This window comes from Leptopilina heterotoma, unplaced genomic scaffold (genome assembly GCF_015476425.1).
Source record: "Leptopilina heterotoma isolate Lh14 unplaced genomic scaffold, ASM1547642v1 Lhet_90, whole genome shotgun sequence".
NCBI classification, from domain to species: Eukaryota; Metazoa; Arthropoda; class Insecta; order Hymenoptera; family Figitidae; genus Leptopilina; species Leptopilina heterotoma.
The window spans coordinates 1,690,951-1,946,134 of NW_025111194.1; the positions used below are offsets into that span (position 1 = coordinate 1,690,951).

At 26.5% G+C, this 255,184-nt stretch overlaps 27 protein-coding genes and 1 long non-coding RNA gene across 48 annotated transcripts; 21 read left to right on the forward strand and 7 right to left on the reverse strand.

Moving 5' to 3' along the window:
* Positions 1–2,165: 2,165 nt before the first annotated feature.
* LOC122511822 (gamma-aminobutyric acid receptor alpha-like) lies at positions 2,166–39,545 on the reverse strand. 6 transcript variants are annotated; one of them, XM_043627323.1, is made up of 10 exons: positions 37,658–37,745; positions 36,093–36,452; positions 18,108–18,246; positions 16,187–16,379; positions 13,941–14,161; positions 6,580–6,662; positions 6,020–6,160; positions 3,897–4,049; positions 3,363–3,619; positions 2,166–3,022 (listed from the first exon to the last, which is right to left on the reverse strand). In XM_043627323.1, exons 3-10 carry the CDS (start codon positions 18,209–18,211, stop codon positions 2,642–2,644), a joined length of 1,533 nt encoding a protein of 510 aa, XP_043483258.1. In that variant the 5' UTR covers positions 18,212–18,246; positions 36,093–36,452; positions 37,658–37,745; the 3' UTR covers positions 2,166–2,641. The 6 variants fall into 6 exon arrangements, with proteins under 6 accessions (XP_043483258.1, XP_043483253.1, XP_043483255.1 ...); XM_043627318.1 differs by having other exon boundaries at positions 3,897–4,064; XM_043627320.1 differs by lacking the exon at positions 37,658–37,745 and adding an exon at positions 37,481–37,577 and having other exon boundaries at positions 3,897–4,064.
* LOC122511824 (arginine/serine-rich coiled-coil protein 2-like) lies at positions 23,125–27,232 on the forward strand. Of its 2 annotated transcripts, none has more exons than XM_043627325.1 (5): positions 23,125–23,318; positions 24,090–24,267; positions 24,899–25,104; positions 25,755–26,014; positions 26,911–27,232. In XM_043627325.1, exons 2-5 carry the CDS (start codon positions 24,121–24,123, stop codon positions 27,141–27,143), a joined length of 846 nt encoding a protein of 281 aa, XP_043483260.1. In that variant the 5' UTR covers positions 23,125–23,318; positions 24,090–24,120; the 3' UTR covers positions 27,144–27,232. The 2 variants fall into 2 exon arrangements, with proteins under 2 accessions (XP_043483260.1, XP_043483259.1); XM_043627324.1 differs by having other exon boundaries at positions 23,127–23,318; positions 25,740–26,014.
* An 8,592-nt stretch (positions 39,546–48,137) lies between the features above and the next one.
* LOC122511806 lies at positions 48,138–51,040 on the forward strand. Its single transcript, XM_043627293.1, has 6 exons — positions 48,138–48,219; positions 48,586–48,749; positions 48,870–49,160; positions 49,694–49,987; positions 50,090–50,374; positions 50,573–51,040. Exons 1-5 carry the CDS (start codon positions 48,200–48,202, stop codon positions 50,116–50,118), a joined length of 798 nt encoding a protein of 265 aa, XP_043483228.1. The 5' UTR covers positions 48,138–48,199; the 3' UTR covers positions 50,119–50,374; positions 50,573–51,040.
* Positions 51,041–51,753: 713 nt separating this feature from the next.
* LOC122511783 (mucin-5AC-like) lies at positions 51,754–56,922 on the forward strand. The gene is made up of 6 exons (XM_043627263.1): positions 51,754–51,909; positions 52,010–52,557; positions 52,663–52,947; positions 55,481–55,774; positions 55,931–56,227; positions 56,416–56,922. The coding sequence occupies exons 1-6, from the start codon at positions 51,890–51,892 to the stop codon at positions 56,703–56,705; spliced, it is 1,734 nt and encodes a 577-aa protein (XP_043483198.1). The 5' UTR covers positions 51,754–51,889; the 3' UTR covers positions 56,706–56,922.
* Positions 56,923–59,198: 2,276 nt separating this feature from the next.
* LOC122511829 (farnesol dehydrogenase-like) lies at positions 59,199–61,157 on the forward strand. The gene is made up of 5 exons (XM_043627332.1): positions 59,199–59,532; positions 60,019–60,145; positions 60,298–60,433; positions 60,550–60,678; positions 61,068–61,157. The coding sequence occupies exons 1-5, from the start codon at positions 59,232–59,234 to the stop codon at positions 61,113–61,115; spliced, it is 741 nt and encodes a 246-aa protein (XP_043483267.1). The 5' UTR covers positions 59,199–59,231; the 3' UTR covers positions 61,116–61,157.
* A 611-nt stretch (positions 61,158–61,768) lies between these two features.
* On the reverse strand, positions 61,769–66,115 carry LOC122511830 (farnesol dehydrogenase-like). Of its 4 annotated transcripts, XM_043627334.1 has the most exons (6): positions 65,953–66,115; positions 65,446–65,755; positions 64,957–65,083; positions 64,534–64,669; positions 64,325–64,453; positions 64,009–64,129 (listed from the first exon to the last, which is right to left on the reverse strand). In XM_043627334.1, the coding sequence occupies exons 1-6, from the start codon at positions 65,953–65,955 to the stop codon at positions 64,082–64,084; spliced, it is 753 nt and encodes a 250-aa protein (XP_043483269.1). In that variant the 5' UTR covers positions 65,956–66,115; the 3' UTR covers positions 64,009–64,081. The 4 variants fall into 4 exon arrangements, with proteins under 4 accessions (XP_043483271.1, XP_043483268.1, XP_043483270.1 ...); XM_043627336.1 differs by lacking the exons at positions 64,009–64,129; positions 64,325–64,453; positions 64,534–64,669; positions 64,957–65,083; positions 65,953–66,115 and adding exons at positions 61,769–61,930; positions 62,204–62,332; positions 62,446–62,581; positions 62,698–62,824 and having other exon boundaries at positions 65,446–65,801; XM_043627333.1 differs by lacking the exons at positions 64,009–64,129; positions 64,325–64,453; positions 64,534–64,669; positions 65,953–66,115 and adding exons at positions 61,769–61,930; positions 62,204–62,332; positions 62,446–62,581.
* Positions 66,116–67,147: 1,032 nt separating this feature from the next.
* Positions 67,148–68,434, forward strand: LOC122511913 (spindle pole body component 110-like). Its single transcript, XM_043627481.1, has one exon. The coding sequence runs from the start codon at positions 67,148–67,150 to the stop codon at positions 68,432–68,434; it is 1,287 nt and encodes a 428-aa protein (XP_043483416.1).
* Positions 68,435–72,420: 3,986 nt separating this feature from the next.
* LOC122511789 (farnesol dehydrogenase-like) lies at positions 72,421–74,654 on the forward strand. Its single transcript, XM_043627271.1, has 5 exons — positions 72,421–72,772; positions 73,355–73,481; positions 73,707–73,842; positions 74,245–74,373; positions 74,542–74,654. Exons 1-5 carry the CDS (start codon positions 72,472–72,474, stop codon positions 74,587–74,589), a joined length of 741 nt encoding a protein of 246 aa, XP_043483206.1. The 5' UTR covers positions 72,421–72,471; the 3' UTR covers positions 74,590–74,654.
* A 1,238-nt stretch (positions 74,655–75,892) lies between these two features.
* LOC122511832 (farnesol dehydrogenase-like) lies at positions 75,893–77,829 on the forward strand. The gene is made up of 5 exons (XM_043627337.1): positions 75,893–76,224; positions 76,552–76,678; positions 76,902–77,037; positions 77,308–77,436; positions 77,701–77,829. The coding sequence occupies exons 1-5, from the start codon at positions 75,933–75,935 to the stop codon at positions 77,749–77,751; spliced, it is 735 nt and encodes a 244-aa protein (XP_043483272.1). The 5' UTR covers positions 75,893–75,932; the 3' UTR covers positions 77,752–77,829.
* Positions 77,830–78,879: 1,050 nt separating this feature from the next.
* LOC122511821 (farnesol dehydrogenase-like) lies at positions 78,880–81,901 on the forward strand. The gene is made up of 5 exons (XM_043627317.1): positions 78,880–79,275; positions 79,803–79,929; positions 81,118–81,253; positions 81,448–81,576; positions 81,777–81,901. The coding sequence occupies exons 1-5, from the start codon at positions 78,975–78,977 to the stop codon at positions 81,822–81,824; spliced, it is 741 nt and encodes a 246-aa protein (XP_043483252.1). The 5' UTR covers positions 78,880–78,974; the 3' UTR covers positions 81,825–81,901.
* Positions 81,902–82,059: 158 nt separating this feature from the next.
* On the forward strand, positions 82,060–92,315 carry LOC122511914. The gene is made up of 14 exons (XM_043627482.1): positions 82,060–82,625; positions 83,303–83,429; positions 84,516–84,651; positions 85,096–85,224; positions 85,333–85,374; positions 85,752–86,055; positions 86,266–86,392; positions 86,738–86,873; positions 86,960–87,088; positions 88,994–89,342; positions 90,583–90,709; positions 91,268–91,403; positions 91,636–91,761; positions 92,238–92,315. Exons 1-14 carry the CDS (start codon positions 82,325–82,327, stop codon positions 92,271–92,273), a joined length of 2,205 nt encoding a protein of 734 aa, XP_043483417.1. The 5' UTR covers positions 82,060–82,324; the 3' UTR covers positions 92,274–92,315.
* LOC122511820 (farnesol dehydrogenase-like) lies at positions 85,510–87,792 on the forward strand. The gene is made up of 5 exons (XM_043627316.1): positions 85,510–86,055; positions 86,266–86,392; positions 86,738–86,873; positions 86,960–87,088; positions 87,640–87,792. The coding sequence occupies exons 1-5, from the start codon at positions 85,752–85,754 to the stop codon at positions 87,697–87,699; spliced, it is 756 nt and encodes a 251-aa protein (XP_043483251.1). The 5' UTR covers positions 85,510–85,751; the 3' UTR covers positions 87,700–87,792.
* Positions 92,316–94,624: 2,309 nt separating the features above from the next.
* Positions 94,625–100,201, forward strand: LOC122511871 (farnesol dehydrogenase-like). Its single transcript, XM_043627407.1, has 6 exons — positions 94,625–94,810; positions 95,664–95,891; positions 97,666–97,792; positions 98,446–98,578; positions 99,655–99,798; positions 99,955–100,201. Exons 1-6 carry the CDS (start codon positions 94,738–94,740, stop codon positions 99,997–99,999), a joined length of 750 nt encoding a protein of 249 aa, XP_043483342.1. The 5' UTR covers positions 94,625–94,737; the 3' UTR covers positions 100,000–100,201.
* Positions 100,202–100,340: 139 nt separating this feature from the next.
* Positions 100,341–113,636, reverse strand: LOC122511872. Of its 2 annotated transcripts, XR_006302565.1 has the most exons (4): positions 102,626–102,752; positions 102,207–102,339; positions 100,614–100,909; positions 100,341–100,496 (listed from the first exon to the last, which is right to left on the reverse strand). It is a non-coding gene; the product is annotated as an uncharacterized LOC122511872 (long non-coding RNA). The 2 variants fall into 2 exon arrangements; XR_006302566.1 differs by lacking the exon at positions 102,626–102,752 and adding an exon at positions 113,503–113,636 and having other exon boundaries at positions 100,341–100,909.
* On the forward strand, positions 104,658–111,409 carry LOC122511868 (arylsulfatase B-like). 5 transcript variants are annotated; one of them, XR_006302564.1, is made up of 10 exons: positions 107,116–107,684; positions 107,937–108,118; positions 108,226–108,456; positions 108,534–108,689; positions 108,780–109,035; positions 109,412–109,569; positions 109,672–109,807; positions 109,885–110,327; positions 110,400–110,997; positions 111,051–111,409. XR_006302564.1 is itself a non-coding variant. In XM_043627401.1 (9 exons), exons 2-9 carry the CDS (start codon positions 107,960–107,962, stop codon positions 110,913–110,915), a joined length of 2,055 nt encoding a protein of 684 aa, XP_043483336.1. In that variant the 5' UTR covers positions 104,658–104,704; positions 107,937–107,959; the 3' UTR covers positions 110,916–111,409. The 5 variants fall into 5 exon arrangements, 4 of the variants coding, with proteins under 4 accessions (XP_043483336.1, XP_043483337.1, XP_043483335.1 ...); XM_043627401.1 differs by lacking the exon at positions 107,116–107,684 and adding an exon at positions 104,658–104,704 and having other exon boundaries at positions 110,400–111,409; XM_043627402.1 differs by lacking the exon at positions 107,116–107,684 and adding an exon at positions 104,668–104,704 and having other exon boundaries at positions 107,949–108,118; positions 110,400–111,409.
* On the forward strand, positions 111,583–114,898 carry LOC122511869 (arylsulfatase B-like). The gene is made up of 8 exons (XM_043627403.1): positions 111,583–111,792; positions 111,880–112,110; positions 112,310–112,465; positions 112,838–113,093; positions 113,588–113,745; positions 113,859–113,994; positions 114,115–114,524; positions 114,658–114,898. The coding sequence occupies exons 1-8, from the start codon at positions 111,655–111,657 to the stop codon at positions 114,886–114,888; spliced, it is 1,716 nt and encodes a 571-aa protein (XP_043483338.1). The 5' UTR covers positions 111,583–111,654; the 3' UTR covers positions 114,889–114,898.
* Positions 114,899–114,971: 73 nt separating this feature from the next.
* Positions 114,972–139,450, reverse strand: LOC122511867 (golgin subfamily B member 1-like). Of its 3 annotated transcripts, none has more exons than XM_043627398.1 (12): positions 139,184–139,450; positions 138,013–138,198; positions 137,153–137,491; positions 135,693–136,048; positions 134,610–135,369; positions 134,323–134,389; positions 131,210–131,338; positions 123,787–130,643; positions 119,578–120,350; positions 117,041–117,204; positions 116,363–116,417; positions 114,972–115,673 (listed from the first exon to the last, which is right to left on the reverse strand). In XM_043627398.1, exons 2-12 carry the CDS (start codon positions 138,190–138,192, stop codon positions 115,649–115,651), a joined length of 9,705 nt encoding a protein of 3,234 aa, XP_043483333.1. In that variant the 5' UTR covers positions 138,193–138,198; positions 139,184–139,450; the 3' UTR covers positions 114,972–115,648. The 3 variants fall into 3 exon arrangements, with proteins under 3 accessions (XP_043483333.1, XP_043483332.1, XP_043483331.1); XM_043627397.1 differs by having other exon boundaries at positions 134,281–134,389; XM_043627396.1 differs by lacking the exon at positions 139,184–139,450 and having other exon boundaries at positions 134,281–134,389; positions 138,013–138,249.
* A 302-nt stretch (positions 139,451–139,752) lies between these two features.
* Positions 139,753–159,676, forward strand: LOC122511870 (fatty acid hydroxylase domain-containing protein 2). Of its 2 annotated transcripts, none has more exons than XM_043627406.1 (6): positions 139,753–140,447; positions 154,697–154,829; positions 155,226–155,329; positions 155,613–155,940; positions 156,637–156,909; positions 158,815–159,676. In XM_043627406.1, exons 1-6 carry the CDS (start codon positions 140,423–140,425, stop codon positions 158,972–158,974), a joined length of 1,023 nt encoding a protein of 340 aa, XP_043483341.1. In that variant the 5' UTR covers positions 139,753–140,422; the 3' UTR covers positions 158,975–159,676. The 2 variants fall into 2 exon arrangements, with proteins under 2 accessions (XP_043483341.1, XP_043483340.1); XM_043627405.1 differs by lacking the exon at positions 139,753–140,447 and adding an exon at positions 146,182–146,332.
* Positions 159,677–164,503: 4,827 nt separating this feature from the next.
* LOC122511782 lies at positions 164,504–166,726 on the reverse strand. Its single transcript, XM_043627262.1, has 2 exons — positions 166,349–166,726; positions 164,504–165,354 (listed from the first exon to the last, which is right to left on the reverse strand). Exons 1-2 carry the CDS (start codon positions 166,556–166,558, stop codon positions 164,689–164,691), a joined length of 876 nt encoding a protein of 291 aa, XP_043483197.1. The 5' UTR covers positions 166,559–166,726; the 3' UTR covers positions 164,504–164,688.
* Positions 166,727–190,993: 24,267 nt separating this feature from the next.
* Positions 190,994–192,983, reverse strand: LOC122511816. The gene has a single exon (XM_043627312.1). The coding sequence runs from the start codon at positions 192,947–192,949 to the stop codon at positions 191,288–191,290; it is 1,662 nt and encodes a 553-aa protein (XP_043483247.1). The 5' UTR covers positions 192,950–192,983; the 3' UTR covers positions 190,994–191,287.
* Positions 192,984–209,380: 16,397 nt separating this feature from the next.
* LOC122511792 (toll-like receptor 13) lies at positions 209,381–211,076 on the forward strand. Its single transcript, XM_043627275.1, has 2 exons — positions 209,381–209,540; positions 209,639–211,076. Exons 1-2 carry the CDS (start codon positions 209,522–209,524, stop codon positions 210,979–210,981), a joined length of 1,362 nt encoding a protein of 453 aa, XP_043483210.1. The 5' UTR covers positions 209,381–209,521; the 3' UTR covers positions 210,982–211,076.
* A 109-nt stretch (positions 211,077–211,185) lies between these two features.
* On the forward strand, positions 211,186–217,998 carry LOC122511790 (probable serine/threonine-protein kinase DDB_G0278509). Of its 3 annotated transcripts, none has more exons than XM_043627273.1 (2): positions 211,186–211,517; positions 216,599–217,998. In XM_043627273.1, exons 1-2 carry the CDS (start codon positions 211,515–211,517, stop codon positions 217,952–217,954), a joined length of 1,359 nt encoding a protein of 452 aa, XP_043483208.1. In that variant the 5' UTR covers positions 211,186–211,514; the 3' UTR covers positions 217,955–217,998. The 3 variants fall into 3 exon arrangements, with proteins under 3 accessions (XP_043483208.1, XP_043483207.1, XP_043483209.1); XM_043627272.1 differs by lacking the exon at positions 216,599–217,998 and adding an exon at positions 212,884–214,533 and having other exon boundaries at positions 211,218–211,517; XM_043627274.1 differs by lacking the exon at positions 211,186–211,517 and adding an exon at positions 214,857–214,955.
* Positions 217,999–218,116: 118 nt separating this feature from the next.
* LOC122511793 (leucine-rich repeats and immunoglobulin-like domains protein 3) lies at positions 218,117–222,234 on the forward strand. The gene is made up of 2 exons (XM_043627277.1): positions 218,117–218,414; positions 220,851–222,234. Exon 2 carries the CDS (start codon positions 220,856–220,858, stop codon positions 222,206–222,208), a length of 1,353 nt encoding a protein of 450 aa, XP_043483212.1. The 5' UTR covers positions 218,117–218,414; positions 220,851–220,855; the 3' UTR covers positions 222,209–222,234.
* Positions 222,235–222,838: 604 nt separating this feature from the next.
* LOC122511794 (toll-like receptor 6) lies at positions 222,839–228,090 on the forward strand. Of its 2 annotated transcripts, XR_006302555.1 has the most exons (3): positions 222,839–222,975; positions 223,153–223,359; positions 227,919–228,090. XR_006302555.1 is itself a non-coding variant. In XM_043627278.1 (2 exons), the coding sequence occupies exon 2, from the start codon at positions 223,164–223,166 to the stop codon at positions 224,511–224,513; it is 1,350 nt and encodes a 449-aa protein (XP_043483213.1). In that variant the 5' UTR covers positions 222,839–222,975; positions 223,153–223,163; the 3' UTR covers positions 224,514–224,609. The 2 variants fall into 2 exon arrangements, 1 of the variants encoding a protein (XP_043483213.1); XM_043627278.1 differs by lacking the exon at positions 227,919–228,090 and having other exon boundaries at positions 223,153–224,609.
* Positions 228,091–228,098: 8 nt separating this feature from the next.
* On the forward strand, positions 228,099–229,348 carry LOC122511915 (probable serine/threonine-protein kinase DDB_G0278509). Its single transcript, XM_043627483.1, has 2 exons — positions 228,099–228,345; positions 228,634–229,348. The coding sequence occupies exons 1-2, from the start codon at positions 228,099–228,101 to the stop codon at positions 229,281–229,283; spliced, it is 897 nt and encodes a 298-aa protein (XP_043483418.1). The 3' UTR covers positions 229,284–229,348.
* Positions 229,349–230,341: 993 nt separating this feature from the next.
* LOC122511795 (leucine-rich repeat-containing protein 15-like) lies at positions 230,342–232,020 on the forward strand. The gene is made up of 2 exons (XM_043627279.1): positions 230,342–230,398; positions 230,580–232,020. Exon 2 carries the CDS (start codon positions 230,591–230,593, stop codon positions 231,935–231,937), a length of 1,347 nt encoding a protein of 448 aa, XP_043483214.1. The 5' UTR covers positions 230,342–230,398; positions 230,580–230,590; the 3' UTR covers positions 231,938–232,020.
* Positions 232,021–232,747: 727 nt separating this feature from the next.
* On the forward strand, positions 232,748–234,807 carry LOC122511796 (leucine-rich repeats and immunoglobulin-like domains protein 3). Its single transcript, XM_043627280.1, has 2 exons — positions 232,748–232,997; positions 233,170–234,807. The coding sequence occupies exon 2, from the start codon at positions 233,181–233,183 to the stop codon at positions 234,528–234,530; it is 1,350 nt and encodes a 449-aa protein (XP_043483215.1). The 5' UTR covers positions 232,748–232,997; positions 233,170–233,180; the 3' UTR covers positions 234,531–234,807.
* A 2,629-nt stretch (positions 234,808–237,436) lies between these two features.
* LOC122511788 (leucine-rich repeat-containing protein 15-like) lies at positions 237,437–240,797 on the reverse strand. The gene is made up of 2 exons (XM_043627270.1): positions 240,646–240,797; positions 237,437–238,900 (listed from the first exon to the last, which is right to left on the reverse strand). Exon 2 carries the CDS (start codon positions 238,891–238,893, stop codon positions 237,508–237,510), a length of 1,386 nt encoding a protein of 461 aa, XP_043483205.1. The 5' UTR covers positions 238,894–238,900; positions 240,646–240,797; the 3' UTR covers positions 237,437–237,507.
* Between the last annotated feature and the right edge of the window lie 14,387 nt (positions 240,798–255,184).

A 255,184-nucleotide genomic window follows, 5' to 3' on the forward strand; every position in this document is an offset into this window, starting at 1 on the left:
AAAATATTTATTTTTTCTTCACTTTTTTTTTGTTCAAATTGTATACAGGAAAAAAAAGTCTGACTCCGTTTACACCTTAAATTCAGCCCATGTATTTCACATAAGTCTGTCCTTGTTTAACGGGGCTGACTCCGTTTACATCTTAAATTCAGCCTCAAAAAGAGGCTGAAAGTAAAACTTTTTTTTTAGCGTGATAACTATAATAATAAATATAAAATAAAAAGAGGGATCTTTTATTATATATTTATTATTTTTTTAATATTTGTTTTTACTATAATGCTCTCTTAAACCCTGAGCAGAATAATTCTCTTTGTTATACGCAATTTTTTTTTGTACTCACTGTATAATTTTGTTTGTTAATTTCTTTAAAGTTCATATGACAAGTGAGCGCGATTAATTATTGAAAATTTTTCGTGAAAATTATAAAAATAAATTTATTATAAACTTTTATCAATCTTTATATTTAAGAGGGGAAACGTTAAATTAACAAATTAATTATTTACTAAGTTTATTAATAATAAATTAGTTAACAATTAATTAATTACTTAATTTATTGGTAATAAATTCGTACACAATTTATTCATTAATTAATAATTAATTACCTATTAATTTATTAATCAATAAATAATTAATGAGTAATTAATAAAGCATATTTTATTAACTAACAGTTAATTAATAATTAATAAGTGGTTAATGAAGAATATTTTATTAATTAACAGTTAATTAATAAGTAATTAATTAACAATAATATATTAATTAACAATTAATTACCATTACGAATTAATAAAATAATAAATGTTCAATTAATTGATTTTTAACCGCATTTTTGGTGCGTGGCTCCTTTTTTTAAATACAATATTAATTTTCTATCGCGTTTATTTTGGTTTTGAAAATAATTCTTATATTTTTCCGTAAAAAAGTGACACACATACATAATATATGTATATATATTTAATCTATGTACAAGATTTTGCAAAAATTGGTCGGCTACTGATAAATAAAAAAATTTTTTTTCAAGGCTAACTAGAAAGCGAATTTTAATTGTAAAGAAAATGCAAAGAGACCAGAAAAATCCTAGAAAATCGACATTATTTGTACAATTTTTTTTCTTTTATAACAAATAGTGATTAAAATGAATAATTAATTAATATTATTAAAAAATATTCTTTTTCAAATTAAATGATAACAACCAACAATTATGATAATCAACAATGACAATAATCAACAATAATAAAAAAATCGACTTTTATAATTAAAATGATAAAATAAGTAATCGACATATAAATTAATCGACAATTAAAATAATCAACGATAATAATTATAATCAGCGATTAAAATAATAAACAATAATAATCAATAATAAAAACAATTACTTATAATAATAGCTATTATAATTATAATTATTATATTATAATGACAATTATTATATATTATTCTTATATGATAATAAAGATAATAATAAACAACAATAAAAATAATCAGTAACAATGACAGTTAATAATAATAATAATAATAATAATAATAATAATAATAATAATAATAATAATAATAATAATAATCAATAATAAAAATCTTTGGCATTAATATTATAATTAATAATTACTAAAAAAAAAAAATTAAAAAATCTTCGGACAAAAATCCGGAACTTTTTTTTCTAAATATGAGTTTAAATAAAAAAAAATATTTTTCGTTTAAATTCATATTTATAAAGAAAATAAAAATACAAAAAATTTAAAAAACTGCAATTATTTAAAAAAATAATTTAAAAAATTTATAAAAGTATTAGTTTTATCATCAACAAATAATAACAATTTCAATAAAATCAATAAAAATAACAAAATTCATAATTAATTCAAAATGAATTATGAATTATAAATTATGCATTATAATTCATAATTCAAATTCATAATCAATAAAAATAACAAATAAATTCATATTTAAAAACAATATTTAAAATTCGGAACTTTTTCTTTTGAAATATGAATTTATCTCTAAAAAAAATAATTTTTTGCATAAATAAACAAAATAAATATAATTTTTATAAAAATAAACAAAATATTTATGTAATAAATTAATAAATATAATTTGCCTACAGACAAATAAAATAAATAGAAATATAAAAATAAACTTGAAAAAAATTTTTTTTCTAATTTTTAACCCTTTAATGAACTATTTTTTTTGGAAAATTGTAATTTTATTAGTTTTTCTTTAAATTTTAATTGTCACGGTCAGTGATCTTGTCAATTCAATGTTAAGTTATTCAAAAATAAAAATTTCCGCCATATTGTATGCGCCATTTTGAATTTTTCTATTCGTACTCATATTTAGTGACAAGTGTCGAGAAATTTTAATATTAAACCGTTTTTTAATATTAATAATATGTAATATTAAAAATGTAATATTAAATTTTTTTCCAGTGCAATATTCAATTTTTAATATTAATATAAAATAAATAAATAAATATTTTTTAATATCACATAATTTCTCCAAAAAAAAGAGAAGAAAATAATTATTAGCCCCTTATTAGTTCCTTTATAGAGTTAAAAAATATCTATGAAAATAAAAAAATAAGTTTTTTCAAATTTTTCGGTCACTTTGGATTTTATAATAAGAATAATTAAAAAAAAATAATTTATTTTTCTTACGAGGAACTTGGATGGTAGTAACTGATCCTCTCACTTCTTGACAAATACGCGTACCAGTAGAAGACGTTAATGGTGAGGAAGAATAGGGGAAAAACGACACGACTCGCGCGATCGATTTTTGAGACAGAATTATATCTAGGAACACGTCTATGACGTCTTCGTGAAGGAACACGCGGTTTTGGTGGTGGTGGCTGTCGTGGAACACACGACAATTGCCATTGTCCATTATCATTTCTGTCCGGTTCCGGAAGTGCCGAAAGTTGAATTACTTCAATGACACCGTCGTCGCTCATCGGGAAATTTCTATTATTGCCACTGCCGCCGCCGCCACTGCTTTTATTTGGCTGCGACGAATTGCCCGATGATTTTCTTCGACTCTAGAAATAAATCATTCTCAATTAATTTCATTTTTATTATTTTTCAATATTTGTTAATAATTGTATTTTTATATTTGTTATTTTTTGTTAATTTTAATTTATTAATTGAAATTAATTAATTTAATTACGTAATTAATTATTTTTAATTTTCGTTTAATTTAGATTCTAATTGAAAATTTTCCATTTATTGAATAAATTGAAGAGAAAGGTCAAAGAATATGGAAATAAAAATCTCTATAAAATCTGGATGGACTCGAACCACTGACGACTCGTTTCCGCAACAAGCGCCTTAGCGACCGCGGCCACTGCCCTAACATGGTTTTTTTTCAATTTTTTTTACCGATTCCTTTTTGCGAGGTCGACAGACAGTTTCCTCGTCACTCGAATTGTCGGATTCACTGATATCGGAACTAAAGTAGCATTCCCCCGATCCATATTTGGTGAAGTAGTGAACCACTGCAAATTGAATTATCGTCGCAAAAATGAAGGCGAACGAGAGAAAGACGAAAAAATCCAGAGCAGTTGGATATGGGACTTTTGGCAGATCCGTTCTCGCCTCGAGACCCAAAAATGTCATTGTCAAAACTGTCGTGATACCTGCAAAAAAGGGGAAAATAAAGAAAAATAGATAAAAATTACTTTTCAATTAAAAATTAACGATAGAGATTTTGGTTGATAGAGCAGAAAATTACCGATAAAGATTTTTGTTGGTAAAGTAGAAAATTACCAATAAATAAATTACTAAATTTAATTTTTTGTCTATAGAATGTTAGAGTGCGGATAAAAATATGATTGAGTATAAAGTACCTATGTATAGCTACAGAGTTGCAAAGTTGTGTTTAAAAGCTTTTTCTTGGCGAAGAAAAGAACTTACCGAGGGAAACTCGATCAGCAGTTGCTTCTCTGTTGAGCCAAAAGGAGACCCACGAAAGAACAACTAGTAGAACACAAGGTCCATATACTTGTATCAGAAAGTTTCCCATGTGCCTCTGCAGATGAAAGGACACCAGCAACATCGAATATTCTTCTACAACAGGTGAAACTTTCCTTTTAATTATATTTCAACGTTCACTACCAAACGGCGGAGTAAATTCAGTCTTTATTCTCTTGACCTAACCTCGAAATTTCACAAAAATAGTTAGTTTTTGTTATTATTATTATTACAAACAGTAGAAAATATAGTAAATAAAAAAGTGACACGCTCTTGACATAACCTCAAAATTTCACAAAAATATTCAGTTTTTAGTTTTTTTATTATTATTATCATCACAAATAGTAAAAAAATAGTAAATAAAAAATTGACACGCTCTTGACATAACCTAAAAATAATTTTTTTCGATTACTTTTTTTCTAGCTTTTTGGAAAAGAAAAATTAAAATTATAAAACAAAAGGAAAATTGGAAAAGCCAATCCAAACTTGATTTTCTGTTTCAAATTGAAATTAATTCAATTTGTTGAGGAGATTGTCTCTAAATTTGTATCAGGGAGAAGTAGGAAATTCAACATCATTCAACATGCACGATTTTCCACGTCGACGAGCTTTTTAGCACGCATGACGAAAATGCTTAGGAGAAACAAGATGATTAGGTGGCACAAATCCCTGAAAGGGTGAGAGGGATAACAACGATTGCTTGCTCAAGATGGCATATACACATTGGGTAGTAGTAGTAGCAGCAGCAGTCATCGATGTTATAATGTAAAGGAAGGAGAGTTCTCCAGGATTCCCAGGATCTAATATCCGGTTGGTGAGTAGGCTCAACTTAACCTCTAGCTAACACCAAATATATGTTTACAGTGACCTCTTTCAATTCCCCCCCCCCTCAAAAAAATCTTAATTATAAATTTAGTATTATTAATTATTCAATATTCTTCTTTCTTTCAGATAATTTAAAATTATTTCAAGTCGATGGAATTTCCTGTTTAAAAATTAAACAGAAAGATTTACATCAAGGAAAAGTTTTAAAGAAAACGTAAGTATAAAATAAAATCCTATCTAAATGAACATATTCTCGGAAAATGTGAAATGACTCCCGAAGAAATTTCCATAGTCCTAAATTTCTCATTATATTATTACCGATAAATTTCCGGTTATAGACAAATTCTCTGGAGTCATTTCAGAAAATTTCCATGTCCTTTGAAGTTAGCGTCGAAAACTGTTAGATTCAAAACGTCACTAATTTACAATTTTTTATTCACCTTGGCGATTGAAAAAAATGTCCACGTAACTACAAGAAACTTTATTAACTCAAAGATTTTAAAAAAGTTTGATTTCGCGAAAAAAAAATTGTTGACGCTAACTTCAGGTTAATTTTCCGAGAATATTTTCACGTGGGTAAGAAAGGTGTTATGCTTTAGAGAACTAAATCGTAAACAAAAATACAGTCAACGAGGGAAATATTTCACCGTTGAATCAAAAAGTCCCTAATGCAATTTAGTATTAGCGAATATACTTTTCATTCCAATTTTTCTAAATTAACAACTCGAAATAGTTCCCAAACTATTAAATGCAAATCTAATCAAGTTTAGATTACAAGCAGAAAAAGAAAAAATTAAAATCAGAAATTATTAGTGAGAAAAATGAAAACCTTGTTTTAAAAATATCCAGTATCACAAATTACGTTAAATCTGAAATCCAATATTTAATTAAATTCCGTCATAATTATCATTGTCTTCATGAATAATTGCCCATGTCACCAAGTTTAGCGCGCATTGTCTTATTGAAATTTTCCCTATATATCGATTGTTAATTTAATTATTGATCTCTGTGCAGATCCTTTTGCGAACAAAGTCGCTTTACAAAATTCATAATAATGAATAAATTATAATTCAATCGGTACTTGAAAGTGAGCATATTTTATTAATGTATTTAAGTTACAATTGACGGAATATCAGATGTGAATATTAAAATACTATTATTGATTTCTCTTCCAATATTGACAAAAACTGCTAACAATTCAGCATTTTTATTTTACATTAAAATATTCCTAGTTCACTTACTTTGGGCCAATGAAGGTTCAGTTGATTGATTTGCCGTTGGATTTGCCACTAAGTCAAATTGAGAAAGTTTCATATCTTTTGAAATTGCAACTTGTCTCGCAGTATTCCATCGGTAGATTACATCTCGCGTTGTATAACCAACTGGAATGTTAAAATTAACTATTTTAAAGCTTTTTCTAATTTTTGATTAGTTTCACGAATTTAGCTATAAATACTATAAAAGAGAATGGAATTTAACAAGATTTTAAATCTGGAGGAATAATTAAGACTTCTTCGATAATAGAAAAGAGTTCTGTAAGTTTTAGTTCTTTTTTTCTCTCAGATTTTTATAAGTTGACGTCTATAGTGAAGTGTCTCGAGTCGACCTTCCCCCCAATCAATTCGATGCATTATTCTTAAAAGACATTTTTCAAGTACTGACAAGGACTTTAAAAAAGAGACATTAAACGCGGTAATAATGTAAATTAAAAAAGGATTTAAAAATAGAAATATGGGTGGAATTGTTGAAAATTTGCAGAAGAGAAAAATAGAGAATGAGAATAATTAGATTATATACTTACAACTGCCGAATTTTAAAGGACATCGTTGAGTGTCCATGGGAAAATCTTCTAAATTCATTGGACAACCGGCTTTAATGGTGAGTCTGGAAAAAAAACGCAAAATTAATAATTTCGTATTCATCAACATACTCGAGATACATAGGCAATTATGGAATAGTTTGTCATTAGTTGCAATATTGTATGTATATGGGGTTGAAACTATCAGAACGCAATTTCCAATTTGAATCAGACTGCTCGCATAGATCGAAAGGTCTAAAGTTTAACTGACTGTTCACACAGTTTGCAATCTTCAGCAATGTTGAATACTATATATATAATTCGATCAGATTTATCCACCCTCTAAACCCCCTTTTGATATAGATTCGATCGTGTAGTTCTCATTAAAGTAATAGACACGGGGATTACATTTCCCGTTTCGAAACCATCGCAATTATGTCTTTCTCACTTACACCTTTCTCTCATACAACTCGACAAGTTAATTCAACAATTACATTCGAAGATACTTTAAATTTAAATTATTCCATTACTCAAATTCGTTTTCTAATTTTTTAATATTCTTCCCTTATGGATTTGTCTCTTTTTCAAATTTAAGAAATTTTTGTTTTAAAATAACTCGGATTTATTAAAATATTTTTTATTTTTATTTCCATTCTGGACGATGCATTTAAAAAAATAAAATTTTGATATATAAATTTAAGTTTATATTTTTAAACATATTTATTGACTTTTTTATTTTGAATACAATTATTTATTATTGAAATTAAAAATCCTACTAGTTTGAAAACTAATTCTATCTTTTTCTATAATAAGTAAAAAAATTAAATTTATTTTAAATACATTTATTTATTAATTAAATTAAATATTCTATTTTGAAACTTTCTTTTTTTATAACAAATGAAAATATTTATAAACTTTTTTATTTTAAATATTTTTAATTATTAATTTAATAAATTTAGTATTGAGTTATTTACCTAACCTAAATTCTGACGATTTTAAGAAATACTTACGAAAACGAAGATGGAACGTTGTCTGGTCGACGATATTTCATTTTACGATTTAATTTTCTAAAGAAACCACCTTGGTTGGAATAAATTTATGAAGGAGGGAAAGGAGAGGAAAATGATGAATATAAAAGAATGACAAAAAAAATTTCTACTTCGAAAGGAATTTAAATTTGTCTATTACTAAAAGTACCCATGTTCAGTTGAAATGTATAGAGGATCGTTAGAGGGTCGACTCGTGGGTTGTAAATGGTGTGGACTGTAGCAATTTTCAGTTTCGAGCGAGAGAGCCCTTGTCGAGTGGTTTTGTTATAAACGTACATATAGAATGAGAAAATTTAAAGGGATTCATGCAAAAATTTTGAGGTTATTTACTATTTTCAACTAGACTTGTCTACAGAAAAGACAAATTCACAAAATTAAAATTGTAGTTTTTACAAACTTTTCAAAGAAATTACTGAAACTTTAAAACAATAATTTTACTAAAATCTCTAGCTTTTTTTGGAGAAGGGAAAAAAGAAAGAAAATACTTGAGAGTGTCAGCGTCTGCTGCGTCTCTTATAGTCGCTAACCGGAAGTTACTCTCACCGCCACCGCCATCTAGTTTCAAATTTCAAAAAACGAGGGAAAATTTGAATTACAAATAGAGGAAAATTGTTAAATCCGTTTTATTGACGAATGTTGTTATACACTTTAATCCCCACATGGCACGCTGATTAAATTGGACCAAGTTTTAAAGTAAATCGTTAAGTTTTCGTGAAACTATGTATATATACATACGTATGTATGATAGAAAGTGTGAGAAAACGAAGAGAGGACAAAAACAGTGTAATCCGCAATGACAGGAAGTGTCTTTGCAGACTTGAAATGCTTACGCTTAACTTTCGGAACAAAATTAGCTTTCAAGACAAACCGAAACTTGAAAACGAAATGCAGAAGAGTCAAGACAACAAGACTTGTGGAAAACTAATACCTGTTTGTAATATTTCATGTCCATTAGAATCGCAAACTTTGCGCGGGATTAATATCTATATATCAAAACAAGGCTTCGGCGAGAAATCTGTCTAGAGGAAATTTTCTAAAATGAAAATTCTTCTTTACACACTTGCACTTTATTACTTTTTTGTAATTAGCATTTTGGAAAATTTATTTATTACGAAGCACGTTTTTATCTAATCCCTAAATTGACATTTTTCTACTGGAGGCAAATTATTGTAAAATAAAAAATTAATCAAATAATTAAATAAATAATTAAAATTTAAAATAATAAATTAAATAAATTAATAAAATAAAAAAATCCCATAGAGAAGGAATAAAATAATTAAAAGTTTTAATTTCGAATCGATTTCCAGAGTGGGGAATAAATTGTCATCTTTAAAGGTTGAAAATTTGAATCGTTTTCAAACGGATGTTCAGAGTTCGTTTAATTGCGACCGGAAACCGGAAACTCTGGATGGTGTAAATTGCACCAGAGAGAAAGAGAAAATGTGTGATTTACGATTTTTTCAGTCACGATTACATTTCATGAGAGGCAAAAAAATAGATTTTTAAAGCTGAACAGAGAGAAAGATATCTTGCAGATCATTCTTTCTCAAGGGTGGAAATTTTTTTCCTTATTTTTCAAAATTTTTCAAAATCTGACCTCAAATTCATAATCAGCGACCCCAAGAATTCCTAGAAAAGAATTTTCAAAAGAAGTCCGCCATATTGGATCCGACATTTTGAATTAGCAAATTCCCTATGATAAGTGTAAAACTGTCGGTAAAGTAGAATTACTTTACCCGCGAAATTCAAAAAGAAAAAAAAATTGAAAACCAAAAGATTGTTCTCTCAAGAAGGGAAAAGAGATAAGAATACATATATGCACTAAAGTAAATCAGAATTATGGGGGTAGAAGTGTCGGAAAGATGAAGAAAATCTTGTTATTTCCAGGTGAGATGTGGCACCTTGCCACATATCGTCGCGAGAAATGATATATGAGAGCACATGAATTCGCAGGATTGACAAATCTCTATCCATCCCTCTCTCTCTCTCTCTTTTTCTCTCTCACTCTCCCTCAGCTTTCGATCCTACACCAGTAACGAAAAGGATATCAACTAGAGCGTTATGTGTACACACATACGTGCCTTCATAACGCTCTGACTAACTTTCAAGATGTTTCCACAATTTTCATTTGCTCTCAAAAATTATTCTTAAAGACAAGTTTTCAATTTTCCAAATTGCACTTATACATACATATATTTTTGAAGAAAGTAAAAAAAAACTGTCATCTCAAGAAATGGTACCTACAATTTATACGGGATTTTGTTGAGAAGTATATATAAAAAAGTGTGTCCCCTTTCACAGACAAGAAAGTGATATTGCATTAAGGACAAATCTTCAACTATATATAACTATTCTTGAGGGAATCGATTTTCTTTAAAAATGGATTGGAATTTCCTTTGAAAAATGTTCGTTCAAATGTACTTTAAATGTATGTTTGTATGTAAGTATGTAGGTACATTTGTGTGTAAATTTCAGAATTTTTTGCAATATTCTAGAGAGAAATCCTTAAGTTAGAGAATGAAGAGAAGAGAAATGGAGCGTAAGCACCGGAGTGGGGGCAATGAGAGCGAGAGAGAAGGATCGCGACTTCTTTCTCACTCTCATTGCCCCCCCCCACTCTCGGCGCTTGCGCTCTGGGTCGCGCCACGCTTACCGTGGTCAACTCCCTCAGTTGAAATTTAATTAACGATTTCATTTCTTAACGTCTTTAAGAAATCAAATAAATAAAAAAAAGAGAATTGCATTAATAATAATTATTAAATTAGTATATTTATTTATCATTCAATAGAGTGATGTTTTTTTTCCTCCTTTTTACCTCTCGTATTACGTTATAGAACACTGAAATAAGTCCATTGAAAAATATCCCATTTGATATTCACGTCATGTCCTGTTTCCGTGAATCGAGACACGTTTCACTTTCCACCGGAAAAATTGACTCCACGTTTTAAGGGTATTAGGAGAATTTCACGTTTACGCAATTCTTGGTAAATATATATGTAATCCCCCCCCCACCCTTTCATTCTTTCTCTTCTCGCAGTACAATTCATTTTCACTCGACAAAAATATAACCGCTATATGTTTAAAAAAAAAGAAATGAATAAAAAAATTTTCATTCAAAAACATGTATGAATTAAAATAAGGGTGTCTGGACTTCCCGCCAAAATTGAACGGTATTTATCGACTGAGTTCTGATGTTGGCGATATTTACTCAAAAATTATATAAATTGTATTAAATATTAACACAAATAATAAAATAATAATGTAACATTATGTAATTATTTAATTTCTTACCAGAAACTATCTCTCGCGGTTAAAATAGTGTACAAAATGGAATATTAAAGTTGACATTAGGAAATTATTTTTACAATTATATACTGCAAGGTTCGACTGCTCGAGCGAAACTGCTTCGCTCGCGTCGCGCCGCTCGTTCTTATAGTTCGCGCGACGCCACTTCTGATTGGCCGGTTCGAGAAGGGGAGGGAGGTGTGGCTTACGATTACCAAGGCAGGGCACGAAAGGGAGACAAGGTCAGACTAATTTTCCCTCTCTCTTGCTCCAACTATTGCCTTCGCCGGCAACAACGCTGGCAATATTATTAAATATTTCAATGCAATTTATTTTCTAAAATATCTACTGTTTAAAAAAAACAATTTCTATTTTTATTTAATTTAAGAATTTCTTCTAACTTTTAGAAATAATATTCTATTTTTTCTCTTCATAAAATTTTTTTTTTTTAATTATAATGGGACAGGGCCCTTTCGTGTTAAAAGTAAAAAATTTATTACAATAAAAATTGCAATCTACAAAATCATAAACTCGAAAATGAGGTATTTCTGCTACAAGAGGGGGGGGGGGGACATTTATAAATTATAATATTAATTACTATTGAAATTATAATAAATATTATTTATTTAATATAATAAATATTATAAGAATAATAATAACTATTATTAAAATTATTATACTTAAAAAAATACTAAAACAAAAATTTGAAGAAAAAAACATTTCTGACGAAAAAAAACTTTTTTCCCATAATATAAGATGATCCGCTCGTCTAAAGAAAATATTTGGAAGGTAATTTTTGACCCTATCACAACAGTCATGAGCCTCAACATCTAAAATCAGAAAAGGCTTACAAAATGAATTTCTCTCCATACTCTCTGATATATTTCGTTCAGTGAAAAGGATTAACTTTGATAAATCACCGGCATATTTCGGGTTTGAGTTGGTGGGAGGGCGAAGGGAGGAGAGTCATTTTCCAAGAAATAGCCAAATTCCTCTTCGAGAATCCTCTCTAAACTGAATCTATTTATCAGAAAATAATAGAAATGTTTTGATTAATTGTTCGCGTGCGTCAAAAAGTCAACGGATGAAAAAATAAAGCGAAGATAAAGAAAAAATTGTTTTCAAATTTTTTTTTAAATAATTTATGTAAACTTTTTCCATTGTTTATTAAAATTTAAAAAGCAATGAAGGAAAAAAAAAATAAAAAAGAATTTTGCGGAATTTTTTTTAGTAAACTTTCTTTTGATTAAAATATTTTAATAATTATTAATACATTTAATAAGCCTTATGCCTTTAAGCCCGTTAAAAATGGAACAAATAAATCATTAAGGTACTTATAATTGAATTATTAATTATTTAATGGATATTAATTTAATTTAATATAATTATTCATATAATTTAATTATTTAAGTAAGTATTTATTTATGTAAAATTATTAATTATTATAGATAAACAATAATTAAGAATGAATTATAACTTCTAAGAGCATAGTCAGTTGCGCTTGGTGAGGGTTTCCTAGCAAATGGCGTTGATTTGCTAGTCGCCTGCTTATATACGCTACAGGTAACGTGGTGGGGGTCACGGGACCAGCTGTTGCCTATTGGAGGGGCGACGCGTGCGCGGTACGAACGCATTTGTCTTCAGGACCGTATCTAGGCCCCGGCCTAACGTATAATTTTCTCCTCTTATTTTGTTTTTCATTAATTATTTTTATTTGTTAATTTTGTTAATTCTTTTGCACAATTTTTTTTCGTTAAACTCTTGGTACTTTTTTGTTAATTTTTTTCTGTAAATTATAATTGTTACTTTTTTTCTTAATTTAATGAATGTTTCTTTCTTTTTGGCTTTCGTCCACAAAAAATATTTTTCGTCTCTCTTGTAAATAATGGATAACAATAATGAAATTAAGAAGAAGAAGAGGAAAAAAGAAGAGGAGGAGAAAGAAAATATTGTGAAAAGACACGATTAGAGGATCACGTCTGTGGAATGTTTGCTCTATATACTTTATTAGGAAGCTCGTAGGAAACCTCGGTAAACTGTCTCAACAGCAATTACTCGCTGTGAAAACCAATAAGGACACTTTCATCCTCTTGCTGAAAAGCTGAAACAGGATTTGCGGATGAACGCTATAAAAGCTTGAAACCTAATCAGAAGATAAAATAATCCACTGATTACAATTTCATTATATATACGAAATTTGTTACTAGTTTGAATTTCAATCAAATTTACATTTATATCTCCGTAAACTCTCTTCAATTTTATATAAATATATCGAATTCCTTTTTTCTCCCTTTCACCTACATATATTGAATTTATATTTAAATCCAGTATTTCAATCAATTATTTTTTTTTCTAGATTCTATTCGAATAATAAAATATCAAATTGATTTTATTATATTTCACTTGAAAATTTCGTTTCGTTTATTTTATTTTTTTAAAAGTTAGATAGATTTTTATTGTGAAAAGGGAATTTAATTTTTGAAATTTTTCGAAAATTGTTTTTTAAAAAAGGGTAAATTGGTGAAATAACTTTTTTAATAATAGAAATTATTTTTTTTTTTGTGAAAATATTAAAAGCTCAGAGTAATCTCTGCTTTGAGTTGTCGGATCCTTTGATTGGACTCGGTTCGTTGATTCGTGCAATTCTCGTTTACAATATTCATAATCAAATTTTATTGCCGATTGGGAAATAGAAAATAAATTTTTTACACTAATTTTACGCTTCGTCAATTAAGGAAAATTATTGAAAGTTACTAATTGTTTTTCCCCTTGGTGTTAAATTGCAACCAAAAAAAGAAAAATTCGAAAAATATTCCAATTTTTGCAATTTTATTTTAATTTTAATTATTTTAAAATTGAATTTAATCTTGATAGTAAATTTTTTTATATTTCTAATTAATTGGATAATTTTCTTTCGTAAAAAATGATAATTAGGAAAAAAATAGAAGAAGAAATAGAAATTTTTTAAATTTCTATTTTTTCTTCTATTTTTTTATTTTTTTTTTTATAAAATAATTTTTTAAACATTACCTGGAACTGTAGAGAACTCGACCATCTTTATAAAGTCGGACAAATTTATTGGGACTAGTGATGGTGTGAAGGTAACTATGTTTTCCATTGTAAAAATACGTGTCTGGCTTCCATATTCGTTGAAGCATGGAAATACTCAGTGCCAGATGTTCTTTGTTTCCTTGAAATGCCAAACGTCGATCGACCCACGATTGCCGGAAGTAACAATCCATTGAATAGGTCTAGATTAAGAAAAAGTACTTTTGTTTTTTTCAGAAAGAAGAAAGAAAAAATATTTTTTTTTCTCTAAATAATCCCTAGAAATATACACTTGAATTCACTTACAACGTAAAATGTTACAAAATATGAAAATATTAAATATAAAAATGTAACTTTTTAATTTTTCAGTTCACTACAATTATTCTAGAGGAAAAAAAACAAAAAAATGATTGCACTTGTGAGAAATTAATTCCCTTGCCATCTATCGGCAGGCGTCACATTTTTTTGGCGCGAAATTCAAAATTTGTTGAAATTAAACAGAAAGAAAGAAATAAAAATTAACACAAAGAAGTAAAATCAATAAAATGGGAAAGAATAAAAATAAGAAAAGGAAGAAGAAAATAAAAAATAACAGTAGGTATAAGAAATAAATAAAAAAAATAAAAAACAATTCAGTAAATAATAGTCACATTTAATAGATTGAATTTTATTCCGCTTTAAAAACTTCGATTTTTTCGTCATAAACTGTTTTACAGAGCAGGAAATATTCTCCAGACTTTTTCATTAAAAAAAAAAACCACAATTTTTTTTCACATTTTTATTTTGTGGGAAAAACTTAAACTCTACTCTCACTAACAGAGTACGAACAATTTCGCAAAAATTGACAAAAAGTGATAAAATTTCTCAACAGCAAATTTTTGAAAAAAAACAATGACATACTTTTTTTCAATTAAAATTTACTAACAATGTATTTTTTCTCAAAATTCAAATCGTACATTTCGACTTCAATAATTAGAGAAAGAATTTGAGATATTGTCAAATTATTTGGTGTCAATTTAAAACAAAATTTAATTATACAAAATTTGTTAAAAAAGAATTTTTTAAATTTGTTGAAAATAAAAATTGAAAAAGGCTACTTTTAGAACGATCGGAATTAATTTTTTCTTGCTTCTTGTTAAAAATTTAACTATATTATTATTCTCGAAAGAATTGAAAAATCTCTTTTCTTTCTTTCCGCGGAAAAAATCAATATGTACATAAAGGAATTGAAATTTTTCAAATAAATCCTAATCACGATGACCTATTGAGAGGCACTTCGCTCATGTGAAGTAGATTTGCAACGATTGAAAAGCTTCTCGACCACAATGACCATTCAATAAAATACCGCCGAGAATTACTACATCTCAAGTACCTTTTTCCTATTTCCAAAAACAAGAATTTTGCTACACATCGTTTCTTATTGCTCGACATTGTTATATATTCGGCAAATAGTCAATTAAATTTACTGCCTTTTTATTTTCTTTTCGAATTTCAAAAATTTATTTTTTGTTAAATTGTATTTCTTTATTTTCAATTGTATTAAATTTTCTTCTTTTTAGTTTTGCGGAGAAATATATTTTTATTGAATACAAGGAAATCGATTTCTGAACGTTAATTGAATTACTATCGGGTAATTTTTTTTTATTTACAAATACCGTTGAATGGGATTGAAATTAAAAAAGAATTGTAATTATTTTTTAAAGCGACTATTGGTAATTAAAATTCTTGTATTCTGAATTAATAATAACTGCTCTTTGAGAAGAAGTTGTCGGTAGGGCGAGCGTTCAAAGAATGACGCTCTAAACAGCGAGCGAAGTCCTTTTATACGAAAGCGGAAAAGTGGAAGGGGTTACCAGTCTCGCGCAGTGATTGGCCGTTGTAAGTGAAGGGCCCGCGCGTGCGCAGCGAACGGCCAATCGCGGCGCGCCTAAGAGCTCCCCTCCCCGTCTCCCATTAGTCCCCGCGTGGAGTATAAAAGCAGCTGATCTCTCCGCAGAGCGTCAATCTTCAGACTAACGCGTTACCAAAATTTTCTACTTAAAGAAACTCCGGTTCTTGAAATAATGAACTTTTTTCTTTAATTCTATTTCTAAATCTAAGTCCTTAATTCTTTTTTCAAAATTAAATATTTTAGTAACAAAAATTTAGAATATTTTAAGACTAAATCTACTTATACGGATTTTTCTAAATATTCTCAGACAATAAATAATTAGAAATTTGAGAATTACCATATCAACTTCCGAAATGGGACCCATGCTCCGGACCATAATGTCGACTTCGACCGTCGCTGGTGGACCTCCAAAATCTGGCCTCACACTATTATCGTATCCACGTAATAAATTATCCAAAAGTTCACTAATGTTACCATGATTGTTGCTTTGTGTTCTTTGTCGAGTCGATGCTCTCGGTCCAGTTGCAGCCCTTGAACAAAATCGAATTTTGCTGTTTTAGTTTCTTAAAATATTCCCAAGGGTTGAAAACGATCGTTTTATTCCCTGTAATTCAAACTAAATTCACTAAACAGTATGAATCATACAGTAGAATTTTTTTTTCCAAAAATAATAATTTGTTCCGTCAAAATCCTAGACTTCAAAATTTAAGAAAGCAAAAGTACCACTATGCTATGAATCCCTTAAAGCAATTTTAAATTCTACGCCTTGAATTGAAAAGCTCTCTTTGCAAAGAAGTTTAACTTACGAGCTTTCAATTTTGAAAGGCTTTTAAAGGGAAAATTCAATTTTTTCACTGACATTTATTTCAGTTTTGAGAGTGAAAATGGAAGTAAATTTCTAGTCGAACAGAGAAGGAATTTTATTTTATAATATATTTACTAAAATTATTTTAATTTTTTTGCTGATATAAATATTGTAAAATAAAGATCGAAAAGTAAATTTTATTCACTGGAAAGTAATGAATAAATAATAAGAAGTAATAAAGACGTTTCAGTTAAAAAAAAAAATGAATAAGAAATTCGTCATTAAAAAAATTTTTAAAAGTACAAATTTTTATTTTTACAGTTTAAATAAATTTTTTAACTCAATTTTCAATCATCTTTCAATCAAGATGAATTAAGATTTTCACCTTTGAAGTACACAGGAACCTTATACACAGTTCCTGATTTGCATACACAGCTAGAAAGTGATGTAAATAACAAATTCTCGTGAAACTCTTGATTTCGAATCGGAAGTCTACAGAAGACTGGAAAAGTAATGTGAAACTAACTAAATGTAAAGAGAAAATCTTTTCAAACTTTTTCTAAAGTAAGGGGACGACCGAAAATTTAGTTTCAAAAATGCTGATGAGCAGAAAATTTTAATAAAATAACATTTTTATTCAATAAGAAGAAAGTTAAATTTATTTAAATTATTAATTAAAAATTAACATTAATTTCCTCCTTTTTGAATATAATTTTATAAAAATTCTCCAAGCGTTCTAAATTCTAAAAAGAAAAAACACTAGCAGGGGATAAAATTTTATTTTTTATTTGATTAGATGATAAACCAAATTGCTTATTTAGGTAAATAACGATTTTTTGCCCTAATATTTTTTTTTTTATTCTATTTATCCAATGAGGATTTGGATTTACGTTTGCTATTCTGATTCGCGAGAGATTTTTAGATCCGTCATTCGGAAAAGCGTCGATACTCCGGGAAAGTTACGCGAAAGCAATTTCACGGCAGGAGGAAAATCACGAGACGAGAGTGGATTATAAGTCTGACGAGAGTTCTTAAACGAAGATTACGTGGGAATAAAAAACCAAGTGCTTTAGAGAGAAAGAACTTTTTTTTTTTTTGAAGTACAATATAATTAAGAAAGAACAAACTGGAAAATTGTTCTTTTTTTCCGCTCTTAATCAACTCCAAGGGGAAATCCGAAATATCATCAAACTTTAAATTGATATAAATTAGGTTTAAATTGAAAGAAAAAAAAATAAGATTTTATAATTATATTAATTAATTGAAATTTAGAAATAAAGTATTAGAAATAGAAAATTCAAAATACAAAATTAGAAATAAATTAGTGTTCTGTATAATTAATGAGAATAATCGAGATAAATATTTTGGGGTGGAGGGAAGGAAATGAGAAAATTCACAGAGGCATACTTGACATTCAGGATTGGAGTTACAGGAAAGTTTCGAGTACACTTACAGAAATGAGGCGTAGGATGTAATTAAATTGGCGAGGGCGAGCAAGACTCGTTGCTTCATGATCGACACCAACGGGTCCTCGCTTCCCCTACTCGATCGGATCATCAATTCGATTTGCCTGAACCCCTCAAAATTGTTTTCTGTAATTAAGAAAATTCAATGCCTTAAATTTAGGATACTAAGAAAATATATAGTGCAGAGTGATGTACAAAAAAATTAATAACAAATACTATTAATTCATATTAATTATTGTTAATTACTTATTATATGCTATTTGTCTAGTAAAATACTAACAAACTGTTTTCTTGATGCTAAGAAATTCATTCTTATTGTTATTAATTAAAAATTATTTTCTTAGTGCTGAGAAAATAATTGTAATTGTTATTAGCAACAAAATGCTCTTTTGGTGCTGGGAAATCAATTGTAATTGTTGAGAATTAATTTGATACAAAGTTCTCGGCAGTAACGACGATCGAAGAATGGCAGAGCGAGTCAGTGAGCGGGCTCTTTTATACAGTTCCGAACGACGGGAGGGGAGCACTAAGGCACGCGGCGATTGGTCGTTCGACGTAAAGTCCCCGCGCGCGCGCAGGCGGCGGCCAATCGCAGCGCGTCTAGGATCTCCCCTCCCGTCTCACACTAGTCCCCGTGTGACGTATAAAAGCAGCTCAACTCTCCCGGAGCGTCATTATCTTCACCAAGGGAAATCAAAAAGATAATTACAAAAACTAAGTCTAAAAAAGCCCCGGGGCATGATAAAATTCAGAATATCATATTGAAAATGCTACCAAAGAAAGCTATAGTTCAACTGAACTACATCTTCAATGCTTGCTTAAAACAGGGCTACTTTCCTCAAAGCTGGAAATGTGCAAAAATAATCCCCATACCAAAACAAGGTAAAAATCATAAATTAGCATTAAGTTATAGACCAATCAGTCTACTTTGCAGCCTAAGTAAACTTCTTGAAACAATAATATTAAATAGAATTAAAAATTTTGAATTCGAACATAAGCTACTAATTCCTGAACAATTTGGATTTAGATCTCAACATTGTACTGTTAAACAACTAGCTAGATTAGTAGATCATATATCGACAAATTTTAATTTAAATAAAAGCACCGGCGCTGTTTTCCTTGATATGGAAAAAGCATTTGACACTGTCTGGCATAAAGGTCTGATAGTTAAATTACATGATTTAAAATTAAATTATTACTTGATCAAAATTGTATCAAACTATCTTAAAGATAGAAAATTTGTAGTAGATATAAATTGTCAGACATCTACCGTAAAAGATGTAGTAGCCGGAGTCCCTCAAGGATCAGTATTAGGCCCAATCCTTTTCTTATATTATATTAATGACATACCAAAGGATGACAAAGTCAAAATAGCAATATTTGCTGACGATACTGCGTTATATAATTCCTCTTGGAGAAAGAAACAATTAGCACAAAACCTCCAAAAATATATTTTAGTTTTAGAAGAGTACTATCTCAAATGGAAGCTCAAAATTAATGCAAATAAAACAGAATTTATAATTTTCAGTCACAAACCAAAAGATAGTTTTATCCCCGAACTTGAAATGTACAAAGAAGTAATTAAACCTAAACCTAAAGTAAAATACTTAGGTATGTTTTTAGACAACGAGTTAAATTATACTCAGCATATTAATGAAACCCTAATTAAAACTTTTAAAGTAATTGGACAATTATATTGCCTTTTAAATAGAAAAAGCAAAATGAGCATTCAAAACAAAGAGATTATTTACAAAACGATAATTAGACCTATTATGTTATATGCAGCTCCCATCTGGGGTAGTACTTATGAAACCTATATTGAAAAGTTACAAAAACTACAAAACAAATGTTTACGATTAATATTAAATGCTGAGAGAAGCAAAAAAGTCATTCTTATGCATAGAAAATTAAAAATTAAAACTGTTAAAGAAATAATATATAGTTTGACTGAAGATTTTTATACTAATAAGTTAAATAATTTAGATATTTTAAGCAACACATGTAAAATTAAGTATAACGAAGCGCCATTCAAAATTAAATATAAATTACCTAACCATCTAATACAATAGCTTGTAAATAATGTAAATAGTATAAATAAGTCCTACATAGTTATATTTTTTTGTTAAATTTTGTTATATAGAAAATCAGATCAATTAGGTTTTTATAAAACTTTTCCTAAAACACATAGATATATATATTTTTACTAAAAGAGAAATATTAAGCATAACATAAAAGAATATCTATGGATAAATCGCAATAAAGATAGGAGCCATAGTTTAAGTTACAAATCTACATGTGTATTTTTTACTCTGTATTTTACTGATCTCAATAAATATCTTTTAATGGTAATGGTACGGAGCGTCATTCCTTAATTAGCCGTGCTACTGACACCATCAATCCAACAGACTTTCTATTCTTTCAATACGAAACTCACTGTTATTATTTGATTTCTAATTCTCATTAATACTAGGATTTATTTCTATTTAGTACTCAATAAATTAACATTATTAATTAAACACTATCTATATAACATTTACAACTAATTAATATTTATCAACTAATAAAAAAACAATTCAAAAATAAATTAAGGAAAATTAATATACAAAAGATTAAAAATATGCGACAATTAAATGAATCAGGTTAATAAAAGTTCCAAATAAAAAATTCCAGTACCAAATATTTCTTTTTAAAAATTAATTTTCCGTGAATTAGCAAAAAATTAAAAAAATAATTTCATTTTAGAATGAAAAAGTAATTAAATTAAACGCTATTCCCTTTTGGTATGTATTGAAAAGCAAAGCATCGTGAAAACGCGTAATAGAGGGAACAGGAAGAAAATGCAAAATTATATGATGAGTATAAATAGTAAATCGTGTATGGATCAAACGGATTCCTTTTGTGGAACTCAATTACCGTCGAGTACAAACAAATAATTCCGATAATAGTGACACCGATTCAGTGGTCAGACGTTAATTTTATTGAACTCCTCTGATTATCGTTCAATCAGAATTGGAATTGTGTTCCCTCGCTGTGCAAATTAAACAGGTAATTACGAATGTTTGCCGCTGTAATTTGCTGTGACCAAGTACAACACTCTGGATTATAATAAAAGACACGGGGGGTTCGAAAAAGAATAAAGATTTTTTACTTTATTGCGTCTTTATATTTTTTAATCCTATATTTATATATTTTTTTTATTACGTATTTTTTGATTTTATACGTTTTTATATACATCAGAGTATATAATTATTTATATACCTGTAGTTTTATGAATAATTTTTTTTTATATATTTTATACGTAAATATAGAAACAGAATGAAGAGACAGTTAATGATTTTCGCAAGTTCGCAGAGTGTATTAAAGGACACAAGGTGACAAATCACACGCCAACTCGAAACATTTAATTTGTGATTGCAAACTTGACGATGGTACCAAATCAACGTCAACAGAGAGATATTCATCTATTGGATTCCCGGACACATCAAAGGGATTTTGGTAATTACTTTCACTGTTCACGAGCCATTTTTTTTATTATTGTAATTCAGATTAGACAAGTGGAAAATTTTCTATTTTTTAAATCTTCCTTTCGTTCTTCTCGTTAATTTCGTTCGTTACGTTAAATTAGAATAAATTTAAATAATGTAAATACATTAAATAAATTAAATTTAAATTCTCTTAAAAGAATTTAAATTTATTTTTAATAACAAAAGTAAAAGTTCCATGAATCTGGATTAAACTAAAAAAATTGTGTTAAGTTATGAATTTAAAATGATGCAGTAAGTGAAGGGAACTCCTTTTATGCGAAAACGTAAAATAGGTGGGGGTGATCTTCCTCGAGCGGCGATTGGCTGTTTGATGTAAAGTCGCTGCGCGTGCGCAGACGGCAGCCAATCGCAGCGCGCCTAAGAGCTCCCCTCCCGTTAGGCCCATGGGAGTATAAAAGCAGGTGAATTTCTCTCTGGAGCGTCATTCCTCAGTCAGCCGTGCTGCTAACACTTTCAATTAAACTAGTTTTCAAATTATCGAAACCTAAATTATTTTTTTTACTTCATATAACAAAAATATTTATTTCTTTTATCTAATTTACATATCTACTCTTTTCATAAGAAGATTTTGCTTCATAATTAATACTTAATAAATTAACATTATTTAATAATCAGTTAAATTATTTTCAATTCTTGAAACAATTAACTTTCTTTTCAACTTTTTTCAAAATTTTCTTTCTTGTTCAACAGCAGTAAAAAAAATGTTGGATCAGAATAAAAAATTTGGCCTAATTTTAAATAATAATATAAAAAGAAAATTTTCTTTGGTTGCATAACTTGTTATTAAAACAAAATATTATTGTATTGTAAAATTGTGTAAACCGTCGGCAGTTAAAAATTAAGTCAATTGAATAATCAATTTGCGTTTTTCGAAAAAAGAGAGAATTATATTTTTTTATTCACTTATAAATTAAAATGGAATTTTTTACTTTTAAAGTTGAGTCGCGTAACTTTAATAATCTCTTATTTACGCTTCCGCTTGGGAAATTCTTGGGAGAACTAGTTTTGAAAAGTATTTGAGAACCATTGTACGTGGGATTAGTTTTCCAATTTTGGCAAAATTCTGATAAATATTATATATATCTAATATTATACAAATTGGAAATATTTCGATGAGAAAGTCCATTCAATAATATAGTGAATTTCAAAAATGTTAATATCAATAAATATTTCAGTAAAATATTAATAATTTGAAAAATAATAATAAAAAATTACTATTAAAAAATAAAAATAATTGTTCTATTAAATTAATATCTACTAATTGTTTAATTAAAATAAATAATGAAAATTAATAATAATATAAATAATAATATTTATTAATTAATAATTAATATTGATAATATTTATTTTATTTATAATAATAAATTTTACTTAATTAAATCAAATAATTAATTCAATTAATTAAATAAGGGAAAATTTATTTAAACAATAGAAGATGAAATTCGTTAAAATCGTGAAAACAATTGAAAATCATTTTTGCTAGGCAACGACTCGCAAACAAATTGTTTTTTCACAGTTTTTTTAAGTTCGTTCGTGATTTGAGATCAAAAAAAAAAATTTTTCGTATTTTACAATTCTCACGTTTTTTACAAGAGTTTTTCTGTTCCTGAGCAGTTTATTTCCATCGCGTCCAATCAATTTAGCAAAAAAAAGGTACTTTTAAAATATATAATTTACAAAGAGAACAGTTTTTCCTTTACAAAAATAAAACATAAATTGTTTGACAACTTTTCGTTTGGTTACTTTTTTTACCTATTGAATTAAAATTTGAATTTTATCAATGATAATTTAAATAAAATAATTAAATTGAATAATTAAATTAAATTTTAAGGTGAATATATTTGAATTAAATTTTGAGTAAAATTTTTAGAAAAAGAATTCTATTTTTGTCCGGCGTTATCTTGTGAAGAAGAAAAATAAAAATTGTTTTTTTTTACGATCCTGTTGTGGAAAAAAATAAAATAAGTGACATTTTTCTGATTTTCATGAGAATTACATCGTGGGTTTTTTTATATTGTGAAATGTTTTTCCTTTATATTCATATCGTTTTGAAGAATCTCGAGTCGCGTGAATTTATGATCTCTTATGCATTTTATGGAAAAAATTTTTTTTTTCAATTTTGGAAAAAAAATACATCGACTATTGATGATTTACATTGACACGTTGTTTTTATTTTCTTCAAGATTTACTTTTAGAGAATTTTGCAAAAATTTTAATATATTTTGAAAATTTTTCTATCATGATAATTTTAATTATTTTAAAAGTTTAAAAATATTTAAAATTTATGAAAATTTTTTTTTATTCTTGTCTTTGACAAATTTTACTCTTTTAAATATTTTCTTAAATAAGATTTTAAATAAATTTAATTAATTAATTTAATTAAATTAAAAAGGCAATAATTAAATTTTAATAATTTTTTTTCAGATTCTGAAACTTCACAAAAAGCGGCGTTAAAATGGTTAGACCTTCAAATCCGAAATTGATGGCGAGAGTTTTGGATGCAGTTGCTCATCTTGGCGAGACGAAAGGTTCGTCAGTTCGCGATATTCTTCAGTTCGTGAAGAAAGGCTCGAATGGTCCCAACAGAAACCTAACAATGCAGGTTTGTTAATTTCCCTCAAAAAAAAAAAAAAATTAAAGGAATTTTTTTTTCAAAAATTTGTAAAATGAAGAAAATACTTCATTTTTTGACTTTGATTAATTTAATTAATTAATTTAGTATTAATTCATTTATTTAATTAATTTAATAATTTGTAAACAACATTTTTAAATATTTTTATAAATAACATTTTTAATATTTTTATAAACAATGTTTTTAAATATTTTTGTAAACATTTTTAAATATTTTTATAAATAACATTTTTAATAACAATGTAATAACAAAAAGTTAGATTTTAAAATAACCAGAAAATAAATATTAAAAATAACCAAACATTAAATATTCAAAAAATAATACAATTAAATATTAAAAGTAACGAAAAACTAAATATTGAATATAAAAAAATTGTTTGTTTTGCAAATTATAAATAAAAAAATTTTTTTAAAAAATAAAAAGTTAAATATTTAAAATAACACAAAATAATATTTTTTGAAAATAACGGAAAATTAAATACTAACAATAAAAAAAACATTAAACATTGAAATATTAAAAATAAAGAAAAAGAGTAAATAAAAATTTTCAATTTCTTTTTCTTGACAATAATTATTGTTCTTTTTATTTATTTGCTTTTCAGGTGCAACGAGCATTGAAACACGCAGTGACTGCGGGGATATTACGTCATCGAAATGGTCGTTATAAAAATATAATTTCATTATCAAAAATCACGCATTCTTCAAAAAGACGACTCGATGAAAATTGTAAAGTCAACGAAATGCCTGTTAATGATGAGATTAAGAAAAATTCCGTGGATCCCCTTGGTTCCATTCACGACCGCGGAAAGTAATTAAAACAAAAAAAATTTCAAAAATACTCAACTAAAAAATTTTTTTTTTCAATTTCAATCAATTTTTTTAATTTTTTCTTTTCGAAATTTTTTTTCTTTATATTTTAGAATTCAAGAAACAATTTACATAAAAAACAGTAATAACAATTTTTTTTTCATAATTTCAATTAATTTACATTTAAATTTTTTTAAAATAAATTTTTTCTATTTTTTTTCAATTTTAAAATTAAAAAAAAAAAAAAAATTTAAAAAGACCGCACTAGAAATTTTTTTTAAAAATTTTAATCAATGTTTTTTAAATCTTGTCTTTTCGAAAATAATTCTTTTTCTCTATTTTTATATTTTAAGACATTTTTTTTTATTTATTATTGTGTTTGAAAACAAAAATTAATAATATTTGTTTAATTATTTTTTTAATAAATTTTAATAATTGTTTTTCTCTATTTTTATGTTTTAGACTTTTTGCTAGTAATATTTATTTATTTATTAATGTTTTTAAAATAAAATTGAATAATATTTGTTTATTTATTTTTTAAATAAAATTTAATAATATTTGTTTATTTAATAATGTTTTTTAAAATAAAATTGAATAATATTTGTTTATTTATTTATTTTTTAAATAAAATTTAAGGCCATGTGGTTGTAGTCGGAGCAAAAAGAGAAAAGGAAGTCGAAGCAGAAAGGAAAATCGCAGAAGGGGAAAAGCAAGTAGCAGACGAGGAAGAAAGAGGGCGACTATTGAGGATTATCCGGAATTAATGTCCGATAATAAAAAATCATCTCTAAAACAATCCAAAGTTCGTGACGATGATCGACTTCACAAACGAATGACGGACAAATATTCCGAAATTTCGGCCACCGAACACGAGAGTCGTAATCGAAATCGAAAATCGAAGCCTGAAAATGGTAAAAAAAAATTCCACTCTAATTAATAAATTAATTATTTAATCAATTCACGAGCTAATTAAATATTTTGTTAATTAGTAAATTAATAAAAAATATATTTCACTAATTGACAATTAAATAAATTAATTTAAATACTTAATAAACAAATTGGATAAATAATGAATTAATTATTTAATAAATAAATTAGATAAATAGTTAAAAAGTTAAGTATATAAATAATTAATCAATTAATGGTTAATTAAAGAAATTAAACAGTAAAATAAATAATTAAAATTAATTAATGAACAAAATAATTTACTAAAGTTAATTAAATAAATAAATAATTCAAATTGTTTAAACAATTAAAACAATACAATAAAATTAAAACAATTTAAGCAAATGAACAATTTAAATTGTTTAAACAATAAAATATATGATTTAGACAATTTAAACAAATAATTTATATTATTTAAACAATAAAATATACAATTTAGACAATTTAAACAAATGAATAATTAAAATAGTTTAAACAATTTACATAAATTAATAATTTAAATTATTTAAACATAATATAATAAACATTAAAAATTATTTTTATAAATAAATCATGCAAATTGTTTAAACAATTAAAAGAATTTAATTTAAATAATTTAAACAAATGAACAATTTAAATTATTTAAACAATAAATATATAATTTAGACAATTTAATTAAATAAATTATTTAAATTGTTTAAACAATAAAATACAAAATTGAAATAGTTGAGCATGGAAATAAATAATTAAAATAGTAAAAAAATGAAAAAATAGGATAAATGTATTTTCTAAATAATAAATAAATAATTCAAGGAAATAAATAAAAATAAATGAATAAAACAATTTTTTAAATTAAAATGAAAATATTTTTCTCTAATTTCAGGATCGAGAAGATCGAATTCGAGGCACGACCAGAGAAAAGAAGTGACCGATAGTAAAACAAAAAGACGTTCACAATCACGACATCGAAGCGAAACGAGAAATGACACTCAAATTGAGGACTCGGATAATCAGAATGCAATGGAGTGCGATGACGATGCCAATGACAATGATCATTCTGGACGTGATGCTGATAACTGTGATACCAAAAATTTCGGAAGCGAAAGTAGTCTTTAATATTTAAAAAAAAAATATGAAATGAAAAAAAAAAATTCAAGTCCAGTAAATTTTTATGTGACTTTGCGTTTTGTAATTCAAGAAAAAAGAGAAACAATTTTACATTATTTTCGAATTCAAAATTCAAGAAGAAAAAAATTTCTCTTTTTTCATTATAAACATTGTAAATTTTAAAGTTTATATTTTTTTATTTTAGTTTTTTTTTCGCTATTTTTTGACGTTTATCTACATTATTTTTAATAAAAATTATTCAAACACATCTGTTTTTTATTATTAATAAAATTATTATTATTTTTCAATAATAATAATTTAAACAAATCTGATTTTAACCTCTTGGCATGATTGGTTAATTAATTAATTAATTATTTAATTAATTAATTAATTAATTAATTAATACACTCGATTCTCGTTATAACGACGATCTCGGGACTTCAAAATCTCGATATTACGACGAAAGGAGAGAATCCTACTTCACGTTCTATTCAAACGTCAAATACGTGCTAAATTTTTCGTAAAGTATGTTTATTTATATTAAAAGTTTTTGAATTATGAAATCAGTTTAAAGAAAAAGTAAGTATTTTTAATAATAATCGGATCACTAGATTCTTTAGGTTAAATAAATTTAAGAGTCGATTAAATTTGTCGTTTTTTTTGAGTTAACCAAAATTTTGGTTAAATTAAATTCTTAAATTCGTTCGTGTTTTTTTTGTCGTTGTATCGAGAGTTTTAATGTTCGTTATAACGAGAGAACGTTGTAACGAGATTCGTTATAACAAGAATCGAGTGTAATTAAATAATTAAATTAGTTTAAATAATTAACTAAGTAATTAACTAATTAATTTATTTCAATTTAATTAATAAACGAATAAAATTAACTAATTAAACAAATTAATTTAAATAAACTAAATAAACAAATTAATTTTGAATTGAATAAATAAACAAAACAACTTTCAATTAACAGAATGAACTAATTAGTTAGAAGGATACAAATGAAAAAATTAATTAAATTAACAAATAGATTTAAATTAACGAAGCAACAATTTAATTTAAATGAACGAAATAAATTAACTAAATAAACAAATTTATTTATTTTTTTTTATTTATTTACGAATACAGTTATAAGTAACTAGTGTAAATAAATATTTCAAATGAACCGAACAATTTGTTTAAATAAATTAAATAAACAAATTAACTTTAAGTTCATAAGTGAAAAAATTAACTAAACAAACAAATGAATTTAAATTAACCAAATAAACAAATTAGTTTAATTTGAGTGAATTTCGTTATTTAGTTAATTTATATTAATTTGTTGAATGAATAAACAGGTAGATTGTTATTAATAAATGTATTTATTTACGGATACAGTTAGTTAACTAAATATATAAATAATTTAAATAAATTAATTTAAATAAATTAAATAAACAAAATAATTTTTAATTAACAAAATAAACAAATTAAGTACGTAAATGAAAAAATTAACATAAATTAACTAAATAAACAAAATTATTATTTATATTAAAAATAATAATAGTAATAATAATAATTTTTCTAAACTAAATGTTTGAAACTAAATAATTTAGAATTATTTTCCTGAAACTGAATTTATTTATCTTTGTGGAAATAAAAAAATATTTTACGACTTTTGATTTTGAATGTTATGTTATTATTTTATCGCATGAGGCGAAACAAAAAAATTTTTTTCTTTTTTTTGATTTTTTTTACTCGAAATAGAGAAGAAAAACTTGTCGTGTATATCATATAGAGGTAAAATTTATTCCAGCTTCCGATTTCTCGCTCGGTCGAACGACGCGAATAGGGAAAGCTTTTTGGTGTTATCGGTTTAGCCAGTGGCGCACTACGTTACTATATAGGTACGAAAAAGACTACCGCCACCGTCCGTGTATGTATATACAGTGGAAAAAGGTCCCGTTGCAGATCTTTAACTTTTTGCTCAAAAAATTGCATTTTCTATCAGGAAAAAATTTTTTTCCCTCTTTTTTTTCCTCTCTTCTTTTCTTTTTTTCTTTTTTTTTCCCATTTTCTCACTCTTTCTCACTTACTTTTCACCGCTCTACTTTTAGAAACTTTTCTTTCAAAGATTTCAAAAAAAAAGAAAAAAAAAAAAAAAAAAAAAATTGTATTCTTCAAAGGAGAAATTTTATATGTCCTTTTCAATTCGAAATAAAAGAAGCTTTTTCAATTACAAAATTAACGATCAATTAAGTACTATAATCTCTTTTTACCTAATTAAATTCTCGAAAATAAATTATGTAATTTTACAATCAGGAAAAATTAATTTAACATTGTTTTTCAATGTAAAATGTTATTTTTTAAAAAGAAGGATAAAAATGAATGCAAAAAGAAAATAAATTAATAAAAAATAAACAAGATTGGAAATATCGAAAAACAAAAGTTCGAAATTTGAGAATTAAATGTTTCAAAAATTTTTTAAATTAATTTTTTAAATGAACTTTTTTTTATATAATATATTACATAATTAATTACAAATTATTTTGTAATTAATTATTTATTAACGATTCATCCCGTTAATAAATAAATAAATTAAAGTACATTATTAATTATTTGATTAAGTTTAGATTAAAAATTATTAATTAATTAATTATTTATTATGCTTTTTTTTATCTTCTGATGGAAATTGCTGATTTAGATTTAAGATTTTTGTTCTGTTTTTTCTATTTCTGAACATCTAAGAATTTAAAAAAATAGTTATAGACACTTTGGCTCAGGATTTTGATGTTTACTTTTAAGTTTTTTTTCGCATTTTTTATTTTTATTATTATTTTTTTTTGCTGACATCAAGTTGGCCTCGACAGTTTATGTAAATGTGTCAAGAGCATACATTCTGGTGACATATTTCGAATTTTCTTTCATGTGAAAGAAAGTCGATGATCGTGAAAGAATTTTCTTTGTTGTTTTTTTTGAGCGCCATAAGATTTTTTTTTTTTTTTTTTGAAAATACAATATTCATCACTCGCTATGTTGCGGCATCAACAAAACGATTTTTGAAATAATATTTGAAAAAAATTACATCTATTTACAATTTTTTTTTTTTTTTTTTTTTAACCAAACGAGATAATTTTTTAAAGATAATTAACAGTATTAATTATTATCAAGTCAAAAGAAGACGTAATAATTTTTAAAAAATCAGTTATAAAATCTGTGATTTCATTATAAAAAAGTAAAAATACTAAAGTTAATAAGAACTCCTTGAATTTGAAATTTGTTTTAAAAATTTCATTTATCGCGGTCTGGAAAGAAGTATAATAATAAATTTAAATTCACATTTGAATGATATTCTCGAGACGAACTGCTTTTTTCCCCTCTATTTTTAAATAAAAAAAAAGAGGTCGAAATCTGAGAAGAAAACGTTTTTCTAGTAAATAAAGTCAGCATTATATAGATATTAGGTCGTTAACAGAATTTTTACAGCTAATCCATTAGGAAAGTAAAAAGCTCTTTTCTCTCATTAAAGGTTGTCGCGTGAAACGATAATATAAGTGTAACGAGAGCAAAAGAAAGAGAAAAAGAAAAAAGAGAGAAAGAGAGAAGGGTAAATTTTTTTTTCCACAATTTTTAATCGAGCTGAGGGAAATCGTGTATTCGCATCATTAATTTCAAACTTGGCAAATGTTTTCATCATCCATTCAATTAATTTTTAATAAAATGATATTAAATGGAATTAAAAAATAATTTTTACCAGATTTATTAAAAAATTCCTTACTGTAAATTTGCGTTTATTAAAGAAAATAGTAAATACACTTTTTTTAGCGTACTTAAAAATTCTTTCGATGGAAAATTATTTTAGTAAAAGCTTCTTTTTTGTTATTTAGAGAAATTTTTTAAAAATGATAAAATGATGAATAAACAATATAATTTTTAAAGAGTTTTTTGTAAAAAATAAAGTAGAAAATATTTTTGATTTTTCAGAAAATATACGATTTTGATAAAGAAGTTACAGAAGAAAATTATTGACTGTATTTCTTTTATGAAATTAATAACAAATCTTAAAGAAAAAATACGAAAAAAATTATTTGTACTCTCAAAAATTGTAAAAATATTTCAAAAACTATAATTTTTTGCGATTTTGACAAAAAATTTGCAATTTTTACAAGAGTTACGAATAAAAGTTATCAATATTATTTATTTTGTAACACTAATAACGAATGTCAAAGAGAAAATAAGAAAAAAAATTTATTTTTACGCTCAAAATTGTAAAAATAATTCAAAAATTATGTTTTTTTGAGATTTTTCCAACAAATATGAGATTTTATCAAAGATAATTCAAATAACGCATGTAGATTTTATTTATTTTGTTACTTTGATAATATATCTTCAAGAAAAAAATGAGAATAATTATATTTCAACGCTCAAAATCATCAGAATGTAACAAAATTTTTTATTTTTTCCGATTTTTTAAAAAAATCTTTCCCTCACAGCACCGGGATATTCAGGATATCCCAGAGACGTCCTGGGGATATCGATTTGTTTTCGGAAGTTTGGATATCTCTGGGATATCCTAGGGACGTCCATGGATATCCAGAGGATAATCCAGGGATATCCAAACTTCCGAAAACAAATCGATATCCCCAGGACGTCTCTAGGATATCCTGAATATCCCGGTGCTGTGAGGGTTAATTTTTTTAAAGAACGTAAAAAATAAAATTTTAGTTTCTATTTATTTTATCATATTGATAACGAATATCAAAGAATAAAATATAGAAAGGTTTCTTTTTTACGCTCAAAATCGTAAAAAAATTTAGAAATATGTGATTTTTTTGCAATTTTCCCAATAAATATACAATTTTAAGGATAAAGTTACAAACAAAATTAATAGTTTTGAAGTATTTTGTTACTTCGATAACGAATATTAAAGAAAAAATATTAAAAATTTTATTTTCTTCATTAAAATCGTAAAAATGGTTTAAAAATTTTAATTTTTTGGCAAATTTTGCAAAAAAAATTAAGATTTTAATAAAGTAGGTACAAAGAAAACTTGTTGATTTTATTTATTTTGGTACATTACTGACATATCTAGAAAGAAACAATTATAAAAAATTTATTTTCACACTCAAAATCGTAAAAAAAAAAAAAAAAAAATATTAATTTTTTTTGCGATTTTGCAAAGAAATATGCAATTTCTTATTAAAGTTCTTAACAAAATTGTAGTTTTAATTTATTTTGTTACATTAATAACGAATATCAATAAAAAAATATGAAAAATTTTGTTTTTCCGCTCATAATCGTAAAAATGTTTTGAAATTTATGATTTTTTTTTGCTAATTTTACGAAAAATTTAAGTTTTTTATAAAGTAGTTACAAAGAAATCTTGTGGATTTTATATATTTTGGTACTGTTATAACATATGTAGAAAGAAACAATTATACAAATTTATTTTCCCACTTAAAATCGTAATAAACTTCAAAAATTTGAATTTTTTTGCGATTTTACAAAAAAATTTGCAAAATTTTAAAATAATTCCTAACAAAATTGTAGTTTCAATTTATTTTGTTGCATTACTTACGAATATCGAAGAAAAAAATATGAAAAATTTTGTTTTTCCGTTCAAAATCGTAAAAAGGTTTGGAAATTTATGATTTTTTTGCGATTTTTTCAAGAAATATAAGATTTTAGCAAAGTAATTACAAAGAAAATTTGTAAATTTTATTTCTTTTAGTACTTGAATGCTATATCTAGAAAGAAAAAATTATAAAAGCTTTATTTTTACATTCAAAATCGTGAAATACTTCAAAAATTTTAATTTTTTGGAGATTTTACATAAAAATTGCAATCTTTTTGAGTGAAATTATAAAAAAAACTATAGTTTCTATTTATTTATTTTACATGAACAACGAATATGAAAGATAAAATATAAAAAATTGTATTTTCACGCTCAAAATCGAAAAAATAATTCAAAAATTTATATTTTTTTGCAACTTTTTTTGTTACACTCTTAACGAATATCAAAGATAACATACAAAAAAATTTGTTTGCACGCTCAAAATCGTAAAAAGATTTTAAAAATTGTGATTCTTTTGAGATTCTCTATAAAAAATTCTAAGATATTTCTGGAAATTTAGCAAAAAAAATTTTTAATTTGAATTTCTTTTTAAATTGTCGAATTTGGGAATTTTTACAAAAATTTATTAATATTTAAAAGAATGGAAATAAAACGCAAAAAAGAAAAACGCTTTTATCGTCAAAATGTCTCATTAAAATTTAATTTTACTTAAAAATGTCTTTAAAATATATTCCTTCGAAAAAATAAAAAATTTTGTTTCCAAATATGACTGACATTTTTCGTATATTAGTAAAATATTCATATCGTTGAATATCGATCAATGTCAAATTATGATTTTAGTAAAGAAAAATATTTTTTTCCCCTTTTTTTCTCTTCCTCATTTTTTGTTTGTTTGTATTTTTTATTCAATTTATTTTTCTTTATCAATTTAAGTTAATAATATTGAATGTAATTTTCTTGTATATACTTCTAACTTTCGAGTAAAGTACTTTTAAAGTGAAATGTGATAAATCGGATTTTAAAGGAAATATTCAGGACAAGAAATGGTCTCAGTGATGGAATCTTGTCAAGATAATTAATCCTATTTACTGAGTTTAATTTTGCGCCTCATTCTCTCTCTCTCTTTCTTCGCCCCCCCATACTCTTCTAACTTCCCTCCCACCTCACTCTATATAGTACTCATCTTTCTTCATCGTTCCCAAACAAAGAAGAAAATGGTGGCAAATGTTCGTTAAAGTGCGCGGCAGCCAAGCAGCTTTCGTGTTGATTTCAAAAGCATAAGAGAAATTCAAACTCGACTGCCTGCTTGTAAATCTTGCCATTCGCCTTCTGCGCTCTCTTCAAAGTTTATTTGCCGGAAAATGTCAGTTTATGTTGAGGTGTCAGATATAAGTAATAGACATGATTTTGCAAAACGCTTTCTCTCAATTGTATGCAAAGAAAAAAAATTCGTAATTCATTAAAATACGTAAATTTTTTTTTAATATAAAAATACTTTTTAAAAAAAAATTTTAATATAAAAATTTATCGATATTTTAATATATTTCTACATTTTAGTTTTCGTCTGCAAGAATTATTTCCACTTTTCTAGATTTTTAATTTAGAAAGAAATAAATAGATATAGAATATAAAGATAATAGAAATATATTATTTTTTTTAGGAAATGTTTATTAAACATTATATTAGCGCCAGGTTTGTTTTATATAAACTTTTTTTTAATATTTAAATAATAGTATTAATTAGATATTTTTTCTTTTTAATTACAATTTCGTTACGTGTTTTATGAGAGCATTTCTTTACGTTTTAATAAATTAAAAATTTATTTTAAGAGCTTAGAGTTGGTCAGCGGTCATTTTAAAACTAAGACTTGAATAGAGACGCTATCAAGGGACCCGCCCTCTCCCTTCTCCCTCACCTTCTATTGGCTACTCTTCAAGGTCAAGCGAGGACAGCCAATCAACTTCGGATGACCTTGAAGAGCGGCCAATAGAATAGCAGCGTCCAGACACGCCCACTTCATTTAAACACTCAATATTATTTCTTAAATTATTTTTTTTTCAATTCACATGTTCAACTTTTTATTAAAATTAAATTAATCAGCAGAATAAATTTAATTAATTGTCCATAAAAATAATAATAGAAATATTAATTCAAATTCAACAGAATTTGAATTAATATTTCTATTATTATTTCCAAATTAGTTTCCAAATTAAGAATTAAGTTTTTATATGTTAAATTAATTTTTCAATTTAAAAAAAAAATTTGCGAATGTTTCCAAGTTGAGTAAAAATATATGAAAGGCGGTACAAAAAAAATTACATAAATTAGTAAATTTTTTTTCTATTTTAAATATATATATATATATGTACGTTTCTTGCAGAACGAAGCTTATTACTTTTAACTTTACAGTTGGGCGACCTTCCCTTTGAATTTTTTTTCAATAGAGTGAGAGGAAGGGATGGGGGGTAAGTTTCCTCACTAAATACAACTTTCATAATAAAAGTTTGTTGCTATTTAGCGATCGCTGAATATTCGCGAGTAATTTTTTTTTTTGTATCTCAGAAATGTATTATCAATATTATAAATTTATAAATCTCTTGACTTACTTTACTTTTCTTTTTTTTAAAATTATTTTCCATTTGTCTTTCCAATTTTTTTCCTGTTGACAATTCTACAGGAAAAAAAAGTATAGAAACGTTAATTAATTTATTTCTTTTATTAAGTTACAAATATTTTTTTTTAATTTTAATATTTATATTTATTTACATTTAAATAAATATATAGATATTTATTTACTTTGCTATTAAAAATGTAGTAAAAAATAATTCCCTCCACTTAGTTTTCCTTTTAGAAAATAAAATCTATATATGATTGAATTAAGAAAGAAAATTTATGGTAAATGATTATGTCCGGAGGATTATAAATCTGCGTTATACGAGAGTATGAGATGAAGAGCTTATTAAAAAGGAAAGCCGAGAGTAAAAGGAAGTTTTGGATACGTACTTTTTTGTTATGTACGTTTATAAAAAAGATGAAATTTCTCAGAATTCTTTTGTCAAAAATATTTTTTAAATTTCAACCAAAATGTTATGTGTATTAAATTAAAATTTAATAATTTTCAACTCCGTCTTCTATCGCAGTTACTAGAAACGATTAATATCATTGTAAATATTTTCTTATGCATTAACCAATTTTTTATTAAAATACTATTTTAATAAAATATTAAAATAATATTTTAATATTTGTAATTTTATACATAATTTATTATTTTATATTATTATTAAAATATAAATAATTATTTTTTTGAAATAGAAAATTCTAAACTAAAATTATTTCTTTTTGAAATTTAGAGTTCTAAATTAAAAATATTTTTTTTTTTTAATAAATTAATTCATAAAATTATTTCTTACGTTTTGTAGATAATGTCCTGTGTCTAGATTTGGAGTTCCGAAAATTTTCACTTTCATTTTGTTTTTTAATTATTTATTTATATTAAAAATTTGAAAATATTTTCTTATTTTTGGTTTTTAATTTCGAGGTCAGGAATACATATTTTTTTCCAAATAATATATTTTTGTGACAAGCGGAAAAAATATTTTCATTAAATTGTCAGACATTTGTGGAAGAAGTAAACGGAATCACATTTCCGCTTGTTCACTTTTGTCATATTTTATATAAAGGAACATCATTCTTATTGTTTGCGGTAGAAGTCGTTATATTTAAAAGGAAAAAAACTTTTGTCACTTTGCACTATTTTTGTCTCTTTTTTTCTAAAAACAATATAAATATCACTTTAGTTCTGTGGTGCGAAATATATTTTTTTTTAAATCACAGGTCACTTTTTTACGAATTTTATTTTTTTAATATACAACACTTTGATTTTCTTATTCATAAAATATTCTAAAATATTTTTTAATTTTTTAATATAATTTTTTTATATATTTTTATTTAGAATATTTTTTCTATATTTAATTTTTAATTATCAGTTTTATTTATAATTTTTGTTTATTATTTTGAGCGTAATAAGTGAATGGAATGGCAAAAAAATTTTTTTTGCAAATAAACACTGAAATTGTTTTTTACTTTCTGCCAATTATATTTTTTTAATATTTAAACTATTTATTACATTTTAAACAGAGTAAGAAAATTTTTAGACTTAAAATATTCATATTTCTAAATAAAATTGTTCTAAAAATTATAATTAATTTTTGTTTCGGTAATAAAAAAAATTAAAATCAATAAATCACGGTGGATAAAAAAATAAAAACGAAAAAAAATTACTAAATAGAAGTTAGGAGTTTGAATTTAAATTTCTATTTAGTTAACTATTGAATAAAAAAATTCCAAACCAAATTATTTAAGAACATGAGACAAAATGACAAGTGTAAATAATTAACTATGAAAAAAATTAATAAAGCAGAAAAATGAAAAATTAAGTAAATAAAAAAAATAAAATATATAACAATAATTTTGTACAACAGAAAGGTTCTATTAAAATAAAATTGTTCTCGAAATTAAAAAATGTGGATAAATTTCTAAGTTCCAAAATTCCGCAAAATCAAATTAACAAATTAAAATCAAAAATAATTTTTTCTCCATACAATTTTTTTAATAACATTTTTTTGTCATTTATTTACCAAATTTCTAACAACCTGATTCTAAATTTATTTTATAATAATCTTCTGCGAAAGAGGAAGAGATTAAAAAAATTAAAAACAAAACTAATTTTTTCTCCATACCATTTTTTTAATAAAAAATTTTTTTTTAACATTTATTATGTTACTCAATTTTTGAAAACCTGATTCTGAATTTATTCTATAATAATCTTCTGCCGAAGATAAGAGATTAAACAAAAAAAATAATAAAAAAGAGTGTAATTTGAAAAAAAATATTCATTTTTCCTTCGTAAAAATTAATTTTATTTTTTCATTGAAATTATGAATTTATATTTAAAAAAAAAATTTCTTTTTTTTACGAAATTTTTGCACTAAAGTGTCGCGTGGGTACCAATGTCACCACGAAAAGCACGTGGCGATGCCACGACGCGCACTGGTGGTAGATTTCTACGAGGACAGCTGACGAGTGATAGCTGCTGCTGCTACCCCCTTGCTCCCAAACAACCCCTACCTCACCCCCTCCTCTATTTTCAAACACCCTCCCATATATCATTTTCCTTCGATTTAAAACTTTTCTTTTTTTTTACTTTTCAGATATATATTTAATTTATCGATTTTTCAATGTGATATATTTTTACATTTCAGTTTTCGTCTGCAAAAATTATTTTTACTTGTCTTTATTTTTAATGTCGTTAATTTTTTTTTTAATAAAAACATATTTTTAGAAAGTGTTTATTAAACTTTACATTTGCGCCAGGTTTGTTTTAAATAATTTTTTTTTGTTTCTTTCTCAAAATAAAAAATTAAATTTTTAATGCTCGAAATGATTGTAATAAACATTTAGCGCCAGGTTATTTTTAAATAAATTTTTTTTTTTATTTTCCTTCCAACTTTAAATAATTTTGAATTTTAGGAAAAGTGAAAAATCTCACTGGGAAAATAAATATTACAACTTTTGCGAAACACTACTTGTTTGAAAAAAGAACTTTCCGAAGAAATCTCTTTTCATCCGCAAGATTCAAATATATATAAATATCAGTTAAAGAAAAGAAGTGTAAAAAGTATTTTTCTGCTCGAAATGTTTTTAGCGAATGCATTTGGCATTACAAATGAAGAGAATTTTTTTTATTCTCCCGATACACCTTATGTGCAATTGTAATTTATTTTTAGAAAAAGAATTTTTACTGTAATTCCTCTTTTTACTACTTTTTAAAAAAAACTAATGTTGCAATTAAAAATAAAGAAGTTAAAAAAAAATTTTTTTTAAATAAAATAAAAAATTAATTTTGTTAAAATTATTACAATAAAACAATGAAATTTGTAAGCAATTCACCATAAATCCCACGCCCAAATGATGTTCCTTTCAATTCCTTGAGCTTTGATTTGGAGTTTATGTGTGGGATTTTAATAACCCAATTCGGCTCTCTAATATCGATAATCCCATTATTGAGGGGAAACTCCAGGGAGCTAAAGATTCAAGCATCTAATGCAGTGTCAACAATGGATCTTTTCAAAAAACTTTTTTAAAGTCGAGGAAGCATTATATTCATTTTTCTCCTCAAATTCACATTTCGAATTTTATCCTTTTGTTAAAGAAAATTATATTATATTAATGAAAACGATATAAGAGAAAGTTAATAACTAATTCTTTTTAGAATTTTTGACTAAAATATGTTTGCCATAGAAAAATAAAATAATTTTTAAAAAAAACTCACTCTTTCTTGTTTGCACTGCACAATTAAAAAAAATATAAAAGTTAAATAAAAATTTATTATGAAAATAAATGTGTTACCAATATATGTTTTGTTATCAAAGATATGTACTTTAAACAAAAATTAAAAAAAATATTAAAACACTGAGCGCGTTTACACTGCCGGTTTGTTACTAGCTTGTAGTGTTACTTCTGAGAATTGGAGTCCAGCGTCAGAGTGGGGGGACCGTGAGTGCGAGAAGGAAACTCCGGTCTTTCTCTCTCACTCCCATTGCCCCCACTCCGGCGCTTACGTTCCCCTTCCTCCAAGTTAAATATCGACCAATCAGACACAAACAAACCAACCAAACTTGACCATTCTATGAGAGGAAAATATTCTATGACAAAATGGAAAAAAATACGTAATGAAAAAATATAAATATATATTTACAATGATTATGCATTAGTTTTCAAATATATAAAAGAAAATTAACTTACAAAATTACACATTAAACTGGCGGCTTCAAAAGCAAAAGAATCAAAAGACACGAGATGAGAGATATGCCAGGGTTTCTTTCTTTTTTGTCGCGCATTAAAATGACTTTGACGATCGAGAGGGAAGTGAAAAAAAGGAAGGCGAAAGAGGACAGAGGTTACTCGCAGAAATTCGGTATGAAGTACATGCTTGAATCCAGCTCTATCAGCGATATTCAGAAGCGTCTCCCCCCTCACCTTCTTCCCTTCCTCCCACTTCCTTTTCGTACTCATTGAGTGACGCTTATTCTCACTTACATTTCTTTTTCATTTTTTCTTCTCCTTTTTCTTTGCCTAGTGAAGCTCAAATCTCAATAATCATTTTCAATATTGTTTGTTTCTTATAACCATGAATTGTAAAATAGTGAAAAAATTCAATTATTTCTACTAAAAATTGTAATTATTTTATTTTCACAGAGATTGCAACATAAAATCAAGCTAAAAATATTGAGAACTAAATTTTTGGCATTTGTAAATAAGGGAATTTTTTTATTTAAAACAAACCTGGCGCTATAGATTTAATAACAATTATTTTGAGAGTGAAAAATTTTATTTTTCATTTTTGCAAAAACAGAAAAATTTTTGGCATTTGCAATGAAGGAAAAAATTTATTTAAAACAAACCTGGCGCTATAGATTTAATTACAATTATTCTGAAAGTTAAAAATTTCATTTTCCATTTTTGCAAGAACAGAAAAATTTTTGGCATTTGCAATAAAGGAAAAAATGTATTTAAAACAAACCTTGACGCTATAGATTTAATTACAATTATTCTGAGAGTTAGAAATTTTATTTCCCATTTTTGCAAGAACAGAAAATTTTTTGGCATTTGCAATAAAAGAAAAAATTTATTTAAAACAAACCTGGCGCTATAGATTTAATTACAATTATTCTGAGAGTTAAAAATTTTATTTTCCATTTTTGCAAGAAAATAATAATTGTTTACACTCAGCATAGATTTTTAATTGTTAGAATTACAAGAACTGAAACATTTATTTTTGAAATAAATTATTTTTTAAAAATTAATTGATCATTAACTATAAATTAAATTACTATCGGCTGATTAATAATTGCGATTAATAATTCATTTCTGGTTGATTGCTCATTATTCTTGATCGATTATTAACAGGTGATTGACTATTAGTTGCTGGATAACTATTGATTAGAACTATTTTTTAAGATGAAAGAAGTATTTAATGAAGCATAAATTATGAAGCATTTTAGAATCTAATTTTTTTATTTCATTGGTTCTCTCTACAATTAATGTTAATTAATATCGATTATTAGCCTTATCAATTTTTTATTAATGTTTGAAATATAGATGATCTACTATGTAAATTTTTAAATTGTGATTTTCACTAAACTGACGGAAACATAAATTATTTTTTCCAATTATTTTCAATTTAATAAATAATTTATTTTTTATCTACATTTAAATTAAGGACAATAATTTAATTCGATTATTTTAATATTATTAATTTACAAAGTATGAAATAGAAATTATCTAGCTTTTAATAAATGCAAAAAAAATTATTTACTTTATAATAAATAAAACATAGAAATTATCTAATTTTATTTTAATAGAATTAATGAAAAGTTAAATGTTTTTTTTATTATATGAAATTAATAATAATATTTTTTATATTAAAATAATTTTTTATAAATGTGTTCAAAAGAAAGATAAATTTTCTTATTTCATTGTCGTGAATGAGTAAAGAGGGACAACAGCAGTCGTTAAATTTACCACCCGACACTGAGTAAAAAGTAATTTCGCATTTAATTTTCGAAACAAATGACCAATTATTTTAATACATAATAATTATTATTGTTATAATTATTAGATTATATTGTTTTGATTATTATTAGATTGTATTATTTTTATAATTATTAGATTATATTATTTTTATAATTATTATTGTTACAATTATTAGATTACATTATTTAAATATCGTTACTCTATTAATTAACGGAGGACACATTTTATTTCGAAATTTTTTTTCATATTCTAGTTCAACAAAGCTGGACCCAAAAAAAGAGTACAAAAAAGAGATAAAAATTAAAAAAAATTAATTTAGTTAAAAAAGAGGCGTGTTGTCTATATGGTGACACCTTCACTTATTGCTAAGCAACGCTTTAATTACTAGGTCTCTTTGAAAGTGCTGAAGAATTGTTGGGTCGCGTCCGATAAAAGATTTTCCCTCTAGGGGTATGGATTTAACGATTTAATTAAAAGTGCATTAGAGTGTTGAAGCAAAGGGTGGGGGAGGAGGAGGAGGAGGTTGCGACACGGACAAGAGCAAGAGAAGTGAAGCAGCATCGAGGACAGTGATTTACATTTTTTAGTGGTCTGAGAAATATCGTGTCGTGTGACAAAGATCAAAAAAACGATGATTTTTCTTTTTGCAACAAGAGATGATGGATAATGTACGCGATGGCTAACATTTTATATACGTGTTTGTGTCTTTTATACACCATTACAGTACAGTTGATTACAAATATATGCTCGCAAATTTGTTTCTGTATCCGCGGATTTTCGGTAAACTTATTTTTACAATGTAAAACAAAATTTATTACTATTATTTGTTTTCATGATTTCTTATATAGTTTTTATCATTATCATCACAAGAGAAGTTAAATAATTTATATTAAAAGAAAGGAATGCTTTCGTCGCATATGGTTTGCATAAACATGAGAAGATGAAGACAGTCAAACATAATGGTTGGTGACATTATAACTTAAAGGCTTTTTGACTTGAAGGAAACTATTCCCATTGTTTAAAATGAAAGGGGGAATTATATAAAGTCATGCAAATCACTGAATAGATTGAATCATCCTCATGAGAGTAACATTTCAAATTACAGTCCTTTCCATGTGTGTCACATGTGTTGTGATTATAACTATGTATTCCCTCCAACAATTGCGAAATGATTAAGATGTTTAGCACGAGAGGAAATTCTCATTTACGCTTCCGCATTATTAATAATTTATATGGGTCAACAAAATTTAACTCCACAGTCACTCGAAATAATATTATTTAGATCCTATTCTAAATTTAATTAAATTTTTGTTAGGAAAAAGTGATTATATAAAAAAAACCTGGCGCAATAGGTTTGTGGATGTACAATTACATCTTCAATCTTCTAAAGATTATTATCTTGGTACAAGTGGTTACATAGGTATTTAAAATTTTTGAAAAGTAATGGGACGATTTCCGATAATCGGAAATGGTGAACGAATGTAGTGTTAAATAATAAGATTTCTAATTTTCAAGATAGATTTCGAAGACGAGAGGTGGAAGAGATATTAGAGACAAGAGAGGAGACATGAACGCATCTGCGAATGTCGATCTAAATTTGAATTAGGTCAGTGAGTTTGGGGTAGATATCGAGGGGCCTTCTGTGCTCGCTTTTCCTCAATCAGAGGATACCCCCTTAACGAGGCATTCCAATTCAAAATCAAGTGTTTGCAACCATCTAAGTGTATTTATAACGAATCTGATATTCCATTAAATTTGAATATGCATATCCACGATTTCAAGATTTAGTTCAATTTGCCCTCAAGTACTACTGCGGGAAAAATATAATAGTAATTTTTTTAATACGATATATTCAATAAACAATAAATCCCAATCATCCTTCCATCTCTAACTATTTAATAATATTACAACTCAGGGTCAGGGTCAATTAAACTTTTACTAATAATCCCACCGCTGCCACCAATTGTAATAAACAGACTAAAATAAAGGAAACGAATTTTAAATACAAATAATTTTACAATTTTATACATAAATAGATTTTTAAATATAAAAATCTAGTTTTTAAAATTATAATCTTCATTTAAATTTTTCTGCAGATAAATTTATGAATTTGAAATTGAAATACAAAAGAAATCTGAGTTTATCTTTAACCAAAGGGGTTAGGGGAGAAAATTTCTCCTATTGTAAATCGAGATAAACAACAGGTTAGGGATATTAGATATACAAAATGATTCCAATAGCCAAAGTCACCACTTTGTCCTTGTTTCCTGCTTACATTACCATCTCATTTCGTCGAAATTGAGGTGCATGTCTAAGTTCAATTCGCATGGGACTCTAGACACATATTGGTCAAAGTTAAATCATACTTTCTAAATAGTAAATCACATATTTTTCCAGCTGTCAAACAAAAGAATAATCTTTTTCCAATTTTTAAAAATAAATATCTTCAAATCGAAAAAAAGTTATCACAAAAAATAAATAAAGTTCAGTATTCTTTTATAATAAATAAATCTGTTCACTTTTTAAAAGGTTAATCGCTTTATAAAATCTAATCTGAATTTTTTTAATGGAAAAAAGAAAAAATCCTTAGTGAACAAAACTTTTTGATATTTTTTAAAGATCAATGAAAATTGGAATGAAATGTCAAACTTTTTTCTTATAAAGAGAGAATCGACAGTTTGTAATTTCCTCTTCGATTTGTTTCCAATCTCGTTTTTTTTTATCTTTTCTTATATACATACAATTTTTTTTTTTGCTTTAATTTTGAGAGGAAAGAAATTCTTTTTTATACAAAATTTCCTTTATTAAAAATAGAAAAATTTGAATAATTAAAAATAGTCTAAAAATAATTCTTCTTAAATAAGAAAACCTTTAAAAGATGAAATCTCTTTACATTAATAATTTAGAATAAATTAAGTTTTACTCGAAAAAAATTACTATTCTTGTTTCGAAATAATTTTTTTCTTTAGGAAAGAAAATTAGAAAAATTTAAAAAATAAAATAATTTCTATTCCCCATATAAATTTTATTGTTTATTCCAAATAAAAAAAGTAATTTTTAGCGCCAGGTTCATTTTAAATAAATTTTTTTTTATCGAAATGAAAGTTTACTAAGAAAAAGACTACTATTTCTGTTTCGAAATATTTTATTCCAGATGTAGAAAAAAAATTTCTATTCCATGAATGTTTTGTTTATTCTAAATGAACAAAGTAACTTTTAACGCCAGGTTCGTTTTAAATAAAAATTTTTTTTTGTTCGAAATGAATGTTTAATTTAAGAAAAAGATTTCTCTTTCGAAATAATTTTTTCCAGATTTATTAAAATTTAGAAAAGGAAAACATTTTCCTTTCCCCATGTATATGTTGTTTATTCTAAAGGAAGAAAAATAAAATTATTGTTGTTTATTTTTATAATATAACGATGAAATTTGAAAGGGGTTGGAGCAGCGTGACTGTTGAGATAGGATATATATGGAAACGGTCTGAATTGAGTCAATGGATTATCTCAGTTCAGTCGAGTGCTTCAAGAACTTATATACATTCGAATTGATTTGTGTAGTCAGGACCATGTGCCAGTATTTTTTTTTTGGAAAAAAATTTTTTTTTTATATGGACATTTCAGAGTGAAATATATAAGAGCTTATAAAGAGAAAAGAGGGGGGCAAATCAATCAACAATCAAATACTTTTTTTTAAAAAAGTTAAAAACAATGTTGTTGGAAATTTTTGGTAAAATAAACTTTGGAAGATCGATTTGACTTGTCGATTAAAAAAAAATGCCTGATATTATAATGACCCTTTAATAAAAAGATGGATGTGAAAGCTTTTCACTTTTATAAATGTCACATTGATTTGTTTATATATATACTTTAAACTGAGGTTCGTTTTTTTTATTAAAATAAATATTTTTTTATTATCTTTATCCCTGACCTTAATTGACACTAAGTGAATTCAGAAAAAAACAAATTCAATTTACCCCGGAATAATTTTTTTACAATAGTTTTGTCAACTATTTTTAATTTAAATTTAAATTTTACTTTTTACATTTATTAATAAATACTGCTGTCTATTTTTATTTATGTAAATTAATGAATTTTTATTTAAATAAATAAATTTTTACTTTATTAAATAAACTTTTACTTTATTAAATAAATTTTTATAATTAAAAAATTTTTTTAACGAAACAAGTAAAACAAAAAGAAAAGGAGAGGGAAATAACTGAATTGGAAATTGGTAGGCAATTTCCTGGAGTCTAATTCCCGAGTGTATGGGGTTGCTCCCTCTCTCTCTCTCTCTCTAGTTGTCATGTAAATTTGCGAGAAGGTCCAGTCAGTACGGTGGTTAAAGGAAAAGGGGGACGGTTTTCGTGGAAAGGGCAATCTCAGTGGAGAAATTCTGATCCTACGAACGTGCCCGGCATTAGCGACATAGTGTTCTGCTTTTCCCGAGGACTAACCGCTGCACGTTTCCTTCGGGGAAAATCCCGATATAAAGTGCTCTGTCTCGTACTTGGACAATTCTCCACGTGATCAAGTTCTTACCTCTTTCTTTTTTTTCTTCTTCTTTTTCTTTTCCCTCTCATACAATCGTTTTCTTCTTTTTTTTCCCTCCCAAGTTGGGAAAAATTCTCAATAAATAGCAATTCGTATATTACTCCTCTTCACAGATCGAGTTTTCCAACGAAACGGATAAGTTCTCTCTTTAATGTCCATTGAATCGAATCGAGATTCAATTTCTTGTTGGTTATATTTATAGGAGAGAAAGAGGGAATTTCCAAATAGATAAAAATAATTATTTAAAAAAAAATACTTTTTTTTGTATAAATGGGGAATTAAAAATTTAGTAACTGAGAAAAATAAATAATTAATAAATAATAATATATAATAATTAATAAACAATAATTATTCTGAATTCTTTCTAGAGGCGCTTTTATTGCAATAGTTTACTTCTCTAATGTTTCTAGAGAGAGCGATGCTGATGAACTGAGGAGTTGAACGATGGGGACTCCTTTTATATGTTCCAAGGCAAGGAGAAGGGGACGCCCAATCAAAATCGAAGAAATTCGTGCGCTCTCAGTGGGGAGAGAACGCGCCGTGAGAGCGAGAAGGAAAGAAGATACTCCTGTTCCCCCTCTCCTACATTTTAAAAATATTTTTTCTAAGAACTAAGCGCGTAGTACACTATTATTAAATACCTGAACGCTACCAAACGAGGAGCGTCACTGTAATTCAAAACAAAAACTCATTGTGTGAATTCCACAAAACCATTCTCGGCTCTTCCTGTGGTATAGCAGACTAAAACTAAATTAATTATAACAACAATTTTGAATAAAAATTACTCTGATTACCACTGATATTAACATTTTTAATGCCTTCAAAACTTTTACACATTTATATAAAAAAAAGTTTCTATTTTTCTACAAATAATGCCGTGACAAGATTATTCGAATTTTAGTGGTTAAATGACGTCGTTGTTTAAAGCTGGAAAAGTTACATCTTTGAACCTATCGTCGATTTAATCCCGTTTTGAGATACTTTGCCTCACGTGCTGTTCTTACTAATTAAAACACAACTTGAAACTTGAGATTGCAAATGTAACGAAGAAAGTTTAATTAGACAATTGTTTAATTTTTTTTTCTAATCCATAGGAAATTGACAAAAAAAAATTTTTTTATTTTAAGTTGGTTTAAAAATTGAATTTTTAAAAATTAATTAAAAAATTATTTACAAATGAAATAAAATGAAAGAGCATAAACATAAAATTAGAATAAAATTGAGTGGAAAAAATCTTTCTCTCAAATTATTGTTTCGTTAATTGAGAAAAGGATATATAATTTCATAATATCATCGCTGACATATTGTGGATTGAATTTTGAAAATTGACACGCAATACGGGACAGCACTGATGCCCAATTGTGTTTCGCGAATAGAAATCAAATTACCAGTGAAACTCGTGTCACCAACAACTCGCTCCTCGTATTTTCCATACTCACAAGGCTAAATCTTGAATTGTCAATTCTCGTTCTATAATTAATATTCGCTATATGAATAAGTTTATTAACTTTCCCCAAGTAAAATACATCCCAGAGTTTTCATTTCATTAAAAACTATATAACATTTCAATTTTTAAACTAAATGACAATGCACTATTTTTGAAAATATTAAACAAATTTTATTGAACTATTAAGAAAATAATTATTTAAATATTAATAGTATCTTATTCTTTTTATTATTTTAAGTGAAAAGTAAATTAAAAAATTAAATATCTTTTCTTACATTAATTAAAATAAAGCATTTTTTAAATAAAAATTTTTACATTTAATAATGTTTAACATTGAAAAATTTTTAATTTTCTTATTACATATTTTTATTCTCTTGTATTTTTCAAAATTCTTTGTGTAATACGTTAAAAAATTTTATGAACTTGATAAAAAGTTTATAATTTTTAAACAATAAATTTTTGTAGAAAAAAATAATTTTTAAACAAAAAAATAATTGTATGAAAAATAATTTTCAAAAGATAAATAATATTTTAAATTACATTATTCTATTTTTTGAAAAACAATTTTTATAAGAAAATTAATTTTTAAATTTCCAGTGTATAGTTTTGAAAAATAAAAAAATTTAAGTAATACATTTTTGGTGGAAAAAAATTATTTTTAACAAATATATTTTTTAATCTACTTTTAGGAACTTATTGCTTTTATCATTTTCCCCGATTTATTATTTTTGTTACAACTGAAAAAAAATATTCTTTTCGCCAATAAAATCGATGTACATGTAGGCTTCTTATTCGCCTATTACTCATTTAATTTAATGTCACAAAAATATTGAAATAATGTTTCAATTTTAAAATACGTGGCTTTACAGTTTGTGAAAATACTTGATACAATAAATTGTTTCGGTTTTTTTTTAAACGATAGAAATGCGTCTTCTCTGGTTATGGTCAGTATTAATAAAGGCATTTAAAAAATAAATGAAAATTGACAAGTGCGAGTTGCACTCGCTCTGAAATAACGGGTTCCGTTCAAGCAGTATTAAAATTATTTGATATATACAAAAAAAATTTTTTTTAAAAGAAAGGAAAAAAAATTTTGCTTTCAAAAATTTTCATAATTACATTTTTTTGTGATCAGCCTGTAAAAATACACTAGTATACCAATTTTTAGCTTATTAAGACAAATAATGTAGAAGTTAGGGGTAAAAAAGGTTTTTTCTAAAATTTTTTAGTTTTTCCTTGACAACGCTTTGGCCAAAAAAGAGTATTACAGACAGTATTTTGTGGAATAATTTTCTTAAATTTTTTTTCAGTTCGCTTCTATTACCACTTTTACTAGGAGGTGGAATAGGCTCTTACTTTCTAATTTTTAATGGGTCAGAAAATAATGTTAATGAATCGTCTCCATCACCACCATCACTACCAACAACATCAATAAATCCAAATAATCCAGAAAAAACTAATGAAGATACCTACGGTGAGTATAATTAAACATTAAACACTGTTCTTGGTTTCAGTTTTATTTTAATTCTTTTGCACCTTTGATTGGATATATACAACATCCACGGAACTTTTAATTGAACATTTTTATTTGCAGCTCAAAGCAAAAAAATCAATTTTAATTTAGAGACAGCACTAATTGTGTCTAATATTACTGATACAACCGTCCAATTAAACTGGATTAAACCGAGAAGATATTATGATAAAATAGAATACAGATTCTATATATACGACCAAGAGGGATATGAAAAATCATATCAATTTCAAGATTTTCCTATACAAATTGTCCAAAACCTCCAGCCAGGGACACGATACAAATTTTATATTACATATGCATCGGACACTTTAAAGTTTGAAAGTGAAGGGATCGTAACCAAAACTGCAAGAGGTAAATACAATAAATGTAACTAATAAATTGCTAGAACATTTAGATGTCCCCAACTGGGGATTTTATTCTGAACTCAGAGCTGTTCTTAACATTCCGTTAATGTCTCTACATTTTCTATTCGCCGACTAACTTTTTTTATTTAAAATAATTAATGGCTTAATTAACTGCGCTGAACTTTTGAGTTTGTTTGATTTTCATATACCGAAAAGATTCTCACGACACCTCACTCTGTTTAAAATGCCTTTAATCAGAAATGAATATCTTGACAATTCTGTAATTAATAGACTAAGTAGTCAAGCGAATTTGTACGAATGGGATTTCAACCCGTAAACTATTTAAATAAATTATTAGTTTATTATTAGTTTATTTCTTAATTTGGAAAATAGAAATACATTTCTTTCTGCTTAAAGAATTTTCTTGATACTAATGGCGTAACCTCTTTGAGAGTAAACATTAATCTATACTAGTGGTTCACAACATGTTGTTAAGCTACATGTTTTTTCTGATTAGAAAATATTCAATGTAATTTGCAGGTAAACCTGATCCCCCTTTAGACCTGAAGGTATCAAAAATGAAGTACGTAAGAAGCATGATAATCGAATGGAGAAGACCACTGGGAAGTGAGATCATCACAGGATATAATCTTCATATTGCTAAAAATGGGTCAGGTCCAGTACAAGATACGCAAGTTTTTGACACTTCAGATTATCCAAAATATATATACTACTTTGAAGAAAGCAGTGAGTTTGATATAAGAGTCGCATCATTTAATAGCAAAGGGAGTTCTTCGATAGCTACTAAGCATTTTAGATCTAAACCTATAGAAGGTAAGATGAAAATCAACAATTCATTATAATCTTTATTTTAAAAAAACCGTTATATTATTTTTAATGTTTACTTTAAGTAACTAAAAATGATAATAATTGCAGATTGGAACGCCTTTCCTACTTCAGTCTAAACATCAAAAATTGCGGATACATTCGTCCAATTAAATTGGGAAACACCAGAAAATGCTGTCGCCTCGAATTATAAGATAATATCATATAAAAATGGAGTTCAGCAAATATTTTATAATATATTATATTCACCATCGGATCTAGTTGTTGGACTTTCTCCGGGAGAAATATATAAGTTTTACTTATATCCTTCAAATAGCAAAAATGACTATCAGAAGTCTCCTGTTCTTAAAGAAATAAAAACTTTAAATCCATCAGGTAGAAATTTTTTTTAAAATGAATTCCAAATTGTGTAAGAAGATAAATATATAATTATAATTTAATTTTCTATTATGCTTAAATACGAATTTAAATATTCTATTTAATTCTTTGAGATTGCACTTTTAATTTATTTATAAAAAAGAATTTCATACTGGATAAAAGCAATATTTTCTAATTCTTTACTTTATTTTCTAGACAAACCTGAAAACTTACCTGGAACACTCAAAGTGTTTGTTATTAACACATCAGCGCAACTAATGTGGCAAAGACCTTCATCAGGTGTAATCACAGGCTATGTTATCACGACATTTAACGCAATTGACTTGAGATTCGTATATTTACATCACATTTATGATTATGATGCTTCATTGTCTCTTACATTCAATGTTCCTGAACTAAACCCAGGATATTCATACGTATTTCAAGTTACCGCTTTTAATTCCAAAGGCTTCTCCGACAGTCTTCAAAGTGGCAAAGTCAGTATTCAGTAGAGATTTCTTTACTAATTAAATCAAAACTAATCAATTTGTGGAAAATCTACAAACCTGATTTCGTTTAATGAAATGTCTCAGTTCTTTTATGAACTGATAAAATAAGAAAAATAATATATATCTAGCGTGACGTATAAATAAAAACCATAAAAAAGTTGTATTTAGAGTTACCAATAAATAAATAAGTGTAAACAAATTAAAATTCATTTCCTTTCTTTATCAGATTCTCTTCTCTCTTATTCTAAAGGAATATATAAAGGAAGAAACATAACTTTTAGTGCCAGATTCTTTTAATATAATTTTTTTCCTTGCTTGAAAATTCTACAATAATTTTGGCATTCTTTATTTTTGAATAATTGCATGTTGAATTCTCGTATCCTGCTACGTAGGAAGAGTTAGTAAATTATGTATTATTAGTTATTCTTTTTATACATTTAGTATTTATTAAAGTAATTTTTATTTAATTTATTGCTTTATTCTTGATTTAGAAAATATTTTACGTTTTGCTAGTGAAGAATGTAGTTTAAATTTCCAAAGATTATTTTCTTCGTACAAGTGGTATTTTATTATATATGTATTTTTTCTCTTTCATTTTTCATAATTCTTTGTCTCATACGTGAAAATTTTCATGCACTTGATAAAACAAAGAGCGAAAACACGCGTGTCAGATTATTTCACAATCTTTATTGTTTCAGAAAATTTGTATCATAAAACTACAATATGACCAAATTTTTTTTATTTTCTCCACAACTTTTGACAAAAGTCCTATTGCTTTTATCAATTTTCCCGATTTATTATTTTTGTTTTAACTGCAAAAAAATATTCCTTTAGCCAATCAAATTTGTTGTACATGTTTGTTTCCTATTGGCCTATTGCTCATTTAATTCAATGTCACAGAAATGTTGAGAAATAGAAAAATATTTAGAGAAAAATACAGTTTCAATTTTAAAATACGTGGCTTTACAGTTTGTGAAAATACTTGATACAATAAATTGTTTCGGTTTTTTTTTAAACGATAGAAATGCGTCCTCTCTGGTTATGGTAAGTATTGATGAAGAGGTTTAAAAAATAATAAACTATAGTATCAGAGGCAGTATTTTGTGGAATATTAAAAGAATTCATTTTCCTAAAATTTTTGCAGTTTGCTTCTATTACCACTTTTACTGGGAAGTGGAATAGGCTTTTACTTTTTAATTTTTAAATCTCCATCAACTTCTACAGATGGTTCGAAAAATAATGTTGATCCATTGTTTATTGTAAAAGAAAACGTTGAATCACAATCTTCGCAACAACTTTCTTCTGCTCATCCACCATCACCAATACAACAATCACCACCAATAACATCAACACCATTACCAACAACAACATCAACAACACCAACAACAACATCAATAACACCATCACCAACTACACCAACAACACCAATACCATCACCAACTACACCAACAACAACATCAACAACACCATCACCAACTACAACAACAACACCATCACCAACAACACCAACACCATCACCAACTACACCAACACCATTACCAACTACACCAACAACATCAACAACACCATCACCAACTACAACAAAAACACCATCACCAACAACACCAACACCATCACCAACTACACCAACACCATCACCAACTACACCAACAACAACAACAACTCCAAAGCCTCAATATGAAAATATCGTCAGTGAGTATAAACTGTTCTGGATATCTGTTTTCTTCCAATTCTCCTGCGCATTTGATTTGATATACAACATCCGTAAAAATTTCAATTTAACTTTTTCATTTGCAGTTAAAATCAATAAAATCGATTTTAATATAGAAAAAACACTAATTGTGTCTAATATTACTGATACAACCGTCCAATTAAAGTGGAGCAAACCGAGAATGTCATACGGTAATGTAGAATACATTATCACAGGGCATGGAAAAAATGAAATTGTGAAATCATTTCAAGACTTTCCGGAACATATTGTCAAAGACCTCCAGCCAGGGGAACGATACACATTTCGGGTTACAGCTTCAGGGATCGATTTTAATGTTGAAAGTAAACAAATCGTAACCAAAACTGCAATAGGTAAATATACAATAAATAAAACTAGGGTAAACGTACCAATTGTCGAGGATGGTTCCTGTTGTCGAGTAAACAAACTTTGAATTTTATTTAAACAGTGTAGCACATTGTAAATTAAAAAAAGTAATAAATTTAAATTTTTTATGCGTTATAAATGTGAAAAAAATATATTAATATTATATAAACAAACAAATGAGACATTTTAGACAATATTTTTTGGTTATTACCATGGTAACATCGACAAATGGAACACCCTCGGCAATTGGTACACTTACCCTAATAAATTACCAGAACAAACGAATGCTCATCTTTTTGCCTTTTCAGGAAACATGGTTAAATCCTTTCCACAAGAATCAATTTTTAAATGTCCCGAATATTCTCTTGACAAAATTTTTTTGACATTAACATTGTACTACACGGAGAGACCGAGATTACTAATTTTTGTATAAAATATCCGACAAATGTTCACCAAATTAGCAAAGTTTCTTACTATTTCGTCCAATAGTTCCAAACAACTGTAGTAAACTCAGAAGTATTGTGTACATAAAATTACTATATAGTCGTTTGCAAATGCAGAAAGAAAGAGTGAAAGAATACGGATTCTTGTCGCCGGTTTCCCGTCAATGAAATTTTCAAAAATTTTAATTTTTGAACCCTTTTCAAAATTCACTTATTTATAAAAATTCACGCTATGATGCTTTTAATATTCAATTATAATTTCAAATTTTAAGTGAAATTCATTTTTAATCAATTTTTATTAGAAAATTTTTCGAGAATTCAATTATTTAAATGCAAAGATAAATAATGTATTAATTGAATATTTCTTAAAATTAAATTTTTTTAAAGAAATTTATAAAAAATTCTAAAAATAATTGAATTCTTTCGGCGAATTTTAAAAAAAATTATAAAGAATAAATGCAATTTACAGTTTATGTAAAATTGTACATAAAAAATAATTGAAACTCTCCTATAAATATTGTTATTTATAAAATTAATTTAATTCTTGCAACGAATTTTATTTAAAAAAATTTTTAAAGAATTGAATTCCTCTGAAGAATATTTTATAATTGTGAAAATAATTGAATTCCGGAGAAAAATATTATTATTTACGAAAATAATTAATTTCTTGTGAAGAATTTTATTTAAATTTTTTAAATAATTGAATTTCTCAGAATTTTTTATAACATTTTGAAAATAATTAAATTTCATCGACAAAATTTCATTAAAAAATTGAAAATAATTGAAATCTGACGAAGAATTTTATTACATTTTTTTTTAAAAAATAATTCTTGTGAATTCTTGTGAAAAGTTTTATTTTTGAAAAAAATTGAATTCTTGGGAAGAATTTAATTAAAATTTCTTTAATAATTGAATTGGTTCGAATCTTGTATTTTTTAAAAAAATAATTGAATTGTTTTGAAGATTTTTAACAAACATTTTTGACAGTAAAATTGTAATTCCTATAAGGAATATTATATTTTACGAAAATAATTGTATTCTACAGTCGATTTTATTATAATTTTTCAAATTTATAAAGCATTTTATCAAAATTTTTAAAATAATTGAATTTTTCAGAAAAATATTATTATTTATGAAAATAATTGATTTCTTACGAAGAATTTTATTCAAATTTTTTTAAATAATAGAATTTTTAAAAGAATTTTATTTAAATTTTTGCGAAATAATTAAATTTCTCAGAACTATTTTTTCCTATTTGAATATATTTGAATTCTTTCGATATAAACTTCATTGAAAAATTAAAAATAATTGAATTGGTGCGAAGAAAATAAAAAAATTGGAAAGTAATTGAATTCCTGTGAAATTTTTATTAAAATTGCGTTTAAATAATTGAATTCTTTTGGAAAATTTTATTAAAATAGTAGATATTTAACATAATTGAAATGAGGAAATTTTTTTTAAAATAATTGAATTTCTGTAATCAGTTGTTCTTAAAATTTCTATTTAAATTCATTAAAAATTGAAATTTTTAAAAATTTCATATTTGAAGCCTTTGAAGTTCATCTATTTATGCAGATTTTTAAAGCAACTCTTTTGAAATCTAATTAATTTTTTAAAATTTTGAAGTAAAATTATTCATTAAATAATTTCTAAGTAATAATTTTATGATAGTTCTTGAAGAATTGAGTTATTTAAAAAGAAATTATTGTCAGAAACAGAAAAAATTGAAAGTTTTGTATTAAAATTCTTGTCAATTTCATAGTTTGTGAGGCAAACAAAAAAGACACACAAATTCAGAATTTTCTTATCAATTCTAAAACTTAAATTTTTTCCAGTACCTTTAATAAAAATCCCTGACTTTTACCTGATTTCCCTGACTTGTGGCAACCCTGAATAGACACCTAACAGAAAACTAGAAATCTGTGGATGTCGAAACGTTGGAGTAATATTAAACGAATCTTTGTCGGAATGTCTTTGTTTTTCTTTCTTATTAGTATTTTGAGCCTAGTGGGGTTAGTAAAACATTATGTTACGCTACGTATTCTTCAGATTAGAAAATATTCAATGTAATTTGCAGGTAAACCTGGTCCCCCTACAGACCTGAAGGTATCAAAAATGAAGTACGTAAGAAGCATGATAATCGAATGGAGAAGACCACTGGGAAGTGAGATCATCACAGGATATAATCTTCATATTGCTAAAAATGGGTCAGGTGCAGTACAAGATACGCAAGTTTTTGACACTTCAGATTATCCAAAATATATATACTACTTTGAAGAAAGCAGTGAGTTTGACATAACAGTCACATCATTCAATACGCAAGGAACCTCTTCGAGTACTACAGTACAGTTTACATCTGACCCTATAAATAGTAAGACTGAAAAACAATATACAATAGATCAGTAAATTTTCCCCATTCACTGCATTGAAATTAAACTAGAGCTAAAGAATTGAATGTTATTTATCAATTATTTCAACCAAAGGATAGATATTGCTTTAATATTAAAATTAAAATTTATAATTGCAGATGGGAATGCCTATCCTAATTCATTAAAAGTATCAAAAATTAAGGATACAACTGTCTATTTAAATTGGGGAACATTAGATAATGTTGACGCATCGGGATATGTAATAGCGGCCACCAAAAGTGCCGATGAAAATCCTACAGTAGAAGATTTTTATAATATATTATATTCACCATTACTTCCAGTTGTTGGACTTACTCCAGGAATGGAATATAGTTTTCAGTTATATCCCTTAAATACAACGGATGAAAGCCATGAGATTCATACTGATAAAAAAATAAGAACTAAATGGCCATTAGGTAAAAAATATTTTTTTTTGAATTCCAGATTATTCAACAACTTCTTAAGGAAATTGAATTAATTATGAATTTAAATTTTGTATTAAATATTTTGAAATTACACTTAATTTATTTATTAAAGACAAATGGAGATAATTTCATACTGGATAAAAGCGAAACATTTTCTAATCCTCTACTTTATTTTCTAGGCAAACCTAACAATCTAGGAGGAACACTTACAGTGTCTGTTATTGAGAATTCAGCGAAACTAACGTGGAAAAATTCTCCATTAGATGTAATCACAGGCTATGTTATCACGACATTTAACGCAAATGACTTGAGTTTGGTATATTTTCATCACATTTATGATACACCAGTCTCCGTTAAATTCAATGTTCCTGAACTAAAATCGGGAAATTCATATGCATTTCAAGTTACCGCTTTTAATTGCTTAGGCTTCTCCGACAGTCTTCAAAGTAATGTAGTCAGAATTAAGTAGAAAATTCTTTTCTTAACTAAATCAAAACTAATCAATTTGTGAAAAATCTACAAACCTGATTTCGTTTAATTAAATGTCTCAGTTCTTTTAGAAACTGATAAAATAAGAAAAATAATATATCTAGTGATAAAATTATCACTAGTGATAAAAATAATTTATCTACTGATAAAATAAAACAAATAATATATCTACTGTGACGTATAAATAAAAACCATAAAAAAATTGTATTTACAGTTAACAATAATAAATTAATGTAAAAACATATTGAAATTCATTTCCTTTCTTTATCAGATCCTCATCTAGAGTATAAAAAATTATTTTTTTTCCAAAACTAATGTAAAACAAAAATGCTTTTTTTTACGAAAAATAATTGAAATTAAGATGTTGAAAAATTTCAAATTCAAACCTTTTTAAATTGAACAACTCGTAAGAATATTATTATAAAACATAAAGATGATCGAGTGACAAAATCATTATTTTACATTATAAAAATATTATTACTCCAACTACTTCAAAATTATTTTCAACATTTCAGTTCAATTAACATTTTTTAGTTTTTTTTTAAACTAAAATTCTTCTTTAAATCAATTATTTATAAGTTTTTGAAAAAGTTATATTTGAGGATTTTCAAATCCATCTGTTCACAATTCAATTTTACGAAATTTCGATTAATTGAAAATTCTTCAGATGATTATATTAGAAAATAAAAACTTGAAATAATTTAAAAGAAATTTAATTAAACATTTTCAAGAAAATTAATTCTACAGAATTATTATTTAAAAGTACGAAAAATTCAGATTTTCAAGAATTTAGATATGAAATCTATTCAAAAATTCAATTATTTTTTAAACTGCATGAATTTAATATTCAATTATTATCTGAAATTTTAATCCAAATTCATTTTTAAATCAATTTTTAATACAAAAATTAAATTAAATTCTATGAGAATTCTACGAGAATTTTATTAAAATTTCTTAAAATAATTGATTTTATGGGGAAAATTTTCTTATATTGATTAAAATAATTTAATTCTTTTGCAGAATTTCTTAAAAATTTTGGAAAAAAATTGATTTTCTGTGACGAATTAAATTGAAAGAAAAATTGAATTCTTTCGAGAAGATTTAATAAAATTTTTAAGAATAATTGCATTTTTCAAGGAATTTATTTAAAATTGTATTAAAAATATTTGAAATTCTTCGATGAAAATAATTGAATTCCTAAATGAAATTTGATTATTTATGAAAATAATTGTTTTCGTAGAGAATTTTATCAAATTTTTTTTTTCAATAATTACATTTTTTGATAAATTTTATGAAAAATATTTATGAAAATATTTAAAATCATTCAATTACGAAAAGCTTTTGAAAATAATTGATATTTTGCAAAGAGAATTTTATTGAAATTTTTGAAAATAATTGAATTTTTGGCAAAAAATTTGGCTATTTATAAAGATAATTGAATTCTTGACGAGATATTCGTTAAAAATTTTTTTTAAATAATTAAATTTCCTCGAAGAATTTTATAACTTTTGAAAATCATTGAATTCTTGTGATAAATATTTTCATTTATGAAAATAATTGAATTTTGGCAAGAATTTTTTTTTTAATTTATAAAAATAATTGAATTTTTGTAAAGATTTTTTGTTATTTATCAAGATAAACGCGTTAAAACTTTTGAAATCATTAAATAATATTAAAAAATTCATTCTTGTCAGAAGTACAAATACAAATTTACCATGGATGTTATTTTTATTACATTTTTGTTAATAAATTTTATAATTTGTTACTACAATTTTTGTTATTTATAATTATAATTTGTTTATGTTATTTGTTAATTATTTATAGTTATTACCATTGCTAAAGTTGTTATTACAATTCTATTATTAAAAGTTACAATTTACTATTATAACTTGTTATTACAATTCTGTTATTATTTGTTACAATTTATTATTATTTTGTTATTATAATTCCATTATTAATAATTGCTTGTTATTGTCTGTTATTATAATTTGTTATTAATGATTACATTTTATTATACGACTAAACTATTTGCAGTCAATAATATGTAAATAATTATTTTTTGTTAACTTTATTATTATTACTACTATTATTATTAATTATTATTTTACATATTATTATTATTATTATTATTATTATTATTATTATTATTATTATTATTATTATTATTATTATTATTATTATTATTATTATTATTATTATTATTATTATTATTATTATTATTATTATTATTATTGACATTGTTATTATTTTTAATTCTTATAGTTAATTTTAATTATTATTTACCATTCATAATTTTATATTATTGTCATTATCATTATTATTACCTACATATTATTATTAGTTATTGAAAATATATTACGATGAAGTACCTACATTATAAAATTTTTTAAAAATGAATTTTTTTTAAACTACAGACACAATATACAATGTAGAAATATGCAATGATAAAAGTGTAACGATATCAATATGAGAATGATATTCAGTGCACTCTTAATTCTTAAACAAGATGGATCGTTGGAATAATAAATTTGCCATTGTAACTGGAGCAAGTTCTGGAATTGGTCTTGAATTAGTAAAGGCATTGGTGAAAAATAATGTAAATGTTTTTGGATTAGCGAGGAGAATGGAAAAAATGGAAAAATTGAAAATTAATCTCAAAAATGAGAGAGGTGAATTTTATCCAATAAAATGTGATCTCAGTAATGAGGGCGATATTCTCACAGCATTTCGGTGGATTGAGGAAAATTTTAAAACGATTGATATTCTCGTTAATAATGCTGGTATCACTACATCTGAATTTCTCATTGGTACAAAAAAATTAATTTTATAATTTATTTAATTAATTAAATTAATTTAATTTATAATTGTGTGCATTACCTTTTTTTAAAATATATTTTAACTCTATTTACATACTATTCATATTTTTTTATTTTTATATTGAAGTTAACATTTAGTGTTTCTTTCACTTTCATTTGTGGCCTTCTTTCTTTTTTTAATAATATTTGATGAGATGATAATATCAACTACTTATCACTATCACTTTTATTTACACATACAATTATTATTCAATTAAATTAACATTATAAATTATTATTGGTATTAAATTATTACTTGAATTATTTTAAATTTTTAGAGAAATATTAGAAATAAATGATCAGAATAACAAAAAATTTTTTAACTTATTTTTTATTATTCTTTTATACTAAAATAATGAGAGTAGAATTATAATAAATTTGAAAAAATGAAATCCGAAAATAATTATAAATCCACTTAATTGTTTTCTCATTTTGCAGACAGTACAGCAGAAAATTTGAAAAATATTTTAGATGTCAATTTAATTGCCCCTATTATCTGTACCAGGGAAGCTGTGAGAATAATGAGGGCAAATAACATTGACGGACATATTATTTATATCAATAGGTAATTTTTCTATTTTTTAATCATATGCATGCTTTTGAAAAATAAAATTCTTTTTAGTATTTATCATTATTAATTATTATATATTTTTGTAATATTAATTTAGGAATAATTAATTATTAAAAATTTCAATTTAATTCTTTGTTTTCCTCCAGTATGTCAGGTCATAGAGTTCCATTTTGGAATAATACAACATTTAATATTTATAGTCCAAGTAAATTTGCTCTTAAGCAAATGAGTGAACTTACTGAAATGAAATTAAAAGAAGCGAAAAATTGTACAAAAGTTACAGTAAGATTTTTTAATTTAAATAAATTTAAAAAGAAAATTTCAGTTTAATTGAATTACAAAAATTTTTTAATTACTTCTTTATTTTTAATAAATTGTTAATATTTTTTTTTGCAAAGACAATTTTTCCGGGACTGGTAAAAACTGAAATGCCACCTGATGATTTGTTTGGACAAACATCTTTCATTGATCCTGAGGATATTTGCAATGCCATTATTTATGCTTTAAAAACTCCACCTCATGTTCAGGTAATTATATTTTTTTTATTTTGTAATAATTGTTGATAAAAATTAATAAAAATTGTTTTCTTTTATAAAAACATAATTAGAATTATAATAAAATTAAATTAAACAATTAGAATTATAATTATAAAATTAAAAACAGAATTAGAATTGTAATTGAAAAATTAAAAATTGAATTAGAATTGTAATTGAAAAATTAAAAATTGAATTAGAATTGTAATTGAAAAATTAAATTAGAATTATATGATTGAAAAATTATAATTAGATTTAAAATTAAAAAATTAAAACTATAAAATTTTTATTTTTTTAATAAATAATTATTATTAGGTATAGTTACACAAATTTTTACAATCTAAAAAAAAATGTTTAGAGTTAAAAATCGTATTTTTTTACAGATAAAAGAATTAACAATCACTCCACTTGCTGGTTACGAGCGAAAATAAAATAAATAATGAAAAAGGCGAAATACGATAAAAATACGAAAATAAAATATTCAAAATACAAGAAAAGAGAAGGTAAAAATAGTTAATTAATTATTTAAATAAAGAAATGTAATCAATAAATATCTAGTTGATAAAAAATTTATATAATAAAGATATTAAAACATAGTAAAGAGTATTTAAAAATATACTTGAATAAGTCTATACGGGTCATTACAGGTGAAATTTTCATTTTAAAAAATCACAAACTTCACAAAATTTGATAAGAAAATATGTATTTTCTTTGAATTTTAAAAATTTGTTTTTCAATTATGTATTTTTTTATTTTTCATAAATAATTTGAAGAAAATTTTTCCAAACACAAGTTCAAAGAAAAAAAAATTTTTTTTGATGAAAATTTCACCTGGAATGCTCCAAAAATATATTTTTGCAATAATGTAGTTGCCTTTGTATATTTAAAATAAAAATTTACATAAATGTAATAATAATTAATTTCAATCTATTTCAATGATGGAACGATATTAGTTACAATGTGACAAAATAACTGTCGACTCACACTCATTACATCATTATTGTAGGAAATAGGGAGATAAATGGTTTTTGCAAATCATCGCAAGTATCAAGGTTATTGATAATTAAAAATATACCATACTATGTATTTTCCACTTAAAAATAAGATTTTATTTAAAAAAAATACATTTTCAAATCACGATATTAAAATCACTATTTACGATTTTAATACTAAAATATTCAAAAAAAATTTTTTTTATTTATTTTCGTTGACAGCCCGGAACTGGAGTAATTGTAAGTTCCTTTATCTGAAAAAATATAATTTTCTTTGTTTATTTATTAAATAATTAAATAGCACGGCAAGCTTGCTGCAAGATTACTTACCATTTGGGATAAATTAAAAATTCATTTTAATTAATCAGACTTAATGAATAAATAAAAAATAATTTGTATATTTTTAGATTTTTTATAATATTTTGTTATAAAATGCATTTTAATAAAAAAAGAAAAAAATAATAATAATAATAAAATAATTTAATAATATAAAAAATTATTTGCCTACAAATTTTAAATTAATTCACCTGAACATGTGGTGGTGTGGACAGAGCATAAATAATTGCATCGCTAATATCTTCAGCATCAACGTAGGGCATCGTTTGAAGTGCTGCATCTGGTGGCATTTCCGTTTTCACCATTCCAGGGAAAATTGTCTTACAAAAAAAAATAGAGAGAACCAAAAGAATTAACAAAGTTTCGAATAAAATTTGTCTTTTCAAATTTTTTTTATTTTTGAAAATAACTTTTAAAAAATACATAAACTTACAGTGACTTTTGTTGGACTTTTTACGTATTCAAGTTCTAATTCAACAACTTGGCTCATAGCTTTTAAAGCGTATTTACTTGGACTGTACAAATTCGCTGCTGTAGTACCGTAAAATGAAACATTTTGCCCCAAAATACTGAAAATATTTTTCATAATATTAATTTATTTTTATTTAAAATTAATTTTAATTAATTGAAACAAAATGAACTTAATATTCATTTTCAATGTGTAATTATTTAAAAAAAAAATTACCTGTCAATGTTAATAATATGACCGGCTGTATTATTTGCTCTCATTATTTTTACAGCCTCTCTAGTACAGAATGTAGGTCCCATTAAATTTACATCAATAATATTTTTCAAAACTTCGGTTGAACTTTCTAAAAATAATACAAATTTAAAAAAATTTTTATTTATATTTTTTATTTTTTATTTAAAATTTTTAAAATACAATTATTATTTTTTAATTTAAGTAAATTATTAATTAAGTAAATTATTTATTCACTCTTTATTATTTTACCCTATTTAGATATTTTAATATTTTTGTGTATTCAAATCTCTGTTAAAAGCCATAGCGAAAAAATCTTATTACCAACAGGAATCGAACCCTAGACTCTGTAAACACGAGTCTATGACGCTAACCACTAGACCACGAAGCGATAATGTTCGAAATTAATTAAAAAAAAAAAAAACACGAGAAAAAGTGTGTAAAAATTATATTTTTTCGTTTATAAAATTAAATATTAATTGTTTTTCTTCAATATAATGTAAAAAAATTTGCATTTTCTATTTTATTTTGTACAATTAAAGGAAGTAATAAACAAAAAATATTTTTTTTACCAATTGTTAAGCCAAAATCAAAAACTCCAGCATTATTAACAAGAATATCGACGGTTTTAAAATTTTTTTTAATCCATTGAAATGCTTTAATTATATCCTCCTCTTTACTGACATCACACTTTATCGGATGAAATGAACCTTTTTCATTTTTCATGTCATTTTTAATTTTTTCCATTTTTTCAATTCTTCTCGCCAATCCAATGACGTTGACATTTTTTTTAACCAATGTTTTCACTAAATCTTCACCAATTCCAGAACTGGCACCAGTCACAACTGCAACTTTATTATTCCAACGATCCATCTTGTTTGACTGCAAAAATTTAATCTGCGACCGTCTGCAACTACTTATCTCATTCAGAAGACTAGTATAAGAGAGTTTACAGATGTAATGTTTTTTTTTTGTAGAGGGGGGTCTCTACTAAACGTTACACAATGTATTTTTCTCATGTGAAATTGCATGACAGGGGGGGGGTCACAAAATTAAAAAAATTGCGTGGCATCATTTATGAAAGCTCAAATATTTATATATAAATTTATTTGATAAAATAAAAACCGTAATATAAATGTAAATAAATATTTATCAAAAAAATAATAAGCAACAATAAAATAAAACAAACAATAGGAATAAATAACAAATAAAAGAATAAATAAATCTAATAAAAATGAGTAAAAGTGAAGAATAAACAAAAATGGAATAGGTAACAAATAAAAAAAAAACGTTGAATAATCTAAGCAACAAAATATCTTTAATTTTCTTTACATTTTTCTTTACATATTATACAAAGATATATTTTTATTTATTTACGTTGATAACCAGGAACTGAAGAAATTGTAAGTTCCTTTATCTGAAAAAATTTAATTTTCTATGTTTATCTATATATTTATAATAAATAGCAAGTAATCTTGCAGTAAAATTTTTATATTTATATATCTACATTTTAATATTTTGCCGTATAAAAAACCTATTATAAAAGTAATTTAATAATATTATGAAATTAATACAAAAAAAATTATCTTCGTACAATTTTTAAATAAATTACCTGAACATGTGGAGGTGTGGATAGAACATAAATAATTGCCTCACTAATATCTTCAACATAAACGTAGGGTATCGTTTTAAGTGCTACTTCTGATGGCATTTCCGTTTTCACCAATCCAGGAAAAATTGTCTTACAAAAAAAATTAAAAATGTCTTTTTTAAATTTTTCCTTATTTTTGAAGATAACTTTTAAAGAATATGTAAACTTACAGTGACTTTTGCTGGACTTTTCACGCATTCAAGTTCTAATTCAACAACTTTGCTCAAAGCGTGAAGAGCGAATTTCGTTGGGCTGTATAAATTCATTACTGAAGCACCGAAAACTAAAACTTGTTGCCCCAAAACACTGAAAATATTTTTCATGTATTGAGAATTTTTCAATTGTTCTTGAATTTTTTTTTACTATAAATGAGAAATTAATTTTTTTTTGAAATATTTCAATTTATTGAATTACCAAAAATTTAGTTTAATATAAATAATCTAAATTTAAATTAATTTATTATTTATTTTATTATTAATAAAAATTTTATTTATTAATATTTTTATATTTAATTATATTTAATTATTTATATTTAATTATTAATATTTTATATTTTATTTATTAATACGTTTAATTACTTAAAAAGAAATTACCTGTCAATGTTAATAATATGACCGGCTGTGTTATTTGCTCTCATTAATTTTGCAGCCTCTCTGGTACAGAGTGTAGGACCCAATAAATTTACATCAATAATATTTTTCAAAATTTCGGTTGAACTTTCTAAACAAAATACGAAAGTGTAAGAATTTCAATTTTTTAAATTACATTATACTTATTAAAATTAAATCCTTATTTATTTAATTTTTATAATTTTATTCTCCATTTTAATTAATAATTTTATTTATTTACTATTTATTATTTATTATTGCTTCCAATTTTAATATTTTTTTCAGTATTCAAATCTCTATTGAAAGTTAAAGCGAAAAAAAATCTCTATACTGCCAGGATTCGAACCCCAGACTCTGTAAGCACGAGTCGAGAGCGCTAACCACTAGACCATGAAACAATAATGTTCGAAATTAATCAAAATAAGAAGAAAACGAACAAAAAGTGTGTAAAATAAAGAAAATACATATTTGTACCAATTGTTAAGCCAAAATCCACTGCTCCAGCATTATTAACAAGAATATCGACGGTTTTAAAATTCTTTTTAATCCATTGAAATGCATTAATTATATCCTCCTCTCTACTGATATCACACTTTATCGGATGAAATGAACCTTTTTCATTTTTTATGTCATTTTTAATTTTTTCCATTTTTTCAATTCTTCTCGCCAATCCAATGACGTTGACATTTTTTTTAACCAATGTTTTCACTAAATCTTCACCAATTCCAGAACTGGCACCAGTCACAACTGCAACTTTATTATTCCAACGATCCATCTTGTTTGACTGCAAAAATTTAATCTTCAACTACTAGTCTCATTTAAAAGACCAGTAATTTAATTTTTGAGTCTTTATATATTTTTATACGTAATATACAATTATGCACAATTACAATACAATAAACTATATTTAATTAGGTATGACGAAAAATAATTATATGCAGATTCATAACAAAATTGACGTGATCAAAAAATAAAAATCACCATGATGAGGTTTTTTAATGAACGAATATAAATAGTTGATTTTTTTTAAATTAGAAGTTATTTCGATTTGAACTTCCCGCCGAGAATATTATTTTTTAGTTTACCGACAAATGAGAGTAGACGTTATAGCTGACAATTATAATTATTATATTATAACTAATTATAATAAATAAAAATTCATTAAATTTTTATTTATTATAATTATTTATAATATAATAATTATAATTATAAAAAATATATAAAAAATTAAATAAAAATAATATTTTCTCATTGATTCTACAATGTATTATTATCTGTCGTTTAATCGTTGGAAAAATTGCTGTGTAAGCATATGTAATATTACATTTTATACAGATTATAACAGTTGTGAATTTATTACTATATATAACATTGTCATTGCACTTACAGATAGCCAATAAAAAAAATTGCAAATCATTATGACATTGTAAGTTGCATGTCGATAATGATTCTTCATTCAATGTCGTATAAAAATATAATTTTCATTTTCTTCTACATTTTTTATCATTTTCTTTCAACAAAGTAAAAAATTTTCCATTTAGTTATTTGCTAAAAAAAAAAAAAAATTTCCTAGACACTTTTCGTCATTTTAACGAAAAATAAAAATTATTAGTTCTTAGCATTCCAAACATTATTCACTTCATGGCCCAGTGGTTAACGCACTCGACTCGTATTCCCAACGGACGTAGGTTCGAATCCCATCCCAGTTAATAAGATTTTTTCACGATAAAATTTAATCCCAATTGAAAAATATTGAAATTATGACTGAGACTAAATAACAAAACTAATTTAAACAATTATAATAAATAAATCTAATAAATAATAAGCAAATAATAAACAAATAATAAACAAATAATATAGAAATAATAAATAAATAATAAATAAATAAGAAACAAATTAATAAATAAATATCTAATAAATAAATAATAAATAAATAATAAATAAGTAATAAACAAATAATAAATAAATAACAAACAAGACTTCCGGTTGGGATAGCGAACTGAACGTACGCGCGTCATTTCGGTGAGCGTTATTTCGGGAATAATTATCAATTTAGTGAGTGCACAAGTTTCAAAAGGAGTTGTTTGAAGAGGGAAACATTTAGTGTTTAGGTGGAAGTGTTATCTTTACGAACTTTAGCCTTTTTCTTGTGTTATTTGGGGCAAGAGAAATAGGAATGGAAGGTGAAGAGGTTAGGAAACCAGAGGAGCAAAATGGCAAAGCTTCCGGTGGAAATTCGGAGAAAGATGGGGAGATGGAGCTGCCGAACGAAAACAGTAGTGCCACCTCAGCGAGCAGTAGTGAACCACGAGTGAGGAAAACAAACATGGCCGAAAGAGTAAACAATCAGAAAAACCAGAAGGTTATTGAATGGAAAACACCGCAAAAGCGGGGACGTGGAAGGCCCTCTAAACAAATGTCAAATCAACTGACAAGCAGTAAGATAAAAAGTAAATCGTTGTTGCGAAATTATCTACAAGTGCAAACCTCTAGGGGAAAAAACGGGAATGTATCTATTTCTAGTGAAGGTCAGAATACAAGTGGAGCCGAAGTGTTAAAAGATTTACAAAGAGAAGTTTTTGAAAAAATGTTAAATGAGTGGTGGGACAAAAAAGTGGAAAGAGAGTTCAGGGAGGTCAAGGGTCAAATTTCAGAGCTAAGGGATAGAGTTATAAAAGATGAGGCAGTGGAATCCGCATTAGTTAAAGCTAGGGAGCGAGAGAAAGAATATCAGAAAGAAATAGAATCATTGAAAGAAGAGTTAGCAACGATGTCTGCGCGAATTAAAGAACAAGGGATTTTAAGGAACACAGTTGATGTGACACAGGATTATCGTGAGCCAATAATTGTTGCTTCAAGGAATATCTCAAACGATAAAGAGGAATGTGAGGATGATAATAATAATAATGACACAGTGGACACGAATATAGAAGTAAGTGATTTGAAAGTGCTGAATAAAGATGCAATGGGTGTAAAAGTTTTATCAATGATTAGTAGTAGTGAATTAGAGTGGGAAATGAAGGAAAGGAAATCAAGAAAGAATTGTATCATGGTAAGAGGATTTCGCTCAAGAGGGAAACATTTAGGAGAACAAATAAGATCAGTGTTGTTTGACCTGACAGGTGTAAATATTGAGATTAAAAATTTAAGGCATGTAGCGGGAGGGTCACTGATCACGCTTAATTCGTGGATAACAAAGCGAAGATTAATGGAGAATAAGTATAAGTTGCGAAACACGAAGATAACAATAGAGGACGACTTGACTTGGAGAGAACAGGAGATACAAAATCGAATTAAGGAGGAAGTCATGTTAGCGAGTGAAGTGGGAGCTGTAAGCAAATTTTCGTATATGAAGTGGACAATTAATGACAGAGAATTCACCTGGAATGAAGAAAAAGGTGTAATCGAGGGGTTTCGTAACCAGGAGGGGAGGCGCTTCGAAAATAATAACAGATTCGATTAACGGAGTGGTCTGGAACATCGCCGGAGGTATGAAGATATTAGAGACTTGGGACTTTTTAAAACAATTCGACATCGTCATTTTACAAGAAACCTGGATCACCGAGGAGAAAAATGAATCCTTTTTAAAAATTTTAGATGTAGATTATATATGGGAAACGAAATGTGCTGTTAAAACTAACAATAAAGGGAGGGCAAAAGGGGGTCAGTTGGTGGGAATAAAAAAGAATGCATGCAAAGCTGTGAGTTTGGAAGAATGGGAGTATGGAATTGTAATAAAAGCGCATGAATTTGGTGAGTGGGGTAATACTGTTAACATGATCACAGTTTACAATAATGTCGGAACGTCCAAGGTTGTAGATAGTTTGAGACCAGTATTAGACAGTTTTCAAGACAAAGGGGAGGGATTGATAATCTTAGGGGATTTGAATTCCAGGATAGGAGAGGAACTCGGGGGGAGCGAAATAGATGAAGAGGCTCCAAGTAAAAATTATTATAGAGTGCGTACATCAGAGGATAGAACTGTAAACGGTGAAGGAGTTAAATTATTAAGGTTTTGTGAGGAAATGGGGTTAAGGGTTCTTAATGGAAGAATAAACGGAGACACTCAAGGAAAACTGACGCGTGTAGGGGAGGAAGGAGGTTCGGTCCTTGACTTAATAATTGAGTCTGATGGAATTGGCGATTCTCAGGTGAAAGAAATCAAAATACTACCAAGGATAGAGTCAGATCATTTTCCAGTGACATTTAAATTGCAAGTTAAAAGTAAGCGAAGACAGAAGGGTATAATGAAGGGTAACGATAAACACACGGTAAACACAGATTGCGAGAATCAGGAAGATCGATTGGTATGGGACAACAAAAAGACGCAAGAGTACAGAGAGGCATTAGAGAAGTTGTGGGAACAAAAAGTAATAGTTAATGAAGGGGAATGGTCAAATGCATGGAATGAAGTTAATCGAGCAATTAAATTAGCTGCAGAGCAGGTAGGAATGATTAGAAAAATAAAGAGGGGAGGGAGAAATCAGGGTAGAAAGAGGAATGAAGAGGAACAGAAGCTGAAAAAAGAGGCTTTTAAATGCTTGAAAGCTTACTTGAAAAAGAAGGGGGTTAAAGAAAGGGAAGAGTTTAAAGAAAGTAGGAAAAGGTTAAGGGAATGGCGAAGAAATAAGAAACAGCAAGAAAAAGAGGAAAAATGGGAAAGGGTAATCAAAAGTAAAAATATGAGTGAGTTTTGGCAATCATTGAATGGTTTCAGGCCGAGGAGAAAATGTAAAGGTATGGGCATCAAAAAAGAGGATTGGAAAAAACATTTTATGAAACTCCTAGGTGGGAAAGATCAGAATTCAGAAAATACACCAATGGAAGGGGAAAAGGAGAATTTTCAGGGTGAGCAAGAAGAAGAAGAAGATATTCAAACTTCAACTTCAGAATTACCTTCAGAAAACATCGAGGGGTTTGATGCAGAGGAGGATGAATGGGACATCAAGCTAAATGAGGACATCGAATTCGAAGAGCTAGGTAAGGTCGTTAATAGGCTAAAAAAGGGAAAAGCAGCAGGAGAAGATGGAGTTTCTATTGATTTTATTAAAGGATTACCGGAAGTTTGGGCCAAAGAGGTCCATAGAGTATTAAATGGAATGTGGAAAGATGGGGTGCTGGGACCTGGCTGGGAAAAAGCAAGAATATTCCCTATTCACAAAGAGGGAGAAGAGCATGTAACGGGAAATTACAGAGGTGTATCATTGCTGGATGTGGGGTATAAAATTCTAGCTGCTGTTTTGGATGAGAGGTTAAGAACTTGGATGGAAAAGAAAGGAAAATTCGAGGAAAGTCAAGGAGGATTTAGAAGGAAAAGAGCCACGCGTGATCACATCTGGGTTTTAAATTCGTTAATTAACAATAAGCTGAAAAGTAAAGAGGGAAAATTACATGTAGCCTTTATAGATTTGAGGAAAGCCTTCGACACAGTGGACCGGCGTATATTATTGAACAAAATATGGAAATTGGGTATAAGAGGAAGAATGTTCAAAATGATTGAAGCAATTTATAGCAAAACACTTAATGAGGTCATTACTGGAGAGGGGTTAACAGAGCATTTTGTTACAATTAGAGGGGTCAGACAAGGGTGTCCACTTAGTCCACTACTTTTTAATATATTCATTCAAGATATGGACGAAATATGGGAAAAAGAAAATATAGGGGGAACGGTCATAGGGAAAAAGAAAATATTCGTGCTAAAATTTGCTGACGACTTGGCTTTAGTAGCAGACTGGGCGGAGGGACTGAAGGAAATGCTGAAAAAACTCGAAAAATATGTAAGTAAAAACAGACTGGAGGTAAATGCAGATAAGTCTAAAGTAATGGTGTTCAGAAATGGGGGTAGAAGACGGCAAGCGGATAAATGGGAAATAGAGGGTAAAGCACTTGAAGTTGTTAACGAATATAAATATTTAGGATTTTGGTTTTCCACAAAGAATTCGTACTCAAAACATGTCCAAAAATTGGCGGGAAAAGCAAGAATGGCAACAAACTCAGCATGGGGAATACTAAAAAGGGCTAGAATTAATAATTTAGGGAAGCGATTGTATTTAATGGATACTTTAGTGAAGGCAGGAGGATTGTACGGGGTAGAGATTTGGGGGTGGAAAAGGAGGGAAGAAATAGAAAAATTACAAGGAAGATTCGTCAAGATGGCAATGGGTATTAATGTCACAACTCCAGACTACATATGGAGGATGGAAGCAGGCAGACATAGAATTGAAATCGAGGCAAGAAAGAGAGCAATTAATTATCTAATGACAATTGTCAAAATGGGAGAGGAAAGATGGCCAAAAATTTGTCTAAGAGAGGAGTTAAGGGGGATAATTAATGCAAACCCTTCAAATTTGGGAAAATCATTGCAGAAAATTTGCCAGGATGTTGGAGATGGAGAAACATTAAAATGGCTATGGGAAGGAGGACAAGATGATAAAGTTAAAAATAAATTGATGAACGGAGTACGAATTACACTAGATCAGGAAATTCAAAACGATTGGGGTAGAATCAGGGATTCAAAATACTGCAAGGAATACAAAATCTTAAAAAAGGCACCAGGTAGGGAAAAGTATTGGGAAGATAAAAAAATTAAAGGCGAAATAAAAGAACAATGGGCTCGACTAAGGTGTGGAAATGTGGGGAAGGCGGGTAATAAAGGGTTTCTGGATACCATGTGCAGATTATGTGAGGTTGAGGAGGAAAATATTTTTCATATCTGGAATTGTGGAAAAGCAAGGGAAATCTTAAGTAAGAAATGGGTAGATGGTGTACTAAGGTGGGCTAAAGGGAAAACAGGGACTCAGTTTGAAGATTTGTTATTAAGAACTTTGAGTGGAGAGCCGAATCTCGTCCTCATCGAGTACGCGAAAGAATTTGTAGAAAAATCAAAGACTACATGTTGTAATTTATAATTAAGAAATGATTTGTTAAATGAAGTTAAATATAACTGATGTGATTTAATGTATAGAGAATTAATACTACTATTTATAAGATATTTTAAATTTAAGTATTGCGGGAAAGTATATTGTAAAACTTATGTAAAGTGTACAATGGAGAAATAAATAAAAAAAAAAAAAAAAATAACAAACAAATTAATAAACAAATAATAAATAAATAACAAACAAATTAATACATAAATAATAAATAAGTAATAAACAAATAATAAACAAATGATAAATAAATACTTAATAAATAAAAGTAATATAAATTTATAAAAAGTAACAATAAAAAATAGTAATAAATAAAAATACTAAAAATAAAAATGATTAAATCTAATTATGTCAACAATTAAATATAATTTAATATTTAAAATAAATAATTAAAATAACGAAAAAAACTGCATCTGCATTAAAATTTTAACTAGACTCAATTTTTCTTCTACATGACGATAATATTATGAAACACCTTTTATCTATGAAGATGTATATAGTAGCGTTCAATTGCAAATAAAATTAGGGTCGTCATTGAATGTAATATTCAGAACACCATTCACTATCAGACAAGATGGATCGTTGGAATAATAAAGTTGCAGTGGTGACTGGTGCCAGTTCTGGAATTGGTGAATCTCTTGTTAAAGAATTAGTGAAAAATAATGTCAAAGTCGTTGGTTTGGCAAGAAGAATTGAGAATATGGAAAAAATCAAAAATAATATAAAAAATCAAAAAGGTGCATTTTATCCAATAAAATGTGACGTCTCCAAGGAAAATGATATTCTCAAAGCTTTTCAATGGATTGAAAAAAATTTAAAAACCGTCGATATTCTCGTTAATAATGCCGCTGTATTGACTTCAGATTTGTGCATCGGTACGAAAACCAAAAAATTTTTTTGTTACAAATTGTTTTCTATTCTTATCACTATAGTGGAAAATTTTTTTTTCTATTTTATTTTTTTTTAATTTCTACTTCTACTTTTTATTTTTTATTTCTATTCCTATTTTTTATATTTTATTTCTATTTCTATTTTTCTATTTTATTTACTTTTCTATTTTTTATTTTCTTTTATTTTTTTTATATTTCAATTTGTTTAGAATAAAAAAATTAGGTTTATATTTAATAATTAATTTAATAACTTAAAAAAATTATAATAACTCTTTTTCACTATGTAAAGAGAAAATTAAAAAAAAATCTTATTCATAAGAAAAATTATTTTTGTATTCATTAAATTTATAAATTCGGCTGCATTTTAACAGTACAAGTGATTAAAAATTATTTTATTTACTGTAAAAATTTATGTATTGAGAAAAAATTTATTTGCAAAAAAAGAGCTTGTCCTGATAATGATAAACAAAATAAAAATTATTTTAGTAATTATAGAAAATATCAAAAGTCGTAAAAGAATTTTTTTTTTCATCACTATAATAACGAAAAATTCTTTTTTTTTCACAGAAAGTTCAACGGAAAATTTGAAAAATGTTATCGATGTAAATTTAATTGGTACAGCACTCTGTACTAGGGAAGCTGTGAAAATAATGAGAGCAAATAACATAGCCGGTCATATTATTAACATAAACAGGTAATTTTTTTTCTATTTTTATAAAATTCGATTTCTATTTTTGGTAAATTTACGAAAAAAAATTTTCATTTAATAAAAACAATTAATTAATTTTTATTTTAATAAATTTTCGAAAAAAAAATTTTCATTTAATAAAAATAATTAACGAACTTTTATTTTCATGAATTGTCGAAAAAAAATTTTCATTTACAAAAAAAGAATTAATGAATTGTGATTATTTTTCAGCATTGCGGGACAAAGAGTTGCATTTTTTAACAATTCAGGTTTCAATATGTACAGTCCAAGTAAATATGCCCAGAAGGCCATGAGTCAAGTGGTCGAATTAGAACTTGAACACGTTAAAAGTCCGACAAAAGTTACTGTAAGTTTATTGTAAATAAATTTTTTTTTTCTTTTAATTTCGAATTAAATTTCAAAGAAAAGAAGAATATAAAGAACTTTTTATTATAATTAAATAGTTTAATTACTTTAATTAATTGAATTTTTTAATTTTAAGAAAAAATTTAAAAATTCCCGCGAGGGGAATCGAACCTTGAATTTCTGCACTACTTCAAGTGCCTTAACGACTGTAACCATCACATCGATACTAAATTTCTTAATTTACTTTAATTGATTAATTTCATTTAATTAACTAAATTCCTTACTTTTATTTAATTAATTAATCTCATTAAATTCATTAATTTAAACAAAAATCCTTTAATTTTATTTAATTCGTGAAATTCATTAATTTAAGACTAATTTTTTAAATTATTACTTTTTTGAGACAATTTTTCCTGGATTGGTCAAAACGGAAATGCCACCACAGGAAGCATTTAAAATAATTCCCTACGTTGATGCTGAAGATATTGTCAATGGAATTATTTATGCTCTGTCCACACCTCCACATGTTCAGGTAAAGCAAATCTTTATTAATAAAAAACATGAAATGAAATAATTAATTAAATTTAAATAAATCATTTTTAAATAAATCATTTTTAAATAAATATTTAAAATTAAATAAATAATTTTTAAATTAATTTTTTAAATTTAAATAAATAATGTAATTATAATATTTTTTCAGATTAAGGAACTTACAATTACTCCAGTTCCAGGTTATCAACGCAAATAAAGAAAAAAAATTTTGTAATTCCCATTTACATACCTATTAATAAAATTTTAATATTATATTTATTATACTAATTTTTTTATTTGTAACATTACGCAAATAAAATAAATTCAATTTTTCAAATTAAAAACAAAAAAGAAATTAGAAATTAATTTTCAATTGTAAAATTAGCCTAATTTTCTTCACTAGTATATAAGAATTTTATTATTAAAAATTAAATTATTTTTTAATTTTCTATGAAAAATCAGAAAACACGTATTTTTTTATTTTCTTATTGAATGAAATTTGTGAAAATTGTGATTTTTTTAAGTTCAACTTCTTCGGAAGCCGAAGAATGTGTTTCAAAGTAGGGCCTCGCGGCTTCCGAAGAAGTTGAACTTAAAAAAATTCCAGTTTCCACAAATTTCATTCAATAAAAAAATAAAAACATACGTGTTTTCTTATTTTTCATTGAAAATTCGAAAAAAATTGTTTCAAACAAATAAAAATTTTTTTTCTTCAAATTTATATGGAATGCTTCATATAATATTAAAACAAACAAGATAAATAATTTTAAAAAACTAAACATTTTCTAAAATATGAATAATTGATTATTTATATAAATTTTTAATCAGTAATTACATTTTTTATTTTTATAATACTTTCTGAAAAAAAATCATTTACTTCCTCATTTTCCTATAGTGATATAATGAAAATAAGTCGACAAAATTTTTTTTCTATTTTATCTAATAATTTACTATTGCAATTGTTAAACATTAAAAAAACAACAATTTAAAAACCATTAAATTCTATTTTTAACTATAAATCTTTAATTTGCGAGTAGTAAAAAAACTAATAAAAAATGTTTTGCAATATATATTTATAAACGAGCTGAAAATATCATTTTCATTATTATTATTATTATTATTATTATTATTATTATTATTATTATTATTATTATTATTATTATTATTATTATTATTATTATTATTATTATTATTATTATTATTATTATTGTTATTATTATAGTATAGTTTTTGTGGTATTATAAAATAATTATAATATTTAAAAATAATAATATAAATTAATATTAATTCTACCAACTCATAAATTATTATTCGACCTAAAAATAATCAAAAATAAATCCCTCGTACATTGTAAAAATTAATTTAAAATTTAAATTTATATAGAAATAATCACCTAGTTTTCCATAATTATATATGTAATCGCACATAAGACCTAAATACTAAATCTAAAAATATAAAAGCAAAAAAGAAAATACTATAAATATCGAAATATAAAAAATAATTTTCTCAGTAGTCTCTTAACTTTTGTCAAAAAAAAAAAAAAAAAAAAAAAAAAAAAAAATGGATCGTTGGAATAATAAAATTGCAGTGGTAACTGGCGCAAGTTCTGGAATTGGTGAAGCCCTTGCAAAGGCTTTAATGAAAAAAAATATTAAAGTCGTTGGTTTAGCGAGGAGAATTGAAAAAATGAAAATTAACTTTAATAAAGAACAGGGTGTTTTTTATCCAATAAAATGTGATCTCAGTAAGGAAGATGAAATAATAAATGTATTTCAATGGATTGAGAAAAACTTAAAATCCATTCATATTCTGGTTAATAATGCTGGAATTATATCGGAAAATTTATGCATTGGTATGAAAAAATAAAATTTCTATTCATTTTTATTTCGGTATTTATTTACTTTTATTCATTTTTATTTATTTTTATTTATTTTTTATTTATTTTTATCAAATTTATTTATATTTCAAAGTTTTGCAATTAATTCCTTTTTAAGAAATATTATTAAAAAAAAATTTTATTTAATTATATTTATTTAATAAATAAATAAATAAACAATAGAAGAAAAAAATATAAATAAAAAAATATAATAAATATATATAATATATATTTACTATATTTTTTTTATTTAAAATTTTCTTTGTTTATTTATTTATTTAATAATAAACGGATTTTTTTCAGAGAGCACAACGGAGCATATAAAAAGAACAATTGATGTAAATTTAATTGCCCCCACAATTTGTACCAGGGAGGCTGTGAAAATTATGAGAAAAAATAACGTTGCCGGTCATATTATTAATATAAACAGGTGATTTTTTTTAAAACTAAATAATAAAATTAACTTTACTTGCATTGATTGATAAATTTTTTTCATCTCAATTAAATAAACATTTTTTTTTGGATTTAATTTCATTTTCAACATTAATGACTAATTATGATAATGACTATTTATCTAAAAAGAGAATCATAAAGTAAAAAAAATACTTTGATTTCGATTTTTTTTTGTATAAACAAATTTTTTTTGCTTTTAGTATTTTGGGACAAAATATTTTATTTTTCAACAATACAGCGTTCGATATGTATAGTCCAAGTAAATTTGCCCTTAAGGCCATGAGTCAAGTGGTCGAACTTGAATTAGAACACGTCAAGAATAAAACTAAAATTACGGTAAGTTTTTTTCGTATTAATATTATTTTTTAATATTATTTTATTGTTTATATTATTTTTAAAGTTAATTGATAAATTAATTTATTTATTAACAAATTTGTTTATTCATTTTTTTTTATTTGTTTATTTATTCATTAACTAATTTATTTATTTGTTTATTTATTAATTAATTTATTTATTTAATACAAATAATAATAAATCATAATAAAATTATATTAACATATTTATTATTATTATAAACAATAATGTGGTTTTTCCCCTTCTTTCAAGACAATATATCCAGGTTTAGTGAAAACTGAATTACCACCACAAGAATCTTTTAATGTTCTACCTTATCTTAATGCTGAAGATGTTTGCGACAGTATTATTCATATTTTATCAACTCCACCACATGTACAGGTAAAGTAGAAATTTTTTTTCATTTTACAATTTTTTAATTCTAAAAATTATTTTTAAAAAATTAATAGACAGTAAGAACTTTTTTCTTAGAATGAAACTTAAAAAAAAATTTTTAAATAAATAAAAATAAATAAATAATAAATAAGTAAATTTATTTATAAAATTTATTTTTAATTTACTCATAAAAAAAAAAAATATATTCATTTCCAATGAAATAATAAATGAAATAAATAATTTTCGAATAAACTTTATATTTTTTTTTAGATCAAGGAACTGACGATTGTACCGCTCTCATCGTCCATTTTACTAAGATAATAAATTTACGACAAATACACAAAAAAATTATAAAAATAAAGCAAGAAAATAAAATTTCTTTTTTACTGACAAAAAAAATGTTTTTTTTTAAATAAATGTATTTGGAGATTTCTTTAATCACTATTTTTTTCTTTTTTTTTCTTTATTTATTCCTTCTTTATTTATTTCCTTTTTATTTCCTAACTATTTTTTATTTCATTCCCTTTGATTATTCTTTTATTTTTAAATTTATTAATTATTTTTTTTATCAATCATTAAATTTTTTTTGTTTTTTCTCTTCATCTTTGTTCATTTATTTTATTTATGTATGAATACGACGATTATTATAGTTAATCCTTCTTGCAATTTTCCATTATTTTTTTATTTTTTCGAATTTGTTTTGTCTTTATTTATTAAGACACTTTCTTTTTATTGTATTTATCATTTTATTTATTACTTTATTATTTTATTTATTATTTTATTTTTTTATTTATTAATTCCCTTTTTGCTATGTTACGTATTTGATATCTAAAACATTTGTCAACTTAATATTTCAATCGAAACTAATTTTTATGGTGGCAAAAATCTATTAACTGTGGTAGGATTCGAACTTTGACTTTCGCAGTACGAGTCAAGAGCGCTTACCACTAGACCACCGAGTAATAATATATCGCCCGACCGAAGAAAGAAAGAACAAAGGTAAAAGTGCTTGAAAAATTAATTTTCTTGACCGGAAAAAAAAGTTTTAACGATATTCGAACAGAAAATACTTTTGAAAATTTTGTTTTTTTTATTTGAAACGCATTTTTTTGCCGTGAAATTATTAAGTACAGAATAAATGGATTTTATTCCTAGTTTTAATGTAAATGAGTAAAATAAATAGTAATACAATTTATTTTACTCAAAATATCAATATTCAAAGAATGCAAAATCATCGAAAGTACTTCATTTACTTCTCCACTCATTTTCCCTTGAAAAAAAAAGAAAAAAAAAAGTCTCTATAACTTAAAATGCAACTCATCATCTTTCGTGTTCTTCAATATTGTGCAAATATAACACTTGAAACTCAATGGGCGATATATATGCACTTTGAACGTGAAATGGCAAAAAGCTATTACGTATTACATGTTGTACCTGTTATACAATATATATAATTGAACATTACGCTCTCTTGATGAAAAAAGGAATTTCTTCGCGCAGCAGACGAGAGATAATTCTCAGTTTTCTGTTAACAGTCAAATAACATGGATCGTTGGATTAATAAAGTTGCGGTGATAACTGGCGCCAGTTCTGGCATTGGTGAGGATTTAGCGAGAGAATTGGTGAAGAAAAATGTTAATGTCGTTGGATTGGCGAGAAGAATTGATAATATGCAGAAAATTAAGGAATCGTTAAAAAATGAGAAGGGCTCATTTTATCCAATTAAATGTGATGTCTCTAAGGAGGAGGATATCGTTAAAGCATTTCAATGGATTGAAAAAAATTTAAAAACCGTCGATATTCTCGTTAATAATGCTGGAGTTTATACCTCAGATTTGTGTATTGGTAAATAAAATATTTATTTTTGTATTTACTTTAATTGTAACTAAAAATCTCTGACTAAAAAAATTTTCAACTTTGAATTTTTTAATTCGAAAGTAATTTCAATTTCTTTAGTTCAATTTTTTCTGAGTAGAAAAATTTTCAATTTTGAATTTTTTAATTCAAAAAGTAATTTTACTTTCAATTTCTTTAGTTCAATTTTTTCTGACTAAAAGAATTTTCAATTTCGAATTTTTTAAGTCAAAAGTAATTTTTTTTGTTCAATTTATCCCAAGTAGAAGAATTTTCAATTTCGAATTTTTTAGTTTAAAATAAATTTTAATTTCTTTAGTTCAATTTTTTCTGAGTAGAAGATTTTCAATTTCAAATTTTTTAATGTCAAATTAATTTTAATTTTATTTGGCTCAATTTTTTCTTAGTTTGAAATTATCAATTTTTAAATTGAAAAATGATTTTAGTTTAAAACTAATTTTAGTTTTTAACCAAAAAGTAATTTCAATAATAATGAATAATTTTTTTTCAATTTTCAGAAAGTTCAACAGAGAATATTAAAAAAGTTATTGATGTTAATTTAATTGCCCCCACTGTCTGCACCAAGGAGGCTGTGAAAATAATGAGAAAAAACAATACAGCCGGTCACATTATTAATATTGACAGGTAATTATTTTATTATTATTATTATTTAAATTTATTAAAATTATTTTATTATTATTATCAAACTATTTCTATGACTGTATTTACATTGTAGAATTAAAAGTAGCGTTCGACTTTAAATTTAAATAACGAAACGCCGCGTTTCGGCCCAAGCGCAAGGAGTGGGAGAAATGTGAGTGAGAGAGAAGTCCCGATTCTTCTCTCTCACTCTCATTGCCCCCACTCCTTCACTTGCGTTCTGCGTCTGTGTTTCTTCCTCTATTTAATTTTAAAAAAATTCTTTTCTTACTCTTCTTTAATTTTTTTTAAATCTTCTCTTTACTATTTTGAAAAACTTTTTCCATCTTTTAAAAAAAATGTTTCTAAATTTAAAAATTTGAGTTTAATATTATTATAGTTAAATTCGTTTCTTACAATTTTTTTAAATAGATTATGAAAGTATAACAAAATTTCATAATTTTACTGCTAATTGAAGTGAAAAAAATTTACCATCATAAGTTTATAATTGTACGTTTAAACAGCCTGATAAGAAATTTCTTATTATACTTCCAAATATAAAATGTCATAAGTTGATAAAAAAAGTGAAAAATAATAATAAACGAAAGTGATAATAACTTTTCATAATTGTTAAGGAATTTTTTTTATGCTCATATATTATAAGAGAAAAAAATTCCTTGATTATTCTTTATTTCTCTCAATAAACGATAATAATAAAAAGTTGTAAATTTTTATTCTCAAAAGCGAATTTTTAAAACTTTCAAGTACTCAATTTTTTATGATAATAAATTTTTAAAAATAACCCTTAAAAATATTTTTCCAATCTCTTATTTATTCTTCTAGTATTGATATTAATTTAATAATAATATTAATAATAATAATAATAATAATAATTATTATTATTATATATAATATTATATATTATATAGTAATTATTATTTATTATTACTATTATTTTTTATTAAATTTTTTTAATACAAGTTTATAAATTAATTAATTGTTGTTTTAATAAAAATAAAAATAATATAATAAATAATATAAAATAAATATAACAAATAATAAATAATGTAAAATAAATGAGAAATAATAAATAAGTAATAAAAATAATTATAAATAAATAATACAATAATTATTATTAATTTTAAAAAATTCTGAATGTTAAAACGAACAATAATAAAATATTATTTTCTACAGTGTTGCCGGGCAAGGTGTGAAATTTTACGAAAGTACAGCATTAAATATGTACAGTCCAAGTAAATTTGCCCTAAAGGCTGTCAGTCAAGTTGTTGAATTGGAACTTGAATATGTCAAAAATCACACAAAAGTAACAGTAAGTAAAACAGTAAAGAAATTTAAAAAAAAAATTTTAATTTATTTTTTACATGGGACATTCTACGTGAAATGACCCTTATAAAAAATGTTTTTAATTTATTTTTTCCATGGGTCATTCCACGTGAAATGTCCCTTATAAAAAATTTTAATATTTTCCACTAATTTTTTCTCTTGTTTTTTCCTTTTCTAAAGACTATTTTTCCTGGATTGGTGAAAACTGAAATGCCACCAGAAATTGCTTTCAAACATTTACCCTACGTTGATTCGAAGGATATTACTGACAGTATAATTTACGTTTTATCCACACCACCGCATGTGCAGGTAAACAAATTAATAGTTAACTAATATTTATTGTGTATAGATTAAAAAAAAATTTGTTTTTTAAAACTTTTTCAAAAAATACTCAATAACTATAATAATAATAATAATAATAATAATAATAATAATAATAATAATAATAATAATAATAATAAAAATTATTTTGAGTAAATAATAATAATATAGGGAAAATTTGTTTTCAGATTAAAGAACTAACAATTACACCCGTACCTGGATATATGCGCCAATAAAATGTCGAAAAGAGAATTATTTTTTACAAATTTTTACGCAAAAAAAATTGTTTTTCCTGTCTTCTAATTAATTTTAATAAAAAAAAAAACTTTACCTATTTTGCCAAAAACAGTGAATTGTAAAAAAATGTAAACCTTCAACAAAGGATAATAAAAAAAGTTTGTAATAAAAAAATTCTAGTTTACTATTTCAAATAATTTTTCGCCTTAATTTTAATTTTAATTTTAATGCAAATAAAAAAAATCTATTAGAATTCGAACCTTCGACTTTCGTAGTACGAGTCAAGAGCACTAACCACTTGACCACCGAGTGATAATGTTATCGCACTTTGTCTTATCGAGAGTTGGCGGCATATGCCCATTAAACTTAAAATGCAAAAGCTATTACTATTACATGTTTTACCTGTTGTACAATCTATATAATTGGTCATTATGCTCTCTTAAAAAAAAATTTCTTCGCGCATTTTTTTTAGTTTTCTGGTAACAGTAAAATAACTAACATGGATCGTTGGATTAATAAAGTTGCGGTGATAACTGGCGCCAGTTCTGGCATTGGTGAGGATTTAGCGAGAGAATTGGTGAAGAAAAATGTTAATGTCGTTGGATTGGCGAGAAGAATTGATAATATGGAGAAAATTAAGGAATCGTTAAAAAATGAGAAGGGCTCATTTTATCCAATTAAATGCGATGTCTCTAAGGAGGAGGATATCGTTAAAGCATTTCAATGGATTGAAAAAAATTTAAAAACCGTCGATATTCTTGTTAATAATGCTGGAGTTCATACCGAAGATTTGTGTATTGGTAAATAAAATATTTGTGCACTTAATTATAAATTTCTTCCCTTCAATTTTTCTAATTGAAGAAATTAAAATTAATATTTTAAAAATTAAAAAAGAATTTTTAATTTTGAAAGTAATTTTAATTTTAAATTTCTTCAACACGATCTTTTTTGAATAGAATTTTCAATTTTCCAATGCAAAAGTACTTTTAACTTCTTTTTTTAAATAGTTTCTTACTAGAAGAATGTTAAATTTAGAAATTTTTAATCTCAATTTCTTTAGTTCAATTTTTTCTGACTAAAAGAATTTTTAATTTTTTAAGTGAAAAGTAATTTTTTTGGTTCAATTTATTTCGAGTAGAAGAATTTTCAATTTCGGATTTTTTAATTTAAAAGTAATTTCAATTTCTTTAGTTCAATTTTTTCTGAGAAAAAGAAATTTCAATTTTTTTTTATATTTCAATTTTAAAGTATAATTTCAATTTTAATTTTTTAATTCAAAATATGTAATTTCAATTTTTTTTTGGAATAGAAAAATTTTCAATTTCGAATTTTTTAGTTTAAAACAAATTTTAATTTCTTTGATTCAATTTTTAATGAGTAGAAGAATTTTCAATTTTGCATATTCCAATATCAAATTAATTTTAATCTCTTTGACTCGATTATTTCTTAGTTTGGAATTATTAATTATCAATTTCAGAAAGTTCAACAGAGAACATTAAAAAAGTTATTGATGTTAATTTAATTGCCCCCACTATCTGCACTAAGGAGGCTGTGAAAATAATGAGAAAAAATAATACAGTCGGTCACATTATTAACATTAACAGGTAATTATTATTTTTTTATTATTATCATTTAAAATTATTTTTTTAATATTATTTATTAAAATTATTTTGTTATTCTTTATTATTATTTAAAATTATTTTATTATTATTATTATTATTATTATTATTATTATTTTAAATTATCTTATTATTATTTTCAAAATGTTTCTATGACTGTATTTACATTGTAGAATTAAAAGTAATGTAAACGCCGCGTTTCGGCCCAAGCGCCGGGAGTGGGGACAATGAGAGTGAGAGAGAAGTTCCGATTCTTCTCTCTCACTCTCATTGCCCCCACTCCTTGCGCTTGCGTTTTACGTCTGAGTTTCTTCCTGCATTTAATTCTTTTTTTAAATTCTTTTCTTACTCTTGTTTCAACTTTGTTTTAATTTTTTAAAATCTTTTTTTTTAATCTTTTTTTTTACTATTTTCAAAAACTTTTTCTATCTTTTTAAAATCATTCTTTATTTACTATTAATTTTCTTTAAATGTTTCTTTATGTAATGTTAATTTTCTTTATTTTCGTTTTTAAAACAATTTTTTTTAATAATTACTTTTTAATAATTAGAAAAACTGTATCTTAAAATAAAAAACATTCTGAATTTAAAAATTTGAGTTTAATTTTATTAAAAATTCTATTTTTTCGATTATTCCAAATAGATTATAATATAATATATTTAAATATATAAATATATAAAACCATTGTTCAATAAAGAGGAAAAAAGTTATTGTCAAAGTTTATAATATTATATGTTTAAACAACATGATAAAAAATTTCTATTAATACTTCTAATTACAAAGTGTCATAAGTTGATAAAATAAAGAAAAATAATAGTAACGATTATAAAAAATTATAATATATAACAACAATAATAATTATTATTATTAATATTACTTTTATTATTATTAAATTAATTTTAATACTAAAAAAATAAATAAGAGATTATAATAAAAATAATTATAATTAAATAATAAATAACAGTAATTAATAATAATTTATTATAAATAATAATAATAAAACATTTATTTATTAAATTAAAAAAATTCTGAATATTAAAACGGAAAATAATGAAATATTATTGTTTGCAGTATTTCCGGGCAAAGTGTGGAATTTTTCGAAAGTACAGCAATGCATATGTACAGTCCAAGTAAATTTGCCCTAAAGGCTGTCAGTCAAGTTGTTGAATTGGAACTTGAATATGTCAAAAGTCGCACAAAAGTAACAGTATGTAAACAGTAGAAAATTTTTTTTTTATTTTTTATTCATGGGGCATTTTAGGTGAAACTTTTATTAAAAAATGTTATTTCTTTGGAACAAATTTTTTTCAAGTTTCTCTTGAAAAATAAGAAAACACGTGTTTTTTAATTTTTTTATTGAATAAAATTTGTGAAAATTAGGATTTTTTTAAGTTCTATTTCTTCGGAAGCCGCGAGGATCTGCTTTGAAACAAGTTCCTCGGCTTCTGAAATAGTTGAACTTAAAAAAATCACCAATTCCACAAATTTTATTCAATAAAAAAATGAAAAAATACGTGTTTTCTTATTTTTCATGACCAATACGAAAAAAATTGTTGCAAAGAAAAAAATTTTTTAATGGAAATTTTCACCTGGGATGCCCCTTATGAAAAATTTTATATATAACTTTTTCTCTTGTTTCTTTCTTTTAAAGTCTATTTTTCCTGGAATGGTGAAAACTGAAATGCCACCAGAAATTGCTTTCAAAAATTCTCCCTACCTTGATTCGAAGGATATTACTGACAGTATAATTTACGTTTTATCCACACCCCCGCATGTGCAGGTAAACAAATTAATAGTTAACTAATATTTATTTTTTAGATTAAAAAAAAATTTTTTTTTTAAATATTATTTAATAATTATTATAAAAATAATAATAATATTTTTTCAGATTAAAGAACTAACAATTACATCTGTACCTGGATATTTGCGCCAATAAAATGTAGAAAAAAAAAAATTTATTTTTCTGTTTTCTAATTAATTTTAATAAAAAAAAAACTTTATTTATTTAGCCAAAAAAATAGTGAATTGTAAAAAAATAAAAATGTTGAAGGTTCAACCAAGGATAATAAAAAAAAATTTGCAGTAAAAAAATTTCTAGTTTACCATTTCTAATGATTGTTCACCTTAATTTTAATTTTAATGTAAATAAAAATCTTTCTTTCTAAAATTATTTTCTTTTTATTACTTTTTTTCTTTCTGATTGGTTCGAAGGTGAAAATGTCAGGGAATAATTTTTCTCCCACGACCAAATATACTGTCTATATAGAATATAAAAGTCGCACAGTTTGTTTCTGACTTTAAATAAAGATGGAACGTTGGATTAATAAAGTGGCGGTGATAACTGGTGCTAGTTCTGGTATTGGTGCAACAATTGTTAAAGCACTTGTGAAAAAAAATGTCAAAGTCGTTGGATTGGCGAGACGTTTGGAGAATATGGAAAAAATTAAAAATGACCTCAATAATGATAAGAGAGATTTATTTTTTCCAATAAAATGCGATGTCTCGAAGGAAGAGGATATTTTAAATTCTTTCAAGTGGATTGAAGAAAATTTAAAGTCTGTCGATATTCTTGTTAATAATGCTGCCCTTGGGACAAAATATTTATGCATTGGTAACAAAATTTATTTTTTATTAATTAAAAATTGAAAAATTGAACAATTATTTATTAGACAATTGTTATTAATAATTTATTGAATTTTATTTTTATAAGAAATGTTTAATTATTCACTATTAATATTATTTATCAGTAAATAAAAAGTTAATATTTCTTAATAAATTAATTTCACTAAATGATTTTAAAAAAAAAATATTTTACTTTTAGAAAGTTCGACAGAAAATATAAGAAACGTCGTCGACTTAAATTTAATTGGTCCAACTATTTGCATTAGGGAAACTATAAGAATTATGAAGGAGAAAAATTCACCTGGTCATATTTTCAATATCGCCAGGTATTTAGTTAATAAAATTAATTAATTAATAATAATAATAATTCTTATTATAATAATAAATTAATTTAATTAAATTTATATTTTTTTTAAATTTTATATTTCAGTAATTTTTTAAATAACAAACATAAACTTTTTTCAATCATTCAAAATTCAATTTTAGTTATTATTATTTTAGTTATTATTTTTACTATTTATTATGTTTATAATTAAATAATAATAATAATAATAAATTAAATAATTATTAAAAATGAAAATATTTTCATTTATTAAAACCAATTTTTTTGAACGTATTTTTAATTTTTTTTTTGTTCACAAACATTTAATTTGTTTCTATTTATAAAATAGTATTCTGGGACAAAATATCCAAATATTTCATGGTATAACATTCAATCTTTATGGACCAACGAAATTTGCGCTAAAAGCAATTAGCGATGTTATTGAACTCGAATTGGAGAGTATAAAAAGTCCCATAAAAGTAACGGTTAGTTTTTTTTGTTTTTTAATTTTTTTCGTTATTTTTTTTTCCTTTTTCCTTCTTTTTGGGGTAATGAAAATAAATTTTTCCAGACAATTTATCCTGGCTTGGTGAAAACTGAAATGCCACCGCCGATAGCGTTTAAAGTATTTCCGTACCTCGATGCCGATGATATTTCAGATGCTGTTTTGTACGCTTTATCTACCCCTCCCCACGTGCAGGTAAAAAAAATTTTTTCTATTTTATTATAACAAATATTTTTCTTTTCTTTTTCTATTTTACTAATTTTATTAACTAAATTTGACTATTTTTTTGTTTTTATTTATTTTTCTTTACTAATTTTAATAATTAAATTTGACTACTTGTTTTGTTCTTATTTATTTTTTTTTACTAATTTTATTAATTAAATTTTACTAATTTTTCGTATTTATTTATTTTTTTTACTAATTTCTTTATTTTTATATTTATTCTTTTACTAACTTTTTAAATTTTTATTTATTTATGTTTTTTTACTAATTTTTTTACTAATAGTAATTTTTACTTCATTTATTTGAGACTAATTAGTAAAATTTTTAAAATAGTAAAATTCTTCTCAGGAATTAAATTATTTCTAAAAATTTTACTCTTATATTTACTTTTTACTTATATAAATAAATGAAAAAATGAAATATAAAATTAATTTCTATTTTTTATTATTAAAAATTAATTACAATATCTATTTTAATTATTCAATTAGCAATAAATTAATTATAAACTGTTTTTTGTTTTCAAGATTAAGGAACTGACAATCACACCACTTCAAACCTATCAACGAGAAGAGAATGAACAATGAATCAAAAAATAAATTTTTAATTGTTTTCAGTTTTCACCTAATTTTTAGTAAATATTATATTTATCCTAGTAATTATTCATTATTAAAAAGAAATAAAAATTATTTATATTTAGTAAAGTATTACCTTTTACTAATTAATTTCATTATTTTATATGACATTTTAATAATAACAATAATAATAATAATAAATTAAATAATTATTAAAAAATTAAAATATTTTCTTTTATTTGGAATAATAAAATAATAATAATATTATATTTATTTTTATTATTATTTTATTATATTTTAACAAATTGTAAATTAAATTTAATAAATTATTTATAATTTATAAAATACAGTGAGCTATTATTTTGAAAATAAAGAAAATAAAATTTAAAACTTATTCTAATTTTTTTAATTTTGTCTAACTTTGTTAGACATAATAAGTATTCTAAGAATAATATTATAATAAAATAACGAATGAAGTCAATTATCAATCAGTGACCTTCTGTATTACAACATTGTTCATCCATTTTTATAATAGTGCAGATTTGCAATGCAGTTGAATATTACATTTCAAGAAGAAAATTAAAAAAAAATGTATGCACAAAGTCTTGAATTGTTTCATTATTTATTTATTCATTAAATAAAATTAAAAAATTGTATCACAGTCTTTACTGTAAAAAAAATTAAATATAAAAAGAAATTTTTGCCGAAATATTTCTTTTTATTAATTAAAATTAAAATTAAAAATTTTATCACAATTTTTATTGTAAAGAAAAATTAAATTATTCTCACAATAACATTTTTTAACTGAAAAAAAAATTTGTTAAGAAAATGGTTGAATTTCTCCACTTGAGAACGCCAAGGTCATCACTAGATGGCGTCTAGCCATCTAGTGGTGACCTTGGCGTTCTCAGGTGGAGAATAGCTTCTCCATATTGAATCTCAATTTCTTTGTAATTTCCCAATTAAGATAAATTAATATAAATTAATATTTATCTTCAGTCTTTGAATTAATTTTTTTATTTTATTATCAAGAAATTCTAAGTAAAGGAGAAATGAAAAATTCAAAAAAACCTTTTTTTCGAAAAAAATAAATAAATCCAAAATATCAAGAAAAAAAAAATAGTTTCGAAAAATAAATTTTTAGACGTAAAATGAAGCAGTAGATAAAACTTTTTGCAACAATTATCGAGAGAGAAAATTCTGAAGTAATATTTATATAATAATAATCTGAGCGAGAGTGAATGGAATTATTCTTTAGTTATTTAGCACATAATTATATGTATACATTTCTCTATGGAAATGCTAGAGCCCGGGAGATAAGTTTTCAGTCTATTTTCCACAATTGCGCGAGATGGATGCATGGACTGATAAAGTTGCACTGGTGACTGGTGCAAGTGCGGGAATAGGTCAAGAAATTACTCGACTATTAATTGAGGCTGGCGTCAATGTCGTGGGATTGGCGCGTAATATCGATAAAATGCGTCAATTTCAAACGAAAGAATTAAAGGACAAAATTGGCAAATTCTATCCACTTGAATGCGATTTAACAAATGAAAATGATATTTTACGTGCATTCAAGTGGATTGAAATTAATTTACCGGGCGTCGACATTCTTATCAATAATGCAGCTGTTCTAATTAATGGAATGATAATAGGTAATAGTAGAAATAATTTTTTATTGAGAATTTAATTATATTCATTGTAATTGCAATTCATTTTCATTATTATTAATTTTAATTGTAATTAAATTAAATTTAATTTAATTAAAATTAACTGAATTATAATTAATCTTTCCTTATAATTCATCGAATTATAATTAGTTGTGGTTATAATTTACGAAATTAAAAATAATCCCTATTATAATTAATTATAATTTACATAATTAAAATTATTTTTTATTATAATTAATGAAATTACAAATAATCTCTACTACAATTAATTATAATTAACAAAATAATATTCATAATTATTAATTGAACATAAAAACATTTGAAATAAAATTGAAAAATCTCGTAGGCACGGAGGATCGAACCCTAGACCTTGAAGACGCAAACCGAATACCCATACCGCACAGCCACGCAAGCTCATTTTACAAAATAAAAATAAGTTTGATTATAATTCACTTAATTGCAATTTATTTTTTTTTAAATTCTAATTAACATTAATTGAAATGGACATGAAATAAAATTGAAATTATGATATAATATTAATTAATATTAACATCAATTGTACTCAATATTAATTAATATTAACATTAATTGTACTCAATATTAATTAATAAACATTAATTGCAGTCAATATTGATTAATAATATTAATTGTAATTAATATTAACCGTAATTAACATTCATTATAATCAAAATAAATTTAAAAATTAATTAAAATTAGTTAATTAATAAATAAATTAACAACATTTAATTAATAAATTAATTACCGTTATTTAGTTAATGAATTAATAAACATTATTTAGTTAATGAATTAATTAATTACTTTTAAAAATATTAATTATAATATAAAGAAAATTGTAATTACGTTAATTACGTTCAAAATAAATTGAAATTAGGTTAATTATTCAATCAAACTAATTATAATTATTTGAATTTATTTAATTAAAATAAAAATTAATTGAACGAAAAATATGAAGTTTATTAACTAAATAATTACAATTATTTTCTAATTATCAATTATTCGAGTTATAATAATTATAATAATTAATGAAAATAAAAATTAATTGTATGAAAAATGAAAAGATTATATTAAAATGAAAAATAAATTGTAAAATAAAAAAAAAATTAAAACAATATGAGAATAATATTAAAAAGGGGAGAAATTAAATTTTATGAGAAATGGAAAATTGAAATAATGAGAAAAAACATTAATGTAATGAAATTTTCAGATGGGAAAACGGAGGATTTCCGAAAAACAATGGAATTAAATGTTATTGCTCCGGCAATTTGCATTAGAGAGGCAGTGAGGTCCATGAGAGAAAGAGGAGTGAAGGGCCATATCATTAATATCAACAGGTAATCGAATTAATTGATCTGAATTGCTCATTGATTGTTGATTGACAAATTGTCCCGTCGATTTTCAATTCAAATGATTTACTATTGTTAATTTTTTTAACAAAAAAAAAAAGAAAGAAAGAAAGAAAAAAACAATAACAAATTTATTGAGTTCAATCATTACGAAATTAATTAAAATATATTTAATACATTTACTTTATACGAAATTGTTATTATAATTTTGCTAAATGGTTAAAATTAATTTTGCTAATTTAGCCAGTTTTCGTAAGTGAAAAAAAATATTCTTTTTTTTTGTTGCTTTTTAGAAAAATGTATTTTTATAATTATTTTTAAATAGTGATTTAAATTAATTATTATTTAAAGATAATTATAAAAAATTATTATATACATAAAACTACTTTAATTAATTATATTATAATAAAAAAAAATTTCTAATAATTTTTTTTTATTATTCATTCTTTAGATTTTTAATTTTTTTAAAAATATTTTTCCCCTTTGTTACTATTTTTCAAAAAAATATTTCTAGTAATTTATTTATTTAACAATTTTTTTTTTCAGTATTTTCGGACACGAAGCAGTTCACGTCCCATCTGTCTATTCGAATCTTTACGCCCCCAGTAAATTTGCTCTGACAGCAATGAGTCAACAGGTGCAGGCTGAGTTAAAGGATATAGAAAGTGGAATTAGACTTACGGTGAAATTTATTATTATTATTACTGCTTGTTATTTTTTATTACTATTATTATCAAAAATAAGAACTCTTAAAAAAATTTATTTTCTATTTTAATTTTAATATATAGTATAGTAAATCATTTTTTATAACTAATAACAATTTTAATTTTAATTTAAAAAAAAATTATATTATTATTATCATTATTCTATTACTATTGTTATTAATAATACATTTATTTATGAATTATTTATAGAATTTGAGTCCAGGTTTGACGAAGACTGACATGTCATCGAAATTATGGTCCCTTCATCCCTACGTTGAGGCTAAAGATATTGCTCAAGGTGTAATTTACGCTTTATCAGTTCCTTCACAAGTTTTGGTGAGATATTTTTTATTGCAAATTCGATTGTTTTTACCAAATTGAATGTAATGTTTCAAAACTAAAAAAAAATCCCGGAGCGCACGCGCAGAATTTCGACTAACGAGAGTCAGGCAAGCACCGGGAGTGGGGATAATGAGAGTGAGAGAGAAGAACCGAAACTTCTCTCTCACTCCCATTGTCCCCACTCTCCGCACCTGCCTCACTCTCATTAGTCGAAATTCTGCGCGTGCGCTCCGCGTTTTTACAAATAAATACCTTACGTACCATGATTATTTATACACCATTTAATTAGGAAAAGAAATAAAATAACTATATATTGTAAATACTCTTTCATTTAAATGTTATATTATTATTCAAACACTTTTTACTTCTAAATTAATTATTTATTTCACAATTTTATTAGAAATTTTGTTAATCTTAATTTTATTGATCCCGATTATTTGTTTTTGAATTTACATATTTATCTGTTTTAGGTAAGACAATTATCGATTACTAATCAAGCGGAGTAACAATTATGTAAAAAATAAATAAAACAATTTTTTCAAAATATATTTCATTTGACTCTTTCAAAAATAGTCAATTTCATTAATATGGTTTTTTTTCTCTTTCGTTATTAAATTCACTGCTTCGAATTTAAATGTAATTATTAATTAATCCCCACCCTCCAGCTCTTAAATTTTACTATGCAAAAATTTGTGTTCAAAATCAACCTCAATCGTACAGAATATTTTTTTTATTTTTAATGTTGTTTGTAATATAATTTCACTGTGCAAAAATTTGTGTTTAAAATCAACCTTAATCGTAAAAAATATTTTTTTTATTTTTAATGCTGTTTGTAATATAATTTCACAATGCAAAAAATGTGTATTTAAAATCAATCTCAAACCTAAGAATATTTTTTTTATTTTTAATGTTGTGAATAATCTAATTAAAAAAATAATAATTAGCAACAGTGTAATGATTGTTAATTATGAGTTTATTAGTTCGTCAGACAATGTTTGTTTAAATATTAAAAAACTTTGGGTACATCCTTCGGGAGCAGAAGGAACGCTTCGTCTCCGCTGGACCTTTGCTGGTCGACAGCTTATATACTCCACAGACTAAGTGGTGGGGGACGCGGGACTAGTTGTCGCCTATTGGAGGGGGGACGCGTGCGCAGAACTGACGTATGGGTTGTCAGGACCGTAACTAAAATTTTTCGTGCCTAACTTTTCTTTCCAAATTTAAATTTCTTTTCAAAAACTTAAATTCGACTATCGTTCGAATAGTAGTAAAAATAGTCATAATGATAAAAAATAATCATTGAAAATAATAAAAATAAAAATAGTAATAATGATAATAAAAATAAAAACCTAAGTTACAAAATAAAGTAAAAACAAATTTTCATAATAGTTGTTAATTTTTAATTTTACCTAATTTTTTGTACACAATTTTTAAAAATTATTTTTCTCTCCCTAAAACACAAATTTTTAGTGAGAAATTTTTTTTTTCAAAAATTGAAATAAATTGGTATCAAATTTGCGAGAGAAATAAAATTCTTGTTGGTTCTAATTGTAAATACGTACGTGTATACACGTATACACGAGGTGTGCAAAAATAAAAAACAAAAAAAAATAGAAAAGAAGAAATGAGGTAATTGGCTTTGAAATTCATGGCAAGCGAAAAACAATAGATGTGCTTAATTTGCATTCAAACAGAAATCGCACGAAATTGACAAGGCCATTGAATGTCACTGTCAGCCTTCTCACTCGTCGTTTGCAATCGCGCCATTTCTATTGATAGTTAAAAATCAGGGGAAAAAATTCATTTTTTTCCCTCAACCCCAGTAAAATGCAAGTGCTCCAATTTTTAGCAAAAATTAATAATTAAATGAATGAAAAAAAATTCTTTTTATAAATAAATCTCAATGGAAGGAAGAAAAAATATTTTATAAAATTCAAAAAAAATTTGAATAAACAAAAAATTTCATTAAAGGGGGAATTAATTTCAAATTATTTTATTAGAATTAAAAATATATTAACAAATCTTTCTAAATAGTTATAATAATAATTTTTAATACAATTAATTAATAATATTACTGATTATATAAAAAAAGATTTTACTAAATTTACTAATTAATAATATTAATAGTTAATAATAATAATTAATAATAATAATTAATAATAATAATTAATAATAATAAAGTTAGTCATTAATAATATATTTACTTAATAATATTACTATTTAAAAATATTATTAGTTACAATAATAATAATTAATAACAACATTATTAACTTTTAACATTAGTTAATAATATTAATAGTTAACAATGTTAGTAAATAATAATATTAATAGTTTTAAAATATTATTAGTTATAATTATTAATCAACTAATTAAATTTCGATTAAAAATATAATTTTAAATAAATAAAATAAAAAATTTGATAGAATAAAAAAACTTGTTTTCCAAAAAATACAAATTTACAAATTGTAAATAAATAATAGCCGAGAGAATACAACACAGATAAATATTTTTGCGACAGAGATAAGAAAAGTTAAATCACTGTTGCAATGACCTCCAACAATTAAAAAATAAATTCCATCAATATTGAAACAAAAAAAAATTTTTTGCATTTGTACTCAAGAGTTGCAAAAAAAAATTCTATTTTTATTGGAAAAAAGCAAAAAATATATAAACCTTATAATTTTTTACCCAAAAAAAAGAGAAATTTGAAACTATTATTTGAATTCTAGAGAAATTCGATAGATTCCAAGATAGGAGCCAAAAGTGCTTATTACAGTTTATGGAAATAAAAGAAAAAGGGGACCTTGTAAAATAGCCGATGTGGCTTGTTTTTTTTTCTTCGACTGTTTTTTCTTTTTTTTTCGCTTGTCTGTGAGTCATTGGCAGTGTCTCACTGTTAAAGACAACATAAATATACTATCAGTAGCAAACTGTGCGTCAAAAGATTGGGACTTCAAAAAAAAAAAAAAAATGGATCGTTGGTGTCAAAAAGTGGCTGTTGTCACTGGTGCTAGTTCAGGAATTGGTGCAACAATTGCGGAAGGTAAAAAAATTGCAAAATTAAATAGTAAAAAAAATAAATAAACGCGAATTTGGAAAAAAAATTTATTCACTGATTAAAATAAAAAATTAAATGATAAAAGAATAAGTAAACAAATTTAAAAAATAAAATTGTATTTACTAATTAAATTAAATTTACTGATTGAATAAAAATTAAATAATAAAAAAAATGAATAAACAAATTTGAAAAATAAAATTTTTATTTACTGATTAAATAAAAAATAAGAAACGGTTAAAAATAAATATTAATATTTATTTATTTAAAATACACAACGACAAATATTAGTTATTATTATTAACTATTTAAACAAATTGTTAATTAAAATTATTATTTCAAATTCATAATGCTAATAATAATAATAATAATAATAATAATAATAATAATAATAATAATAATAATAATAATTTTAATTAACAATTTGTTTAAATAATTAATAATAATTGATATTTGACCATATGTACTTTAAATAAATAAATATATAAATAATATTTGTTTATTAAATTGTTTCTTAAATAAAAAAATATTATAAAAAGGTAAATAAACAATTATTATAATTATAATAAAAAAATTTATATTAAAAAAGTTAAAATTTAATTTATTTACAATTGAAACGTAAATAATATTTCCACCCATTTAAATTTGATTAAAAATAAAATTTATATAAAAAATTCCCTAATTAACAATTAAAATAAATGAACCAGAATTTTAAAAAAATCTCAGTGATAATAAAAATAAAAAATAAATAAATAAAATACAAAATAAATATAAAATAAAAAATTTTTTAAAAATTGAATTAGGACTAGAATTTATTTTTGTGAAATTTCTCTGTTTCAAGGTCTGATAAAGGCTGGTTTAAATGTCGTGGGTTTGGCGAGGAAAATGAATAAACTTGAGGAGATAGAGAATCGAGTAAAAAATGAGAAAAGTAAATTTTATCCAATTCAATGTGACGTGAGAAAGGAAGAAGATATCCTAAGGGCTTTTCGATGGATTGAAAATGAACTTGGGGGCGTTGATGTTCTCGTTAACAACGCGGGAATTATTCTCAACGAACCTATTATTGGTAAATTGACGACTCGCAAATTTTAATGAGAGACATAATTCAAGCACACACACCACACACTCACCAATGAAACACACAATAGAATGTAAAAAATTATTATTCGTAAACAACATTATATTTATTATTTAAATTTTAGTCGTAATAATTTTTTTGTTTCATTTCTTTTTCAATTACGATTTTTCATTGTTACGAATTTTATTAATAACAATTTTTTAACTCCTTTTTTTTTAATTTCATGAATTAATTTTATTAATTACGATTTTTTAATTCCGAATTTTATAAACTATAATTTTTTGTTAATAACGATTTTTTTTAATTTTGAATTTTATTAATTAGAATTTTCTTAGATACGAATTTTATTAATTATAATTTTTTTAACTCCGAATTTTTAAATTAAAATCACTAAAATTCAAAATCTGATTCAATTTGAAAACATTTTTGAATTTGCTCTAAAAAAATTATTTATTTCATTTTAATTCGTTAATTATATTTAATTGGAAATTATAATAAAAGTTAAATGAAAAATTAATAAAACTGAATTAAAAATAATTTACAATTAAAATGATAATTTAAAAATGAATTTATAAATCACTGTTTGAAATTAAAATATCAACAACATGATTAAAGTACAAAAAAAAGAAATTTTTTTAAATCAGAAAACTTTGGAAAAAGTTCGAAAAATTCTATTAAATAGTCGTTATTTTAATTAGTTAATTGTAGCTTATTTACAAAACAAAAAGAAGACCATAAAACACATAATAGAACTTGGAAAAATAACTGATAAGAAAAAGAGAAAATAAATTTTAAAAAAATTCCCCTTGAACTAATGAACACGAAAGTTAATGAATTTTAAAAAAGACATTAATTTTAATTTCTCAATTTTCTGATTCTTGCGATTTGAATTAAAAAGCAATATTTTAATGAAGAAAAAAAAAGTTTATTTTACAAAAAAAAGTGCAAAAAATATTATTGATATTATGCGAATCTCGAACAAGAAAAATAACCTTCGATTATAAATTAAATACTACATTAGCATGTCACTTCCGTTGTTTTAATTTAATATAGTAAACAATCGTATGAGAATTCATTCCGATTTTTTAAATCAAAGACATTTGACTTTTTCAAAAAAAGAAAAAAAAATTAAAGAAAAGAAAATAAGAAAAAACTTTTCTCTTATAACAACGTTTGTTTTCATAAACATAGTTTACTATAACGATAAAATTTTCATTTTAAATAAATTTTCAATTTAAATAAAAACTACACATTGCAAATTTAATATACAATACAATTCAACTGTAAGTGAAACATATTTCCGTTATTACAGAAATTGTCGTGAAAATATTAAATAAACTTTTCTGAATTAAAATTGTTTCAAAATTAAAACATTGTAAATTATTTTTTCGCTATTTTATTTAATGCAGAAAATTATTAAATTTATTTTTATACTAAACTCAAACGAATAAAATTTATTTCAAATAAATTTATTTGAACCAAACACAATTTTTTTTAACCAAATACAATTTATTTGAACCAAATGCAATTTTTTTACAATTTACAATTTTTGAAAATACTTTAATTAAAACAAATAAAAATAAATTAAAAATTTTTTTTTTTTTTGAAGTTGTTTTCAAAATAAATCAGAAAAATAACGTGAGGTTAATATTTGAAACTTGTAGTTAAATTGTATATAAAAATCCACACAAGAAAAATTTTGTTAGAATAACAATGATATAAAATTATTATGCTAATAAAAATTTTAAAAAATCTTTTACAGATGGTTCCACCGACGGGTTTCAAAGAATATTGGACGTGAATGTTTTGGCAGTTGCAATTTGCACTAGAGAAGCGACAAAATCGATGAGAAAACGTCGATTCCCCGGCCATGTCATTACAATCAATAGGTGATTCAATTTTCAAAATAAATTTAAATTACATCCGCGTGTGCTTGATAATAATTTTAAGTAATTTGCAACTCATTAAATTTTCCAAATTTACAATTACATTTGTTACATTTACAATGTCTATTGATGAGTCTTTTTAAAAAAAAATTATTTATACCTTTTTTTATCATTATTTTCATTATTACTATTGTTATTATTATTATTATAACTATTTTTATTACTATTATTACTATTTTTATTATTATTATTATTATTATTATTATTATTACTATTATTACTATTTTTATTATTATTATTATTATTATTATTATTACTATTATTACTATTTTTATTATTATTACTATTATTTTTACACCTAGAAAAAATATATATTTGACTCAGAGCCAACTAGACTTTTTATTTGTTTTAAATAAATTTTATTTGGTTTAAATCAAATTTTTCTCTGAGTGCATTATTATTATTTTAATTGATAATATTTTATTTTATAATATTTATAAAAATTATAATAATTTCTGTAAATTCCACTAAAAACCACTTCCGTCTTATTCTGAACTTATCTTCCACTTATTTATTTATAATATTAATTATTATTATTTATCATTATTTTTTTTTATAATAATATAATTTATTACTCATAAATTAATTGATTGCAGTTTCGCTGGTCATTATGCGGAGAGCATTAAAATGCCGGTTAGTTTATATTGTGCCAGTAAATATGCAATCACAGGAATGATTGAATCATTAAGAAATGAATTGGCGGCTATTAAGGCAAATATAAAAATTACTGTAAGTATTAGAATGAAGAAAATTTAATAATAAATAATAACAATACAAAATATTATTTTTGTTAATTACTATGAACTAATAGTAAATATAATTATTATTATTTATTTTGAATAATAATTAGTAATAATAATAATAATACAAAATATTATTTTTGTTAATTGTTATTAAATAATAGTAAATATAATTATTATTATTTACTTTTAATAATAATAACACAAAATATTTTTGTTAATTACTAATAAATAACAATAATTACCAAAAATAATAATTTTCGTCAAGTTTCGATTTAAGGGAACAACAATTAAGTTATTATTAATTATTTTTACACAGAGCTTCAATGGAAAAATTGAATCTACTTTGTCACTACGTCATTTCTCGAATACTATAGCAATTTTTTTGTTAATTTAAAAAAATATTATCATCGGCTTCAATGGTAGAATGCCTCGAGTATTATATACCGTGTAAGCGGATATTATTTATTAGTCAATTAATTTTTTTCTCTAATAATAATCATTGGTGATTTAGTAGTAGAATGCGACGTGTCGATAGTAATACACGAACAGATTTATTTTACTCTTTCTATGGTTTAGTGATTAAATTCCCTTTCAAGTGCCCAGGAAAAATTGCCATGGCAAGAGACATAATTCTAACTTTAGGGCCTTGGTAAATAAAGACATAAACTGTTTAGAATCTTTTAAAATATGAACATAAAATTAGGATTTACTTTTTTCAATATATAAGTTCCCACTTTGTATTGCAAAAAGCGTGGCACAAAGTTTTACTTTTATAGGTTATGTTGAATGGCAAACAAATTTCAAACTAAGAACACTTTCCTTTAGGGTCTAAAATCTTCAAAATTGCTTTGAGTTTTATTATAAAGTATTAATAACGCGGTATCGTAAACTTTTACGAAACCTGATTCTAAAAAAATAGTAACCTAACCTCAATTTTTTATGCCTAGACAATTTTTGTTCCTTTCTTCGGAATACAAATAATGATATTAATATTTACTTCTATTTATTAACTAATTAAAAAAAATTCATGAAGGTTTTAAAATTTTTTTTTATCCTAAAAAGAGTATAAGCCCATCAGCAGTGAGGACAGGAATGCTCCTAAATGCAGGCCTCCCAGAGGCAATAATCGATCAAATTCCCATCCTCGAGACGAAGGACGTCTTGGATGCTGTTATCTTCGTCTTAGCGACGCCACCAAATGTTCAGGTAAAAGCATATTTTAAACCCTAGTATTTTTATCATCATTGACAGAATTTTCTTTTTTCTATTCTTATTCTTCTTTTGAATAATGCACCACTAACTCTTCTCGAAATCAAAAATTATAGATCTTTTAAAAGAGGAAAAACATATTTTTTCTTACAGGTAAACGAGCTCACTTTAACGAGTCTTGGTCTACCCTCAAGCTAAAATATATACTCCATTCTTGAAATGCATATATAAAAGACAGATAAGGATGAACTATTTGCTCAAAGAAAAATGGCGCACTGAGGCTCTTGCATAAATCAATTTTTTTACAATCGAATGATAAAATTTAGACACGCATTTAAGTCTTTAAGAAGAGAAACTTGAATTTGTATACTAAATAAAAAATGTACAAATATTCTAAAAATGGTTTTTTTTGTCTCGAGGCTAAGAGGACAAATCGTCACCTGGTGGATACTTGAACTGTTCTGTTAACGCTTCAGTAGAGAGAAAAATATTCTGCTACTTATTTCCATCGGGAAAAATTTTTCCCGAAAATTTTTACAAACGAAAATTATAGGAGCTTCCTTCATAAACCTTACGCGCAAATTTGCAGCGTGAAAATGGTTTCAATGAATTAAGAAATTATAAATAAATTAATCGACTTGCCGATCGATGAACCACAACTGTAGAACCTCCATCTAAGATCCTTCTGCTTTAGTCTGAAAACAAAAAAAAATATTAAATTAATTCAAAATAAAACATTTAGATTCCTTATTTTTTGAATCGTCTTGCATAAAAATAATTTTAACATAATTATTAAAAACTTGTTTGTTCACCTTTGACTGCAATCGCCAATGCCCGATCTCCATCCCTGAGTTCCGAATCGACATCACTATTTTCTTCCAGGTTTGTCTAAACATTCTTTTCCAAAAACACACTCTCGACTTCGAACACTCCCGAATATTTTCTAAATATTTTCTAAATAACATTTTTAAACACAATAAAATTACTTTTTAAAAATAACTCCCTAACGACGTTCGCGGTTTCAGATAAAATGCGACACTCCCGAAGCTAAGAATTTATTTTTCTTCAAACGGCAAAATTTCGAATATAATTTCGAATTAACAAGAACCTGTTAAAAGAAAAATTCACAAATTAAAATACAACCAAAAATTGACAAATAAGAATAAATTATTTAAATTTAAAAAAAAAAGTTTCCTTGAGAATACTTTTTTTAAGGAATAAGACATCCGTTTGTTTTTGAGTACCGACATTACAGTATTCCTTCCGAATTTCTCTCATAAAAATTTTCGATCGTAAATGCATTCCAAAGTATAATAAACTCTTAAGGTACCACAATTTCAATTTTTAGAATCTATATTTATTGTGCAGAAAGAGCAATAAATTGGAGAATTAATTTCCCATTGCAACTTGAATTTACTTTGTATAATAATAAAGTCCCTTTGTAATAATTTTCAAAATTCTTTTCCTACAAAATTAAAATCTATGATAAAAAAAACAAGTAGCTCTAGTTTTATTTTCTAATTTAATTCACTTTTTTATTTTTAATATTCCATACTCTACTTATTAATTTCTTTTATTATTTAAAATTTTAAATAAAAGAAAATTAATAAATAGCCTTCTTTAAATTTATAATTTATAAACTAAATAACATATCGCGATAAAAAAAAAATGATCTACATAATTGGAAATCGAATTTAATTAGTGAAGTCTTAGGTGTTGAACGCTAATTAAGAAAATTATATATATTTACTTTTTTTTAGAGTAAATTCTCTGCATATAGTTTAAAATAAATATTTATTGTAGAAATTTTGTGAGGAATGGACAAAAAAAATTGTAAAAAGCCCATGTGTATGCAAATTTTATGCATAAATTAAAAATGCACAGACTTATATCTTTTTTTATCTCCTTTACTTTATTTCCACTCGGATAATTTCAAAATTAAAAAAACTTCCTAAAAACTAGAAAAATTAAAATGGACCAAATTATTTTCTTTATAAAATTTTTCTGGAAAGAAAAATTTTATAAAGAAAAAAAATTTTTTTGCGAAAAGAAACATTCTTTCCAAATTTTTTTCTTTATAAAATTTTTCTGAAAAGAAAAATTTTTTTGCGAAAAGAAACTTTCATTCTCAATTTTGTACGTACTAATTATTGGGGTAAAAATAAATCAAACCGTTATGTAGAAAAAATTCCTATTTACCAAAAATAATCATTTGCTTTAATTCTGCAATGCTCTGAATTAAAATTTAGATATTTTGTCTCTTTCAATGTATTTTATAATATTTTTTTTAACGCGGAATCAATAATGAAGTCTCAGATTGAAATCTAAGATGACAAAGCGCCTTTCATTCAATATCCGGTGATTGAAGGTCTAATTTCGATTTTAATGATTGTTTTGTGACTTACCAGGCCGTCAACTCTTCGTATCAGCGGACAAGGTCCTTCCGAGGATTTGCTCGTTGACAAAAAAAAAGAAAAAGTCGTTCGAACCTCAGGAAATTCTTCGATACAAAATCAGTCTTTCTATTCTTCACAGCATCTGAGAAAAAAAAAATAAGCCTAGATAATTAGAAAAAGTGAGAAATTTATTAAGTTTTGCCTATTATGTCCTCTTTTTAAATAAAAAAATAAATAATTAAAAATCGAAAATTCATCCCCAGTTTTTAAAATTTAATAAATGAAAAAATATATTTAATAATAATAAATAAAAATTTATATTTATAAAATTTATGATCAATTTGAAAAGAAATAAAAATAAAAGACGTGCAAAAATAGAAGAAGAAAAAATTAAAAAGGACAAAAATTAATTAATTAAGGACTCTTACCATGAATCCCGAGTTAATTAAAATTGCATATACACGGTCTCTTCAGAAATAAGATTTACGATAATTATTTAAATCCGGAAAATTGAGACCGCGTTAGAAGGAGAATTAAATTTTTTTATGATTTTCATTTTCACCAAAAAAAACATCTACATATCTCATTTATTTCGTATTCTACATTTTTTATTTGTTAACTTTGCTATTTTGTTATATTTAGATTTTAAAAATAAATTGAAGTGGATTCGATTTGAATCGAGAACAGAGGGGATTCAATCGAAAATAATAATTGTTTGTCGAGGTAGAAAAGAAGACTTCGTCGTCTTATTCTATTCAATACTATATAAATTTCAAGAGATATTCGATAACAAGATTAGTTTAATTAAACTTTTTTTTCTTATAAAAATTCCCCAACTCTATTTTTCACATAATACTAATTTTATTGATAAAAAATTTTTCTATTCTGAAAAAAATGTTTTCCCAACTTTATATAATTTAATAATAAAAAAAAGTACCAAAAAAAACATTTGAAATCAATAGTTTTTTCATTTCTGGTAAAGAAAATGATGTAAAGATTATGAAGAGAATCGTTTAAAATCAACTAAGCCGAAGGCCAAGATTTAAAACAAAATTTTACAAAGAAATTGACAAAATACCGAATTTTTAAAATAAAAAAAAAAATTTAGGGCAACTTCCAAGATGATATTGTATTCTTGAGACAATTTTCCAAACACTTTATTAAGAATACATTTTTCCTGAAAAGAAATTATTATTATTCATACTTGAAAATAAAAAATGATTCATTAAACTAAATTTCGTAACATTTATTGAATATCACAATTTGGAAACTCAAGAAAGGGCTGATTATTTTTAAGAATCTATCAAAACTAGAGACATTTTTTCCAGAAAGAAACAAATTAAATGTTCAAAAACAAAATTATTATAAATATTAAGAAGTGATTTTATATATATAAAATCACTTCCTGCGCCTTGATATATTGTTATAACTTCAAGGACTTAGAATTTCTGTGATTTATTTATTCTTTTCAATTTGTAACTAAAAATAAAAATTTCATCAATTCTTTATTATTTTCAAATGTAAAATTATTTAAAAAGATTTTTAAGCAACGAAAATTTAATTTTTTGTTTATATTCAATTAATTGATACCAATTTTAAAATTAACTCCTCTGTGTCTCTATCAGTTTTATCTAAAAAATAATATTGATCCAGATCTAGGCAACAGATAAGAGATGCTTCCTCATAAAGGAAGTTATTTTTCGAATGATGGCCTTTTATTGAATTTTTACACATTCTTAAACGAACGTATCTTGTTTTCTGAATCAATTTTCTTTATCACAATAGCATCATTTTCCCTCTCTCTCCCTCCCAAAAAATTGCAATATAAAAATGTTTGTTAAAAAACCAATTATTTACAACTAATTTAAAATAAGTATTAAATAATTATTTTTTATACTATTAAATATTATTTCTTATAAAAATTAATTCTCTTGTTTCGAATATAATTTTTCTTTTTTTTAAAACTTTAGGGACTTTAGGCAATTAATTTTTTTCCTATCCGAAATGTCTCGAGGATTTTTATAAAATACTCTGTTTTTATTTACGACCCTTTCTAGAGATTTTTGAACTGCAAACTGAGGGGAAAAGTTTCAAAGTAAAAAACTTTTATTCTCAACAATATTTTTGGCCGTTTGCCCACCTCGTTAAGTGGATATAATAATTCAAAAAAAGTCAATATAGTTCTAAAGTTTTTATGAATTTTAATTGAAGTCAGTAGTAAAAAAAGAAGAAGAGAAGAGATAAAAAAGTAGAAGAAGATGAATAATAAAATGAAGAATTGAGAATCTTTCTTTTTCTTTTTTGAACAGGAAATTAGAATTCTCAAGTTTTCTTTCATCCTAGAAACTAAGAACATGAAATATCCCCCACTTGTAAAATCTTTTTTCCTTCGAATCTGTTCAAGTGAGAAAAGCAACTAAAGGTTCTTATCGTGATTCTAAAGTGAAAAGCTAACAGTATCATTTCAACTCTAGCACAGGAATCTATTGCAAAAAAAAAATTTTTCGGTAAGATTTGTATTTAATTATTTAAGAAAAAAAAATTCGTAAATTTAATTTTTCCAACGCATTATTATTTATATTCTATGGAAGTAAATTTAATTTCTCCCTGCATTTTTTTGAAATAAATTTTAAATTTATTTTTACACTCGGAAAGGACAATATTACCACGATGTAATGAGAATTCAAAATTAAAAACTTATTCAAGTGAAGTTAATTTATTTCTATTTTTTTATCACTTTCATCATGTTGAATGCTCGGAAAATATTTTACAACTTTTATTAATTAAACTTTATTTTTAAAAATCTGTCAGAAAAAAATTAAAAATTGTCTTTGCGTATTAAAAAATATTTTTATTTGTAAAATATAAAAATCTCTCTCCAAATTTTCTCATCTTTTATGAAAGTGCTAAATTAGATTTTAAAATCAAGATAATTTGCATATTTGTTCCCAAAAGTGTTAACTTTTCGTATTTTTGTTAATGATAAGATAACGTTACACTTTTGGCGCTAACAAAAAAAATTATTCTAACTAATTTATTATGCAAATTTAAAGAATTTAATTAAAATTACATAAATTAATAATAAAGTTTAATTAACAAAATCATTTAATAATAAATTAATATAATTAATTGATAATTTAATAAAATTATTAAATAATAAAATTAGTTAATAATAAATTTACGGAAAAGTGTACCTTCTGTGCGAGAAAAAATGAAACAAAAATTCAAGACTCGAACTTGACCTTCAAAAAGAAACAGGAAGTTTCACTATATAAAATAAAAATAAAAAAAATATAAAATAACGAATACTTTGTCTTTAAAAATTAACGATTAAAATCGCTGACAAAAAATGAATAGTAATAACGTACAGCATATAATTTTTTTTGCATGAAGAAGTAAGTGTTAAAAGTTGAAGACAGGTGAGATTAGTTGTTATAACAAGAAAGCAATTATTTAAGTCAAGAAGGCGCATCAGCTGCGAGAAAAACCGGAATCGCAAACCACGGAAGAACTTCGGCAATGCGCAACTTAAAGATTAATTGGTGTGGTTTTAATCGGTATTTTCTTCCACACCCCGATGAATTCACGAAGTTTTGGATACAAAATTTATCTATGTCTATGTGCACATTTAACAACATTCAAGTATTTATATTTATATATATGTATATAAAACAGATATATACTGAAAGTTTATTAAGATAATTTCACGCCACGTGCACAAAACTGATTTCTATATTAATTATCAATAATTAAAATACCTTATTCTTTATCAATAAATTTAATAGACTTGTAAAATGTCCATAATTATTCATAATTAACTTTATAATTGTTTTCTCCCAAATCTTTTTTTTCAGGAAGATCAAATTTCACTGATATAACCTAAAAATTATCTATTGGTGATTAAATCTAGAAATTTGTCCATAATTTATTAACCTACAACCTTTCTAGTTCGCAGGAATTTCGGTGATTAGTAATAGACTCGATATAAAAATAAATGTTTTTTCTCACCCGCCATAAACCATTGATTTCTTATTATACGATCTGTGCGCTAATGCCGAGAAATTGGGCATTGTTGGGCATCAACAGAAAGCGATGCGTCAAAACGCATATGTACCAACTTTCGGAAATTGAAACTCAACAATGGCGCGAAATTTAAATATTATTTTTGAAAAAACGAACAGCTAATAGAAAACGAGTTAACAGTTAATAGAAAATATTATTTCATTAATTACTAATATTGAAAATAATAAAATGAATAAAAAATTAAAATTTTGGGAGTAATTAAAATTAGGAAAAATTTCGCCTGAATGAAATAGACTGACAAATTGAAATTTATAGATAGCCTTCGAATGATAATCATAAGCGCAATACTCGATTTGCTTGGAAGCACCTTGGCATTTCAATAATGGCTTAACGCTCTGTTATGTATCTCTCGCTGTCATTCTCGTATTACACTTTCTATCTGTTGCGAATTTATAACATTTAATTCAAAACAAAAGATTCTCGCGCCTAATTTCATTTTAAGTGCTCCTTAAAGAAATTTAATCGACTCTGACAAAATATGAGATTTTTCACCGAGAAAGTTCTTGAGGAAATTTATTTCTTTTTTAAATTTATTTGTCTTGTTGTACTTTACTACTACTACCACTAAAATATACTTTAAATTCTAACGAAGAGAAGATTTTTCTTTTAAATTAATTTTCAATTTAAATAAAATTGATATGCATATATATTAATTAGTTCTTTTAATCTCGTCACGATGCGCGACGCTCGACTGAAAACTGAAATTGTGCGTTGAAATCTAATTTTCCTCCATAATATATAACAATTGAGCGCGCAAACCTGTTTGGAATAAATTATCATTCACATAAACTCGACAGGAAAAGTTCCTATGGCAATCAAATTGTTTATCGCGTATTACTGCGGGGGAATCGAGAAAATATTATTCAATATACTAGTTCTCAACATTCTTTTTCAATTATTAAATATTTTTTTCATAAACTCGACAATAGTGAAAGACAATTCTCTAATCGTAGTTAGAACGATTTTTAGAGAAATAATTTTAAAATTTTGATAATTTTTTTGGGATTCAAAATAGAAGAAAATCCTTTTTATTCTCGTCATTAGATTCGAAATGGTGAGATGATACTTGTTAGTAGTATAATTCGCTCGTTAAAAGATCGCTTTTTCTTTCTCAAGAGAGAGAAAGAGAGGATGTTCTCCACGCTCTGAATACTTGGCGTGTTCCTCCTGTTAGAAGTAGCAGGAATATTCAAAGAACATTAAAGTCAAAGTAATAAAGCTAAAGCACTCAGTCGGGAACGGTCAGTTCATTTCTCGTCTCTATACTGCGCACCACAGAAAAGCGCTCGTGATTCTTCGAGCAGAAAACGCGACCCCGCAATAATTTTCCACCAGAAGATGACCCGCCCGAGGAGGAGGAAACGGGATCCTCGATGGAAATAAGAGGACACGTTTCCTCGCCAAGTAAGCAAATCTTCTCGTTATTTGAATCCCCGAGGTGAATTTCCAATATCGAACGCTTTTTCTCTTCACAGTTGTTCCACTTTAAATTTTCCAAATCGAAAAAAGAAACTAAATTACAAAAACTTGAAACTAAATCTAATCTACTTGTTTATCATTAGGAAAAAATATTCATTACTAAATGAATCTAATTATTAATTATATTTTCAGTAATGAAAAAAAAGAAATTAAAATTGAGACCTACATTCTTTTTAGAATTTATTACAGATTTCGATGAGATGAGGGGTGTAATTTTATGGCTAGCATTAGTGCTAGGTTCACTATTTTCCAATACGATATCAAGTAGAATTCCGTCGTCCTCATTTTCGGGGAAAATAGAAGATTGCGAGGAAAAGAAGAACAAACCGCACATCATAATTATTCTTGCTGACGATTTGGTAATTTTCCCACTAACTATAATTGTTAGACGATGACAAAAAAGCTAAAATCATGAAAAGAATTTTTTATATTTTGCACCTTCATTCATTCATTCATTCATTCATAGGGATGGAACGATGTGGGTTTTCACGGATCGAATCAAATATCAACACCAAATATCGATGCTCTCGCGTACAATGGAATAATTTTGAATAACCATTACGTCGCACCATTATGCACACCCAGTCGAGCTTCTCTTTTGACCGGAAAATATCCCATTCACATGGGACTGCAACATCTTGTTCTCTTTGAACCAGAACCACGGGGACTTCCCCTAACCGAAAAACTACTCCCACAGGTAAAATTCACCCAATAAAGAGAATATTCTCCAAAAATTAATCAGTTCGATTCAAAATTAATCAACTCGATTTTTAGTATTTACGAGAAGGCGGTTATAAGACACACGCAATTGGCAAATGGCACCTGGGATACTATCACGAGGACTATACACCAACATTTCGGGGATTTGACACTCATTTTGGCTACTGGAATGGTTTTCAAGATTACTATTCACACATTGTCCAATCGACAGTGAGTAAATTTGATGACTCAATGGATAATTTGAATTATATTTTTCGAGGGAAATAATTTTGAAGATATTTGATTACTTCTCCTGAATAGAAAGAAGGATATCGGGGATTCGACATGAGGCGAAATATGACCACGGCTTGGGACACGGCAGGAAAATATTCCACGGATTTATTTACAGAAGAAGCGATTCGTCTAATTGATCAGCACGATCAAAGTAATCCTATGTTCATGTACTTGGCTCATTTGGCGCCACACACGGGCAATCAGGACAATCCCTTTCAAGCACCCGATGAAGAAATCGCTAAATTCTCCTACATTCAGGATCCCGAGAGAAGAATATACGCAGGTTTGTTACTTTCAATTAAGTGATAATTAATGACTCGAATTTTGTAGTTATTTTGTTGATATTCTTTTAATAGTAGTTATCGTTTTAGTATTTTGTTTCCTCATTGGGGAAGTATGTCAAATAGTGTATTTTTTTCCAAACACTTTATTAAGGATACATTTTTCCTGAAAAGAAATTAATATTATTAGTATTATCCACAATTAAAAATGTTCTAGAGAAGAGAGAAATGAAGAAATGTTAGTAAATCCAAATTAATTATTAATTAGGTAAATTACTTATTAAAATTAGGTCAAGATCGAGAGTCCCTCAGTATCTTCTAGCTTCTAATTAGTACCTACAAAAATAATTTTAAAGTATGACAAAAATAATTTTCCAGCAATGGTCTCGAAATTGGATCAAAGCGTTGGAGAAGTTATCGCGGCTCTGAGACGACGTGCAATGCTCGACAACAGTATCATTATTTTCTTATCTGATAATGGAGCCCCGACAATGGGAATTCATAGTAATCGAGGCAGTAATTATCCTCTACGTGGAGTAAGTAACTAACATTCGTCTACCAAATTGAAAATTTCCAACCTAACGTCAATTCCTGCCCGTCAATTTTAAATTAAATCCGAAATTGTATAATTAAATTAGATAAAAGAAACACCTTGGGAAGGAGCCGTTCGTGGCGTAGCTGCAATTTGGAGTCCCCTAATCGAAAATCCAAAACGTGTATCAAATCATCTAATGCACATTGCCGATTGGCTTCCCACCTTATATTCCGCTGCGGGTATAAACAAATTAGCAGTAAATTAATAAAATAAAAAAGTAAATGCGCAAAAAAATATTAAAGTATTTTACAAATAGGTCTCGATCCAAAGAACTTGGGAACAATTGACGGACACGATTTGTGGTCGACCCTTGTCACAGAGAAGAATAATCCACGATCCGAGATTTTAATCAACATTGACGAGATTGCAAATTACGCGGCGATTCGTCGAGGCGATTTCAAATACGTTATTGGCTCGACGAAAAACGGTGAATTATGGTACGGTGAGACTGGAAGAGAGGAGGAACAACAAATCGAAGGTTGTCTACCAACGTACAATCCTCAAGAGATTTTGATGAGTAAAGCAGGAGTCGCTATTTCAGGCGCCATTACTTCGAAACAAATCCAACAAATGCGAATCGTACGGGAAAATGAGTCATCACCAAGTTTGAAATCGAAAATTCAGATTCTCCTACAATCCGAAATTATAAAACTTAGAAACGACGCTGAAGTTATTTGCAACGTGAAAAAAGAAGACGAGGTTCTTATCCATTTCTTACAATAAATAGATTTTAAAAAAGATTCAAATAAAATAACTTAATTTATTTAACAGGTGACCTGTAATCCAATCGAAGCACCTTGCCTCTTCAACATCAAGGAAGATCCCTGCGAGAGGATAAATCTCGCCGCAACTCGACCAATAATTCTAAAAACCCTAGAAGACGCTCTCCTCAAATACAAACTATCAACAATTCCAGCAAGTAATGTCGAAAATGACAAGAACGCAAATCCAATAAATTGGAATCAAACCTGGACAAATTGGATGGATGATAATCCAATAAAGTACGATTCCACAAAGAAATCTGCGCAAGGACAGACAATAATTATCGCCATAATTGCCGTAATATTTGGTCTTCTAATAATAGGAATGTTTGTCCTTATGGGTCTCAATTGTGCGAAAAAATCATTCCAAGAAACTCGCTCATTCGTTGAATATGACGATCAAATAAGCAGCGGTCCAGGTTCAATTTCCGTGCAGGACGAGAGAAGAATATCTCACTATTCAAAAGATTTGCCAAATTTCAAGGCAATCGATTCGTTTAGGGACGTGACTAAAAATATCGATTGACAAAAGGAAAAGGGGTTCGCGAAAAATCGCACTTTGACTAGAATAAAAATTTTCTACATTTCTCATGCTAAAAGGGAAAAACATTAAACTCCGTTCCCTTTTCGCGGATTTCTTGGAGGAGTCGCAGGAGGGAACGGAGTTTTTATTTTCAGCGAAGAAAACTGATTTGTGAATAAAACTTATTTATTTAATTACTGAAAATGCGAACCTCGTGAGTCGACTGTCGACTGGTAATTTTCGATCACGGGAATATTTTTATGAATATTCTCATTCGACTCGAAAAATTCCGTCAAGTGATTAATAGGAAAACGTACTTGGAAATCAAGTATTTTCGTACATTCCAAAATAAAGTAATTGAAACTAAGTCGTAGAAAATATAATTTATAAAAATTCGAAATTTAATTTGTCGGTGCAGTTTGTAAATATAAAGTTAAGTGCACTTTCAACTTTTAGTAAAATGTATACTTTTAAAATAAATGGTAAGCAGAATATGACTTTTATTTAGTTCTTTAATCTTTATTTGTAATTTTCCCTGCAAAATTCAATTTTCTTTTTGTAGTAGTATAAATATTTGTTTATACTTATGCAAGTAAATAAAAAAAGCTAAAAGTAATAAACCTTATCTTATCATTTGACGAAAGCAAAACGTATTTATTTTATGCAAATTGCTATTTTTAGTGAAAAAAAAAATATTTCCTTTACTCCCGAATTATTTTCGTTTACATAAACTCTTAAAAAAATGAGAGTTGTGCTGATTTATTTAATATCGATAATTTTTATTTTTGCAAAAGGAGAAGTAGCTTCAATTAAAAATTCATCAGGAAGAAAAAATGGGACGAAACGGCCAAATATTATTTTAATTCTAGCTGACGATTTGGTGAGTTGGCAAAAAAAATTAGAAACCTAATATTAAAATTTTAACATCTAATTTTCATAAAATTGAAAAAATTCTTTTAATTAATAGGGATGGAACGATGTTAGTTTTCATGGATCAAATCAAATACCAACGCCTAATATCGATGCTCTTGCGTATAATGGTTTAATTTTGAATAATCATTATGTGGCACCATTATGCACGCCCAGTCGAGCTTCTCTTTTGACCGGAAAATATCCCATTCATACAGGAATGCAACATAGCGTTCTCTTAGAACCTGAACCACGAGGACTTCCACTCACCGAAAAATTACTACCAGAGGTTTTTAAATCACAATTGTTTCTTATAGAAAATTGAATTATAAATTCAATTCAAACTTAAATTATAAATTCAATTTTTTATCTTATAAGATTCAAATATTCCGAAACTGAAAAAATACTGAAACTTAATACTTTAGGGATTCAATTATCCCGAACTAAAAAATACAACTAAAATTTTAAAAAACTTCCCCTAATGACAGTATTTGCGAGAAGTCGGATACAAGACACACGCAGTTGGAAAATGGCACCTGGGATTTTATCGTAAAGATTACACACCATGTTATCGAGGATTTGACTCTCATTTCGGCTACTGGAATGGTTTGCAAGATTATTATTCACATATTGTTCAATCGACAGTGAGTATTTTTTTTTATCGCAATTGGAATAATTTTGAAATCAAATTCAATTCGAATCTGAAATTAATTTGAAACCAAATTCAATTCGAATCCAAAATTTAACTTGAAAAGCAAATTCAATTCGAATTTAAAATTAAATTTGAAACCGAATTCAATTCGAATCCAAAGTTAAATTTAAAACCAAATTCAATTCGAATCCAAAATTAAACTTGAAAAACAAATTCAATTCGAATCCAAAATTAAATTCGTAAACAAAATTTAAATCCAAAATTAAATTTGAAAACAAATTCAATTCGAATCCAAACTGATTGTGAATGAATTTTAAAAATGGAATTCACAAAGAATCATTATTTTTCTGTCTCTTAAAAAAAGTTAGAAAAATATCGAGGATTCGATATGAGAAGAAATATGAGCGTAGCTTGGGACACAGCGGGAAAATATTCTACGGATTTATTTACGGAAGAAGCGATTCGTCAAATTGATGAACACAATCAACGTGATCCTATGTTCATGTACTTGGCTCATTTAGCACCTCACACCGGAAATAATGATAAACTCTTTCAAGCACCCGATGAAGAAATCGCTAAATTCACCTACATTCAAGATCCCGAGAGAAGAATATACGCAGGTCTGTTACTTTCGAAATTGATTTAGTAATCAATGGACTCAATACTACAACAAATATAAAATTTTGTAGTTATTATAGTATTTTGTTCTCTCATTGGGGGAAATTTGTGAAATACTGAATTTTTTAAAATTCTATTAAAAATTAGACTCGATATTTACTACAAATATAAAATTTTGTAGTTATCATTTTAGTATTTTTCTTCCTCATGGGGGAAGTGTATCAAATATTGTTTTTTTTCCAAACACTTTATTAAGGATAAATTTTTCCTGAAAAGAAATTAATATTATTATTATCCCTAATTAAAAACTATGCTTCCTCATGGGGAAGTGTATCAAATATTAATAGACTCTACAACTACAAACATAAAATCTTTTTTCTTAGTTAGTTTTTTTTTAAATACAAATCTTACCTTTGAATTCGGACCTTGACTGATGAAAATTGAATTTTCACAATAACTGAAGGTGATGAAAATTTTTTCTTAAATAACATTCCAGCGATGGTTTCAAAATTGGATCAAAGTGTCGGAGAAGTTGTTGCTGCTTTGAAACGTCGTGGAATGCTCGATAACAGTGTGATTGTATTCATGTCGGATAATGGAGCTCCAACAATGGGAATATACGGTAATCGAGGCAGTAATCATCCGCTGCGAGGAGTAAGATTAATCTCTTATTTTATATCTCACTTTTACTATAAAATTTTCTCCATTTTCCAAATTTCCAAATTCAATATACTTTCAATAATAATTTTTCCATAATTACCTCCTAGATAAAAGCGAGTCCTTGGGAGGGAGCCGTTCGTGGATCAGCAGCAATCTGGAGTCCTCTAATCAAAAATCCCAAAAGAGTCGCAAATCACTTAATGCACATTTCCGATTGGCTTCCAACTTTATATTCCGCTGCGGGTAAAGAGCAAAAATTTTTACAATAAAATAAACTGAAAATAAGGAACAAAATATAATAAAGAAAGAATATAATAAAAAACAAAATAAAAAAATACAAAAAAAAATTGTTTTGAAAAATAGGTTACGATCCAAAAGCTCTCGGGAAAATTGACGGAAAGAATTTGTGGTCAACCCTCGTCACGGAGGAAAATAATCCCCGAGATGAAATTATCATCAACATTGACGAGATTGACAATTATTCAGCAATTCGAAAAGGTGATTTCAAATACCTAAATGGTTCGGCGAAAAATGGAGACTCTTGGTATGGCGACACCGGAAGGCCAGAGAAATTCCCAACTGAGGGCGTTTCACCGAAATTTAATCCTGAGGACGTTCTTCAAAGTAAAGTCGGAATTGCCATTTCTCAACTCAATTTAAGTTCAATTCAAGGAACGGATGAGAAAAATCCCTCCCACAAAATGACTCTCACTTCTCGAGAAATCTTAACACTTAGACGTGATGCTGAGTTGATCTGCAACTTGAAACAAAATGTAAGCAACTTAAATATAAATTCAGTAAATAATATAAATTTTCCATCTCCTTTTTTTCTTCTTTAATTTTATTTTACCTTATTTTTATATCATTAATAAACTAAAATAAAAAATACAACTTACTTGTTCACAGATAACATGCGATCCATTAAAAGCTCCTTGTCTCTTCAACATAAAAAAAGATCCATGCGAAAGAATAAATCTCGCCACGACTCATCCCGATATTTTAAAATCACTGGAATCATCAATATTGTTTTATAAAAAAACAATGACTCCAGCGTCAAACGTTCCAAATGATCCCAAAGCCAATCCAATCAATTGGAACGGAATTTGGACAACTTGGAACGATTCTTCTCTAAGATAACTTCTCAATTTCTCACATTACGATTTTGTCTTCATCTCCTCTATACTACTACTAAACAAAAAAAATAATAATTAGAAACAAAATTTACAATAAATGCCTAAACGGCTCTTTATTAATAATAATCAACCATCGGAAATTCTTATTCTGTACAAAATTTTGCATGACTGATAAACACAATGACTGTCACATGTAATGTACTGTCACATTAAGTAATTTTACATGTACACATTTCTAAAAATATAATTTTACTTATTTATAAATATATTTTGTCAGACGAAAAATCACGATCTTAGGAGAGAAAAAAAAAATTCTTCTCTCTCATTTTCTAATGCTTAAATATATTCACAAATCGTGATTTAACGCAGACCTTTTTTTTTATCGTGAACAATGCACTGTATGAGAAAACGATATTCATGGCAAAAAGGAGTTGATATCAAAAAAATAACCGAAATGTACAATTTTTTTTTCATCAAGGCAACTCTCATAAATACTTCACTTACTTATTATACATATTATTTATATAGAATTATTTCATTTGTTGCTAAAATATATTACAATAGTTTGCACCTAAAAGTCTCTTTTGTTTAAAATTTTCTGTCTAGATCGTTATTTTTTTTTTTACTTTAATTAAGTCTTCTTGCATTCCAAGACTGAATTTTTCATCAGATTAGTTTTTTTTAATTATTGGCAGTTGCTTCCTACAAGGAATGTATTTCCAGGACGAAGCGAGAATGATTTCAGCTTCATTTGTTTTCTTTCATCACATGTGCATCACCTTCGGTGTGCTTGAATTTAAAAAGAGAATATTTTTTTTATTATTTCACTAGGGTTATAATAGAAATTTAGAAATTTATAAATTTATAAATTAAATTAAATTTGACTTTTATTTAATTTTGTAGATATTATTAATTTTTCTTTATTTTAAAGCATTTTTTAGGCATTTTTATTTTCTTTAAATGTCATTACATTTTTTTTTAATTTGACTTTTTTATTATTAAAACTTTAAATTTAACTGAAAAATAATTAATTACAATTTAAATTTTCAAATAATATTTATTATAATAAATATTTGAAAATTTAAATTATAAGCAATTATTTTTCAGTTTAGTTTGCAATTTTTTTCTACTGATTTATTTTCAATAAACATTAATATTTTTTATAATTAAATTTTTTTTCGTATAATTTACGATTTATTAATTAACTTTCTTAATTGAAAAATCCTTTATTTAAAGAATTATTTCTTAATTTTGTTTCAATTATTGTTTATTTTTACTCAGTTTTGTTAGGTTTTAATTTTTCTTTTTGAAAATTAGGTTTGAAATTTATTTTTTATTCAATTATTAATTTTTAAAAGTCATGTTTTCTCTATTAATTAAAAAAAATTTATAATTAACTTCTTTTAGAGGAAAAAAATGGAAAATTCCAAAAAATTAGTTTCTTAATATGTTTTTAGTAAATTAAAAAGAAATCTCACCTTTTGCCCCACAGCCAATTCATCAAAACGCTCGATTGACTCTGAACGTCTCTCGCTGTGAATAAATAAAAATAATTTTATTTTCGAAACAATAAATTGTCGAAACAAAAATAATTGAAAAAGAATAAAGAACTTTAAATAAAAATAAAAAAACTTCTGTAAAGCTAAGAAATAAATAAAATAAAAATAAAAGGCTAATAAAAATAAAGAAAAAAACTAATAAATAAATTTAAAAAATAAAAATAAATGAATACAAAATTTAAAAGAAAACGAAATAAAACGGAAAACTATAAATAAAAATAATAATCTTCTATAGAACTACGAAATATATAAAAAAATTAAAATTTAAAAACTAAAATAAAAAATAAAAATAAGAAAATAAAAAGTAAAATTAAAAGACTAATAAAAAATAAAGAAAAAAACTAATAAATAACTTTAAAAAATATAAAAATAATAGAATAAAAAATTAAAAAGTAATCAAAACAAAAAAAGACAATTATTTTAAAACTTCGAAAAAGAAAAGACACCGAAAATATTTGCAGAAAATAAAAAATTTTAAACTTGGAAAAAAATACTGTAAATTGTGAATAAAAATTACTAAAACAAAAAAGAATGAAAATGTTTTGAAAAAAATGAAAATTTGGAAAATATGAGTAAATGTGGAATAAGATTACGTACAAAGTGTATAATTGGCATTGATAAGTCTGGCTGCAGCTTCAGGCGGTAAAGTACTTAAAACATCTTTATGGGCAAGCAGGGACATTTGCTGTGTGTGCCTCAGCTCTCGATCATCTCTCAGTCTCACGTCCTTTGAGTGTCCAACCGTGTGCAATTGCGAAAGTCTAAAGGTAAAAACTAGCTTACACAACTTGCCAGGAGCCAAATTAAACGAAAATAAATAAATAAATAAAAAAGAACAAAATCTACTTTAATAAAATAAGGAAATGACGATAAATAAATTTTAATAACAAATTTATACAGAATTTTTTTCTAATGGAAACAAAAAATCTTTAAAAAAAATCCTAAGAGAAAAAAAAATGTTTCTCGACATTAAAATTAAAATCTTCGAAAATTAAAGTCTCCGAAAATTGAGTTAAAATCTCTGAAAATTAAAATTTACAAAAATAATAATTTTCAAAAATTACAATTTTCGGAAAAATTACAAATTAGAGGGACAGATTTTCAAATAAATACTAATTATAAAAAAGGGTTGTGAATACAGGCTTCGGATCGACTTCTAGACGCGAAAAAATTCACTTTAGTCCATTAAAGATATAAAAAAAATTCGAAAATTATATTTTCCTGAATTATTACTGATTTCTAATTTCAATTATTCAAGAATTCAATACTTTTGTTAAATAAATATTTACATATTTGTTACTTATTTTTCAATTAAAATCCTTTAAATTTCAATTTTTCATATCAAACCTTCCGAAATTAAATTAAAAAAATTTTTTGCTTTCAAATATTAATATTCCAATTTTGGAATAATTTCTGATTCAAAATTTTAAAAAATCCAAATATTATCTGATTTACTAAAAATAATTATTTATTGTTTTGAAAATTACGTAAAAGAATTCAATTATTTTTAAAAATTTCAAAAATTCTTCACAAAAATTCAATTATTTTCATAAATTATAAAAATTTTCGCAGGAATTAAATTATTTTAAAGAATTTTAATAAAATTCTTGATAAAAATTCAATTATTTGAAAAACATTTAGACGAAATTCTTTATAAGAATTCACTCTGTATTTTAAATACAATTTTAATAAAATAAAAATTTCAATTATTTTCATAATTAATAATATTTCTCGAAAGAATTAAATTTTTTTTTAAAAACTGTTAATTAGAACATTTTTCTCTGAAATTCAATTATTTTTAAAAATTCCAATAAAACTCTTTTTAAGAATTTAAATATTTTGAATATTATTTTAATTAAATTTCTGGTAAAAATTAACTTTTCTTTAAAGATGTTAATTAAATTTTTCGCACTGAAATTGAATTATTTTGAAAAATTTGGACAAATTTCTTTATAATATGAATTCAATTAGGTATTTCAGATTTAAAATTATTATAGATTTTTAAAAGATAATTGAACTTCTTGAATTTTTAGACGATTTAAGAGATCAAAACAGTTTTTTTTAAGGAATTTTAATTAAAACTTTTGAAAATTCAATGTTTTCTACAAAATTTTTATAAGGAACCGAAAAGAATTTTTAAATATGTAATGCTAATTTATTTTTTTTCCAGAAAATAATTAAATTTTCCGATATGTTATTGAATCACTATTATTTTTTAATTTTTTAATTAATATTATTCACTATGTTATTGAAAATATCGAAAATAATTGAATTTAAAAAATTATAGAAAAAATTAAGAATCCATTTTTTTTCAATATTACGAAGAAAAAGGGTAAAAAAAAATATTTGAAAAGAAGAAATAACGAAAAAGTTTCACTATCCGAAGCCTGTAAATTCATCAAAGTCAAGAAACCTACTAATAGTCTCTAAAAACATTCAAATATCTACAAAAACTACAGAGACTACAAAGAAAATATCTATGAAAGAATGAAGCAAAAATCATAAAAAATAAAAAAAAGTGAATTTAATAAACATTTCAGATTCAACATTAATATTAGTATTAAATATTCAGGAAGAAAAATTGCTTTCAGTTTGAACGTTCAAATGGGAAAGAATTTGGAAAGGAAATTCTGGAAATAATTTTTAGAAACGTTAAAAAAATTTCCAAAAAAAAATTGGAAGCGAAAAGAAACTTCCTAGAGAATAAAAAGAGGAAATAGATGTTTCTAAGTTCAAATGGAAATAATTTGGAAAAGAAATTATAAAAATCATTTTTCGGAAGCGTTAAAAAAATTTCCAAAAAAATTGGAAGCGAAGGGAAATTCCCTAGAGAATAAAAAGAGGAAAGAGACGTTTATACGTTCAAATGGAAATAATTTGGAAAGGAAATTATGGAAATTATTTTTGGAAGCGATAAAAAAGCGGAGAGAAATTTCCTAAAGAAATATATAATTTTCTAAAGAATAAAGGAAAATTCTCTAGAGAATAAAAAGAGAAAAGAGATTTGTACGTTTAAATGGAAAGAATTTGGAAAGGAAATTATGAAAATCGTTTTTTGAAGCGTTAAAAAAATTTCCAAAAAAAATTAGAAGCGAAAGGAAATTTTCTAGAGAATAAAAAAAAAGGAGACGTACTTCTGAGCAAGAGCCTCCTTATCCTCCCCGATGGAGGAGTCAAGTGCGTCCTTGGCGATTTCCACCGGACCTTCGGCTCTCGAAGGCGACGGATCCTCCACCAGCGGTAGACTTCCGGCGGCACTCATTGACAAACTCTTACTGGGACTTCCTCCGGATCTCCTCATCTCCTCATTCACTCTAATCGCATTGGACAATCTCAATTGTAAAGTGTCCCTCTCCTCCAACAATTGCATCAACTCCAAAGTCAGCTCATCACATCTCATATCACGTTGATGAAGCATATAGAGCGCCAAATCCAATTCATTCGCCGATGAATCGAGACTCGTTCCTTCTGAATCCTCCGCATTCGTCACGTGCCTCCTCAATGCATGTTGAATCAATTCCAATTCCTTTAATTTCTCCTCGTACTGTTGCTTCAATTCGCTCACCTCATGATCGCGCGTTTCAAGAATCATTTTTAGATCCGTTAGCTGTCTTTCCTCCTCGTCGGACAATGCCTGTAGTTCCTCGATTCTCAATTCCTTGTCGTGTATTTGTAATTTGAGATTTTGTATTTCCGCATCTTTTGTCACACTCATTTCGGCGAGTCTTCGATCTCTCTCGGCAAGATCGTTACCGGCGTAGGCAATCTCGGCGATTTTCTTTTGCAATTGTTCATCGTGCGACGAGTCAATTTCCTCAATTTGTCGTCGAAGATTTTCAATATCTCTCTCTCTTAGTTTCAAATCGTTGAGTAGGCTCTCGTTCTCCGCCTCGAGTCTCGATCTCACCTGTAAGAATTTCCAAAGAATATTATTTTTCTGCACATTCAAAAAATATACAACTTCAATCTTTAATTCAAATTAATTAATTTATTATTAACTAATCTATTAATATTATTATTCTGGGCAGAATTCAATTATTTTTAAAAATTACAACGAAATTCTGGGCAAAATTCAATTATTTTTCAAAAATTATAATGAAATTCTGGGAAAAATTCAATTATTATTTTTAAAAATTATAATGAAATTCTGGGCAAAATTAAATTATTTTTAAAAATTATAACGAAATTCTGGGCAAAATTCAATTATTTTTCAAAAATTATAATTAAATTCTGGGAAAAATTTAATTATTTTTAAAAATTATAATGAAATTCTAGGAAGAATTCAATTATTTTTAAAAATTACAACGAAATTCTGGACAAAATTCAATTATTTTTAAAAACTACAATGAAATTCTGGAAAAAATTAAATTATTATTAAAAATTGTAATAAAATTCTGGGAAGAATTCAATATTATTTCTAAAAAATGTTAATAAAATTTAATAATAAAATTATTAATTAATAATTATAATTAGGGGCTGTCCATAAATTACGTAACACGTTTAGGGGGGAGGGGGGGTTCGAGAAAATGTTATCATATGTTACATGGGAGGGGGGGGTCAATCATCATTGTTACGTAATATTTATAAGGAACTTAATCTCTTTATAATGGATATATTTTTGAAAAGCTGTCCCTTGCCGCCACTTCAATATAAGTAAAAATCGAATCATTTCGCGAACCGATTCTTGGGAATAATATACAATTTTTATTGTTAAAAAATCAATGTTATATTTTTGGTTGTTCAGTATGATTAATAAAATTATTCCTCTAAATGTTTTTTATATTTAACTTAATTTTGTATTGCTATTGTACGATATAAATACTAAAAATAACAGTAATAAACAAATTTGTTTCGAAAAACGTTAGTAAAAAAATATTTTTAAAAATTACGTAACATTGATAAGGAGGGGGGGGGGTGTAAAACGATTTTGTTACAACTTGTTACATAGGGGGAGGGGGGGTTCAAAATTTCACTAAAAACGTGTTACGTAATTTATGGACGGTCCCTTATTGACAAAAAGGATTATTAATAAACACAAATATTTCGAAAACTTGAAAGACATGCTTCATAAAATTCAATTACTTTTACAGTTTTAAATTAAAATCATTTAAAAACTTCATTATTTTATTTATTAACTTGGTAAAATTCAAAACATTAAAAAAAATTCCTGTTGGGATTTAAACAAGCTATAAACTCTAAAGACATTTTAATATATACGATCCTGTACTCAAAAAAAATCGCGCCTGCTCATTTCCCAATTATCTGTATTTCAACTTTTCAGTCTTTGCTCACCATTCGAGCTATTATATTCTTTGCTCACAATATTTAATACTAAAATAAAGTCTCACTTTTTATATCAATTTTCCTCTATTTAATTAATCCCTCATCAATTCCTTTCTTCAATTTTCAATTATTTTCCAAAATTTCCAATAAAAATTTGTTCCTAAATTAATTATTTTTCATAATTCTCATAAATTTCTTTGACATTTCAATTATTTCTAAAAATTACAACTATAATTCTTTGAGATTTCAATTATTTTTAAAAATTTTAATTATAAATTCTTATCTAAATAAATTATTATTAATAATTTTTAAAAAATTCTTTAAAAATTCAAATGTTTAAAACAAAAATTCAATTATTTTAAAAAATTTCAATCATAATTATTCCAAAATTCAATTAATTTTGAAAATTTCAATTATAATTTTTCAATATTCAATTAAAATACGTTTAAAATTCAAGTTTTTCAATTGAATTTTACTGAATTTCAATTATTCGAAAAGTTTTCAAAAAACTTAACTTTACTAAATTTCAATTATTTGAAAATTTTTTAAAAAACTGAATTTTTTTTAGAATTTTTAATTAAAATTATTAAAATTCAATTATTTCTAAAAATTTTAATTATATTTTTTTAAAATTCAATCATTTTCATAGTTTTAATGAATTTCTTTGAGATTTCAATTATTTAAAAACAAAAATTCAAACAATTCTAAAAATTGCAAATATAATTCTTAGAAAATTCAATTAATTCTAAAAATTTCAATTATAATTCTTTAAAATTCAATTAAAATTCAAGTTTTTCAATTAAATTTCATTTATTTAGAAAATTTTACTAAATTTCAATTATTCGAAAATTTTTCAAGAAACTGAATTTTACTAAATTTTAATTATTCGAAAATTTTTCAAAAAACTGAATTTTTTGCAGAATTTTTGATTAAAATTATTAAAAAACCAAATTTTCACAAATTTGAATTTAAAACTTTTCGAAATTTAATTCCTTATTAAGAAACTTCTACTTTTTAAATTTCCAATTGTTTTTCAGAATTTTTAATAAAAATTCTTGTTTAAAATAATTAAATTTTAAAAATTGTAATTGTAATTCAATTTTTTCAAATTCAATTCAAAATTCAATAATTTTCTAAAAATGTTATCTACAAATTATTATCTAAATAAATTATTAATAACACTTTTCAGAAATTTCGTTGAAAATTCAATTATTTAAAAACAAACATTCAATTTATTCAAAAAATTTCCTTTAAAATTCAATTATTTTTAAATACTTTAATAAAATATCTCAAAAGAATTAAATTATTTTCAAAAATAATAAAATTCTTCGCCAAAATTCAATTATTTCGATAGATAATAAAATTATTAGCATAAATTCAATTATATTAAAAAATTTTAATAAAAATTCTTTTCAAAAATAATAAAATTTTCGCAGAAGTTTAATTATTTCGATAGATAATAAAATTAATAGCAAACATTCAATTATATTGAACAATTTTAACAAAAATTCTTTGCAAGAATTGAATTATTTTTTAAAAATTAAGAAAATTATTCTCCGAAATTCTATTATTTTCATAGATAATAAAATTTTTCGAAAGAATTCAATAATATTCAAATATTATTTAAATAAAATTCTCAAAAAAATCAGTTATTTCTAAGAATTATACAATAAAAGTCTTTGCAAAAATTCAATTATTTTCAAAAATAACAAAATTCTTCTCAGAAATTCAATTATTATAATGAGTAAATTTTGCTAATAAATAGGTAGTAATTTCTACCAATTTTATTACTAAAATTTACTAATTTTAATCAGTGACTGACTTTTTGCTTTTAAATCAGTAAATTTTACCAATAAATAGTAATTTCTACTTATTTGCTGGTAAATAAAGTTATTGATCAATTTTACTAGTAAATAAGTAGAAATTACAATTTTATTAGTCAAATTTACTAATTCAATATCAAAAAGTCAATTACTAATTTGAATTAGTAATTGAAATTTTTATTAAATTACATTTTGGAGAAAACAATTGTTTCAAGAGGATTAAATCAGTGAACAAACCTCTTCAATCTGAATCTGCTTCTCAGTCAGCATTCTCTCCAAATTCTCCTGCGACTCAATTCTCATCTGCTCCTTCTCGCTCATCAATCTCTCAATCATCATTTTATCACCGCCCGAAGAATCCTCCATGAGTTGCGCGTCCTTTTCCGCGAGAATCTGCCTCAAATCCTGCACCTCCTGCTCCCATGCTCTCAAAGCGTCCCTCAATCTCTGATTCTCCTCCTCATCCAACGATCTCTTCCTCCGACTCATCCGAGGCGACACCTCTTCCTTCTGAACCTTCGCCTCCTGCCGTTGCACCTCAAGTTCCTGCCTCAGATTCTTAATCTCCACCTCCTTCTCACTCACCTGTTCCTTCAAATTCTGCGAGAACGTCGCCAGAGTCATTTCAAAGTGCGTCTTCTCATTGTACAACTGATTCACCGTATCTTGTAACTCTTGAATTATCTGCGTGTAGGTATTTAGATTCAGCGAAGCCTCGAGGTGTTCCACTTGCAGTTGCTTCTGCGTCAACTGCGCCTTTAGTTGATCAATTTCCTCATCGCCTCCCATTCTGAACATTGGAACTTCGTCGGCAGTTTTGCGTAGATTCTCCGAATCTTTACGATTTTTGTCCGTGAGATCGTCAGCTTGGGCGATTTTCTGTTTTAGTTCCTCCTCCTTCTCGAAGAGCTTCTGTCGATGCTCTTCTTCCTTCTCGAAAAGTTTCTGTCGTAGTTCTTCTTCCTTCTCGGTAATTTTTCGCCCGAGTTCCTCCTCCTTCTCGGCGATCATTCGCTGCACTTCCTCCTCTTTCTCCAGAATTTCTGCTCTGAGTTCCTGCTCCTGCATGGCGAACATTCGCAGCAGATGCTCCTCGTTATCCACAAGCTTCTCTTGTAATTCTTCCCTGAATTCTTCATTTCTCTTCAGAAACTTCTCTTCGTAGTGTTTTCTGTCCGACAAAAATTTCTCTTCGAATTCTCTCTCTTTCACTTCGAATTCTTTTGCCTTTTCTACGAATTCTTTTGCCTTTTCTTCAAAATTCGATTGTTCTTCTTGAAGTCGGAGTAATTCTTCCTGCTGTTTGTTTTTTTCCGTTTCGAACTCACTGAGCAGAAGTTCATTGTCTGAAATTATTTTCCTCAAAGACTCGAGCTCGATTTCCTTCGCCTGAAGTTCCTGTCGTTTTGCCTCGAGTTCGATTCGGAGATTATCGTGACACTCCGTCTTGTCGTCCTCGAGCCTCTCGATCTCCTTTTCGTCGACACTCAATTTTTGCCCCAATTCCCAATTTTCCCGAGACTTTCCCTCTAACTCCTCTTGCAATTTTTGCACCTCTTCCTGCAAGTGCAAAATTTCGGTCGATTTTTCCCCGAGTAATTTTTTCAATTCGGCGATTTCGTTCTGTAATTTCTGGACATTCTCCTGAAGACTCTGCACACTGGCTGTTTGTGTTTGGAAATTATTTTCAAGAATCGAAACTATTTCCGCATTTTCGTTTTCCCTCTGAATTTTCTCGTCGAGGAGGAGGTTCAGTCTCTCGTTCTCTTTTAGAGATTCGGACAACTTTTCGGTCATTTCTCCCAATTGGACAATTTCCTCTCTCAGTTCACGAATTTCTTGAGTTTTCTGAAGAATCTCCTGCTCCTTCTGCTGAACACTTTCGGACAAACTCGAACTCTTTTGTTCGGAGTCTCGCCGCATATTTTCGAGCTCCGTGTCGAATTCCTCTTTTCTTCTCGCGACTTCCTCTTTCAGAAGATCGGAATTTTGCCTCATCGCCTGCACCTGGTCGTTAGCGTCCATCAAACTCTGCTCGTACTGCTTTCTCAAGACACTGTACTCCTCTTTCACCTTTTCTAAATTCTTCTCCAACTGCAAATTATCATCACTTAATTTTTTCACTTCCGATGTCGTCGCTTCGTCGACGGCCAATTTCGCCAATTTCGTCTCGAGCGCCAAGCGATTCGTCTTCTGCTGATACAGCGCCGCCTGTAGTTCCTGATTCTCGACATCGAGCGCCGTGGTCTTCTCCTGTAGTTGCTTGACCATCTCCTTCAATTCCTCGTCTCCAGTTTCCATTTTCTGCGAGTTCTCCAATTTTTGCGCCATTTCCCGCAGTCGTAGTTCTAGGACCTGCATTTCCATGTCTTGCTTCTCTTTCAACTCGACGTGCTGCTCGTTGGCTGCCATCAGAACATCGAGACGATTCGTAAGATTCTCCTTCTCCTTGAGCGTCGTCTTCACTTCTTCCCTAGCCTCCGAAAGCGTTTTTTCTAGAGTGAAAATTTGAGAATTTATCTCGTCACTAAACATCGAGTCTAGATCGCACATATCGCTGGTCAGCTTCCTGGACTTTAGCTGCTGTTGCAAATTATCGACCTGGACCTTATACTCTTTTAGTTTTTTGATCAACTTTCCGCATTTCGCCGAAATATTACTGTTGTCCTCCAGAATTTTCGACTTTTCGGTCTCGAGGACGCGTAACTGATCCTCTAGCTCTGCTATTCTGGTCTCAAGACGAAGTTCTACGTTCGGAGTCAGGGGAAGAAGTTCCGCCGTTGTTTCTGCGGGGAAGCCCCAGCCTTCTTCTTCCACTTCCCAGGCGGATTCGTCTCTTGGTGTTTCCGTAGGAACTTCGAGTGTTTCCGAAGCCGCTGCAACTTTCGAAAGTGTTTCCAAAAGATCTTTCGAAGCCGTTTCATCCTCCGGGGTTTTTTCAGATTTTAGAGCGTGGGTTAAATTTTCCACCTGGAGGAGAAGTTGGTCCCGCTCCTGAAGGGCGATTTTCAGCTCCGCCTGGACTTCTTGGAGACTTCTGACAGGAACTGTCGACTCCTTGGCGTCCTCTAAAGCTCGTTGGAGATCGTTAACTTGCAGTTGGAACAATTCATTGTCCCGCTGTATTTTTCCAACGCGTTCTTCAACCTCAATGACTCGACCTGCGTCGCAGTTCTTTATCTCGTTCTCCAGTTGGATAATCCTAAACCTACAAAGTTCGTGCTCTGCCCTAATTTCCTCTTTTTCGGTTCTAAGCGCCTCGAGTTCTTTCCCTTGGTTTTCCTCGACCTGTTTTCTATTCTCCAAGTCTTCCAGTTTCGATAATCGCTCATTCGCCAATCGCTCCATTTCCGAACACCTCGCTAAACACTTCTCGAATTCTCCTGACAATTCCTGGACGACTTTTTCCTTTTCGGCCACGATTTCGCGAAGTCTGGCTAATTCTGACTGATCAGACGAAGCGCCAAACACTTTCGATGCGTCGAACAAAGGCGCCGCTTCTCTCTTCACTTTCCCGACTTCCGAATCCGGTTCTTCCGAATTTTTCCGAATCGAACTTTGGGAAGACTCGAGTTCGCTCCGAAGCGACTCGGCGGCAAGTTTCTCGCTCGCCAACTCGATTTCAACAGCCTGAGTCCTCTCCTCGAGGGAAATGTTCAATTCCTGCAGAGCCTGGATTTTCTGCAACAATTCCTGATTTTCGGCAAGAGTCGCCGTGAGTTGGAGCTTCATTTCCTCGTTCGCCGACGAAAGACCATTGTACTGCATCATTAGATCATTATACGACTCCTGGAGTGATCGATTCTGTCCTAGATTATTAATTCTAATGTTGTCCTGCATCTGCACGAAGTTGACGACCGAATTCGCGAGTTCGTTATCTAAATTCTCGATCTGAGCGTCCCGCTCCTGCAACCTTGCCTCCAGAGTGTGAACCAGGGTCTGACACTGCTCGCACCTCTCGCACTTGTATCCTGAATGCACTTGATGATCACCCGCTTGACCCTTCGCGAGTAAATCTACAACTTCTGCCTCCTTCTTCTCCAGATCAATTTGCAGTCTCTCCAAAATTGCCTTTCGTTCCTCTGCTTCCGTTTCTAGATTTTCGAGACGTTTCCTTCGCTCCTCGGCTAGAACCTCAAGATTCTCCAGTTGATTCCTCCTCTCGTTTTCCAATTCCAATTCTTGGGTTTTTTGCTTGTTTTCGCTTTCAAGTGTGTCTAGAAGAACCTTTCGCTCCTCATTTTCGCGTTCGAGTGTATCTAAACGAATCTTCCGCTCTTCAAGGAGGATTTTTCGTTCCTCTGACTCCTTTTCGGCGTTCTCGAGCCGTTCGTTAATCTGACTATACCTGGAGGAGAGCATTCCGTTCTCGGTCTTCAAACTCTGGATAATTGACAATTGATCCACGTACTCGGCTTCCATGACCTGCATTCGAACACTCAGCTCCCGGACGTTGTCCTTCGCCTCCACGAGTTCGATCTGCTGACGCTTGCACTTCTCCAGCAGGGAGTCGAACGAATCCTCTCCGTCGTCGATCGTCCTCATCAGGAGCAGCAATCTTCCTCTAGCCTCCTCGAGTTCGAAACCGAGTCTCTCGGTAGTTTTGTACCCCTCCTGCTGATCGTTCTCGACCTCCAGAACCTTGTTTTCGAGGAACGTCACCTGGTTTTCGAGTCCTCGGAGAATTTCCTCCCGGGCAAGAAGCATTTCCTCGTTTGCCGAAAGAATTTCTTGTGTCTTTGTTTTCTCCTCCAGAATTCCCTCCGATTTGTTCTTCTCCAGAAGAAGTTCTGCCATCGCCTCCTCTAGGAGTCGCTCTTTTCGAATTAGTTCGCTCGCCTGCTGCTGGAGAATCGTTTCCTTCTCTTCGAGATCCTGGTCCTTTTCCAGAATCAAAGAATCCTTGTTCTGTAGAAGAGAAACCTTTTCCTCTAGATTTTTGTCCTTTTCCAGTAACAAAGAATCCTTCTCCTCCAGATTTTTGTCCTTCTCCAGTATCAAAGACTCCTTGTCTTGCAGAATCGCTTCCTTCTCCTCGAGGTTCTTGTCCTTTTCCAGTATCAAAGAATTTTTTTCTAGAATCAAAGAATCCTTGTCCTGGAGAAGAGAATCCTTCTCCTTGATTTCTTGGTTCAACGCCTCTTTCAAACTCTTCTCGCCACTCAGCTCTTCCTCGAGTTCCTTCACCCTGGTCTCCAATTCCTCACAGAGCGCCGATTTTTTCTTCAAATTCGCCACAAGTTTCTTCATCTTCTCCAATTGTTTCTGCGACTTCTGGGAAGATTCCCCAAGTTGCTGCTCTAAATCACTGATCTTCGCCTCTAGCTCCCCTTGCGGATTCTCCCCCTCGGTATTAATTTTTTTCGACATTTCCAATTCCCCCTTCAAATTCTCCGTCTCCAAAACCTTATTCTGCAGATCCTCGATAATTTCCTCCAATCTTCTATTCTGCATATCCATCTCCTCGACATGCTTCACTTTCAATCTCTCCACTTGCTGATAAACTTGGTCCAACTCACTTTTGAGCTCCTCGGCGTATTTCGCATTCGAATCCAACATACTCTGCAAATAGTTGATCTGCTCCCCGCTCTGTAATTTCGTTTCCTCAATTTCAGTCCTCAGATTCCCCTCGATCTCTGATCTTTGATTAGCCCACGCTTGAGCGGACTCGATTTGTGCCTCAAGTTCCTTGATTTTCTCAGTCTGCTCCTGCAACTTGTTCTCCAGGTCCGTAACTTCTAGAACTCTTGCCCGCATCTCCTGGAGTACGTGCTCGAACTCCTCGGGACTCTTCATAACAATGAGTTGATTTTTCAACTCCTCGATGTGCTTCTTAGCGGTTGTGATTTCCCACTTTCGAGATACTTTCAAATCGTTGACTTCTTCCGTGAGAGACACGATCACTGTGTCCTTTTGCTGAAGATCGTGTTTTCTTTGTTCGAGTTCATCCTGCAGGGAGTCGATGGTTATCATTTCGTTCTGAAGTTGTGCGTACTTATCCATGAGGTCTTTTTCCTTAATCTTTATTTTCTCCTTCAGTGCAACTATCTCCTTATCCTTCGCCATGAGACTTTGACCTTCCGCTTCTAATTTTTCCTCGAAAGTACTGATCGTATTTTCTAATTCTTCCTTTAGCTTCTTCACTAGTCCTTCTAATTCTTCCTTTTGTTCCACCAACTGGACCAAACGATCAACTTCCAGCAATTTCTCCCTTAATTCTTCGTCCTTTTCTGTCAACCTAATATTCATCTCTTCTATCCTCTCCGTCTGTTCTTCAATCAACTTCCTCAAAGTTTCGATCTCCAGCTCTGTTTCAGCTGTTCCAGCTCCAGTTTTTTCTGATTCAACGACTGTTTCCGAAAGAGAAACAGAAGTTTTCAACTTTTCAACTTCCGCCGAAAGTTCATTACGTTCGGCTTCTAATTTTCGAAGTTCCTCCAGCGAACCATCGGCAAGTTTCTCCTCGAGTTTCGTGAGTTTTATGACAAGATTATTATTCTCCCGGGTGAGCATTTCAATTTTAATGCTACTATCGCTATGCTCGGGGATTTTCTCGAAAGATTCCGTCGATCCCGTATCGGAAGATCCCTTCTCCTCGATTTTACTCAATTTTATCACTAAATCGTTATTCTCACGTGTCAATGCATCGATTCGTTTCATTAAATCATTCCGATCGTGTTCGTTGATCGCCTCAAATGAATCCGTTGAACCAACATTTGAATCCGTCTTCTCCTCGAGTGTCGACAATTTCTTTAATAGATCATTATTTCTTTGGGAGATTTCCTCAATTTTCTTGAGCAATTCACTGCGATCTGTCTCCTGTAGAGTTTCGAAAGATTCCGTTGATCCTGAATCAGACGTTCCTTTCGCTATTTTCTGTTGTAATTCTTCATTTTCTTTGGTGAGGGTTTCTATTTTCGTTGTTAATTCAGCAAAAATGTCCGTTTGCTTAGAATCATTTTGAATAATTTTATTTTGAGCTTCGAGTTGTTCCTCTAGGTCGACTATTTTCATTTCGGCAGTGACGCGTAAATTTTCCGATTCTGCATTCTCCTCCTCCAACGCTGACACCTCCTGCTTCACTGCGTGAATTTCTGTAATAATTTTAGAAAGAAATTCCAAAAACAAGAAAATAAACTGAAATATGATTTAAATGAAAAATTTCTAAGTGGATAAAAATGTTCGCTACTTTTTTTCAACAAAAAAAAAATACGTTTTGAATTAAAAATACAAAATCAAAATTATTTAATAAATAAATCGAGAAGATAATTAATAAATTAATAAAATTGATACATTAATACAATTAATAAATTAGTACAATAATTATAAAGTTAATAAATTCATTAATTAATAAATTAATTAACAAATAAATTAATAAATTCATTAATTAATAAATTCATTAATTAATAAATTAATTAACAAATAAATTAATAAATTCATTAATTAATAAATTCATTAATTAATAAATTAATAAACTAAAACATTAATTAATAAATTAACAAACTAATACAATAATTAATAAATTTACACAATTAAGAAATTTTTTCAAAAATTTACAATAGTAACAAAATTATTATTGCGCTACTAATAGAAAAAATAATTTTTTTTTTCACAGGAAAAATTAAAATTTGGCATCAATTTGGCAATAAAGGAAAATTACCTTGCATAAGATCTAGCTTCTGATTTTCTAAAGCAGCAATCGCATCGATGTGACCTTGAATTTCTTTCGCTTGAGCATTGACCTTACCTTCGAGGTCAGAAATTTGCTCTTTCCATTCGCCTGCGGATGCTGTACAAATCGCATAATTTCCGAATATCGTTGATTTGCATTTTTATTTTTTATTTTTTGTAAATTTTAATTTTTTACTCGATTGATTTGAAATTTTCAAAAAAAATTTCAAATTAAATTCACCAAAAAACAAACAAAAAAAGAAAAAAAAAGCTAAATTCTCAGACAAATCGACAACATCCCAATGAAAGCAAAGCAACGTCACTTATTCAAAAAGCAGTCGCTTATTATTTTCGAAAAAGCAAATTTGCGCATTATTATTTTTATTATTATTTCTATTTTTGTTTTTAATTTTATTATTATTATTATTATTTTTATTATTATTATTAATATTATTATTATTATTATTATTATTATTATTATTATTACTATTAATATTAAGATATGTATCAAATAAATAAATAAATAAATATTATTTTCATTATTATTATTACTAGTATTATTATTAATATTAATTTACTTATTATTAAAACTGTTATTATTTTCCTTATTATTATTTTTATTTTCATTGTTGTTGCTATATTTTGATACTATATTTATTTTTATTTTCTAATATTATTATCATTACTCTAATAATCATCAAAAAGCAAATCAACTCTAGGAGGTTAATTTTCAATTAATTAATTAAACAGCTAGCGTTAATAATTTCCAAAAAAACAAATATTTACAATTTTCCAAAAACATATTCTAAATTATTATTTTTTTCTCCCTCTCTTTTTTGTCAATGAAAAAAAAACAATGAAATTCCATGCAAAATAAAATTAAAAACTACAAACTATGAAATCCTATCACTAAAAATCAGAGTTGAGCAAACTTTGACAAGTAAGAAAGTAGGTACCATTATTATGCCTATTGTAATAACAAAAAAATTATATACCAAAAATGATAAAATTCGATATTAGTGAAATCTAAACAAAAAAAATGTTCATATTAGAAAAAAAACATTCAAGAAAAAAATTCGAACCGTTTTTTTTTGGGAAAGGGAATCCATCACCAATTATTTAAAAACAAAAATTATAGAATATAAACTCATAAATAAATAAGTGAAAAATGAATTAAAAAATCCGTTCGTGTTAATATTTCTACGCGTGATTTTTGAGACGCATTTGAATGTATGAAGAAAGTAAAGTTTTACAAATAAATTTATAAACCAATATTTTTAAATTGGAAATTAAATTCGGAAATTTGTTTTTTTAAGTATTTTATTTTTTTATTTTTCTTAATTTTTTTTTACTTTATTTTTATTGTTTTCTTATTTTATTTTTATTAATTTTTCTTATTTTATTCTATTTTTTAAATAATTTTACGACTATTTATTTTCATTATCAAAAAGTTAAAGAGAATTGCGAGAAATTATTTTACAAATATTTCTATAATTTTCACTTTTGTATTTTCTTCTTAAAATTTTATATTACTTGAATAATTTTTCTATTTGAAATTTTTCTAAATAAAAATTTTTTTTTTTGGCAAAAATTTCAACATTCAAATGCGGCTTGTTAATAGTTTTTCTCTTTAAGTGCAAAATTATTACATAACTCATATTAAACAAATATTTACAATCTACAATTTTCTCTTTTTAAAAAGAAAACAAATTAAAAACTTTTTCTTTAAAAAAATAATTGAAAACCTTTTCTTGTAAAAATAATTGAAAACCTTTTTTTGAAAAAGAATTTAAAAAAAAATTTCTTTAAAAAAAATTAAAAACCTTTTTCTTGAGAAAAAGAAAAAATTGAAAATATTTTCTTTAATATTACAATGAAGCAAATATTTTTCGAAACAAAATTCTTTCTCCAAATGAGTTTTTGTAAAAAATGATAATAAAAAAAGGAAAAATAAAAAACAAAACGGGACAAAATTAAACAGATGAATATATTGATAATAAAGTAAAAAAAATTGACAGGGTGTCTACTATTTTCATTTAACAAAATTTCCAGTTTTTTTCCCGGCTTTGTCCTAATTTTTCCCGGTTTTTTTTCTCATTAAATTAAAATTTATTTCATTTCGAACATAAATAAATCTACGAATGGCTTCAAAAATTTTTATTAGAGTTTTGATGAATAATTAAATATTCTTTTGACGAGTTTCTTCGAATTTTATGAAAATAATATTTTTTTAAATAATTTTAATTAAAAATTTGGAAATAATTGAATTTCTGCGAAGAATTTTATTACTTTTGAAAATAATTGAATTGTTTTTTAGAATTTTATGGAAATTTATGAAAATAATTGAATTCTTGAGAAGAATTTCTTTTTAAAATAATATTCAAAAGAATTTAGTAAAAATCTGAAAAATTTTGCTATTTATGAAAATAATTGAATTCTTGAGAAGAATTTTTTTTTTTACAGTTTCTAGAAATAATTAAATTCTTTCGATGAATTTTAATAAAGTTTTTAAGAATAATTAAATTTTTCGAGAAATTTGATTAAAATTGTATTAAAAATAATTGAAATTCTGCTGTGAGTTTTACTATTTATGAAAATAATTGAATATATTGCGAAGAAATTTTTAAAAATAAAATTATAATTAGTGACTAACTTCGCTTAATTATTTTCAAAAAATTTAAATAAAATTCTTTAAAAGAATTTAATTATTTTCAATTGAATTTTACAAAATTTCTATTAATTCGATAATTTGTTTTTAAATTTATTTACGTATTATATTTGAATCAGTGACTGATTTTTTACTATAAAATGAATTATTTTTAACTAATTCAAATTTAGAGAACAGTATAAAATATCTATAAAAATTGAAATAAAACGCGATTTTTTAAAAACAAATTAAAATAATAAAACTATTTTTAATTTGGTGAAAAAATTCCCGATTTTTCCCGGTTAGTAGACACCCTGATTTTTAATGCGATTAAGAACGGATAAAAGAAAATTGCTTAGATAAGAGACGATGGATAATGAAGGCACGTGAAAAATCCGTCCTATGGCTCCTACCTTTAAGCTCGTCAAAGTCTACCAGACTCAGCTGAAGGTTACCTTTCTCCTCCTCAAGAACTGCCACCTGGTTCCCAAGTCTCACCAATTCCGCGTTCACGTCTGATACCTGCGAATAAATTCAATTAATTTAATTTCCTTTAATTTATTTCAATTTACTTCGACTCTCGATTTTATTTTTAGTAATTTAATTAAATTAATATAATTTTACCTAATTAAATTCGAATATCGATTTTAATTTTTTAATTTCATTAATTTGAACTAAATTCGACTCTAGATTTTATTTCCATTTATTGTAAAAGAAATAAATTTGAATTCGAGATTCTCACCTTTCGGAAGCTCTCCAATTGTCGCTGAAGATTTTTCACTTTACTCTTGTGTTGCGCCTTGATTTTCAACAAACCCTTATTCATCTCCTCCATTTCCTTCGTCAACTTAACAACCTTCTCATCAGCCTTTTTACTCTCACTAGGAATTTTAGCCACGAGATCATTCTTTTCACTTTCCAAATCATGCACAATTTTCTCCAAATCAACAACTTTATTCGAAATCTCCTCATTTTTCGTCATCAATTCATTGACTTGCTTCTCTAATTCGACCTTTGATTCCTCCTCCAATAGTTGATTAGATTTCTTCAGTTCCTCAATTAAATTCTCAAGTTCGGCAATTCGATTGTCTTTCTCGACAATCACACCATTGCCATTCGTTGATTGTAGTGTTATGACTTTATTTTGTAATTCGACATTATCCTTTTGTAATTCATATTTTTCGTCTTGTAGACGTCGATTATTTTCCTCGAGTTTCGATAATTTATATTCAAAATCGTCAATATCGGGCGATCTCGTTATTCCAAGACCAGATTCTAATTTGAAAATCGTTTCCTTCGCCTCGGCGAGTTTTGTCTCACGCGCCTCCAATTGTTGCAGGAGATGTTCATTTTTTGTCTTCAATGACGTTTCAACGAGAATGAAATTCTCCTGCATTGATTTCATTTCTTCCTTTGTGTCCGCCAATGTGTTCATTGTCGAGCGGGAGAAATCATTTATCGCCGATTCCGATAGTTTTTGATTTCGCAATTGGTCCTGTAATCTAAACGAAAAGGTTTTGTACACAAAACAGTTTTTGTATCGAAATTAGTAAATAAAAGAAATAAAATAAAGAATAGAAAATAAAATAAAAAATAGAAACTAAAATGAAAAACAGAAAGAAATAAAAAATAGAATATAAAATGAAAAATAGAAAGAAATAAAAAATAAAGTGAAAAATCAAATAATAAAAAAGAAAGTAGAAAATTAAGTAAATATGAAATAAATCTATTAAGAGTAAAAAGAAAAAAAAAGTAAAAAGAGGAGAAATAATATTGGAAAGAAAGTGAAAAATTGTAAAAAAGGAGAAAATTTGTAAAAACGAACCGATTGAGCGTTTCTTCTAATTCTACGGTTTTATTCGTTTTTTCCTCCAATTGCTCGAGAAGATTGTCGTTTTTACTTCTCAAGGAAGTCTCTAAAAGTATAAAATGTTCCTGCATGGTACGCATCTCGTCCTTGGTGTCCTCGAGTGTATCCAACGTTGTTTTCCCTTTTAGCGAAAGATCCGCCGACATTAGTGTCACTGCTTTTGTCTTTGAATCAATAACCGAGTCCTTTTCTCTCAAATTTTCCCTAAGGTCAAGAACAGTAGCCTCTAATTCTAAAATTCGATTGCTAAGCTCGGCAATTTTATTGTCTTTATCCTGTTGGAAGCTCATTTGAATTAATGGCGCCGCACCCTTGAAACGAAAAAAATGAAAGAAAAATTACTATTTACGTTTCCCTGATTTTCAAACAAAATTTTTACTTTTTTCCTAAAGAATATTCTGATTGACTCTAAAAATTATTAGATACTCAAAAAAAATGTTCTATTACATTTATTTAGGAATTTCTTTAATTGTAAAATTATTCGAAAACATCAATAAATTCTTTTTTAAATAAATTTATTTTTTTTTACTAATATTAATTTATACATTTTTCCATATGAATTAAAATTTTTCAAAAGATTCAAATTCAAATTTTTCGAAGAATTAAAAATTAAAAATAATTGAAATTTCGCGATGAGTTATTAAATTTTTTCAAGAATTTAATTAAAATTTATAAAAAAAATAATTAAATTATATTTAGAATTCATGTCAAGAGTTTTATTACAATTTTTGATAAATAATTAAATTTTTGCAAAGAATTTTATTAATTTAAAGATAATTGAATTCTTGGGAAGAATATGAAATTTTTTGAAAATAATTAAATTCATTAGAAAATAATTAGAGAGTTATCGAGGAATTCATTTACAAATTGTATTAAAAATAATTGAAATCCTGTGATCAGTTTTATTATTTATGAAAATAATTGAATTATTGGGAATAAATTTCAAAAAAAATTTGTAAGTAATTGAACTTTTGTGCAATTTTTATTATTTGTAAAAATAATTAAATATCTGCGTAGAATTTTATTAAAAAATTTTGTTAAATAATTGAATTCATTTAGAAAATTTCATTAAAATAGTAGATATTGAAAATAATTGAATTTCAAGGAAGAATTTTGAGATAATTGAATTTTTTTAGAAGAATTGCGTTAAAATTTTTGAAATACAGTATTTTTAACATTATATTAAAAAATTTAACTAATTTCAACAGAATTGAAATTAAAAATTTTTTAATTTCCAAGTTATTTAAAATTTTTAATTAAATTCATTTAAAACTGAAATGTTTTATAAAATTTTAAATTAAAACCTTTTGAAGGCAACCCTAATAATAACTATTAGATTTTTTTATAAATAAATATCGATAAATAAATTTTTATATAAATAAAAATGGAATTAATTGAAAAAAAAGAAAAAATACCTGAGACAATACGACGGGCGTGATTGGCAACTGCTGTTCTCGTTCCTCCAATTGTTGACGGATGGCTTCAACTTTTTCCTCAACGGCACGTTTACTCTCGGTTATCTCACTTCTTCGTTGCTCAAAAATTTTCTTATCCTCCGCGAGTTTCCTTTGTAAAAGTGACGATTTTGCTTTTGGCGTTTTCGCCTGACTAATATCGTCCACTTCATCGTCCAAAGGCTCCGAGATTGATGCTTCTGAAATTGATTTTGGCGTCGATTCACCGGAAGTGTCGTCTCGATTTCTCTTCGATAATTTTGCTCTCGTTTTGAATTTCGTTAATTTCTTCGCGTACTCCTATTTAAATAGACAGAAAAAAAGTCAATCAAAAAAAAAAAAAGATAAAAATTATCGTTAAACAAAGTGGTTCAATTATTTTAATCAAAATTAAATAAATAAATAAATATTCAATAAAAAATTCCAAAGAATAGAATTAAAAATAAACAGTAAAAAAGGACGAAAAATTAAATTATTTAAATACAAAAAAAATTAAAATTTTCCTAAAATTTCAAATTGAAATCTTTTGATGTTCGTCTATTTATAAATAATAAAATTATTGTTAGAAATGGAAAAAATTTAGGTTTTTGTATTAGAATTCGTGATAATTTCATAGTTTATGAGTCAAACAAAAAAGACACAAAAAATCACAATTTCCTTATGAATTCTAAAAATTTTAATTTTTTCCCGTACTATTAATAAACATCCCTAACTTTTCCCTGATCAATTCTAATTTCCCTGATTTTCCAAACTTGTGGCAACCCTGTTGAAATAAAAGATGATGAAATAAAGGACGAAAGCAAAAATTGTTTCATAACAACCTGAATTTCCTCCTCCTTCTTACGAAGACTCTGTTTATTGCGAAGCATAATATCCTTGAGGGAATCTAATTGACTTTTATCCTTCTCACACGATTCCTTATTATTATCATCATCACCACCAGGTTCCTCGGGTGGACCGCCCTCCATTGGCCCCGGAGGTTCCTCGGAAGCACTCCACATCGCGAACTGTATCATAATTAACATAAAAATCAACCACTTCATCATTAATGAAAAAAACTAAATTCCACTTCCCTCTAAAATTTTTCCCCATAAATTAATGTCACTAAAACACATTTAATTTGCAATTTTTTCCCCGCAAATATCAATGTCAGTGAAAATTTTTACTGATTATGACCAGACATCAAGTCTCACCCACTGCTCTCATTTTTTTCTCTCTTCGTTTTCAAAGGCGACTAATTGGATAGGCAAACGACTAGGGTAAACTAATTATGTTAGCATTCCATTTGTTCACAGGCACATCACACATACATTGACAATTTATATTCAAAATTACGTGACTTACAAGGGTATTTTCTCATATTGTGTGTGTATGACTATTTTCTTTAAATTCACCTTTTTCTTGATTAAATAACTCAATTATTGTGAAATAAATATTTATTATAATCTCACGAAATTCGAAATTAAAAATTAGAAAATAAGTCGAAAAAGAATTTTTAATAGGAAAATTTCTTTTCCTTGAAAATGTCAAGGTTTTATTTAAAATCGGATTTGTCTCAAGGTTTCCTGCCTTCTAGGTCAATACACCTTTTTAATGGCTTCTAAATATCAAAATAAAATAATTAATCTATTTTTGTCTACCGAAATCTAGATTTAAATCCACGAATTTGTTTTTTAAAGGGACAAAAATATTTTACAACCTAACCTCAAAATATAGGGAGAAATCGGAGAAATAACAATTTGGGGTTTTTAATTCCAATCACCTGGGAGCAGGAGAAAAAATAAAAAAGACCTTTCCGACCTTTCGAAATTGTTCAGAAAAGTGAAAATATGTTTGCATTTAAATTCAAGGAAAATATGTTTATTTTTGGGGGTTAGGTGAAAACAATTGTTACAAGTCGGAAAAGTTGAGAATCAAAGGGTTAGAATTTAACCTAAAATAACAGATTCTACAAGAAGAGAAGTTAAAAATGAGTAATTATTTTCCACTTACGTTTTATTTGTATTATTTCGGATGTCAAGATGTTATTAACACGTCACTAGTTGACATAGTTTTTCTCCTCGAATTCACCGTTCGACGATATTATTCCCGGTGGTCAATAATGCAATACACTTTTCACACATGAAATCTATTCGAATTTTCATTTGTTAACAATTCTATAAATAAAAGAAAAATTTTATATTCCAAATTCTGTAAATTCAGAAATAGGAGTACAATATCGGAACCATTTTTTTCCGCAATTCTCAATTCTCACCAGACCGGAAACTGTTGGATTGAGCGCTTCTGCGCAAGTGGCGCGGCGCTGGTGGAATTTCAAATTTTTCTTTACTTTTTAGAAGAGAAAAAAAGAGTATTTACTTTTTCGAAAGTAGTTTTTTACTTTGTAAAACTCCAATTTTCTATTTTGCACTTTTGTGCGTAAAATCCAAATTATACGAAATCGAACTTTTGGGAAAGCTAACCTAACCTTAAATTCTGTGCTTTTTTGCACTTCCGCCTGTCATTTCGAAAATCTCGAAAATGGAAAAAATCGAGAAAAAAAAGAGATACCAGAGAGCCAGAGAAAAAAGGCGGAAATTCGCATTAAAGGGGAAAATCGGAAAATTAGTGAAAAGTGTGGTGAATAAAGTAAAAATAAAAGCGAAAAATTGTATTGATTGCATTTGACGTTTTTGGGTATTTTGAGGTTATGTCGAACCGGTCAAATCAAAACAAAGGAACAAAAGCAACAAAACATTCGGAAAATATCGAAAATATATTCAAAATATAGCAAAAGGAGCAAAAGTATAAAGTAAGCAAATGCGAAGCAAACAGGAAAAATAACTTGATGGCAAAAAAGAAAAGACGTAAAAATTCCGAAAACTAAGAAAATATTTAAAGAACCTCCCGAAGGATAAAAAAAACCAATTACTTGTATTTAAAAATGATAAATATTGCGCGCATGCGAAGGGATTTATCATTCCCTACCAATATGATTGGAAAAATTTATCATCTATCTATATAGACGAATTTTGCACTATATAGAGTAAACGACAGGAATTAGCAACGGCGCATTTGCCCGCCAGTGTTGAGCGTCTGCGTCTATCGAACGTTGTTATTTTCTGCAAAAGGTAAATGTCAACGGTTGACAAGAACAATTCACCAGGAAATTTGCAATATACAAGTGACACATAAAGGATTATAATAAACGAAAAAATTTAAGAAAATCCTCTCGTCTTTCCCCCAGTCGAGATGGAGGAACAAACACAATGGAAAGGTAAGAAAAATAATTATTTTTAAAGATTGTTAAACTATGAAAATTCCTTTTCTTTTTGTTTCCCTCCCTCGATCAATGTCTATCAACAATGCGTTCGTAAACCCTGACCTTTCCAGTGAAATGAATTTTTATTTCTAATATTAACTGATTTTTTTTTGTTTATTCACCTAAAAATCAATTTTAATATTCTCGAGTTCACGTCACATGGAAAAGTACTTCTTTTTGTAGAAAAATGAATTAAATCTATGGAATATTAAAATTTCAGAAGAGAATATTAAATTTAGTTTGAGAAATGAAAAAAATTGTTGAATTTGCTGATCGTAATGTTGATTCTTTTGTGAAGATATAAAAAATGATTCATTACCTTCCATTACATTAGATTTGTTGACATTGTTAAGACATTTTTTTTTCCTATATTTTTTTTTCTATGAACGCTTCAAGTATTTGCGTTTTAAATTATTACCTAATTTTATTCATTTGTTTTTCCGTATTAGGAAAAGTGAATGGAAAAATTTCATTGTATCTATAATTTTTTGCTGGTTTCTTTTATTTTATTTTTCTACCTATTATTGAAATAATTTTCTTGCATATAATTTGCATTCTGGATTTCTTTCACGGCCAATTACGATACTAATAATAACAATAAAAGTAATAATAATAGTAATAAATAATAATGTTAATAAATAAAATAATTAAGATACTATTAATAATAATAAAAGTAATAATAATAAAAATAAGAATAATGAAAATAAACAATATTATAAATAAATTATACTATTAAGAAATAAAAATAGAAATAACTAACAATAGGAATAAATAATAATGTTAATAAATAATAATAGAATTAAATAATAATATTAATGAATAATAATATTAAATAATAATTTATAATTATAATAAACAATAATTATTATTAATATTAATAATGATAATAGTGTTTAGAGGCCTTAATAATAATAAAGAATATTAAAAAATAAATAAGGCCTTAATAATAATAATAATTATTATTATTATTTTTACTATAATAATAAATTTTATTATTAATCACGTTAATAAATAATTAGTTATTAATAATTATTTATCGAGTTAATAAATAATTAGTTATCAATAATTATTAATAAATGTGATTAATAATTTCAGTTAATGTTTTTTAAACGCCATTTAAAACCTTCGAATAATATTGTTTGTTTATTTTTTTCACTAATTCATTATAATATTGTTTTTTTTTTTTTTTTTAACACTTCGTGGAAAAGGAAAAAGAGAATTTAAACAATTTTTCCCTCCTTTATTATAAACAATAACAATTTTTCTATTTGAATATTTTTTTCACGCATTTTATGCGCATATCGACTTTTGTTTCCTTTTTTCCGAGAAAATTCCTTTTTACTGTAAAATTTTTCGCCATTATCATTATTAAAAAAAAAGAGAAGAAATTTCCAATTTTTTGCAACAACGGGAAAATTCTATTTTTTATCGACTTTGTTTGTTTTTTTTTCCTTTTTTTTGGTAAATATATAGCTGTAGGTTTGTTGATTTACACTTGTAGATAAATAATTCCTGACCTGGTAACAATTAGAAATACGTATAGTTTTTTTTTGTATCATTATTGATAGTTTTTTTTCAACAAGACATGATAAGAAATATTTATTTTGTCGAATTTTTTTCTATAATTATTACTGTTTGAGAATTATTAATTATCTTTACTATTTATTAGAAATGTTTATCATTGTTAAATTGCGCACATATGAGTAATAATTGCATAAAACAAAACACTTTTGTATTTTATTACTGTATTTAGGTGAATATTTTTTTCACGCTTCAGAAAAATTCTGATATTATCTATTACGAACAAATCTAAAGCGAAAATTAAATTTTATTATTTTATTTATTTATTGCACTTTTGAAATTATTTGTAATTTAATTTATTGTTACTCTTTTTTACTATATTATTATTTTATTAGTGTTTTTTTTATTATTTTTAACTATTTTATTATTTTCTATTAATAATCAAAAGCAATTTTTAATTTTAGTTGTATTTTCGTTTCTGTATTTTTTTTTTTTATTTTAATTTATTTATTTTTCAATATTATTTATTATTGTTTTATTATTATAAATGCTTATTAAGTTCATGCCTTTCGGGCTTTGAACGAGAATTTATTTATTAATATTTAATTCAATTTTATTTATTTGCTAACATAACATTTTCAAATTATTCATTTATGATTATTTTATTGTTACATTCTCTTTTTTGCTACTTTATTATCTTAATGATTGCTGTTTTATTTTATCACTATTTTAAATTATTGCTTTTTTTTACTTTATAATTTATTTCACTATTATTTTATTATTTATATTAAATTCATTGTTTATTATTATTTATTATTGAAGTAGAATTTTTTCTTCTCGCCCCTAATAAATATTTTTGTTAATATTTAATTCCCATATTCCTAACGGAAAAAAATCCTCAAAACGACGGGAATCGAACGCTCGACCCTAACATTCGCAATCCAACAACCTAACCACCTGACCACGCTCGCATTGTTATTTTTTTTTGATTATATTAATTTGAAACAAAAATTATTCAAGTAAATTTTTGATAATAGACAATTAATCGACTAATTGAATCAGATAATTTTTTTTCCTCAGTCATAATATTACTTATTAATAATAAAATATTAAAATAATAAAAAAAATAAATAAAAATAATAATAAAAAATTAAAAATAGCAGAAAAATGTATACTTAAAATATAAATAAGAAAATGGTATTTCACTTCTGAATTGAATTTATTTTTCCAAGAAAAATATTTCATCGCTGTCGCTAAAAAGTATATTGTAGAAAAATATTGATATACAGAGGCAAAATTCAAATGCACAAAAGTGAGAGAGAGAGAGAGAGAGAGAGAGAGAGAGAGAGAGAGAGAGAAAAAAAATATACAATATTTTATGAGAATGACTAGCAGGAATCTTGGGGAAATTAAAAGAGGGATTTAAAAAAAGAAGTTGCGGAATTTAAAGTTCCACTGGTTTTTCATATATTATATATGTATATATGTGAAAATCTCCCCCCTCCCCTCCCTTCATACAGCAAGTCAAGGTAATGTAAGCTTGAAATTGAAAAATACAGTAGCGAAAAAGTGGTAAATGAAAATAGATTACAAAGAAATGTTTCGTATATATGCCGGCGAAAAAACTGCAAAAAAAAAAAATAAATAAATAAAAAGAATATAAATCTTTCTTTTCGCATTTTTCGTTGTTCTGCAGACGTCATATCAAGTATTTACGATATTTTGTTTATGAAATATTTATATTTAGAGAAAAAAAATTTTGATTTTGAAATTTATTGATGAATGTTTGAAAAGATTTATTTGAAAAAAATTACTATAGGAAAAAATATTTTTAAAAAATAATTTAAATAAATTTAAATACTTAAAAAAATTGAAAATAAATTTAAATACTTAAAATAATAATTGTAAATAATAATAATAATTAATGTAGAAATATATTTTTATATTAATTTGTTTTCTAATTCACAAAAAAATATTTATTGACTGTAAAATAGAATATTTAAACTGAATGTTAATTAAATAAATATTTAAATAGAGTGGAATTTTATGATAAAAAAAATATTTCCAAATTGAGTATTTATTAAATAAATATTTTCAAACTGAATATTTATTAAATTTTACTTCTTATTAATTAAATATATTTTCATGGTGAATATTTTTATTAAATAAATATTTTCAAGTTGAATATTTACATTAAAAAAAATATATTTATAAATGAGTATTTTCAGAATAAATATTTATATAGTAAATAAATATTTTCAAATTGAATATTTAAATTTTAAAAAATATTTTTATACTAAATATTTATTGAATAAATATTTCGAAACCTATTATTTATTTTTCTTTATTTTCTATTTTTTATTTATTTTCATATTATTTATTTGAACAAGTTTATTTATTTAATTATTTCTAGACGGTTGTGTTGTAAATAAATAAAATATTTATTAAAAAATATATTTATTTATTTATAAAAACGGTTTATTGCAAATAAATAAAATATTGTTTACTCTAAAAAAATATAAATATTTATTTATTTCTAAACAGTTTATTTGTAAATAAATAAAATATTGTTTATTAAAAAAAAAATATTTATTTATAGAATAATGAAGTAAATTTGTTTGTACTGAAATAAAAGGAATAAAAAATGTAAATATTTAAGTAGAAAAAAAAGTGGAACAACATGAAGTGCGTTTATGAAGTGCACTGGAAATTGGTATTTAAGAAAATTGACCGATTACATTACTGACATCAGCGAAAACATATATATATTTATTGTTTGAGTTTGTGTCTTCAATGCTTCAGAATCTTTTCATAGTTCAATTATTGAAGTAAATAATTTAAGTAATTATACAATAACAATGAAATAAAAAAAATAATTAAATAATTAAAAACAATTTAACACTTTTTTAATTTAGTCTCCGAGACTTTATGATTTATTTCAATAAAATAAACACAAAAACAATTTTAACAATTTTAATATTAAAAAGAAAAAAAATATTTCGTTTAAAAGAATTAAAAAAAAATAAAAAAACAAAATTTTCTTTTCGATATTTTTTTCTATTTTCGTTATTTATTTATTTACGTTGAATATTTTTCACTATTCACATTATTTATTTATTCAATTTTCAATGAATTTAAATAAAAACTAAAATGAATTTTTATTTATAAGTAGGTATTAATTATAAAAAAAATAATAATATTTTAATATTAATTATAATTTTTTGTTTATTTATTAATTAAAAAAAAATTCCATTGTTTTTCAATGTATCCTAGTGTGCAATTTATCTTTATATGAGTAATATAAAAAGTATATAAGGAAAAAAGTGAAAAGGGAAAAAAATTGCAGAAACAAAAAAATACCACTTGAAAATAAATTAAACAGCTTTAGGCGTTTCTTTAAAATATTTACTATAACCTATGTATTTTTTTCTCCCCCTCGTTTTTCGCTATTGTTCATTAATTAATAATCCTCTCGGGTGTATAAAAATATGTCCCCACTTAAAAATAAAAGAGCGCTGCTTTTATTCTCTGGAATTATTCATTTCCTACATTATTGTCATTTTCTATTTTTTTTTTTTTTTAATTTTAATTAATTCTGTGCTCGCAATTATTTACTGTATAAAAAAAATTAGTTTTTTCTGTCTCTAAAATATTAACAAAAATATTAATAATTTAATCTTGTAAATATTAATTTTATTGTTAAAAAAATAGTTAATGAAAAAAAAAAAAAACAGCAAAAGGAATGTCTCAAAATTAATAACAAAAATATTAATAATTTAATCGTGTGAATATTAATTTCATTGTTAAAAAAATAGTTTATGTAAAAAAAACAAAAACAAAAGGAATGTCTTTTGAGACATTCCTTGAGTACTCCATTCTTTTTGTTTTTTTTTTTCATAAACTATTTTTTTTTAATCAATAACAAAAATAATAATTTTATCTTGTGAATATTAATTTTGTTTGTTAAAACAAATAGTTAATATAAATAAAAAAAAAAAAAAAAAAATGTTATTGTTGGCGTAAGAGTGCAACTATTCTCTAATCCAGATATGTACCGACATATATAACAATATAGTGCATAAAGTTCGGATGCACTTTCTCGTTTATTATATGTTTGCTAAAGTTTAAAGCCACGAGATGGAGCGCGGGAATCGCGAATATCCGAACGAAGAGTTCCAAGTTTAATACACGCACAAGGCGAGTATAAACTAACTCTCCGCTGCTTTGGTGCGGCTCAAAAAACCAGTTTGTCGAGATGTATCGCAGGAGAAACAGAAAAAGTTCCTTGCGAACGAATCAAACTAATTTAAACGAAAAATGTGAGTTTCTTTTTTTTTATCAAAAAAGGAAAAAAAAAGAAAATGGAACAAAATTTGTTTATTTTAAATTGTAACAAACAAAAAAAAAAAAAATCAATTGCAGTGAGAAAAGAAAAATATTTTCCGCGTTTCCGGTTTTTGAATTTTCAATTCATGCGCGATGATGGTGTCTTTGTACTTATATATAATATAATAAAATAAATAATATAAAAAATATTTATTATATTATTGTTATTATTATTATTATTATTATTATTATTATTGTTTATTTATACTGCTATTTTAATTATTGCAAAATTGCAACAAGAACAACAATAATATAAATATTAAAAAACAATAATAATAATAATAATAATAATAATAATAATTATATTATATATAAATAAATATAATATGTAAATAATATATAAATGAAAATATAATATAATCGCAATTATTCAATTAATATTATAAAAAAGTGCAAATTTGTTTGCCCGAAAAGAGTGATAAGTGCTTTGTGTTGACTAATTTGTTTGCAAAAAATGAAATGAGTGAAAATAAGTAAATTTATTAATTAAAAAAATTAATGACAAATTTTTTTATTTATTTCCATATTGTTTTTATTATTTTCATTATTACTAAAATAATAATAATAATAATAATAATAATAACAATAATAATTATTATTATTTTTTACATTTATTATTATTTTCTATATTTATTTATATTTATAATTTTTTTTTATTGTTTCTACTGTTATAATTATTGCAAAAGTTTTTTCTTCCTTTAAACAAGCAATTATACTACTAATTAGTTATAAATTTTAATTTTTAACAAAAAAATTTTTGCAATAAAAACATTAATATTTCAAATTACTAGTATACTTGAAATTATTTATAAAAAAATAATTAATACTATAATTATAAATTCTTCTATTAGTTGAATTAATAGAATAATTTTATTTCATTAATTCAATGAATTTTAAAATACTGCGGTAGTACCTGAGTCAAAACTAATTTAAAATTTTAATGTTTTCATTGCTAAAATTTTTTTTGTTAAAAATTAAAATTTATAACTAATTTGTAATATAATTGCTTGTTTAAAGGAAGAAAAAAATTTAGCAATAATTAAAATAGCAGTAACAATAAAAAATAACAAAAATAATGAAAATAAAAAAAAAATAATAATAATAGTAATAATAATAATAATAATAATAATAATAAACAATAAACAATAAAAATAGCAATAATTAGTAATAAAAAAAACAATAATGTTATAATAATGAATAAAAAACAGTGAAAACAATACGATAGTGATAATAATTTATTAATATTAATGAAATTTAAAAAAAAGTTGAGAAAAGTTGATTTAAAAAATTATTCACGTAATCAATGTTTAACAACTGTAGTGTTAAGTGACAAAATTAGAATACTTAAAAGATAACTTTCGAAATAAATTTGCAATATTTCAGATATATAGTGTGAAAGAAGATTTTTTTTATCAATGAATGTCTTTAAAAAGAATCATTTCAATTACGCATAATATACATATATAGAGGTCGAAATATTCGTTGATAAGTTAAAGAAGAAATTTAATAATCAAACGATAACAAAAGAAGTTTTTTGTAAATTAAAAATTAAAATGAAGTTTAAAAATAAGAAGGAATATTTTTTCCAGAATAAGTAAAAACTATTACTATTATTACATATTATTATTATTATTATTATTATTTTTTTAAATTATTATTTAATTATTTATTTATTTCAATATGAAAAAATATTTAATATTTTAATACTATATTTTAATATTTCAATATTGAGATATTTCTAAAATAAATTATTGTTATTAATTATCATATTATTTATTTATTTTTTTTATACAAACGGGTTGAAAAAAGAAAAGCATTATTATTAATAATGTAACAATAAATATTTCATTGATTTATTGTTGTTTGTGTAATAATAAAATATATAAAATTATTTATAAATAAAATAAAATAAAAATAAATTTATAAATAATTAAACATTTTTTCGTGCATTTGGTCCTTTTTTATATACTTTATAAGATGTTGGGAAAAAAAAATTTGTTGAATTTGCAAAGTGTGCTAAAAAACTTTTTCCTGTGGTTCTTTAATAATTAAAAGAGAGTGTTATGGGTTTTTTTTCCACAGCATCAAAAAAAAGTAAAGAAACTTTGTTGTTTCTTCGACTTTATTTTGTATAAAAGCGTCGTCGCAAACGCTAAGCTACATCAAAATTCAAACCACTTTTTCTTAAAGTTTATAATCCTCCTGAAATATTTAATTCAATCTTTCTCAAATCAAACACTATTTTATATTGATCACAACAATTTTCCTATTTTCTTCTTCTTGAAAATTCGTTGAGTTATTTTTTTTTTTTTAAATTCTCTATACATTTGGTTAATAAATGGGAAATTTGGTGAAATTTAGTAAAATTTTCATTAAATTTTTTTTTTTCGTTTGGAACAATTTTTTTCGAATTGTTTATGAAAAATAAGTAAACACGTATATTTTTATTTTCTAATTAGATGAAAATTGTGGTAGTTGTGATTTTTTTAAGTTCAATTATTCTTCAAAGGCCTCGGCTTTTTAAAGACGTTTTTCTCTAATAATTTTTTATAAAAAAATGAATTTTATGAAATTTGTTTTTTCTCCACGTTTTTAGATATTCTAAATAAAAAATTACTTATCTACGAGGAAATTATATAAGGAAAAATTGCGACTTTTCTCAAAGCCGGACAAATCGAATCGATTTAAAATAATCACAACTCCCACAATTTTTTTTCAATAGCAAAATAGAAAAATACGTGTTTTCTTATTTTTCATAAACAATTCGAAAAAAATTGTTCCAAACAAAAAGAATTTTTAAATTTCATGAATTTTTCAATTTTACCTGGAATGCCCCATAGACTCTATGGAGCATTCCAGGTAAAATTGAAAAATTCATGAAATTTAAAAATTTTTATATCGATTTTTCGGGAATAACAAAAAATAGCAATTAACAAATGGTAAATAAATATTGATAGGCGAATAGTATAAAATATTTTTTTACCGATTCGAAAATTTTTCTTCATTGAAATAACTATAATAATAATAATAATTTTACATTATTTTTTTGTTTAATATTCTTTCTCTTTGTGATAAATTAATAAAATTGGTTTCGTTTTTTCTTTTTTCGAAACAATTGTTAATTGCCTCGTTGAAAAGTAAATGGAGCAAATAATTAATTACGATAATTATCTCATTTGCATAATACAAATGAAACGCGGGAATTATTCACCTTATTAGTATATAATGTACAAAATACAAAGATTTTAGGTTTTTAAGCGATTGATGACAAAGGGTTTTTTGTCCCCCTTTTTTTTTAATATAAAACGAGGAAAATTGATTTACTGTGAATTCGAGGACGATTGAAAATTTCCGCTTGTTTTCGTCAAATGACATTTACGATTTGAATATATATATATATATGTATATATATTTATACAGCTATATATTTATGTGTAGGGAACTCATGTCGAAGGGTCGTTGATCGAACGACAACGTCGCGTCGTTTATCGTCAATTCCATCAGGAAATCGGAAATAATGCCTTTCACTAAAAAATATTTATTTTGCAAAATAAAAAAAAAATGAAAAAAATAAGAAAATAAAATAAATATTTACGTATTACTTCAGAATTTTTGCATTAAACTCTTTTTTCGTTTGCATGAGAAAGAGAATTTCTATTTTTGTTCAACTTTTCAAAAAGGCCAGCTTTTACATTTTTTATAAACCTCTTTATTCATGTAAATAAATAAAATTTCAATAAAAGTAGCCGAGCACTATTATTGTTTTTTTAAATTTATCAATATAGTACATTTGTACAAAAGGGAATTTATTTTTGTATGCCCGTTTACTACGTAAATAAATAAATAATTTCAAACAAATAATTTTAAAACAGTAATAATAAAAATAGTATCAAAATATTTAATAAACTAAATAAATAAATAAATTTTATAATGAGGTATTTTTAATTATCTACTTAATTACTACTTGTAATTATAAACTATTATTAATTCAAATATTAACTAATAAAAATAACAAAATATTCTTCAAAATTATATTATTGTAGTATTTTTTTTTTTGAATTATTATAAAAAATGTTTAAATTTAAAATTAGACGGCGCAGTAGAGAGGTGATAGCGTCACCGGCGCGCGCAGTTTTTATATAATCTCCCCCCTCCCCAATAATGACGCTTCTCTCTCGTCTTACTAACTCGAATACAATAAAACTTTGCATTTTAATTAAAAACTAAATATTTAAAGTAAAAAAAGAATTAATTAAACTAACGAAATATTAAATCATTTCAATATTATTTGTGTTTTAAATAAAAATAATAATAAAAAAAATATAATAATTAAAATAGTAAAAAAATAGAAAAAATAATAATAAAAGAAGTACCAAAAATAATATTTAACAGTACGACAATTATAAAATTAATAAAATCAATTTTTGCAATTAACAATTAATCTCAAAGATTCATTTTTTTCTAATTGAAAGAAGAAAAAAAATTGAAAAAATAGAAAATTAAAGAGTTTAAATCCCTTTAAGAGTATACAGTTGATTGACTAATTAAGTGCAAAAGCAATTGACAATAATATGCGCAGAGAATTGTTTTTTAAAAAGTTTCTTTTGAAAATTAAAAAAAAAAATTGATAACATTTTTTTTTTTTAATTTATACAAGTAAAATAAATTCCAATTAAAAATCGTATGGCATCAATTGAAAGTACACACGCACATACGTAACGGAAAGTTCAAGTATTACTTTTTAGAAAAAAAATTACCGCTATACTAACGCAGAAAATACACATTATAAAAATGAATTGAACAAATAAGTAATAATAAAATCGGTAAATACAGCAAAGATTTTTTTTCAAATTTTTGCGCAAAAAAAAAAATTTATACTAACTTTTGCAATTATTATTTGTAATTATTATATAATTTTTAGATTTTTACTAATTATTGATTTTTTATTGTTTTTTGTTTTTTGCACAAAAAAAATTTAAATTACTAATTTTTGCAATTATAATTTGTAACTATGATTTTTAATTTTCAAATTATTGATTTTTTTCATTGCTTTTTTTATTTTTTACACGAAAGAATATTTATTTTACTTAACTTTTGCAATTATAATTTTTTTTATTTATTTATTTATTTACAAATCAATCAATTTGTAATTATTATTATTGCTGTTTCTGTATTTTTCGAACAAAAGAAAATTTATTTTATTAATTTATGTTATTATAATTTACAATTATTATTTGTAATTAATATTATAATTTTACTAATTATTGACTTTTTTATTATTTTTTTCACAAAAGAAAGTTTATTCTATTGATTGTTATAATTAAAAATTGCAATGATTATTTTGGTAATTACTATTATAATTATACTATTTGTTAATTTTTTTTATCTTTATTTAATTTTTACATTTATTTTTTTTCAATTTTTTTTTATTTATTTATTTACAAATCAATCAATTTGTAATTAAAAAAATAATTAAAAAAAATTACAAATTGTAATTACTTAAATTATAATAATTAATTTTTTTTTGTGTGAAAATTAAATTAGAAAAATTTTTTTTTTTTTAATTAAATATTTAATTGAATTTTTTCTTTTTTACTATTTTATATATTTTTCTTTGCAAAAAGAAGCGAGAAATTTTTTTCTTTTTGACTATTTTTTAAGATTTCTTTTGCATAAAGGAGCAAAAATTTCTTTTATTTTTATCAAAAAAAATTTTGAATTAACAAAAATTCATTTTGAGTAAAACAAAAAAAGAAATTATGAAAAAACTTGCGAAATGTCAAAGAGATTTTAAAAGAATATTTTTAATAAATCTTTTTAACTTTTTTTTTCTTTGTCAAGAAGGGGAAAAAAAATTCTTCAACTCTCTTTTGTGTACGAAAAATAATTTTTTTTTGTCTGTGTGCTTGGAGATTGAAACCTTGATTTTTTAACGACACCGTTACTTGTTCTACATTCTCTATCAAAATTCACGAACCTTCGTGATTTTTCTATTCCCCCCCCCCTTCCCTTCCTCCTTCACCATTTACTCTCATCATTTCTCTATAATAGCGCAATTTGAATAATTCGATTTCAAATTATTTTTATCGATTGGCTAAATTAAAGCAGAAAAAAAAATTATTACAAGAAAAGACTAATTGATATTGAATTAATTATTTTCAAAATATAATTTGTTTCTATTTTCGAAATTTGTTATTTTTGTATAGTAAAAAATAAAGAAGAAGAAATTAACTCTTCTCTACTTAATTAATTAATTAAATATTAATTTTTTTTTTTAAATTTTGAAAATGGAAATTTATTATGGCATTTACAAAAATACTGAAAATAAAAAAATTTTTACTTTTAAAAATATAAATATTGTTTAGTAAAAATAAAAAAATATTTACTTTAAAAATTATAAATATTGTTTATTAAAAATAAAAAATTTATTTACTTTTAAAAATATAAATATTTATTCAAAATAATATATATTTTATTTTGCAAGAACAATAAAAAAAATGTGAATAGATTTTTTTCCATAACATAAAAAAAAACTGAGAGAAATGAAGAAAGTAATTTTCGAGTGACAGTTAAGTTTTCTATTAAAGAGGGGTTTATTAACTGTTTAATATCTTTGCGCTTTTATAAAAGGGGTCATTAAAAAAAAAAAAAGGGTAATTGTGTTATTTCAAACTATATCGCGTTTCCCTCCTTGGAAATTTTCTATAAAGCTTTAAAGTGGACCTTCGCCTACTTTTTCGATCAATTTGCACAATTTTCATCTCATAAATAATTAACATTTTATTTCCTGTTCTAAGCCGCATAAAAATGTGTTTATTCATTTTCTAAATGATTTTTTTTTTGACCGAGAAATCAATTAAATTCAAATATGTTAAAATATTGTTCATCAATAAAGTCGAGGCCGAAAATTAATTCGTTATATTTTAGTCACGAAGATATTTTCTATTTTAAAGGTATCGATGTTACTAAAGTGAATAGAAACGAGAGAAAAAGTTTTTTTTTTTTTTTGCTAGAAATTGAAAAAAAAATTCTTAAATTTACGAAAAAGGATTTTTTTTTCAATTTTTTGAATGAAAATAAAATTAGTAATGAAATTCTTTTATTTAATTACTTTGCATTCATTTTATTTTATATTTACTTATTTTCTATTTATTTATTTTCTATTTGTTTATTTTGTATTTGTTTATTTTTTATTTAATTATTTTTAATTTGCATTTTATTTATTTTTAATTACATTTTATTTATTTTCTCTTAATTTATTTTTATTTAAATTTTATTTGTTTACGTTTTCTTGATTTTTTTTCTTTTTTAATTTTCTTTATTTATTTATTTCTTTTTCTTTTTTTCTCCGTATTTATTTTGTTTTTATATTTTAAAAATCATTTCCTGGCGGTTGGGATCGAACCACAGGCCCTAAAGTTTCACTCACTTCACCCCGCCTTAACGACAACGGCCATCGGATATTATAATTTTACTTATTTATTTTTCCCTACTTATTTGTTAAACCTACTTTATTTTTATACTTATTTCTTTATTTTTTACAATAATATTATATTTATTTTTCTAACAAATAAGTAATTGAAAGAATTTTTTTTTCAAATTGAATCCAAAAAAACGTTTCGAGAATTGAAAAAATGTTTTCGTAAAAAATTAAAATTAGTTTTAAATAGAATTTATTTTGTCAATATTTTTTTGCTGCAATGCTATTTTTGTATTAAATTTAATTAAAATGATTAAAAATATATGAAAAGAAAAACCAGAGCACTTAGTCATACCGCATCACTTTGTCCGGTAATTCATAAGCGAATATTGGACATGGGCTAAAAATAAAATCTCATTATTGGCCACGAACCTCGATCACACATTTCTGTGATAATTGCGTTAATTGCCCACTACGTTCATTGTTAATTATACAAAAACTTCTTTTTGCCACCGATAATCAATTTTTAGTCAAAAATGACCTAAATTCAATATTTTTTTTTCAAATTTTTATTTCTTATGGAAAAAAAAATTTTTCCTTGAAATTTAATTTTTTTACAAATTTATTTTCTATATATTGTAAAAAATAATTGTCAAATAAATTTTTAATTTTTTTTCCTTATAGTAAAAATTGTCAAATTTTCTTTATGCTTTTTTTTATTTTTTTGTTTTTTATTTAAAGCAAAAAAATTGTGCAAAAAAGAAAATTTTTAAATTAGTTTAAATTTGAAATTAATATTTTAATTTTAAATTAATTTTAATTATTGTCAATTTAATAAAAAGAAACAATTTTTTACCTGGTTCTTAATTTTTTTCAGCTGCCCCATCGCCGACCAACGATGCCAGTAAAAATCAAACGCCACCCACGTTGCTCTCGAGTTTGAGAAGTGTTTTGTTCGTCATTGGAACTGTGGTCATAGCAATTGCCGCTGTTTGTAATTCTCTCACCTGGTAATAACAAAAAGGAAAATTTAATTAATTAATAATTATAATCTGAATTTATTAAAAATTTTTTCTTTGTATTTATTTACTTATTTTTTGTTTTTGTAATTTAATAATTGAAATTATTTTTTTCCTTATTTAATTTTTTAAAATAATTAACATTGATACTTAATTAATTATGTAACTAATTAAGTGATTTTTTTAAAATTTTGAATCTAAAATTATTCAAAAACAATTGAAGTTTATATTTGAAAATAAAAAATTATCAAATGTTCATAATAAAAATAAATTGAAAACTGCGTTTTGCTATAGTTTATTTAATAAAAAACGTGCATAAATTAATTAAAATAATTAGAGAATAGTGACCAAAATTTGTTTTTCTTGATTCGAAATATTTTTTTTCAGGCATTTGCAGAGGTTTTGGGGTGCGTCTGGTGATTTTTGGCAAGCGCGATGGGACAGAATTTTAGATTTATTGGGAGACGATCCCGTCACGTTGTGGGTGTTTGGTAAGAATTTAATAATTAATAGTTAATAAATTAATAGTAACTTAAAATATTAAATGAATTAAAATAATAAATAATTAATAAATTAATTAAAACCATTAGTTAAAAAAAGTGGAAATTAACATTTAGTCAATAAAATTAATAATTATTAATTAATAAATATTATTCGTTAACAAAATAATTTTTTTTTTATTTTTGAGGATCAATGAGTCGAATATTATTTAATAATAATAATAATAATAATAATAATAATAATAATAATAATAATAATTTTTTTCCACTTCAGGTTCAATGGGACTGACATTTATTGTTTATTGGGTGTTTGGTGGAATTTACACAATTCTCGACATGACGAATAAACCGGCGGCATTACGTCGTTATAAAATTCAACCGGGCACAAATGAGCCAGTCGATTCAAAGGAGCTGTGCAAAGTAATAGCCCAAGTGCTATTTAATCAGCTAATCGTGAGTTTACCGCTATCGTATGTCAGTTATCACTTGATGGAGTGGCGGGGTTATCCATCCGTTCGTGAACTTCCCACTTTTCATTGGGTTTTAGCCGAACTCGCTATTCACATTCTTTTCGAAGAAATTGGTTTCTATTACTCTCACAGGTAAAATGTTATTTTTTTTACTATTTGTTCATTCATTTCTTTTTTTTTCGTATTTATTTATTTTTTAATAATTAATCATCAATTTCATTCATTTCAATAAACAAAAAAATAATAAATTTGAAATTTATTTATTTTAATTTCATTTAATAAAATTAGTCAAATAAATTAAACTTGTTGAATTTGTCTAGAAAAAATTAATCCAATTAATTAAATTTGCGACATTAGTCAATTTAGTCAAATTAAATTTGTCGAATTAAAAAAATTAGTGAAATTAATTAAATTCACCAAATTTATCAAGTCGATCAACTTTAATTAAATTAATTTCTTGAAATTAAATTTTTCAATGAATATTAAAAAATGTCAAATTATTCAAATTAAATTTGTCGAATTAGTGAAATTAGTCAATTTAAATTTGTCGAAGTAATAAAATTAGTCAAATTAATTAAATTAGTCGAATTAATTAAATTCACCAAATTTATCAAGTCGATCAAGTTTAATTAAATTAATTTCTTGAAATTAAATTTTTCAATGAATATTAAAAATTTTAGTTGAGTTTGAAAACAAAATTTAACGAGTGACCAACAGTATTAAAAGGAATTTAATTAAATAACCATTTAATTGATTTAATTAAAGGACCATTTAATTGAATTAATTAAATTAACGAAGTAATTGTCTTTTTTTTGTTTAAATTTGCAGATTGTTGCACAGTCGTTATCTGTACAAATACATTCATAAGCAGCATCATCAATGGACCGCGCCAGTGGCTGTGACTGCGATCTACTGCCATCCACTCGAGCACATTGGCTCAAATTTATTTCCACCGTTTTTGGGTGTCCTCATATGCGGCTCTCACGTTGCAACTGCCTGGCTATGGTTTTCACTCGCCATTCTGTCAACGCTCAACGCTCATTCGGGATATCATCTGCCATTCTTCCCGTCGCCCGAGGCACATGACTTTCATCACTTGAAGTAAGTGCGCTTCAAGCGACGAGACTGTCTCTCTCTCTCACACACACAAATTTTTATTTTCTCCTTCCCTCTCACATATTCATATTATTTTATTTTCCCTTTCTTATAAATTCAGAGAAGAAGGAAATATTTTTCCTCCTCCCACCATTTTCTTCTTCTTCTTTTTTTTCGATCCAATATTTCGCGCTATTTCACAATGAAATTTTTTCCATGAATAATAAAATTTTTAGAGTGAAATATTTTTTTTTAATTAATCAGGGTTGCCAGAAAAATTTAATTTTTCTCCTGACTTCCAAGACACAATTTTGATTTTTTTCCAGGTCCTAAAAAATATTCTGATTCACTCTAAAAATTATTAAATATTCAAAAAAAAAAAAAAATGTTCTATTGCATTTATTTACGAATTTCTTTAAATGGAGAATTATTCGAAAACAACAATAACTTCTTTTTTAAATAAATGTTTAATCATTATTATTTTTCCACAAGAATTTAGATTTTCAAAAATTTTTAATTTAACAACTTATAATAATTAAAGATAACCGAGTGATAAAATCATTATTTTATTTATAATTAAATAATTGAATGTTTTTTTAAAATTGAATTCTCATAAAGAATTTTGTCAACAAATTTTTAAATAATTGAATTTTTTTAATGAATTTTATTAAAAAAAAATTTTTAAATAATTCAATAAAAATTTTATAAAAAATAATTGAAATTATGCGATGATTTTTATTATTTATGAAAATAATTGAATTATTCCGAAGAAATTTACAAAAAAAAATTTGTAAATAATTGAATTTCTGTGAAATTTTTATTATTTATGATTGAAAATAATTGAATTCTTTTGGAAAAATTTTATTAAAATAGTAGATATTGAAGATCATTGAACTGAGGAAAATTTTTGAAAATCATTAAAACTTTGCCAAGAATTTAATTCAAATTTTTGAAAATAATTGAATTATTTAGAATTCAAATCAAGAGTTTAATGAATATTTTTACAATAATTAAATTACTGCAAAGAATTTTATCATTTTTAAGATAACTTATTGAAAGATGATTTATGATTTAAGATGATTAATTGAAATCTTGACGATAATTTAAAAAGCAATTTTTAAAAATAATTGCATTTCTCCGAAAAATTTTATTATTTTTTAATAATAATTGAATTTTTGTTATTTATAAAAATAATTGAATTTTACAAAGAATTTTCTTAAAATTCTTTAATTCAAAATTCAATTATTTCTAAAAATTCAAGCTATGACGCATTTAATATTCAATATTATAATCTAAAATTTTAACTGAAAATTCATTTTTAAATCAATTTTTACTAGAAAATTTTACGAGATTTCAATTATTTAAATACAAAAACTAATAATTTATTGAATAATTGAATGTTTCTTAAAATTTAATTCTCATAATGAATTTTATCAACTAATTTTTAAATAATTGAATTCTTTTGACGAATTTTAATAAAAATTTTAAGAATATTTAGTATTTGTGGAATTTGATTAAAATTGTATTAAAAATAATTGAAAATCTGCGACGAGTTAATTCATTATTTATGAAAATAATTTAATTTCTGTGAAGAATTTTATTTGTGAAAATAATTGATTTCCTGAGAAGAATTTTATTTTTTATAAAGATTGAAATTTTGACGAGAATTTTTTTCAAATTTGTTAACATTATAATTGAATTTCTACAATAATTTGTAACTTCTCCAAAATTCAATTTTTTTTAGTGTTTTTAACTAAAATTCTTCTATAAATCTGTCTTTTCTAAATAAATAAATACAATTTTAAATTATTTATAATTTTACTTTTCAAATTTGATTGAATAGTTAATTAAAAAATTGGAAATGAATTTTTAATTATTGAAAAAAATCAGTGAATTAAAATTTTTTTTCAGATTCAATCAATGCTTTGGTGTACTGGGAGTTCTTGATCGTCTTCACGGAACAGACACGCAATTCCGGAATTCACGAGCTTGTGCGCGACACATTACAATGCTCAGTTTCGTTCCACCGCGAGAGGCATTTCCCGATGAAGTGAAATACAAATCGAAATAAAGCGCAAAAGAAAAATAATATTTCAATTTTTTTTTACATTTTTAAACAATTTTTTTGAGAAGAAAATTTTTTTAATAGAACTTTCTCTGTTCTATTTTCTTTTCCTAATTTCATAAACAAAAAAAAACAAACAAACAAACAAAAATACGGCTATAAATATTTCATCGAATCGTTCTTTAAAATTAGTTTCAAAATATCTTATAAAATAAGAGTAAAAAAAAGAGACGCAAAACAAAAATGTTTCTTTCCTTTTTGCGAATATAAAAAGAAGTAAATAACTTTTAGGTACGTTAAAATTAATTGTTTACAATTTTGTAAGCAAAAATTGTACAAATTTGTAAGCAATTTATAAAAGACGTACAAAAAAAAAATTAAAATAATCGCGCACTTTAGGTGCAAAAGCAAAAAAAAAATGGTGTAAAAAAATATAATGCAAGATCTTTATACGTACTTTGCACGACTGTGGAGCACATGTGATACGTTATGAATTTTTCGCAAAAAATGCGTTTAGCTTTCGGTATTTTTTTTCTATTCTTTTAAATCGCAAGCTTACGCATTATTTTTGTTAATTTTTCTTTATTGCACAAGTCATCTTTCGATATTTGGTGGAAAGATGAGGAAAAATATTTTAATAATAGTGATTTTTCCAAGTTTGATGCAGATAGTTTGAAAAATTTCATAGTTTTGCTTTAAAAGCAAAAAGAAATTGAAAAAAAAGAATATTTTTAATTTTTAAGAACATATTTTTAGTTATTAAGATTATTTTTCATTTTTAAAAATATAATTTTAAAAAATTCTATAATTTAAAAAAAATTATTATTTTTTAAAATATAATTACAAAAAATTATTATTTTTAAATAATTAAATATAGAATAGTCATAAATAAATATTGTCATTAAATGATTATAATTTTTAAAGTTACAAATTTTTGAAAAACATTTATTTTTATAATTTTATACTCTTTTTTTTTGTGTGCATAGAAACAATTATTACAAAAATGTTTTTTCTTGAACTGAAAAATATTTCTTTTCTGTCAAATCATTCTAATTAAAAAGAAAATTTGTTTTTAAAAAAGTTTTAATTTCTATATACGTAAATAAATAAAAAAATTTTTCATGATAAAAAAAGTTCTAATTGAAAAAAATCTATTTTTTAAAATTTTCGTTTCAGAAAAAACTAAATGAAATGAAATGAAAAATTTAAATAACGAAAAAGAATCTGTTTCAAGCTTGAAAAACTCGAAAAAAAATACAGCGCAAATTTAGTTTATTTTTTTTATTAAAAAATAAGAAAAACGATTTTTATAAACCAATCAACGACTGTTTTTTAAAGAATTTTTTTTTCTTTGCTATCTCGAGAAAATAGAGAGAGAAAAAAAAACAAATGAATGACAGAAATAAAGAAAATGGAATACAAAAAAAAAGAAAAACAAATATGTTAATTTTCACAAACTATTTTTGTATTAAAAAAAACCTTTGTTATAAACACTGCAAATAAAAAAAAACAATATTGCCTCTATACGTGTAGAATTTAGTCTGTGTAAAAAAAAAATAACGCAATCTTTCACTTAGTGAAGAAACTAAAGAAGAACCAAATTTTAGAAAAACTCAAAGAGTAAAAACAATTGTTTTGTTTTGAAAGAGAAACGGAATTATTTTCAAATTTCGATAATAGATGAAAAAAGGGAGAGAGAGAAAAAGAGTGAGGAAAAAGGGAAAATTAGAGAGAGAGAAAAAAAGAGTGAGAGAAAGAGAGAAAGAAAGAGAGAAAAAGAAATAAGAGAAAAAATATTCTTACACTTCAAAAATATATACAAAATAATGAAACAAAAGAAATTTCAATTTTATTTCAAAGTATTTTTTTCTTTCCAAAAAAGCAGGAAAAGAAGGAAAATTTGTTCTTCTTCTAAAAGAGGATTCTAAGATTTTCACGACGTTCGTGATTTATATCTTTAATCGTCGACGAAACAAACTTTATGTATATGCGATAAGCTTATTTATAAAAACTTAAAAACAAATCTGACGAATTTTTATTCAACACAAAAATATTTTCAATTTCCATTATTATTTATACACATTAAATTTAAATTTGTAAAAAAAATTTAATTCTAAATTTCCCGAGTTAATTACTTTCTAATTTTTATTTTTTATCATTTTTTTTATTTTATTCTCAATTTCTCATTTTTTCAATTTAAAAATTTTTTTTTACTTTTAATTTATTTTCTTCAAATAAAAAAATAATAACAAAAAGAAAACAATAATTTTTTATTTCCTTTTTTCGAATAAAGAAATAGACCAATTGTTTTCTTTTCTTTTCTCGAATAAAGAAATAGACAAATTTTTTTATTTTCTTTTCTCAAATAGAGAAATTAGAAAAAGAATAAAATTGGCTGCTTCTTTTTTTTTAAATAAAGAGATAATTTATTAAAGAATATTAAAATACTTTCATTGAGATTAAAAAAAAAAATTCTAGGATTTGGGAAAAGAAATTTGCATTATTTTTTTTCTTATGTGTATATTTTTTTTATATACTTTCTTACAAAGAATATTTGTACAAAAATAATTGTTTGGACAAAAAATAGATAGTGTAATAGTAAAAAAAATGGGGGAAAAATAATTCTACTTTCTTCTTCTTCTTCTTTTTCTTGTTAGTCTTGTAAATGCAAACTTTTCAAAATATATATTTTTATTTTAAATTAGAAAAATGTGTTAAACTACATTTTCAGGGGAAAATTAAAAGTAGATACAGGTCCAAATTACATTAGAATATTCTTTGGTCATGTTCAGCGCATCTCAATAATCTCTCAATGACGACAAAAATTATCAACTGAGTCGCGGAAAGAGGACGGCAGAGAAAAAAATGCAGTAAGATAAAAATAAAAATAAAAGATAGTATTTTTACAAAAAAAGAAAAATTAATGAATATTTAGAGAAAATAAAAAAATAAATAAAAAAAATAGAAAAATAACGAATATTTAGAGAAAATAAGAAAAAAAATAGAAAAATACTCGCAAAATTCGACAATTTGTTTAAATTTCATAATCGAAACGATTAAAAATCAAAAATATTCGTTAATATTAATTTACTTCGAAGTTTAAATATATTTACTAATTTATTCAACTATTTTTCTTTGCAATAAAAATTCAACTATTAATATTATTAATCATCATAATATTAATACAAGAAAAATAAATTTGTGACTTCTCTAAAACGAGAATTAACGAAATCTAATTCTACATTTCGCAGATTAGCAACAATACAGTAAAGAAAATATAAATTTTTATTTTTTTTACGAAAGCAAAAATTAATTCAGCGCGAAAAAAATCTTCCATTTGGACCCATTGAATACATAGATAGTTAAAGAGAAAAAAAAATCGAACAAAAAGATCCAAGATGCGATCTTTCTAAATCTAAAATCTATTTTCTAACAATAGTTATGAATTTTATTTACAATAATATTTATTCCATATTTTTTTTTCTTCCTTGGAATATATATCTATTTATGTACATTCTTAAATGCAAATGAATTTGTTTTTCTGAAAAAATATCTCTTCGAGGGAAGAAGCGAAAAATATTTTAGGTACAATAACAAAAAATATATTCACAATTTTTTTCTATTATAAATTTCTTTATAAAAATAAAAGGAAAAATTATTTTTACTACAGGCAATTAATTATTTCTAGAAAAATAGAAGAATTAAAAAATTGTAAAAGTTTATTGTCATTTTATTTTCTCTATGAATCTGTAAAACTTTCATTTCTTTCGTTTTTTAAAGAAAAAAGGAAACAATTTTTTCTTTCTAAATAAATTGAATATCAAAACTGGAATTAATTTTTAATTAGTAATTACTATTTCTCAATTAATTATTTAATTTTTTCTTATTTATAAAATTCAATTTTTCTTTTCTAAATCAATTATTTTTTAATAATTTTTCAATATTTCTTCTAGAATTTAATTAAATATTTAATTTAATTTGAGTAAAAAATTCAATTTTTCTTCTCTAAATAAAAATTATTCCTTTTTAAATCAATTATTTTTAAATTATTTTGCAATATTTCTTCTAGAATTCAATTATTTGAGTGAAAAAATCAATTATTCTTCTCTAAATCAATTATTTTTAATAATTTTCCAAAATTTCTTCTGAAATTTAATTATTTGAGTAAAATTTCAATTTTCGTATAATTATTCTTTTCTAAATCAATTATTTTCAATAATTTTCCAACATTTTTTCTACAATTCAATTATTTAAGTAAAAAAATCAATTTTTTATAATTATTCTTCTCTAAATCAATTATTTTTTATAATTTTCTAACATTTCTTTTAGAATTCAATTATTTGAGTAAAAAATTCAATTTTTTTTCACTATACTAAATAAAAATTATTCTTCTCTCAATAAATTATTTTTAATAATCTTCTAATATCTCTTTTAGAATTCAATTATTTTATTAAAAAATTCAATTTTTTATAATAATTCTAACTGTAATATTTTATCGTTTTTTAAAAGTTATTTAAGTAATTTGGTAGAATTTTTTGAAAATAATTGAATTTTTGAGAATTTTTTAAAAAAATTAGAAAATAATCAATTTTTTGAAGAATTTTAACTGCAAATATAAAAATTACATGATTTTTCCAAAATTTTAATAACAATTCTATAAAAAAATAGATTTTGAAAAATTTTAATTACATTTTTTGAAGATAATTGAATATTAAAAAATTTAAATTAAATTTTTAATTATCAAATTATAAATCAATAATCGAAACATTAATTGATTATTAATCAAATAAACATTGAGGATTTCCTCAATGTTGAAAAAAAATTATTTAATTAATTTTATTGATTTAAAATTAATAAAATATTTAAAGAAAATTTAAGCAGAAAACTGAATTTCTTCTTGAAATGAAAGTATTACAGAAAATTGAACGTATATAATAAAAATCTACGAAATATTTAGCAAAAAATCGAATTCAAAATTATTATCTAATTAATAAAAAAATTATTATAAAAAAAAGAAATTATCGAACTTTTCCTAAAATTCGCCCACAGCATTTAAAATTTATAAAAATCTCGGAACTTTAACATGATTCATTCGCTTTACAATTTATCAAAATTGTTCAACATTTAACAGTACTTAATTTTGGAAGACCTTTTACTTTTGTTTTTTTCATCAAATCGAAAATATAATAATATGAATCAAAATAAATTTTCTTGAAATTAAAACTACTTTCTTCAATTCAAGTTCAAATTTAAATTCTAAAGTAGAAAAAAAATAAATCTTCAACAAATTTTTGAAGAATTAGATTTCAAACAGTTTAGTAAAAATTATAATGTTTTCAAAATTATTATTATTTCTATAACTATAATTTTTTCAAAATTATTGTTTCTTTAACTATAATTTTCTTAAAATTACAATTTTTTTTATAATTTTCTCAAAATTATAATTATTTCTATAAGTATAATTTTTTCAAAATTATTGTTTCTGTAACTATAATTTTTTTAAAATTACAATTTTTTCTATAATCTCTCCGAATTATAATTATTTCTATAACTATAATTTTTTCCAAATTATAATCTTTTCCATAACTATAATTTTTTCAAAAAATATAATTGTCGAAAAAAAATGGAAAATTTACCGAAAATCTCCGAATGAATTGAAAAAACGTTTGTTTCTTTCACTGGGAAATAAATTTCCCTGGTAATTATCATCATAATCATCATCACTCATTATACATTCCGTCAATGAGAAAATCCATTCGTCGATAATGCCTCTTGTCCCAACAGTCTCTTCCTCTTCTGTATAAAATATAAGTCGCAACACTCAACAATGGAACAGTGAAAATTGTAATCATAATTGGTACGACATAATCAATTTTTCTCGGCATTCCAAGTGGTGGTGATTTTGTTGGCGTCGCTGGAATTGGTTTATCAACATTAATACCACCAATTGTCACTGTTGGTTTTAATTTGTGTTTCTTCGCTTTTTCCGTTGTTCCTTTTGTCGATATTTTTTCAGTCACTGTCGATAAATGTTGACTCGTGTTATTTATATTTATTTTCACAGTCGATTTCTCTAATTTTATCACTGAATCTGTTGCTGCTGTGGTTTTTATTGCTGTTTTATTTTGTTTACCATTCGATTTATTGATCTCGAGAGATATTTCCTCGTCACTGGCAAGAGTTTCATTACCAACACCTTTTCTTGGTTTAATATTACTTTTTTTCTGTTCATTCGAAAATTTACTGTTTTTATTTTCTTTATTCACCTCCTCAATTAATTTTGGTGACGATTTCTTTTCCTCACTCATTGGAGTCACAAATTTTCCCGATGTAACCAAGTCTATTTTTCCTCCGCCTTCCAAAATAAATTGCCTTACGGTGCTATTCTGAAAAATAGTGGAAAAATTAATTGAATTTGTAAAAGAAAATTTTTCGAGTAAGAAATTTTCATAAAGTTTATAACAAAAAAAAATTGTCTACTTACATTTTTGTTTAAAAAAACCTGTTTTGCGATTTTTTTTACCAAAAATCAAGAGGAAAAGAATGTGTAAACAAAACATTTTAAATCCACGATTAAGGGCATTTGAACCTTGATGACGTCACACATGCTTTGCACAATCTGTAACGTCATCAAGGTTCAAATGCCCTTAAGAAAGAACAAAAAAATATTCTACTTACATTTTTGTTCAAAAAACGGTTTTTTTTGTAAAAAAAAAAATCAAAAAATGTATGAAGAAAACATTTTTAATTTCGCGAAACGATTTTTTAATATATTTGTTGAATAATTTAATATTAATTTAAAAAAATACAAATAGAGAAAAATAAAGATAAACTTTCAAGTGAATTGAAACTGTAAAAATAGAATTTAATCGAAAGAATGTTTATTAATTTGAGACAAACGGACTTATATTACTAACAACGTGAATAAAATTCCATTTTACTTGACGATAATATTGTTCGTGTTATTTCTAAATGTTGATTACGCAACTACTTTGCTGACCAAGAAAAACAAATGAGAAAAATATTTTCAATTCTTAACACTGGTTATCGCAATTTTAAATAATTTTACATTTACTTTTCCAATTTTAATCATTTTTCTACACATTTTGAAACGAAAATATTTAGAATGTCGAATTAAATAAAATTAATAAAATAAAGTAAATGAAACAAAATAAAAAAAGTAAATAAAAAATAAATAAATCCAAAATAAAAAAAATAAGAAAAGTAAATAAAACACGCTGAAATACTAATAATAAACATTGAACTGTAACAATAAAAAAAAAGAAACATCATTTGTCGTTAAATTTCAAAACACGTTGATTTGTTTATATTATCGCGATCATATATATGTGAAAAAAAATTTAAAGCAATAAAACTTACTGATTTGTCAATTTTCTCCGTTGATGAATGTTGTTCAGACGAAATTTTACTCCCTTCGAAAGAATTCTTGACTGTTTCCACAACTGTCTTGGAAGTTGAATTATTTTTATTATCCAATTCATCGTGTTCTATTTTTGTTTCTTTTTTCGTGACTGAGGTTAGGACAGATGTCACAAACATAAGTACACAAAGCACATGGAGAGAATACATTTTTCACACAATTTTCATTCGAACAAGAAATGTTTGCCGTTAAAAAACCTTTTCTAATTCCGATATAAAGAGTAAAAGCTTCGAAAAAATATAGAAAAACTAAAAAAATAAGTGGCGATAACCACTTCTTGTGTTTGTTACTCCATAACTGTCAAATTACTTTATAAGAGAGAGAGAGAGAGAAAGAGAGAATTGGGAAAAAACTAGCTAGGGAAAAAACAGTGCCAACCAGTGCGCATTCCAGGACTACCAACCTTCGTCTTCAAACTAAAAAGCGGTTTTATTTGAATCTGGAGTAAATTTTTTCTATAAATAAATGAAGAAAGTAATTAAAAAAATTACCAAGTGAGAAAATATTTGTAAAATATTCCCCCCAATCTTTTTTTGAGCAAATAAAAATAATTTTCACCTAAATTTCTATTGTTTGAGGGAAAATTACAAATAGTAGAAATGTGGGAGTCCCCAATTTTTTTAGTGTCAAGTATATTAAAGTAAGAAACGCGGGAAAGTGGCAAATTTTTAAATTATGAGATTACAAAAACGACAAAATTGTTCATTACAAAAACATTTTATTAATAAAATTGATAATCACGTTATATAATTTTTCAATTTCGAAAGAAATACTAAATAAACAAAACAACAAAATAAAATTAAAATTAAAAACAAGAAATAAAAACAAAATTTAAAATATAGTCAAATAAAATTAAATTAAAAATACAAATAGAAAAATAAAATAATATTAAAAAAATAAATAATTTATACGAAAATATATTTATTTTAGTAATTTTAAATTCATTTTTTCTTGAAAATTAAAAGTAAGGAAATTTTATATCTTCATCCAATAAAAGAAGATTTCTGCAAACAGCGTTAAAATTGACGCCAAACTGCCGGCTGCAAATATGCCGATAATTAGAAATTTAATTTCAAGACTATTGTACATTTCCAAATCGTCAGTGACACTAACATCTCGTTCATTTTTCTTCGAGAACACACCCTTATATCTCCAATGATTCATTAGCGAAGCCTCAGTAATTAATCTATAGATTTTTTCAAATTTTTCCACAAACGGCGAATTTGGTTCCAGCAAAATTCCACTTTCAGTTGAATATAAATATTCCTGAAGAATTTTCATCGACGATTGATCCTTAAATAATTTCATCTCCCAATAAAGAAATGAAAGTTTATTAATACAAGAAACATTTTTCATTGTTATGATATTTTTAATGCAGTTATGAGTAGAGAAGAAGTGCATTCCTCTTCGTGACCACATTAATGATAGGTCAACATTATCACTACCGTTGATCCAATTTAATACCAATGGATGTTCGACACTTGCGTCGATTTCTGATTTATTGAAATCAGTCAAGCTGTTAATTTGCTCCTTGGTGTCGAGTTGGAAATTAATTGCTGCTAGGGATGCAAAAAAGTTGCAGGAATAATAAAAGGAGATGAGGAGAAATGAGAGGAAGATGATTCTTTCTTTTAGTTTCGAAGGTTGATGAGGTATGGCGACAGAAAATAGAAGTTGGACGATTATTGTTCTGTTCCAGATTACATTGTCGAAGTGGAGAAAGTATTCGATTGACCAACTTGAGGTAATTATTAACAATGTTAATAGGATTGAGTAGTAAAATGTTGAATCAATTGAATGTTTGACGGATTCGGATTGAAAGGCAGGAACAATCATTGCGAAATGATCGATACCGATAAATGCGAGTTCATTAACAGCTTGTGGGCAGATATCGTTCAGTGTGAGGGACCTAACAGCAATCAAGTGAATTCGATGAGTGAATAGTTCGAGTAAAAAACCAGTCGACTTTTTCAAATTGCAATCAAAACCTCCGAAGTCTTCGATTTTTGATGGTAACAAAAATGGACGAAAATTCATTACTTGGGAAAAAATGTCCACAACTACAGCTTCTGGTCCGGAAATTTTGATTGGATGGTTCGTTAGATTTCTTTCGACGATGAGAAAAGGAGGACGACTGAAAGCTCCAATCTTCAATGGATATCCTTTTAGATTTCGTAATTTGTCAACAAACAATTGGGTCTTTGGAGAAAACTGTTTCATTTTGTAACTTGTTTCATTTCCCACAAATGGATTTAAATCATGAAGTATAATTTTCTCGTTCAGAATATCAAGAATCGTGATGTCGAGAAAGGAATTCCTCCAGAAATTTTCCAAAAAAGTTTTGTAGTTCCAGGCGTGATTAGAATCCAGAAGGCGAACAATTAAACATTTTGGCCGGATCCGTACTGTCGATAATCGTTTTATGCAATTCATTACTTTTTCCAACCAACGGGTAGAATTCCTCTTCTTTGGTACTTCAACAATTAAAAATAAAGTCGTACGTCGCGGATTTTGGAAAATTTTAGTCCTCTCCAAAAACGTCAAGTTTTGTTTAAAATAAAATTCATCGACATGTACAGTTGGTAACTTGGCCTGAAACTTTTGTACTAATTCCAAAAAATCCGGATGATTAGTTTCTTGATTCGTTATTAATAAATTTTGATAAACTTTGTCATGCAGTTTAATCATCTCGATGACTTTTTCTAGCCATTGAAATCGTTTGGAAGTACTTTCAAGGCCATGATCAGCCTTAATTTTCTTCACTCCCAAACTTACTATCATAAATAGGATTGAATTCAGTGTTGACAAATTAAAAACTTTCATCTTTTGGATTGTTTGAAAAATGGCAAATAGTTAAGAGATGCACTTTCCGTAAAGTTGTACGACACTTGATATTTTAAACTCTCTTCAATTTTTTTAGACTTTATTTCTTGTATTTTGTGTTTTCATTCTTGTTTCTAAGCAACAGTTAGTTTTATTTTCAAGTAAACATTTAGTTTTATGTACGTTTTAAATTACAGCATAAGTACTTGTGTTTATTCATTCGAGGTCACACAATGTCGTGGTGTGCTGTTTAGTTTTTGTGATTTTAAGAACTATAGTTTTTAAATATTTGAATAAATCGATAAGAACATCATTACAGACACTAATTTTATTAAACAAATGAAAAGAAATTCGGAAAAAAACACAAAAATCGATGCCCCGTAGCAGATAATAAGTATTCGAATAACTAAAAATTTAATTTTGAATTTATCATGATTTTTCGAAGTGTTTGAAACATTTTTATCAAGTTTACTGCTTTTGGCTTTCAGAACACTTTTATTGATGCTCCAATTATTATTCAAAGCTGCTTCATTTATAGTTATAAGGATCTTCTCAAATTTTTCAACGAACGGTGATCCAGGTTGTAGCAAATATCCTTGAGTTGTCGAATAAAGATACTTTCCAAGAATTTTCATTTCAGACTTTGCTTTGTAGATTTCCAATTGCCATTTTGCAATTGAATTTTTCATTACACAGGCGACAGTTTTTCTTGAAATTAAATTATTCAAGCAAACATCGTGATTAATAATTCGTATTTTCTTCTTCGACCACATTACAGCTAAATCCTTATCATTCGAACCGTCAATCCAATATGGAATTATCATGCGAAAACCGACGGAAATTTTAGAATTATTAAAATCACTGAGACTGTTGATTTGCCGTTTTTCGTGAGAATTGAAATTAAAATCAGTTAGCGCAGAATAAAAGTTACAGGAATAATAAAATGCCACTACTGACAATAAGAGAAAAATAATTCTTTCCTTTAGTTTCCGAGGATGCTTAGGCACAGCAACACTGAATAGAATTTGAATGGCAATTGTTATGTTCCAGATTTGTCTGTCGAAATCGAAAAGGTACTCGATTATCCAATTGGATGATATGATAATCAATGTCAGAAGAATAACGTAGTAAAATGTTGATCCCAACGACAACACAATTGCTTCAGGTGGAAATATTGGAACTATTATTGCAAAGTGATCCAATTCTAGATATGCTAGTTCATTAACTGATTTTAGGCAGATGTTATTTAGGGTAATGGACCTAACGGCAATAAAATGTATTCGATGATTAAACAAATCGAGTAAGGGACCAGTTGACTTTTGTATATTGCATTCAAAATTTCCGAAATCTTCGCTATCTGATACCAAAAGTGGTTCAAAATTCATTACTTGTGATAAAATGTCCACAACTATTGCATCTGGTCCGGAAATTTGGATTTGATGTTTCGTTAAATTTCTTTCGACGGCAAGAAAAGGAGCACGATTGAAAGCTGCAATCTTCAGTGGATATCCATTTAGATTTCGTAGTTTGTCAACAAACAATTGGGTTTTAATAGAGAACTGATTCATTTTGTAACTGGTTTCATTTCCCACAAATGGATTTAAATCATGAAGCATAATTTTTTTGTTCAGAACATCAAGAATCGTGACGTCGAGAAAAGAATAATTCCAGAATTGTTCCAAAAAACTTTTGTAATTGTTGGCATGATCAGAATCCAGAAGGCGAACAATTAAACATTTCGGTCGAATCCGTACTGTCGATAATCGTTTTATACAATTCATTACGTCTTCCAACCAAAGTGTAGAATTCCTCTTTCTTGGTACTTCTACAATCGTGAACAGAGTCGTACGTCGCGGATTTTCGAAAATTTCAATTCTCTCCAAAAATGTCATGTTTTGCTTAAAATAGAAATCATCGACATGTAGAGTTGGTAAATTGGCCTGAAACTTTTGTACTAATTCCAAAAAATCCGGATGATTCGCTTCCTTGTTCGTTATTAATAAATTTTGATAAACACCTACATGCTGTTTAATCTGGTTGATGACTTTCTGCTGCCACTGAATTCGGCTTTTTTGGTTTCTTTTTGCAATTTTTAATTTGTTCCCTCCTGATTGATTTTTAGAAAACTGTTGATACTGCCTGAGATTTTTATTAAGACCATGGTCAACGTTAATCTTTTTGTCTCCCAAAATTACTACCACAAAAAAGAAAAAATTTAGCGTTATCAAATTGAAAATTTCCATTTTTTTGAAGGTTTAAAATCCGTCAGATAACGAACGTCAATACTTTCTTGAATGTTCTTTGAAATCACTTCCTATTCCCTCGACTCAATGTTTTGAATTTTCATTTCTGTTTCTTAGCAACGAATATATGATTGTATATTTTTCAAGCTTTCATTTACGACAGAAACATATGTTTACCCTTCGAGGACACTCGAAGTGATTTTATATTTTATGATCCGAACCCTCCGAACTCGAGAGTGCTAATTTAGAAACAAAAATAATAATTGAAGTATCTCAATGAAATATTTTAATCTTGCATGAAATTTTTCTTCGCCTACAACCATTTTTCATCCGGTTTAAAAGCAGTTCTCCGAGAAATGTAAAAATCGAAGCTACATATCCAGTAATCAAGAGATTATAAACCAAAAATTTGATCTTTAATTTCTCATACGATACAGAATGGTCCAAAGTAATTTCTTCTTGATTCTCCTTCTCTAGAAACACACCTTTATAACTCCAGTGACTTATTAACGAGGCCTCAAGAATTTTGTTGTAGATTTTTTCAAATTTCTCCCCAAATGGTGAACCTGGTGCTAATAAATATCCACTCGTTGTTGAATACAAATATTCTTGAAGAATTCTCCCCTTGTATTGACCATAATAGCTATTTAAATACCAATTTAGCATCGACAGTTTCTCAATGCAGGTTATGTTCTTATAAGTGAATAAATTTTCAAGACAAACCTCAATCGGTAGAATGTGCATTTTCCTTTTTGACCACATATTCCAGAGATCAGTTTGATCCACATTGTTGACCCAGTTTAGAAATGTATTAGAACCTATACTAACGTCTAGTTTCGTGTCATTAACCGATTTCAGATTCTTCAATTGCTCCTGTTGTTCTAATACCAAATTCAGGTCTGCTAGTGATACGAAGAAATTACAGGAGTAATAGAACGAGATTGTTAGAAAGGAGAAAAAAATAATCCGTTCCTTCAATTTTCTAGGTTGGTGCGGTACGGTAACTGCAAACAATACTTGAATAATTATTGTCTTGTTCCAGATTTGTTTGTCGAAGGAAAAAATGTTCTCGATTAACCAACTGGAGAAAATTATTAACAGTGTCAAGAGAATCGAGTAGTAAAATGATGAGCCAACGGAAAATGACACCGATTCGGATTCAAATATCGGAACTGTTAATGCTAAATGTTCTAGTCTGAGGAATGCGAGTTCATTGACTGGTTTTGAGCAGATGTCATTTACTGTAACTGACCTGACAGCAATTAGATGAATTCTATTGTATAACAGATCCTGACTATAACCGGAAGCCAATCGCCTATTGCAGTTAAAATTTCCAAATTGCACTGAATTCGATGACAGCAGTTGCATTCTGAAGTTCATCATTTCGGAAAAGATTTTCAGTATAAAAGCATCTGGACCAGAAATGTCAAGTGGAACATTAGTTTTGTTGTAACTAACAGCAAGAAAAGGTGGTCGATGGAAGGTTCCAATCTTCAGTGGATATCCATTCAGATTTTGTAATTTGTCGAGAAACAATTTTGTCTTGAGAGAAAAGAGCTTCTGTTTGTATCTTCTGCTTTCATTATTTTTAAACGGATTTAGATCATGATGTATTATTTTGCCATTCAGAATATCAAGAATTGTGATGTCGAGAAAGGAATTCCTCCAGAAATTTTCCAAAAAAGTTTTGTAGTTCCAGGCGTGATCAGAATCCAAAAGGCGAACAATTAAACATTTCGGTCGAATCCGTACTGTCGACAATCGTTTTATGCAATTCATTACGTCTTCCAACCAAAGTGTTGAATCCCTATTTCTTGGTACTTCAACAATCGTGAACAGGGTCGTACGTCGCGGATTTTCGAAAGTTTTAATCTTCTCCAAAAACGTCAAGTTTTGATTTAAATAAAATTCATCGACATGTACAGTTGGTAAATTGGCCTGAAATCTTTGTACTAATTCCAAAAAATCCGGATGATTCGCTTCCTTGTTCGTTATTAATAAATTTTGATAAACTCCCACATGCTGTTTAATCTGGTTGATGACTTTCTGCTGCCACTGAATTCGGCTTTTTTGGTTTCTTTTTGCAATTTTTAATTTGTTCCCTCCTGATTGATTTTTAGAAAACTGTTGATACTGCCTGAGATTTTTATTAAGACCATGGTCAACGTTAATTTTTCTGTCTCCCAAAATCACTACCACCAAAAAGAAAAAATTTAGCGTTATCAAATTGAAAATTTTCATCTTGTTGAAGGTTTAAAATCCGACAGATAACGAACGTCAATGCTTTCTTGAATGATCCTTGAAATCACTTCTTTTTCCCTTGACTCAATGTTTTGAATTTTCATTTCTGTTTCATAGCAACGAATATGATTGTATATTTTTCAAGCTGCTATTACCGATAGAAACATATGTTTACCCTTCGAGGACACTCGAAGTGATTTTATATTTTTTGATGTCCGAACCCTCCAAACTCTAGAGTACTAATTCACAAACAGAAAAAATAAGATTAAAATATTTCATTGAAATATTTAAATATTTCAATAAAATATTTTAATCTTGCATGAAATTTTTCTTCGCCTACAACCATTTTTCATTTTGTTTAAAAGCAGTTCTCCAAGAAATGTAATAATCGAAGCTACATATCCAGTAATCAAGAGATTATAAACCAAAAATTTGATCTTTAATTTCTCATACGATACAGAATGGTCCAAAGTAATTTCTTCTTGATTCTCCTTCTCTAGAAACACACCTTTATAACTCCAGTGACTTATTAACGAGGCCTCAAGAATTTTGTTGTAGATTTTTTCAAATTTCTCCCCAAATGGCGAACCTGGTGCTAATAAATATCCACTCGTTGTTGAATACAAATATTCTGGAAGAATTCTCCCCTTGTATTGACCATAATAGCTATTTAAATACCAATTTAGCATCGACAGTTTCTCAATGCAGGTTATGTTCTTATAAGTGAATAAATTTTCAAGACAAACCTCAATCGGCAGAATGTGCATTTTCCTTTTCGTCCACATATTCGAGAGATCAGTTTGATCCGCATTGTTGACCCAGTTTAGAAATGTATTAGAACCTATACTAACGTCTAGTTTCGTGTCATTAACCGATTTCAGATTCTTCAATTGCTCCTGTTGTTCTAATACCAAATTCAGGTCTGCTAGTGATACGAAGAAATTACAGGAGTAATAGAACGAGATTGTTAGAAAGGAGAAAAAAATAATCCGTTCCTTCAATTTTCTAGGTTGGTGCGGTACGGTAACTGCAAACAATACTTGAATAATTATTGTCATGTTCCAGATTTGTTTGTCGAAGGAAAAAAGGTACTCGATTAACCAACTGGAGAAAATTATTAACAGTGTCAAGAGAATCGAGTAGTAAAATGATGAGCCAACGGAAAATGACACCGATTTGGATTCAAATATCGGAACTGTTAATGCTAAATGTTCTAGTCTGAGGAATGCGAGTTCAATGACTGGTTTTGAGCAGATGTCATTTACTGTAACTGACCTGACAGCAATTAGATGAAGTCGATTATATAATAGGTCCTGCATGTAACCGGATGCCATTTGCCTATTGCAGTTAAAATCTCCAAATTGAATTGAATTCGATGACAGCAGTTGCATTCTGAAGTTCATCATTTGGGAAAAGATTTTAAGTATAAAAGCATCTGGACCAGAAATGTCAAGTGGAACATTTGTTTTGTTGTAACTAACAGCAAGGAAAGGAGGACGATGAAAAGTGCCAATTTTTAGAGGATATCCATTTAGATTTCGTAGTTTGTCAACAAACAATTGGGTCTTAAGAGAAAACTGTTTCATTTTGTAACTTGTTTCATTTTCCTCAAATGGATTTAAATCATGAAGCATAATTTTCTCGTTCAGAATATCAAGAATCGTGATGTCAAGAAAGGAATTCCTCCAGAAATTTTCCAGGAAAGTTTTGTAATTGCTGTTGTGATCAGAATCCAAAAGGCGAACAATTAAACATTTGGGTCGAATCCGTACGGTCGATAATCGTTTTATGTAATTCATCACTCCTCGCATCCAATTTGTGCAATTATTCCCTCTTGATGACTCAACGATAATGAATAATGTCGTGTCCCGTGGATTAGAAATCAATCTCTCTAGTTGTTGGAATTTTTCTCCCAAAAAAGAGGTCTGGAATTTTATTGTCGGAAGTCTTCTTTCTATAGTGGGAACTATTTGACAAATTCTTGGCTCCTTGTCTTCGTCATCGGTTATTAGCAAAGTTTGATAAATTTTTAAATCTCTCTTAAGGGAATTGACAATGTTTTCAAAGGACTGGGAATTGATGCTTTTACTTGGTACAATTTTGGAAAAGTTTGCTTCTAGTCCAACTGTTTGCAATGAATAATTATTTATTTCTTGTTCCTTGTTGTCTGGGGCAACTAATATATCTTTCTGAATGGTTAATGGAAATATTAGCGCAACGAGGAGAAAAACAGCAAAAATGTTCGTTATCTTCATTATTGTAGTGTCTGTAAAACTGTAAGTCCTGCACAAATCGTGTTTAGGAAGATATTTTCACCCTTTTGCTCTAATTATCCTTATTGTTTATTAATTTTTCTACATCAGTGTCGATAAAGGTTTGACGAATCTCATCGAAGTCGATCCGCTGATAAACTTCCAAATTGTCGAATTGTCAAAAGTCTGATGGTAGTTGAGGAACACTTAAGGAAACTGATTTTTCCATAACCTTTTGTTTCTTGTTTTGACATTCTTGGTTTCTTAGCAACTAGAAGTACAGTTTCTGTTTGCTATCCATTTGATTTATCAGCTTAAGTGATTTTTAAATTACAAAAGGTTTCTTTACTACGAATTTTTTTTAATCTAATAAAAGATTGGTGACCATGTGACTCTGCTCGAAATAAATTGCCTAGAAGGTTTGACAAGAGAAATACCTGAAACGATCGGTAAATTAAAGATGCGCAAAAGAAAATTCATTCCCCGGTGCAGATCATTTTTCTCTTCATCCAATAAAAGAAGATTTCTGCAAACAGCGTTAAAATTGACGCCAAACTGCCGGTTGCAAATATGCCGATAATTAGAAATTTAATTTCAAGACTCTTGTACTTTTCCAAATCATCAGTAACACTAACATCTCGTTCATTTTTCTTCGAGAACACACCCTTATATCTCCAATGATTCATTAGCGAAGCCTCAGTAATTAATCTATAGATTTTATCAAATTTTTCCACAAACGGCGAATTTGGTTCCAGCAAAATACCACTTTTAGTTGAATATAAATATTCTTGAAGAATTTTCATCGACGATTGATCCTTAAATAATTCCAGCTCCGAATGAAGAACTGAAAGTTTATTAATACAAGCAACATTTTTCATTGTTATGATATTTTTAATGCAGTCATGAGTAGAGAAGATGTGCATTCCTCTTCGTGACCACATTAATGATAGGTCAACATTATCACTACCGTTGATCCAATTTAATACCTTTGGATGTTCGACACTTGCGTCGATTTCTGATTTATTGAAATCACTCAAACTGTTTATTTGCTCCTTGGTGTCGAGTTGGAAGTTAGTAGCGGCTAGGGATGAAAAAAAGTCGCAGAAGTAGTAAAATGAGATGATGATAAAGGAGAGGAAGATAATTCTTTCTTTTAATTTCGAAGGTTGATGTGGTACTGAAACTCCAAATAAAAGTTGAATAATTGTTGTTCTGTTCCAAATTTGACTGTCGAAGTGGAGAAAGTATTCGATAAACCAACTTGAGAAAATTATCAACAATGTTAATAGAATTGAGTAGTAAAATGTTGAAGCAATTGAATGTTTGACGGATTCGGATTGAAAGACGGGAACAATCATTGCGAAATGATCGATACCGATGAATGCGAGTTCATTAACAGCTTGTGGGCAGATATCGTTCAGTGTGAGGGATCTAACAGCAATCAAGTGAATTCGATGAGTCAATAGTTTAAGTAAAAAACCAGTTGACTTTTTCAAATTGCAATTATAATCTCCGAAGAGTTCCACGTCTGATAGGACCAAAGATGGCACAAAGTTCATTGCTTGGGAAAAAATTTCCACAACTACAGCTTCTGGTCCGGAAATTTTGATTGGATGGTTCGTTAGATTTCTTTCGACGATGAGAAAAGGAGGGCGACTGAAAGCTCCAATCTTCAATGGATATCCTTTTAGATTTCGTAATTTGTCAACAAACAATTGGGTCTTTGGAGAAAACTGTTTCATTTTGTAACTTGTTTCATTTCCTACAAATGGATTTAAATCATGAAGCATAATTTTTTCGTTCAGAATATCAAGAATCGTGATGTCGAGAAAGGAATTCCCCCAGAATTTTTCCAGGAAAGTTTTGTAATTGCTGTTGTGATCAGAATCCAATAGGCGAATAATTAAACATTTGGGTCGAATTCGTACTGTCGATAATCGTTTTATGTAGTCCATCACTCTTCGCACCCAATTTGTGCAATTGTTCTCTCTTGATGACTCAACGATAATGAATAATGTCGTATCACGTGGATTAGAAATCAATCTCTCTAGTTGTTGGGATTTTTCTGCCAAAAAACGACTGTTGAATTTTAATGTCGGTAGTTTTCGTTCTATAGTGGGAACTATTTCAGAAACTTTTGGATCTTTGGCTTCGTCATCGGTTATTAGCAAAACTTGATTGATTTCTAAATCTCTCTTAAGGGAATTGACAATCCCTTCAAAGGACTGCGAAATGATTCTTTTATTTGGTACAATTTTGGACAAGTTTGCTTTTAGTCCAGATGGTTTCAATTGACGAGAATAATTTATTTCTTGTTTACTTTTATCTAGGTCAACTGTACCTTTCTGAATGACTGCTGGAAATGCTAGCGCAACGAGAAGAAAAGTAGTAAAAATAATTATCTTCATTATCGTATTGTATGTAAAACTGTAAGTACTGGACAAATAGTTATTAGGACGATTTGTTCCCACCTTTTACATCAATTATCAATATTGTTTATTAATTTTTCTGCCTCAGGGACGAAGAACGTTTGACGAATCCCAACAAAACCGATACGCTAAAGAACTTCCAAATTGTCGAATTGTCAAAAGTCTGATGATAGTTGAGGAACACTTAAGGAAACTGATTTTTCCATAACCTTTTGTTTCTTGTTTTGACATTCTTTGTTTCTTAGCAACTAAAAGTATAAATTATGTTTGCTATCCATTTTATTTATCAGCTTAAAAGATCTTTAAATTGCAAAAGGTTTCTTTACATACAAGTTTTTTGCAATGCAATGAAAAATTAGAGACTACGTGACATCATGCTCGACAGAAAATTCTAAAAGGTTTGACAAGAGACATACGCCTGATGCAGACCATTTTATTTCTTCATCCAATAAAGAAAGATTTCTGCAAACAGTGTTAAAATTGACACCAAACTGCCGGCTGCAAATATGCCGATACTTAAAAATTTAATTTCGAGACTCTCATACTTTTCCAAATCGTCATCAGTGTTACCAATTTCTCGTTCATTTTTCTTTGAGAATTCACTTTTATATCTCCAATTATTCATTAATGAAGCCTCAGTAATTAATCTATAGATTTTATCAAATTTTTCCACAAACGGCGAATTTGGTTCCAGCAAAATACCACTTTTAGTTGAATATAAATATTCTTGAAGAATTTTCATCGACGATTGATCCTTAAATAATTCCAGCTCCGAATAAAGAAATGAAAGTTTATTAATACAAGCAACATTTCTCGTTGTTATGATATTTTTAAGGCAATCACTTGTTGAGAAATATAGCAGTTTTCTTTTCTTCCACATTAAAGAAAGATCAACAGCTCCAATCCAATTTATTACCTTTGGATGTTCGACACTTGCGTCGATTTCTGATTTATTGAAATCAGTCAAGCTGTTAATTTGCTCCTTGGTGTCGAGTTGGAAATTAATAGCCGCTAATGATGCAAAAAAGTTACAGGAATAATAAAAAGAGATGATGAGAAAGGAGAGGAAGATAATTCTTTCTTTTAATTTCACAGGTTGATTTGGTATGGCAACTGAAAATAGCAGTTGAACAATTATTGTTCTGTTCCAAATTTGACTGTCAAACTGAAGAAGGTATTCGATTAACCAACTTGAGAAAACTATTAACAATGTTAATAGAATTGAGTAGTAAAATGTTGAAGCAATTAAATGTTTGACGGATTCGGATTTAAAAACTGGAACGACCATTGCAAAATGATCTATATCAATGAATGTGAGTTCATGAATTGCTTTTGGGCAGATGCCTTCCCGAGTAACTGATCTAACAGCAATAAAATTAATACGATGATTGAGCATGTCAAATATGAAACCAGTTGTATTCTCTGGATTGCAACTACTGTCTCCAAAATATTCTTTATTTGATGGTACCATGAATACTGTGAAATTCATAATCTGAGAGGAAATATCAACAAAAAGTTTGTCTGGTCCTGAAATTTTTACTGGATGTTTCGTTAAATTTCGTTCAACGAAAAGAAAAGGAGGACGATGGAAAGCTGCAATCTGCAGTGGATATCGATTTAGATTTCTTAATTTGTCAACAAACAATTGAGTCTTAGGAGTAAACTTTTTCATTTTGTACCGTTTGCTTTCATTCTGTTCAAACGGATTTAATTCATGAAGCATTATTTTTTCATTCAAAATATCAAGAATCGTGATGTCGAGAAAGGAATTCTTCCAGAAATTTTCCAAAAAACTTTTGTAATTGCTGTTGTGATCAGAATCCAAAAGGCGAACAATTAAACATTTTGGTCTAATCCGTACAGTCGACAATCGTTTTATACAATTCATTACCTCTTCCAACCAAAGTATCGAACTCCTAATTCTTGGTACTTCAACAATCGAGAACAGAGTCGTACGTCGCGGATTTTCGAAAATTTTAGTTTTCTCTAAAAACGTGGATTGTTGCTTACAACAAAAATCATCAACATGTAGAGTTGGCAAATTGACCAGAAATTTTTGTACTAGTTCCAAAAAATCCGGATGATTCGCTTCCTTGTTCGTTATTAATAAATTTTGATAAACTCCTACATGCTGTTTAATCTGGTTGATGACTTTCTGCTGCCACTGAATTCGGCTTTTTTGGTTTCTTTTTGCAATTCTTAATTTGTTCCCTCCTGATTGATTTTTAGAAAACTGTTGATACTGCCTGAGATTTTTATTAAGACCATGGTCAACGTTAATCTTTTTGTCTCCCAAAATTACTACCACAAAAAAGAAAAAATTTAGCGTTATCAAATTGAAAATTTCCATTTTTTTGAAGGTTTAAAATCCGACAGATAACGAACGTCAATACTTTCTTGAATGTTCTTTGAAATCACTTCCTATTCCCTTGACTCAATGTTTTGAATTTTCATTTCTGTTTCTTAGCAACGAATATGATTGTACATTTTTCAAGCTTTCATTTACGACAGAAACATATGTTTACCCTTCGAGGACACTCGAAGTGATTTTATATTTTATGATCCGAACCCTCCGAACTCGAGAGTGCTAATTTAGAAACAAAAATAATAATTGAAGTATCTCAATGAAATCTTTTAATCTTGCATGAAATTTTTTGGTGCCTACAACCATTTTTCATTTGGTTTAAAAGCAGTTCGCCAAAGAAGATGCAATGCAATAAAGGATTGCTGACCATGTGACCCATTGTTAATACCGTCGTCACTAACACAAAAACAAAGTAGAAATGGTTCATCTCAGTCTATTTCTTCACGAAATTGTAAAGCAATTCTCCAAGAAAGGCAACAAAAGAAGTCACGTACCCGACAATCAGTACTCCAGAGACTAATATTTTAATTTTCATTCCATCGCTACTTATACTTTCTTGATATGTTTCACCCTTCATAATTTCTCCAACCGAAAACTTTTCGTCGTTCCACTTATCTATCAAAGCACCTTCTATCAAAATTCTCAAAATTTTCTCAAACTTTTCAACAAACGGTGAACCAGCTTCAAGCAAAAATCCCTCAGCCGTTGTGTAGAGATACTCTCTAAGAATTTTCATCTCAGACTTTTTCTCATAGAACTGAATTTGCCAATTTGCAATTGATAGTTTCATGACACAGGCAATATTCTTCTTGGAAAGTAAATTTTGCAGGCAAACATCATGATTGATAAATTTTATCCTCTTCTTCGACCACATTCTGGCAAGATCTTCATCATTGGAGCCATCAATGTACGGTGGGATCATTAGACGGAAACCAACAGCAATTTTCGAATTGTTGAAATCATCAAGAGTGTCGATTTGCTTCTTTTCCTCGAAATTGAAATTAAAGTCTGTTAATGATGCGTAAAAATGACTGCTATAGTAGAATGAAAGAACTGAAAAGGAGAAGAATATAATTCGTTCTTTTGTTTTCCATGGTTGTTGGGGTGCGACTCCGAACAAAATTTGAATAATTACTGTCCAGTTCCAAATTTGTTTGTCGAACCGAAACAGGTATTGGATTATCCAACAGGATAGAATGATGATAAAACTTAATGAAATTGCCTTGAAAAATGTTGCCCCAATGACGAATTCCATTGAATGTGATTCAAAAATAGGAACAATTATGGCAAAATGATCGTGGGTGAAGTAGACGTTTTCGTTGAATTCCTCAAGGCAGAGGAAAGTTGTCTGAAAAGCGCGAGCACCGTAAATATTTATTTGATTATGCAAAAAATTGTGGACAATACTATTGTTATTGCTCTTCTCACATTTGTAGACCCAGCTTGCGATTGTCATCGATAGTTTAAAATTTATCTTTTTGGAGAAGGTTTTTATGATGAAAGCATCGGGACCTGAAATTCCAATCAGACGTTTGTTTGATACTTTCACTTTCATGGTGGGAGAATTATTTTTTACAGCAATTTTCAGAGTAGTTCCATTCAGATTCTTTAGTTTGTCAGGAAATAATTGTGTTTCCCTAAAAAGTGGTCGGATTTTGTAACCTAGAAACGGATTAAAATCGTGGACATGAGCAGCTTTTTTGTAGACATCCAAAATTGTGATGTCGAGAAACAAATTTTTCCACATTTTTCTCAAGAAGGATTCGTGACTCAAGGTGTCTTTGCCATTTGTTTTTGCCAGAAGGAAGAGAATCAAGCACCTTGGTCGAATTTTAACAGTTGACAGTCTTTGTATAAATCGCATTGTTTCTTCAAGTTTCGAATAATTTTCTGGATCTTGGAACGAAGTGACAATTAGAAAAATTGTCGTTCTTCTCGGATTTCTTAATGCTTCGAGTCTTTTAAACTCTTCTTGATTTTTAGATTCAACAGAGGCGTCAACTGTAGAGTAAGAAGATTTGTAGAACAAAGTAGGAATGTTTTGTTGTACTGCCTCTAGAAGTCCATTAAACGTTTCATCTTCTGTCTCCTCTTGTGTTATCAGAACTGTTTGGTAAAATTTGCTATCACTTTTAATGTCCCTTACTACTTTATTTAACCATTTTGCTTTGGGACCTCTTGGAGAAAGGTCTCCAATTACTGATGAAAGTACCAACAAATAAAGTGTGTGAATTTTGACAAACATCTTCAAAGAAGAATTTAACTCAGTCTTTAACAAGATACAAAAAACGGAATTCCAATAATGTTCAAAAAATCGAATTCTATTTTTAATGATTTCTAGATTTTTATTGTACTTACAGGAACTTCGTACCATTCCGAGTAAACTTGTTCTGATATCAACTTTTTTTTTATTTTTAGTGTTTGTTTTGGAGTTTTATTTTCTAGTTCCTAGGCAACAAATTAACGAAATATCTCCATCGGAATGAACTTTGAATTTTCACAGAAAATAAAATTTATAGTGAAAAAGTAAAACTAAGCATTACAAAAAATAATGCTAGTGTAAAGATAAGAATGGTATGGATTTTTTACGAATAAAATAGGTGAACATTATGGCACACTATGTATTCCATAGTGCACTATAATCATTAGTATTAAAAAATCGATATTTCATCCATATGTTATGATCAAACGGAAAATAAAAAAAAAATGAAACAGAAAAACAGACGATTCAACATAACTAGAACCATGAATTTAGATAATAAAAATTGATTATCAGTTGTCTATATGCATCTTTAATAAACATTAATACACCATTTCCTTTTATTTCCAAGATACAAACATTAATATAAATTATTAACCAACATACAATTCACAAACATTTTTGATCTTATCCTAATTCCCATATTTCCCATTCATATCAAAACATTGTTCTTAATAAAAGTTTTCCAACTAACAATTCAATGAAAAAAACGATAATCGACATTGTAAAACCCACTAGCATTATTGCGATCAAAACAAATCGCATTTCCAATTTGTCATCATCGTTGAAATCAATTGAAGAACTCTCCAAATGATAATCATCATCACGACTCCAAATGTCATGAAGATTATAAAATCTGTATCCCTTTATCAACCCGAGTTGTGTCGTCAAATAATAAACCTCTTGGAATTTCTCAACAAACGGCGAATTTGGTTGTAACATAAATGAAATCAAAGATGCTGTTAAATGCTGGGAGAGAATTTTAATAACATTCGTATCACCATATGGTCGAATCAACCACTTGGCAATTGTCAATCTTGTCAAGCAAGAGATATTTTTAAATTGAAACAAATCATTGAAGCAAAAATGAGGCTTTATCACTTGACCATGTTCCCTAATCCAAAATTCAAAAGGCTCGTCTGGAACAATTGATTTATAATAATCGCCAACATTCTCTCCGTAAAAGACACCCAGATTACTTTTCATCAAATCGTTCGCTGTGTTAATGGGAAATTCTTCTGCGGCATAAAAATTGAAATCTGTCATCGAGGCGAAAATTTGTACCGAGTAGTAATAGGCGACAATAATAAAACAGAGGAACATGATTCTTTCGGTTGTTTTTTGAGGTTGTTGTGGTATTGTCACGCCGAACATGATTTGAACAATTATCAGCTTGTTCCAGATTATCTTGTTGAAGTTGAAACAGTACTCGATTATCCAACTCGCGAGGAATACTAAAATAGTTAAGAGTACAGCTGGATAAAAGGTGCTACCCATCAAAAGTGCCATGGATGTTGATTTTGATATCGGTACACTAGCAACAATATCATCGAAATTCAAGTATATGTGTTCGTTAACTTCATTTTTGCAAAATTTACTGAAAGGTATCGACGAAATGCCGAGAATGTGCACACGATCGAAGACAATTTCGCGCATTAAACCCACTGATTCTTCTTTTTCACAGGAGAATTTTCCGTAATTGTTGTTATAAACCATGGAGATTTTGAAATTTAGTACCATTGACAGTACGTTCACTATCGCAGCATTTGATCCGTAAATTGCTATTGCGTGCTTTGTGGAATTCTCCACTACGTGCATTGAGGGCATTATGGTCATAACACCAACTTTCAGAGGATGTTTGTTTAGATTTCGAAGTTTGTCCGGAAATAATGATGTATTTTTGGAAAATGGTTCCTTTCGGTACGTGGCGAACTGGTTCGGTTGATTGCTTTCCGATGTTGCTTTCCTCTGGTTTTCACTTTCATTGGTGTCAAAAACATTCGAAGCTTTTGCTCTCAATTGGTTTTTACCTTTGCTAAAACCAAAAGGATTTAGTTGATGTATCATCGTTTTTCGTCCAAAGTCATCAAGAATAGTGACGTCTAGAAATTGATCCTTCCAGAGATTTTGCAAGAAAATTTCATGATCTGACGTTGTGTCCGCAACTTTCTCTGGTTGTCTTTGTTGGTCACATGTCCGAAAACGTAGAATCAGACATTTGGGTCTGATCCGAATAGTTGAGATCCTTTTCACAAATTTCATGACTTCTTCCAACCAGTCATAGATTTTATCGTTTGGTAAAAATTCAAGAATTAGGAACAGTGTCGAGTCTCTTGGATTCGGCAATTTTCCGTTACTTTCTAGTTGATCTTCCTTTAGATAATTACCATTAACATACAGTGTTGGGAGATTGACCCGAAAATTTTGGATTACTTTCCCAGCTAGATTTTCATTTCCATTCTTTACAATCAGCATAATCTGATAGTAATTTTCCAGCTGCTTTTTTATTCCAAAGAAAGTTTGTTCGAACCGTTTGGTTTGATTTTCAAAAAGCAAATAGCAATGTTCGAAATTTTCTCTATCGGCAATCCTTTCGGTTTGTTTTGCTTTGTTTGTCTTATCTTGATTGTTTTTTCCATTTTGTGCAAATTGATCAGCTCGACTATAGTGGACATTGTTTACTACCATCACAAGTATAAAATAAATAAAACGTGTATTCATTCTTTAGTGCAGCAATATTAGTAAATATGATACATTATTTTTTGCTCCAAGTCTTCTCCACACTTTTGAAAATAATGATAAATTCTGTTTCTATAATTTCTTTTGTTTCGTTCTTCACATTACGTTCTGTTTCCTAGCAACAAAAATCGATGGCCATATCAATTTTCAGTTGTGTTATGCTTTTAAAAAGTTATTTGCCATTTGTATCGATTCACAACTTTTTTTTATTATTTGCAAAGAAATAATGATAAATATTTGCGTGTACATTTCTTTAGTAATTTCTTACTTACAAAAAACAGCATTTTCTTGAAACAAATTTTCCAAGTAATAATTCAATGAAAAAAAGAAATATCGAGGTCGTAAAGTTCACCAGCTTTATTGGATTACCCCTTGAAACAATTATAAAGCAATTCGCCAAAAAATGCAAAAATTGACGTAACGTAGCCGAAAATAAGTATTCTAAGAACTAAAAATTTAATTTTGAATTCATCATAATTTTTCGAACTGTTCGACATATTTTCATGAGGTTCCTCATCTTTTGCTTTCCGAAAACTTTTATTAATCCTCCAGTTATTATTCAAAGCTGCTTCATTTATAGTTCTAAGGATCTTCTTAAATTCTTCAACGAATGGTGATCCAGGTTGTAGCAAATATCCTTGAGTTGTTGAATAAAGATACTCCCCAAGAATTTTCATTTTAGATTTTGCCTTGTAGGTTTCTACTTTCCATTTTGCAATTGAATATTTCATGACACAGGCAATATTTTTGTTTGAAAGCAAACTTCTCAAGCAAACATCATGATTAATAATTCGTATTTTCTTCTTCGACCACATTACAGCTAAATCCTTATCATTCGAACCGTCAATCCAATAAGGAATTATCATGTGAAAACCGACGGAAATTTTAGAATTGTTAAAATCACTGAGACTGTTGATTTGCCGTATTTCTTGAGAATTGAAATTAAAATCACTTAGCGCAGAATAAAAATTACAGGAATAATAAAATGCCACTACTGACAATAAGAGAAAAATAATTCTTTCCTTTTGTTTCTGGGGATGCTTAGGCACAGCAACACTGAATAGAATTTGAAAGGCAATTGTCATGTTCCAGATTTGTCTGTCGAAATCGAAAAGGTACTCGATTATCCAATTGGATGATATGATAATCAATGTCAGAAGAATAACGTAGTAAAATGTTGATCCCAACGACAACACAATTGCTTCAGGTGGAAATATTGGAACTATTATTGCAAAGTGATCCAATTCTAGATATGATAATTCATTAACTGATTTTAGGCAGATGTTATTTAGGGTAATGGACCTAACGGCAATTAAATGTATTCGATGATTAAACAAATCGAGTAAGGGACCAGTTGACTTTTGTATATTGCATTCAAAATTTCCGAAATCTTCGCTATCTGATACCAAAAGTGGTTCAAAATTCATTACTTGTGATAAAATGTCCACAACTATTGCATCTGGTCCGGAAATTTGGATTTGATGTTTCGTTAAATTTCTTTCGACGGCAAGAAAAGGAGCACGATTGAAAGCTGCAATCTTCAGTGGATATCCATTTAGATTTCGTAGTTTGTCAACAAACAATTGGGTTTTAATAGAGAACTGATTTATTTTGCAACTGGTTTCATTTCCCACAAATGGATTTAAATCATAAAGCATCATATTTTTGTTCAGAACGTCAAGAATCGTAATGTCGAGGAAGGAATTCCCCCAGAATTTTTCCAGGAAAGTTTTGTAATTGCTGTTGTGATCTGAATCCAAAAGACGAATAATTAAACATTTGGGTCGAATTCGTACTGTCGATAATCGTATTATGTAATTCATCACTCCTCGCAACCAATTTGTGCAATTGTTCCCTCTTGATGACTCAACGATAATAAATAATGTCGTGTCCCGTGGATTAGAAATCAATCTCTCTAGTTGTTGGAATTTTTCTCCCAAATAATGACTCTTGAATTTTATTGTCGGAAGTCTTCTTTCTATAGTGGAAACTATTTGGGAAACTCTCGGAGACTTTTCATCGTCATCAGCTATTAGCAAAGTTTGATAAATTTTTAAATCTCTCTTAAGGGAAAGAGGGATTGACAATCCTTTCAAAGGACTGCGAATTGATTCTTTCACTTGGTACAATTTTGGACCAGTTTGCTTCTACTCCAACTGTTTGCAATGGACAATTATTTGTTTCTTGTGATATTTTTTCTTGGGCATTTATACTGTTCTGAACCATTAGCACAACGATAGTAAAAATAACAGAAATATTCGCAGTCTTCATGACTTGTCTGCAAAAAGTGTAAAAATGGTGAAACTTGCACTATAACACTTTTGCACCTGAGGAAGTTTTATATTTGCCATAAAGTTTTGTTTCTTGTTTTGTGTTTTTGGTTTCCAAGCAACTTAAAGCTTTAACTATGATTGCGATCAATAAAGTGTATTAGCTTAATAGATGATTTAGCTAAAAAGTGTTTGTTCAAAGAAATCAACTACAAGGTCATAAACGATCGTTTACTTCCTCCTTAAATTGTAATGCAATTCTCCAAAAAGGCAATAAATGATGCTAGGCAGCCAAAAAATAATAAAAAGTTCATTTCCATGCAGTAGTACGTATTTTTCTTTTCGAAAACATTTTTCTAAATTCCCAAATCAGCAATTCGCCAATGAATGCTAAGAACGATGCACTGCATCCAAAAATCATCACTCCGAGCAGAAACGAAGTTGTCTTTACATTAACATCTTCTTTACTTTCCGAATTATCATCATTATCAGAATTACTCCTTGGACCCTTTTCATCACGAACTGACCATTTCTCAACAAGTCCAGCTCTCGTTAATTCTAAATACAAGGATGAAAATTTTCCAACAAACGGAGAGCCTGGTTCCATTAAATATGCATTCAGCGAAGAATATATATGATGATCAAGATATTTTAAACGTTTCGATTGTCTTGTAGCTCGTGTCTGATGATCGACAGCAGATAATTTCATAAGACATGCGACATTTTGTTTCGAAAGTAAAACATCAATGCAATTTTGATAATTGACAAAACGCTCTTCTATCCACCATTCTATCAATTTTTCTTCAATAACAATTTTCTTCAATTCTCCAATAGTATTTAATGGTGTACTTATCAGTAGATTACTCTTCATTAAGTCACCCAAAGTATTCATTTTTATTTCCTCTTTCAATTGAAACTGAATATCCGTCAAAGATGCAACAATATTCGTCGACCAGAAAAAGGCGACAATCAAACAAAGCAAGAAGAAAAATTTCTCTTTAAATTTCTCCGGTTCTCTCTCCAAGCCCAAGCCAAGTAAAATTTGTATTATCACGAATCTATTCCAAATTGTTTTGTCAAATTTGCCAATATACTCGATAGTCCAACTTGTTCCTGTACAGGCTACAATCACTATTATTGAATAGTAAAAGGAACTTCCAATTGAAATTTCATACGATGTGTGCTTCATGAGTGGAACGAGAAATACATAATCATCCATTTGGAATTCCATGTTTCCGATTGGATCTATTGGACAAATAACTCTTGTGCTTATCGATTTACCTCCAATCATTCGGATTCTGTGGTACGCTAGTTCACGTAATAAACCACTTTTCTTCGATTTTAAGCAGTGAAATTTTCCATAACGACTAACGTTCGATTGAATGAAACTTATTTTAAAATTCATCAATCTTGCGAATTCTTTGAGAACGAATGCATCTGGTCCATAAATGTCGATTGAGTTATTTCTTAATCTCAATCGAAAAAATGGATCTTGATCAAAAACTCCAACCCTGAAGGGATATCGATTTAGATTTTTTAACTTGTCCGGAAATAGTTCAGTTTGACGAGAAAATCGTGCTGTTGTATAGGAAATGAAAGGATTAAGTTGATGAATAGTGACATTTTCTTGAAGAACTTCCAAAATCGTGAGGTCGAGGAATAAATTCTTCCACATTCGGTCAAGAAATTCTTTGTAAATTAAAGGATGGTTAACATCCAAGAAGATGATAATTAGACATTTTGGTCGAGTATGAATTCCAGAGGAGTTACCAACAAATTCTAGCAACAAATTGAGTTTCTTAAATTCGGCAAAATTTGACTCTTTCAGTGTTGCAACAATTGTGACCAGTGTATTTCGAGGATACGGCATCAATCTGATTTTTTTCAAGTGCTTTACGTTTTTTGCAATTGACGAAGAATTAAAGTACAAAACAGGAAGTTTTGCCTGTAATTCCTCAAGAACATGATCAAACTTTTTGTTATTTTCGCTAGTCAACAGGAGGATCTGATAAATTTTCGAATCATTTGTAACGGACGCTGATATCTCTTTTAGCCATTTTGGTTTATCACCACTTTTTCTAATCTCTATGTCACAAAACCCAAAAGCGATTAAGAAATAAATCCCTATCAGTTTAATAATCATCGTTGCTACTTATTTCTGAAACAAATTGCAATTTCCGATTTTTCAGTATTTAAGGCATGATAATAGTTGAAGGAGTTATTTTCTAATTTCTACTTACAGTTTTATGGAAACAATCTTTAAAATCTGATCTACATGGTTCCTTATCAATTTTTTATTTTAAAGTAAACTTTGTTATTTGCTTCTCTAGAAACTATTTATGACTAAAAAATTTTCCATCATTCGCAGTTGACAACAATCCATAACAAAAGTAATAATTTCTGGAAAATTTCTAGTTTGTAGTTAATGATCAACAATATGCCAGACTTTCTGCTATCATTAACTGCATACATTTTAATAGCAAATCAATGCTTTTATTTTGTTTTTCGCTTAGAGAAAATTCATACTATCACCAACGTCTATTACTTTTTTAAACGATTGTAAAGCAATTCGCGAATGAATGCAAAAATCGATGCTGAACATCCAAAAACAATTGCGCCAAATTTACAAATAATGGCGTAACAGAAAAATTATTGTATTCTGAACGTTACAAAATTTATCCTTGTCGAATAAACCTCAATTTTAATTTTCTTACCAACAGACATCACTTTATTAATTTTATTGGAATTTCTGAGTCAATTTTGATAAAACATTCGTGATAAGCAAAAATGATGAAATTGAGGAAATAGGATTGTACATTTACTGTTTTTTGATAATTTTAATTCCATAAACTGAAGAAAGCATGAGATATAATTTTAATTATTTATTCATATTTAATAACAACCAACAACCAACATGTGCCTTATAAAATAGAAATTTTTTTCTAAAACATATAAATCGGTGAGAACTACATCAAAAGAATAATCATACAGATTGAAAAGTCGATATTTGACCTAGATTTTTGGTAGAAGGAAATATACAATTTGCAAAAACTAGTTAAAGCTTTAGTGGGAAATTTCAATTTAATAACACGTCGATATCATTTACAATGAAGTAATAAAATAAAATGTTAAAATATTAACGTAGTCGTAAATTTTGAAAATAGATCAACTAGGAAAACAGTAAAAACAATTTTGATATAATATCAAAAATTGCATTCACAATTTTTAGAGTTTAGCCTTTTTAAAAATTTATAATTCAATTCCATGCTGTGGAGCTTCTTTTGCCGCATTTCATCATCAGTAATTCGCCAAAGAATGCCAAAAACGATGCACTACATCCAATAATCATTATTCCAAGTAGAAACGAAGTTGTCTTTACAGTAACATCTTCCTCTGTACTTTCTTCCTCATTTTCATCAGTAGATTCACTATTTGAATTTTTTCTGTCAGAAAATTGCCATTTCTCAACAAGTCCAGCGCTCGCCAATTCCAAATACAATGATGAAAATTTTCCAATAAACGGCGATCCTGGTTCCATTAAAAATGCATTCATCGAAGAATACAAATAATGATCAAGATGTTTTAAACCCTTCCTTCGATCTGTACCTCGTGTCTGATGATCGGCAACAGATAACTTCATAATACAGGCGACATTTCGTTTCGAAAGCAACACATCAATGCAATTCTCATAGTTGACAATACGCTCATCTTTCCACCATTCTCCCACTTTTTCAATATCAACAACTTTTCTCATTTCTGGAGCAACATTCAATGAACAACTTATCAGTAGATCGCTCTTCATTAAGTCAGTCAAAGTATTCATTTTTATTTCCTCTTTTACTTGAAATTGAATATCAGTCAATGAGGAAATAATATTCGACGACCAGAAAAAAGAGGTAATCAAAAAAACTAAGAAGAAACATTTCTCCTTAAATTTCTCCGGCTCTCTCGGCAAGCCCAATCCAAGTAAAATTTGTAAAATCGCGAATTTGTTCCAAATTGTCTTGTCAAATTTGCCAAAATACTCAACAGTCCAGCTTATTGTTGCACATAATGCAATCACTATTAATGAATAGTAGAAGGAACTGCCAATTGACATTTGATATGATGTCTTCTTAAAAAGTGGAAAGAGAAATACGTAGTGATCCATTTCGAAATCCATGCTTTCGATTAGATTTCTTGGACAAATAGCTTTTGTGGTTATCGATCTACCGCCAACCATTCGGATCCTGTGATCTATTAGATCTAGTAAAAAACCACTTGTCTTTGATTTTAGGCAACCAAATTTCCCAAAACGACTTACGTTTGATTGAATGAAACTTATTTTAAAATTCATCAATCTTGCGAATTCTTTGAGAACGGATGCATCTGGTCCTGAAATGTCGATTGAATTATTTTTTGATTTCAATAGAAAAAATGGAGGCGAATCAAAGACTCCCACTTTGAATGGATATCGATTTAGATTTTTTAACTTGTCCGGAAATAGTTCAGTTTGGCGAGAAAATGATCTTGTTGTATAGGAAATGAAAGGATTAAGTTGATGAATAGTGACATTTTCTTGAAGAACTTCCAAAATCGTGAGGTCGAGGAATAAATTCTTCCACATTCGGTCAAGAAATTCTTTGTAAATTAAAGGATGGTCAACATCCAAGAAGATGATAATTAGACATTTTGGTCGAGTAAGTATTCCGGAGGAGTTACCAACAAATTCTAGCATTTTCTCAAATTCGGAGAAATTTGACTTTGTCAGTGTTGCAACAATTGTGACCAGAGTATTTCTGGGATATGGCATTAATCCGATTTTGTTGAAGTGCTTTTCGTTTTTTGCAATAAACGAAGAATTAAAATACAAAACTGTATGTTTTGCCTGAAATTCCTCAAGGATATGATCAAACATTTTGTTATCTTCAATAGTCATCAGGAGGATCTGACAAATTTTCGAATCATTTGTAACGGACGCTGATATCTCTTTTAGCCATTTTGGTTTGTCAACAATTTTTTTAATCTCTATGTCACAAAACCCAAAAGCGATTAAGAAATAAATCCCCATCAGTTTAATAATCATCGTTGCTACTTATTTCTGAAAAAAATACGATTACCGTTTTTTGGGGTTCTTAAGGAATGATAGTCGAAGAAGTATTTTCTACTTACGGTTTTTTGGAAACAATCGTCAAAATCTGATCTGCATGGTTCCTTATGAATTCTAAAGTCAACTTTGTTATTTGCTTCTCTAGACATTATTTATGACTGAAGAATTTTTCATCATTCGCAGTTGGCTAATGTTCCACAACAAAATAATAATTTCTGGAAAATTGCTAGTTGTGAATAATATGTCAGACCTTCTGCTAACATTAACTGCAGGCATTTTCAGAGTTAATCAATGCTTTTGTTTTTCGCTTAGAGAAAATTAATACTATCACCAAGGTCTATTACAGTAATTATATTCGTACAGTAGAAATTTATGATCGTAATGTTCTGTATTTGATAATGTTTGCATGAAATATGGTATCTAGGGCAATATTTGACCTACATTTGTAAAACATTAACTGTATACATTTTCACAGCAAATCAATGTTTTTGTTGTGTTTTTCGTTGACGTATCATTTTTAAATTCCTTTGGAGATTGGCTTTCTTCTTTAAAACATTGTAAAGCAATTCGCCAATGAATGCCAAAATCGATGCAGAACATCCAAAAACCATTGCGCCAATCAGAAAGGATGTTGTCTTCACATTAACATTTTCTTCTGAATTTTCTTCATAATTTGTGTAACTCTTTGAAATTTTCTTGTCATAATATTGCCATTTCTCAACAAGTCCAGCTCTTGTCAATTGTCGATACAAAGACACAAATTTTTCCACATACGGAGAACCAGGTTCCATTAAAAATGAATTCGTCGAGGAATAAATGTAATGATCAAGATACTTGAAATGCTTTAGCTGATTTGTAGCCCGTGTTTGATACTCGGCAACGGATAATCTCACCAAACAGGCCACATTTCGTTCCTCAAGCATAACATCAATGCAATTCTCATAGTTGACAAAACGATTCTCATTTAATCCATCTCCTAATTTTTGAGCTTTAAGAATACTTTTAAATCCTATAGCAGCATTTAAAGAAGTACTCACCAGTAGATCACTCTTGACTAAATCACTCAAAGTATTCAATTGTATTTCCTCCTTCAATTGAAATTGAATATCAGTTAATGAGGCAAAAATATTCGACGACCAAAAGAAGGCGATAATCATAAATGACATGAAGAAAAATCTCTCCTTTAATTTCTCTGGTTCTTTATCCAATGCCAAGCCAAGTAAAATTTGTAATATCACGAATCTGTTCCAAATTGTTTTGTCAAATTTACCAACATACTCGATGGTCCAACTTACTCCGATACACACTGCAAGCAGTATAATTGAGTAGTAAAAGGAATTTCCGATTGAAATTTCATACGATGTCTTTTTAAAGAGTGGAAAGACGAATACATAGTGATCCAATTCAAATTCCATGTTTTCGTTAAAACTAATACCTGGACAAACAGATCTTATTGTAAACGATCTAACTCCCACCAATTGAATCTTATTATGAAATAAATCATGCATAAATCCAGTATTGTTCCATCTTTCGCAACTAAATATACCAAAATCTTTTACTTTTGATTGAGTCAGGATCATTTTGAAATTCATCATTCTTCCAAGTTCTTTAAGTACGGATGCATCTGGTCCTGTAATGTCGATAGATTTATTTTTGAAACGTGTCAATTCCAAAAATGGAGGCAAATCAAAGACTCCCACCTTTAATGGATATTCATTTAGATTTTTCAGCTTGTCTGGAAATAGTTCGGTTTGGCGAGAAAATTGTCTGATTTTATAGGAAATGAAAGGATTGAGTTGATGAATAGTGACATTTCCTTGAAGGACGTTCAAAATCGTAACGTCGAGAAATAAATTTTTCCACATTTGGTCAAGAAATTCTTTGTAAATTAAAGGATGGTTAGAGTCCGAGAAGATGATAATTAGACATTTTGGTCGAATAAGGACTGAGGACGTGTTGGAAACAAATTCCATTAGTTTCTCAAGTTCGGAAAAATTTGACTCTTTCAGTGTTGCTAGAATTGTGACCATTGTGTTTCGGGGATTTTTCATAAATTTCACTTCATGGATTTGATTCTCGTACTTTTCTGTTATGAAGGAGGAATTAAAGTACAAAACCGGGAGTTTTGCCTGAAATTCTCGAACGAGGGGTTCGATGTTTTGATTTTCGATTTCGTTGGTTGTCATCAGAAGGTTTTGGTAAATTTTCTTATCATTTGTAACGTGTCCTGAGATCTCTGTTTGCCAATTCGGTTCATTTGAACTTTTTCTTATTTCCCTGTCACAAATCACAAAAGTAGTGATTGCGAAATAAACCATTAACAATTTAACAATCATCTTTGCTCCTAATTTCTGAAATAAATAACATTTACTAATTTCAGGTTTCTCAAGGAACGGTAGTTGAAGAAAAATCTGTTTCTACTTACTACTTAAGGAAGCATTTGGAAAAATCTGATGTAAATTAAACTCAAAAATAATTTTCGTTATTTGTTTTGCAAACCAGTATTTGTGTCTGATGAACTAAAGAATAAAATGCAACAGAAAGAGTGACAGAAAGCAACTCGTATTTTGCAAACGTTTCATATCAAAAGTCGTAATTTCCGAAAAACTGTTACTTCGTTGTGAATAATACATCAGAGCTTCTACTGAATTATGTTTATGGAAAATCGATGCTTCTATTGATTTCATGTTTTACAAATTCAAAAAAGAAAATAATACTTCCATCAATTCGTACTCCAACGATTTTCTCCATTTGATAATTTTTGCAAGGAACAATTCGCCGACGAATGTAACAATCGACGCTGTATATCCCACGATCATTAAACCGATCAACAAAAGACGTACATTCAATTTTTCATAATCATCAACTCTTCGAAGAGAATTATCATTTAAATTCCACTTGTCATAAATTCCGAAAAATTTGTATCCCTTAACCAATCCAAATTCTTCACTCAATCTATAGATTTTTTGGAACTTATCCACAAATGGAGAATTTGGTTCCATCATAAAAGAATATAACGATGTTGTTAGATATTCGGAAAGAATTTTTGCAGAATTCTCACCACCATAAGTTTGAAATGACCATTTTGCAATAGAGAGTCTTGTAGCGCAGGAAATATTTTTAAACTGCAACAATTTTTTAATGCAAATTCTGGGATCATACAATTGACCATGTTCCTTAATCCAACATTCAATGGGATCTTCTGCGTCTATTGATTTAAAATAATTTGCCACGTTCGGTCCGACGTAGAGAGTGAAATTTCTTTGCATCAAGTCATTCACGTTTTTAATTGGAACTTCTTCGGTGGTTTGATAGTTAAAATCGGTCATTGAGGCGAAAAATTGATTCGAGTAGTAATAGGCGACAATAATAAAACAGAGGAACATGATTCTTTCGGTTGTTTTTCGAGGCTGTTGTGGTACTGCTCCTGCAAACAGGATTCGAACAATTGTCAGCTTGTTCCAAATAATTGTATCGAATTCGAACAGGTATTCGATAATCCAACTCGTTAGGATAACTAAAATCGTTAACATTATAGCGGGAAAAAAAGTGTTTCCTACCAAAAATGAGATGGATTTTGTTTTTAAAAGCGGTACACTTGCAACAATATGATCCAAATTCAAAAATACATTTTCGTTCATATCTTTTTTGCAAAATTTAGCAAAAGGTATTGATGATATACCAATGAAATTTAAATGACTGTAAAGAACATCTCTTACCATGCCTGATGCTTCTTCTTTCCGGCATCCGAAAGCGGTGTAAATACTGTAACTAATTATCGAGATTTTAAAATTCAGTACCATTGACAAAACATTCAGTATTGCAGCATCTGATCCGTAAATTTTAATTGCGTGCTTTGTGGAATTTTCGATTACCTGCATATATGGCATTATGGACGTAACACCTACTTTTAGTGGATGTCCATTTAGATTTCGAAGTTTGTCCAGAAATAATGATATCTTTTTGGAAAATGGTTTCGTTCGGTAAGTAGCGAACTGGTTAGATTGATTACTTTTCAACTTCTTCTGGTTATTACTTTCACTGGAGTCAAAAAAATTAGTGTTAGAAGCTTTTGTTCTCAATTGCTTTTTATCATTGCTAAAGCCAAAAGGATTCAGTTGATGTGTCATCGTTTTTCGTTCAAAGTCATCAAGAATAGTGACGTCTAGAAATAGATCCTTCCAGAGATTTAGCAAGAAAATTTCATGATCTGACGTTGTACCTCTTTCTGCTTGTATTCCAGCTTTTTGGTCACAAGTCCAAATACGGAGAATCAGACATTTGGGTCTTATCCGAACGGTTGAGATCTGCTTCACAAATTTCATGACTTCTTCCAACCAATCATAATTTTTATTGGTTGGTAAAAATTCGAGAATTAGGAACAATGTCGAGTCTCTTGGATTCGTCAATTTTCTTGTACTTTTTAGTTGATGATTTCCTCCCTTTAGATAAGTGTCATTAAAGAACATGATTGGGAAATTCGCTCGAAAATTTTGAATTATTTTCCCAGCTTGATTTTCGTTTTCATTTCTTACTATCAGCATTATCTGGTAGTAATTCTCTAGTTCTGTCTTTATATTCACGAAGTTCTTTATAAACATTTTGGTGACTTTTTCTTCACAAATACATCGATGCTCAAAATTACCAGTTGCGTTAATGCTCGATTCTTTAACTCTTGTTTTATTCTCACCAATAGTTTTGACCTGATTATTTCCTCCATTTTGAAGTAATTTCAGTTTAGTTACTTGGTTATTGTTGATGTTTTTTGTAACTACAACAATTAGGACGAGAAAATAAATTAAACGTAACTTCATTGTTCTTGTTCATTTAGAGAAAGAATAAAATTTTAAACTGGTTAGAAAAGGTTTATAATTTATTCGTTTTTATTTTTGCAGATGCTGACCAATTAATGAAAACTTAGTTTGTTTTTGTTTTACCCACATCTCATTACACTATCAATATAAGTCTGCTTTCAAAAGACAAACATTTTTTTCTTTAAATTTTGTTTTGATTTTTCATTTCTTTGTTTCTTAGCAACAAACATTGAAGGTATCATCAATTTTTGTTGTACTTTTCAAATAAACATACTTTTTATGATGATAACTACAATTTAAGTTAGAGAGTACAGAAAAGAATTTCAGTTAATTTTCAAATTTGTTTTCAAATTTGTTTCGTAGATGGATTTTTTAGAACAGGATTTTCTAATGGAAGTAGGTAATTTTAATAAATTTTGAAATTTGTACCAACTAACAGATTATGAATTGGAACAGAAAAATAAAAAAGGCTATTTAAACGTGTAAATCAATAGAAAAAACTTCCATGAAACTGAAAGTAATGCTTTATTGAGAAATCGATATCTGACCTACAAATTCTGTGACATTGTCAATTGTATTTTGTTTAATGGTTTCGTACTTGATTTTTTATGATAATTTTTGAACATACTATCGACTTTGTTCGTAGAGGAAGAAATAATTTCTAATTAGAAAATTTTCCAAGAAGCAATTCCCCGAGAAATGTGACAATCGAGGTAATAAATCCAATCACCATTATTCCAACAAGAACAAAGTATTTTTCCCACTTTACAGAATCATCTTCTTCTGCTAAAATATTTTCTCGACGATAATTGTCATCAATGTCACGGAATTTGTATCCCTTAGTCAAACCATACTGTAGTGCTAAGCCATAAATTTCTTGAAATTTCTCAACGTACGGAGAATTAGGTCTCATCAAAAATGCAACTAGTGTTGTCGTTAGATATTCAGGGAGATATTTAATTAATTTCTGCTTCTTGTAGGGTAGTGTAACCCATTCAGCAATGCACAATCTTGCCACGCAGGACAAATTTCTATATTGCAACAAATTTCTTAAACAAAGATGAGGATGTATCACTTGACCATGTTCCTTCATCCAAACTTCAAAAGGTTCGTCAGCAGTGATCGATCGATAGTAATTAGCAATATTTGTCGCAATGTAAATAGGATAATTTCTATTCATCAAATCAGTAGTATTGTTGATTGGAAATTCCTCTGCAGCATAAAAATTAAAATCAGTCATCGAGGCGAAAATTTGTACCGAGTAGTAATAGGCGACAATAATAAAACAGAGGAACATGATTCTTTCGGTTGTTTTTCGAGGTTGTTGTGGTACTGCCACTGCGAACAAGACTTGAACAATTGTTAGCTTGTTCCAGATTATTTTGTTGAATTTGAAGCAGTACTCGATTATCCAACTCGCGAGGATCACTAAAGTAATCAGCAGTATAGCAGGATAAAAAGTTTTGCCCACCAAAATTGAGATAGATGTTGATTTGTTAATCGGTACACTGACAATACCATGATCGAAAGACAAAAATACATGTTCATTGACTTCGTTTTTGCAAAACTTACTGAAAGGTATTGAATTAACGCCTATAAAATCCAGACGATTATAGAGCACTTCCTTTATTAGTCCCTCCGATTCTTTTTGGTTACAAGAAAACTTTTCGGATTCAAATTCAGCATATAGCATCGAAATTTTAAAATTCAGTACTATTGACAAAACTTTTAGTATTGCGGCATCTGATCCATAAATATTAATTGCGTGCTTTGTGGAATTTTTGATTACCTGCATATATGGCATTATGGTCATGACACCTACTTTTAGTTGATGTCCATTTAGATTTCGAAGTTTGTCCGGAAACAATGATGTCTTTTTGGAAAACGGTTTCTTTCGATAAGTAGCGAACTGGTTCGATTGAATGCTTTTCGATTTCCTCTCGTTTTTACATTCACTGGAGTCAGAAGAATTCAAAATGAAATCTTTCCTTTTTATTTGGGTTTTACGTTTGCTAAAGCCAAAAGGATTCAGTTGATGTATCATCGTTTTTCGTCCAAAGTCATCAAGAATAGTGACGTCTAGAAATAAATGCTTCCAAAGATTTTGCAAGAAAATTTCATGATTTGAGGTGGTACCTTTTTCTGCTTGTATTCCTGCTTTCTGGTTATAATTCCGTATACGTAGAATCAGACATTTGGGTCTTATCCGAACGGTTGAGATCCTTTTCACAAACTTCAATGCTTCTTCTAACCAGTCATAATTTTTATCGGTTGGTAAAAATTCAAAAATTAGGAACAATGTCGAGTCTCTTGGATTTGTAAATTTTCTGCTTCTTTCGAGTTGTTGTCTTCCTTCCTTTAGATAAGTGCCATTAAAATAGAGTATTGGGAAACCAGAACGAAAATTTTGAATTATTTCCCAAGACACATTTTCATTCCTTATTATCATCATTATCTGGTAGAAATTCTCGAGTTCTTTTTTCATTTCCAAGAAAGCTTTGTCAAATACTTTGGATCGTTTTTCGAGGAAAAAATAACGATAATCGAAGTTTTTTCTAATTGCTGTTTCATTTTCCAAGGAACTTTGCGTCTCATTAGTTTCTTCATTTTGAAAATGTTTTGATGTATTCAGTTTTAGATCGACTTTTTCATTGTGAATATTTTTCAACACTGCAGCAACGATTATGAGTAAATATATTAATCGAAACTTTATTAGCTTCATTTTTGCCCTTTGATGAAAAAGCAGAAATAAAAGTTGAGTCTGTACTGAAGTACAATTTAAGTAAACTAATAATTTTTAATTGAAACGATTATTATTTCTGATTAATTTTGAACATTTGTTATTTAATTTTGTGAAGACTAGAAGAATATTTTTGATATTAAAAACTTGTAAAGTCTATAACTAAACTTTTTTAAGTCTAATGCTTTGCAGAAATTTTCAATTTCTTTTCTTTACAGAAAATTTGAAAAAAGTGTTATTACTTTCCTACTTGCAATTTAGAAATGATTTCTTTCTAACTTTCTGTTGTGACATTGCTTTGTTTCTTAGCAACAAAGAAATCAAAACTTTCAATTTAACTAGATTATATTTATCAAATTTTAAGATCTTGTAACTAGGATTATTGAATTCCTTTACTAACATACTTGATGTAATAAAATATAGAGTTCAATGTATAGAAAAATTCTCAAAAAGAATACTTGTTTGCAAAATTGTATTATGTGCGACTTTGGGATTTGGGAAAGATCAAATCAAATTTATCGACTTACCGATCAAGTGACATCTATGAAATGCCAGTCAAACTCAAAATCTAATAATTTAAGATAAGATAATTTTTGGACATAGTATCAACTTTTTCGTAGAGGAAAAAAATACTCTAATTAAAAAATTTCCCAAGAAGCAATTCGCCGAAAAATATAAAAATCGAGGTTGTATATCCAATCATCATTATTCCAACAAGAACAAAGTATCTTTCCCACTTTTCAAAATCGTCTCCTTCAGATAAAATATGTTCTCGATGATAATTGTCATTAATGTCACGAAATTTGTATCCCTTAATCAAACCATACTGTAGTGCTAAGCCATAAATTTCTTGAAATTTATCAACAAACGGAGAATTTGGACTCATCAAAAATGCAACTAGTGTTGTCATTAGATATTCAGGGAGAAATTTGATTATTTTCTTTTCCCTGTAAGGTAGGCTAAGCCATTCAGCAATCGTCAATCTTGTTCCACAAGACAAATTTCTATACTCCAACAAATTTCTAAAACAAACATGAGGATGTATCAATTGGCCGTGTTCCTTAATCCAAACATCAAAAGGTTCGACAGCAGTGATTGATTTATAGTAATCAGCTACATTTGTTCCCAAGTAGATGGGATAATTCCTATTCATCAAATCAGTAGTGTTGTTGATTGGAAATTCTTCTGCAGCATAAAAATGAAAATCAGTCATCGAGGCGAAAATTTGTATCGAATAGTAAAAGGATACAACAAGAAAGCAGAAAAAAATGATTCTTTCGGTTGTTTTCCGAGGTTGTTGTGGAACTGTTACGCCGAACATAATTTGAACAATTGTTAGCTTGTTCCAAATTATTTTATCGAATTTGAACAAGTAGTCGATTATCCAACAAGTTAGGGTTACTAAAATAATTAACAGTATAGCAGGGTAAAAAGTGTTTCCTACCAAAACTGAGATGGATGTTGATTTTAAAATCGGTACACTTACAATAACATGATCGAAATACAAAAATAAATGTTCATTAACTTCGTTCTTGCAGAATTTACTGAATGGTATTGAATTACCACCGATAAAATCCAGACGATTATAGAGCACTTCCTTTATTAGTCCCTCAGAATTTTTTGGGTTACAAGAAAACTTTCCCTTTTCAAGTTTAGAATATACCATAGAAATTTTAAAATTCAGCACAATTGACAAAACTTTTATTATTGCGGCGTCTGATCCGTAAATTTTAATTGCGTGCTTTGTGGAATTTTCGATTACCTGCATATATGGCATTATGGACGTAACACCTACTTTTAGTGGATGTCCTTTTAGATTACGAAGTTTGTCCGGAAACAATGATGTCTTTTTGGAAAATGGTTTCTTTCGGTAAGTAGCGAAGTGGTTCGATTGAATGCTTTTCGATTTCCTCTCGTTTTTACTTTCACTGGGGTTAGAAGAATTCAAAATAAAATCTTTCCTTTTTATTTGGGTCTTACGTTTGCTAAAGCCAAAAGGATTCAGTTGATGTGTCATCGTTTTTCGTTCAAAGTCATCAAGAATAGTGACGTCTAGAAATAGATCCTTCCAGAGATTTAGCAAGAAAATTTCATGATCTGACGTTGTACCTCTTTCTGCTTGTATTCCAGCTTTTTGGTCACAAGTCCAAATACGGAGAATCAGACATTTGGGTCTTATCCGAACGGTTGAGATCCTCTTCACAAATTTCATGACTTCTTCCAACCAGTCATAATTTTTATTGGTTGGTAAAAATTCGAGAATTAGGAACAATGTCGAGTCTCTTGGATTTGTCAATTTTTTGCTACTTTCTATTTGATGATTTCCTTCCTTTAGATAAGTGCCATTACAATACAGTATTGGGAGACTAGCTCCAAAATTTTGAATTACTTTCCCAGCCTGATTTTCATTTTCATTTCTCACTATCAGCATTATCTGGTAGAAATTCTTGAGTTCTTTTTTCATTTCCATGAAAGCTTCGTCAAACACTTTCGATCGTTTTTCAAGGAAAAAATAACGATAATCGAAGTTTTTTCTAATTGCTGTTCCATTTTCCAGGGAACTTTGCGTTTCATTAGTTTCTCCATTTTGAAAATGTTTTGATGTATTCAGTTTTAGATCGACTTGTTCATTGTGAATATTTTTCAACACTGCAGCAACGATTATGAGTAAAAATATTAATCGAAACTTTATTAGCTTCATTTTTGCCCTTTAATGAAAAAGCAGAAATAAAAGGTGAGTTTCTACTAAAGTACAATTTAAGTGAATTACTAATTTTTAATTGAAACTCTTATTATTTTTGATTAATTTTGAACATTTGTTACTTAATTTTGTGAAGACTAGAAGAATATTTTTGATATTAAAAACTTGTTAAGTCTATAACAAAACTTTTTTCAGTCTAATGCTTTGCAGAAATTTTCAGTTTCTTTTCTTAACAGAAAATTTGAAAAAAGTGTTATTACTTTCCTACTTGCAATTTAGAAATGATTTCTTTCTAACTTTCTGTTGTGACATTGCTTTGTTTCTTAGCAACAAAGAAATCAAAACTTCCAATTTCCCTAGATTATATTTATCAAATTTTAAGATCTTGTAACTAGGATTATGGAATTCCTTTACTAACATACTTGATGTAATGAAATATAGAGTTCAAGGTAAAGAAAAATTCTCAAAAAGAATACTTGTTTGCAAAATTGTATTATGTGCGAATTTGGGATTTGGGAAAGATCAAATCAAATTTATCGACTTACCGATCAAGTGACATCTATGAAATGCCATTTAAACTCACAATCTAATAATTGAAGATAAGATAATTTTTGGAAGTAGTATCAACTTTATTCGTAGAGGAAGAAATACTTTCTAATTAAAAAATTTCCCAAGAAGCAATTCACCGAAAAATGTGATAATCGAGCTTATAAATCCGATTAGCATTATTCCGAGAAGCACAAAGTATTTTTCCAATTTTTCAGAATCGTTTTCTTCTGATAAAATAGATTTCCGACGATAATTGTCATTTATGTCCCGAAATTTATATCCCTTAATCAAACCATACTGCACTGCTAATCCATAAATTTCATGAAATTTTTCAACAAACGGAGAATTTGGATTCATCAAAAATGCAACTAGTGTTGTCGTTAGATATTCAGGGAGAAATTTAATTAATTTCTGCTTCTTGTAGGGTACACTAAGCCATTCAGCAATCGTTAATCTTGTTCCGCAAGACAAATTTCTGTACTCCAACAAGTTTCTAAAACAAACATGAGGATGTATCAATTGGCCGTGTTCCTTAATCCAAACATCAAATGGTTCGACAGCAGTGATTGATTTATAATAATTGGCTACATTTAATCCAAAGTAGATAGGATAATTTCTGTCCATCAAATTAGTAGTGTTGTTGATTGAAAATTCCTCTGTGGCATGAAAATTAAAATCAGTCATCGAGGCGAAAATTTGTACGGAGTAGTAATAGGCGACAATAATAAAACAGAGGAACATGATTTTTTCGGTTGTTTTTCGAGGTTGTTGTGGTATTGTCACGCCGAACATGATTTGAACAATTGTCAGCTTGCTCCAAATTATTCTATCGAATTTGAACAGGTATTCGATAATCCAACTCGTTAGGATCACTAAAATAATTAAGAGTATAGCAGGGTAAAAAGTGTTTCCTATCAGAATTGAAGTGGATATTAATTTTTGAGTAGGCACACTGACAATAACATGATCGAAATATAAAAATACATTTTCATTAACTTCGTTTTTGCAGAATTTACCAAAAGGTATGGAATTAACACCGTAAACATCCAGACGATTATAGAGCAATTCCTTTATTATTCCCGCCGATTCTTTTCGGTTACAAGAAAACTTTTCGGATTCAAATTCAGCATATAGCATCGAAATTGTAAAATTCAGTACCATTGACAAAACATTCAGTATTGCAGCATCTGATCCGTAAATTTTAATTGCGTGCTTTGTGGAATTTTCGATTACCTGCATATATGGCATTATGTTCTTAACACCTACTTTAAGTGGATGTCCATTTAGATTTCGAAGTTTGTCCGGAAATAATGATGTCTTTTTGGAAAACGGTTTCATTCGGTAAGTGGCGAACTGGTTCGATTGATTATTTTTCGACTTCCTCTGGTTTTTACTTTCACTGGAGTCAACAAAATTAGCGTTAGAATCTTTTGCTCTCAATTGGGTTTTACCTTTGCTAAAGCCAAAAGGATTCAGTTGATGTATCATCGTTTTTCGTCCAAAGTCATCAAGAATAGTGACGTCTAGAAATTGATCCTTCCAGAGATTTTGCAAGAAAATTTCATGATCTGATGTTGTACCTTTTTCTGCCTTTAATTCTTCTTTTTGGTTACATGTCCGAAAACGGAGAATCAGACATTTTGGTCTTATCCGAACGGTTGAGATCTGCTTCACAAACTTCATTGCTTCTTCTAACCATTCATAATTTTTATCGTTTGGTAAAAACTCGAGAATTAGGAACAATGTCGAATCTCTTGGATTCGTCAATTTTCTGCTTCTTTCCAGTTGTTGCCTTCCTTCCTTTAAATAAGTGCTATTAAAGAACACGATTGGGAAATTCGCTCGAAAATTTTGAATTATTTTCCTAGCCTGATTTTCATTTTCATTTCTCACTATCAGCATTATCTGGTAGAAATTCTCGAGTTCTTTTTTCATTTCCAGGAAAACTTCGTTAAACACTTTGGGTCGTTTCTCGAGGAAAAAATAACGATAATCGAAGTTTTTTCTAATTGCTGTTCCATTTTCCAGGTAACTTTGCGTTTCATTAGTTTCTCCATTTTCAAAATGTTTTGATGTATTTAGTTTTAGATAAACTTGTTCATTGTGAATATTTTTCAACACTGCAGCAACGATTATGAGTAAATATATGAATCGTAACATTATCAGTTTCATTTTTTCCGTTTGATAAAAATGCAGAGATAAAAGTTGAGTCTGAACTAAAGAAAAACTTAAGTAGACTACTAATTTTTAATTTAAACGATTATTATTTATGACTAATTTTTAATTTTTGATTTAATTTTGAAACTGAATTTTGAATGTTTGTAACTAAATCTTTGATCAGTCAAAAACTTTGCAGCAAGTTTTAGTTTCTTTTCTTTACATAAAATTTAAAAAAAAGTGTCATTACTTTCTTACTTGCATTTTGGAAATGGTTTTTTTTTCTAACGTTCTGTTGTGACATTGTTTTGTTTCCTAGCAACAAAGAAATGAAAACTATCAATTTCCCTTGATTACTTTTATCAAATTTAAAGATCTTGTAATTAGAAATATGGAATTCTTTTACTAACATACTTTATGTAATAAAATATAGAGTTCAAGGTATAGAAAAATTTTCAAAAAAAATAGTTGGTAGCGAAATTGTATGTTGCCAACATTTACGTGCTACTGGGGTGGAGGAAGAAAAATTCTCTACTTGTAATATTTTGCAAACAATAATTCTCCGAAAAATGTGATAATCGAGCTTATAAATCCAATCAGCATTATTCCAACAAGAACAAAGTACTTTTCCCACTTTTCAGAATCGTCTTCTTCTGCTAACACAGTTTCTCGACGATAATTGTCATCAATGTCACGGAATTTGTATCCCTTAATCAAACCATACTGCACTGCTGATCCATAAATTTCTTGAAATTTCTCAACAAACGGAGAATTTGGACTCATCAAAAATGCAACTAGTGTTGTTATTAGATATTCAGGGAGAAATTTAATTACTTTTTGCTTCTTGTAGGGTAGAGTAATCCATTCAGTAACAGCCAATTTTGCTGCGCACGATAAATTTCTATCCTGCAACAAATTTCTAAAACAAACATGAGAATGTAGCACTTGACCATGTTCCTTAATCCAAACATCAAAAGGTTCGACAGCAGTGATAGATCTATAGTAATCAGCTACATTTGTTCCCAAGTAGATGGAATAATTCCTATTCATCAAATCAGTACTGTTGTTGATTGGAAATTCTTCTGCAGCATAAAAATTAAAATCAGTCATCGAGGCGAAAATTTGTACCGAGTAGTAATAGGCGACAATAATAAAACAGAGGAACATGATTCTTTTGGTTGTTTTTCGAGGTTGTTGTGGAACCGTCACTCCGAACATAATTTGAACAATTGTTAGCTTGTTCCAAATTATTGTGTCGAATTTGAACAAGTACTCGATTATCCAACTCGTGAGGATCACTAAAATAATCAACAGTATAGCAGAATAAAAAGTTTTGCCCACCAAAACTGAGGTGGATGTTGATTTTGAAATCGGTACACTCACAATAACATGATCGAAATATAAAAATACATTTTCATTAACTTCGTTTTTGCAAAATTTACTAAAAGGTATGGAATTAATGCCGAGAACATCAAGACGATTGAAGAGCACATCCTTCATTACTCCCTCCGCTTCATTTCGGTTACAAGAAAACTTTCTGCTTTCAATGTTGAAATAGGTCATCGAAATTTTGAAATTAAGTACCATTGATAAAACTTTTATTATTGCAGCATCTGATCCGTAAATTTTAATTGCGTGCTTTGTGGAATTTTTGATTACCTGCATATATGGCATTATGGACGTAACACCAACTCTTAGTCGATGTCCATTTAGATTTCGAAGTTTGTCCGGAAATAATGATATTTTTTTGGAAAATGGTTTCGTTCGGTAAGTAGCGAACTGGTTAGTTTGATAACTTTTCGATTTGTTCTGGTTTTTACTTTCACTGGTATAAAAAAAATTCTTGTTAGAAGCTTTTGCTCTCAATTTGTTTTTACCTTTGCTAAAGCCAAAAGAATTTAGTTGATGTATCATCGTTTTTTGTTTAAAGTCTTCAAGAATAGTGACGTCTAGAAAGAGATCCTTCCAGAGATTTTGCAAGAAAATTGCATAATCTGGCGTTGTACCTTTTTCTGCTTTTAATCCTTCTTCTTGGTTAAAATTCCGAATACGTAGGATCAGACATTTGGGTCTTATCCGAACAGTTGAGATCCTTTTCACAAACGTCATTGCTTCTTCTAACCAATCGTAATTTTTATCGTTTGGTAAAAATTCGAGAATTAGGAACAATGTCGAGTCTCTTGGATTCGTCAATGTTTTGCTACTTTTTAGTTGATGATTTCCTTCCCGTAAATAAGTGCCATTTAAGAACACAATTGGGTAATTCGCTCGAAAATTTTGAATTATTTTCCCAGCTTGATTTTCATTTTCATTCCTTACTATCATCATTATCTGGTAATAACTCTCGAGTTCCGTTTTCATTCCCAAAAAAGCTTCTTTAAACACATTGGATCTTTTATCCAGAAAAAAAGAACGATACTCGAATCTTTCCCTATTGACAAATTTTTCTCCAATAGTTCCATTTTCCCGGGAACTCTGCATTTCATCATCTTCTCCACTTTGAAGCAGTTTTGATTTATTTACTTGTTGATGTATTTGATTATTTTGAATATTTTTCATAACTGCAGCAACAATTATGAGGAAATATATTAATCGTAACTTTAATATCTTCATGTTTTCCGTTTGATAAGAAAGTGGAAATTTTTTTATGTTTTGTCAATATGGCGAAAATGAAATGAAACGATTACTCTTTCTTAATTATTTCGGACCATTTGTGACCGAATCTAGTACAAATTTATAGAAGAGAATTTTTTATATTAAAAATTTTGTTAACTGTGTTTTTTCCGCAATTTGTTCTTTTTTTAAAAAAAGAGTTAAAGAGTTATGGAAAATTTGAAGATTACTTTCCTGTGGGGAATTCACAAATAATATGTTTCTAACTTTCTGTTGTGTAAATTTGTTTCTTTGTTTCTTAGCAACAAAAAAAGTAAATATCAATTTCTCTGAAATTTATTTATCGTATTTAAAGATCTTATAAGTGAGTTCATAGAATTTGATTAGAAACATACTTTCTCTAATAATAAATAATAATTTTACTATTTATAAATGTAATTGAATTGTTTCCAAGGATTTAATAAAATTTTTTGAAATAGATATATTTACTGGGAAGTCGAATATTCATTGATTCGAGAAAGTACCTTTGATTATCAAGAATATGATTTTTCAGAAAATTTTATCAATTTTGATTTGTCGATTCTTTTTGTGGAGTATATGATAAACATTGTTTTATAATTATTGTTGACGATTATCGTTTTTATTAAATTTTTCTTTTACTATTACTTGTAACACTATCTAGTTATCTAACAACAGAATAAAAAGTGTATTTAATAATTTTTAGTTTCTATTCGATATTACTCGGAGTGACAAATACAGTTAGTCGTGAAAATTACTTTGTGTGATCACGAATCTTTTTTGTTGCATCTGAAAAAAAATTTAAGTTGATGTCAAAAAATTTTAAAAGTGAGCAAATTTTAAAAAAATCATTGTTACTGTTTTCTTTAAATTAATTAAGAAAAAAAATAATAAAAAAAAATTAACAAAAACAAATTTTGCTTCAGAAATGAAACTACAATTTTTCCTCATCACTCTCACAACATTATGGCTGAAAATAGAATCAAAAGCAACAATTTCCTTCAACGCAACCGAAGCAGACGATATAATAAAAATTTTACCCGAAGAAGAAAATTTCGACTTCGAATGTGGTGATGATTACTATACCCTAAACCTATCAAGAACAGGAATTCGAAACCTATCACCAAATAATTTCAACAATCCAAGATTTATTTATTGCCTCAATCTCGAGGGCAATGAAATTCGTAATCTTCCATCAACAATTTTTGATTCTCAACATTTGACCAATTTACTTCATCTCAATTTGGCGAACAATATCCTCGACATAAATCACTTGGAATTTCTCAACGGACTGAAAAATTTGACAACACTAATATTAGATGGCAATTCAAGAAATATTATTCGTTTCACGCCCTCTTTCACATTACCAAATTTAAAAAATCTCTATCTCCGAAAAAATCGTTTATACAACAGAATTTCTTATTCGAATCTTGTGACAAATTTCCCACGACTTGAAAAATTATATCTCACCAATAATGAAAATGTCTTCATCGACGATTATATTAATAATTCCTCTAATGTCAATTCATCATTGTCGCATATTTACATCGAGGGGAATAGAAATTCAAATTTTCAACAACTTCTACTGAATATTAAAACCCTGAGGCAATTGTATTTTGATGATAATTTACGAACCCAATTCTGTCTGAGTCACAGCAATGTCAATGTGATATCGATGAAAAATTGCAAACTAAGAGAACTTAATTTATGCACAACTTTTACTGTTTTGACAAATTTAACAACTTTGGATCTTTCCCACAATGAATTGACCACCGAATCCATTGAGAGGAGCCAAATTTTTTCTTTTTTGCAAAATTTATCCCTAAGTTTCAATTCAATTAACGAAATACCGAGAAATATTCCAAATCCATCGCTGAGAGTTTTGTCATTGAGTTACAATAATATATCAAAAATAGCGGCAAATGCATTTAGATTTAGTGAAAATTTGCAAATTTTGTCATTGAGGGGAAATAAAATTAGTCATCTTCACAGAAATTCCCTCTCTGGATTGAATTATTTGCACACATTGGATTTGGCGAAAAATCAATTAAACATCCTGCCGATAAATTGGTTTGGACAATTTTATTCCTTGAATTATTTGAATTTGAATTTTAATAATTTTCTCTCATTGAATGCAACTTCAGTGAAATATAATAATACGAGTTTGAAAAATTTACATTTGAGGAATAATAAATTTTGTAGTCTCACTATTCGGGAATTAAATTATTTACCATTTAATTTGACTATTCACGTTGCACCGATTGAGTAAAATTAAAGGAAAAGATTTTTTAAAAATAAATCTTAAAAAAAGATTCTATTTTTAATTTTCAGTAAATTGAAATTGTCAAAAAAAAGATTTTCAAAAATAAAGTTCGTTAAAAAGAAAATAAATAATAAATCGAAAACATTGTTATTTAGATAAAATTATTTTTAAAAATTATTAATCCCTCCTCAAAATTTTTCCCTTTTTTCAAATATACTTTAACAATCTTTGACTAAAAATTGGAAATTTTTTTTCCTTCCTTTAAAAAGGGGCAAAATTGAAAAATTTTAGTTTAGAAAAAGAAAATTTTACTAATTTAATTTAATTATATTTCAAGTTCAATCACAAAAAATCAATAATCGAAATAGAATTTTTATCGCATCTGAACATTTCATCAGTTATTTAAAAACTTATCTATGATTCATTCTTTGATACATTTTATCGAAGAAAAAGCATAAAACAATTGTTTTTAATTTTAAATTGTGTTGATTGCGTGTGACTATAGTTAAAAAAAGTCATTTTTATTCAGGAATAACGAAATGGTAAGAAATATTTTTTTTCATAATTTTTCTTTCAGATTATTTAAAAAAAAGAAAAAAAAATTCAATAAAATTAAATCAATAAGATTTTTCGTAAAATTCACTTATTTTTAAGAATTTTAATAAATTTCTTCACAAGAATTGAATTATTTTTAAAACTTTTTATATATTCTTTTACAAAAATTCAATTATTTCGAAAACACAATTTAAACACAATTTTTAATAAAATCAAAAGCATTTAATTATTTTCAAAAAATTTAATAAAATTCCTAGAAATAATTTAAATATTTTCAACAAAAGTTTATAATAAAATTTTGTCATAGGAATTCAATTATTTTTAATATAATTTTACTTTAAATTTTAATTGAAAGAATTCAATTTATTTTGCAAATCTTTTATAAAACTCTTCGTATGAATTAAATTAAATTCAAGAATTTTCAAAAAGTAATAATAAAATTCTTGGAAATAACTCAGTTATCATTAAAAATTTTGACAAAATTTGAAAAAATTTTTAAAAGAATTCAATTTTTAATAATTTTTTTTTTAATTTTTATAATTTTAATAAAATACTGGTGACAAAATTAATTAAATTACTCGAAAATGTTTCATTATTTTCAAAAATTTTTATAAAATTCTTTAAAAAAATCAAATATTTTCTCAAAAATTTTATTAAAATCCTTTACAAGAATTCAATTAGGTTCAAAAGTAATAAAAGTTTTTTGCAAGAATTTAATTATTACAAAAAATTTTAATAAAATTCTTTGCAGGAATTCAATTCTTTTTATACAATTTCAATAAATGTTAAGGTCAAAATATAATTATTTTCAACACGATTTTAATAAAATAATTTGAAGAAATTCAATTATTTTCAATTCAACTTTAAAAAAAAAATTTCGAAAAATTCAATTATTTTCAAAAATTTTAATAAAATTGCTTGCAAAAATCCAATTCTTTTAATACAATTTTAATAAATATTATCGTGAAAAATTAATTATTTTTATCACGATTTTAATAAAATAATTCAAAAAAATTCAATTATTTTTAATTTAACTTTAAAAAAATTAAAAAAAAAAAATTCAATTACTTTGAAAACAATTTAAACTAAATTACATGAATGAATTTTAGAAAAAAATTAAATAAGTACAATTCTTCAAAACAATTAAATTTTTTCCAAAGATTTTAATACAATTCTATAAAAAATTATATTGAAAATAATTTTTTTTTTTCTAGCGTATTGCACTTACTATTTTAAATTGCAATTTCTCTTTATGTTCATTTGATTTTTATTGTAATACAACACAATTTTAAATTAATTACAATTATGAAATAGAAATATGAAAATTTAATAATTTTAAAATATAATTTTTAGATGAAGAATTATCTGATAATTTTCCTGCTCATTGTTTATGTAAATTTGTCAAAATCAGAGAAGAGACAACAAATTACTTTTAATATAAATGAACTAGACGATATTGTAAATGTTCTACCAACAGAAGAAAATGAAGAAGAAGAATTAGAAAAAATTTGTGGAAATAAAACTATCGACATGTCTCAAACTGGAATTCGTAATTTAAAAACAAGAACTTTTGAAAATATTCCAAATATTCAGTGTCTTAATCTCGAAGGAAACGAAATTAAAAATATATCAGAAGAAGTGTTTCATTCTCAAAATTTCGAAAATTTAATCTACTTAAATTTATCAACCAATTCACTGGACGTAAATAATTTAGATTTTATAAATAATCACAAAAATTTGAAAACTCTAGTTCTTGACACTAGTTCTGGCAATAATAATAATAATAATAATAATAATAATAATAATAATAATAATAATAATAATAATAAAATTTTTAAACCAAAATTTTCTCTGAAGAATTTAGAAAATCTCTATTTACGAAATAATAATTTATCTGAAATAAATTCTTTAGATTCTCTTTTATCATCAAATTCGCGACTTAGAAAATTATTTCTCACTAACAATAAAATATTTAATTTCAATAATTATGGTAATGTAATTAATTCCGCGTTAAAATATATACACGTGGAAAACAATGATCTCCAAAGTTTAGCAACATTAATAAAACTCAATAGTCTTACACATTTATATTTTGAAAATGGTTACGGACAGAATAAAATTTGTCTTTTTCGTAATGAATACAGTAATCTTCGTGTATTATCACTAAAAAATTGTTATTTAACGGATTTGGAATCTTGTTCTTTTTTCTTTACTTCAAAACCATTTAAATTTTTAACAACATTAGATCTCTCTCATAATCAGCTAAATGCAAAATCAATAAAAAATAATCTTCTACCATCATTACAAAATTTATCATTAAGTCACAATCCACTTTCTTCAGTGCCAGAAAATCTTGCTACGTTACCAAATTTAAAAGTACTTTCCCTAAGTTACTGTAACATTTCGAAAATAACTTCCGATACTTTCAAAAAATTTACACGTTTAGAAATTTTATCACTCAGGGGAAATAAAATTAGTAACTTTGATAATTATTCATTCTCATCAATGACTTATTTACGAATTTTAGATTTAGCTGAAAATCAACTTCGCACTCTACCACAATATTGGTCTTTTAATTTGAATAATTTGCGATATTTAAATTTAAATTCGAATTATTTTCTATCAGTGAATGCTCTTAATTTGGAAAAAAATTCACTACTGGAAGATTTACATTTAAGAAATAATAATATAATTAGTTTAATGATTGTACCATTCAACTTATCATCTGAATTGACTATTCACGTTGGACCGATTTTGTAATATAGAATTTCAGTGAGGAATTAATAATTTATAAAAATTATAAAAACAATTATTATAACAATTATCAATTATCAATTTCATTTACATATTGTTTTATTTTCATTAAACTATATAAATTTTCAAATTGTATTTTGTAGCTGAAAGCGATTATTATTAAAGATTTCAAATTTTTTCAGCATTTATATAAGAATGTGAGAAATTCTTCTAAAAAAAATTGAGATTTTTAAAAATAAAATTTGTCAAAAAGGAAAAAAATAAAAAAAAAATAATTTACATATTTATTATAAAAAATTATTACTCCCACCTCAAACATTTTCCCTTTTTTTTCAAATATAATTTAATAATCTTTGACATTTTTTTTTCTTAAGAGAGAGAGAGAGAGAGAGAGAGAGAGAGAGAGAGAGAGAGCAAAATTGTAAGTTTTAGAAAAATTTAAAAAGAAAATTAGAAAATTTTAACATTCCAATTTAATTTTTATATTTCAAGTTTAATTACAAAAAATAAATAATCGAAATAGAATTTTTATCGCATCTGGACTTTTTTTTATCAGTTACTTAAAAACTTATCTATGATTCATTCTTTGATACATTTTATCTAATAAAAAGCATAAAACAATTGTTTTTAATTTCAAATTGTGTCTATTGTGTGCGATTATAGTTAAAATGGTAAGAAATATTTTTTCTCATAATTTGCTTTCAGATTTTTAAGTCCAAAAAAAATTGTTTTCCAACAAATTTCTTCGTAAGATTTCAATTATTTTCATAAATAATAATTCTTCGCAGGAATTCAGATTATTTTTTATACACATTTAATTCAATGATTACTTGAAAAAATTCAATTATTTTCAAAAATAATAATAATTCTTCGCAGGAATTCAATTATTTTTGAAAATATTTTAATTTAATTATTATTTTTAAGAATTTTAATAAATCTCTTCACAAGAATTCAATTATTTTCCAAAACTTTTTATGAATTCTTTTATTGAAATTAAATTCTTTCCAATAAACACAATTTTTAATAAAATTAATCGAAAGCATCTAATTATTTTTAAAAAATTTAATAAAATTCCTAGAAATAATTTAAATATTTTCAACAAAAGTTTATAATAAAATTTTGTCATAGGAATTCAATTATTTTTAATATAATTTTACTTCAAATTTTAATGGAAAGAATTCATTTTTATTTATAAAGTTTTCATAAAATTCTTCTAAAGAATTAAATTCAATTCGAAAATTTTGAAAAAGTTTTAAAAAAAATTTTTCGAATTATAATTTTTTGATCATCTTCTATGAAAGAATTCGATTTTTTTCAAAATTTTATTAAAAATTCTGGTCACAAATTTAATTAAATTACTCAAAAATGTTTAATTATTTTCAAATTTTTTTTTAAAATTCTTTTAAAAAATCAATTATTTTCAAAAAATTCCATTAAAATCTTTAACAAGAATTCAATTAGGTTCAAAAGTAATAAAAGTTCTTTGCAAGAATTGAATTACTATTAAAAGTTTTGATAAAATTCTTTGAGATAATATAAAAATTTTCAAAAAATTAATAAAATTTTTCATAACTTTTCAATTATTTTTAAGAATTTTAATAAAATTAAAATCGAAAGAATACGTTTACATTCAATTAAATTTTATAATAAAATTTCATGAATGAATTCAACAATTTTTTAAAATTTTAATAAAATAATAATAATAATAATAATAATAATAATAATAATAATAATAATAATAATAATAATAATAATAATAATAAATAATAAATAATAATTAAATAATTCAAAAGAATTGAATTATTTTTAATTCAATTTTAAAAAAATTTTTCGAAAAAATCCAATTTTTTTCAAAAATTTTAATAAAATTCTTCGCAGAAATTCAAATCTTTTCAACACGATTTTAATAAAATAATTCAAATTCATTCAATATTATTCAGTTTTAATAAAATTTTTCGAAACAATTCAAATCTTTTCAATTATTTTAATAAAATTTTTTGCTGACATTTAATTCTTTTAATACACTTTTAATAAATATGTTATCGTGAAAATTCAATTATATTTTCAAAACGATTTTTATAAAGTAATTTAAAAAAATTTAATAATTTTCAAATCAATTTTAAATAAATTTTTCAAAAATATTTCATTATTTTCAATTCAATTTTAAACATATTTTCGAAACATTTCAATTTTTTTTTTTTATTATTTTTTATGTTTTTACAATAAACATATTGTAATAAAAGACAATTTTAAATTAATTGTAATTGTGAAATTAAAATATAAAAATTCAATAATTTTAAAATATAATTTTTAGATGAAGAATTATCTGCTAATTTTGCTGCTCATTGCTTATGTAAATTTGGCAAAATCAGAGAAGGGGGAGAAAATTTCTTTGAATCCAAATGAGCCAGACGATATTGTAAATGTTCTGCCAGCAGAAGAAACTGAAGAAGAAGAATTTGAAAAGCTTTGCGGGAAAAAAACTATCGACATGTCTCAAATGGGAATTCGTAATTTAAGAAGAAAAAATTTTGAAAATTTTCAAAATATTCAGTGCCTTAATCTTGCAGGAAACGAAATTAGTAATATATCAAAGGAAGTGTTTCATTCTCAAAATTTCGAAAATTTACTCTACCTAAATTTATCAAGAAATTCACTGGACATAAATAAATTAGATTTTATAAATAATCACAAAAATTTAAAGACTCTAGTACTCGACACTAATTCCGGCAACAATAATGATAAAAAAATTTTAAAACCAAAATTTTTTCTCGAGAATTTAGAAAATCTTTATCTACGAAATAATAATTTAACTGAAATAAATTCTTGGAGGAAACTTTTATCCGAAAATCTGAGACTTAAAAAATTATTTCTCTCTGATAATAAAATAAAACATAGTGATTATTCTATATATAATTCTGCTTTAGAATATGTACAGATGGAAAAAAATAATCTTTATAGTTTTGTAACAGTAATAAATCTCAGTAACCTCACACATTTATATTTTGAGAATGGTTACGGACCGAATGAAATTTGTCTTTTTTCTAATGAAAATAGCAAACTTCGTGTATTATCATTGAAAAATTGTAATTTATATGATTTAGGCTCAGTTTGTCTTCTTACATATCCTTTAAAATTTTTAACAACACTAGATGTTTCTCATAATAAATTAAATAGATTATCATTAACATATGATCTACTACCATCATTAAAAAATCTGTCATTAAGTCACAATCCACTTTATTCAGTACCTGAAAATCTTGCTAAATTTCCAGATTTAAAAGTACTTTCCCTAAGTTATTGTAACATTAGCGAAATAACTTCCGATACTTTCGAAAAATTTACAAATTTACAAATTTTATCACTCAGGGGAAATAAAATCACTAAGCTCGACTTTACCTTAAATTTACCAAATTTACGAATTTTGGATTTAGCTGAAAATCAACTGCAAATTCTGCCAATAAATTGGTTTGCTAATTTGAATAGTTTACGATATTTAAATTTAAATTCTAATTCTTTTTCATCAATGGATGCACTTAATTTAGAAAACCAGTTGGAATTGAAAAATTTGGAAGATTTACATTTAAGAAACAATAATATAATGAGTATAAGGATTGTACCACTAAACTTATCATCTGAATTGACTATTCACGTTGGGCCGATTTTTTAATATGGATTTTCTGAATAAAAAATATTTTTTAACAATAGAATAAAGATTGTATTTTTTTAATGCGTACAATTTGTAAAAGTGTATTTTAAGAATTTTTCTTTTTGAGGGGGAATTATTTTTTAACGTATCATCTTATGATTGGGAAAGAGAAGGAATTTTTTTTGGAAATTATTATTTTGTTTAGATTTTAGTTCTAAATTTATAATACAGAGAATAGTGAATTATTCAGATTGGTAAATATTGTAAAATGTCAATATTGAATTAAAATGAACTGCGTATATTTTTAACTGAGTTTCAATAAAAATTGTTTCGAAATTATAAAAACTTATCAATTTCATTTACACATTCCTTTCTTTTGTTAAACTATATAAATTAGGAAAAATTTTCAAAATTGTGTTCTGTAATTAAAAGCGATTATTACTGAAGATTTCAAATTTGTTCAGCATTCTTGTATAAGAAGGTAAGAAATTCTTGTTAGAAATAAAAATTTTAATGAGAATTATAATAACAATTTTAATAATAATTTACAATTTATAAATTTTTTCTAAACAATATCAATTTTAATAACAATTTATTTTTATAATTTTTTTTCTTTAAATATCAATTTTAATAAGGATTGTAATAAAAATTTATTTAGTAAAAGTTGTGTTACAAAATAATTAAAAATAACAATTTAAATAAACATTTTAACAACAATTTCAATATCAAGTTTATTAAAAAATTATTTATAAAACTTTTGTTAAAAGCAACAATTTCAATAATAATTTTAATATCGATTTCAGTAAAAATTTAAAAATATATTTTAATAACAATCTTAACCATAATTAAATGAAAATTTTAATAACATTTATTCTATAAAATTTTTATTGAAAATAACAATTTTGTTACCAATTATAATAACCATTTTGTATAATAATTTAACAACAATTTCAATAAAAATGTTAATAACAATTTAATTCTATAAAAATTTTTTTGAACATAACAATTTTAATATCAATTTTAACAACAATTTCAATAACAAACTTAATAACATTTTATTTTATAAAATTTTTGTTAAAAGTTAAAATTTTGTTAAAATATTTGTTGAAAATAACAATTTTAATACAAATTTTAACAACAATTTCAATATCAAGTATATTAACAAATTATGTTATAAAATTTTTTGTTGAAAATAACAATTTCAATAACAATTTAAATGTCAATTTTAATAAAAATATTAAAATCTATTTTAATAACAATCTTTATCATAATTTCAATAAAAAAGTTACGATATATTCTAAAAATTTTTTGTTAAAAATAACAATTTTGTTACCAATTAAAATAACCATTTTTTATAATAATTAAGTAAAATTTTAATATCAATTATAAAAAAATTTCAATTATAATTTCAATAACAGAGTTGATAACATTTTGTTTTATAAAATTTTTGTTAAAAATAACAATTTTAGTAACAACAGTAATAATACTTTTAATAACAATTTCAATAATAATTTTTTTCTGAAATATTTGTTAAAAATAACCATTTCAATAACAATTTAAATATCAATTTTAATAAAAATTTTAAACATCAATTTTAATAACAATCTTATACACATTATTTTAATAAAAATATTGGTAACAATTTATTCTATAAAAATTTTTGTTAAAACTAACAATTTTGTTACCAATGATAATAACTATTTTATATAATAATTAAATAACAATTTTAATATCAATTTTAAAAACTATTTCAATAAAAATGATAATAACAATTTATTCTAAATTTTTTTGAAAATAATAATTTTAATGTTAATTGTAAAAACAATTTTAATCAGAATTTCAATAACAGAGTTATTAACATTTTATTTTATAAAATTGTTCCTAAAAATGACGACTTGAATATAAATTTTAACAACAATTTCAATACCAAACTTAATAACATTTTATTTTGTAAAATTTTTGTTAAAAATAAAAATTTTAATAAAATTTTAACGACAATTTCAATGTCAATTAATATTTTTTAATTAAAATGTTAATAAAATTTATTCTATAAAATTTTTGTTAAAAATAACATTTTTTTTCCCATTTATAATAACCATTTTGTATATAATACTTTAATAACAATTTCAATAAAAATGTTGATAACAATTTATTCTATAAATATTTTGTTGAAAATAACAATTTTAATCTTAATTTTAACAACAGTTCCAATCACGATTTCAATAACAAACGTAATAACATTTTATTTTATAAAATTTTTGTCAAAAATGACAATTTGAAAAAAATTTCAATTACAATTACAATAAAAATTTTTTTTATAAAAGTTTAACTTAAAATAACAATATTAATTACTTTAAAAACAATTTCAATAACAATTGTAATAACAATTTATTCTATAAAATTTATGTTAAAAATAACAATTGTAATAACAATTTATTCTATAAAATTTGTGTTAAAAATAACAATTGTAATAACAATTTATTCTATAAAATTTGTGTTAAAAATAACAATTGCAATAACAATTTATTCTATAAAATTTGTGTTAAAAATAACAATTTTTAACAACAATTTTAATCACAATTTCAAGAAAAATGTGGATAACAATTTAATTTTTTAAATTTTTATTAAAAATAACAATTTGAAAAAATTTATTAACAATTTATTATAGATGAAGGAAAATAAACGAAAGTATTCGGACAATTAATTTTGAAAAATTGGTTTACTCCAAAGTTTATTTTCCATCATTAATAATTATTATTTCTCGAACATAAAAGATTGATTAATAACAATTTATTTTATAAAAGTTTTGTTAAAAATAAACAATTTTTATTAACTTTAATAAAAATAAAAATTTTAATAAGAATTACAATAACAATTACAATAACAATTTATTTTATAAAAAAAATATTTTTTCTAGAATAAATGGCGATGAGGACAATTCTTTGGTGTTTGCTAATAAAAATTTTCATCATTAACGGATCGTCAGCGAATGATTGTTTACTCAAGAATAATGAACTAAATAATCATGAAACTGCGAACGAAGAATTTCAACTCTGCAAAGATGAGCAAATAGTTTTAAATTTTTCCAAAACTACCATAACTAAACTCGAAGAAAATTTTCTCACAAATACATTACTTTCATGTTTGAAAATTAATAACAAAGGCATAACAAAAGTATCATCCACAGCTTTTGACAAAATGCCAAATTTAACTTATTTAAATCTTGCCAACAATTCAATTGAAGAAGATGATTTGTTGATTGAAGGGAATTTACAAAATTTGAAGATACTTATTTTAGATAGTGCCTATAATTTAAATGATGGTTTTGCTAAAGAAATAACTTTACGCGGATATTACCCCTCTCTTGAAAAACTCTATCTGAGGAACAATGACATTTTATTAGTAAAATTAGAAGGACTAGTTTTTCATGAAGATAATTTTTCCAAATTAACACATTTATATTTAAATAATAATTCAATTGTACTCTTCAACAACCCCATTGCAGGTGGATATACAGCTGTAAAGTATATTAATTTAAATAATAATAATCTGCTGTCTGTGCAAGTTAATCTACCAGCACTCGAATTTCTCTCCTTTAATTACAATCAAGTTTGGAAATTGGCCTTAATAGGAACAAAAAAACTAGTCGAACTGTACGCAGCACATAATAAATTATATGAATTCACTGAAGAATCTTTACAAGAATGTGAAAAATTAAAAATTTTAGATCTAAAAAATAATGAAATTACTAAATTCAGTAGAGTAATTTTCGAAAAATGCATTTCGTTGGAATACTTGAATTTAGATAACAATGAAATTAGTGAGATTCCAGTTGTAAATTCAACTTCATATTTAAAGAGATTCTCATTACGATGGAATAGAATTAATTCTTTGCGTCCAGACACTTTTTCTCTGATGCCACATTTAATTGTACTCCGTCTAGATGGAAACAGAATTTTTAAAGTTGAAGCCAATACATTTCTAACACTCGTCAATTTACAAAGTCTCACTCTCGGTAATAATCAACTTGCAAATTTACCTGAAAATTGGTCGAAAAATTTAAGAATGCTGAAGAATTTGAATTTAGAAAATAATAAATTCAAAATGTTGGAAGATTTATCTCTGAAGCAGGAAGATGTGATTTTAAAGTTGAATCTCACTGATAATCCTCTTGAACAACTGACGCGTAATTCTTTTATGTTTATACCCGAAAATACTACAGTTTATTTGAGTTCTAATGCTAGTGGAGTCGAAAGTTGTGTAAGGAGTAATTGATATACTTTTGGATTTCTAATAATGTATCTAATACGTAGCATAACTAATATTTTATGTATGTTTCTCTAAATAATAAAATTGGTACAATATGATTTTTCAAAAAAAGAAATTTTTATTTTCAAAAACTCTTTTTATCCTTCGTTGATAGAATTACGACAAAATTTATAATTTACAGTGTTGAAAAACTCAAAAACCTTGAAAACCGTTTAAATTCTTTTTTACCTTTAAAAACTTTTCCAATAAATCGCAATGAATTTTAAAACATTACTTTAATTTTCCCTTATTTCCGTAAATAATTAAATTCTGGACAATTTTTTTTAACTTATTAACTACAATAATTAACTTAGAAAAATGTTTAGTTAAAAACAATTGCAATTTTCAAAACTAATTTAAATTTCGAAAAAAATTTAAACAAACATTTGAAAATAAAAGTATTTGGAATAGAAAATTTACTAGATTAGATAAAAATTAATAGTTAGCATTTGATTAAACCTATACAAAGTAGAAAAATAATCTTTTATCACTTTTATCACGTGTTTAAAGTGTTAAATTTAATTATCAATAAGTAACAATTTCACTATATAAAGAAAAACACATACTTTATCATATCAATTATAAATGATTATTCAGTACATATAAAAATTATCAACTTCTTCTTTCATTTATTGCTCATGAATTGAGTGATAGTTTCAATTCTTTGGTGCAACAATAAAACAAATTGTTGTTAGTTTTCGTCTTTATTATATTAGCGCAAAAAAAGAAACAAGGTGAGTTATATTTTTTCAAAAAAGGAGGAAAGTCAAGGAGGCTAAACAAATTTTGTAGCAAAAAAAATATGCATGCATACAGTAAACAATTTTTTGTTTTGTATAAACTGATGGTTTTTTTAATTTTAAGAATATTTTTACCAATAATTAGAACTAATGTAAAAAATCTTTTTTTAGAAGAAAAAACGATGAAGACAATTCTTTGGTGTTTGATAATAAAAATTTTGATTATTAACGGATCGTCAGTGGAGGATTTTTTCTTCAAGAATAATGAACAAAATTATGAAACTTCGAATGAAGAATTCCAACTTTGTAAAGATCAGCAACTATCTTTAAATTTTTCCAACGCAGTCGTAACAAAAATTTCAGCAAATTTTCTCGCAAGTACATTAGTTTCTTGTTTGAAAATGAATAACAATAGCATTACAGATTTATCATCTTCAGCTTTTGATAAAATTCCAAATTTAACTTATTTAAATCTTGCCAATAATTCGATTGGAAAAGAAGAACTTTTGCTTAGAGGGAATTTTAAAAATTTGAAGATACTTATTTTAGACAATGCTTATTATTATCGTTGGAGTGAATTTAGATTAACTTTTGGAGGAAATTATCCCTCTCTTGTAAAGCTCTATCTGAGAAGTAATAAAATAAGATCGGTAGACATGGTCTACAAAAATAATTATGAAGGGAATTTTTCAAAATTAACACATTTATATTTAAATAATAATTCACTTTTAAATTTTTATAATGATGAGCTGTTCTCAAAGGAATTTATATCTCTAAAGTTTGTTAATTTGGACAATAATGATATGAGTTATGTTTACATTGATCTACCAGAAATCGAATTTCTCTCCTTTGATTATAATCGAGTTTCGTCATTGACCTTAAAAAGAACAAAAAAACTAGAAAAACTGTCCGCAGAACATAATCAATTATACACATTTACTAAAGAATCTTTAGAAGAATGTGAAAAATTGAAAACTTTGAACTTAAAGAACAATAGAATTTCTAAATTAAGTAAAACAATTTTAGAAAGATGCAATTCATTGGAGTATTTGAATTTAGATAACAATGAAATAAGTGAGATTCCAGAAATATATTCAACTTCATATTTAAAGAGATTTTTATTGCGATGCAATAAAATTGATTCTTTGCGTTCAGACACTTTTTCTCTGATGCCACATTTAATTGTACTTGGTCTAGATGGAAATAGTATTTTTAACATTGAAACTGATACATTTTCAACACTTGTCAATTTACAAAGTCTCACTCTTGGTAATAATGAACTTGCAAATTTACCTGAAAATTGGTCGCAAAATTTGAAAATGTTGCAGAATTTAAATTTAGAAGGAAATCAATTCAAAATGTTAGAAGATTTGTCTCTAACACAGAAAGATGTAATTTTAAACTTGAATCTCACTAATAATCCTCTTAAACAACTGACGACGAATTCTTTTATGGTAATACCCGAAAATGCTACAGTTTATTTGAATTTTAATGCTATTCGAGTTGAAAGTTGTTTAAGGAATAATTATTGATATTGATACTTTAGGATTTGTAATAATGTATTTAACACGTAGAAATACGATTTTTCAAGAAAAAAAAGTTTTACTTTTAAAAACTGTTTTTATCCTTCGCCGGTTTTCATAAGAAAATTTTTTTGTAATTACAGTAAAATTTATGATTTTCATTAATAATAGAATTTCTGTAAGGAAGTAATAATAAAGTTAATTAAAAAACTTTGTTTTTGTAGAATATTTTTTTTTTATTCTTTTCTTTTGTTAAAAATAACATTTTTAATATCAATTTTAACAAAAATTTCAATATTAATTACAGATTAACAATTAACAAAGTATTTTATTAAATTTTTGTTAAAATAATGATAATTTAAAAAAGATTTCAATACAAGAATTATAATAAAAATTTATTTTTTAAAAGGTTTGTTAAAAATTCCATTTTTTATAACTTTAATAATAATTTTACAAGTTAAAGCGGAGCGCATGCGCTGGGGAGCGAAGTGGGGACAACGAGAGGAAGAGAGAAAAACCTAAACTTCTCTCTCACTCCCATTGTTCCCCCTCTCTTCCTACTCTCACGACTTTACACAATTCTCATATCAATTTCTTTATTTGAATTTGAATTTTAATTAAAAATTACTCAAATTTATAGTAATAGTAATAATTCGGTATTCATTTTGGAAAAAATTTCTTATTATTTGATTTTCTCTTTTTTTAGACACAAAAATAATTATTTAATAGATAAAAAAATATTTCCCCATTTTTATTATTTGTTCAGTCAAATTTTTACATATGTGAAATTTTTTAAATTTTAGTGAAATGTCAACATTGACAGAAATGAAATATTAAAATTTGTCAAAATTAAAATAAAGTTATTTGTATATAGTTACATAAATTTGGCAATTTATTTTTACATTCCTTGGAATGTAAAAATTGTACTTAATTATAATAATATTATTATTGTATTATTATTATAGTATCAACTATAAATAAAGTAATTCTGCAACAATGTGGAAACAACAACAAACATTTAAAGCAATTATATTTGAGTGATAATAAAATAAGTATGTAATATTTCTTATCATTCGAATTTTTCGCTAGTATTCTCAGCCTTGAATCATTTAAATTTGGACAATAATTGTTTGGAAACTTTATTCATCAGTCTTCCTCAAGTACAATACTTGTCAATTAATAATAACAATTTAAATTCACTACTCTTGAGAGATATAAAAAAATCTCACAAACAATCGAATTTTAGATTTCCCAACGGATTTTTTGATAAATTGTGTTTTAATTTTTTAGATTTTGGTTAAAGAGAATGTCAAAGTCGAGTCAATTGCTCCATAGAAACTTCAATGGTTCAAAGTTCAAATGACTTTGACATCTTCATTATAATATTTAAAGTGGAAATTTTTATCTATAATCTTAATTACGTACTTTTTATCATTTATTTATAAAATTGTCGAAATTTTTCTGTTTCTCACATTTCTTGCCACATTGTCGATCAAATAAGCTGCAGTTGAAATTGTGTGTAAAAGTTGAACAATTGTTTTTCATTTTAAATTGTGTACAATTGGGACTATTGTTTAAGCGACAATTTTTCTCTTGGAGAAATTTTCTCTTTCTCTACTAATTACAACACTGAAAAAAAAATTTAATTGAATCAAGAAAATTTGAAATGGTTGAAGTAAATATCGGGATTGCATAGGGTCGATCCAATTATGCGATTGGCTCAAGAAAATGATTTTCTTGTCATAGTATACTTGGTTGGAGAGTATATGTTCTTGATCCAAGAAAATATGGAATTCGGTGAAGAAATTAAGTAACATGTAAGAAATGCAGAATATATTAATTCAATAGCATTTGTGTATCAAATCAAGAAAATATGTTCTCCAACCAAGAAAATATTTTCTTGATTGGAGAAAATTATAGATTTTAATCAAAAAATTATTTTCTTAATTCAAGTAAATTATTTACTTGAATCCCTCTCCCCTCTTTCCCCCATCCCATCATTTCTAATACTGAGGTCAAACATTTTTATTATTTAATTAATTAACATTTATATTTTTTTTAAATAATTAAACAATTGTTATTTCACATAATATTTACACTTAATTAATACTTATCACAAATACAACAAATATACCTTGAAAGAAAATTTTCCACGGTCGGAGGAATTGAACCCGGGTTGCACGCGTCAGAAGCCGTACCGTTATCACTATGCCATCCAAGCCTCAATGGACAGTTTTCAAAAACTGCTATTTAAGGTGCATATTAGAGCTGTGCAAAATAACTCGAACCGAACTGTTCGAATTTTTTCGCCTAGTTCGAATGTCGAAAAACCGACATTCGAACTAGCCCAGTTCGGATGTCGAATATTCGACATTCGAGTTACTACAAAATTCGAACCGAACCGAGTTGTGTTTGGTTTTAGTACGCTAAAATGTCGAATTCTAAAATTCGACATTTCAGTCGCCCAGTTCGAATGTCGAATATTCGACATCCGAACTGGGCTAGTTCGAATGTCGAAAAACCGACATTCGACATTTCGGCGCCCCAAAACCGAACTAAACTCGGTTCGGTTCGAATTTTGCACAGCTCTAGTGCATATCCATTTGAAGAGAAATATTTTCTTGGATCAAGAATACCGGCATTGTGTTAAGTAAAGAAAAGTCTCAAAGCAAATGAATAAAATGATTTGATTTAAGAAACACGAATTCTCCAGACAATACTTTACTATTTCGCTTAAGAACATAAAATTCTTGATTCAATCCTTTTTGGTACTTCGGATAAGTAAAATATTTGGTTGTAGTAATAACATATTTACTCCCACCAAATACTGAAGTATTAATTCAAGAACTCTACCCAATGCTTATAATTACTTGGTACAAGAAAATAAATTTCTCTCTTCAAATAAATATGGGATTGATTCAAATAAATTGTGTCAAGTAAATGCATTTACTTGGTTCAATTACATTTTTTTTTTCAGTGAACGAAATGGTAATAAATATTGTTTTTCTCAATATTAATTTGCTCTCTGATTTCTGAGGTTAATTAAAAATTTAAACTATAATTTTAAGTTTGTATTATAAAGAGAAACAAATAAACACCCAAAGATGATTTAAAATTTAGTAGTTAAATTCAACAATTAATTTTGGATCGTTATCATATTTCTATTAATTTACGAATGTCATTTTATATTTTCCTTTAATTTATAATTTAAAATTGAAACATGACTATTTAATTAATTTCAAACGTTGACAGAATGAATAAATGTTAGAATGAGAATACCACGATTATTATTAATAACAATTTTTCGTTTTTGTTCAAAATTTTTCTTTATCTTTAATTAAATTTTCATTGTGATAAAAAAATTAAATTAATTGCAATTAAAAAAATTCTTAAATTTTAAAACACGATTTTCAGATGAAGAGTTATCTCATTATTCTTCTAATTGTTGCTTATATAAATTTAACAAAATAATCAGAGAAATGGCAAAAAATTTCTTTGAATCCAAATGAACCAGACGATATTGTAAATGTTCTGCCAACAGAAGAAAATGAAGAAGAAGAATTAGAAAATGTTTGTGGAAATAAAACTATCGACATGTCTCAAATGGGAGTTCAACATTTAACAACAAATACATTCGAAAATATTCCAAATATCCAGTGTCTTAATCTCGCAAGAAACAATATTAGTGATATACCAGAAGAAGTGTTTCATTCTAAAAATTTCGAAAATTTAATCTACCTAAATTTATCAAGCAATCGTCTAGACGTAAATGAATTAGACTTTATAAATAATCACAAAAATTTAAAGACTCTAGTACTAGACTCTAATACTCGCAACAACGGTGATTTTCACGCGAAATTTACTTTGAAGAATTTAGAAAATCTCTATCTTAGAGAAAATTATTTAAAAGAAGTATCATATTGGGAATTACTTGTATCATTAAATTCGAGACTTAGAAAATTATTTCTGTCTGATAATCATATAGACAATTTGAATTTTCGTAATGAAACAATTTATAATTCCTCATTAGAATATATACACATGGAAAATAATAGCCTTCATAGTTTTCCAACAATAATGGCTCTGAGTAATCTCACACATTTATATTTTGAGAATGTTTACTGATCAGATGAAATTTGCCTTTCTGAAAATAAAGACACTAAACTTCGTGTATTATCATTGAAAAATTGTTATTTATATTCTTTAAGCTCAAATTGTCATTATGAACAAAAAAATTATCCTTTAAAATTTTTAACAGCGTTAGATCTTTCTCATAATGAATTTAATGTATCATCATTAACATACGATCGATTACCATCATTACAAAATTTGTCATTAAGTCACAATCGACTTCATTCAGTACCTGAAAATCTTGCTGAATTTCCAGATTTAAAAGTACTTTCCCTAAGCTACTGTGACATTACCAAAATAACTTCCGATACTTTCAAAAACTTTTCACGTTTAGAAATTTTATCGCTCAGAGGAAATCAAATCACTAAAATCGATTTTACCTTAAATTTACCAAATTTACGAATTTTGGATTTAGCCGAAAATCAACTGCACAGTCTACCAATAAATTGGTCTGCTAATTTGAATAATTTACGATATTTAAATTTAAATTCAAACTATTTTCCATCAATGGAAGCACTTAATTTAGGAAGTCAGTTGGAATTGAAAAATTTGGAAGATTTACATTTAAGAAACAATTTAATATCTAGTATAATTGTACCATTAGACTTACCATCTGAATTGACTATTCACGTTGGGCCGATTTTGTAATCTCCATTTTCTGAAAAAATGATATTTTATTACAATAAAATTAAGAAACATTGTATTTTTTTAATGCGTATAATTTGTAAAAGTTTATTTTAAGAATTTTTCTCTTCTTTTGAGGGGCAAATATTTTTTTACACATCATCTTATGATTAGAAAAGAGATGGAAAACTTTTTGGAAATTATTATCTTGTTTAGATTTCAATTCCAAATTTATATACAAAGAATTAGTGAATTATTCAGTTTGGTAAAATGTCAATTATTGTAAAATATCAATATTGAATTAATATGAAATGTACAGTTTTAACTAAATTTAAATAAAATTGTTTCGCAAATATAAAAATTTATGAATTTTATTTAAATCCCTTTATTTTTAGTAAACTATAATGATAAATAAAATAATGGTAAATTTTCAAATTATGTTTTGTAGTTAAAAGCTATTATTACTAAGAATTTAAATTTTTTTCAGCATTAATGTAAGAAGGTAAGAAATTCATGTTAAAAATAAAACAATTTTAAAAAGAATTATGATAACAATTTCAATAACAAATTTTAATAATGATTTATTTTATAAATTTTTTGTTATTAATAACAATTTTAAAATCAATTTTAACAACAATTTCAATATCAATTATATTGACATAAATTATTTTATAAAATTTGTGTTTTACTTATCTTTAATCCTTAGGAGATAACAATTTTTTTTTAAAACACGATTTTTGTTTTTTAAATAATCTTTTCAGTTAAAACTATTATGGATTTTTTATTTGAAGACAAGTATTTGGAATAGGAAATATACTGTAGATTAGGTAACAATTATTAATTAGCATTTGATTAAACATGTACAAAGTAGAAAAAGAATCTTTTATCAAAAAATAAAATTATATGTGTAATTAAATTATATGTGCTAAATTTAATTATCAAGAAGTCACCATTTTACTGTAAAAAAACATAATTTATCATATCAAATATAATGATTATTTAGTACGTATAAAAATTATCAACTTGTTTTCTCATTCATTGCTTATGAATTGAGTGACAGTTTCAAATCTTCAATTCTTTGGTGTTAGCATAAAAAAAGTGTTATTAGTTTTCTTCTTTATTATATTATCTCAAAATAGGTGAGTTACATTTTTTCAAAAAAGGAAGAATGTCAAGGAGGCTAAAAAAATTCTGTAGAAAAAAAAATGCATACCATATGGTTAAAAATGTTTTGTTTCGTTTAAAATTTAGGGTTTTTTTTTAATTTTAAGAATATTTTTACCAATAATTTAGAACTAATGTAAAATAATCTTTTTTTAGAAGAAAAAACGATGAAGACAATTCTTTGGTGTTTGATAATAAAAATTTTGATTATTAACGGATCGTCAGTGGAGGACTTTTTCTTCAAGAATAATGAACAAAATTATGAAACTTCGAATGAAGAATTCCAACTTTGTAAAGATCAGCAACTATCTTTAAATTTTTCCAATACAATTGTAACTAAAGTTGGAGAGAATTTTCTCACAAGTACATTAATTTCGTGTTTGAAAATGAATAACAATAGCATTACAGATGTATCATCTTCAGCTTTTGATAAAATTCCAAATTTAACTTATTTAAATCTTGCCAATAATTCGATTGGAAAAGAAGAACTTTTGCTTAGAGGGAATTTTAAAAATTTGAAGATACTTATTTTAGACAATGCTTATTATTATCGTTGGAGTGAATTTGGATTAACTTTTGGAGGAAATTATCCCTCTCTTGAAAAGCTCTATCTGAGAAATAATAAAATAAGATCGGTACACATGGTCTACAAAGATGATTATGAAGGGAATTTTTCAAAATTAACACATTTATATTTAAATAATAATTCACTTTTAAATTTCTATAATGATAGGATGTTCTCATATGAATTTATAGCTCTAAGGTATATTAATTTGAATAATAACAATATGGACACTGTGTATATTGATCTACCAGAAATCGAATTTCTCTCCTTTGATTATAATCGAGTTTCGTCATTGTTTTTGAAAAGAACAAGAAAACTAGAAAAACTATACGCAGCTCATAATCATCTATATACATTTTCCAAAGATTCTTTAGAACAATGCCAAAAGTTAAAAATTTTAAACTTGAAGAGCAACAGAATTTCTAAATTAAGTAAAACAATTTTAGAAAAATGCAATTCATTGGAATATTTAAATTTAGATAACAATGAAATAAGTGAGATTCCAGAAATATATTCAACTTCATATTTAAAGAGATTATCGTTACGATGCAATAGAATTGATTCATTAAATTCAACCACTTTTTCTCTGATGCCACATTTGATTGTACTTCGTCTAGATGGAAATAGAATTTTTCAAGTTGAAGCCAATACATTTTTAACACTTGTCAATTTACAAAGTCTCACTCTTGGTAATAACAGACTTGGAAATTTACCTGAAAATTGGTCGCAAAATTTGAAAATGCTACAGAATTTAAATTTAGAAAATAATGAATTCAAAATGTTGGAAGATATGTCTCTATCGTACGATGATGTAATTTTAAAGATAAACCTTACTAATAATCCAATTGAACAACTGTTAGCGTATTCTCCTGCTGCAATACCGGAAAATGCTGTAGTTTATTTGGGTCTTAAATCAACCCGAGTCGAAAGTTGTTCAAGGAATTATTGAAATTGATACTTTAGGATTTGTAGTAATGAATATAACAAGTAACATTAACTATTTTATGTATGCATTAATAATAAACTTATTAGTAAAATCTAATTAAAAAAAAAGAATCATTTTATTTTCAAAATTTCTTTTCCTCCTTCGTCATTAGAATTACAACAGAAATTCTGGTTTTTAATGGGAAAAAATATTTTTGAAAAATATACAATAAATTTAATCTTTTGAAGAATTTTATTTGGGAATTTTTAAAAATAATCGAGAGCTATATATATTCGCTACATAATTTTTTAAAAAGTCTTTTTTCAATTGATTTTTCAGAAAAAAAGTAATTAAAAATTTCTTAAATAATTTATATTTTCTAAAACTTCATAGAAAATAATTAATTTTCTTAGAGAATTTTATTAAAATGCTTGATAGCAAACGAAAGAAGTATGTTACATTAATTTTTTTTTGAAAATATTTCTTTGAAATATTAGTAAAATTTCTTAAAAATGATTAAATTTTTATAAAGAAGTAATTGAAATTCTTGAAAGTAATCGAGAAAAATTTGATACATTAATTTTTAAGAATATTTCAGCTCTCTATGATTTTAAATAATTGATTTATGATAATTAAAATTTCTGTATAAGACTCGGTAGAAAATAATTGAATTCTTAAAAGGAATTTATTGAAACTTTTGAAAATTCTTATAAAAATTATTTTTAAACAGTTCTTTATTTTCTAATATAATAATAGAATGTTTATAAACAAGTGATTAAAGTTTTTTAAAATAATTGTAATTTTCTATAATAATACAATTTTATTTACTGAAACTGTACAAAGTAATGAAAGAATTTTTTATTCCTTGCTTGCGTCTGGTGTGTTAAATTTAAATATCTGAAAGTTTTTTATAGAAAAAGCATAAATTTTTATCATATAAACATTAGTCAGTTTATAAAATTAACCAGCTTCTTCTCTCATTCATTGCCTGTGAATTGAATAGACAGTTTCAAATCTTTAACTCTACGGTGTTTATTGTAAAAAAATTGTTATTAGTTTTCTTTATTATATTCATACAAAAAGGGTGAGTTATATTTTTTCAAAAAAGTAAGCTTAAAAATGTTGTGACAATAAAATGTGCATGTATACAGTATACAATTTTTTTTAACAATTTTTTTGTATAAACTGTGGTTTTTTTAATTTTGAGATTATTTTTACCAAAAATTAGAACTAATGTAAAGTAATCTTTTTTTTAGAAGAAAAAAAGATGAAGAAAATTCTTTGGTGTTTGATAATAAAAATTTTTATCATTAACGGATCATCAGCGGAGGATTTTTTCTTCAAGAATAATGAACTAAATGATGAAACTTCGAATGAAGAATTACAACTTTGTAAAGATCAGCAACTATCATTAAATTTTGCCAACACAATTGTAACTAATGTTGGAAAGAATTTTCTCACAAGCACATTGATTTCGTGTTTGAAAATGAATAACAATGGCATTACAAAAGTATCATCTTCAGCTTTTGACAAAATTCCAAATTTAACTTATTTAAATCTTGCCAACAATTTGATTGAAGAAGATGAACTTTTGTATAACGGGAATTTTAAAAATTTGAAAATACTTGTTTTAGACAGTGCTTATTTAGGTCATAATTCTTATTACAATTATAAGGGAATAAATTTTTTTGGAAATTACCCCTCTCTTGAAAAACTCTATCTAAGAAATAATAATATTAATACGGTAAGAATTAATAATTATATTGCAAATACTTTTCTTAAATTAACACATTTATATTTAAATAATAATACAATTTCAAGCTTCAGTATTGATGTAAAGCACTCAAATGCATTTATGGCTATAAAGTATGTTAATTTGAATTATAATAATATGGACTCTGTGGAAGTTAATCTACCAGCACTCGAATTTCTCTCCTTTGATTACAATAAAGTTTCGTCATTAACCTTAAAAAGAACAAAAAAACTAGAAAAACTGTACGCAGCCCATAATCAATTATCTGAATTTTCTGAAAAATCTTTAGAACAATGTGAAAAATTGAAAATTTTAAACCTAAAGAACAACCAAATTAATGAATTCAGTAAAAAAATTTTAGAAAAATGCAATTCATTGGAATATTTGAATTTAGATAATAATAAAATAAGTAAACTTCCCGCAATTAATTCGACTTCATATTTAAAGAGATTTTTATTGCGATGCAATAAAATTGATTCTTTGCGTTCAGACACTTTTTCTCTGATGCCACATTTAATTGTACTCCGTCTAGATGGAAATAGAATTTTTAAAGTTGAAGCCAATACATTTTTAACACTTGTCAATTTACAAAGTCTCACTCTTGGTAATAATCAACTTGCAAATTTACCTGAAAATTGGTCGCAAAATTTGAAAATGTTGCAGAATTTAAATTTAGAAAATAATAAATTCAAAATGTTGGAAGATTTGTCTCTAACACATGAAGATGTAATTTTAAACTTGAATCTTACTAATAATCCTTTTAAACAATTAACGTCGAATTCTTTTATGGTAATACCAGAAAATGCTACAGTTTATTTGAATTTTAATGCAACTCGAGTCGAAAGTTGTTTAAAGAATAATTGATATACTTTAGGTTTTGTAATAATGTATGTAACACGTAGTAACTAATATTTCTGTATGTTTCTCTAAGTAATAAAATTGTTACAATACGATTTTTCAAGAAAAAAAATGTTTTACTTTTAAAAACTGTTCTCATCCTTCGCCCGTAGAATTAAAACAAAATTTCAGATTTTCTATGTTAAAAAATATTGTTTAAAAACTCAAAAACCTTGAAAACTTTTTAAATATTCTTTTCTACCTTTCAAAACTTTCCATATCGCAATGAATTTTAAAACAGTTCTTTAATTTTCTTCTATTTCCGTAAATAATTAAAATTTTAAGCAATTAAATTCTGAAAAATATTTTTTTAAAGTTATTAATTACAACAATTAACATAGAAAAAATTTTAATTTAAAAACAATTGCAATTTTCAAATACAATTGAAATTCAGAAAGTTTTAAGCAACATTTTTTAAAAATCTATAATTGAATTTCAGAAAGTTTTAAACAAATTTTTTTTTAATTAATAAATTATTATAAATAATTAAATATTTATTTTAAAAGATAATTAAAATTTCAAATAATCTTAATTAAAATTGAAATTTTTGGACATAATTTGAATATAAAATTCAATAGAAAATAATTAACAATTTAAAAGAATTTTATATTGAAATTTTTGAAAGTAGAACCAAGATAAAGAGAACCCATTAATTTATTTTAAATATTGCAGTTTCAGTTTTCAAAATTGAATTGAATTTTTATTGAAATTTTTTTTAAATTATTTTAATTTCCTAAGATTATATAAAAAATAATTTAATTTTTATAGAATTTTATTGAAATTCTTGAAAGTAATCGATGGACACTTGCCAAATTAATTTTTTTAAACAATTAATTTATGCTTTTTTTAAGATAATTGAATTTTTATAAAATATACTTATGTAATTGAAATTTTCTAAAAATAATTGAAATTTTTTAAAAATAAATAAAATTTTCAAAAATAATTGAATGTTTACTAATAAGTAATTCGAGAATTAGTTGAATTTTTGTTTGAAATAGTCAAAATTTTCTGAAATTATTCAGAAAATAATTGAATTTTTAAAAGAATTTTAATGAAAATTCTTAATAGTAATCGAGACAAGATTCCAAAATGAATTTATGAAAATATTTCAGTTTCAAATTTTCCAAAAATAATTGAATTTTCATAATCAAGATAATTGCAATTTTTCAAAGTAATTGAAATTTCCTAAAAACATATGAATTTTTAAAAAAGACTTTTTTTTTAATTTTTAAAAGTAATTGAAGGAAGTTTCAATTTTCATATTTTCAAAGATAATTAAAAAGTAATTGAATTTTCTTTAAATAATTGAAATTTCTTACGATTCTATAGAAAATTATTGAATTTTTTTTAAATAATTGAAATTTCTTACAATTCTATAGAAAATAATTGAATTTTTTTAAATAATTGAAATTTCTTACGACTCTATAGAAAATTATTTAATTTTTTTTTTAATAATTGAAATTTCTTACAATTCTATAGAAAATAATTGAATTTTTTTTAAATAATTGAAATTTCTTACGATTCTATAGAAAATAATTGAATTTTTAAAAAAATTTAATTGAAATTCCTGAAAGTTATTGAAGAAAGTTTGACAATTTATTTTTTAACAACATTTTAGTTTTATATTTTGTACTCATAATTGAATAAACAAATAATTGAAAGTATTTGAAAATAATTGAAATTTTTCAAGATGGTATAGAAAATAATTGAATTTTTTCAAGAATTTTATTGAAATACTTGGAAGTAATCGAAGAAAGTTTAACACTTTATTTTTTAAAAAATATTTAATTTCTATATTTTCTACTGATAATTAAATAAACAAATAATGGAAATTAAAAATAATTGTAATTTCCTAAAACTTTATGAAAAATAATTGAATTTTTCCAATAATTTTATTCAACTTCTTGAAAGTAATCGAAAAAAGTTTGACATATTTTTAAAAAATATTTTAATTCTTTATTTTCTAATGATAATAATTGAATATTGATAAAGAAATAATTGAATTTTTCCAAGATGCTATAGAAAATAATTGAATTTTTTAAAGAATTTTATTGAACTCCTTGAAAGTAATCAAAAAAATTTTGATACATTATTTTTGATAAAAAATATTCCATTTCTTTATTTTCTAATGATAATTGAAATTAAAAATAATTGAAATTGAAAATAATTGAAACTAAAAAATAATTAAAATCAGAAATAATTGAAATTGAGAATAATTATAATTGAAAATAATTAAAAATGAAAATAATTGAAAGTGAAAATAATTGAAATCTAAAATAATTGAAATTGAAAGTAATTAAAATTGAAAATAATTGATAATGAAAATAATTAAAAGTGAAAAATAATTGAAATTAGAAATAATTGAAATTGAGAGTAATTAAAATTGAAAATAATTGAGAGTGGAAATAATTGAAATTAAAAATAATTGAAATTGAGAGTAATTAAAAGTGAAAATAATTGATAATGAAAGTAATTAAAAGTGAAAAATAATTGAAATTAGAAATAATTGAAATTGAAAATAGTTGAAACTGAATATAATTGAAATTGAAAATAATTGAAATCGAAAATAATTGAAACTGAAAATAATTGAAATTGAAAGTAATTGAAATTAAAAATAATTAAAACTGAAAATAATTGAAATTGAAAAAATTAAAATTGAAAGTTATTGAAATGAAAAATAATTGAAATTGAAAATAATTAAAACTGAAAATAATTGAAATCGAAAATAATTGAAACTGAAAATAATTGAAATTGAAAGTAATTGAAATTAAAAACAATTAAAACTGAAAATAATTGAAATTGGAAAGAATTAAAATTGAAAGTAATTGAAATGGAAAATAATTGAAATTGGAAATAATTGAAATTTCCTTAAATTCTATACAGAAAAGAATTATATTCCTAAAAGAAATTTACACACTAAATCGTTGAACAAAATTTATTTTTATCACCAATGTTTCTGCGAGGCAATCCAATCAAAAGGATGAATTGCCTTTGTCACATGTTTCCTACATAATTTCACCACACTCTCACTATTCAAATCAATTGTCACATTTGCCATTAATTTCTCCCTAAAAATCATCATTCTCTCCTGAAATTTTCGATCCAATTGAATTCTCACTTTCTTCAATCCACCATCATTTCTCCTCAAACCCAATGAACGTAAATTCGGTAGAAAATTTCCCATCAAATTCACTTGCTCCAAATTTCTCAAGTTCACCATCCATCCATATTGAATATTCGTCAATTTATTTTGCTCCAAACTGACAATTTTCAAATTCACCAAATTCTCAAATAATCCCCCAACAATATTTCTAATTCGATTATTATCCAAATACAATTCCTCCAAAGTTCCCATTGATGCAAAATCTTCTTTTGCCAAAATTCGAATTTCGTTACATTTCAGAGAGAGTATTTTTATTTTTGGAATTTCCTCAATTCTCGGTATTGAATGCAATAAATTATTGTCGAGTAGCAATTCTCTAAGTGATGGCATTCTGTGAATATGATTCAGAGAACGAATTTTATTGTCTGAGAGATTTAAGATTTCCAAATTTGGCGATTTACTGAAATCACTGATCCAACTGATTTCGTTTTTTTTCGCTGTAAAGTAAAGCAAATTTTCCATTCCCCATAAAGTTATGTCAGTAATTCGATTGTTGTCAACGCTGATGAAATTCAGTTTGGGAAAATTTCCCAGACCAAAATAATCGAGATCATTATTTTCAAGATGCAGTTCCTGTAACGATTTTGGTAACCAATGAAAATTACGATCAAAATAAGGCGATTCGTTGGTTATTTCGTTATTGTTAATAAACAAATGGGTTAAATTGGGAAACACTGAATTACCCCCACGAAGGGAAATTATTGCAATACTATTATTGCGGAGAAATAATTTTTCTAATTTGGGAAAATTGCCTTTTAGTTCGAGAATTTTTAGGTAATTTTTAAAACCTGTTTGATTTTGATAACCACCGCGAATTGCTTTATCGAGAACTAGTAATTTGAGATTATTGTGTTTGCCAAGTGAGAGAAATTGCTCCTTCTTGAGACGATTATTGGCGAGATTTAAATTCTCCAAATTTGGTATTTTGTCGAATGCTTCCGGTGAGATGCGAACAATTCCACGATTCTCGAGATTTAAACACGTTATTTTTGAATCATTCAGGAAATTCTCCTCAATTGATGGATCGGAATTTTCAAAAATCATATTCGTTCCGTCACAGTCGGAAAATTTTTTTATTAAATCGTCAGTTGATTTTTGTCCCCTTCGAAGTGGGAAATTATTGATTAGAATAAAAATTATGGTTATTAATACTGATGGTGACTGCATTTTTACTCTGTAAATAAAATTAGAATTTTTAATAATATTTTCTTATAGTGTTTTAATAATAATAATTTTAATAATTTTGATAATTTTAATAATAATTTTGATAATAATTTTACTAACAATTTTAATTTCCAAAATAATTTACACAATTAATTGAATTTTAAAAGAGTTGCGTTTACGACTTCCATAAATAGATAAAAATGTTTCAATTTGAAATTTTATAAAATTCATCCAACTAAGTATAAATTCAATTATTTTCGCAATTAAATGTCACGAAAGAATTTAATTATTCCAAAAATTCTTTAAAATTTCAATTATTTGAAAATTCTTTTAAAAAATTCAATTATTATATTTAAAAAATGTTTATATAAATCTTTGCAGAATTTCAATTATTTTCAATTTTAAACATGAATTCAATTATTTTCAATAAAACAATTCTCAAAAGAATTCAATCATATAAATTGTTTTTTTATAAATTCCTTGTCAAAATTTCAATTATTTTAAAATTCTTTGCAAAAATTCAATTATTTTCCATAAAACTTTAAATAAAATATTAGAATCCAATTATTCTTAAATTTTTTTATTTTCGAGTTAAAATTTCAATTATTTTCCATTTTAAACATGAATTCAATTACTTTCAATAAAATAATTCTCAAAAGAATTCAAATATATAAATTTTTTTTATAAATTTCTTGTCAAAATTTCAATTATTTCAAAATTCTTTTCAAAAATTCAATTCTTTTCAATAAAATTTTAATAAAATATTGGAATCCAATTATTCTTAAAAATGTTGATAAATATCTTTGTAGAATTTAAATTATTTTGAATTTTAAGCATGAATTCAATTATTTTGAATTTTAAGCATAAGTTCAATTATTTCCAATAAAATTTCTCAAAAAAATTCAATTATTTTCAAATTTTTTTGTCCAAATTTCAATTATTTGAAAATTTTTTACAAGAATTCAATTATTTTCAATGCAATTTCAATAAAAAAATCAGAATTCAATTATTCTTAAAAATTTTGATAAATATCTTTGCAGAATTTCAATTATTTTGATTTTTTCATAGAAATTCAATTATTTTCAATAAAATTTCTTGAAAGAATTCAATTATTCTTAAAATTTTTTATAAATTTCTTGTCAAAATTTCAATTATTTTAAAATTCTTTGCAAAAATTCACATATTTTTCAATCAATTTTTCATTAAATTTAATAAAATTTTTTAAAGTGTTGATAAATATCTTTTGCAGATTTTCAATTAATATGGATTTTTCGAATGAATTCAATAAAATATTTCTCGAAAGAAATCAATTATTCTTAAAATTTTTTGTCACAATTTCAATTATTTGAAAATTCTTTGCAAAAGTTCTCAAAAATTTTGATAAATATCTTTGCACAATTTCAATTGTCTTAATTTTTTCGTAAAAATTCAATTATTTTAAAAAATTTTCCTCAATTTAATGATTTTTTTATCTACTATTTTAATAAAATTTTCTAAAAGAATTCAATTGTTTGACAAAAATTTTAATGAAGGGAAAAAGTCAAAATTTATGATTGGAAATCAGGGAAAAGTCAAGGAAAAACAAAATTAAATTTTTCTTACAACCTTGTAGAATTACAAAAAAAGAACAAAGGAAGAAAAATTAATAAAATTTTTTACTTGAAAAATTTTATGTTAGAAAATTAAATAAGTAGAGTAATTATTTATTTATTTAAACTAAAATTAAATCTTAGGTACTTTTTTCCATCAACTTACGTTTTTCTTCAAAACAATTTATCAAAATAGTGTCGAAAAAAATAGACACGAATTCAAAAATGAATTTTTCGATTTATTTCTTATTAAATAATCCCAATTTGTCAATTTAGTAATCCAATTTCTTTAGTTTTTAATTTTTTTCATAATTTGTTCAATTTTCGGATTTTCGTATTTAATTTATTTTCGTTGAACACTTCAGTTTTTTTTGGAACGAAGAATGTTTTTTGCAATTTTGAGAAAAAGCACCAAATCTTGAAAAGAAATTTCGAAAAAACAAAAATTTGTTTGTTTATATCAAAATAATTATAATTGATAAACAAAAAATGAAGTGAATTTATTTAATGGAAAATAAAGACTGAAAAGAAATTTTCTGAGAATATGATTTTATAGTATTTGACACAAGATAACCCATGTGTGGATTATTATTGTAACAAAGAGTTTCTTCTTCATGTTCAAGTTCTCAATTTCTCATTTCTGATAATAAAAGTTCATTAATCGAATTTCAAAACACGGAGATTTCAATTTCTTTATATAATATTGAATAGACAATTAAAAATATATTAAAATTTTATAAACAATTTATTTTTAGTTCATAATCGAGAAATTAATTTTAATTCGCTTTTTCAAGTTAATTCGTGTAATTAAATTATTATTAATTAATTAATTTGGCGAATAATTTCGAAAAGCCCCTGAAAATATACTGGCTGGAAACTCACGTGTACGTCGGGTTTGCGTTGTGTAGGCGAAATCTATTATTATAACAATAGAAAGTTAAATTCTTTAAAAATACAAAAATACAAAAACAAATACAAAACTTTAAAAATACAAGTAATTTTAAAAATAATTCTCTTATAAATAATTCCTACGATTAATTACATTTAATAAACTCTATTTTTTTCAAATTTGATTTTATTTAATAACTATTTTTAAAAAATAAAATGTTAACATTATAAAATAAAAAAATATCGAAAACAATATAATAAAACTTAGGAATTACTATGAACAGTAAAATTAAATAGATAATTAATAGAAATAAAATAAAAATAGCGGTGAAAATAGAAACTATATAATAATAACATTGTTAACTTGTTAATTTCTTCGTTTAATTTAAAATTAATAATAATAATAATAAATTCAAAGCGAAAAAAAACCAAAAACTGAAAATTACAAGCAAGAAAATTGCTACGGAAGAAAATAAAAATTCTTCTTCAACTTTCCTCATTCCCGTAAAAAAATCTCAATTTTTCCCAGGATAATCTCGTTTTGAAACACGTCGCTGGCCTTGAAAACCTTGAAGTTTTTCTTGCACGAAGAATCTTTCCTCATACGAACTTCAGGACTCGAAGAGAAATCAATCACCCAACAAAGATCATAATTTACAACATTTAGTAATAAATAAACTATTTAATTAATTCAAACTCTGTTTAAATAAACAAAAAAACAGTTTAAAGTGTAATTCATCAAATCGAAATAAAACTCTGTACGATCCACGTAAGTAAAAATTATAAATCTGTGCAAAATTGAAATTATTACGAAAGTAATTAATTATTTATTATTATTATATGGATTATTATAACTTATTTAATATTCAACAATTTATAACTTCAAAATTTTTAATTGTCACTAATATAATATAATAATTCCGTAATATTATTAGCAGATGTCAAAATAATATATTATTTATAAAGGAAAATTTCTTCATTAATATCATTTGAATAAAATTAGATCAAAACGGAAGTTGCTAAGCAACATCCTAAACAATAGAAATTTTTAACTAAACTTTTAAGTAGTAGCACTTCCACCCGAACGCTATCAGACAATTGAAAATAGTGAAAAATGACGCTAAAATTTATTTTCTTCACAATAAAATTTTTCTGTAAGTCGGAAATTATCTGAGATGTTGGCAGGAAGTTGCTGAGCAATATCCTGAAGAATAGAGATTTTTATCGGAACTTTTAAGTAGTAGCACCTCCACCCGAACGCTATCAGACAATTGAAAATAGTGAAAAATGACGCTAAAATTTATTTTCTTCACAATAAAATTTTTCTGTAAGTCGGAAATTATCTGAGATGTTGGCAGGAAGTTGCTGAGCAATATCCTGAAGAACAGAGATTTTTATAAGAACTTTTAAGTAGTAGCACCTCCACCCGAACGCTATCAGACAATTGAAAATAGTGAAAAATGACGCTAAAATTTATTTTCTTCACAATAAAATTTTTCTGTAAGTCGGAAATTATCTGAGATGTTGGCAGGAAGTTGCTGAGCAATATCCTGAAGAACAGAGATTTTTATAAGAACTTTTAAGTAGTAGCACCTCCACCCGAACGCTATCAGACAATTGAAAATAGTGAAAAATGACGCTAAAATTTATTTTCTTCACAATAAAATTTTTCTGTAAGTCGGAAATTATCTGAGATGTTGGCAGGAAGTTGCTGAGCAATATCCTGAAGAATAGAGATTTTTATCGGAACTTTTAAGTAGTAGCACCTCCACCCGAACGCTATCAGACAATTGAAAATAGTGAAAAATGACGCTAAAATTTATTTTCTTCACAATAAAATTTTTCTGTAAGTCGGAAATTATCTGAGATGTTGGCAGGAAGTTGCTGAGCAATATCCTGAAGAACAGAGATTTTTATAAGAACTTTTAAGTAGTAGCACCTCCACCCGAACGCTATCAGACAATTGAAAATAGTGAAAAATGACGCTAAAATTTATTTTCTTCACAATAAAATTTTTCTGTAAGTCGGAAATTATCTGAGATGTTGGCAGGAAGTTGCTGAGCAATATCCTGAAGAATAGAGATTTTTATCGGAACTTTTAAGTAGTAGCACCTCCACCCGAACGCTATCAGACAATTGAAAATAGTGAAAAATGACGCTAAAATTTATTTTCTTCACAATAAAATTTTTCTGTAAGTCGGAAATTATCTGAGATGTTGGCAGGAAGTTGCTGAGCAATATCCTGAAGAACAGAGATTTTTATAAGAACTTTTAAGTAGTAGCACCTCCACCCGAACGCTATCAGACAATTGAAAATAGTGAAAAATGACGCTAAAATTTATTTTCTTCACAATAAAATTTTTCTGTAAGTCGGAAATTATCTGAGATGTTGGCAGGAAGTTGCTGAGCAATATCCTGAAGAATAGAGATTTTTATCGGAACTTTTAAGTAGTAGCACCTCCACCCGAACGCTATCAGACAATTGAAAATAGTGAAAAATGACGCTAAAATTTATTTTCTTCACAATAAAATTTTTCTGTAAGTCGGAAATTATCTAAGATGTTGGCAGGAAGTTGCTGAGCAATACCCTGAAGAACAGAGATTTTTATAAGAACTTTTAAGTAGTAGCACCTCCACCCGAACGCTATCAGACAATTGAAAATAGTGAAAAATGACGCTAAAATTTATTTTCTGTCACAATAAAATTTTTCTGTGAGTCGGAAATTATCTCTGATGTTGGAAGGAAGTTGCTGAGCAACATCCTGAAGAATAGATATTTTTATCGGAACTTTTAAGTAGTAGCACCTCCACCCGAACGCTATCAGACAATTAAAAATTGTGAAAAATGACGCTAAAATTTTTTTTCTGTCACAACAAAATTTTTCTGTGAGTCGGAAATTATTTCATATGTTGGCAGGAAGTTGCTGAGCAATATCCTGAAAAATATAGATTTTTATCGGAACTTTTAAGTAGAAGCACCTCCACCCAAACGCTATCAGACAATTGAAAATAGTGAAAAATGACGCTAAAATTTATTTTCTTCACAATAAAATTTTTCTGTGAGTCGGAAATTATTCCATATGTTGGCAGGAAGTTGCTGAGCAATATCCTGAAGAATAGAGATTTTTATCGGAACTTTAAGGTAGTAGCACCTCCACCCGAACGCTATCAGACAATTGAAAATATTGAAAAATGACGCAAAAATTATTTTCTGTCACAATAAAATTTTTCTGTGAGTCGGAAATTATTTCAGATGTTGGCAGAAAGTTGCTGAGCATCATCCTGAAGAATAGAGATTTTTATCGGAACTTTTAAGTAGTAGCACCTCCACCCGAACGCTATCAGACAATTGAAAATAGTGAAAAATGACGATAAAATTTAATTTCTGTCACTCTAATATTTTTCTGTGAGTCGGAAATTATCTGAGATGTAAGCAGGAAGTTGCTCAGCAATATCTGAAGAATAGAGATTTTTAACTGAACTTTTAAGTAGTAGCACTTCCACCCGAACGCTATCAGACAATTAAAAATAGTGAAAAATGACGCTAAAATTTAATTTCTGTCACTCTAATATTTTTCTGTGAGTCGGAAATTATCTGAGATGTAGGTAGGAAGTTGCTGAGCAACATCCTGAAGAATAGAGATTTCTATCGGAACTTTTAAGTAGTAGCACCTCCACCCAAACGCTATCAGACAATTGAAAATAGTGAAAAATGACGCTAAAATTTATTTTCTTCACAATAAAATTTTTCTGTGAGTCGGAAATTATTTTAGATGTTGGCAGAAAGTTGCTGAGCATCATCCTGAAGAATAGAGATTTTTATCGGAACTTTAAGGTAGTAGCACCTCCACCCGAACGCTATCAGACAATTGAAAATATTGAAAAATGACGCAAAAATTATTTTCTGTCACAATAAAATTTTTCTGTGAGTCGGAAATTATTTGAGATGTAGGTAGGAAGTTGCTGAGCAACATCCTGAAGAATAGAGATTTTTATCGGAACTTTTAAGTAGTAGCACCTCCACCCGAACGCTATCAGACAATTGAAAATATTGAAAAATGACGCAAAAATTATTTTCTGTCACAATAAAATTTTTCTGTGAGTCGGAAATTATTTCAGATGTTGGCAGAAAGTTGCTGAGCATCATCCTGAAGAATAGAGATTTTTATCGGAACTTTTAAGTAGTAGCACCTCCACCCGAACGCTATCAGACAATTGAAAATATTAAAAAATGACGCAAAAATTATTTTCTGTCACAATAAAATTTTTCTGTGAGTCGGAAATTATCTGAGATGTAGGTAGCAAGTTGCTGAGCAACATCCTGAAGAATAGAGATTTTTATCGGAACTTTTAAGTAGTAGCACCTCCACCCGAACGCTATCAGACAATTAAAAATAGTGAAAAATGACGCTAAAATTTATTTTCTTCACAATAAAATTTTTCTGTGAGTCGGAAATTATTCCATATGTTGGCAGGAAGTTGCTGAGCAATATCCTGAAGAATAGAGATTTTTATCGGAACTTTAAGGTAGTAGCACCTCCACCCGAACGCTATCAGACAATTGAAAATAGTGAAAAATGACGCTAAAATTTAATTTCTGTCACTCTAATATTTTTCTGTGAGTCGGAAATTATCTGAGATGTAGGTAGGAAGTTGCTGAGCAACATCCTGAAGAATAGAGATTTTTATCGAAACTTTTAGGTAGTAGCACCTCCACCCTAACGCTATCAGACAATTGAAAATAGTGAAAAATGACGCTAAAATTTAATTTCTGTCACTCTAATATTTTTCTGTGATTTGGAAAATATCTGAGATGTAGGTAGGAAGTTGCTGAGCAACATCCTGAAGAATAGAGATTTTTATAGGCACTTTTAAGTAGTAGCACCTCCACCCGAACGCTATCAGACAATTGAAAATAGTGAAAAATGACGCTAAAATTTATTTTTTGTCACAATAAAATTTTTCTGTGAGTCGGAAATTATCTGAGATGTTGGCAGGAAGTTGCTCAGCAATATCCTGAAGAATAGAGATTTTTATCGGAACTTTTAAGTAGTAGCACCTCCACCCGAACGCTATCAGACAATTGAAAATAGTGAAAAATGACGCTAAAATTTAATTTCTGTCACTCTAATATTTTTCTGTGAGTCGGAAATTATCTCTGATGTTGGTAGGAAGTTGCTGAGCAACATCCTGAAAAATAGAGATTTTTATCGGAACTTTTAAGTAGTAGCACCTCCACCCGAACGCTATCAGACAATTGAAAATAGTGAAAAATGACGCTAAAATTTATTTTCTGTCACAATAAAATTTTTCTGTGAGTCGGAAACTATTTCAGATGTTGGCAGAAAGTTGCTGAGCATCATCCTGAAGAATAGAGATTTTTATCGGAACTTTTAAGTAGTAGCACCTCCACCCGAACGCTATCAGACAATTGAAAATAGTGAAAAATGACGCTAAAATTTATTTTCTTTCACAATAAAATTTTTCTGTGAGTCGGAAATTATCTCTGATGTTGGAAGGAAGTTGCTGAGCAACATCCTGAAGAATAGAGATTTTTATCGGAACTTTTAAGTAGTAGCACCTCCACCCGAACGCTATCAGACAATTGAAAATAGTGAAAAATGACGCTAAAATTTAATTTCTGTCACTCTAATATTTTTCTGTGAGTCGGAAATTATCTGAGATGTAAGCAGGAAGTTGCTCAGCAATATCCTGAAGAATAGAGATTTTTAACTGAACTTTTAAGTAGTAGCACTTCCACCCGAACGCTATCAGACAATTAAAAATAGTGAAAAATGACGCTAAAATTTAATTTCTGTCACTCTAATATTTTTCTGTAAGTCGGAAATTATCTGAGATGTAGGTAGGAAGTTGCTGAGCAACATCCTGAAGAGTAAAGATTTTTATCGGAACTTTTAAGTAGTAGCACCTCCACCCGAACGCTATCAGACAATTGAGAATAGTGAAAAATGACGCTAAAATTTATTTTCTGTCACAATAAAATTTTTCTGTGAGTCGGAAATTATCTCTGAATGTGGATAGGAAGTTGCTGAGCAACATCCTGAAGAATAGAGATTTTTATCGGAACTTTTAAGTAGTAGCACCTCCACCCGAACGCTATCAGACAATTGAAAATAGTGAAAAATGACGCTAAAATTTATTTTCTGTCACTATAAATATTTTTCTGTGAGTCGAAAATTATTCGAGATGTAGATAGGAAGTTGCTGAGCAACATCCTGAAGAATAGAGATTTTTATCGGAACTTTTAAGTAGTAGCAGCCTCCACCCGAACGCTATCAGACAATTGAAAATAGTGAAAAATGACGCTAAAATTTATTTTCTGTCACAATAAAATTTTTCTGTGAGTCGGAAATTATCTGAGATGTAGGATAGGAAGTTGCTGAGCAACATCCTGAGGAATAGAGATTTTTATCGAAACTTTTAAGTAGTAGCACCTCCACCCGAACGCTATCAGACAATTGAAAATAGTGAAAAATGACGCTAAAATTTATTTTCTTCACAATAAAATTTTTCTGTGAGTCGGAAATTATTCCATATGTTGGCAGGAAGTTGCTGAGCAATATCCTGAAGAATAGAGATTTTTATCGGAACTTTAAGGTAGTAGCACCTCCACCCGAACGCTATCAGACAATTAAAAATAGTGAAAAATGACGCTAAAATTTAATTTCTGTCACTCTAATATTTTTCTGTGAGTCGGAAATTATCTGAGATGTAGGTAGGAAGTTGCTGAGCAACATCCTGAAGAATAGAGATTTTTATCGAAACTTTTAGGTAGTAGCACCTCCACCCTAACGCTATCAGACAATTGAAAATAGTGAAACATGACGCTAAAATTTAATTTCTGTCACTCTAATATTTTTCTGTAAGTCGGAAAATATCTGAGATGTAGGTAGGAAGTTGCTGAGCAACATCCTGAAGAATAGAGATTTTTATAGGCACTTTTAAGTAGTAGCACCTCCACCCGAACGCTATCAGACAATTGAAAATAGTGAAAAATGACGCTAAAATTTATTTTTTGTCACAATAAAATTTTTCTGTGAGTCGGAAATTATCTCTGATGTTGGTAGGAAGTTGCTGAGCAACATCCTTAAGAATAAAGATTTTTATCGGAACTTTTAAGTAGTAGCACCTCCACCCGAACGCTATCAGACAATTGAGAATATTGAAAAATGACGCAAAAATTATTTTCTGTCACAATAAAATTTTTCTGTGAGTCGGAAATTATCTGAGATGTAGGTAGCAAGTTGCTGAGCAACATCCTGAAAAATAGAGATTTTTATCGGAACTTTTAAGTAGTAGCACCTCCACCCGAACGCTATCAGACAATTGAAAATAGTGAAAAATGACGCTAAAATTTAATTTCTGTCACTCTAATATTTTTCTGTGAGTCGGAAATTATCTGAGATGTAGGTAGGAAGTTGCTGAGCAACATCCTGAAGAATAGAGATTTTTATCGAAACTTTTAGGTAGTAGCACCTCCACCCTAACGCTATCAGACAATTGAAAATAGTGAAAAATGACGCTAAAATTTAATTTCTGTCACTCTAATATTTTTCTGTGATTTGGAAAATATCTGAGATGTAGGTAGGAAGTTGCTGAGCAACATCCTGAAGAATAGAGATTTTTATAGGCACTTTTAAGTAGTAGCACCTCCACCCGAACGCTATCAGACAATTGAAAATAGTGAAAAATGACGCTAAAATTTAATTTCTGTCACTCTAATATTTTTCTGTGAGTCGGAAATTATCTGAGATGTAGGTAGGAAGTTGCTGAGCAACATCCTGAAGAATAGAGATTTTTATCGAAACTTTTAGGTAGTAGCACCTCCACCCTAACGCTATCAGACAATTGAAAATAGTGAAAAATGACGCTAAAATTTAATTTCTGTCACTCTAATATTTTTCTGTGATTTGGAAAATATCTGAGATGTAGGTAGGAAGTTGCTGAGCAACATCCTGAAGAATAGAGATTTTTATAGGCACTTTTAAGTAGAAGCACCTCCACCCGAACGCTATCAGACAATTGAAAATAGTGAAAAATGACGCTAAAATTTATTTTCTTCACAATAAAATTTTTCTGTGAGTCGGAAATTATTCCATATGTTGGCAGGAAGTTGCTGAGCAATATCCTGAAGAATAGAGATTTTTATCGGAACTTTTAAGTAGTAGCACCTCCACCCGAACGCTATCAGACAATTAAAAATATTTAAAAATGACGCAAAAATTATTTTCTGTCACAATAAAATTTTTCTGTGAGTCGGAAATTATCTCTGATGTTGGTAGGAAGTTGCTGAGCAACATCCTGAGGAATAGAGATTTTTATCGGAACTTTTAAGTAGTAGCACCTCCACCCGAACGCTATCAGACAATTGAAAATAGTGAAAAATGACGCTAAAATTTATTTTCTGTCACAATAAAATTTTTCTGTGCGTCTGAAATTATTTCATATGTTGGCAGGAAGTTGCTGAGCAATATCCTGAAGAATAGAGATTTTTATCGGAACTTTTAAGTAGTAGCACCTCCACCCGAACGCTATCAGACAATTGAAAATAGTGAAAAATGACGCTAAAATTTATTTTCTGTCACAATAAAATTTTTCTGTGAGTCGGAAACTATTTCAGATGTTGGCAGGAAGTTGCTGAGCATCATCCTGAAGAATAGAGATTTTTATCGGAACTATTAAGTAGTAGCACCTCCACCCGAACGCTATCAGACAATTGAAAATAGTGAAAAATGACGCTAAAATTTATTTTTTGTCACAATAAAATTTTTCTGTGAGTCGGAAAATATTTCATATGTTGGCAGGAAGTTGCTGAGCAATATCCTGAAGAATAGAGATTTTTATCGGAACTTTTAAGTAGTAGCACCTCCACCCGAACGCTATCAGACAATTGAAAATAGTGAAAAATGACGCTAAAATTTAATTTCTGTCACTCTAATATTTTTCTGTGAGTCGGAAATTATCTGAGATGTAGGTAGCAAGTTGCTGAGCAACATCCTGAAGAATAGAGATTTTTATAGGCACTTTTAAGTAGTAGCACCTCCACCCGAACGCTATCAGACAATTGAAAATAGTGAAAAATGACGCTAAAATTTATTTTCTGTCACAATAAAATTTTTCTGTAAGTCGGAAATTATCTGAGATGTAGGTAGCAAGTTGCTGAGCAACATCCTGAAGAATAGAGATTTTTATCGGAACTTTTAATTAGTAGCACCTCCACCCGAACGCTATTAGACAATTGAAAATATTGAAAAATGACGCTAAAATTTATTTTTTGTCACAATAAAATTTTTCTGTGAGTCTGAAATTATTTCATATGTTGGCAGGAAGTTGCTGAGCAACATCCTGAAGAATAGAGATTTTTATCGGAACTTTTAAATAGTAGCACCTCCACCCGAACGCTATCAGACAATTGAAAATAGTGAAAAATGACGCTAAAATTTTTTTTCTGTCACAGTAAAATTTTTCTGTAAGTCGGAAATTATCTGAGATGTTGGCAGGAAGTTGCTCAGCAATATCCTGAAGAATAGAGATTTTTAACTGAACTTTTAAGTAGTAGTACCTCCACCCGTACGCTATCAGACAATTGAAAATAGTGAAAAATGACGCTAAAATTTATTTTTTGTCACAATAAAATTTTTCTGTGAGTCGGAAATTATCTGAGATGTTAACAGGAAGTTGCTCAGCAATATCCTGAAGAATAGAGATTTTTATCGGAACTTTTAAGTAGTAGCACCTCCACCCGAACGCTATCAGACAATTGAAAATAGTGAAAAATGACGCTAAAATTTAATTTCTGTCACTCTAATATTTTTCTGTGAGTCGGAAATTATCTGAGATGTAGGTAGCAAGTTGCTGAGCAACATCCTGAAGAATAGAGATTTTTATAGGCACTTTTAAGTAGTAGCACCTCCACCCGAACGCTATCAGACAATTGAAAATTGTGAAAAATGACGCTAAAATTTATTTTCTGTCACAATAAAATTTTTCTGTGAGTCTGAAATTATTTCATATGTTGGCAGGAAGTTGCTGAGCAATATCCTGAAGAATAGAGATTTTTATCGGAACTTTTAAGTAGTAGCACCTCCACCCGAACGCTATCAGACAATTGAGAATAGTTAAAAATGACGCTAAAATTTATTTTCTGTCACAATAAAAATTTTCTGTGAGTCGGCAATTATTTTAAATGTTGGCAGGAAGTTGCTGAGCAACATCCTGAAGAATAGAGATTTTTATCGGAACTTTTAAGTAGTAGCACCTCCACCCGAACGCTATTAGACAATTGAAAATATTGAAAAATGACGCAAAAATTATTTTCTGTCACAATAAAATTTTTCTGTGAGTCGGAAATTATCTGAGATGTAGGTAGCAAGTTGCTGAGCAACATCCTGAAGAATAGAGATTTTTATCGGAACTTTTAAGTAGTAGCACCTCCACCCGAACGCTATCAGACAATTGAAAATAGTGAAAAATTACGCTAAAATTTATTTTCTGTCACAATAAAATTTTTCTGTGAGTCGGAAATTATTTCATATGTTGGCAGGAAGTTGCTGAGCAATATCCTGAAAAATATAGATTTTTATCGGAACTTTTAAGTAGTAGCACCTCCACCCGAACGCTATCAGACAATTGAAAATAGTGAAAAATGACGCTAAAATTTATTTTCTGTCACAATAAAATTTTTCTGTGAGTCGGAAATTATCTCTGATGTTGGAAGGAAGTTGCTGAGCAACATCCTGAAGAATAGAGATTTTTATCGGAACTTTTAAGTAGTAGCACCTCCACCCGAACGCTATCAGACAATTGAAAATAGTGAAAAATGACGCTAAAATTTAATTTCTGTCACTCTAATATTTTTCTGTGAGTCGGAAATTATCTGAGATGTAAGCAGGAAGTTGCTCAGCAATATCCTGAAGAATAGAGATTTTTATAAGAACTTTTAAGTAGTAGCACCTCCACCCGAACGCTATCAGACAATTGAAAATAGTGAAAAATGACGCTAAAATTTAATTTCTGTCACTCTAATATTTTTCTGTGAGTCGGAAATTATCTGAGATGTAGGTAGGAAGTTGCTGAGCAACATCCTGAAGAATAGAGATTTTTATCGGAACTTTTAAGTAGTAGCACCTCCACCCGAACGCTATCAGACAATTGAAAATAGTGAAAAATGACGCTAAAATTTATTTTCTGTCACAATAAAATTTTTCTGTGAGTCGGAAATTATTTCATATGTTGGCAGGAAGTTGCTGAGCAATATCCTGAAGAATAGAGATTTTTATCGGAACTTTAAGGTAGTAGCACCTCCACCCGAACGCTATCAGACAATTGAAAATAGTGAAAAATGACGCTAAAAATTATTTTCTGTCACAATAAAATTTTTCTGTGAGTCGGAAATTATCTGAGATGTAGGTAGCAAGTTGCTGAGCAACATCCTGAAGAATAGAGATTTTTATCGGAACTTTAAGTAGTAGCACCTCCACCCGAACGCTATCAGACAATTGAAAATAGTGAAAAATGACGCTAAAATTTATTTTCTGTCACAATAAAATTTTTCTGTGAGTCGGAAATTATTTCAGATGTTGGCAGGAAGTTGCTGAGCAATCATCCTGAAGAATAGAGATTTTTATCGGAACTTTTAAGTAGTAGCACCTCCACCCGAACGCTATCAGACAATTGAAAATAGTGAAAAATGACGCTAAAATTTATTTTCTGTCACAATAAAATTTTTCTGTGAGTCGGAAATTATCTCTGATGTATGGTAGGAAGTTTGCTGAGCAACATCCTGAAGAATAGAGATTTTTATCGAACTTTTAAGTAGTAGCACCTCCACCCGAACGCTATCAGACAATTGAAAATAGTGAAAAATGACGCTAAAATTTATTTTCTGTCACAATAAAATTTTTCTGTGAGTCGGAAATTATTCTGATATGTTGGCTAGGAAGTTGCTGAGCAATATCCTGAAGAATAGAGATTTTTATCGGAACTTTAAGGTAGTAGCACCTCCACCCGAACGCTATCAGACAATTGAAAAATAGTGAAAAATGACGCTAAAATTTAATTTCTGTCACTCTAATATTTTTCTGTGAGTCGGAAATTATCTGAGATGTAAGCAGGAAGTTGCTGAGCAACATCCTGAAGAATAGAGATTTTTATCGAAACTTTTAGGTAGTAGCACCTCCACCCTAACGCTATCAGACAATTGAAAATAGTGAAAAATGACGCTAAAATTTAATTTCTGTCACTCTAATATTTTTCTGTGAGTCGGAAAATATCTGAGATGTAGGTAGGAAGTTGCTGAGCAACATCCTGAAGAATAGAGATTTTTATAGGCACTTTTAAGTAGTAGCACCTCCACCCGAACGCTATCAGACAATTGAAAATAGTGAAAAATGACGCTAAAATTTATTTTCTGTCACAATAAAATTTTTCTGTGAGTCGGAAATTATCTGAGATGTAGGTAGGAAGTTGCTGAGCAACATCCTGAAGAATAGAGATTTTTATCGGAACTTTTAGTAGTAGCACCTCCACCCGAACGCTATCAGACAATTGAGAATAGTGAAAAATGACGCTAAAATTATTTTCTGTCACTAATAAAATTTTTCTGTGAGTCGGAAATTATCTGAGATGTAGGTAGCAAGTTGCTGAGCAACATCCTGAAGAATAGAGATTTTTATCGGAACTTTTAAGTAGTAGCACCTCCACCCGAACGCTATCAGACAATTGAAAATAGTGAAAAATGACGCTAAAATTTAATTTCTGTCACTCTAATATTTTTCTGTGAGTCGGAAATTATCTGAGATGTAGGTAGGAAGTTGCTGAGCAACATCCTGAAGAATAGAGATTTTTATCGAAACTTTTAAGTAGTAGCACCTCCACCCGTAACGCTATCAGACAATTGAAAATAGTGAAAAATGACGCTAAAATTTAATTTCTGTCACTCTAATATTTTTCTGTGAGTCGGAAATTATCTGAGATGTAGGTAGGAAGTTGCTGAGCAACATCCTGAAGAATAGAGACTTTTATCGGAACTTTTAAGTAGTAGCACCTCCACCCGACGCTATCAGACAATTGAAAATAGTGAAAAATGACGCTAAAAATTTATTTTCTGTCACTCTAATATTTTTCTGTGAGTCGGAAATTATCTGAGATGTAGGTAGGAAGTTGCTGAGCAACATCCTGAAGAATAGAGATTTTTATCGGAACTTTTAAGGTAGTAGCACCTCCACCCTAACGCTATCAGACAATTGAAAATAGTGAAAAATGACGCTAAAATTTATTTTCTGTCACTCTAATATTTTTCTGTGAGTCGGAAATTATCTGAGATGTAGGTAGGAAGTTGCTGAGCAACATCCTGAAGAATAGAGACTTTTTATAGGAACTTTTAAGTAGTAGCACCTCCACCCGACGCTATCAGACAATTGAAAATAGTGAAAAATGACGCTAAAATTTATTTTCTGTCACATAATAATATTTTCTGTGAGTCGGAAAATTATCTCACATGTAGATCAGGAAGTTGCTGAGGCATACCATCCTGAAGAATAGAGATTTTTAACGTAAAAAACTTTAAGTAGTAGCACCTCCACCCGAACGCTATCAGACAATTGAAAAATAGTAAAAATGACGCTAAAATTTATTTTCAGTCACAATAAAATTTTTCTGTGAGTCGGAAATTATCTGAGATGTGGTAGGAAGTTGCTGAGCAACTCCTGAGAATAGAGATTTTTAACTGAACTTTAAGTAGTAGCCCCTCCACCCGAACGCTATCAGACAATTGAAATAGTGAAAAATGACGCTAA

Excerpts from the sequence above, each read along its gene's own strand:
- LOC122511822 (XM_043627322.1), bottom strand. The coding sequence starts at position 18,211 with ATGATCCGATCGAGTAGGGGAAGCGAGGACCCGTTGGTGTCGATCATG. Across the intron at positions 14,162-16,186 it reads CCATTTCGGAAGTTGATATG|ACCTATTCAATGGATTGTTA; the intron begins GTAATTCTCAAA and ends TTCTTAATCTAG. Across the intron at positions 3,620-3,896 it reads TGCTGATCGAGTTTCCCTCG|GTATCACGACAGTTTTGACA; the intron begins GTAAGTTCTTTT and ends CCTTTTTTGCAG.
- LOC122511796 (XM_043627280.1), top strand. The coding sequence starts at position 233,181 with ATGAAGAAAATTCTTTGGTGTTTGATAATAAAAATTTTTATCATTAAC.
- LOC122511795 (XM_043627279.1), top strand. The coding sequence starts at position 230,591 with ATGAAGACAATTCTTTGGTGTTTGATAATAAAAATTTTGATTATTAAC.
- LOC122511914 (XM_043627482.1), top strand. The coding sequence starts at position 82,325 with ATGGATCGTTGGATTAATAAAGTTGCGGTGATAACTGGCGCCAGTTCT. Across the intron at positions 86,056-86,265 it reads GACAAAATATTTATGCATTG|AAAGTTCGACAGAAAATATA; the intron begins GTAACAAAATTT and ends TTTTACTTTTAG. Across the intron at positions 86,393-86,737 it reads CATATTTTCAATATCGCCAG|TATTCTGGGACAAAATATCC; the intron begins GTATTTAGTTAA and ends TTTATAAAATAG.
- LOC122511871 (XM_043627407.1), top strand. The coding sequence starts at position 94,738 with ATGGATCGTTGGTGTCAAAAAGTGGCTGTTGTCACTGGTGCTAGTTCA. Across the intron at positions 95,892-97,665 it reads TCTCAACGAACCTATTATTG|ATGGTTCCACCGACGGGTTT; the intron begins GTAAATTGACGA and ends AATCTTTTACAG. Across the intron at positions 99,799-99,954 it reads CGACGCCACCAAATGTTCAG|GTAAACGAGCTCACTTTAAC; the intron begins GTAAAAGCATAT and ends TTTTTCTTACAG.
- LOC122511868 (XM_043627399.1), top strand. The coding sequence starts at position 107,654 with ATGGAAATAAGAGGACACGTTTCCTCGCCAA. Across the intron at positions 108,690-108,779 it reads CACACATTGTCCAATCGACA|AAAGAAGGATATCGGGGATT; the intron begins GTGAGTAAATTT and ends TCTCCTGAATAG. Across the intron at positions 109,570-109,671 it reads GTAATTATCCTCTACGTGGA|ATAAAAGAAACACCTTGGGA; the intron begins GTAAGTAACTAA and ends TAATTAAATTAG.
- LOC122511832 (XM_043627337.1), top strand. The coding sequence starts at position 75,933 with ATGGATCGTTGGAATAATAAAATTGCAGTGGTAACTGGCGCAAGTTCT. Across the intron at positions 76,225-76,551 it reads ATCGGAAAATTTATGCATTG|AGAGCACAACGGAGCATATA; the intron begins GTATGAAAAAAT and ends GATTTTTTTCAG. Across the intron at positions 76,679-76,901 it reads CATATTATTAATATAAACAG|TATTTTGGGACAAAATATTT; the intron begins GTGATTTTTTTT and ends TTTTGCTTTTAG.
- LOC122511783 (XM_043627263.1), top strand. The coding sequence starts at position 51,890 with ATGCGTCCTCTCTGGTTATG. Across the intron at positions 51,910-52,009 it reads ATGCGTCCTCTCTGGTTATG|TTTGCTTCTATTACCACTTT; the intron begins GTAAGTATTGAT and ends AAATTTTTGCAG. Across the intron at positions 52,558-52,662 it reads TCAATATGAAAATATCGTCA|TTAAAATCAATAAAATCGAT; the intron begins GTGAGTATAAAC and ends TTTCATTTGCAG.
- LOC122511820 (XM_043627316.1), top strand. The coding sequence starts at position 85,752 with ATGGAACGTTGGATTAATAAAGTGGCGGTGATAACTGGTGCTAGTTCT. Across the intron at positions 86,056-86,265 it reads GACAAAATATTTATGCATTG|AAAGTTCGACAGAAAATATA; the intron begins GTAACAAAATTT and ends TTTTACTTTTAG. Across the intron at positions 86,393-86,737 it reads CATATTTTCAATATCGCCAG|TATTCTGGGACAAAATATCC; the intron begins GTATTTAGTTAA and ends TTTATAAAATAG.
- LOC122511830 (XM_043627334.1), bottom strand. Across the intron at positions 65,084-65,445 it reads GGATTTTGGCTTAACAATTG|AAAGTTCAACCGAAATTTTG; the intron begins GTACAAATATGT and ends TATTTTGTTTAG. Across the intron at positions 64,454-64,533 it reads AAAGTCCAGCAAAAGTCACT|ACAATTTTTCCTGGATTGGT; the intron begins GTAAGTTTACAT and ends TTTTTTTGTAAG.
- LOC122511793 (XM_043627277.1), top strand. The coding sequence starts at position 220,856 with ATGGCGATGAGGACAATTCTTTGGTGTTTGCTAATAAAAATTTTCATC.
- LOC122511816 (XM_043627312.1), bottom strand. The coding sequence starts at position 192,949 with ATGACTATTGAAGATAACAAAATGTTTGATCATATCCTTGAGGAATTT.
- LOC122511869 (XM_043627403.1), top strand. The coding sequence starts at position 111,655 with ATGAGAGTTGTGCTGATTTATTTAATATCGATAATTTTTATTTTTGCA. Across the intron at positions 113,746-113,858 it reads GTAATCATCCGCTGCGAGGA|ATAAAAGCGAGTCCTTGGGA; the intron begins GTAAGATTAATC and ends ATTACCTCCTAG. Across the intron at positions 114,525-114,657 it reads TCTGCAACTTGAAACAAAAT|ATAACATGCGATCCATTAAA; the intron begins GTAAGCAACTTA and ends ACTTGTTCACAG.
- LOC122511794 (XM_043627278.1), top strand. The coding sequence starts at position 223,164 with ATGAAGACAATTCTTTGGTGTTTGATAATAAAAATTTTGATTATTAAC.
- LOC122511867 (XM_043627396.1), bottom strand. The coding sequence starts at position 138,237 with ATGATGAAGTGGTTGATTTTTATGTTAATTATGATACAGTTCGCGATG. Across the intron at positions 131,339-134,280 it reads AGACTTTGACGAGCTTAAAG|CATCCGCAGGCGAATGGAAA; the intron begins GTAGGAGCCATA and ends CGATTTGTACAG. Across the intron at positions 120,351-123,786 it reads AGCAGATTCAGATTGAAGAG|GTGAGATCGAGACTCGAGGC; the intron begins GTTTGTTCACTG and ends AAATTCTTACAG.
- LOC122511821 (XM_043627317.1), top strand. The coding sequence starts at position 78,975 with ATGGATCGTTGGATTAATAAAGTTGCGGTGATAACTGGCGCCAGTTCT. Across the intron at positions 79,276-79,802 it reads TACCTCAGATTTGTGTATTG|AAAGTTCAACAGAGAATATT; the intron begins GTAAATAAAATA and ends TTCAATTTTCAG. Across the intron at positions 81,577-81,776 it reads CCACACCACCGCATGTGCAG|ATTAAAGAACTAACAATTAC; the intron begins GTAAACAAATTA and ends ATTTGTTTTCAG.
- LOC122511789 (XM_043627271.1), top strand. The coding sequence starts at position 72,472 with ATGGATCGTTGGAATAATAAAGTTGCAGTGGTGACTGGTGCCAGTTCT. Across the intron at positions 73,482-73,706 it reads CATATTATTAACATAAACAG|CATTGCGGGACAAAGAGTTG; the intron begins GTAATTTTTTTT and ends ATTATTTTTCAG. Across the intron at positions 74,374-74,541 it reads CCACACCTCCACATGTTCAG|ATTAAGGAACTTACAATTAC; the intron begins GTAAAGCAAATC and ends ATATTTTTTCAG.
- LOC122511806 (XM_043627293.1), top strand. The coding sequence starts at position 48,200 with ATGCGTCTTCTCTGGTTATG. Across the intron at positions 49,161-49,693 it reads CGTAACCAAAACTGCAAGAG|GTAAACCTGATCCCCCTTTA; the intron begins GTAAATACAATA and ends TGTAATTTGCAG. Across the intron at positions 49,988-50,089 it reads TAGATCTAAACCTATAGAAG|ATTGGAACGCCTTTCCTACT; the intron begins GTAAGATGAAAA and ends TAATAATTGCAG.
- LOC122511829 (XM_043627332.1), top strand. The coding sequence starts at position 59,232 with ATGGATCGTTGGAATAATAAATTTGCCATTGTAACTGGAGCAAGTTCT. Across the intron at positions 59,533-60,018 it reads TACATCTGAATTTCTCATTG|ACAGTACAGCAGAAAATTTG; the intron begins GTACAAAAAAAT and ends CTCATTTTGCAG. Across the intron at positions 60,146-60,297 it reads CATATTATTTATATCAATAG|TATGTCAGGTCATAGAGTTC; the intron begins GTAATTTTTCTA and ends GTTTTCCTCCAG.
- LOC122511915 (XM_043627483.1), top strand. The coding sequence starts at position 228,099 with ATGTCTCAAATGGGAGTTCAACATTTAACAACAAATACATTCGAAAAT. Across the intron at positions 228,346-228,633 it reads CTCTAATACTCGCAACAACG|ATGAAATTTGCCTTTCTGAA; the intron begins GTGATTTTCACG and ends TTTACTGATCAG.
- LOC122511788 (XM_043627270.1), bottom strand. The coding sequence starts at position 238,893 with ATGCAGTCACCATCAGTATTAATAACCATAATTTTTATTCTAATCAAT.
- LOC122511782 (XM_043627262.1), bottom strand. The coding sequence starts at position 166,558 with ATGTATTCTCTCCATGTGCTTTGTGTACTTATGTTTGTGACATCTGTC. Across the intron at positions 165,355-166,348 it reads CGGAGAAAATTGACAAATCA|AATAGCACCGTAAGGCAATT; the intron begins GTAAGTTTTATT and ends ACTATTTTTCAG.
- LOC122511824 (XM_043627324.1), top strand. The coding sequence starts at position 24,121 with ATGGTTAGACCTTCAAATCCGAAATTGATGGCGAGAGTTTTGGATGCA. Across the intron at positions 24,268-24,898 it reads ACAGAAACCTAACAATGCAG|GTGCAACGAGCATTGAAACA; the intron begins GTTTGTTAATTT and ends TTTGCTTTTCAG. Across the intron at positions 26,015-26,910 it reads AAAATCGAAGCCTGAAAATG|GATCGAGAAGATCGAATTCG; the intron begins GTAAAAAAAAAT and ends CTCTAATTTCAG.
- LOC122511913 (XM_043627481.1), top strand. The coding sequence starts at position 67,148 with ATGGAAGGTGAAGAGGTTAGGAAACCAGAGGAGCAAAATGGCAAAGCT.
- LOC122511870 (XM_043627405.1), top strand. The coding sequence starts at position 146,269 with ATGTATCGCAGGAGAAACAGAAAAAGTTCCTTGCGAACGAATCAAACT. Across the intron at positions 155,330-155,612 it reads CGTCACGTTGTGGGTGTTTG|GTTCAATGGGACTGACATTT; the intron begins GTAAGAATTTAA and ends TTTCCACTTCAG. Across the intron at positions 156,910-158,814 it reads CATGACTTTCATCACTTGAA|ATTCAATCAATGCTTTGGTG; the intron begins GTAAGTGCGCTT and ends ATTTTTTTTCAG.